This window comes from Canis lupus, chromosome 7, assembly GCF_048164855.1.
Source record: "Canis lupus baileyi chromosome 7, mCanLup2.hap1, whole genome shotgun sequence".
Lineage (NCBI taxonomy): Eukaryota > Metazoa > Chordata > Mammalia > Carnivora > Canidae > Canis > Canis lupus.
The window spans coordinates 22,298,029-22,586,386 of record NC_132844.1 but is presented as its reverse complement, the minus strand read 5'-3'; the positions used below and the strand labels follow the sequence as shown (position 1 = coordinate 22,586,386).

Below are 288,358 nucleotides of genomic sequence, written 5' to 3'. Positions count from 1 at the left end.
TCTCTTCTTATGAGGGCAGTGGTCATATTGGATTAGGGCCTACCCCAAAGACCCTGTTTGACCTTAATTACCTTTTTAAAGGGCCCATTTCCAAATACAGAACATTCTGAGGTACTAGGGGTTTGCATCTCAATATAGACCTTTTTTTTTGGTGATGGTTGTGGGGAACAAATTAGCCCTCTCCAAAGAGGGCAATTTGGGCAAAGAGCCACACATGTCTTCTCAGAGGTAAATGGTACCCTCTAAAAGTCCTTGACCAACTGTAAACATTATTTAAGTCAAACCTACTTTGATTTTTTTCTAAAACTAATAATTGAATAGTAAGGTATTAGGATTGCTTAGAAGAATATTACAGAGTTTTGAAATAACTTTTGTATTCTCAACATGCTCAAAATAGAAATTAGGAATCCTGATTGAATATCTAGTGCTGGTGAGTGTTCAATAATGATAGTATTAGTTAATAACGGTAAAACAATTCTGAACAAAATTTCTAAAAAAAAAAAAAAGCAACTTCTAATAATGTGGAATTCTTTGTGGCCTAAAAGAAAACTCATAATTTTTCCTATCTGTAGGAATAAAAAATTGTGTTGAAATGGCATAAGCTGGGTTTGAGGAACTTGAGAATTTCCTGAACATCTGCCTCCAGAAATATTTAGCCTCAGGTCCCACCACCCCTAAACCATGTATCTGGTGTTTTGGGAAAGGGTTCTGTTTCTAGCTGGCCAATTATGGATGATAAATAAATAGTGAATATAGTCACAGACTGAAGTACAAACATTTGAGAAGCTTTTAAAGGTAAACTTTAAATGAGAAAATGAGATTGAAAATTACATGTCTGTCTGTCTTCTTCTTTTTAAAAATATGTTACCTTTTCTTTTGGCTTCTCTGAGGGCAAAGTTTGGGTCCAAACCTCAAGGTAGGGTTGGACATGGTTACCTCTGACATGGCAATTTGGGCACTTTAATCTACATCTAAGTACTTTCAACTTTCTTTATGCAATGTCCTCTGTTAGCTTGTTTCAGGCCTAGAGACTCAAACAGAAGCTAAAGGGGAAAATATATATTGTTAATTAGACTGTACTTCTGCAGAGTCTAAAAGAGAAAAGGAAACTATTTTCTAAAGGCCGGTGTTTGCATTCTCCCTGAAAATTAGGGAGAGTTTGAGTTAGCAGAGAATGAAGTTCACCAGTGATGAGATACTGTTCTCATTCTATCTTTTATAAGAAAATAAAAAGTAAAAACAATACAAAATGTATACTTAAAATTGGAGGCATGATTTTTTTTTTAATTTATTTTTTTATTGGTGTTCAATTTACTAACATACAGAATAACACCCAGTGCCCGTCACCCATTCACTCCCACCCCCCGCCCTCCTCCCCTTCTACCACCCCTAGTTCGTTTCCCAGAGTTAGCAGTCTTTATGTTCTGTCTCCCTTTCTGATATTTCCCACACATTTCTTCTCCCTTCCCTTATTTTCCCTTTCACTATTATTTATATTCCCCAAATGAATGAGAACATATAATGTTTGTCCTTCTCTGACTGACTTACTTCACTCAGCATAATACCCTCCAGTTCCATCCACGTTGAAGCAAATGGTGGGTATTTGTCATTTCTAATAGCTGAGTAATATTCCATTGTATACATAAACCACATCTTCTTTATCCATTCATCTTTCGTTGGACACCGAAGCTCCTTCCACAGTTTGGCTATCGTGGCCATTGCTGCTAGAAACATCGGGGTGCAGGTGTCCCGGCGTTTCATTGCATTTGTATCTTTGGGGTAAATCCCCAACACTGTTGGTGGGAATGTGAACTGGTGCAGCCACTCTGGAAAACTGTGTGGAGGTTCCTCAAACAGTTAAAAATATACCTGCCCTACGACCCAGCAATTGCACTGTTGGAGGCATGATTTTAATATTTTCAAGAAAATGCAATATTCCAGGCCAAGTTTTATCTCCATACAAATTGCTGACATTGAAAACCATAAATGTGAGGTATTTTTTGGAACCCTTTAAATACAGATATATAATTCTTAATTTCATAATAAAGTATTGGGACTCCCTCTCCAACTATACATTAATTTTATTTTGTTTGTTTCTTATTAAATTGATTTTACAACTAGATACATTTAAAAATGTCTTCCAAGTAGCAGTAATTATAAATTGGTTGGCAACTCATGACAATGCTTGGTATCAAATAAAAATTTGCCTTTAAAATGATATGCATATATCTTCCAAATAATTCATTTCTTATTTTTATGAGCACTGTGGAGAAATACATCTGCAGTGAAGGCATTCACAAATCTAATAGTAATGCTATTATTTCTGATTTCTATATAGAACTTTTTATTTAATGATCACAAAATGCATTAGAAATGTAGCCTCATCTGTTTGTCCAATACTAATCACTCCTGAGTTTCTTGCTTACAAATGTAGAAAGAGAAGCAAGGAGATTGGGCATGATTTTATACAAATGTCTCTGATGTTTGAGAAGACTGCCAAGGAGAGAGGATTCTTTTCTGATCCCTGTGTTGCTATTCTAGCGCCTATTTAGCCTTTTTTCCATGGAGAAAATGAACTATCTCACACAACATGTTTACAGTACAATATGTAAGGCAAAATGGCACAACACAGTTATGTCAATATCATTTATGAAGAACAAATTAAAAAAATATCTCTTTCATAAAATCAATAGCGAGAGAGAGAAAAATCAAGATGAATAGGCAAGGGATAAAAGGTAACCCGGATGACAAATGGGTGGAATCTTTGCACATTCCTGCCTGAGTGAGCAAAGGTAAACAATTACTCTCTGAATTTGTGTTTTCACTGTGTAAGTTGGGTCAACAGAGTCTGATAAGAGGAAGAAAGGATATATTGTTGAGGCATAAAATAAAAATGTTTATCTGAGCATTTATCACTCCTTGATCTAATGTGGAATTCATAGATGGGGCTCCGTGCTCGGCAGGCTCAGCTCTTGGTTTATATGCAGCCTCAGAATCGTTCAGCAAACCATAAAACGTGCTTTCTCACTTTTCTGCTTGGATGATTTTAGAGCTGCTCTCTAGGGACCAATTTCTCTAATGGCGAGATCTAATTCAATTGTGTGCTCACTCAGTTCAGAGGGAAGTCCATGGAAGGAACAGCACCACAGCGCGTTTGGGTGCTGGAGGGATAAAGATCCTATTTTGGAGAGTGAGGAGAGCAAGTGTGTTGTTTCTCACTGAATGCACTGGTCATGCATCTCTCCAAAGCTTTCTTATTAATTTAATTCAGGTGAAAACTCTACTGTGCAAAATTACATACATCTTGACTGATTTTGAAATGGTAGAACAATTTTTCTTTTTCCTGAAATCTACTTTTAATCGCTGTTACTTAGCACTTCAAGGAATGGACTATGTCAGTTCACTGAATTTTTTCAACTTACCGTACCCAGTTACCATACCATTGATTTCATGGCTTATACTCATTCTGAATTTGTCATTAAAGCCCCCCCAATACCACATTAATCTAATGTTGTTGTTTAGAAAGACCTGCATTGTAATCTCTTATGGACCAAGGTTAAGCTAATGCTTCTCATTTTGTATTTTTCTTATTTAGTATTGTGCTTATGAGAGTTTAACAAGTTATAACTACCTCTGGTGATAATGAATTTATAAGAATGCTACATTTGCCTACAAAGAATCAACTCTCAGTAGGATCTATGCTCTGAGTTATTTGTATATAGTGATGATAGATGGGATCCTCATTCAAATCTCCTCCTCTAGCTATTTCCCCAGGACGTGATTCTTTCATGTGTGTTCTGGATAACAGGGAAAGGTAAACAGGCTATCTTGTACATTAGGCCTTATTTATCAAGTAAACCTTCCAACTTTCATACTTAGTAGGCTTCCACTGAAAAGACCAATGCTTTAGGGACTTTTAATTTTCTCCTAGGTATCTGGGTTCTAATGTGAACAACAGAATTACAGAATTTTAGAAATTTAAGGGAGTGAGAGACTCTTTAACATCTGACTTTACAGATGGTGAAAAAGAGGCTTAGAGAAGTTGAGTTGTAAGATTAGTTAATGGCAAAGTCAGGACTTGAATCTGACTCTGTTCCTCTTAATTACTTATAGTATGGGCCTTCTCTATGGCAGGCACTGTGTTAGTTGCTATGGATACAGAAGTGGATGAGACAGATCCAGACCCTGAGGAATGAAAACTTACTGAGTCCATCACCTTTCTACTGGACCTTTGAACTAGATTGACTCAATGTTAGCTTCTTGAAGCACATTCATGATTTAAAGTAATATTCAAAATATATAAATTCTTAGGTAAATTTTTTTAGAGAGTGTGTGTGCATGTGTGTGAGCTGGCAAGTATGGGAGGGGCAGAGGGAGAGGAAGAGGGTGAGAATTTGAGGCAGACTCCACGTCCAGGACAGAACCTGAGGTGGGGTTTGATCTCATGACCCTGAGATCATGACACTGAATCATTACCTGAGCCGATATCAAGAGACCCACACTTAACTGAGTCACCTAGGTACCCCCTTCAGTAACTGTTTTTGATCCTGGCCTGTTCTTCCATTTTTAACATTATGGTTTTCAAAGAAAGTGATCTTAAACTAGCTTCACTAACATATTCCTCTTTCCACCAGTCTAGTTTGTTTCTTCGAAGTTTTTTGACTTTGTGACAGTGGTGTCTTTTTTCCACTATTGTCTGGTGCTGGTATCCAAAAAGAAACCCTGAGAGAGAAACTACTAAAGATGCTGAAAGAGAGGGCCTTACTCTTCTCCAACATTCTACAGACTACTAATCCTAAGAATCATTCTTCTGATGTTTTCCCTGATAGCCAGCTTCTCAAGATTTCTCAGAGGTAATTTATTCTTTCCTCTCTATATCTTCTTTTATTTTCTATCTTGGAAGATACAAGAACAAAAACCTAGGTCCTGTGTCAGCAAGCATAAAGCCTTGTGATGTCTCTTTTCTTATTAGCAAGAAATAGTTTTCCATTTTAAAAATTTTGTCATTTTGTCCTTAATGAAATCTTATGTTTACAGGAAGCTTTATTGTTTACACAGTGCTTCATTTATTTTATTTTTTTTTAAAGATTGTATTTATTTATTTGAGAAAGAGAGCATGTGTATTTGTGTACATTATGCAGGAGGGGCAGAGGAAGAGGAGAGAGAATCTCAAGCAGCCTCTGTGCTGAGCAGGGAGCCCAATGTGGGGCTTGATTCCAGGACCCTCAGATCATGACCTGAGCTGAAACTGAGTTAGATCCTTAATTAATCATGCTGTTCCAGCACCCCAGAATTTCTTTGTCATTTTACATATATATTTTATGGTCTTCCCATTTCTTTGTCATTTTACATTTTATATTTCCTCCATTTTACAGTGTGGAACCAAAGCCTCAAAAGGTGTGGTGATAAATAAGATCACATAAGATCTAGTTGCCTGCTAGAAGGAGGTGAAGTTTGCTGAGAAGTGATCTTGAATTATTCCATGAAGCCACACTACCACCATGATGACATTTAAAACCATTTCTCTTAGTTTTTCATAAATTATATTGAAGTATTCCTGAATATTTTTTTCAGAGCATAGGGCATGCTTTGGAAATAGAATATAGCATAATTTTAAATAGCAATATGAAGTTGTGTCCCTTTAACAATGTATAGGTTTATGCAGGATTTGTTAAATAATTTTTAGAAGTAATGGCATTTGATCTACAAGAAGTCTTCTCTTGGAAAGGCAGTTTGGTTCCCAGCATAGAGGTTAAGAGTGCAGACTCTGGAAGCAGATTGTCTAGTTTCAAATCTTGGCCCTGTCACGTCTAGCTGTATAACATTAGACAAGTTATTCAACATCTCTATGTGTCAGTTTCTTAATCTATAAAGTGGGCATAAAAATTGACCCTAGCTCATAGGCTTGTGAAAATTGAACATCATGTGCACACATAGATACACACACACACACGCACACACATAGGGCACAGGAACAGAGTATAGAAGAAAGGCAGGAGTGTGTGCATTAGAGGTGGTATTGGTAGGCAGAGTGGGGTGGGCAGATCTTGGAAGCCCTAATAAGGTCAGGATGACCTTGATATGTAACACACTGCTTTCCTTGCTGAGCTTGGTTTGAAGGTGCAGAGTTATCCTCTGGGGAAAGGCTTGGAGTGAGCAACCCTGAGCCTCTTCCTTAGTTGAGGTAAATGATCAGAATAAAGACTTTGGAAAAAGACTACATGAAAGCTTCCAGTCACGAGAAGTGGGCCACACAGTGGTCAACTTTTTCTCCAAAATACTCTGGAAAAAGTTACTAGTCAAGAATGAAGACATCACAACCGCGCTATCCCATCAGCAGATGTCAATGGAGGTCATGTGTTTCTGCCTGCTAGAAGGTCTTAGGAAATAACTTAGCTTTACTTTCTGGTTCTGACCTTCAGGGACATAAATTTACTGCTACATGACATGAACTGGGTCTAGGAGTGGGCAAAGCTGCTTAAGAATTTTATCTTTCAAGTCAGGGTTGCTCCGTGAACCAGATTCAGGCTGGTGCTGTTCATAGTGGCAAGTTTCCTTGCCTATCTTCCTTCTTAAATGTAAGATCTTTGTGGGCATGGCTGACCATTTGCACTATTCCTCCCCAGTGACTACCTAGTATCTGTTATTACAGGTGATTGATAAATAATTGGTGGATGAAATGGAAAAACTAAAGAGAAAAGGGAGAGATGAGGTAAGAGTTGACTAAGCCAGAGGCTAAAAAGGAGTTAGGCCTCAGGACTGATGCCTGGTCAATTGAAGTGCCCACCAGATCAGCACTTTTCAAATTACAGGAAGCTATATAGACTTCTGATGATGCTTGGGAGCAACAGAGCAGAAGGAAATGAAAATTGATTCCAATTATGCAGGAGAAACTCATAAAGAAACATTTCAGGAACTGAGAGAGCCAATGAATGTAGTTTTAAAAATGCACACCAGTGTCTCTTATAAACTGACATCAATAAGGAACATTGTAATTTGCTAGATGGAGAAGTTGAGGCAAAGAACAGCAAATGACTCAAGCCCCTACAGTAGTAGAGAGTAGGAGCCAGTCAGTCTTACATGCTGTTCTGTCTTCCTGTTTAAAATTTATAAAATCCAAACAGCTAATGAGACTGCATTTAAAACTAGGGAAGAGACCTAAGATGATTTAGTTCGTGACAGGTGCAACTCCTTAGAGTAAGAAGAGAGATCCAGGGCTTCATGTGGAGCAGGGAAGCAGAACAGATGTAAGAAGCCATCCTCTAAATAACTGTGAGGATTTCAAAATCAGTATAGGAAGCTTCAGGCTGTGGCCTAATCTGTTCTGGTCTCACTTTGAGCTGAAGCCTCAAGTAGTTAGCCCAAGGAGGAAGGTGTCAGAAACAAAGCATGACTTTAATTCAAGCAGAATCAGTCTGTTGACCATGAAAAGCCAGACTCAAGTTGTCCTCCTGGGACAATTTTCTTTCCTGTTCCTTAGTTCAGGTCATTTCAGTTACTTTCTGATAGCCTGTAAATGGTTTCTGAAGAGCCTTGGTAGCTATACAGTCTTGACTTAAAAAGAAATATTCTGCAAGACTGGGGCATTGGCACATGAATTTTAATGATTTCACTCATATTGGGTCAGGCCTGATGGATTGGTTAGTCCTGTGCTGGGTTTCAGGCCCCTGCATTGTCTGAAACTGCTAGCATAACAAACCTTTGCTATCAATGGAGAATTTTTAAAGTCAACTTTCACACTGGCTTTAGAATATCAAAGAGAATGTAAAAACTAGAAAGGCAATATTGGAATTCTAACTCAATCCTAAGAAAAATACTATAGCAAACTGCCATAAACCTCAGGCTCTTCAAGGTTGTAGTAGTGGAATGGGGGAACACAAGAAGGCTATATTTATTTTCAAAAAAGATCAGTGAAGAGAATTTTTTTCTTTTCTTTTTTTTTTCAAGATTAGCATATATTTTGCCATTTTAGTTCTAGCATGGACATATATTGTAAGTATTTTATTTCATGACACTTTGGACTTCTCTCACTTTTTCTCCTTCCCCTTTTATCTATTAATTTTGTCTCTTTCCTGGTAGTTCCTGAGAATCTTTAAAACTATTCTTTTTCTCCATTCCCACTTCTTAGGATCATGCTTAGTATAAGATAGATCCTTAATAAACATGTGTTGAGTGAAAAACTGAATTCCAGTATGTGGAATGACCAAAAGATAGTGACAAAATTAATTACTTAATTCATCTTTCATTTTTGATTAAATGTTTGAGGTTGTATTTTGATTCATATGTAGCACTGTGCTGTGCCACAGTAGGTCAGAGTGATAATTATGGACTCTGGAGCCAGTTTGACTCTTAGCTCTGCTACTTATTGTCTGTGTAATTTTGTGCAAATTATTTAATCTCTCTGTGTCTCAATTTTGTCATTTGTACATGAGGGTATTAGTACAATCTACCTCAAGGAGTTGTTAGGAAAACCAAATTATTTAATCCATGTAAAGCACTTAGAAAAATTTTTGGTATATATTAAGTGCTATGTCAGTTTTGGTCATTGTTTTATTAATCGTGCTCTGGGAGTGATCCTTAGAAAGCAAGTGTACTGAAAGGGTTCTATCTTATAACCAAAAACGCAAATGAGTTTTCCAGTTTCTTTGTTTTAATAAGTATTCAAAGTGACTTGTGGTTTCCTTTTAGTCCTTTTTTTGGGATTTATTTTTAGTAGCTGGGAAAGTTGATACCTCAAATGACCACAGCTTTTGAAGCCCATGGACTTGGCCAAGACCAGCTTTCTAAATAAATGCAATATGAGGATCCTGTGGTCAAAGATGTGTTCTAAAACTACTCTTCTATGAAAAAAAAGTCTTATGTGGAGTGAAGGGATCACACCCTCATTATAAATCTACAATACAAAAACAGTATAGTCTTCCAAATAATCCTAATCTTAAAATTTGATTCTTTGTAGGGAGTGCTTCTGATTTATATGACTTGAGTTAGGCCAGTGGAAAACCTGATGGACTGAATGGTAAATACCTAAACCAATGGAAAAAATGTTACTTTCTGGATTGTTGCATAGAAATGTGAAGTTTTGTAAAAGCAGTATGTTGGCTAACTTCAGGATGCCTGATACAATTTCATGGTGTGTTTAAATCTCTGCAATCTGAGAAGACGCACTTCACTATTTTAGCCCCAGATTGGCTCTTAGTGACATTATCTTTCTGCTGCTTTCCCTTCCTGTTTGATGGACTTTGTGTGTATGGGGGGGGGGGGGGGCTTCTCAAAGCCTTAACCATATGGGATTATATTAAGTGGCACTAGTAACCAAGTTGAACACCAATAAACATGAAGTGGCTCATTATAGGGCAGGAATAAGGAAATGGAAAGTGCTGGTGGTTATATAGGAGATTATGTATCTACTAAGAGAGGTTCTGTTTTTTAAGCTACCTTTCGTGGCATATTAGATATGCTTTCTTGTGTCAAAAATCTTTGCGTCTCTTTCGCATTAAATATTTCAAGATTGTTTAGTTATTTATTCTTCAAATACAATGAGTAAAACTATCCCAAAAGGGGAAAAATGGCAAATTGCTGAAATTACAACTGTTTTTACTTTTCTCTATTGGAAGTAGCTTTAAAATCCATGGGGGGAAAATCCAATTTGAAGGAAAGCAGTATTAGAAAGCATGCAATTATGTATAGTGAATATTTCCTCAATGATGGAAAAAATTCAAAATACATGAAGAGAAGCCTTCGTGACCATTTTCTCAATAAGGTGAGTTGATACTGTACACTGCTATTGGGGACTTCTGTTGCCAAGGAGTCAGAGTGGAAATGGATTTATTTTTGTATTCTGGACTGTAGTAAGGGCACAATATCATTGATGGAGATGGGACCATGTGCCAGAAACTACACAGGAATTAAAAATATGCAATTTGATTTTCCATTCTGATTCTGCTCCTGAGAATAATAATAGTGGTGATAATAGCAACAATTAATATTTAATTCAATAATACAATTGTTACACATATTAAGTGAGGTATTTTCTTAAGTTACCAAGTTCTGACATGTGATGTGAGTCAAGCCACTTAACCAAATTTTATTACTGTTAGTAAAACTGGGATAAACCACTCTTTTGCTCTCTTGAAGATGAAACCACTCTTTTGCTCCCTTAAATATTTTATACTAGATATAGGATATGTTTACATTAATATAGAAGTTGGTGTTGCTAATTTTGTGGGTTCTTATGGGCACCCACTTAGTGTTCTTTTTCATTTCCCATATGTTGATATTTCTTTTCACATGATAATTTCATTCGGACACGTATGAAGCTATTGAATGAGAATATGAAAATGACTCCTGCTTCTTTTTTTTTAGGATTATTTATTTATTTGAGAGAGAGAGAGAGATAACGAGAGAGAGAGAGAGAGAGAGAGAGAGAGAGAATGAGCAGGGAGGAGAGGGAGAAGCAGGCTCCCTGCTGAGCAGGGAGCTGGACTCAGGGCTCTATCCCAGGACCCTGGGATCATGACCTAAGCTAAAGGCAGACACTTCAACTGAGCCACCCAGACACCCCTGACTCTTCTTTACTTAGCACATGGAAAGATGGATAAAGTATTGTGAATTATACTTAAATTCACCCAGGATGAGTGTGTTGAATTCTGGAAATAGGGGACAGAGTTTCTACAGCCTCATATATGAGTACCTAAAGGTATAGCATTCATTTGATCATACCTAGGTCCTACCTCTCTATAAACATAAGTTTTATATGGCTTATGGGAATGAGGCACTTAAGGAAATTAGATGAGGAAAAATAAATCAGGCGTAAACCCTCAAAACATGAGAAAGGGAAGTGAGAGGCAATGAAATATATTTTTTTCTTTCAATTTCTTATGTCTACTGTTAAGGTTTTATGGAATTATATTCCCAGGATTTGGCTGTTGGGTTTATGGGCTACCCTTCTTAATCTTTATATTATACAGCCTGATATTTGTGAACTTTGGGTATTATGCATTTTCGCACATATTTTACCCACAACTAGGTCATTTGCTGCGATAGTTTGGAATTGATAATTCACAATGCCTTTAGCAAATTATGCTCAAAAATGTATATTATTTTTCCTAATTTTACTTTTTAGAAGTTATTCTAAAATGTTAGAACATAGAAAAAACTCTAAATAATAATACAGTGAGTAACCGTGTATCTACCACTCAACTTAAGAAATAAATATTGCCAATAAGGGAAATTCCCCGTATGCTTTCTCATTTTATTTTCTTCCCGTCAGAGGTACCCGTCTTGAATTTGGTAATTATTATTCCATTTACATCTTATTCTTTTACTGAAGACAGTAATATGTAGAATACAATGATAAATATGTAGAAGGAAAATGGTATACCTTTTCATATTTTAATGTTATATGTAGATAGTCTATTTTACTGAAATTTGCCAATTTTTGCTCAGCATTGTTTGTGAAATTCATCCATGTGAATATGTGTGATTCTAGTTTATTCATTTTCATGACTATGCAGTTATCCATTATATGAATATACTACAAAAAATTTATTCATTATTCTCTTTATTGACATTTAGGTTTCTAGTTTTTGGCAGTTGCTATGAGAATAGCTGCACATGCCCTTTTGTGTATATATGCAACAATTTCTCTAGGATGAATAATTGCCAGGTCCTGGGATATGTGCTTCAACTTTACTTAGGTATTGCTGCTTAGATGAATAATTGCCAGGTCCTGGGATATGTGCTTCAACTTTACTAGATATTGCTGAATTATCCTTGGTGAACATTAATTTACATTCCCACTAGCAGTATATCAACATTACTGTTGCTCTATATGCTCTCCAATATTTGTGATTGTTAGACTATTTAATGTTTTCTAATATGATGAGTAAGAGATGATGTTTTACTATGGTTTTAATTTCCTCTCCCCTTATTCTAATGGAGCTAAACACCTAATCATGTTTATTGGCCATTTGGGCTTTATATTTCCTGAATTTCTATTCATGTTTTGTCCATTTGCCAATTGATTAATTATCTTTTTTTCTCTGTCAACTTTCCCTGTGGTAAAATATGAAAAACATAGTATTTTCCATTTTAACCATTTTTACAAGTACAATTCTGTGGCATTAAGTACATTCATAGTGTTGTACAACCATCACCACTATTGAATCTCCAGAACACTTTCATTATCCCAAGCAGAAGCTCTGTACCCATTATGCAATAATTTCTTTCTTCTTCCACCCCTCCCCCAACTCCTGGTAACTTTTTAAAAAGATTTTATTTATTTATTTATTTGACAGAGGGAGAGAGACACAGAAAGAGAAACAGAGAAAGAGAGAGCGCACAAGTAGGGGGAGCAGGAGAGGAAGAAGCTGACTCCCTGCTAAGCAGGAAGCCAGATAGGGGGTTCAATCTCAGGACCCTGGGATCATGACCTGAGCCAAAGGCAGATGCTTAACTAACTGAGCCACCCAGGTGCCCCAGTCCTGGTAATTTTTAATATACCTTATGTCTCTATGAATTTGCCTACTTAAGATATTTCATATAAATGAAATCATGCAATATTTATCCTTTGGCATTTAGCATATTTCGCTTAACATAATGTTTTCAAGTTCATCCATGTTGGAGCATGTTTCAGAAAATCATTTCTTTTTTATGGCTGAATAATATTCTGTTGTTTGCATCTATTTCATTTTATTTATCCTTTCTTTTGTTAATGAACCTTTGGCCATTATGAGCAATGTTATAATGAATATTGATACACAAGCATCTGTTTGAGTTCCTGTTTTCAATTCTTTTGGGTATATATTTAGGAGTGGAATTGCTGGGTTGTATAATTCAGTGTTTAGAATTTGTTTTTGAGGCATTGCTACCCTATTTTCCACAGAAACCAGACCATTTTACATTCCCATTATCAATGTATAAGAGTGTGATTTCTTCACATCATTTCCAATACTTGTTATTTTCCACTTCAGAAAGAAATTATAGCTATCCTAGTAGGTATGAAGTGGCATCTCTTTGTAGTTTTTATTTGCATTTTCCTAATGGCTAATGATTTTGAGCATCTTTTCATTGATTATATGTATATCTCCTTTGGAGAAATACCTATTTAAATCCTTTACCCATTTTTGAAGTTGGGTTATCTTTTGTTGTTGAGTTGGTGGAGTTCTTTATATATTCTGGATATTAAACCATTATTAGAAAAAAATTGCAAATATTTTCTTCTGTAGGTTTCTTTTCACTTTTTGATAATGTTCTTTGATGTAAGAGGTTTTTAATTTTGATGAAATCCAATCTATCTATTTTTCTTTTGTTGCTTGGAGTTTATTATCTTTTTCTTACTGATTTGTAGCTATATATATATATATATATCCTGGGTGTGAATCTTTTATTGATTTTATTCATTACAAATATTTTCCTTAAGTGTGTGGCTTGTCACTTTCTCCTTTTAAATGATGTCTTTTGATGAGAATAATGAGAATAAATTTTGTCACATTTATAAATATTTAATTTATAGGGATCCCTGGGTGGCGCAGCGGTTTGGCGCCTGCCTTTGGCCCAGGGCGCCATCCTGGAGACCCGGGATCGAATCCCACATCGGGCTCCCGGTGCATGGAGCCTGCTTCTCCCTCTGCCTGTGTCTCTGCCTCTTTCTCTCTCTCTCTCTGTGACTATCATAAATAAATAAATTTAAAAAAAAATATTTAATTTATAATTTATGCTTTTAGCCTTTCCTTTAAGAATCCACCTTGTTCAAAGATCAAAGAGATATTATCCTATATATTTTTTTCTAAACATTTTACATTTTCCTTTCAAATTTAAACCTTTAATCCAGTTCTCCTTTTAGTGTGGCTGAAAACATTAGGGGCATCTCTTGATGCCACTGTTGGACTCCAGATATCACCACAAGTGCCTCATAGGCAGCTCTTTGCCTCTGGATCCTGTTTTGTTCAGTTCTTTCAGGTTGTCTTCCTGACTTTCCTTACTCAATTCTGCTTTTCCAGGAGAATCATGCATTAACCTGCTGTGCATTTTTCAATCTAGCCTATGAATATCTTGTATAATTGGATTAAACATTTATCTCATGCCTAGAATAAATATCGACTTGTCCACATTTTGTTTTTTATATAATTTTAGAAGGTGGAAAAGTAGGCATTTGTCTTGGTGCCATCCCAAAGACTTTCTAGAGCTTATTTAGTTACTTTACCTAATTGTAGTGCTGCCTGGAAGGGGAGACCAGGAACTACTCTAGTACTTCCTGAACTTGACATTTTAGAGATAGAATAGCTCTTATTAGTGGCATGACATATACAATTTGTTTTATAAGATGAACATTTCTTTTTTTCGTCTATTCTTGTCAGAAGTCAGATAGAGTATCATATATATACCATATAATTCATAAATTATAAATTTTATTTAATAATGGCTAATCAATACTATTTCAGGATCCTAATGTCTACCTGTATGTGTATTTTATTGAGAGATGAAAGTAACTGATAGCTCTGAAACTTTTAAGCAGGGAGACAAAGGATGGCTGCTCATCTTACCTGGGGCTGGCAGGGAATCATGTGAACAGAGGAATAGGGTAGGTGAGAACATTGCTTTTGCAGTTTGAAATATCTAACTTTTAAAAATAGTCTAAGAAAACTTATCAGTTACAAAGATGATAACTGAAGGAAGCATGGACTACCTGTCATATTCTTTAATAAACTTTAAAATATCTATGATTAAGAAGTCCTGGGTAAAGGCAAAGGGATTCATCTAAGATTTTGGTCTGGGTTTTCATCATGGCTCTTTCTTCTCCATACCAGATGAGTATGTTTTCTGCATATGTTCTCTGGGTCCTTCTCTCCATTTGGGATAGTGATGCCTGCATTGCTGTTATACTAGGATTTTTCAGAGGATAGCCCTAAGAAAATGCATGGAAAAGTAGCTCATGAAACATAGGCACAGGCCACTGGTTATGTTCATCATCCAGCTGGTGAGATGGGAGCAACTGGTTCTGGCTGAGTTAGAAGGTATCTGAAAGCCACAACTAACTGAAGAGTTATTTCTAAATTGTCAAACACTTCTCATTTTTTAAAGGACTTTGCTCATTTAACCATGACAAAAACCCATAGCTGACGTTTTAGATGAAAGGAGAAATGGACAATTTACTCTTTGGATACATGGGAGTGGGGTTGGCATATATGGACCCTGCAGCAATCCTAGGAACGAGGGAGAGGCTGACATCTGGGGGAAGAAGATCCATTCTAGGCTAGACATTATGCCACTTGTGTTTCCCAGCCCTTCTGTGTTCCTGCTCATCTTTTGTGGGAAGTCCTCCCTTGTATCACTTGTTGTGGATTTAAGTTTACAAAAATACAATCATTTTTGGCAAACTGTTCCAGGTGCTTGGAGAACTACAACAGAATAATCCTGCTCTGCAGAATGATTTGATTCAAAATGTAGTCAATTTCTAGCCAGCAGAAAACTCCTGAAATGTTTGTAGCATCTGTGGCTCTGAGCTACTCCAGTCCAGGGCTCCAGATGCTGGCAGGCATTTCTCTCTATTAAATCAGTCTTAAAGGATTGCTATATGCACTTCAATCAAACCTTTCCCACACACGTTTCCATAAAATTGCTGCTCTACAGCAAATCTTTTCAACCGCACTCATGTAAATGTGGCTTTTTCTATGAATAGAAGAGAAAGAATATGTATAAAGTCTGGTTCAACAATAGCACCTTTATATATCCCACCAAGCTTTATGTTGTGTGATGGGACACTGCTGCTTGATCCTTCAGAGGTTGTCAGGGGAAGTTTGGCCAGGCTTTTCTTGCCACACATTTAGTGAGTTCCCATTATGTGATATGGTTGGAGCTCAAGAATAAAAACTTATTTTATGGATTTCCTATCCTAAGTTTCATTTCTTTAAACTTTATGTCTTTCAAACTCTTTTCCTTACACCCAGGTGAAGTAGGCAGAGCAGGTGTTATTACCCACATTTTATGGATAAAGAAATCAAGACTTAGTTATGACTTAGAGATGTTAGAGTTCACTGTACTACATTTAATAAGATTTTTTACTATGTTATTTTATGTTACTTATTTTTGAGTTTTCTAATATAGAATAGCTTCATCTTTGAACAATGTCTGACCAAAATCATAAGAGTCAGACCTGTATCCTTTTGAACTCTCTGAGATTATAGTTAAATGGATATAGATTTCTGGAAATATAAATCAATTATTTTTCATTCCCCTTCATCATGATTCCCTATAAAAAGTAAAGGTAGACACTTTCTAGAACAAATACATCCATAGGATAGATAAGGGGGATATGGCCTTCAGGATATTCACCAAATAGGAAACAGAAGAGAACCCTTATGATACAGGAAAGGGGAAAGAGAGTATCCTACTTCCTTGGGCGTAGCCTGAGGAGGCAGACACCCAAGGCATACTGAGTAGGCATACATTGAAGGTGATGCTGTTGGCAGCAGGATGTGATTTAGCTATGGGTTGGGATGAATATGGCATTTTCAGTTTCCAAAGCCAGTGGGCAGATGCAGATTTCAAAGTTCCCATGGGCTCCATTGGGAAGCATACAGATATAGAATAGGCCAGCAGGAATCAGAGGACCCTTCTCAACCAGAGATGCATAACCTTGATCATGGGCTCTAGCTACTGCTTTAGCAGTGTCCACCACCTCCCATACCCCACTCCACAGTGGGTCACAGCACAGGACCTCAGGGCCCAGGGCTGCCCTAGTGACAGGACCCTGAGGACCTCTATGGATCAAGTCCTACCCCCAGCCCCATCACTGAGGGGGGCTGACTGTCCTCACTGACTGAGAACTTGTAATTTACTCTTTATACCCACAAACCATCTTTACTTCAAAATTGTGGGGTGTCATAAGGAAAACTTGAGAGACTATTTTCCAAATGAGACTTTAAGTAATTCTTTTAATTAAGCTTAGAAGATGGAGAAGTATTGAATTCAATAGTTTAAAATTCCTTCTTCGAACATTTGCATTTCCATCTTCTCCCTTTTCCTAATTCCCAGTGAAATGGAGGTGCTCACAAGAGATTTAGTTCAGTTAGAGGGATACAAAGGAAGTCACATTTTTTTTGGTAGTGTATCTCAGTTTTAGGCTGTGAATTGTCCACCTCACTACAATAGGAGAGTCAAATGTTTCAGTAGAGCTGAAGGGTATGTTAGAGGTCAGTGTATACGAGAACCTTGGAAACAATAGGAAACCATAGGCATTTTTCCTTTCCTATATTTGCTTTCATTCTTGCTTGCCTAAGGATCTTTTATATAATGGACGTCAGCAAAAGTGCCTTCCTCTAGGAGGGCAGTCCCTGTGCCTACTGTGCAGGCCTCCAGGGGTCTCTTGGTTTCTTGATTTAATTACCATAAGACCTTTTGCAGTCGCCCCATGGTGCTTCTAGGCTTTCCCAGAAGCTGTGCTATAAATCTTCCACCCACTGAAACCTTATGTATATCCCTCAGCCAGAATAATTGGGAAGAAAATTATGTGCATGTTATTTCAGTTGGAGAAAGTGCTAATAATTCAGGGATCTGTGCAGTGGGACATAGAAATCCATTACTTTTAGGGTTAGCTCCATATTCTATTGACCTTGGGCAACTCTCTGGGCCACTGTAAAGTGATTTGGGTTATGTGATTTTTTAATGTCACCATTTACCCTTTGCTTGATTTGCTCACTGAACGCAAGTTTATTAAGTGCCTACTATGTGCTATCCTAGGTGTTAGGATGTGATAATGATCCAGATAGGCATGGTCTATGCCTTCATGGTGCTTTTATATGGATGGGAAAATTGAGAAACTTTATCATAAATTATAAGGTGATATTTACTGTGATACAAAAACTGTGACACAAACAGTAATTCCTTTATAATCAAATTAACTTTGCTTGAAAAGTTAATTTTGCTCCAGATATTCTTGGGCATCCTTGACCAGCTCTTTTAACAAGCCTGGTTCAAGCTGGGTGCCCCAAAGAGCAATGAAGAGAGTGCTATGGTCTCAACACAGATCTTGCTGGCATAAAATGGTCCTTTCACGATTGGGGCAAAATATGGAAGTGACTAACACTCTGAGCACCTTTTATATGCTAAGTGCAACACTATGGGCTTACCACACATTATCCCATTTGGAGGAAGTCCATGTCAGTTACTCTTGGCTCGAACTCCCAAATAAACTGTAGATAGATAGCTTTCCATCAAAGCTTTCTGTGTTCTTTACCATGACCTTCTTTTCTAATTTAGTAAAATAGAGCACAAGAGACCACCGAATGTACTAAATTAAAGATAGGGGCAACTAGTTGCGGAAATTTTGGTGAAGAAGGGTGTATATAAGGGAGAAGCAGATAGGGAAAATTAATACTAGTGAGAGTTCACCTCTTCATTTCATAAGAAAAGGGCATTTTATAGCCATCTATATTATTTTGAAGTAATGAAACATTTTCTTAAACGGGAAATCCTATCATCTGTTGTGCTTGAGTAGGCTTAATCTAAAGAGAAGAAATATTTCATGTTTTTATAAGGAACTCTGAAAGAAAAACAATGACTAACCATCTGGTATATGTTTATAATCTGCTTTGGGAGGTTTATTCTACATATTTTCTAGATTATTATATTTACTGCCAAGCATCTCTACAGATACACCGATTTCAGGGTTACGTGTTCAGATGACTGCTGAAAGAGGTCACAATACCCCCCTCCAACCCCAAAACCAGTATTCTGACCATCCTCTATTCAGAATGTTTAACAAGAGACTTTTTCAAACTAGGGCACATACACCTAAATATTCATGGATAACTCCATTGCCCACTAGACTGGGGAGAACATGGGCCCTGAGGCCTTTACCCAGCCCATCCAAAGGCTTTTGCTCTAGGCTCTTGGTCTTGCCAGGAGGAAGAATTCAAGGGCAGATACAAGGCCATGGATGAACAGTATAAGCAGGAAAGCTTATTAAAGTGAAAGTGCCCTCTCCAGATGTGAGAGTGGGTGAGCTCAAGAGAGAGCTGTGCCCACTGGGGTTTGGGTTTCTATCTTTCATTGACAGTTAACAAATAGAATACTCATTACTTGAGGGGATTTCTTGGAAGCAGGGTGGTCTCTTCCAGGAATATGGGTTATACTGCTTTCCCTTCCTTATCTGGTTGGGGGTTTCTTGTCATGGCCTCCTTAGGGAGGAGATTTTAGTACACTAGTGCGGCATAATAAAGGAATGATGTGAACTTTGGCCTACTTTGTCAGCCATCTTGGGCCTATCCTATTTGATCTGGTTTCTTGTGATTTTTCATTCAGAGGCCTCTGACTTCCTCATAGTTGCCCGTGACTTCCTCTTTGCTGGCCTCCAGACATCCTTTTTGAATCTAACTGATTGCCTGCTCTAACAATTCATGTGTGTTAAGGCAAGCCCTTGAACCTGAAATAGGTCATTTTTTGAACATGTACTACTTTCCTTCAATAGAGGGGTCAAAATTTATATATGATGATTTAGATGGGGGGAAAATGAGGAAAATTTTATTTTCTTTCTTTATTTTTTTAAAGATTTTATTTATTTATTCATGAGAGACACAGAGAGAGACACACAGAGACACAGGAAGAGGGAGAAGCAGGCTCCACACAGGGAGCCCGATGTGGGACTCAATCCTGGGACTCCAGGATCACACCCTGAGCTAAAGGCAGACACTCAACCTCTGAGCCACCGAGGCACCCCCAAAATTTTATTTTCTATCACTAATGTTACTTTGCTTTTGAACTCTATACTTGAAAATGGTGGAAAAAAAATATAAAGATATTTTGGCTTCATGTTTCAGCTAAGTCTTCAACTAATTTAAAGTTCAAACTCTTTATTACTATTGTTTCTTCCATATCAAAGGTTCACCCTGCTTTCCAAAAGGGGGTCTGAGTGTACTGTAAGGTGTAGTAGGAGTGGTAAGTGGCCTCAGGGTCCCAGGGGCCCACCTGGCCTACCTAGTGTCTTCTGGGGCTCTCCTGGAAATTTCCCTTGACCTGACTTCCTAGCTACCGATAACTGTCAAGTGTGGCTTGTCCTGTCTAGTTTGTTTGTGTGCCATGTGCTAAATGCTGCTGATTATCGATTTTTCCACTGTCTGCAATCAGGACTAGGTGAAAATTTGTAAGACCCCATGCAAAATGAAAAAGTGAGGTCTTGTTCAAAATTATTAAGAATTTCCAGATGGTTACAGTAAAGCATTAAACCAAGCATGGGGCCCTTCTGAGCACAGGGTTCTTTTAGGCTTCTCTGCTATATCTACTTTCCAGAATAATTCAGAATAACTAGTCTGGCAAAGAGACCACTTTAAATCCTTAGGAGATTAGGGAGGGAGAGAAGCTGAATGGGAGAAAATATATTTATTTATTTATTTAAAATGAGGTGGGTGAGAACATGGATGTATATTAATAAGTTTTGTCTCTGACACATGCTCAATCACTATATTCTTCTTAAACTCGTCAATGGTTGCTGTATTTCTGTGTCTCTAAACCAAGCTCCCTTTAATTTGCTTTCTCTTTTTGCAAAGGTCAACATCCTCTTATTGAGGTGGCTAATTTCTCCACATGGCTAATTTCTGAATGTTGTGACAACTAAACTTATATTTATATAGGCCTTTTATATTAACACTATCAAAACTCCTTCCTCTGCAGCCACGTCCCAACAAATCTAAACTTATAATAGTGGCTTAAAATATTAAACTTAAATATTTACATTATCTTGGTACTGTGTCTTCAGTGGAGTAGAAAGCATTTCTTTAATATTAACTAAATAATATTTGGTGGTTAGTGCATTAAAAATAATTTATTAAATATTCAAAATCCATGTGAATGCTGATGCTGGGGCCCCATCTTGTGTTTTTAAAAAAGGAAGTATACTTATGACTGAAATCCATTGGGATATAATTAGATCCAGATTAAAAATTAGAATAATATTGTTAAATTCTAATTCTAGTGTCTTTTATATTATGCAGACACATACTTAGGAAGTTGAAATAAGAGTAAAAATATTTGCCTGAAAATTAAGGGCAATTTAACATAACATTGACTGCAACTTTTTTTTTTTTAATTCAGAAGGCTAATCAGTCACAAATTACATATTGCTATGCTAACAATGTCTTATGTAATGTCTAACAATCAGATTGACATCTTCATACTAAGGGACAATGATCCTGTGTTAAGATAACATTTTTATTTTGCAGTTTGCTACTTACCTGGACCACCATGGCAGCAGCAATACCTACAATTACAAAGAGGTAAAATAAGGTGGTCATCCACCCCCTTTGATTTGTTAGCAGCTAACTGCAGCTTCTTAGTAACATAATTTAGACTCATGCATTCTGTGCAGAGGTAGCTGATTGTGATATTTCGGGGGAGAGGAGGGAAAAGCATTCTATCCAACAGATGTATTTGGAAAGATGTGCTAGTATATAGTTGGAAGAAGATTATTGCCAGGGGTTAGGCTTGTAGATTATAAAAAATTCTCTCATTAGTAATACTGTTACAATTAGAAATTATTGGTAATTTCCAGATTGCCTTTCCTCACCCTTCATATACTCTATTTTGTTTAGATCCCTAGTGAAATAGTAGCAAATTTCTACTCATTTGTCAAATCCTGCATTTCCTTCATAATGCTTTATAAATCTAAGACTTTTTTAGCTCTCTCTACCACCCATGTTCAGGTTTCTGTTGCTTCAGTCCTCCGCAATTACAGAAACCTCCTTGTCTTCCTGTCTTTACTCTTATCCTTATTTTATTGATCCCATACACAGCTGCTCTATCAATCTTTTGAAAATGACACTGGATTACACTATTCTTACACACAAAAAACTAGAGAGCCTAGAGAATAAAGTCCAACTTTCTTTTCTGGCACATAATCCCTATATAATTGGGCCCCGACTACCTCTTCAACCTATGTTTATACTGATCCTCCCAAACAATCTGTCACTTCATTTCAAATTGGTCAGATGACAACCTACCTGAGTATGCTTCTGCCCTCATGTGTTTTTGCTGTGTTTTCCTCACCTGAAATGCTCTCCTACCATTTCATCACTTATCCAAATTATTCTAAGTCTTCAAAGTCAGCCTAAATTCTCTCTTCTCTGTGGATCTTTTTTCTAGCACTTGCGGTAACAGGCATTTTGGTTCTTTTAATTTACTCAACCAATGATTACTAAGTTCCTTTTACATGTCAGTTTTGTTTACAAGACTCTAGAGATGTAATAGTGAACAAGCCAGATGTGGTCCCTGCACTCATGGAGGTTCCAGGCACAAAACAGAGTAAACCTCTCCATTTCCAGAGCACTATCTATGATCAAATTTGAACACAATATATTTTATATTTTGTGTGTGTGTGTGTGTGTATCATATAGATCTCAAATATATATATATATATATATCTTACATAGTATATATTTATATCTTCTTTCTATACTTGATTAAACCCTTTAGGAAAAGAAGCTATGTCTTATGTTCAATTCCATGAAAGAGGCAGTATGGCATGTTGGGAAATAGTGTAGCTCTGTAGCCAAATGGCAAGCTGTCAGTTTGGTTTTAGCTCTTAAGGGTTTTATAGCCTGGGATGAGTTATTTAATTTCTCACAATATCCTCCTTACAAAGTAGTTTAATAATATACCTACCAAAACAGGATGGTGGCAACGAGTATAAAGTGATTTCACACTTAGAAAGAAAGTTCTTCCAACAGAGCCAGGCATATATTGGGTGCTCAGCAAATACTTGTTTCTGTTTTTATTTTTATGATGCTACACACAGCCTGTGTGGTCTTAGGCAAATCATTTAACTTTACTATAGCTACTTCATCTGTACAATGAAAATGATTATGTATGCCTACTGAAGGTGTGTGTGTATGTGTGTGTGTGTTTGAGGAAATTAGATACAATATTAATGTTCTGGGAAAATCAGACCATGCTAGAGAAATGTAAGGCTCAGTCATTAGCCTGCACTGGTTACCTGGGAAAAAAACAACCACAGTTCTTGACCTCCCAGAGCCTACAGTCAAACAGGGGTAGCAAGAGAGACAAATAAACAATGACAGTACATTGCATTAACACTTGGAGGGGGAAAAAGGAAACACTGTTCAAGTGTACAGCAGGAATACCTCATGTAGCTCTGGAGTGTCAGTGGTCAGAGAAGGCCCACCTAGGAGGGATATAGGCAGATGGAATGATGTGTATAGAAGCAGGGAAAAGCATGAGCTTGGCTTGTTTGAATGTGAAACAAAATTTAGTATACCTGGCACTTTGTGGGCAGGGAAGAAGTAGGAGAGAGTACATAAGGTATACAGGGCTGACTACTACTATAATTTGTGGGGTCTAGTACAATATAAAATGTAGATCTCTTTTCAGACAGCAAGCACATGGCTTTTTCCTTTCTTTTGCATACTCTGTCTTGACTTACTTTTTAATTTGCTTTTTATTGTGCTCCCTCAGGCCCAGGGAAACTTGGAGGGTAAGTGTAGACTCTCCCAATTCTCCTGTGCCCTATCCTCCAATGTGGTGCTAATTGTCCATCTTCAGCTCTCCCTGAGCGCTGGGGCCAGTGGGCAGCAGCAGTTACTAGGTAGGGGGACAAGGAGCGTACAGCTGAGAATCCTATTTGGGTAGATCAAGAAGCAGTAAGTGGTGGGAGGCCTCAGTACATGCTTCATTGTCTCATCATTCATTGATAAAACGTTCATTGATAAAACACAGAGATAAAATTATTAAGAATTTCAAGATGGTGGCATCCTGAGTATGGAAATTACTGTGACTGTATATTATTGGCATGGGATTATTTTCTTATGTTCTAGGGATTAAGTGTAGATATCTATAGATATATAAATATATATGATGCCAAGTCAATAGATCATTTGGGTCACTTTAGAGAGCCAATTTTTAAAAAATATTTAAGAAAATTAAGCAGGAAATACATGAGCATATAAACAGGGAAAAATATGGAAATAGTTTCTGTGTGGCAAGATTATTATGTAATTAATTTTTTTGCTTATCTAAACTTTATAATTATTCTAAAATAAACATTGATTTTATAATAAGAAAGAATAAATTATGGTAATTTTTATAAAAATACTCAGGAGGGTTTTTCTCAAGTACTTCTCAGAAAAAAGAAGGCCCTAAAGGATGTATGTTCATAGCAAAAATGGTTGTATTGAATCATTAGCCTGATATTTCCAGGACAAACCTAACTTGGCAATGATTAAAAAAAAAAAAAACTAAAGTATTTGGATTTATTTGCCAATAATTTATTTTTTCAGGTTTTGTTTCTAGGTTTATAACTGAGATGAGAACATTTATAGACTATTATTTTTTATTAGAAAAATATTTTGAGAAGAGTGACATCAGCAAGATGGCAAAATAGGAATATTTTACCATTATCCCCCAACAAAATTTACCTATTTTAGGAGGTGTATAGTTTGATGAGTTTTGACAAATATATAGTCATGAATCCATTACCAAAATCAAATATGGCTTATTTCTTATTTGCCCCATAAAATTCTCATATGCCCCTTTGTGATCAATCTTCTCCCCTCGCTTCCAGCAACAACTGATCTGATTTCTGTCTCTATAGTTATTGATTAATAACTATTGATTTTAATTTAGTTGCACTGTGGCAAGAGAACACAGACTTTATTATAATGATTCTTTGATATTTGATAAGATTTGCTTTTGGCACAGTATGTGGTTAATTATTATAAAGTATCTTTAGTTTTGAACTATTATATGCAGAGTTCTATATATGTTAGCTAAACTAAACTTATTTATAGTTTTTCCAATCTTCTATCACTTTACTCATTTTCTGTCTGCTTTATCTATCAATGTCTGAAAGAGGTATATTAAAATTTTCTACTATTGTGGTGGATTTGTCAATTTCTTGTTGCAGTTTTGTCAAAATTTTTTTTCTCTCATACATGTTGAGATTAGGTGCTTACAAATTTAGAATTGATAAATCTTTATTGTGAATCAAAACTTTTATTATTATATAATAACTTTCCCTTATCCCTAAAAATGTCTCTTAAAGTATTTTTTTTTCTGGTATTAATCTAACTTTCTTCTGGCTAGTATTTGAGTGACATATTATTTTTTCTAGCATTTTATTTTAAATAGTTCTGAATCCTTATGTTTTATGTGATTTTTGTCCAAAGCCTAAAGCTGTATTTATTTTTAATACAATCTAACAGTTTTTGCCTGTTAACTGAATAGGTTAGGCCATTTACATTTATTATTACGTATATTTTCAATTTGTTTTCTCCTTTGGCTTCATATTTAATTTTTAATCTGCCTCTTTTGAATCCTTTTGAGTTTTTTGCTTGTTTCATTCTCTATCCCCACTGGTTTGGAAGTTATATACACCTTTTTTGAGTGATTACTTAATGTATTTAAGTCTTAGGATTCACTTAGCTACAAATTCAATTTTGGAGACTCTCAGTCATAATTTCTACAAATTTCTTTTCCGTTTTCATTATTCTCTTCTAGAAATCCAACTTAACATATGTTGGAGCCTCTCATTCTGTTCAACATATCTCTTAATTTCTCTTTCATAATTTCTATTTCTTTGTGTTGCATTTGGAGCAATTTCTTTAAGTTTATCTTCTAGATAATGCCTAGTTTTTCACCAGGAGTATAGCTTTTCAAGGATCCAGGCTTTATGAAGTTGCCTTACTATTCAGTTTAAGGACTAGTGCTTAGGTTCTCCCCAGAGGTTGTTGTTAAAAGTAAGTGTAAACCTTAAATTAGGTTATAGATAAGAGCAAATGCCCAAGGAAGCCAAATCTCACATTATGTTACTATACTGGTTTTCAGTTATCTTTTCTCTTTTTTCCCTGGTCTGTAGGCATTTCCTTTATATTTTTATGATCTTAGCTATACGTTTCATTGGCTGTTCATTATATTTTATCCAGTATTTCTAGATTTTTCATTTGAAAAAGAACTTTTAGTATATTTATCTGCCATATTGCTAGAATTGTAAGTCCAGGGTTCATTCTTTACCTGAATTTCCTTTATACTTGGTCAGATTTTAATGTGTATATATCTTAACTTTCCGTATCTTTGTGTTTTTGCAAAACGCAAAGCATTCCATAATTCTGCTGTCTTGTATTCACTGTTCTATAGCCACAAGATCTTTTTGGATCTATATTCTTTCTAGTTTCTTAATTTAAATTTTAATAACACTTTCTACTAACTACCTCAATGTGGAGATCAGGAATTCTTAGAGGCCACATAGCTGGGGGCAGAGTCAGGGGAATGAATGTGCTTATCCTTAATCACTCCAGCTAAGGGGGTAGTTTTTACTAATATTGAGATTGACATGAGAAGTGGGAAAATTATAATGCCCACTTATAATATTCCCTTAAATGGAAATGCATAAATGGCAAATTATTTCTACATAAGTATAAAAGACTTTAAGTATAAAAGGATGATAGTACCATGCAAAATTAAGCTATATGGAACTGACAAGTCCCCATCTGGCTTGGACAATGCCACTGGTAGCTATGGGCAATTTGGGGGGAATAGGTGGGGCCTTAGGAAACTGTGAGGAGACATCCTGCATCTGCTATTGCTGTGTGATCCTCTCATTTCAGGTGAGTTCCTATTAATCCTTTGCTCCTTAAAGTCTTTGTGGTTCTTTGTCACCAAGCCAACCTCAACTCAGATGGTACATTAACTTCCTTCAGTATAGTAGGCATTCTTTCCAACCACTCTGTAATTTACAGTATGGATTTATAATTGTTATAATATGATAAGACTTCGGATAAGAATTTAGGTAAGACTTCTACTAGATGGTAAGCTCTTTAAGGACAACATTCTTTTTTTGTATCTTTCATAAATTGTATCACATCGCTATGGCTGGTACTTAATAATACTTGGGAGTAAATGAATGAACACATACCTTTCTCAGTACATCTTGAGTGGTCTTTCATGGAAACTCATGTCTAGAGACTTTTGAAAGTGAATTTTATATTCATAAATGAAACTATTTAGCCCTAGTGGCCTATCATTTTAAAGTTTTAGTACTTAGTGACCATTTAATGTATGGATTATTGACCTATTCACTCATATCACAGATGCTTTGAGCTGTCCAAGTCTGCCAAAAGAAATCTGCTACAGACTTCAAGATAAATGACTTAATAGTCTTTAATGGTTGCTGTTATGGATGGCTGTGCCCTTAATTGATAGTTTAGCAGATTAACAGCTCACTGGGTAGATTATTTCACTCTGCTATACATTTTAGAGAATGAATGTATCTCTAATGGTTCAAGTCAAATCAAATATTTGCTGAACTTCCACTGTGGGCAAAACACTGTCTAGGTACAAGAATGAGGGTGAGACAACTTTCAAAACACATAACAACAGAAAAATGCATGCAGAAAAACATCAAAATCAAATGTGGGCATCTATAATGGATGCTTTCTATGAAGATTTGCCAATTTCATATCAGTCATTATTCTTAAGAATCTCTGAAACTGTTATTTGTTGAGTGTTTGCATAGGCACATTTAATTGTGCTAAAAGTGTTACTGAATATTATTGTTCAAAAAACTTGAAATTAACAGAGACATTAATAGCATTTGAGTAATTAAGAGATGTGCTAGCAGCAGCACCGGCAGCTGCAGTAATCATGACCATGGTTGAAAACAAAACAAAAAAAACCTTGTCAAATGCCATGCTATGTATGTTTTCTTCCTTGCTAGTAATGTCAAATCTAAGAAAAGATTGGTTGCAAATGAGAAGAGGGAGAACTCCTCTGTCTATTCATGAGATTGTGTGTAATGGTTAAGAATATGGGCATTATTACCAAACACACCTTATTTTGAGTCACTAGTTTTTTGATTACTGACAATATGAAGTTGGGCAAGTCACTGAACCCCTCTGTAGTTTCATCGGCTGAGAAATGAGTGCAATGTCCTACTTTTATGTGTGGTTACTTTACCAGGTAGTTTTGAGTGCTTGGTACACAGCTTGCGTACTCTAAGTGTTCAAAAATAGTAAGAGGGGTGCATGGGTGGCTCAGTTGGTTAAACATCTAACTCTTGGTGTTGGCTCAGGTCACTATCTCAGAGTCATGAGATCAAGCCCTGCCTCCAGCTGTGTGCTCAGTGCAGTCTGCTTGGGATTCTCCCTCTCTCTCTGCCCCTCCCCCAGTCATGTGCATGCTTTCTCTAAAATAAATAATTCTTTTAAAAAATAGTAACAATTATTATTCTAATTATTTTATTTGGCCCACATTAATGTGTCTATCATGACTATAAAAATATAGCAAAGCCTGTAAGGGAGCAAGTGTTTGGAATTCAAGGTGAACTTTGACAATGAAGTAGACATGGGCATAGCTGAGAAGCTGGACTGTGAAAAGATAGGTTGTCTGTGGGACAAGCTGGCGAAAACAGGAGATAGAAAACTGGTTGCAGAAACTCAGTGCTGGTAATTGTGGAAAGAAAGGGAGGATTATTATTGTGTTTTCTCCCAATAAGCCCATGAAGTCTGTTAAATCTAGTTTAAATGAGAGAAATATTACCAGGGAGCACACTGGAGTTTGCTCTTTTTAGTCTGTCTTAGAGAAATAATTACAATTGCATTTTAATACCTGAAAAATATTTCAGGGCAGAAAGGGTGATGCTTGCACTGAGAAGGATAATAGATGTGAAGTTTCTCTGAAAAAAAATGAAGAAATACTATGGAAGTTGGTATTATAATTGTTCTTCCTTGCATCTCTGTGCATGATTTTTTAACGTAATCAGGACTTACTTTTCTTGACTCTTTGACCTTCCTCAACATTGCTGCAATTTACTGGAAGGTCAGAGGTCACAGAAATTCATTTGTTGCAGAAAGTAAAGAAAGACTTTATTTCTTTATTTTAGTTACATAAAATGGAAACGCTTGATAAATACAAATAATTCTAAGAGAAAGAGTTGGCAGAGTGATAAAAGCCAGTTTTCCTCTTGCCCATTAAAGGTGCCTTTTGGATACCACAGAGGAACCCACTCACAAACTGTCAGCTCCAGCACCTCTCACCTACAGCAGGAGCGGCCAGCCCAGGTTGGCTCTAAGATTTCAAGTCCAGAGTCAGCTTACATTTCCCATTAGGCAGGGTAGTCTTGTGATTCATTGCCAGTAGCCTGCCCCCGGAGGGATGGTTAATGAGGTTTGAAGTTTCATTTAAATTTTCTTTTCAAAATCCTTTTCTTTCCATGAAGATGAAAGTCAAGAGTTTCCAGATAAGCTTAGCTGGAATACATTCCACTTCTCTGAAGTTTAAGAACGGTAAAAAAAACTGTGGGTAGAAATGCAGGGACCGTGTCTGATTTAACTGGGTGGGACTGCCCCAGTGTTACCTGCTGAGAGGTTTCTTGGGCAGGTACCAATTTGCCTCAGGCATTTAGAAGGCTTATTTCTTCAGGTGGGCTGGCCCATTATCTCCTCAGGGCACAAGCCTGCTTTCCATTAGAGCTGATGTGAAGGGCGTGCTCACTGAATCATGAGTGTACAGACATGAGTCTGAAAAGCAACACTGGCGCTGTCGAAAGGAGTCAGCAGGGCAGGAGGAGGCTGTCTTGAAATGGTGGCAGACATTCTTGCCAGGAAGTATGCACTTCTTGAAATTTCTATTCCTGTCTTTAGAAGTGGAATTGGGAGACTTTTAAGACAATAGAAAGCCAAATGTAGAGCATGAACATTTTTAGTTGGCTCACAGGGATCAGCAGAGTAAGGAGAGAGATTTTCAAACTGCTAGAAGAGCCGGACACAAAGAAGAAGAACAAAGAAGATATTATGGAACAGCTAGTCTTAGCCAAACTAAAGAGTAAGAAAGACAAAAGGACACACTGTGAGTACAGGTGTGGCTTGCTGCAGCAGAAAGCTTCTGACCTTGATCTGTCCACTCCTCAGCAGCCCTGGAGAACATGGAATTCCAAGTTTGCTGCTAAATAATAATTTGTCACAGCTGGAGGCTCTAATAAAAGCTATTTATATACATGGTGTTCTTTTCAAAAAGTTAGGTTGAAGTTGGGGTGAGTAGGGAGGGTCTGTAGCCAAATTTTAGGTTGTTATGACTTAGGTTTCATTACAGCTTACTTGGTAACCTTTTGTGTCAGCCTTCATTTTGCTGGGTCAATGAGTGGTTCAACCAACATGGATTAAGTTGACTTCCTAGCAGGAAAGCAGTCTTCAGACTATAAGAATAATTATGGTCAGCGTCATCCTGTCATGTCAACCACTAAACTCTAGGGGCATGTTTTTAAAGTGTGAGCCTGCTATCTACATCAGAATCACATGGTGTGTTTCCTAACGCAAATCGGCCTCAATAGCACTTGATGTGCACGCATGCACATACACTCAGGGGACCCCTATAAATCTAATGTTTTTGAACCATTGCTTTTGTAGATATTATCAGTTTTAAAATATAGGTGGGCAATATTTATATAGGCAATTTTTCTTCCATATCTACCTTTATGTCAGTTAAGGTGAAATGCACACATGTGGCAGCAATGATCCTTAATTCAATGGCCTCTGTAGGGATTCAAACTAAAAGGCTTGTGATTTCCCAGAAATCCAAACTACAATAGCAAAATTTTCATACTTAAAAGTAATAATAATAATGTCTTTCCAAATACTGGGCCTATCAAATACATATCAGTAGATAAAAAATCACCTTGAACAATTCTGAAAAAAAGAAGTGCCTTTTTCACCCATATTTCTTTTTATAGTTTCATGAAACCATACTCCTCCATTTAGATTGATTTTTAAAGACTCAAATGGCCTTTCTATCTTTTTAGAACTGTATTGTAGAGGCATGCCATCATAACACATAATCTGTGTAAAGCATGTAGCAGAGTGTTTGTCCTACAATGATGCTCAGAAAATGAGTCTGGTGTTTTGTTCCTTCCTCCCCTTCTCCTTCTTTCTCCTCTAGATGGCTCCAGAAATTCATATCAACTTTGTGGTAACCACCTTTCTGATTCATGATTTCCAGTTTAAGCCACAGGCAGTCTATTCATCCTATTTATAACATTGGAGGTAATTACAGGTACCATTTGGTTCTTAATTAAAAGCATCTTCTTTGCCTGACTTAGTCCTTCATGTAAACTTGGAGGTGTATGCTTCCTACTGAGCTCCTGCTCTCAACATGGCCAATGGAGAAAGAGAAGACGATAAATGTAGGGAATCTATGGAAAGTGTATAGATCCCACTTCCTTTTTGTCTCATATGGGGAAAAAGTAATATCTATGTTTTCTTTTTGAGAAAATGAAAGTTATATCTTCTCATCAGTGTGATTGCAGAGTTTTGAAGATTTTAGCTAGATTAAGGACATCTTCACTTTTCTCTTGTGTTGACATTATAGCTGCTCTTGGATCAGTTACCCAGAATCTTCTAATTGAGCAGGTCCATTACAAGGCTTGAGAGAGAGCATTACATATTACCTTTAACTTTCATTTATGTAATCATATGTAATCACACAAGAGCTCCTCAAGAGGCACAGGGAGGCCATTTTTCTTTGCTGGGACAATCCCTGCTCAGTTTGCTTAAGATCTTACATTTCATTCTCTTCACTGTTATTATACAGATTCTTGTGAAAGTTACCATTTATTTTTAGGGATCATTTGGAAGTGTTTCTGGATGACAATTTTAAGTGCAGAATTTAGGTCACTGGAAGAATGCTATCTATACAGCTATATATCTATATTTATTTTATAAATAATTTTAACACCATTCTTGCTACTCCTTTACAATTGTCTTAATTTTCTAGAGCAGAGTTATGCAGATTACAGATCCTGAAGCACATCCATCTCTTTCACATGCTACTTTTGCTCTTCATGATCTCTAATTTATGTATTGGAAAATCCTATTAAACCAGACTTGACCAGGCAAACAATAGTAATTTGCTTTTTCTGTTGATTGCAAATGTGGCTTCTGAGTTACCTGAGTACTAATAGTTTCTTTTCTTCAGTTTGAGTTGCACTGGGATTTTAAATAAAAAAAAAGTCAATTTCCAGTGCCGTTTGTTTTGAAAAAAAAAAAAAAAAGTGAAACAAAAAAAAACAAGGGAAGTTGGGAATCTCTGAGTTCTTTACACTCTGAGTTTGAATTTACAGTTTGTGAGGAGTAGGAACTTTTACATTCATTTAGAAACGAAGTTAACATCAATGAAGGAATTAAAGAAACACAATGGAAGAGACCCGGAACAGGAGGAGAATTCTGATTTAGATGTCAACTTTGCACTGAGCTAATTTGGGGTTCTAGATTTTTACTAGAAGCCAACTAGTTCATGATTTCCAATTTAAGCCACTAACAAAGGTGTAAAATCATTTACAAAGCTCATGATTTGGGTGTGGGGCTGGAGAGGCTGATGTTCAGAGAATATGGTATGGCTAAATAGCAGGGGTTCTTTGAATTTCATATGCTTTAGGATGGTTACTTCTTTTTTTTTTTTAAAGTAGGCTCCACACCCAGCATGGAGCCTGATGTGGGGCTTGAACTCACAACCCTGAGATCAAAACCTGAGATGAAATCAAAGGTGGGATGCTTAACCAACTGAGCCACCCAAGTGCCTCTATGATAGTTCCTTCTAAAGACCACTGTCCTTGAGGTCAATAATGAGTTGGTGGAAACTTGGGATGTCAATACCTTCTGGAAGGACTAAATCTATTTGTTACTTATGATTTATGCTCGATGGGAGCTGCTTAACAGGTCAACACTTGAGTGATGTCAGCCTCATGGAGCAGTAGTCTTGGGAAGGAGGGAGTGAATTGAGGAAAGACACATCGATCAGAAGAGGAAGGAAGAGGAGAAAGGAGGAGGATGAAGATACTATTTGAATAGAAAGTTTAAAAGTAATAATTATCTACTTGAATGACTTGAGAAATATTAGTAAGTACAGAAATCTATAACAGGTACTTTACACTAATAACTTTGATTATTTATTACTCCTCTTATCAAGATACTTCTGGTGACAGTCATGGGAGAATGTCATGACTCATAATGATCCTGATTTTTCAAAAAAGTATATTCAAAATCTTCTTGGCTTCTGTCCGATCCATTGTTTCTGTTTGTTTCTCTCTTGATTTTTGGTATAACTTCCATTTTTTGTTTGTTAACTAAATTCTGAAAACTCATGAAGTTTTAAATAAAATAAATAAGTAATAAAGTAAACCCTTATTTTTATTTCCCCACTGCCTTGTCTGGTGTCAGGCATACAGTTGGTTAGTTTTTGCAATTTTTGAATCATTTTGTTTTCAAAGATAAAATACAAAGATTTATTAGAGTACCACCTGTTTTACTATACACACAGTTGGAATGTCTTGGTTTTTCTCAGTGAGGACTTTGGGGTACATTGCTCTGTATATATGGTACTCTATACATGTCTTTCTCTCTTTACTGGGGGCTCTCTCTCCCATTACTCTATATCTCTTAAATCTCAGTCTGGACAGTGCTGCTCAGTGAATGCTAATGTCTAGAAGGTTAACTAAAGAATGAAGAAGACACGAAGAGCCCATGGGTTATCTCATTTGGCCCTTCCAGTGCCCTCTCTTTATTGTTGATACTGGGGGATGCTTATACTCAAGGGACCTGCTAGCAGCTGCCTGTGGTTCAGGTGTTCCTCTGTATTTTAAGTGAATTTTAATCCAGATGTTAAGACCATTCTCTAGAGTTCAGTGGTGCTAGGCTTACTGTATCTAACTCAGGAATATTCGCATGATAATAGATAATTTTGCTAGAGATAGAGCTGGGAGTTGAATCCAGAGTATGTTTCTTCTGTTCCTGGCCAAACTGTTTTCCTAAAGTAGGAGAAATGTTGTATTGGGGATAAAGTGTCCTCTTAAGTGTTCTCACCTCTAGTAGGAAAAATTCAATTTCCCTGAAAGATATGTCACCACTTTTACCTTCCTGAGACTTTAATCTCTGTATTACAGTGGAAAAGGTGCTGAGGATCAAAGATGCAATACAAATTACTGGGTCACGTTTTGAACCCTACTTGTGTGGTCATCAGAACGTCTAGGAGCAGGAGGAGGCTGGCAGCAGATGGAGAGCTGTGGGAGTGTCGCAGGAACAGCAGGGAAGGCTGCTGAAATTATCTCAACAGAGAATGGTGATTTTGATACTGTGTTCTGCCACCAAGCACAGGTTATTAGCTGTAAAAAATCAATTTTCTTTGATAGTGTCTCTGTGTCTCTTACCTCTTTGAAATTTAGGCGATGACCAAAGTAACTTCAGACAGTATACTGCATAGCGCATTACGTGTTTGTTGCATTTAGTTGCTCTGGACATTATAAAATCAATAGATTATGATGCTGAAGCCAAATTTCAAAGTGTATACTGTATTTTTCCTATCTCCCTTGTAATTTCAATCAGATAAGGTTTTTTGTTTCTTGTCCAATGCCATTTGGTAAGCATTCAGTTTCTTGCAAAAAGCTAAATGTTCTATGTGGATATGCTTCAATCTAATCACAAAGTATTTATTTAGTTCACAATATGTGCCAGTACATAGAAGGTGCTGTGAAAGAAACAAACTTTGTATTAGACTCAGCGCTCTTTCTCTCTTACAGAATTTATTCCTGTATGTTAAAATTCTCTTGCTCCTTTTTCAGTTTTTGAGCTTATCCTTTTTATGATAAAATTAATATAACTACATTATCAACAAATTGGAAACAAGTGAATAACTATTATCCATAGAGTCATTACCCTAACAAAAAACTACTAGAACTATGTTTTCTTCCAGTCTTTTTTTCTGGGTATGTGGGTTTTCTTCTTGTTGCAGTGTACATGTACACTTATAGCTTCTTTACCTTTCACAATATAATGAACACTGTCCATTTTACTACAAAATCTTCACATTTTAATTGGGGAAGGTTAGGATACTTTGAAGAATAAATGAAAGACACTGTTTAAGTAGTCCCTTGTTTTTATAGCTTCAGCAGCAGCATGGGAAGGTAAAGTGAGCATGGGCTTTGCCCAGAAATTGGGCATGGGGACAGACTCAATTACATTTTTGCTCTGTGATCTCCTTTCTAAGCCTCAGTTTTTCTATCTGTAAAATCTGCCATGTATTTAGTAAATGTGTGATCTGGAAATGGTAGTTATTATCACTTAGGCTCTTTCCAGTTTTTGTCATTATAAATAGTGAAATGTGGATCATTTTTGCATGTATAACACTTCCAGATTTTATATTATTTTCTTTGGCTAGAACTCCAAAGTGGAATTTCTGGACTGATTTATTTAAGGATTTTTGACTTGCTTTTTCACATTGCTTCCCAAAAGAATTTGCTAATTTAAATCATACTATCAATGTTTGAGAAAATCTCATCTCACTTTTTATTTTTCAGGTAAAACTGAAGGTCACCCATGTAAATTCCTGCTAATGCAAGTGGAATTTTTTTTTTTAAGATTTTATTTATTTATTCATGAGAGACACAGAGAGAGAGAGGCAGAGACACAGGCAAAGGGAGAAGTAGGCTCCATGCAGGGAGCCTGATGTGGGACTAAATCCTGGGTCTCCAGGATCATGCCCTGGGCTGAAGGCGGCGCTAAGCCGCTGAGCCACCTGGGCTTCCCACAAGTAAGATTTTTTATTGTAGTCTTCAACTTTCTCAATTGGGATTATTGTAGGTCTGTTCATTTACTAAAATACTTTCTATTTTTGTAAACTTTTATTTTTTTTAAATAGTCTACTTTTCTTATCCAGAACTTGCATAAAGCTTTATGTGCCTTATTGCTATTGAGAATATATACATGTTAGAATAACTATAGATTATATAATTGTAGATAATTATATGATATGATTATATAATATAATCTATATTTTTCATATTTGTTTAATATTCATATCTATTTTGTGTGCTTTTGTATCATCCTTCTTTTATAGTTAGAACCTCTAAACCAATATAAGTAGCAATAGAGATAATAGGCATCCTTGATTTATTTGATTATAAAAGGAATTTTTCTAGGATGATGTTTCCCAAACTGTTCTGAGGGGACTATGCTTTGAGAAAAGAAAAAAAAAAGTTGCAATCCATTAAGATTTGCAATTGGCAGTGTCCTATTAATGTTTTCAAGAAGTCCTAATAACAGAAATATGTCTAAACTTTATTCAACTCAGTATTTCCCACACTTATTTGGACAAGGAATCCTCATCCCCCATCCCTTATACCTTTTTTAGAACTGTGCATATTAACATATTAGAGAGTAGTATTTCTGAGTAACTCCCATTTGGGAGAAATCCTATAATTTACCCCATGAAATATAATGTTGGAATTAATTTGGAAAATATTTTGTTAATAATGTCAAGGAAGTGGCCATTTATTTTTCTGGAAAAATGTCATTAACAGGAATGAGTATTAAGTGTCTTTTAAGTATCTATTAAACAATTTAGTTTTTGTTATTTAGCCTACTAATAGGATCTAATAAAAAGTTCCTCAAGATTGAAACCTCTTTAAAATCCTGGCATAATAACTGCTTGGAATCGGTGGATTTTTTTTTCAGTACTCCTTGGATTCTCTTTGCTAGTGTTTTATAGTAACTAGAGATTTTGCATCTACAGTCTTAAGTGAAATTTGTGTATGATTTTTATTTTTGTGTTAATGTCATTAAATTTTGGTATCAAGGATATATATTCATTCCATTGAATGATGTGAATACTGTCTAATCTTTTCTCAATATAGTAACTGTTTATATTCAATATGGGAATCCTTTGCTTCTTGAATGTTTGAAATAATTCCCTGGTTAATGGCCTGAAACTTTTATGGGGATATTCTTTAATAACCATATCAGTAATTTCCCCAGTATTGCTCTTATCAGGTTTTCTTTTCATTGTTAGGTCAGTTTTGGTAATTTATATTTTTCATCCAGAAAACTGTCTATTTTGTTGGGATTGCCTAATTTATTTGCTTATAATTATTTATAGTATACTTTATAATTTTCAAATATTTTCTGTACTAGTTTTTTATGTATTCTTTTTACTAATTGTGCTGTTTCTGCCTTACTTTTTTAAGAGCTATGCTCAAATTTATTAGCTCTACTATTTTTCTTTTTTATTTTGAATTTACTATTATTATACTTTTCTGTTTTCTGAAGCCACTTGTATTTCTTTGCCTAAATTATTAATTTGATTATTTTTCCCCTTCTTTTCTATTTTTTAAACAATAAGAACACTTGACTATAAAATTGCCTGTGAGTTGATCTATGAATTCTATAAAATTTAGTGCATTTTATTACCATTTTGTTGTATCAAAATAAGATTTTGATATTACTTTCTGGTCTATTGGAGATCTCAGGAAAAATCCCCTAAATGGAAGTGAGATTTGTGACTGCCATTCATTTCCTTTTCTTTCTTTTCTTCACTGCTAGACTTAATAGGGCAAAGATGGCTGGTCATAAGCAGGCTATGCTAAAGTCACTGGGCCTGGGACACCTGGGTGGCTCAGCGGTTAAGCGTCTGCCTTCAGCCCAGGGTGTGATCCTGGAGTCCCAGGATGGAGTTCCATGTCAGGCTCCTGCATGAGCCTGCTTCTCCCTCTGCTTGTGTCTCTGCTTCTCTCTCTCTCTCTCTCTCTGTGTGTGTCTCTCATGAATAAATAAATAAAATCTTAAAAAAAAAAAAAAAAGAAATCACTGTGCCTCATGTAAAAGTTTGACTCCTTACCTGCTCGGAGAGAGAAAAACAGCTACGACCTTCAAAGTGTCTGTTTAAAGCCACTTTAAATTTATTTAACAAATATTGATAAATCAATTACTATGTGTCAAGCATCACTTTAAGCATTTTGTGAGTATTAATCTAATTAATTTTGTAACAGTTTTGTGCTATAGGTACTACTCACCCTTTCACAGATGAGAAAAGTAAGGCGCAGAGAGGTCTGTGAGTCAGGACGTGGACCCACTGGGTCTGGCTCCAGAGGCTGCAGTCTGAACAATTAAGTAAAACTGCTCTTTTCTTTTGAAATTCTGCCCACCTATTCCTTTGATACAAATATCTCCCTAAATAAGTTAGAGAAAAACATCTCACTTTGTACCCTGCTTAAGATTTTTTTAAAATGATTTTATTTATTTATTCATGAGAGAAACACAGAGAGAGAGAGAGAAGCAGAGGGAGAAGCAGGCTCCCTGTAGGGAGCCCAACGTGGGACTTGATCCTGGGTCTCCAGGATCACACCCTGGGCTAAAGGCAGACGCTTATCCACTGAGCCACCCAGGGATTTTCCTGCTTAAGATTTTTAAAAAGGTTATACCTGCATAGACTTCAATACTTGTCCCAGGAAACTAATAAAAAGGGTGAAGGGAATCAGAATATGCCAGCCCAAAATATGGATCTTGGATATTTTAAGCAGAAGGAATTTGAGAAACAATTCCTTGCAAAGCAATAAGGACTCCTTGACCTCCTGCTTCTCCCCTGAAGCAGATCACAAGACCCTCTGGTGAGAGGTGCCCTCTCTATAAGGGGAAGAAAAGAGGTCCTTTATCTCAGGAGACTGAGGGATCCTGGGAGGAATCACAAGCAACAATCCTTGCTAATTTCCCCCAGTTTAATACCCTTAGCTCATACCCTTTGTCCTAGCATGTTTTCCCAAGACTTGCCATTCTTCATCAAGCCTAGTTGAAAAAGGCTCAGACTTAACCCTTTTATCAAGTCTTCATTTCCTTATGATGGCTCCCATGTCACTGAAAACTTATATTAAATACCTTTCTGTGCTTTTCTCATGTTAATCTGTCTTGTCAGTTTAATTTTTAGGTACAGCCAGGGACCCTAGGAGGGTAGAGGGAAAGTTTTCTTTCCTTTATAGAGGTCAGAACACATCTGTCTTATTCTACTCCTTGCTGGAATGACCCGCAAAGCCTGATCACTTCCCTCCCAGTGGTAGTCGCAGGCTAGACAAAACCCTGCATCCACACTAATTGCCACGTCAGTCTTAACAGCTGCAGGATCCCAAATGTTCAGGTCATTGAAGCCCCCACCATTGGCAGGTGGCTGCAAGCAAGATGACCTATACTGAGACTATCATTTGCACTACCTTATGTAGGGAATAAAAGGAGAGGAAACACAGATTGGTCTCTATTCTTGGGATTCTAAAGTTGCTGTCTCAGATGGATCAAAAGAATGAAAGCAAGCAGTGGTTCTTTTTTTGACAAGTGGCCCCAAGTGTGGAGATCTGACAATAGGAAACACTTAACTGCCTCAGGAGGAACACAGGAACCTTGCTTCTGACCACAGATCACTCTGTGCAGGGTGTCCCAGTGAGCAATTACCTCCTGGCAAGCCAACATCTACAATTCAGGGTCTGTCTTCCATATTGTAAATGGGGTTTTGAGGTTTATGTTTAAAGGGCTGCTTGTTTTCTCTGACCATGATATCAAAGTATATAGAGAACATCTCATCAGTCTTTTCATTGTTCTTCAGTTTCAGCTCCTCTGGGGGAAATAATTTATTTCAATAATGTGCTGCTTAGTAAACCACACAGTCCCCTTAGCAAATTTTACTTGTGCCTTAGAGTGTATATTTTACTTAAGAACATGCCACATATAGCCTTCAACTTCTATAATGAACACACAGAAAATTACCTTTACTTACATAGAGTTCCTCCTTGACCCAGTTGTAAGATTTTTCTATTTTCTTCCCTGTGAATGGAGTTTTAATTTAAAAATATCATTGCTTTTGGTTTTAGTGTGTTGTGGTTAGAAATATGTTCTACTTTTATCTGTGTTTCCACGCATGTACCTTTTGTTTTTAGTGTCAATATTTTATTTAATAAACACATAGAGCTTTTTTAATGAATGGGGCATTGATACTAGCATCAACTATACTCAATATCAACTATATATAACATAACAAATGTTAGCTGTGTCAAATTTAGCTACTGAAGTTCTGCATCAATTGCTAACTGTATGGTATGTTAATTGTATGATATGTCTTTGTTAATTCTATTGCTGATTGTATGATATGATCATACAGTGAAGATTTAGAGCATATAGCCTTATCTTTTCCCAAAACAATTACAAGTTTTAGTAGGCCATTTGTTTAATTTCAGGATTTACCTAACAATAGTGTCACCTACTTGCAAATCAGCTCTAACATATGGAAGCTCATATTTTATAGTAGATGCATCATATATTAATTGTAAATCATGTCACAGCTCTTGAGACTTTTTTGTATCATCTTAAATATTTTAAGTCATAGAGAACCATTCATCCATTTCAGCCATTGAACTATTTCACTTGCATTCCTGGTTCTTCATGACACCTAATTTCTGAACTACAACATTCTTTATAATAGACTAGAATGGGCAAATTATTGTCCTATGATTCTTCTGGCCAAGGATGACTAGTAACATAGTTCCAGAGACACTTGAGTGCCATGTCCCTAGAACAGAGGTTCTCAGACTTCAGCAAGCATTAGATTCACCTAGAGGGCTTGTTAAAACAATGATTGGTAGGCTCTACTCCCAGAGTTTCTGGCCTAACAGATCAGCACAGTGCCTGAGAATTTGTATTTCTCACAAATTGCTGGGTGATTTTTTAAAAAAATATTTTATCTATTTATTCATGAGAGACACACAAAGAGAGGCAAAGACATAGGCAGAGGGAGAAGCAAGCTTCCTGCTGGGAGCCTGATGTGGGCCTCAGCCCCAAGGACCATGGGATCGTGACCTGAGCCGAAGACAGATGCTCAACCATTGTGTCACCCTGGGGTCCCTGCTGGGTGATTTTGATGCCGTTGGTCCCAGTCTGTACTTCGAGAACCACTACTCTAGAATTACATAAGACATGTACAGAACCTTTGCTCCAATATCACCTAAAGGGATACTGTCAAACTTGACAAGTCCCACATTTCAATCCACTGGTCTTGATCGTAAGTCTGAAAAATCTATTCTTCTCCAATAATAAGTGCTTCTCAGAGTCCATCTTCCCAGCTTTCAGGCTGGCTTAGTCTTAATCTGGGGGGTTATCATTCTCAGACTTGGAAGCACAATTGTGTACAGCCAGCGCTTTGGCATGCTTTATTCCTGTGGCAGGTATCATTTAAAATACACAGACTCTTGCTCTCTCAAGCACCTGAAAAGAACTTTTCTATACTTTGATCTCTTTTCTTGCTTACAAGAGTGAGATAGACAAGAGGAATGCAGAAATGGTGCAGCAAAGATGGATGCTCCTAGAAGCCAAACAGAACGAGTAAGAGCGTTTAGGGCTGTCCAGGCTTTTGCTGAATTCCTTTGAATCTCTATTGCCTCCAGGTGAGCACATTTTTTTGATGCTCAGATTATATATGTTTTTCCTAGACTAGACAAGGAAGAAGAATTAAGATTCCTTTTAGGGTCTTTTTGCTTCATTCCATACCAATCGTAACATTTCTTGAACTTCATGGAGAATTCGGAAGAGTTCCTCATAGTGATCGATTCTGTGTCATCCATAAATAATGTTACAAAGAGGGACTTTCAGGTTATCTGACTAAGACCATCTTTAAACATGTTTAGGAACAGATATTCCAATCTAGATAGCCTGTTTTAGTGTTCATTCATCTTTATATTGATGACGTTCTTCTCTTGAATTTGTACAAATCCTTAAAATATCAGCCCCCCCTTTTTTTTCTGATTCCATTTTTCTGTCCAGGTAGGAATCAGGTTAGATGTCTCATCATGGTAACAAAATTAAATTATACTTTTAAAGGCAAAACAAATTGGGATTCTTTAATTTTTAAAATGGGTCTAGCCCTTAATCCTGTTCATGCTTTTTTTTAGTCTCTATCATCTCCTTAAGTATTTGTAAGCTTAAAATTTTTTTTTGGTGGTAATAACATGTTTTCTTGCTTGCTATGTGTCAGGCAATGTCCTAAGCATTTCACATGTCATTACATGCTTTACCAAATTAGTAGATATGCATTATGAAAACCTCATGGGTTTCTAAAATAATTAATCATTTTGCATAAAGATTCAGACATTTCTCTCAAGCGAACAGAAATAATTTTTCCTGGTCATTATTTCTTGTTTTCCTATCTTGTAAAGGTTCTCTGGAAATTGATTTTTGATTTGCACCAGTTGTTTTAATATTCTAGTGTTTTCCAATTCTGTCAGTATTAGTAGCTTCGATGAATACTGCAATTTTCTCTGGCATTCAGGGAAGCTCAATATGCTAATTAAAAGATGCTGATCAGGAGATGTTAAAATTTCTTTTAGGATCTCAGTTAAATATAACACAGAGATTTCTGACAGAAAAGAAATGGGTGATAACAAATATAGAAGCAGGTGGCAGAAACTGTTTAAAAGATTGCTAGATGTCACTCTGGAAGAGTAAGCAAAATAAGAACACTCTCTGAACAGAAAACGTTAACCCTTGATAGTGATTAAAATCTTTGTGCCTAACCTAGAAGTTTGTTCATTCTTTTAGCCATTCAAGCAACAATCATGAGCAGTCCTTTACTGTGCATGTGGCCCTATACTGAGGTTAGGCTACAACTACAAAGTCCTGGTCCTTGTCCTTGAGGGAGAAGCTCCCAAAGGGCAGGATGCTATATGCAACGCTCACCTCACCCATACATTCCACTTGTAGGCTCTTAAAATGCTAGAAAAGGACATTTGCACTTGGGATATTGTAATTAAGAACAAAAGAGAAATGTCTTCAGGGGAAAATACTTTTTCTCAAGGGGCTCACGATAGAAGAGGGTGTAGGATTTTGTTGGTGGTGGAGAGGAGTGACTGTTGGTGCAAAACGTGGATTTAAGAAGTTCTGTCTCATGCCTTAGGAGGCTAAGAAAGGGCCCCTCCCCCAATCTGCAGCAGGTCCAGGGATGAGAGCTAAGTGGGTGACCCCATCCTAAGGGAGGGGGCAACATCTGGTCCTGGGGGTTTTGGGGACTTGGGTCAGGTGGTGTCTGTTATCTGAACTGGACAGATAATGCTCATCAGGAGCTGAGACTATCACACTCTTTCCATGTGCAAATAAGGTGCTGCTGCTTTCTCTTAAGAAATGCTGCTTTCTCTTAAGAAAACCTCTTTCTACATCATTTTCTTAATATACTTGGTGGAATTATTCTGAAAGATGGAATTTGACAGGTGAAGCAATAACCTCATCCTCTCTCACATAACACAACTCCAGATCTGCCACAGACAACCCTGGCAATAGGATCATATAAATATCTGGTAAATTACCATGATGCTTTCAGTTATGATACCATTAAACTTTGAGTAGGAATTCCGTAAACAACTTCATTGCTCTGTATAACACAACATAATATAAAATAACACAGCATAACATAATATTCCTGTTAAATACTTGTCAATAAATGATAGCAAGACTAAAAGAAAAAAAAACATTATTTTCTCAGCCATCTCAAAGTATAAGATTTGAGCATTATCAATATCATTTAATCTTAGGCATAGTATGTTTAAGGTCTCCCATTATGTCTCCCTCTCTTTGCAATTCCTCTTCTGACCACACTTGATTGAATGTTATTCATACTATTAGGAGTAACCTCATACTATCTGCCTCTAATGCACTGGGCATTGTGTATATATTATCTCTAATACACAGAAACTACCAGCATAGATACTATTATCTCTCCTTTACACTGAACTCAGATTTGTTGGGAAGACTTGAGGTGGGATTCAAATCCAAATCAGACAGATGCCAGAGCCCAGAGCCGAGACTAGCTCTCCCTAGTAGACAGCATCTTCTGGAGAAGTGCTTTCTGTTCATGTTCACACATCTAATGGGGGTCATTGCAAACTGTCCTTGATAACTGATGAGATTGCAGATATGATTGTAAGAATCAAAAGGAGTAATTTAAACAGCAAGTAAAAAGGAAAACAGTGTTGTTGAAAAACGTTAATATTTTGCCAGTATTATGATTTAAATAAGCATTACTCCTGTGTGGTTGTATTTAGAGTAGTGTAGCAGCAATTCAGTAGTGCCAGGATTCAAATTTGACATTTACTTTGGAACCAGAGTATATATGGTTCAGTAATCATTATTAATTCAGACCATTCAGAACAGGATGACAGGTTTCATGTTTAGCCTAAAGATAGTTGGCCTGCTATCAGTAAAGATTTGCCCCAAGCTGGTGGTCTGAGAGATTTAACCATGCCCCTGCTTGGCAGGCTCCACAGTCTGTGGCGTCCTCTAACTTCCAAATGCGGCTCAGCATTTATTTGGCTGTTAGATCCATCCTCCTATGTTGAATCAGAGGGCTCAGGGAAGTCATTTGGAATGTTTTATTCGAAATCCCCGTTGTTGTTCCTAAGCATAGATATAAACACAAGGAAGCAGGGTCAGAGCTGGCCTCAATGATTGCACTATGGTGGACGGGGTAAATAGGATAATGCCAAGGATGGTTACCCACTGGTCAATTTCCTGGAGACTTGAAATTAGCATCATGGTCCCCCATGTTCCATGTCATCTCCACCTGAGGGTGGCCTGGACCAGGGTCATCTGAGCCCAGAGAAAGCATGCCTACAACTTTAGGAGCCTATCTTTTGTGTGTGTGTGTGTATTTATGTGGGCCAGCTTCTGTGCCCTTGCATCATTAGCTAATACTCCTGAGATAAAAATATCTCAGAAATCAAATCACTGTTCTTCAACTGCACAAATGACTTGGTGGAGATCACCCTGGAAATATGATCATTTTCTTAAAGGAAGAAAAACAGTATGTTAAGAACTGAAAGAACAAATGTTTGTCAATGTTTTGTCTTGTAATATGTGTGCATCACACAAGGTGGCAGAGTAAGCATAAGGCGATCCTCCCGTGTGAGGCTGGACGCTGCATTGTTTGCAAGGAAGGGACAGATTACTGGCCTCCTGCCTTTGCAGCATCAGCCACAGCTGCTGCTACTTCTCTCTGTGTGTGCTCACAGGTTAGTGTTTCGGTAGAGTGTGGCATATTGTTCCATAAAATGCCAGCACTCAAGTCCTTTGCTTTCAATGAGAAACTGTGTTAAATTATTAGACATCATTGGCATCTTGAAAATATGCTCTGACTCCTGGCTCCAGTTTATATGCCTTTTTTTGATGGAAGACACAAGCTTATTCTCCATCAGCATTCTTGTTCAACTCAAGGGTATTGTAAAAGCTCAGCCACAGGACAGTTTTATGACCTCTGATATCAAATTTTACTTTTTTCTTCTCCATATAGGATGTGAATGTGAAGTTAAATATTTATTAAATATTTGTCAGGCTTATTAGCTCTGTTTGTTTTTCTCCATAAGGAGAATTAAAAGTCCCTGGATTTATTTTTAAATTTAATTGAATGGTTAATACTTAATTTTAATCATTATTAATTCAATTTTTAATGTAGTCGTTTTTACGGCTGAATTAAATATTTTACCAGACTCAGGCTTGTGAACAAGACCATTAGCAATGGACTACATAGGAGTGTCACACCATGCATCAGAGATAGTATAGAACAAATTTATTTGTACTATTAACCTATTCGGTACAAAGAAATGGGTCGTCTTTCAAAGTCATGGTGAAAACATTTGATATCCAGAATAAAAAATGGAAGCTATGCATATTCCTCATTTCTCATATAAAATTCACATGTCTTACTTAGCCTCAGATGTTTTAACTGATACAATTTATTTTCCCAAGTTCTTTATAGAAAATATTGGGCTGGACTATGGGATGGTAAAATGCTTATCCTTAATAAAGTGGGTCATGTAATTGACCAAGCTAGACTGCCAGGTAGACAGAAACTGTGGCTGGTGATCTTTGGTCACTTGTCCTCTCCTGTGATCACTTTCCCAAGGGCTTTCAATACTTCTGGAAATCCTGTTGGTGCCCGTCTCTGTGTCTCTCCTTTCCTCAAGCTTAAATTATAATCCTTATTTCTAGGCCTCTTGCATTTGGCTGCATCTTGTCATTTCCTCCTCTGTCTAACATCCACCAGCAAGTGCTAGAGCTAGCTCATACTGTCTTGGAAGAGTCGATTTTTCACATCTTTTCCCAATTCTGAGGTTAGTGACACCAGGTTGATAGCTTGAAATTGGCCATGGTGGGAGAATTTACACCACAGAAATCAGCAAACACTCCAAAAAATCAGGGCTCTTCTTCCTTTCCTTCTGAGCCAGTTTACCTGCACTCCACAGTGTAATACCAGGATTCGAATAAATAACCCCAGATCCAAGTTGATTGTGTCCTTCCCAGCACCATCCCAAATTTGTAATTAATGGCACGTTGTACGAAGTTACTCTTTAATGTATTAACTTTCCTAACTGGAAAATACATATATTTATTCACAGAACTGTTGGTATTCTTGTCCATGTTTAGGAATGACAGATGATTGTTACACAGCTGGTGTGTCATTTGAGCCATTGTACATGCAGCAGCTGGGCAGAGATTTAAATGGAAAGTGTCTCCACCTAAAGACCATGCCAAAAATGAGCTCCAAATAATCTAAACACCACACTGAGTTTAGTGAAATGTCTAGCACTTCTTCAATTTGCTGGCTACTCCTGGAGAGCTTGGCACAGTAGAACAGTATAGAGCATTACAAAGTCACAAATTAGATTTTTTGAGGGACCTTCGGAGCTACTTTATTTTGAGGGCTCTTGTCACCCTGGAAAAGGGGATGCTCTGACTTCCTGAGCTGGATTTGAATGTTGTCACCTGGAAGTCACACAATCTGGCAGAGTCAAATATTCAAAGTGTTTAAAAATCCACAAAAATCCAGGACATTCTCTCATCTGAAATTCAAAGCCCTCAACAATATTTTCCCAACCAACTTCTCAATCTGTTGTTCTCTGTGATTTCCAGTCATCCCATCTTTGCTGACTCTGTATCTTCTGCCTGAAGTTTTCTTTATTCTCTCTTCCTTTATCTAAACTTGATCCTGTTTCTAGATTGATATGGAACCCCAACCCTTCCATAAAGCTCATCCTGGTCTATCCACTTGGAAATAAGTCCATCCCCTACAGAACACTAACACCATTTTCTATACAAATGTTAGGTTATTTATTAATTTTAGCTACATTTCCACCCATGTTTTATCTTTTCTGTTAGATCTGATGGTGGAAGCCACATGTGCCTGTTATTAAGCTATTGAGCTTAGCTCCCCATTCCCCCTCCTCACTCTTCTCTGTGGTGCTGGGGCCGGGGCTTTGCAAACCACATGTCTGCTTTGCCCACTGCTCCCTGTTAGGTTCTACCATCAGTGGCACTGGGAGGAGAGCCTAGAAGGCAGTGACTGAGAAGGGACATGCTCCTTCCTGTTTGTTTGATGTTTCTGAAAGTAATGTCTCAGGGATGGCACATCACCTCAGCAGCAGCAATTGTTTCCAGCCTCCAGCTTCTTTTCAAAATTCCACAACCCACCTCCTGTGGTTCCTCAGAGCAGCAGCAGCAGCTGTGCAGGGACTTGTTCTCAGGCATCTCAGCTCTGGCCCCGGAGGCTTCACTTCTACTTTCCTAAGCAGCCGCTGAGTGGTGCTTCCTCCTCAGATGTTGGAGCCCAGATCCAAGGAGTGCCCCCTCTAGCTTCTAGGTTTTTCTCTGGGTTTCTCCAGCTCAGAGGTGCCCTGCTTTCTCTGATCAGTAACTTTATGTTACCTCAGTCTTCTCTCTGAAAGGTCCTTTCGGTCCTCCCAACACTTGTGTTACCAATACCCTATGATAAATATCCTGTGGAAGTATCCAGAGTGGTTTCTGTGCTCCTGACTGGATCATGATTACTACACAATGACTGATCCATCTGTGTTTCCTCCTTTGCCCAGTGCCCTGACCCGATTTCCTAACAGCATGGTTTGAGCACAGTAATTACTTAATAAATATTAGTTGAATAAATGAATGAATATTTATCGAAGATAAAAAGATCTTGCTCTATTTCATTATTCTGTCTTTTCTCTGGCGTTTTCATGATTACTATGCTCAGATAGGGGCTTCAGTTAGCATTCATGGGCATTTTTTTGGTTGGATCAGGAAACATTTCCTTGGAGTTTATGGGATGGCTTAAAATGCATGACTTGTCACTGTGCTTTACAAACAGCAGAAAACACCATCTGCATTATGCAGTGCCCCTTAGCGTTGGCCACTCTTCCAAGCCAGTCTCTGGGGAAGTTGTCCATACTGAGAAAGATATGACTTCCCTCGTGTGTACTGGTAACCAAAACAGACATGATTTATGAAGTGCACATTGAGAAGGAAAAATCACGAGCCACGCTTTTGCTCTCTCCTAGAAATTGGTAAGCATATTTTTGAGGATATGATTTAAGGGCAGACTGTGGAGTAAACAGCTGCTTTACAAGCATGTGAATAATTGCTGCTTTAACCAGAGTAAACTTCGCAGGAGGCTGAGACATTATCCAGTACAGTAGGAGATAAAAAGAGTGCTGGGGGGAATGTAGAGCTTGACCAACTGGGTCATCAGCAAGGATGTGATTTCTAGCCTGGATTATGAGAAATGCTCAAGTCTGGATATGTGTATGCCCAGAGGAATCTAGTAAAGTATGGACACACCTAGATCTCTTCCTCACCGCTTTTTTAGTGCTTACATCAATGTAAGCAACCGATCTCATTAAAGTGCCTTTGAGAAAACTCCTTGAATACAGGTATGAAATTGGTAGTTACTGCAATGGCAGTGGTATGAATGTTTTCTCTGAATGTTTTACTGATTTTGATCGTTATCAGCATACAAACAAAGCCAGTACTCCAGTGAATAAATGCAGCATCATTGGGCAGTCAAGGAAGGTAAGCCATACCCTATGCCCCTTGTTCTCACCTAGGCTGTGTTCTTTAGGAATCACCTGAAAATAATTCCTTACCAGAAATGTGAGTTTGTTTAATATACACTTTGCTAAATATAAAGAACGTAACGGTAAGTCCTTTGGCATTCAGCAGTACTGGGAAATTTCTCCTGAAGAATTGAAGTCTAATCCTGAGTACCTATATTACAGATTTTGGATTTCGATCATTTTTATAACCAACAGAATATTAGGAAACTTCAAAAATACATCCCTTTGCCCTTTAAAAAGGATAAAATGTATTCTGAATTGGAACAACCAAGTGACTTAGGGGTATGGATAGGAGACACATTATGTCTGCACATTGGGGTAACAATGTATAGTGTAACCACAGGTTCTGAGTTGTACAACTGTTTCAGTCTTGTCTCTTCTGCTAATGAACCTCAGCTTCTTCTGTAAAATAGGGATAATAATATCTCCTTCACAGGTTACAGTGAAGATCAAAAGCTGTTACCTTCCTGAAAGTTCCTGCGACAATGACGGCTTGTGGTAGATCCCCAACCTATGCTGGCTGAATCGGAAGGGACAGGTGTAGAAGTTAGTGCCAGAAGTCACTGTGGGTTCTGCGGTGTTCAGCCCCGGGACACGGCACGGATCTCCGGCTAGACTAAGTGACACCCTGTCTTCACCACCAGGGGGGATGGAGTTTTTTATTTTATTTTATTTTATTTTATTTTATTTTATTTTATTTTATTTTATTTTATTTATTTTAATAATAAATTTATTTTTTATCCGTGTTCAATTTGCCAACATACAGAATAACACCCAGTGCTCATCCCATCAAGTGCCCCCCTCAGTGCCCGTCACCCAGTCACCCCCACCCCCTGCCCTAATACCTGAGTCAGGGCTGGAATGCAGAGCCAGGAAGGTAGATCTAGGTCCATGACCTCAGAGCAAATAGTTTGTGAGTCATGGAATCATTTCCCAGACATCAAAGCCCCTCAATTAAAGTTGCAGCCCGGCTGCTGTTGTCCAACTATGGCAGCATCCTGGTATCTTTCTTCTAGTTCTCTTAGATCCATAACATCAAAACATCATACCTCAAGTCTGAGCCATATTTTGCTGTGACAGAGCCATCTGTACCTGTAAACCCCACACTTCAGTGTACTTTGAATTCTAACTTTTACAGTTGTTTTTTTTTTTCCTTCTGGACTCTACTATTTCTTTTCACTGCTATAAATTTTCTAGTCTATGCCGTAAGTAGTCCATGCCCTGTCTTCAAATTTGCTATTTCTAATAATTTGATAAAATTAGCAATCTGATCCCTAACTCTTGGAATTACATGGAAAATAAGCATAAATCGGTGATGATAAAATCCCAGGTGATTTTCTTAGGAGTCGAATGCCTCGGCTTAGTGCCTAGAGTTTGTGACCTTTGTTGACAACTCTGAGGCCTCTTTATGTCCTTCCTGGTTTGTAGCTGTTTTCTGGAAAGGTGACATTGCTTATTGTAGAGTTCTAGATGAAATATTATTGAATTGTCCTTAATCCTCTTCTGGGAATACAGGGACGATATTACTGATTCACTGGGCACCTGCCATTAAGTGGAGAGAGGCAGCATTCTGCGCTGCCTCATTTTTCAGGACTCCGGGTGTTGATAAGAGGTATTCAGAAGAGCTTGATACAGACACTAACTTATCTAGTCTCCTTGGCAATTGCTTGCGGATGAATAGGCAAGTCAAGTCCTCATAAAGGAAGGTCAGGATGAAGGTTAACAAATATATTTTTGAGGCTGGAGACATGAATAAGCAGAAACTGTCAGAGGTTGAAAGGGAAAAGAAAGGGGGAAAAAAGGAATTCAGGACCATTTTCAGACAAAAGAGGAGAAAGAAAGCAGACAAAGGAACATATGGGGGAGGAAGTAGAGGAAGAATTAATGAATGCTGGCATACTGACCCTCCACTGCAGCGGGAGCAGCAGGTCCAGGAAAGCATCCCCTGACTAAGACTGATCACTGAGCACAGACATAGCATATAAGGTCCAGCTCCAGGAAGGTCCTTGGAGAGAAGCGCAGTGTGATTAAGATGCAGTTCCTGCTTAACCCAGACCTGGGAAAGTGAAGAGAAAGCAAAAGGTGAGTCAACAGGAAACTGTGAGCAATACCTTGGCCAGGAAAGAAAGTTAGAGAGTCAGCAGGTTGAAGAGTGGTCTGAAATAAACCGTGCAGCTTGGCAGGCTGGGGCAGGTGTGAGCAGTGGCAAAGTGATGGAAAATAAGGACCCCTGGTGTCCTCTGGTGAGTCTAGAAAGCCAGGCACGTGGGGACTTGGAACGAAGGACTCCAGACATTATACTGACACAAAAGAGGCATGAAAGAGAGTTACATTCGGGCTGGGGTGACAGGGGTGGGGTGAGGGTGGTTTCTAGGGGAAGAATACTGGTCATGGGTTTGGTAAATCTTATATGCTAACATTCTCCAGTGGCATTGCAGACTGATTTTGCCTCTTTGCCAGGTACTGTCCTAAGACTCGGGGGTCACTACCACCTCTGATCTGAGCCACCATCATCCCTTGCCTAGATTACTTAATAGTTTCTTAATTGGATTTCCTGCTTCTATCCTTCTATCTAAAGTCTATTTCTAATAGAACAAGCCAAAATGATCTGTTTTAAACCATAAATCAAATCTTCTCTTTTGCATAAAACCCTGCGATGACTCCCCATTTCACCCAGAGTAACAGCCAAAGTTCCCACAAGGCTTTACAAAGCTTTATGTGATCTGCCCCCTGCCCAGCCCTATTCCTTCTGTGATTCCACTACCTACAGCTCTTCCTCTTATTTGCTCTGCTCCAGTTAAATGCCTCCCCATCCCCTTGCTATTCCTGGACTATGCCAGGTATGCTACCTCCTGAGGGCTTTTGCTCTGGCTGCTTCTCTGCCTGGAATGTTCTTTCCCCCAGATATCCACATGGATAACTCCCGTCAGCTTCCTGGAATTCTTTATCAAATGTCATCTCCTTGGAAAGGCCTTTATATATTTAAAATTGTAACCGCCACACATCCTTCTTTGCATCCTCTCCCCCTTTCATTTTCTTTTTCTTTCCTTTATTTTATTTATTTATTTCCTTTTATTTTTATATACTTGCTATTTTATTTATTTATATAGCCATTATCATTCTGTAATATACTATTTAATCCAGTTTTTAGGTTTGTTGTTTACTGTTTGTCTCCCCTTACTAGACTGTGAGCTTGACAATGGCAGGGATTAATATGTTGCTCATGGATGTACCCTGAGTGACCAGGCCAGTGCCTTGTCACATAGTAATACTCAATTTCCCTTTGGTAATCTTAATCTCTGTAATTAGTACCAGCATCCAAACAATTTCCTAGCTGGAAATCTAGTAGTTACTCTAGACCTTCACCTCTTGCATCCAGTTGGCATATTAACAATAATTTTAATAAAAGTCATGTTAAATCACTTTCCTAAATATCTTGGATCCACCTCTTTCTATCTAATATTACTATTCCATGAGGATGATAATGAGGATGGGGAAAAGGAAAGAATAGTTATTTTTAAGATTTTGTGTTTTGGTGATCCCTGGGTGGCTCAGTGGTTTAGCACCACCTTCAGCCCAGGGCCTGATCCTAGAGTCCCGGGATCGAGTCCCACATCAGGCTTCCTGCATGGAGCCTGCTTCTCCCTCTGTCTGTGTCTTTGCCTCTCTCTCTCTGTGTGTGTTTCTCATGAATAAATAAATAAAATCTTTAAAAATTATGTTATGTTGTGAGCTTAAGTGGGGTTAGGTGATATATATCATTAAAAGAGGAAGATAAAGAAATTGGAAATCTCTGTTCTTTCTAGTCTAATACTTAACTAGATACTCTCTCTCTGCCCCTCACCCCATACACACAGTTGTTTCATCTCAACCCTCAGGGGGAGGAAATCAAATCTATAAATGTCTGGATGTGGATCTCAGTTTCAGTGCAAATCAATAAGGGTAACCTAAGATACGGATCATACGATGATTAGAATATTCCTTAGATTTTTGTTTGTTTGTTTTGATTAGCGTATAGATGTCCAAAGACATAAAGGTCTTATGGAGCCTCGGGTAAGTCCAGAAGAACTCTTTCCATCCAGCATAGATCTGAAAAGATCTTGCAGGGATGGGAGTGTTAAAATGATGTCTTGGCCCAGAGGTCCTCCCACAGTTAAGGGGCAAGCTCATTAACTAGTAGAGTATTCCCCTGGAGGCAGTAGCGAGCTGAAGCACATCTAACCCACCCTAAACCCTACCAGACATTGACTGCTATTGAAAATCTGGTCCCAGACTAGCAGTCTACTTCCCTTGTCTTTTTCTTATGATCTAGAGTTCTCCAAAGATAGAAATTGGAGAAAGTATTTGTTGAGTTGATTGAAGGCAGCTGTATTTGCAAACTAAAGAAGAGTGATAGGATCATAGTTGTTCAATCCCCAGTCACACCGTTAACCTGTTGAAACTGTTGCTATCTAGAGGCAGTGAAGAATAGTCTTCTCCTGAGCATTTCATGATCAGTGTGTGTAGTAGATTTCTCTGGGGGAATTAAGATTCTCTCTCTCTCTCTCTCTCTCTCTCTCTCTTACTTTCTCTTTGTGAGCATTTCTCTGGGATTGTAACTATGCAACCAGGTGGTCAGAGGGCTCTGTCACTGGGCAGTAGCTGCAGAGCCAGATGGTAGCATCAGCCCTATCTGAGATTTGTCACATGATGATGAGGGGCAGTCTATCTGCAGAAATAGCAAGGTTTGCTTCAGAGCCTTTTCTAGAATTTTCAGGGGCTATTTAACCTACTTTGTACCAACTGTCTATGGCTTTCTGGTCTGAGAAGCAGATTCGATAGCATTCTGAATCCCAGATAAAATTCAAGAATGCAGTTATATGTAGACAAAAACTCTCAATTAAGAGAGGAATAAATGAAAGTTTTTGCTCTTCCAAATGTAGTCTTGATTAACATCTCCTTTGATTATGGTTTAGAACCTGCCGGACTTTCTTTCCCTTCTCTTAGACCTTCTTTCCTTCCTTGCAAAAGATCAATCTCAGATGTCTTCCTTGTGTTCCTTTTAAAAAAATGCCTATCTGTCCCTCCCTCCCTCCAATTTCCAGTTCTTTCATGGGTAGAACTTTCAACAAGCCTGAAGGCTGACTGGAGAACTCTGACATCTCGTTACTCCGTGCTTCAGTGGCTGTTAAATTGATAGTTTCAGAGTGGATATCAAACTATCCACTCTATCAATGTTTTTTAAAAAAGGGAAAAAGATTACAGTCTGTCTAAATCAATGTGACACCTCTCTGACATGTGTGTCTCGATCACGTTCTCTCAACATATCCATTCCTTTTGACTGTCTCCATTTCTCAATGGCTATCTAATTCAAATAGGGCTTGTCATTTCATGAAAATTGCTCCCCATTTTACTTAGGTTTCTCTTAATTTTCTGTCTTTCTGCATTTATCCCAGGGCCAAGGATTCACCATGGGCCTTGCTTCCAATAGACATGGGTTGGAATTTCACAAGGCAGACGGAGTCTTGGTTTTTCTCCTCAGTAGAATTTCTATTTGTGGCACATGCATTTCCTTCTCTGCTGAATTCCCAGCAACAGTTCTCAGTGAGGGCTGCTGCTGCTCTGAGCCTGTTTGGATTTTTCTTTCATTCTCTCTTCACATATTGAACTCATTCTGTCTTGAAAGGTTCTCAGTCTCCACTGGCCGGGGGAAGGTGAAACATATCACAAGTTGGCAGAGTTGCAGTGCGCTGTGCTTTGAACTTGTAAAATTCTTTTTAAAAGTCTAAATCTTTAAAGGAAAGAAAAGAGGCTTCTGGTACATTTAGACAATGTGAGAACAGAAATGACCTGAGTTTAAAGATAAGGGTTAATGCTGTGATGTCAGTTCTTGGGCATAACTTCCCGGGAACCTTTAGCTTTGCCAAAGCTCTCTGATTTTAAATGTCTTTCAAGGTAATCTTTTTGTGTCTGAAAAAAAAAAATAAGAAAACAGAAAGAACAGGATTTATGACTGTTATAGTAATTTATCCTAAAACATAACAAACATGGTATTTTGTTGTACTCCCAGAAGCCTCTCTTCAGAGATAAAATTCAGCATCATGCCCTGCCTACTATTACTACTGCCCTTCCAATCTGACAAACTAGTTAGAGAAATGAAGTGCAATGAAGATGTTCACTCTCTTCCCTCTCAATTAATCAGGGCCCGTTAAGAGGCATGGACTGTTAGCACATGCAGCAATTACTTCACACATATTCCTCATCCAGCTATGATTATAGGATCACATACTGACTGCTTGTGATTTAGCTCAACAACCAGGGAATGTAAATGCTGCCCTGACAAGGATTCGCAGTGTGCCTGGGCAAACTCTCTGGCTTAATATCACCGTCTGAAAAATAAGTTTAAAAATAATATCATAGTAATCATGGACAGCAACAGAACTTTTTAAAAAGCACATTACATATGCACCAAGTTGGTTCTAAACAGATGTATAGAGTTTCTTTTTTCTCCATCACTACTCCTTAGCACCCTATGTGCTCACGGGCCTCATTCCTCCAGCACCCCCAAAACTCCCCCATCCATCTACACTGTCAATGTACTCATCTCAGTTATATAGTAGAGAAAATACCTGATTCCATGGGCTGATACCAGAGTTGGTTTCTAAACCTGGAGTTTATGAACCCCTAAAAGTTATAGGCAAGATTCTGTGTTTGGGGATCTATGTGCCTTATTCTCTAAAAAGGATCTACAGCTTTCATCTGATTCTCAAAACATTCTGGGACTCCCAAATGTTTAAAATCACTGCAAACATATTTTCCATTAGAAGGGCTTGCTAATTTGGTCATGCCTGTTTATGGTGGTATTTCGGGAAATCCAAGGAAGGTAGTTTGAGGCATTGGGTAGGTGGGGGTGGACAGTCTTCTAGTCTTTCTATTAGCTACATGGTTCTGTATACTCATTGTTCTTCAGAATCTTCAGCTTGTTCCATTTTAGGACACTTTACTTTTAGTGATTTTGTTTGGTACAAGCCCTGAGAAATATGTACCTAATTCTTGCACTCTGGGTCTGTTTCTCACACACTAAGTAGTATGCACTGTGGGTCTGGGGACACTGTTGTTAGGTGATAGACTACCAAGTTATTTAGGAGGTGGAAAGTTGGGGAGAGGCAAAAAATTAATTTTTATTCCATTTGCTTGTTAATCTGAGGAAAAGGCATTTTGCCTGAATTACCCAAATGGCTAATAAGTCAGTATTTATCCTTTGAATACATGAAAGAAAACCAAAAGTAGCTAGGTTTATATTTTTTAGGTTTTAAAGTCAGCAAGTCAATGTAAATTGCTGAGAAGCAGCTTTTAAAAAGTTTGCCCTTAGATTGGTGGAAAAGATGGACACAAATTCGGATCCAGAGGTTGGGTCAACTGATGTAGCTATACATAGGCATGGGGGGCTATCATAATGGGGCAATATTCAGAATGCCTTCTTGAATTGCAAGAAGATAGAATACATTTTTTTTTTTAAAGCATACCTTGGTCTCGTACCTAATCACTTGAAGAAGACCCCTCGCTTGGATCTTTGTGAAGCCTTTGGAAGAAATCACTATTGCCTCAGGAAAAGGAAATTGTCAAGTCTGACTTTTAATAGAGAAGGGCTGCTTGCCAATGCACAATTCCTCTTTACTTGTCTCAAATCTGCTAGGGTAGTTTGTTAAGGAGTTTGTCCTCAGGCAAATTAATCTGAAGCAAAATGAATTGGGGGAGGATTGAAGTTCGAGTCAAAGATCTGAAATAATTTTCCCCTGAGTTAATTAGCACACTTATTTTAGGAAAAGTAAACTGTATCAAGAACATTGCTTCTCAATCATCAGCTTATAACTCATGTCTGGTGACATGAATTCTCCTCCAAATAATGACTACTTGTCACAGAGACAGGCTTCCCTTTACCTGGCTTTTGCACAGACTCTTAGTTTATAGACAGGTCTCACAAAAGCTTTTGCTGTGTGATTTATTTTTAAAAAACAAAACAAAACACCAAAAAAAAAAAAAAACTTGTCTCTTCATAACTGACCAAAAAAAAAGGGAATTTGAGAGAGATGGCAAATTCTGTCATATGCTTTATAGACATTCTAGGCAAGCCTGGAACAACAGCCCATTTAAATAACCACTCTATGGATCCATCAAACTGAGCTGAGACATGCCTCAGCAACCTCTATTCATTTCAAACCCAAGCTCTCAGATAAAGAGCAGGGTGAAGAAGGGTCTGTAGTCAGTTCATACCTGGGAACTTCTCTGAAATGAGGATGCTGGAAAGAGTTGAATGGGGCAGGCTGTGACAGAGGAGTTGATTTTATCTCTGCTGTTACACAGAAGCATATGGTTTCCGCCCACAGGAAAAATCTGCTTCTCTTCTGGCTGCCACACTAATGCATGCATGAAGGGGAAAGACTTTGCTATCAAATGCATCTCTAGGGTTGGCATCTGTGATTAAGGCTTTCTGCTTGCCCTACATCCCTCCTTTAAGAAGTTTAAAGAAACTGCCAAAAGTTGTGCCTGCTTTGCTCAGATAGTGAGAAGTTGGGTGCTTGTGCAGTTTATAACATATCTACTGGTTGGGTCAATGTCTTAGCTCCATGCATCCTTTAATTCTGCTTTTCAGCTAATGGAATAATTAGAAGACAGGCTTAGAACTTGTAGCTTAGTAGAGAAGTCTTTTATGGCCAACACTGGTGCCAAACTACCTGTTAGATTGACCATGAATAAGGAGATTCTTGGCCCCAGGTGTTCTTTACTGTGAAATAGTGATGTCAGTACTGGGGGTTAGACATAAATTCTGTCTTCTTTATTTTATAGATGGGAATCAGAGGCTGTGTTACCAGAACACAAACATGAGAGGACATAAGATGGCTCAGTAGTTGTAGTTGGTGGTGGATATTTATAGCAGGCCAGTGGAAGAGAATATAATGGAGTCTTTAAGGTAATGGAAGGAGGACTCATTAGTTAGGGCTAGAGTAGAATTTGCTCTCTTCCTTTCAAAGGCCAGAAAGATTCATTTAGGATCTCTTTTAACTACACAGACACAAGAAAGGATTTGGCATTTGTAGCAGGCACATTTTATACTGACCTTTGAGGGCAAGAGTCATGTGCCCTGACTTCCTAGCATTTGCACAAGTCCCTTCATTAACATAATACAAATAGTTAAAGTTTTAGAAATGCAGTTGATTTAAACTTTGTGTCTTAATGTCAGATATTGGAACAATTGTCCAGAGAGACCGAGAATTCTCTGCTACCATTGACACCAGTACTAGGAAGAGACCTGTCACCTGGATGACATGGGGTGCCTCTGAGCTTTGGATGCAGAAGAGCTTGAGGCACTGCAAACAAAAAGGACAGTAAGCAGCTCTATTTGGGAACTGGAAGCCTGATGGAAAGGGAGGTGAACACTCTCCCCTCCTGTAATTCTTTACTTGACTAGAGAATTCACCAATGCCCTGCTGAGGAAGGCACACAGATGGTCCCAGAATTACATTGTAGTTTGATTTGCAAGATACTCTGGTTTGCTTTTGCACGGGTTAATTGGTAAGCTCTATGTAGTTCATTTCAGAGTTTTCTCAATTAATTTTTTTGGCTGCCTTTGTAAGTTTTCAAGTCCACAATCTGGTTGCTAAGGAGAAGTTTCTGTATCACTTGGACCCCACACTGACATTCAAGTTAAAAATTTGTAGAGTGGACCAGGTAAGTCACACCCCAGCTGAGGGCCAGAGTGAAGCCTGAAATTATGATTGTGCATTATAAACTAAAGTGCAAAATCAACATTTATTTTGTTGCTGGAATTTTTCAGAGTCAGATTCTAAGTATTCCTTTTGTCACTGTCAGCAACAGCCTTCTAACAGTGTTTCCTGTCTCAAATCTTGCCCCACTATGGCCTCTGTGGTCTTGCTAATTCCCTCCCATGGCATAAAAGGCCCTTCTCGATCTGGCTCCTGCTGTCATTTCCAGCCACATTTCCCTCAGGTCTCTAACCCTGGCACTCTCTGGCCCATCAATCCTGAAGTACTTGGAGTTTTCCCAACATGCCCTGCTGTGACTTGTCCCTTTGCAGATGCTTGTCTCTCTGCCTGGAATCCTTCTCCCTTTCCCATTGGCCACCTGGCAAGTGCTGACTTTATCTTAAAGCCACAGCTTAAGCATTTCTCTTTCTGGGACATTTTAAAAAGCACATGTGGTTGCTCAATATGTGAATGAACAAGGAAATGAGCAAATAAATGAATGAGAGTAAACAAATGGTCTTGGTCTTTACTTTGATTCCTCTGAATTCACAAAGATGGTACTACCTGGGTGAGTATTATGATACATTTGTAATTTTTAGCCAAATGCTTTAAGGGTTGGAGGAAACTTGGCACTTTACTAGGCCAACTTTGACAAACTGCTTTTTCTCATTCTGCTTCAGAATGACTTTAAGATTGATTTCTTCATCCTCTCTAATATCACTATCAGCATCTAACATCTAACCTTTACAAAATCAAAAATGATGAAAACTAAATAATTCAACATGGAGAGCTCACCAGAAGACAAATGGACTACGTGCAACACGTTTGGTTGTGTGGATGTAATCTCTCAGTAGTTAGGTATTTGTGTTCATGAATAGACTCCAAAATCTCTGAAGATTAGGTTTTCAAAGGCAAAGTCAAAGGTACTGTTTTTTATTTCCTATGTGAAGACTAGATCACCCGGTCATTTCTCTTTTTCTTTTCCCCTTAAAGATATTTAGTTAGCAAAACTTTACCATTTTAACTATAGAAGTTCTCGTATCACAGAGCCGTGAAGCACCAGGTACACTGAAGAGATATATCAGAGCGAGGGAGAAGGTGAGTCCACTTGTGATGAGGAAAAATGCACTAAGACACAAGGTGTGCGATGCACACCTGGGGCTGGATCTTTGTCCTCTTCCTCTTATCCATTACTTTAGTGCAATGCCCCCAGGATAGATTGCAATGTTTATCTACAAATGTGTCCCACAAGGCAAATTGTGATCTTTATTCCTTACATGGCATTTTGTGCATTAGGAGTTATCTCTGGAAAGTTAAGTCCTCAATTAATGTTCTTCACTAACGCTGCAGACACTCTGGGTGGGAGTCGGGATGGGGGGCAAAGTGTAGTCTAGAATTGAGAATACTTGTTTACAAACTAATTTTAATGTAGCCAAACAAGACATATGGAAAAGGGATGTGAATAACCACGTCTCTGTTCAGGATGTCCCAGAATATGTGCACTATCCCACCCTGTTACGCATTTGAGCTCCACACCCTTCTCTTAGGGCAATGGGATATTATGAGCTGGTGGTATTTTGCTCAGAGTAAGTGAGACAGAGAATGAGTCACAGGGCACACAAAGGCATCACTCCTGCTGTGCAGTGCCAATCCAGTAGCAGGCTGCTCCTGAGGGGCCACTCTTTTGCTCTTAGTGCTGGAAAGACCCTGCACAGCTGCTAGGCTCTGGGCCTTGATGAAGGATTGTGCTCCCTCCACTGAAGAGGGGGCCATCTGTGGATGACTCTTCTGCTCCTACTTGGCTGTTGGACATTCAAAGACTCCTGAAAGCCTTTTACTGAGATGTCTCTTATTCTTGCCTGCATGGCTCCTCAAATCTTGTCCCTTCCCCAGGAAACTCCCAACCTCTTTTTGGCTTTATTTACCTCCTTCTCTCCAACCCAGATGAAACATTCTTTGAGTTTTTGTACCTGGTATAATCTCTTAACTGCGTTTAGGCTCTGGAAACCGATCCATAAGGAGTCCGTTCCTTTTGACCATAGCCGTCCACTATGGCAGATGACACAGAACTGAATAGCTGTTTTAATAGGCAAGTTGGAGTGAGAGAAGGTACATTTATTACTATTCCATAAAATTGTGAATTTAATTCTGATATAAATGTACATCATAATGTGTAAGTATCTGCATACACTATCAGAGTCAACGACAAATAGTTTTTGCTTAAATTTTGTTTTAGGTGATCAGCACCTATGTCTTTAACTCATTGAGAGATAGCTACTTGTTTTCTTTAAATTGGACAAAATAATCTGATTTTCATTCTTTATGTAGTTCACCCATGTTTCAGGTTCACTTTATAAGTAGGCAGTGCCAGGGCAGAGATATGCTTACGATCTCTGACATTATGTTTTGTATGCAAAAAATTTCTCTTAAAATTTCTTTTTTTTTTATAAAGATTTTATTTATTTATTCATGAGAGACACAGAGAAAGAGGCACAGACACAGGCAGAGGGATAAGTAGGCTCCATGCAGAGAGCCTGACGTGGGACTCTATCCCAGGTCTCCAGGACGACACCCTGGGCTAAAGGCGGCACTAAACCGCTGAGCCACCTGGACTGCCCTCTCTTAAAATTTCTGAGGCAATTTTAATTGGTAGACCTAAACAGACCTAGTTGTGAAGAAGCTGGGCACTTGAATCCCAGAGATTTATCTGTCTGAGAAGCTCTGGCATCCTTTAGTCACTGTGAACATGTGTGTTGAGTAAGAAAGAGAGATTTTCTGTGTGATGAGATTTTCTGTATATTTTTTGCAGAGGGAAAATATATGGTTCCTTAGAAGAGAAAAATCCATGAATACATTTAACAAATGTGCATTCCCCACCTGTGAAATAAATCATGCTATTTAGTAAACTACCACCAAATACATCTCAATATGTTAAGATGTGAAAACTAATGACTATTCATAAAAATTGAAAGAAAAATATTTTGAGCAAAAGATCTATAAAGAAAAGATTTCACTTTTATAAATGGGATTTGGAAGATGAGTTATGCTCTTATGCACTTTCTTGCATTTATAAAATAATAGGCTTATGAATCTTCTTTTGCCTGACAGGGTCAAGTAGCATACGGATTTCCTTTCCTCTTTATTTCAACTATTTAGACGCAGCAATTGAGGTTCACTTGAGCTATTCTGGTTGCTCTGATGGAGAGTTATATCTCAAGCCTGGTGGAAACATGAGAAGCACAATACCTTTACCAACAACATTCCAGAATTTGTCCCAAATGAATCTTCAAGATATTCTCACTTAGGAGACTGGAATATACTATACCTTGAGGGTTTTTTTTTTTTTTTTTCCATGAGGCCACATAGTTGATTTTAAACTATACCATTTGCACTCTAGTTACTTTTTAAAAAGTCATCTTTAGTAACATAATAAAACCCATACCACCCAAAGTTACTTGCTAAAATAAATACACAAAATTCCTTTGTTTTAATCTATAAATTGAAAAAGAAGTATTTTTCTCTAGAAAAGATTATCTCAGTGGTTATTTACAAGTAGAATGATAATGCAATATGAGAATTATAATAATTCAGAAGAGTCAAACATCGGCATTTACAGCATATTGAGAAATCCAATCACGTCATTAATTGCTGCATACAATTGCTAAGTAGAGGAAGGTTATTATTATTATCGTTTTTGACAAAGTACCTTTTAATTATTAAGATTCACTTCCTCTTAGCCACATACCTTATACCTGGAAAGCAGATACAGCATTAAAAGCTATTCTGCTGATTCTGCAGGGAATGCATAATGTTGCAATACTGTAGTATTGATTTGTTTTTAAGATTCCATGCATAACGGTGTAGTGATTTTTTTTTAAGATAGAAGAGATGAAAATATTTAGTTCTTCTTCAGCATATAAACAACTTTCCCCCATCTCTGTAGTGGCCTTTGCTCCCTCGTTTAGATCAAATCTACTCCTGTCTTTTTGACATATTTCCTTGAGCTCATCATTTTATTTTTTTCTGGACTAGTTTGAAGATTGCTGCATTCCTTACCAGCTTCAGGCTTTCCCACAACCATTTTTATTTGCATGTGTGAAAAACATGATTAGTCTTCTCAAATTTTTCTGTAAATAAACCAGTGTTATGAGTATAAACACCCATACCTTGGGTTTTGGACTGTATTTTGTCATTCCCCAAATGCTCTCCTTGACCCCAACCCCTTTGTAGGTGTGTTCTGAACCTCTAACTCATTGTACCTGAATTTTGCTTGAGTTCTTATTGAGAATCACGTAGGGAAGTTGTGCATAGTGTACATATCTCACAGCTCTTTCTCTGATTTAATAAGGTACAATCTGGATTTCTGTACTAGGAAGGCTTCGGCCTTGAGATTGTGTTCTTCCAAGTTTGAGCAGGTTTTTCTATTCCTAGCAATTCTAGTATGGCATAGAAAAAAAGTATAATGGCTATGAAATAAGAGTTATATTTTGAGCCAATAGTTGTTTTACAAATCAAAAACTATCTGATAAAAATTTTAACTTGAGAAAGTCTCCACAAATATTTATACTATATGGCTCATTCAGTAAATATGATATTCTTGGTGCAAGCATATTGCTATTAGTCTGACTCACAACTATATAATACATTAAATCTTAGGTAAAGTAAATATTCCAATATACTGGATCTGAGGACTATTTCTTTCTCAGTATCAGAATCCTCCAAGAGTACTTTCTCTCAGAACTTGTAGGTCCTTTTGGAATTCTCTTTTTCTTCTTTCCAGTCCCACTTAAGAGCATAAAATCTATATAATTAATCATCCAATACCATTTCCTTTGGTGTAAAATGACCATGATAAATGATAATGATTGCCAATGGATTTAGCAAGTTAGAAAATGCATCTGCCTACCCTGACTTATTTCATTTGTTTACTTCTTGGGAGAGAGTGACCAGGAATAACCAGTTTTGTAGCAGGCTGATAAATCTGGGCACTTACTTACAAGTAAGTGTCAAGTCATGGGTCCTGGGTACCATACAATTTATGTTAAAATTCATTATACTAAAAAGTAAGAACTGCTAAAAGTAAGGATTGAATTCTTCAATAATACCTACTTAAAGTAAATTAGTTATAGAATTAGTTTTAAAATAGATTATTTGGTGCCTCAGGCTTTAATTAAATGAATTGAAGGCCCTGTTCAACAGCAGCGAGATAAAATGTGAGCAGTATTATGCAAGCTTGTATGAAGGCAGTTATGGCCTCCATCACAGGTGGAGCATCTGGCCTCGCAGATCGCATTCCACGATGGTCACATCACCGTAAGTGAGCAGTACTCTTTAAAAAGATCCATGAATTTTAATAATACTTCTTATGACTACTTTTAAGGAGACATGTTAGAACTTCCAATTAAGCTTTTAAGATGAAGTAGAAAACTAAAGGTTGAAAGTTCGTATCTGCCACAGTCTTCTCACAGTGAGCGTTTTGGGGATACTTTTTAGTTTTATGAATTGCAAATGCAGTTGCCGCTTTTCTCTGTCTCAGTTTGTTTTTTTTTGTTTTTTTTTTTTTTTTTTTTGCTATTCATCTTTCCCAGCACTTTTCACTGTTTTGAAAGGTTGTTTCCGCCTCATTTTCATGTTTTAATGCCTTTTTCTTAATTTAGTATAGATCTGGAAAGTGATTATCTGTGTGAAGATTAATGGGAGACTTATTCTTAGAGACACACAGAGCGTCAGGCCTGGGCTTTGAAACTCCATGCTGTTGCCCCCAGAAACCGCCAAGGAATCAGCCGTCATGAGAATGAACAGGCTTGTGCTAAGATAATGAAGCCACTTGATTTTAAGCTTCTTCGGGGTCAGGATTACTTCATATTCTGAGTAGACATCCATAATATACGTAAACCTTGAGGTGTCATCACCTTGGTGGTACAAAATGAATGAGTTAGTTCTTCTTCCAACATTTTTTTTTCTTGCTGTTTCTTCTCTTAAGGGGGTCATTGATGAGCCAATGATTAACATCGAATTTTTCAAACCCCAATATTTGACTCCTTTCTACTGGCTAACTTACATCTAATTGAAGGTCTTTAAACATCCTTGATTTAAGCTTTCAGTAAGAGGTCCTCATTTTAAAAAAAATATATATTTTATTGATAGAGAGAGAGAGAGAGAGAGAAGCAGGCACCATGCAGGGAGCCTGATATGAGACTCAATCCCAGGAGTCCAGGATCATGCTCTGGGCCAAAGGCAGGTGCCAAACTGCTGAGCCACCCATGGATCCCCAAGAGGTCCTGATTTTTATAGTGGTTTACTCTTGAACCTCTAGGACAGATGCAGAAGTGAGTGGAAACACATGCTGAGTTTGAGATGAGATGATCTGGTTGCTCAACATGGATGAATCTTATGGTCTGATTTCCTAGACTTTTGAGATGATTATAGAGACTCCTCCTGGGCTTGAAGAATTTCAAGTTATTTCCAAGCAGCACCCAAATAGACCCAAGTCTTTTGGTATCTTAGGGTCCAAATGTCCTACTAAATGTCTAAATAAAATAATTGGAGTCCTTGTTCCACATATAGCTGCAGGGGTTATAACACTATTTAAAAAATCTGAAGACTTTTGGGTTAGGCAGGTCAGGGAGGCAGACTGAGAGGGTCAATTATATTCTTGTGGTGGCCACTTCTCATCTCATTCTCCATCTCTAGCCTCAAGTCATGACCCTTCTTCATCTTATAATTTCTGCTACTGAAGCTACTTTTCACGTAGCTGCACTGGAGGGTGACCCCAACTTTTTCTCATCCCTAAAGGAAGCATAATACAAGGCTGGTATTTAAAGAGACTTCTATTAAAGGCTTAACTGAAAATATGGCTTATCTCTAGGAATCAGTTCTACTCAAACTATTGGAAAGGACATGAACTTAGAGACAGACATATTAGCATGTGAATCCTGCCCCTACTTCTTCTTGGAGGTGAGACCCTGGGGAAGTGATATCTTTCAAATCTCTAGTTACTATTTTTAAAAATAAGAACACAGGTAACTCTAAAGTTATTAAGATTAAGTAAGATAATATGGGTATATTCCTTGGTATATAGGAGGCATTTGATAAATGTTTCTTGATACCTTTTGAAAGCTCAGACTTTAGACTCCCTTCTTTAACCTGTGAAGAAGTTAGTCTTTGTTCTTGGGGTGTGCATGCCTTTGTGTGCCGAGGCTTGTGTGTGTTGCATGTAGCTGGGGTAAGGGTGGGAGAAGGCAGGAAACAGCCGATCTTATTTTCAGTGGTTTAATTCAAAACCCTTGAAATCCTTATTAAGTACTTGGTTACATATTATTTTGTGACTATTCTATTTATATACTGTCATCTCTCGTCTGGTGGATTCCCGGCGGGCATCTCTGTGTCAACGTCTCCTAACGTAGCTATAGATGTTTAGCATATCTTTTTCAACTTGTTAGGAAGCTGCTTATTGGGACATTGATAAATATGTAAAGCATTTCACTTTTCCACATAGGTCATGAAGCCCATTTACAGCCCTCTTCTGAGAATAGTAGCTCCAAAGGTTCTTTGCTGCAGAGTTGCTATGGCTCAAACCACATAGTTTTACAGTCTTGGTTCTACCCTGCTAGTGGCAGCTGGTTGCCCGTGGGGTCTGGGCGCTGTTGAAGGCAGCTACATAGAAACTGGCTAGCTTCGATCTCTGCCTCTGGGTGTGTGTGTGTGTGTGTGTGTGTGTGTGTGTGAACTCTGTCTTAAGAGATATTCCATTATGAGATGGTGGAAATCTATGCCTTTCCAAACTTCTCTGAGCCTTAGTCTCCTTATCTCTATAAGCATAATGATACCTATCTCATGGCATGTTGTAAGGATTAGTTAGATGAGTAAGTTTGTGCAGGATAAGACTAATAATACTGAATCCTGGTATAAATTTGATAATATTAATGAGGTAGATGATATTATTGGCCCTGATTCTTTATCCTTCCAGTGTTCACACCCTGCCTTGAGCTCAACCTGGGGAGGATGGAGACTCAGCCACATGGTTCACTCTGGACAATGGCATAGGGCTGAAATTGAGTATATGCCAGTTCTGAGCCTGAGCGTTGAACGTCTTGCCTGTTTCTGCCTTCTTTCTTGACTACCAGCATGGAAAAAACATATGCCAGCTAACCCCTCTTTTCAAGGAGAATGAGAGACACAAGGAGCACAACTGCCCTGCACCCATAATAAGTGAGTCACCCCAGCTTTTGCAACCTGAAGTAGAGCTGCTCAGAGAATCTAGCCCAGATCAGTTGGATTTCAGCCAATGGGCAGATATATGGATGATAGCAAATGATCATCATCTAAAGGCACTGAAGTTTGGGTGGTCTTTTATGCAGCCATAGCTAACCAGTGAAGTTAGCTAGTGTTATTACTATTCTTTTTTTTTTTTTTTTTAGAAAACATGAGGACTGTTAAGCAAACAAAGAGCAGAGTGTCCTTGAGCCAGCCAATTGTTGTGAATGAGATTGAGCTCTCCATCTTCAGGTCCCTTGCAGTAGAAACCCCAGGACTCCTAATGCTGTTGCAGCAGATGAGGCAGTGTGTCCCAGGCTGCTTCCTTCCTCCCAGTGTTCCTGCAGTCAACTCTTAACATTGTGGGTGTCACTTTCTTGTGATTTCAAGTTTCTGGACTAATATGCTCATTAAAAATGGCAAAGGGAAGGTAAAAATAGGTTAATTTGCATCCTGTTTCTTTTTTACAATTTCTTCTAAATTATAATTCTGCTGCAGTGGATGCTTTTGGCCTGAGCATAGAGGTGTTTCAGTCTTGAGAACTTTTCAGCACATAGTTGGGTTTCTTTGTGCTCCTGCTTCTCTCACAACATTGGCCTAATAATACTTGCCATCACCCAACTGCCTCTCAGGGAGTTGGAGGGGATTAATGAGACAGTGTTTGCAAAGCACTCCAAGTCTCTCTCAGGAAAAGACACAGTAGTCATATAAATGTGGATATCTGGAGTTGGCACTCGTTTATCCCTGTGTATCTATTTCAGATAGTTTGGTATCTTTGAGGCAATAATTTGGAAGGCACAACCTCATGCCCTTCTCTTAGTAATGCACAGCGTTTCGCTTGGAACCAAGGTATTTTTTCCACCCTTTTGGCCTTGCTGGGCTTTTTAACGATCACTTCCATGCTGCCTGTCTCTAATCTGCTGAGAGATGCTGTCGGTACAAACTGTACTGTGAGACTGTGAGAAAATTACACCACAGCCCACATGGAAGCCCTGCTTTTGGTTCCAGGATGTCTGTTGGGACCGCTGTTAAGAATATGTGTCTAAAGAAGGAGCTCATTCTAATTCTTGGTGCACAGGTGAGTTAATAAGTGTGTGCATTGAGACCAAGAGCTGATGTATCAAAGATGTGGCTCTCTATCACCTCAGGGGTGTTCTTAATAGTGGTGCCGGTTTTTTTCCCCTTTCATTTTCGTCAAAGTGTATCAAGGGCTGTCACTGCCTCTCAAAGAAAGCACTTATTAATATGTATAAGGTAAGACTGTTCCTTTCTAAGAATTAACTTTACTCATAATCATTACATCTAATCATAATGCATAGGAAGAAAAAAGGTAACACACACACACATGCGTGCGCATACACAAAACCTAAACAATAAAAGAGCACCACAGCTCTTAACTTTCATGAAACAGAAAATGTTGTATATTAATGCAAAAATAAAACACAGTCCCTTGCTTCCTATGTTCCTCTTTGAGATTGTAGCATTTACTAGGAAATTATATAAATATATATATCTATATATCTATATGTATATATATATATTTGTTTGAGTCCAAATGTGCTTTATTTTTATTTATTTTGGGTATATATCAGTAGTGAAATAATGGTATGCAACCAATGTTAGAGATCCATTTCCTTGCTTGACTTGCCTTTTTAAAAAATTGAAGTATAATTGACATATAATATTATGTTCATTTCAGGTATACAATATAATGATTTGCTATTTGTATACATTGTGGAATGGTCACCACAATGTCTAGTTCTCGTCTGTCACTCTAAGCAGTTACAAATTTTTTCCTTGTGATGAGAACTTTCAATATATACTCTGTTAGCAACTTTCAACTATTGCAATACACTATTATTGGCTATAGGCTCTGTGATATATATCTCCGTGACTTATTTATTTTATAACTAGAAGTTTGTAACTTTTGACCTCCTTCACCCATTCTCACACCACAACCTCCCACCCCTCTAGCAACCAACAATCTGTTCTCTGTATCTATAAGTTTTGTTTTGTTTGTTCATTTGTTTTGTTTTTTAGATTCCACATAGAAGGATATCATAAAGCATTTGTCTTTCACTGTCTGGCTTATTTCATTTAGCATAATACCCTCAAGGTCTACCCATGTTGTTGCTAACGGCAAACTTTCATTCCTTTTTATGGCTGAATAGTATTCCATTACACACACACACACACACACACACACACCACATTTTCTTTATCCATTCATCTGTTGATGATAACTTAGGTTGTTTCCGTATCTTGGCTATTGCAAATAATGCTGCAGTGAACACAAGGGTGCACATATCTTTTTCAAATTAGTGTATTCATTTTCTTCAGGCAAATATCCAGAAATGGAATTTCTAGATCATATTCTATTTTTTAATTTTTTCAGGACACTCCATACTGTTTACTATAGTGGCTGCACTAATTTATATTTCATTTCATTACATTTATATTACAACAGCGCACAAGGATTCCTTTTCTCCACATCCTCATCAAGATATGTTATTTCTTATTCTTTTGATAATAGCCATTCTACCAGGTGTGAAGTGATACCTCACTGTGATTTTGATTTGCATTTTCCTGATGATTAGTGGTGAGTATCTTTTCATGTGCCTGTCAGCCATTTGTAGATCTTCTTTGGAAAAATGTCAATTCTTGTCCTCTGCCCAGTTTTTAATCAGATTTTGTGGTTATTGCTATGAGTTGTATGAGTTCTTTTTAAAAATATTTTATTTATTTATTCATGAGAGACAGAGAGAGGCAGAGATATAGGCAGAGGGAGAAGCAGGCTCCATGCAAGAGACCCGATGTGGGACTTGATCCCGGGACTCCAGGATCGCTCCCTGGGCCAAAGGCAGGTGCCAAACCGCTGAGCCACTCAGGCATCCCAGAGTTCTTTATATACTTTGCATATTAACCCCTTATCGGGTCTATGATTTGCAAATACCCTCTTCCATTTAGTAGGTTGCTTTTTCCTTTTGTTGTTGGATTTTCTCACATTGCAAAGCTTTCTTGATTGATATGGTCCCACTTATTTCAGTTTTTGTTGCTCTTGCTTTTGGAGTCAGATCCAAAAAATCATTGCCAAGACTCATGCTAAGGGGCTTACTGCCTATTTTTTTCACCCAGAAGTTTTAAGGTTTCAGGTGTTATATTCAAGTCTTTAATCCATTTTGAGTTAAACTTTGTGTATGATGTAAGATAGTGATCCACTTTCATTCTTTTGCATGTGGCTGGCCAGTTTTCCCCACACCATGTATTAAAAAGACTGTCCTTTCCTCATTGTATATTCTGGCCTCTGTTGTATATTAATAACCATATAAGCCTATATGTATTTCTGGGTGCTCTCTTCTGTTCCATTGACCTATGTGTCTGTTTTTATGCCCACACCATACCACACCATACTGTTTTGATTACTATAGCTTTGTAGCATATTTTGAAATCAGGGATGTGATGCTTTTACCTTTGTTCTTCTTTCTCAAGATTGTTTTCGCTATTTGGGGTCTTTTGTAATTCCATACAAATTCTTTGTTTTAGTGCTGTGAAAAATATCACTGTAATTTTGATACAGGTCACATTGAATCTGTAGATTACTTGGGTAGTATGGACATTTTAAGAGTATTAATTGACTTCCTTTCCCTATGTGTCTTTGTTTGTTTTGTGGAGGGCAAATGCAGACCTCTATTTCTTTTTATTCCTGTTCAAGGCACATGAGGCAGGTGGTGGATTACAGACATTTGCCATCTTTCTAGTCTCGCTTTTTCCTCCTTGGTTGGTGGGCATATTTTTTCTCCTTTCATCTGCTTTTCTGTGTCAGCAGCTATGAGGCCTGTTCTTCCAGAGGAGGTATAATCTAACACTGCCAATTTCATCAGTTTACTAAATGGTCATTCAGGAGAAGACTTGGCAGGCTCCTTGGCTAGTAAGCCTTCACTGACACTGAGTGGATTTCAGAAACAAATCTCTGTTTTGTGGTGCCAAGTAACCATCTGTTTTAGAAGTCTCCTCTGTTTTTTTTTTTTTCCTTTGTGCCCTAACTAGGGAGTCATTATTCTGGTTCTGGGCCTCCCCAGAGATGCATTTCAGGGTGGAGCAGACAGGGATTGCTACTCCTTTCTGGAGCAGCAATAAAAGCATGGGTCATGCTTTTTGGGGATTTTGTCTTGTTCCAGGAGTACCTAGGGTACCTGGGATGCTCCAGAACCCAGGGCAGTCCCTGTCCTGCTCTGTCTTCTGGCTTTTCCAGGAGACATCTCAATGTCTAGAGATGGCCTAAGACCTCGACCTTCCAAGAACTCTCCTACTTGTGGCCCAAAACAGGCTTTTAGAAGTGTCCCAATTGAAGCTAAAGCTCTACTACTTGATCTGGTCTTGTTCCTCTTCAGACACCTAAAGTAGTATATTAAGAATTTCTGAGGGTTAAGGGGTAATGTGACAATGGCTCTATTGTTGTTGGTAAGATGTCTGTTGATGTGGTGAAATGGGCAGCTCTTTAGGTAATACAGCTATTTCAGTTATTAAATTGCCTTCATGATCAAAACCAGGCTTTTGTTTTCATGCATGTGCCCCACTCCCAAAACATATTTTGAGGCTTGGAGTGAAACATGAGAAGCACAGTCATGTAATATCTTCTCAACTTCAAAATAATTATGTCAAGTGATTAGTTGAGATCAAGTTTCTCAGTGCCTGAAGAGCCATAAATTTGTCCATTTGTGGAACTGAGGCCACCAGAGAATATGTCTAGTAGTTTGTAAATTCAACATTCCTATGATGATCAGTAATTCATTTATGACTTCTCCTCTTGTGCACACCACAGTAGAGAAATGATCACTCAATAGGAGAGATATTTAATATTCTCTGCTCTCAAGTGTCAATGGCACAGCATTGTCTGTGGCCTCCTGTTCCAGAACTTCTTCATTTAGTTGAAAGGGAAGCCTACCCACCTACTACTGAGTACACAGTGGGATAGCTCCCCATGCCTGGGCCCTTGTCCCTGAATCAGTTGGAAAGAAATATTTCCTCTGATGGAAAATGCTTTGAAATAAATGGTGAAGGGACCCAAAGAGTAAGATTTTCTTTTCATGCTTTTTGGAAACTTTTTTTTGGTGTTTATTTCAAAGACTTAAGTGTACTTTGGGGGGCCCCTAATCATCATAAGCCCTGGGAATTTACTTCTCTGCAGCTGCTCCCCCTCCCCAAGCAGCCCTGCATGGAGCAAAATAATTGTCTGTTTCTGCAAGCAGCCTCCTGTGCAGATGGAGCCTGATTAGCATGTGCGCTTGCAGCAGTCCACTGCTCTAACCACATTTGGAAATCCAGCCACTGAGAGAAATGTGGGCTTGACATTCATTAACATTCTTTGGCTCCCTGGGAAATACACATAATAGGGTAAAATTGCCATTAAGGAGAGCAACACTTGAGGGAAATATCTACTCAATAAAGACAGAGATTCTTCTCATCAACAGCTGAGGAAAAATCCAGTTGCCATAAAGGGTAAAAGAAACAGTCTCTTAATATGAGTGGAGATGACCGGAGTTCAGCAGGTCTGCAGCTCTAATGAGTCCCATCATCCTGCACTGGATTGCAACTGGCTTCTTGGCATGCACATGTTTCTCAGGCATATTTGGGTCTCGGCAGATCCCAGAAACGGTGTAATGATTTCTATCCCCAGGGTTGTCTGTATTAACCTTAAGAGAAGGCAAACATGGAAGGAGCAACTCTGAACACTGATGTGGAGCACTTAGGTTAAAACTTTTTTTCCCTAGGTTGGAGGAATAATATTCTTGGGTATTCTCCTTACTTGATACTTGGAGTTCTTAGTAGAATATGATGAAGTAACCTGTGCCATGGATAATTTCTATCCTATACCTAGATTCACTTTTACATCCCTAGGGTAATTTGATTTGACTTTTTGGTCTCCATAGTCCCTTGAATTTGAATGATACTCTAATAACACTAGAGGATTGTGTGTTGTATATGTGGAACCTGATAAAAGGAGTAGCTATTAACATTTGGCAAGACTGTCCAAAGAGCAGCACTAAAGAGTGTTTAAACCAATCCAGTTTCCTGGACATTTTAAAATTCTCTTTGAAGAGACTTGAAATTATATCTGAGTTAATTCCTTATTATTGACTTAGATTAAGGTGTAGGTCCATGACACAAAAACTTAAAACCCATTTTTATTTTATCTTCACTTGACCAATGAAATGCTCCATTTGGTAGTTCTCATGGCTACTGTCCTCGATGATTGGCATGGAGGAACAAGCCTCCTTGCTGAGTCTGTGTCTTGCATAAAATTATTGATGTATTAAAGAAGTTATCTAAAGCAGCAGGTTTCTTAATGTCTGGTTGAGCAGTTTTAAATTCCTTCCTGGGATATAACACCAATTTGTGCACATACTATTTTGATTCTTTTATCTCCAAATGGCCTTAATTTGATGTTAGGCATCTGTATTGCATTTCAATTTTATAGGAAGCAGCACCCTGTGCTCCTTATTAATATACCTTGTATTTGCATAGCAGTTTATAATTTGCAATACTTTTTCACACGTATTCTCATACTTAGTCCTCAAAATGTGCCCTGTGTTATAGGTGCTATTACTCTTATGTATTTATTTATTTATTTATTTATTTATTTATTTATTTATTTATTTATTTATTTTTTAAAGATTTTATTTATTTATTCATAGACACAGAGAGAGAGAGAGGCAGAGACACAGGGAGAGGGAGAAGCAGGCTCCATTCAGGGAGCCCGATGTGGGACTTGATCCCGAGTCTCCAGGATCACACCCAAGGCTGCAGGCGGCGCCAAACCGCTGCACCACCAGGACTGCCCATACGCTTATGTATTTAGATGAGGAAACTGAGGCTCAGGGAATCAATTGCTTAACTTTTCATAGCAATTTATTAGCAAAAACAGAATTTGGACTTGAAGCTACAAATCCTTTATGGAATATAGATCTAACTCTTTTCGTTAGAGAAGTTTTTCGTATTATTAATATTAATTTGTTTATGCAAAATCTAAGATATTGTCTTGAATATCTGCAGCTAGGTTTGGCTGCAGTTAGCTAAATTTAACATGTTTGCTGGACATGCGAACATACCGAGGTAGTAAAGAGCTATTTTTTTTTTTTTTTTGGTCACAAACAGGTGATCATAATAAAGAAGTGTTTCTTGGGGCACCTGGGGAACTCAGTTGGTTAAGCATCTGCCTTTCGCTCAGGTCATATCTCAGTTCCTGGAATTGAACCCTCCATCAGGCTCCCTGCTCAGCGCAGAGTCTGCTTATCTGTCTTCCTCTGCCCCTCCCCTGTGTTTTTGCTCTCTCTCTCTCAAATAAATAAATAAATAAATAAATAAATAAATAAATAAATAAATAAATAAAATCTTTAAAAAAATAAGTGTTTCTATAGTGGGCTGTCATGCTGATACTCTTCCTGGACTGGAGGAGCTTGGTACTCTTAAAAGCTTACGCTTAAATCACTCTCTCTTGAGATTTAGTGATGTATAGCATGTATTTCCTTTTCTTCAGGTTCAATGACATGACTTGATTCTGAAGTGAATAGTAGTCATCACTGAAATATTGTAAATGTTATTTTTATTGGATTTTACTTTTTAGGATCAACCTACAGACAAAATATCAAACATTAAATTATAGTTATGAAACAAAATGTGACTGTTATAAACCTTGACAGTATGAAAGTAATGGTCGAGCTGACGGAAGTCAGGAGGTGGGGATGGATGGTGGGAAGATTTGGAGGGAAGAGAAAGATTCTAATTTCTTCAACTAACATAGTGGAAGGTCAAGATATATAACTTAAAATTGATGGGACAAGACATATAGCTATATTATTTAAGGTTTTATGCAGTTAAGTAGTAGAAGGACTAAAAATAATGCAACTAATAAAGCCTATTGGGGGAAGGAAAGAGGAGAAAGTACAATTGATCTGCTTTATTCAGCTTTAGTATTATTGAGTCAAAAGTTAATGTCTATAATTAAGAAATCATGAAAGAGATGTTTAACATATTTATGATCACTGATGACTAAACTGGGACTTCAAAGGGTAGTAGAGCTCAGAGTGGGGAGTGGAGCATAAAACTTTTCTTCATAACATGCTGTACAATTTGATTTTTAAATAATGTACATATAACACTTGAGAAAATTTTAATCAATGAGGTCTTTGCCATTGTGTTTCTGCCATAGATTGGTTGGTATAGCTGTGTGGAAAGTCATAGTGATTGACTAAGATGACAGATGGACAAGGCAGGCCAGACTTTGAATAGACTAATGAGTTATGACTACAGCCCTACACAGATTGTACTGGCTGAGCCAAGAGGCTCAGCAAAGCCCTGGACCATCAGATGCTGGCCTGAGCCATGTGATAACAATGTGACATGTCCACAGCCTGGAACAGTTGCCACTAGATCATTTGCTGTTATGATTTCACCAATAACTGACTATGCTACTTTGGCAAGTTTGAGGTCTTGGTCTTCTCCTCTGTAAAAAGTGGGGAGTTCAAATCTAGACTCCCTCCTAAACTTGACTTTTTACTTTTCCAGAATTCTATTTTATTTTTATTTGTTAGATATGCAAAATTATAAATCTTTTGAAGCTGGCATCAGAACCTTAGCTAGAAGATCTAAAAGTCTATTTTAGAATAACATGTTCTCTCTGCAAAAGACCTTTGTGTTATCAAACAGCTATCAATCATGATTATGTCCTAAATAGTGTTAATCAGACTCAAGAATGTGTTAGTTTATTCCTCATAGAGTTCTTAATTACATGACTGAAATGGTTCAAAAGAGTTCAGGCTTTTAGGAATAGGATTCAAAGTATATTCTCTTCCATCAATTTTTACAATTTAAGCTACTCATTATATATTTTAGGTGTTTTTAGAATACGTTGTCAAATTTTCTTAAAACAAGCTAGAACTTAACCTTTACAGAGAGTGTAGTTTCATTGCTTGATCATGCCTAACGCAACAGCTTTGCTCTATCCTGTATTGGCATTGACCCAATCACATTTTCCTCCAACTTTTTTACTTGTCATATCTCACAATTTCAGTTATAAGACTTTCAGTAACAAATTTAATATGAAAGAAGATGGCAAAAAATCAATTAACATTCTTTCATGTTATTGTTTTGCTTCCAGATAATCAAGTCCTAGATAATTCTTTGAGAGTTTGGATTAAGGTGAGGAAAGCCAAGTGAATGAGGATGCTGTATGTATCAGGACATTTTCCCCCCTCAAATTTATTGGAGGCTTTTGAAGTTTTAATATATTTGTACAGTTGCTTACCACAGTGACTTTGGAGGTGTAAGTTAGCCAGAGTAGCTTTCTAAACAATAAAAGACTGAACTGACCAATTTTCTGTCTGTTACTCTGGTAGCTGAAAACTGCTTGCTCTTTACTAGGTGATGTCGGTTCCATCCCAGCAATTCTGGTTGAATGGGTATTACTATGTAGGCCATTTTACTGTTCTCCTTCTCTTGATGTTTTGTCTTCATTGAAGTTAGTTTCCTTAGGCAGCCAAATATCCATAAAGCTTTAGGCTGAAATGTGAATTAGGACTCAGGTATAGGATGCTACACAGAGAGCCGTATACCACTTGGGGTGGGACTCATGAAGACAGAGGTCAGGGCAGCAGGACACTGGCTGAGGCAGGCTGAAAATGGTTTGGGGGTTGCCGAGAATGAATTAGGGTGAAGGAGAGTGATGGGAACAAGTTCAAATAATTGTGTGACAAGACATTTACACACAATAATCCTCATAGCAGCTAAGGTAGCTACTAAAAGTGGTAAGTCTAGGTCTGGAGAAGTGAAATAACTTGCTCAAGGTCACACGTAAATATTGGAGCCAATATTTGAACTCAGTTATGCCTGAATGCAAAAGTCTTTACCCAACACTACTTTATCATTCTACCTCCCATTAGTGACAACCACCTGGGTGTTGAGGATTGGTGAAATGCTCCTGTGTACTGAGACGGATGTTGCAAATATGAGCTAGTTGTTCTTTCAAAGACACTAGTTCCACTTGTGTTTACCTGGCTGCTTGCACAAGTCGCAGCGGCAAGCCTCCATTTGCAAGCAAGAAACAGTATGTGTTGGAAGGTCTGGATAGGGATGGGAAGTGGGATATGCAGGGATAATTCCATTACCCTTTTACCTCATTACAAAGCTTATCTTAATAGCACAAAAGTACTTGCTCCTCTGAAGACTAAGCGAATTAAGGATGATTTGTTACTATTTTCTTTTTTTTTTTCCTGAATGAAATTAAAGTATCCCATTAAAAGGAAGTTCTTCACTTCAAACTGTTGAATCCTGTATACTTAATTTCAGCTTGTTAAATTTAGGGTCTTGAAACAAAATTCCACACATAAATGTTCTTTGGGCTTATGGCATTTCCATTTGATTGTGAATTGGATTAATGCTCATTTATCTTAAGCTCTTCTCTCTCATTCTTTTTTGTTTTGAAATACTTAAGCAAATGTTGACAGTTATGGTTGGCTTAATAAGCTGCCTCAGTTATGTAAATGATTTCTGTCAGTTATGTTATTGCTAGTTGAAGATAGCCTTAAATTTTCTGGCATATTTTTAGGCCTTACTAGTAAAGTATTCCTGATACCTTTAAACATTTTTTTGCTTCTTCAGGCATCAAGTTGACCTTTTTTCTAGCTCCCTCTAGCCCTGCACTTCCTTTTTGAATCTACTGTTTGCTTGACATGAAAAATGAACTTATACAATTATAGACCCAGTGGCCTTTTCTCAGTCCTCATTCTTCTTTGCTGCTCTTCTGCAATTGACACCGCTGCTTCCCCCTTTCTTGAAATGTCTTTCTCCTTTGGCCTCCATGATACTCTGTTTTTCTGCTTCTTTCTTTCCTTTCTGACTGCTCTTTCTCCTCTTCATCTCCTCCCCAATATTTACCATAGATGTGTACTTTGCAATTATAACACTTGTAGTTAATAGTAATTGTGCAGCACATGGGGGTTTCCAGCTGAGGCTGCTTGAGTCTGAAGATTATCGGAGAGTGGGCTGAGGACATGAATTTCTGGGCATACCTGGAATCCAGTTGGGCACCGGGTTTCTGCATACCAACTGGGAATTTTGTTCATGTATCCTGGAAATCTGAGTTATCCAACTCCATTTCATGCTAGATAGAGGTTAGCAGAATCAAGGTACAGATAAATAGTGGGCAAACCTGGACTCCAAGTAATGAAGTATGAGAAATAGGAATAGAGAGAAAGTCTAGAAAGTTTAGAGAGAAGTCAAGGAGAGGGCATTCAACAGATGTGATAAACAGCAAGGATTCAAACACCAGGAGTTTTAACATGGGCCCAGGAACATCTGTGACAGCTGTCAGATATCAGGAACAGAAATTAGTAACCCAAACTCTCAGTTGAGCTTGGCGGGAATCCAGGGAAATACCAAGACATGGCTGAGCACCAGAAATCAGAGCACAGTTGACTGCTTATTTAAAATCTGCCTCAGGTGTCTGTGAGAGCGTATAAACTATAGATTGAAGAGCTTTGAATGCAGGTGAGATTCATTCTGGGTAAAACAAACTTGGGGTTCCTGGCTGCAGCTAGTTCAGGAAGCTCCTTTATTACCACATGACCTTTGGGAGGATGTCATTCACGTCTAATTCTAAAGTGATGGTTTTTTGCCCCATCTTATCTAAATTCTAGTTAGATAGAAATTGAATATTTCCACCTAGAGATCTTGTTACCTCAAGCTCATGTCTTTCATATATGAACACTGGGTCCTCTTCTTACTTCTTGGTATCTTCATTAATCTCTTAGACTTATCTTGTAGACATATTTGACTCATGTCTTCCTGTTGTTCCTCATCAACATTATTTTCTGGAGGGCCTCTCACATTTATCCCTTCCTCTCTAATTCAGATCCTTATCCCTAATACCCAAATCTCTTTATATCTACTTCTTTTGTGGTCTTGCTACCTCCAGTCTCTTCTTTTCTCTGAAGCACGAGTGCTCTCTTTCCTGAATAGTCCATAAACTTAACTCTCATTATCTCACTCTTCTAATCAAAAGAGGATTCATGCACTTCCCATGTCCCTTCTCTTCAAGTAAAAAATCTGACTATTTTAGGAAAACTTGCTAGCTTTACAAGCCTCTGTGCATTTAAAACAGTCTTCTCAATACCTCATAGGTATACTCAGTCCCTGACTCACCAAATCATCAAACTAATAGAATAATAGTCCCTACGCATGTCTACTACATCTAATCCTCAGAACCTGTGAATATATTTTACATGGCAAGGGAGAATTAAGGTTGCAATTCGAATTTAAGTTGCTAATCAGGTGATATTGAGATGGGGGAGATTATACTGGATTACTTAAGCAGCCTAAAATAATAACCAGTGTGCTTAAAAGTGGAAGAGGGAGGCTATAGAGAGAGAAAGAGATCATAGAAGCAGGGTCAGAGTGATTCAAGAGTGAGAGGGACTCTACCTACCATTGCTGGCTTTGAAAACAGAAGAAGGGGCCCTCAGCCAAAGGATAGAGATAGCCTCTAGAAGCTGGAAAAGGCAGGGAACCAGATCTAACTTAGAGTCTATGGGAAAGAATGCAGCTGTACCAGTAGCTTGATTTTAGCCTGTGTCAGACTTCTGGTCTACCAGATTATAAAATAATAAATTTGTGTTATTTTCAACGACTGAGTTTATGGTAATCTTTTATGGTAATCTAACAGTAATAGGAAATCAACATAGCACCCTCCTCCCCAAAATAGTTACTGAGTTACTCATTGGAAGCCAGGCACCCCACTATCTGCTCATGAGGGGCTTACAGTTGAGAAGTTCACAGTGGGAGATGAGGAGAGAGAGACTTCTGTTTATTGAATTTGTTCTATTTCATTTATTCATTCACTCATTCACTTACTAAACAAATAATTAGTAAGTGCCTATTATGTGCCAGGCACTCTTCCAGGCACTGTGGATGGGACCATTCAGGAACTTAACAAGGACACAGTAGTTGGAAGACAAACAGTAAACTTAAAAAAAATTAAAAATGTAAGTGCTTTGAGGAAAAGTAAAATAGGTTGCAAGAATTAAGATCGAAGAGAGTAGCTCCTTTTTGTATAAGGTAGTCAAAGAAGGCTTCCCCAAATAAGGGATATTTTTAAAATATAGAAGAATAGCTCTGACCATAAATTAAATTAAATTGATAATATACACGATAAATTATATTTGAAAATTAAGTATCTGATATAAGTGTGTACTTTTTGAGTTCTGTGCTTTATGAATTTCTACTCTTTGTAAGCTTTATTATTTTAGATGTAATGGTAATCTATGCCTTGGGCATGTGGAAATGGGTAACTCTAGTTTTTTGTACCTCCTGCCATAACCAGAGACATTTCTGGAGTTTGGTTTAGTGTTTTAACAGTCTTGTTACTTCTGACCAAAAGTGCTCCTTATGGGTTTTTTTCTTCAATACTTTGGCAGTATCTTTAATGGATAATAAGAAAGCCTAAATTTTCAACCCCATTCTTCATGCTGTCACCAGGTTACCTGGAAAACTAAGGAATTATCCTACAAATATGATTCAGTTTCCTGTTTCAACCTCATATTGGAAGAGCAGCAAGAACACAAATTTCGGTACACAGTCATGACTAATAATGATATTAATCTACTGTGAATTCCTTAAAGTTAGTCTTAAGGCCAAAACTTTTATGTTATGATGAAGTATGTTGTATAATGGAGGATCTTGAGTACAGATGCCTTTTCTTAAAGTTGGTTTTTATAGTTAAAAGACCTTTTAGAGAGGGAGAAGGGTTGGCTTCAGAATTATCTATGCTGTATTGACTTTATTGTACCCTGAGGTGCTCTTGAAATGCAAATGTGGGTGTTCATTAAGCAGAAATGGTTTCAAAACTATTATGCTCTGGTATGTTAATGCAGGTGGAAATTTGAAAGCTTCCTGCCTTTATTAATGTTTTCTCTTACATTTTTTGGGAGATAGTTATTGGCTGGAGAGTGTGTATGGGTCAAACTAACTGCTAGAAAATCTCTCAAGGAAATGTATTTATATTAAGAGTAAGGATTTGCTTTGGCTATCTGGGCATGCTGGTATAGAAGTCACAGTCCACTTCTCCCATGATTCCCAACACACCCAAGGTACAGGCATGTATTTTACAATTAACTATGTATTTGAATAGCTGCTAAGATATTGTATAATAGGCTAAACAACCAACAATGTGAAATTCAAAATCTCTTCCCAATGCACAGAGCAAATATTTATAGGACTAGAGGAATTTCAGCTCTGATTCTTCTTGCTTTTCATGTTCATTTCTAGTGCTTCAGGTGGGTACAACAATGTTTTAACTAGGTCTAAGCAAGTTATTTGGCCATTGGTTTGATATTTACTTTTAACTTGCCTCACATGCATACAAGTACATAGATTCAGTCCTTGATATTTGCCAATTTACAACTAGAGCAATGCTGAGGTGAATAGGAAGTACTAAGGGCATTAATAAAATAACAGATAAAAATCATATGATCATTTTAACCGATGAAGAAAAAGCATTTGACAGGATCCAACATCAACTGATGATAAAAAAAATTGTTAACAAAGTGGGTATAGATGGAACATACCTCAATATTATAAAGGCTAAAGCCAACAAGCCAAAAGCTACCACTATACTCAATGGCATTATACTGCTTTAAGATCAGGAATAAGATGAGGATGCCCACTCTTGTCACTTTTATTCAACATAGTATTAGAAGTCCTAGCAAGAGCAATTAGGCAGGAAAAAGAAATAAATAGCATCCAAACTGGAAAAAAAGAATTAAAATTCTCATTTGTGGATGGCATGATTTTACATATAGAAAACCTTAAAGATTGCATCAAAAAACTGTTATTACTAAAAAAATTATTTAAATTGCAGAGGACAGTACCAATATATGAAAATTAGTTGAATTTTTATATGCTAACATCAAACTTTAAGAAAGAGAAATTAAGAAAACAATCCAACTTACAACTGCAACAAAAAGAATAAAATACCTAGGAATAAATTTAACCAAGAGAGGTGAAAGACCTATACACAGAAAACTATAAGGCAGTGATGAAGGGAATTGAAAAAGACAAATAAATGGGAAGATATTTTGTACTCATGGATTAGAAGACTTAATATTGTTAAACTGCCCATACTACCCAAGTAATATACAGTTTCAGTGTGATCCTTATCAGAACTGAAATGGCATATTTTCACAGAGGTAGAACAAGGAAGTCTAGTGGAACCACAAAAGATCCTGATTAGTCATAGCAGTCTTGAGAAAGAAGAACAAAGAGGGAGGCATAACACTCTCTTTCTTAAAACTATATTACAAAGCTATGGTATGTAGTATTGGCATAAGAACAGACACATAGGCCAATGGAACAGAAGAGAGCACCCAGAAATAAATTTATATTTCTATGGTCAATTAATATACAACAAAGGAAACAAGAATATATAATGGGAATGGGACAGTCTTTTCAATAAATGATGTGGGGAAAACTGGCCAGCCACATGCAAAAGAATGTAACTGGATTACTATCTTATACCGTACACAAAGTTTAACTTAAAATGGATTAAAGACTTGAATATAATACCTGAAACTATAAAACTCCTAGAGGAAAACATAAGCAGTAAGCTCCTTGGCATGAGACTTGGCAATGACTCCAAAGGCAAAGGCAACAAAAAATAAATAAATGAGACTATATCAAACTAAAAAGCTTTACTTATAGTTTGTCCCATTTAATAGCCTACCTTTTCCTTTTGCTGTTAGATTTTCTCACTTTACAAACCTTTTAGTTTGATGTAAGGGGTTAATACCCAAAATATATAAAGAACTTACACAATTTTCAATAACAATAAAAAATCTGATTAAAAAATGGGCAAAGGACCTGAATAGACAATTTTCCAAAGAAGATATACAAATGGTCAACAGGCACATGAAAAGGTACTCAATGCCACTAATCACCAGGGGTATGCAAATCAAAACCGCCATAAAATATCACCTTATGTCTGATAGAATGGCTATCAGATAGAAACTATTATCAAAAAAACAAGAAATAATGTGTTGGGGAGAATGCAGGGAAAAGGAAATCCTCATGCACTGTTGGTGGGAATGTAAATTGGTACAGCCACTATAGTATGGAGGATCCTGAAAAAATTAAAAAATAGAATTTGATCTAGCAATTCCATCTCTTGGTATTTATCTGAAGAAAATGAAAACACTAATTTGTAACCCTATGTTCACTGCATTATTTGCAATAGCCTAGATATGGAAACAACCTAAGTGTCCATTGATGGATGAAGGAATAAGGATGTGCTATATATACACACACAATGGAATATTACTCAGCTATAAAAAGGAATGAAATCTTGCCATTAGTGACAATACAGATAGACCTTGAGTGTATTATGCTAAGTGAAATAAGGAAGAGATACATTGTATGATTCCTCTTATATGTAGAATCTAAAAAAATGAATAAACAAAACAAAACAAAACTTAAAGACACAAAAAACAGATTGTTGATTGCCAGAGGGGAGGGGGGGTTAGGAAGTGGGTAAAATGGGTGAAGAGAATCGAAAGGTACAAGCTTCCAGTTATAAAATAAATAAATCATTGAGGTATAATGTACATCATGGTGACCATAGTCAGTAATATTGTATTGCACATTTGAAAAATGCTAAGAAAAAAATCTTAAAAGTTCCCATTACAAGTAAAAAGTAATTTGTAACTTTGTATGGTGACAGAAGGTAACTAGATTGATTGCAGTGATCATTTTACAATGGATACAAATGCCAAATCATCATGTGTACATCTGAAACTAATATAATGTTGCATGACAATTATACTTCAGTAAAAAAAGTATAACATTAGTGGCATACATTAATGGATTGCATACTTAATACTCAGATTTATACCTTTATATAAACAAAATGCTCACTTAGCGGGATATGAATGAGTCATTTGGAAATGGTCATTGATGTCCTGGGGCACATGTTTCATTATCCATCATCACTATTACTACAATGGTCATGTAGATATGGACATGCAGATTACGCTGATTTGGCATGTTCTGCTCTGCATTGGTACATTATAGTGCTGTTGTAAGCATTAATTTGGATGCGCTGCAGAAGCAGATCTGGTTGTTTCTTTGACACTGGGTAAAAAAATGTTTTCACCTGCCTGTTTAACAATTCCATGTTAAGATATCTCATTTCTTTCTTTTTTTTTTACATGTTACTATATAAAGCCATATTCACTTGTACTTATAGAGCAAATGCTGTATAAAAGTACATATGGAAAACATTTCTAGTTGTAGAAATTATAGAACTTGTTAATGATTGTCAGAGAATAATAAGTAGAATGGTATATTTGAAAAGCATGACTTCTATAACTACTGGAAAAATGGATTCATTTGGAAGCATAGTCTTCCATTCTCTACTTTCTCCTTCATTTGTATCTCTATGTTGCATCTGTTTATTCAATCACTGCTTTATAATAAAAACACATGTGATGTAAAATATATTTTTTTATGTGAGGAACTAGGAATAAAAGGAAAAGGAGACTAAGAAAACTAAGATGAAACCAGAAATGAGTGAGTAAGGGATACAGAATACATGCCAAGGATCCTCTTTCTTTGCTAGAGGAGTTGATTTTGAGCATCACAACAACCCAAGGCAAAGGGAGAATGTTTTCACAGTTATTCTTTGATTGTATGCAATATATATGCAATTTGTTTCTTTCCGGTCTTCCCCTAAAAAGCAGGTGACGGACACACAGCATCCAATTAAAACTTCCTGGTCTACTTTCTGATCAGCAGATTCACAGGACAGTGGGCCACACAACTAACCTTAACATAATAGGATCTTCATGATCATGCCCCAGGCTGCCTTTTAGGTTTTCCCCCCATGTTCTGTTCAGGTTCCAGTTGAATGAAATTGTTTGCCTTTCTGCGAGTGTAGTCTGTTGTTCTGCTTTCTCACTCAATTTCTCCTGTGGAGGGTGTTCTCTGACCCCATCCTCCAAGGCAGAGCCTAAATGCCACTTCCTCCATGAAGCATTCCAGAATCCCTACAGCCAGAACTGACTTTCCCAACTTCTCACTCCAATCACACCCTTTTTTCTCTCTTGCTTAGGGTACTTATCCTATTATAATTACTATTAGTAATGCATGTACAGATTTTATTACCCCTGTTTGAGTAATTCGCCATTTAATTCAATATTTTACATATAATTGGTGCTCAACTCATGCTTTGTTAAATGAATGAATGAGTGGTGAATGACTGAATGAATGTTAGCAGGTAGGATTTGAGATTCTCCATAAACTGAAGTGGTTTGGCCTTCTCCCTAACTTGGAGTGAGCTATTCTTTTAAACTTGCATTTGATTTTAAAAACAGAATTAGGAGACTATAAAAATAGCCTGCAATGAGTTATTTGAGCAGTCTCACTGTTTTTTAAGAGTGGTAATGTTCCTTTTATGATGCTTTTCATTTACAGCATGGCCTTACAGCCAGCTCTTTTTTGAAACACAATCCCATTATTACAGCTGCCTTTTGCCTCAAACAACTTCCCACAACATTAGAGGTATAATATTGCAAGAATAGCTACTGACAGAGAGGTTTCTGGTTTGCAGTCAGGGGGATACAGGATGTCAAATTGCTCATCATTTCTGGATCTGAAGGGAAGTAGTTTGAAGATTTTATTTTACCTATGTGGTTCCAGCCAACCATGTCATGGAAAACATATTTCCCTATATAGAACAAGGAAATGGCTCAAGTAATTCTCACAGTTTGCTGAAATCCAAACATGAAATAGGATTGATTTTGTTTTATTTTATTCCTTGGGATGATCCAAACAGAAAGAACGCATATAAGAAGAAATAAAAGGCTCAGATTCATTCTGAAAGTTTGTTGTTGTTGAACTTTTTTAAAAAAGAGTTTTAAGTATGAGCCTTGAAGTTTTCTGCATCTGGATGTTTAGGCTGTGGGGTATAGGGGTAGGTTTATGCACGCTGGAGAGGCTGGAGAGAACAGTGGATAGAAGTAGCAAGGGCATAAAAGACTGGAAGCCAAACCTGAAAAAAGACAAAACCTGTGTTTCCAGTCTTCCTGGCTCCAGCTGTGTGGGCACATCTACCCTCTGGGACTCTTGGCAACATTCCCTTCATTTAAAAGGACTTATTTTCCATTTAGTTCCTTTGGGATCAGATTCTCTTTGTCTTCCAGAATAGGACTACCTTTTATCCAATGATCCAAATTACAATAATTAGATATTGTGAGAAAGTTAAATGAAAAACCCAAGAATTCTTCTTTGCCTCCTGGACAAATGTGTGTGTGTGTGTGTGTGTGTGTGTGTGTGTGTGTGTGTGATGCAACTGTTAAGGTAGTAGCAGGACTGGATAGAAAAAGCAGGGGCTTTGGATTTAGTCATTCATAAATTTATGCTTTTGTTCTGCTGTATACCTTCTGTGTGGAGCTGGTCATATTAATTATCTTCTCATACCCCCTGTTGTCCCTTGCCCCATCCGTCAGACTGGAAAAGTATTGTAAGGATTAAATGAACTAGTAGGAAAGTACAGTTCCTGCCCTATAGTAGGGGCTCACTGAACACTGCTTTTTTATTCTTAGTTTTTTTAAAGATTTTATTTATTTATTCATGAGAGACACGTCGAGAGAGAGAGACAGAGACAGAGAAACAGAGACACAGGCAGAGAGAGAAGCAGGCTCCGTGCGGTGAGCCCAATGTGGGTAGGGAAAGCATGAACACTCACTGATATATTGACATGAATCCAGTCTTTAGATTAATTCACCGACAGGCAGAATGAATGAGTCAAACGTATGAAAATTAGCTTTGATGAAAGGAGAAAATAAGGCTTGTGACTTTGATTGCGATATTTTAAATTCTCTGGGCAGCAGGGTGGGATGTGTGGAAGCTTCTGTTTGAGGATAGAGGTTTTGTGCATATATGGGTGTGTGTTTTAACTTTACTAAGAATTCCAAACGCCTATGTGATGCCACAATGTGCTTATTAACCCTTTCCCATAATTTATCAAATTAGGTCCTGACAACAGTATTTTGAGGCAAGATCAACTTGAATGTTTTAGCTGAGGAAACCAGAGTTGTAGAAAAGCTTAAGAAACTGTCCAGTAAAAAAAAAAACAAAACAAACAAAAAAAAGAAACCGTCCAGTGCCACATGCTAGGAGAGAGGCCTGATTTGCTCCCGGGAGAGCTGGATGCCCAAAACGCTGTACAGTTCAGGCTTCTTTTCTGTAACTTTGCCTCGGCCTGGCCTTGCTGGAGACACTTTTAGATTCAGTGACCCTGCCTGCTAACGGTGCACCCCGCAGAATTTCCAGGGATGAGTAAGACTACAACGCAGGCCTTAGGATGGGACTTGATCCCGAGACTCCAGGATCATGTGCTGAGCCACCCAGGTGTCCCTGAGCAATGTTTTTGATGGTTCATTTTACGTATGAACTTGACTGGGCCAAGGAATGCCCAGATAGCTGGTAAAACATTATTTCTGGGTAAATCTGTGAAGGTGTTTCTGGAAGGGATTAGCATTTGAATCAGCAGACTGAGTAAAGAAGATTCGTCCTTCTCAATGTCAGTGGGTATCATCCAATCCTTTGAGAGCCCAAATAGAACAAAAAGTCAAAGAAAGGGTAAATTTGTACTTGCTTGAGCTAAGACTCCCAACTCTTCCTGTTCCTGAGCCTTCAGGCTGGGCCTCACATCATCAGTCCTCCATGTCTTGGGCCTTTGGACTGGTCCTGGTTTCCAGCTTGCAGACAGCAGATCATGGGACTTCCTGGCGTCAGTAATCACATGAGCCAATTCCTATATTAAATCTCTTCTTAAATATATCTATTTCTATATCCTGTTAGTTCTGTTTCAGCAGAGAACCCTGACTAATATGCTGCTTCTCCTCACTTTCCTCTGTCCTTTTTAACAGAAGCTTGGTGTATCTTGCCCACTTCCTCTTGTTGCATGTACCTATGTAAGAAATGGCATCTCCTTGCTTAGGAACCAGTGGGAATATTTTTACTTCTTAGATCACACTGTAAAAATAGCCAACTTCTCTTCTTTCACATATGGCTCTTTTAAGACATGATTTCTGCACTTTTGAAGGTAAAAAATCACCAGATATCTGAGCTTATTGTTGGAAAAGGATTTTTATGGTAATGCAACCATTATTATATCAATTTTGTATGTACAAAAGATAAACGTAAATGTACAATTCATTATAATTAGCTTTCAACCTGCAGCATGTTTCTTTATTATAATAATATTTCAGACATCCAAGAAGAAAATAGAGAGGTATGAAAAACAAGTGAATAAATGGATGAAAGAGTCTACCCTTTATTCTTTAAAGAAGACACAGCCATGGTCTATGATTGGGGTGGCACTTAGCTTCAGTCATATGATGTTTATTCAGAGATACATCAGGAAGTCTTATAGACTCTGCATATAAAGAGGCTAAAGCTAATAAAGTTCAGCTCATGTGACATGGGCAAGTCACTTCATCTCTGTGGGTCTGTACTTTTTTCTTATCTGAATCTTTTCGGTTTCTGAGTTCGATAGTGAAACCTTAAATGGGAAGAACTACCCTAATAAAATAGATATCAGGTACTCAGATTTATTTACCAAATTTAATTATAACCAGCTTGATATTCCCCTGCCCCCTGCAATCACTACCCAGAGGACACCTTGCAATAACCCTGTGGCCCATCTGCCTGTACTTCTATACACACTGCAGCAGTGACCTGTGAGGCCCATTCCTGGCCCAGGCCCACCTAGCCTTCTAAAGGCGTGTGAATCTAATTATAATTCCTTCTCCTTCAGGCCAGATCCAGGGCATGTCTGATGGCTTGAGAAACTGCAGAAACAAGAGGCTGGATCTTGGAAATACCAAGGACATATTTATCCTGAGTGGGGAAAAATACCTTCCATACTTCATCAGCAAGTCACCCTCCCAGGGGGTGATCTGAGGATTCTTGGCTCTTTCTCCTATTAATATGGCAATAAACAAAACAAAGAAAATTCCTCAGAGGATCATTCAGATGGTTAAGGCTTCTGCTCAGCTACACAAATATGAAGTATTCATTCATACCTTATAGCACTCATTTTAATTAGCTTTTTCATTTGGTTTTTAAAATTTGTGCAGTTTAGAAGTTTGGGTATAAGTCTTTCTGATAGAGTAAGTGTGTGGAAGGACAAATTTTTCCCCTCCTCCAACACGTACTTTTATTTTTATTTTTTTAGAGAGAGATAGGGCGAGAGTGAGCAGTGGAGGGGGAGGGGCAGAGGAAGAGAATTTTAAGCAGGCTCCATGCCCAGGTTGGAGCCCAATACAGGGCTCAATCTCACATTCCTGAGATCATAAACTGGGTGGAAATCAAGAGTCAGACACTTAACTGATTGAGCTACCCAGGTGCTCCTCCAACACATAATTTTAAAGTGTACTAAAATAATTTTGATTTTATAATTAATCTTGGAACATATAGTGCATATAGTGGTATATTTATAGATGATAGACATGGAGGAGAAATGTAAAGTTAGAGCAGTGGGCAATAACGAAAGCTCAAGCAGTTCATACTATAATGGATCTCTGTAAAGTCTGGAGCTGGGGCTCTCGCAGTGTGTTGAAGGAACTCTGGAAGCCAGTTCCACACAGGGATGGTGTTCTGCTCATATCAATGTGGATATGCTGGTGTTCCATTTGGTTGTGCCATCCACTGTGAGAAGTTGGAGCTCTTATACTGGTTTCCAAAGGAAGTGCTAGAGAAAATGAGAGAGAGGAAGTGGTTGAAAACATAATGGATGAGGAACTTCTCAGCTTGAATGAAGGCATGAGTCCTTACTAAAATTAATGGAGCTTATCAAGTCCTGAAGAAGATACATAGAAGCAAATATTCATTTAAATATATCACAAATAAGCAGTAGACCATTAAAGTAAAAACAAAACAAAGAAGAAAAGTGACCAAGGAAAGACTTTTTGTTTAACAGAGGAATGACCATTAAAGTGGTAGCCAACTTCTTTTTTTTTTTTTTTTTTTTTTTTTCAGAGGGAGAAGCAGGCTCCATGCACTGGGAGCCTGATGTGGGATTCGATCCCGGGTCTCCAGGATCGCGCCCTGGGCCAAAGGCAGGCGCTAAACCGCTGCACCACCCAGGGATCCCCGGTAGCCAACTTCTTATCAACAACCATAAATTCCAAAAATTAAGTTATATACCAAAAGTGAATTAGAGAGGCAAGGAAGGAAAAAGTGAGATTCAATAAGCAATGATGAGTAAAGAAATGGGAAACACATTATGATATGAACTGCTTGAGCTTCAGTATTGCCCACTGCTCTAGAAATATGAGAAATGAAAAGGATGGCAGGATGAGTTGAAAACAAGGTAAACCTAAAATAAATGAGATAATAATAATGTGGAAGATGGACCCAGGAGATCAGAAACAAAAGTTCTAAGGTTCTTGAGTTGTTCAAGAGGAGAATGTAAACATTAATTTATTTACTAATGACTTTTCTAATTTGAATAAGCGCATTAAAATTTGAATCCCACCTGAAAATTGTGGAATGTGTAACTTCTGAGGTAGAGATAAAATGGAATAAAGAAAACTTTATCAAAAGGGTATAAGGAGGGACGCCTGGGTGGCTCAGCGGTTTGGCACCTGCCTTCGGCCCAGGGCCTGATCCAGTCCTGTGTTGGGTTCCCTGAATGGAGTCTGCTTCTCCCTCTGCCTCTCTCTCTCTCTCTCTCTCTCTCATGAATCAATCAATCAATCAATCTTAAAAAAAAAGGGGGGGGGTAAAAGGGTATGTGATGCCTAGGTGGTGCAGTCAGTTGAGGATCCAACTCTTGGTTTGGCTCAAGGTCTTGATATCAGGATTGTGAGATGGAGCCCTGTGTTGAGCTGGACATGAGTGTGGAATCTGAGATTCCTTCTGTCACTCTGGCTCCTGCTCACTCTCTATCACTATCTCTATCACTCTATCACTCTATCACTCTCAAATAGATAAATCTTTTTTTTTTAAGATTTTATTTATTCGGGGATCCCTGGGTGGCTCAGCGGTTTAGCACCTGCCTTTGGCCCAGGGCGCGATCCTGGAGTCCCGGGATCGAGTCCCACGTCGGGCTCCCGGCATGGAGCCTGCTTCTCCCTCTGCCTGTGAGACAGCATATTATCTCACTCATAGGATCTCACTCATATGTGGAGTTTAAGAAACAAAACAGAGGATCATAGGGGGAGAGAGGAAAAACTTAAACAAGGTGAAATCAGAGAGAGAAACTGTAAGAGACTCTTAATCATAGAAAATGAATGGTTGCTGCCGGGAGGGGGTCTGAGGGTTGGGGTAACTGGTTATGGACATTAAAGAGGGCACGTGATGTAACAAGTACTGAGTATTATATAAGACTGATGAATCACTGACCTCTACCTTTGAAACCAATAATACATTACACTTTAAGTAATTGAATTTAAATTAAAAAAAAAAAAACTAAAAAAAAAAAAAAAAGAATTCTTTTAGTGTAAGTATAAAGCAAGAATCTAAATTAATACTTAGGTAGACAAACATCACTTTGTTTCATTACTATTTATCGCATAATTCCCACTGAATTATAACGCCACCTTGTTATACACCAAGTTTCTATATAGGCTTTGGTTTCATTAACCTATTGCTTTTTCTCTGTATAGATAAAACTTCATGTCTTGAAATCCGATACGGAAAATCCTTCTGTCCTTTTGTTCTTTATCGGAATTAACTTTGATGTTATCAGACTTTCCTCTTCATATGAATTTTAAAAATCGGTGTACTTAAATCCATTTAGAAATTCTATTTGCAGTGCCTTGAATTTATGGTTTGGTTTGGAGGAAGACTTCATGTCGTAATGACCATCTTCCCATCCATTAATATTGTACATCACTCTACTTATTCAGGTCCTAATTTGTGGTTTTTGATAGCATTTTACCTTTTTTTTTCTGTAAAGAACTCTTGCACACCTTTGGTTAGTGTTAGCTGCAAGTAATTCAAAGTTGTTATTTTTGTTATGGATGGTATTCTTTTTCTTCTGGTGTCTAGTTGATTACTGCTAGTGCAGGGCTGGCTTTATGGGCAAGCAACTAGTACAGTAGCTTGGAAGGTGGCCCTACACAGACTTTAATGATTTATGGTGACCGTCTTGAAATTCTTAATAATTTTATCTTTGAAGTTGTGTTTTAATAAATCAAGCATGGTAGAAAATGGAGCTTACACCCAGGGCTTAGAAAGCACACAATGCATGCTCATGCTTCACCTTTCTTCTTCCTTAGGACAGGTTATTGCCTAGTGGCATCCTTGCCCCTGCTTAACTGTTGCCACCTCCTTCAGCCCCAAGTGGGGCCTGGATGTGGGAAGAATCAGGTCTGCCCTTGTACCTTGAGCACTGAGTCGCCAGGCAGGGGACCTTGGGTACTTCCAAGGATTTGGCAATATCCACATGCTCAAGGGAGTGCAACAGTATAGGCAATAGAAAAACCATCATCATGGGTCAAAAAGGAGACTGCCAAAGAAAGAAGCTTTTTTTCTTGCTTTTTGAACTAGGAACCCCACATTTTCATTTTGCACCTGCCCGGCAAATTATATAATCTGCACTGTGCTGGTGTTTGCGAATGCTATCATTTGTGTACATTGATCATTTCTTAATACTCATTATCTCTTTCCACTCATAATTTTATGTTATAATGGGTATGTGTAATTTCTATACACATTCTAAGATGAAGTTTTGGTACCCATTTAAGAACACCTCCAGGGACAAGTGCCTTTGCAATAATTTAGTTCATCTGAACACATCAAAGCCTGATGAAATTTAGACACATTTTACAAAACCCTATTTCAGAGATGTGTGTAGCTCAGACATAGGGATCAAAGTGACTTGTTTAAAGCTGGCAATAAGGGGCTGTTCTTGTTCCTACTTTTAGTTGAAGCAGGACTCACATGCTATTTTCTGTTTCAAGGCAAAAATGAAATCAGTGCTGAGAAACTTAAACACCCCAGGAGAGCACATTTATCATGTGTTTCTCACAACCCTCATGCTTTTCCCCACCACCACCCTTTTGAGTGTCCAAGGATTAATGAATTAGTGCTGGGAAATTATTTATACATTCTTGTACAAAAGTGCCATAAAGAACAATACATATAGTTATTATTTAGAGTCAGTAAACTAAGGTTTTGGGGAACATAAAGCATATTTAATATATATTTTTCACTTCTTAAGGGAATATTCAGAGAAGAATTAATTTATTGAGCTAAATATCATTGGCTATATTTTCTATACTTGTTTTATATCCCACAGTACCATGTCAAAATATAGCCTGCTTCACCTCAGACCTCTGTGGGAGGAGGTGCATGTGAATATATAGCACAATTCACAGCCAGAAATGGGGAACAGTGTGTGTGGCCTCATTCTTGACCTCATCTTGAAGCCCATTATAGACATTTTTTGAGACTGTTCATTCTAGAAATAAAAAACTGTGAGACTGAATCTTGATTCCAGAGGACAATAATATTCCTTCACTTGTTTTTGTTGTTGTTTTTGTAGATTCAGAACTGCAGAGAGCATTTTTTGTTGATTTTATCATTTTCACATATGAATATACAAATTTGTCTATTAATATTGTTGATCTAGTAACAAGAAGTTGTATTCTGGGGTACTGAAACATCTCTCTACTTTTTCCAAGAAATATAAAGCGACTGATATTTAGCATTCCATAATGAGAACTTTAGTCATTTATATTATACTTAACAACTGGAAGTGTTGCTTTTTCTATTCTAATATAACCATTGCCTTTAAGGAGATTGGCACACTAAACCTTACGTGACTTTTATACTTCAGGATAAATGGTTTACCATATCCTTTTCAAATAACATGTATAGTGGATGACAGAGTAGATGTTTCCTAGGAGAATATTAGATAAGACTGTTCTAAAGGGAGAGAAAGTAACAAGGGGAAAATAGATGAAAGTAACACAAGAAACCAACAAAACAACCCCCCAAACCTAAACAAACAGAGAAATAACACTTGGTCATAGATGTGAAAGGCAGGAACCACCCATTTCACTACATCACCTAAGTCTCCAAAATTAATAGAAATGTCTGTTGCTCCTGGCTTCTTTTTAAAACTTGTTTCAAAATGATTCTAAGGAAAAGATTTAAGGCAGAAGTGGTTGACTCATGGGCATCTACAAAGTGCAGAGAACCACTTAGTAAGTCAACAGCAGAAATGGTAAAGATAGAATTTCTTACAACATCACTATGAATAGCCATCATTGTATGTTTCTCTTATTGTATTGTAGGTATAGATTGCTAGGTATAACTTCTGGAATTCATCAAGCAACTTCAACCTCTGACAGAAACATGGAAATGAAGGTGCCAAGAGGCCACCAGCATGAACATTTTCCTGTCATCTGAAAGACTGATGTCTTACTAATGGTGCTCCAAGTCCATGTTGAGAGATGATTCAGGAATCCAATTTAAAAATTTGCCTCATTTTAAAAGAATATTGTTTGCCCTTAATGCCCATAACATGATTTATTTTAGATTTTTTTTTCCTTTAAACTATGGGCTCATGCTCATTATTGGCTTTAGAGAAATGTGTTAGGCACAGTCTCCCTGGAAATACTGAAAATATATGTGATCCAAATCTATAGTAGTTTGGGGGATTTAAGCTGTGATCAGATTTCTTGGATGATGGTTCTTTTTTTTATTCTCATAATTTCTGTTGACACTAGCTTTTTTGTGTAATAGGAAAATTAAACTGGGTATGGAACAGATAATAGAGAACTAGGTGTATAAATTCTTTCTCACATACTTGTAATGAATATTCTTGTTAAAAATTTCTTTAGAAATGCAACTTCAAACATGTCTTTATTTTTAATAATTTACCTCAGATTTACTGTGTAGAAAGTTGGGCAAAATGACATCCAAGGATCCTTTTAGGTCTAATGTCTGACTTGAAATATTAGACCTGAATATAGAGTACATATTAAGAACTCTGTGATCACACAGAGTTCCCTCAGTTGTTAACCTACAACTTAGCTTAAAAGTTGATAGAAAACTTGTTAGAAAATGTTTCTAATCTGAAAGAAGAAAATGTCTATGTTTCACAGGAAAAAAAGCATTGGTAGGAAAACTCCAGACTTATTTTTTAGCTCTTACCTTGTCTTCTTTTGCGCAGTGTAAGGATGGTAGGTTGAAATTAGAAATACCCTTCTATGAAGCCATAATTCATAACAGGCTTTGAGGTTTTTCAAGATATGGTCATCTTTCCAATGTTTCTGTGTTAGATCTGATAATTCAGGCTGACCAAGTTGTAATTTACATTTAAAAAAATATTTTATTTATTTTTTTCTTGAGAGACACAGAGAGAGGCAGAGACATAGGCAGAGGGAGAAGCAGGCTCCCTGTGGGGAGCCTGATGCGGAACTCAATCTCAGGTCCTCAGCATCACCATCTGATCCAAAGGCAGATAGATGCTCAACCACTGAGCCACCCAGGCACCCCATAACTCATATTCTTAATAACTATCCTAGAATTCCCGGCCTTTAACATTCTTGGGGAAAGGATAATAAGAAAAATAATATAGGCATCCCATTAATCAATATTTTAACCCTTGGCCAATAATTCCATGAACTCTGTCTTCCTTATTGAGTGAAACAATGGCTGTGAACTATGGAATTGAAATAAAGGCCAAAATAAATTTTTGGCTAAATGACTTGGGAAATACATGAGAAGCCACCCTCAAGTCAAATACTACTTTCTAAGCAGAAACATATACCAAACTCAATATATTGATGAGACAAAGAATAATAGAGGCTTAAGGTGGAGAACATTATAAATCAGAGGCATTAAAGAAAAATTATAAGAATCAGAAAGCAAAACAACATCTTTAAATAAAAAATCTGGAGATAATACAAATAAAATATTCCAAAAGCAGAAATAAGAATTAGGAACTGGAATTAAGAAATACCTCAAATATATTTGTCCCAATTTAATCAATAACACTGAATGAACTTATTATTATGCAATGAGTGCATTGTAAGGATGTACCTCTTGTACTCAAGGCAATCTTATTTTCTGGTGGCTCAGAGCAATAGTCTCAGCTTTTCTACAGTGATTTATAATGTAATAAAATGAAGAAGTTAGTGGACTGTTTCACTGACAACCATGAAGTTACAAGAGATTATATTTGACTCTTCTCAATGAAGTTAACAGGAAAGATTAAATGTTTTTTTAAAATGGTGGTATTGTATATGTACAATTTTATTTATTTATTTATTTATTTATTTATTTATTTATTTTTATATGTACAATTTTAATTCATGGTAACCTCTCTCTCTATCTATCTATATATATATATAACCTCTTTCTCTCTCTATATATATATATTTTATATAGATATATATAAAATCTGAATGGTAAATAGGGAAGGTATGGTAAAATCTACAGGAAAATGTAAGTGGATGTTTCAAAAATCAGAAAGTTAATTAATAGCAGATTAATACTAAGAGTCATTTATTTCTGGATCCAGAGTATATTCTTCTATATCAAATTCTAAAAGGAAAAAAATAATCATCTTAGAAAAAATTTTTTTTTTCAGAGTCAGAAAAATTTAAGAGTAGTTAACTAAAATCCAACTATATCTGAATATAAGGAAGATCAAGTAAATGAGTAAGACTAGATATTAAAGTATAAGCAAAAGCATTGTAAGGAAGTTCCAAAAAGAAAAAAAAGTTGGGGGAGAGGAAAAGAGATTAAAATTTTAATAGTATATTGCATTAAATTTAGGACAAAAAACATTAAACAACATGAAGGGAATTTACAAAAGGTGAATTCACAATAAAGATCTATGTGCCAAATAACATAGTATCAACATTAATAAAGCACAAATGACAAGAACAATCAGAAATAATTTGTGAAATTGAAATAATAGTAACACTAACAAAAGATGTATAAAGTACAAACAATAACAGCATGCAATCTAGGGGTTTAAATCCAGTTATGGTACTCTAAAATCCTAGTAATGTTTAGAAGAAAGGTGGAGACCTACATTAACAATAGACTTTGTTATTCCAAATAACTTTCCAAAGTATCAAGGATAACCAATAAAAGAATAGAAATAGTATGTATAAATTCCAAATTAGCACAGAGGAAAAATGTAATAAGAAAAATGTAAAAAGCAAAAGAATCCAAAGGAGAAACAGTAAAAAGTCATGAAAAATAAAAAATACAATATGAATGTATTCACTGTGGTTTTTTTGTATATGGTTTTTATGATATTAAGGTATGTTCCTTCTATCCCTACACTGCAGAGATTTTTTTTCAAGAAAGGTTGCTGTATTTTGTAAAATACTCCTTCTGCACTTATTGACAGAATTATATGATTCTTGTCCTTTCTTTTATTAATGTGATGTATTGTGATTGATTTGCAGATGTTGAACCCCTGTTGCAGTCCAGGAAAAGAAATCCGATTCGGTCATGGTGAATAGTCCTTTTAATATACTGTTGGATCCTATTAGCTAGTATCTTGGTAAGAATTTTTGCATCCATATCCATCAGGGATATTGGTATGGAAAACTCCTTTTTGGTGGGGTTTTTGTCTGGTTTTTGGATCAAAGTAATATTGGCTTCATAGAATAAGTTTGGAAGTTTTCCTTCCATTTCCATTGTTTGAAACAGCTTCAGAAGAATAGGTATCAATTCTTCCTTAAATGTTTGGTAGAATTCCACTAGGAGGCCATCTAGTCCTGGACTCTTGTTTGTAGGGAGATTTTTGATTACTGATTCAATTTCTTTGCTGGTTATGTGGCTGTTCAGGTTTTCTTTTTCTTCCTGTTTCAGTTTTAGTAGTTTGTTTCTAGGAATGCATCCATTTCTTCCAGATTGCCTAATTTGTGGGCATATAACTGGTCATCAATATTCTCATAATTGTTTGTATTTCTGTAGTGTCAGTTGTGATCTCTCCTCTTTCATTCATGATTTCATTTATTTGCATCCTTCTTCTTTTATTTTTGATAAGTCTGGTTAGGGGTTTATCAATCTTATTAATTCTTTCAAAGAGCCAGCTCCTAGTTTCATTGATCTGTTCTACTGTTTTTGTTTTGTTTTGTTTTTATTTCTAAATCATTGATATCTGCTCTGATCTTTATTATTTCGCTTCTCCTATTGGATTTAGGCTTTGTTTGCCATTCTTTTTCCAGCTCCTTTAAGCGTAAGGTTAGATTGTGTATTTGAAACTTTGGTTTAAAATCTAATTTGTCTGATAAAAGGAGGATTGCTATTCCAGCTTTGTTTTAACGTCCATTAGCTTGTTAAATGGTTCTCCACCCCCTTATTTTCAATCTGGAGTATATTTGGGGTCTAAAATGAATCTCTTGTAGACAGCATATCAATGGGCCTTGTTTCTTCATCCAGTCTGATACCCTATGTCTCTTGTTTGCGGCATTTAGTACATGTATATCCAGAGTGATTATTGAAAGATACAAATTTAGTGCCATTGTATTTCCTCTGAAGTTGCTGTTTCTATAGGTTGTTTCTATTTCTGGTCTTTGTCACTTTTGGGCTGTCTCTTCTCTTAAAGGATCCTCTTTAATATTTCTTGCAGGGCTGGTTTAGTGTTTTGTTTTGTTTTTTATTTGTTTTTTGTTCTGCAACTCTTTATCTCTCCTTCTATCCTGAATGTCAGTCTTGTTGGATAGAGTATTCTTAGCAGCATATTTTTCCCATTTAGCACACTGACTGTATCATGCCAGTCTCTGTTCTGGCCTGCCAGGTCTCTATGGACAGGTCTGCTGCCAGCCTTACATTTCTACCCTTGTAGGTTACAAACCTTTTGTCTTGATCTTTTGCCAGGATTTCCTCTTTATCTCTGAAATTTGCAAGCTTCACTATTATATGTCGAGGTATTGACCTATTTTTATTGATTTTGAGGGGAGTTCTCTATGCCTCCTGAACTTGAATGCCTATTTCCTTCCCAAGAGTAGGGAAGGTGTGAGCTATAATTTGTTCATATAAACCTTCTGCCCCCCCATTCATATTTTGGGACCCTTATTATCCAGATATTATTTCGCTTTATGGAATCACTGATTTCTCAGTCTCCCTTCATGATCCAGTGGTTGTTTTTCTCTTTTCTTTTCAACCTCTTATTTTCATCATTTTGTCATCTTTATCACTGACTCTCTCTTCTGCCTCATTTATTATCCCTGCTGTTAGAGCCTACATTTTTGACTGCATCTCAGCAATAGTATTTTTAATTTTGGCCAGATTAGATCTTAGTTCTTTTATTTCTACAGTAAGTGATTCTCTAATGTCTTCTATGCTTTTTTTCAAGCCCATCTAGTACCTTTAAAATCTTTGTTTTAAATTCTAGTTCCATCATATTACTTATGCCCATATTGATTAAATCCTTGGCAGAGAGTACTACCTCCTGTTCTTTCTTTTGCAGTGAATTTCTCCTTCTAGTCATTGTGTCCAGAAAGGAAAGTACAGAAAAAAAAAAAAAGAAAAAAAATAGCAAAAACAGCAATAACAACAATAACAACAAAGACAATAACAAAACTTCAGAAAGTGACTCTAGTGTATGCTGTGTACCCTCTGCTGTTGTGTTTTGGCTCCTCTTTCCCACTGGTCTTTCCTCTACAGAGTTCCTCCTTGCTTTATAGTGGGGAATGTTTGGACTTTTAGGTGTGCTTTGATTTGTTTGTCAAGTTAAGCCTGTAAAGCAAAAAAGAAAAGAAAAAAAAAAAAGAAAAAAAAGCCTGATCCAAGACAAAAGGAAACAGAGCAAAACAGCATGCAGAAAAACCATAAACTATAAGCCTGATTCTAAAAAAATAAGAAACAAAGAAGGGAAAAAAGGTAGGGAAAGAAGAAAAGCAAGAGAAAGAAAAGAAGCCTGATCTGAAAAATGAGAGAAGGCAGCAAATGAACCAACAAATGAGCAAAAGATTACAAGCCTGATTTAAAAAAAAAAAAAGGATAAAGAGAAAAAAAATATCTAAAATAAAGGACAAAAAATAAGAAATAGAAAAATAAATCTTTAGAAATCTAAAAAAATAAAAGGAAAAAAAAAAGATAAAGAAGAAGCAAGCCTGATCCTATTTCTAGCAGAAGATGTTTTGGAGCTTTCTTCAGTCAGTAGACTTGATGGATTTGGGCACCTGTTGGTCTTCTGAGGGAGAGGCCTGCAGGGCTGGTTCACAGATTTGCCCTTGTAAAGATAGATGCCCCTGCCAGGAACAGTGGTGTGGAGTTTAATGTAGGGGACTCCAGCCTCCACTGGAGGTCATTGTCTTTCTCTCTGAAGTCCGACTGTGCAGGTGGGCCAGAAGAGGGCAGGGTGGTGGGGGGAGGCATATTATGGTATCATCCCAGCCCCCTCGTCCCTGGGGAGCGGAACACCCAGCCACTGCTGTTCAGGACCCCTCTTATAAAAATAATCTCCTGTGTCCCGTGCTTTCATCAGTTCCCTGCCCTTAATCTATCTGTGCCTGGGCTGTCGGCACCCCCAGAGCCACAGATCTCCTGTATCTTATCTTTGACCAGTGGCTGAGATTCCAAACTCCAAGTATCAAAAGGCCTGGTAAGGTGTGTGCCCACCCCGGTCCCATGGTGGAGAAGCTAGAGGCCTGCCCAGCACCATCCATCCCCCCCAAAACCATGGTACAGAGCCTGCACAGAGGCTGGTTTATTGTAATGCTCAGCGAAAAAGCTGGAACCGGGTTATTGGCTGTCTGCACTTGACTCAGTTCCCCTGCTCCCTTCTGTCTCAGAAAAGCTGACTCAGGGGCTTGAATCTATTGCGGCAGACAGCGAAAAGTGGAGGCCAGGTTATCCAGGTTATCTGCAATCTGCTCCAGTCTCTGCTTTTTTTGCTTAGTTCTGTTGCAGAAAAGCAGCTGGTCAGCGCACACAGAGGTTTAAGCCCATTGTGGCTCACAGCAAAAAGTTACGAGGTGCTCCGCCCTCTGTGTGCACCTTTGATCCTGCTGTTGAGCATGGCTCAAAGGCTCCCCTGTTGGCCTTTTGTCCTTGGAGAGGCAAAGTACTCTCTCCCCTCTGCCCTCCAGGGAAGGGAGCCATCTCTTCCTGTGGGACCCAACAATCCTCCTTGTCACAGTTTATTGTGCAATCCCTACCCTTTGGGCTCTTCCCCACTTTCTCCCTCTTCCTGACTTTGCTCCACAAAAAAGGGTTCCCTCCCCTTCCCAGCCAGGCAGCTTTCCTCCCCCCAATTCATGGCTCAGAACCCTGCATCTACCATGTTTTCTCATTCTAACTGTGCAGATTGTTTCCTTAATCCTCAGATCCTCTTCCTAGTTGTTCAAAATAGTTGACTCTTGATCTAGCTGTATTGGAAGGACCGGGCAAGTTCAGAGTCTCCCTACTAGTTCACCATCTTAACTGCCCCAACACCTGGAATTTGAAATGTTCTAAAAGGTAAATAATAAGGGGCACTGGGGTGGCTCAGTTGGTTAAGTGTCCCACTTTGATTTCAGCGGAGGGTCAAGCCCTGTGTTGGGCTCCACGCTCCACATGGAGCCTACTTAAGAAAAAAAAAAAAAGATAAATAATATGACAATTTTATTATTTGTGACAAATGATGGTTTTGTTTCCTTCTTTCTAATTTCTATACATTTATTTGTTTTTCTTACAGTTCTGGCTTAGATCTGCAGGACAGAAATGATAAAAGTGAGAATTGTTTTATGATTTTAAAAGAAATATCTAGCAAGTATGGTTTTTGCTATAGGTTTTTGATAGACAATATCAGATTGTTCTTTTTTGGTTCATGTGTTCATTCATTAATCTATATTGAGATCTGTCATGTAAAATTCCTTATAAATTCTTTTAAAATCTATTTTATTTGTTTCTTATTAAACTAAGTTGGCATATAACATTGTGTTAAGTTTAAGGTATACAGTGTCACTTCGATACATTTGTACATTGTAATATGCTTGTCAGTGTCCTGATACTCATCACATTACAACATTATAGCACAATATTATTGTCTATATTGAACATATTGTGCATTAGACCTCTATGACTTATTTACCCTTCTATACAAGTTTGTACCATTAAACACCATCACTCTTGTCACCCTCTTCTCTTGCCTCTCCCCTGGTAACTGCCATTTCAGTCTCTGTTTTTTACAGGTATAAGGTTTTAGATTTCACATTAAGTCGTATCATACAGTATTTATCTTTATCTGGCTTATCTTGCTTAGTATGATGTGCTCCAAGTCCATCCATGTTGTCACAAACAGAAAGACATTCTCTTTTCTCATGGCTGAATAATATTCCAAAGTGTATATGTACCACATCTTTTTAATCCATTCAAGCATTTGGGTTGCTTCCGCATCTTAGCTATTGTGAATAATGCTAAGATGAACATGGGGGTGGGGTATGTATATATCTCATTAAAACCTTGTTTTCATTTTCTTTGGGCATATAACCAGTAGAATTGCTGGATCATATGGTAGATGTATTTTATTTTTTTGAGGATCCTCCATATTATTTCCCATAGTAGTTGGGTCAATTTACATTCCCAGTAATAATGTATTCCTTTTCAGCACATTGTGGCCAGTGCCTGTCATCTCTTCTCTTCTTAATACAAGCCATTCTAACAGGTGTGAGGAGACAGCTCAGTGTGATTTTGATTTGCATTTCCCTGATGATTAGTGATGTTGAGCACTATTTCATCTATCTCTTGAACATTTTAATGTGTTTTTGGAAAAATATCTATTTTCAGTTCTAAATCTGCCCACTTTGTCTTTCTTTCTCTTTCTTTCTTTCTTTCTTTCTTTCTTTCTTTCTTTCTTTCTTTCTTTCTTTCTTTCTTTCTTTCTTTCTTTCTTTCTTTCTTCCTTTTCTTCCTTCCTTCCTTCCTTCCTTCCTTCCTTCCTTCCTTTCTGAATCTGTCCATTTTTCAATTGAATTTGTTGTTGTTGTTGTTTTTAAGTTGACTGAGTTTATTTTTTTATTTTTTATTTTTTGACTGAGTTTTTAAAATCTATTTTGGATATGAATCCCATATTCAATATATGTTTTGTAAAGGATTTTCCTCATCTTTCAGGTTGTCTTTTCATTTTGTTAGTTGTTTCTTTGCTGGGAAGAAGGTTTTGAGTTTAATGTAGTCCCATTGTTGATTTTTATTTTTGTTGTTAATGCTTTTGGCATCAGTTCAAAAAATTATTGACAAGACTAATATCATTGAGCTTCTTTTCCATGTTTTCTTTTAGGAGTTTTATAATATCAAGTCTTATGTTTAAATCTTTCATCTGTTTCATGTTAACTTTTATGAATGGTATGATATAAGGGTCCAATTTTATGATTCTGGATGTGTTTCTCCAATTTTCTCAGCATCATTTTAAGAGATTATCCTTTCCCCATTGGGCATTCTTGGCTCCTTTGTCAAATATTAGTTGACTGTATATGCTGGGATGTAATTCTAGGCTCTCTATTCTGTTCCAGTGGCTGATATGTCTATCCCAATCCATACTGGTTTTATTACAGGTTTGTGATGTAGTTTGAAATCCAGAAGTATGATACCTCTACCTTTGTTCTTTTTCTGTCAGGATTATTTTGACCATTATTTGACCAGGATCTTTTTGGTTCCACACAAACTTTAGGATTATTTCTTCTATTTCTTTGAAGAATGTCTTTGGTAGTTTGATAGAGATTGTGATGAATCTGTATATGGGTAGTAGTATGGTCATTTTAACAATAGTAATTCTTCTGATTCATGAACACGGGATGTTTCTTTTTTTTTTTTTTTTGCATCTCTTTTGATTTTTTCCAGTAAAGTCTTGTAGTTTTCAATGTATAGATCTTTCATTTTGTTGGTTAAATTTATTCCTAATAAATTTATTATTTGATAGTACTGAATGGAATGGTTTTACTTTTTCTTTTTATTTTTTAGATGCCTTATCATTAGTGTAAAGGGATGTAATTGATTTCTGTATATTGATTTTATATTTTGACACTTTATTGAAATAATTGATTAATTTTAATAGTTTTTTGACTGACTTTTTGGCATTCTCTCCATATGATATTTTATCATCAGCAGATAATGACAATTTTACATCTTCCTTTCTGATTTGGATGTCTTTTATTTCTTTGTCTTGCCTAATTTCTCTAACTGGGACTTCCATAACATCTTGAATGGGAGTGATGAGAGTGAGCATCTTTGTCCTATTTCTGATCTTAAGGAAACACTTCCAATTTTCCTCTGTTGAGTAAATTGTTATCCGTGGGTTTGTCATATATGACCTTTATTATGTTGAAGTATGTTCCTTCTATATCCAATGTTGTATTTTATCAAGTGCCTTTTCTGCTTCTATTGAGGTAATCATGTGATTTTTACATTTATTTATTTATTATCGTTGTTGATTTATTGTGATGTATTACACTTATTAATTTGTGTATGTTGAACTATCCTTGTATTCTAGGGGCTATGGGTCATGGTATATAATCATTTTAATGTGTTCTTGAATCCAGTTTACTAATATTTTATTGAGAATTTTTGCATTTATATTCATCAGGGATATTGGTCTATAGTTTTCTTTTCTTGTATCCTTATCTGGTTTTCGTATTAAAATAATGCTAGCTGAGAGGAAGCTAGGAAGTATTTTCTCCTTGATATTTTGAAAGAGCTTCAGGAAAATTAGTGTTGATTCTTTTTCAATGTTTGGTAGGATTCTCTGGTGAAGCTGCTTGATCTTGGAGTTTTCTGTGTCGGAATATTTTTTTATTACTGATTGAAACTCTTACTATTGATCTGTTTGGATTTTCTATTTCTTCCTGATCCAGTGCTGATGGTTACATATTCCTAGAAATGTATCCATTTCTTCTAGGTAATGTGATTTTGTGGCATTTAATTATTCATAATAGTTTCTTATGATTCCATAATATTTCTTTTTATTTTTTTTTAAACAGTGGGTTTTTTTTTTTTTTTTTTTTTTAGATTTTATTTATTCATGAGAGACAAAGAGAGAGAGAGGCAGAGACACAGGCAGAGGGAGAAGCAGGCTCCATGCAGGGAGCCTGATGTGGGACTGGATCCCGGGTCTCCAGGATCAGGCCCTGGGCTGAAGGCAGTGTTAAACCGCTGAGCCATCTGGGCTGCCCGATTCCATAATATTTCTATAATATCAGTGGTAATGTCTCCTATTTCATTTCTAATTATATTTATGTAAGTTTTCTCTTCTTTTTTTCTTAGTTGGCCTACCTAAAGTTTTGTTAATTTTATGTTTTTGAAGAGCCAGCTCTGAGTTTCATTGATCCTTTCTGTTGTTTTTCCTGTCTCTATTTCCTTTATTTCCACTCTGATCTTTATTATTTCCTTCCTTCTGCTAATTTTGGGCTTAATTTGTACTTCTTTTTCTAATTCCTTGAGGCATAAAGTTAGCTTGTTTATTTGAAGTCTTTCTAATTTCTTAACATGAATTTATTGCTGTAAAGCTATCTCTCAGGCCTGCTTTTTTCTTTTTTCTCTTCTCTTCTCTTCTCTTCTCTTCTCTTCTCTTCTCTTCTCTTCTCTTCTCCTCTCCTCTCCTCTCCTCTCCTCTCCTCTCCTCTCCTCTTTTCTTTTCTTTTCTTTTCTTTTCTTTTCTTTTCTTTTCTTTCTTTTCTTTTCTTTTCTTTTCTTTTTTTGGTATATTTTTTTTGTTGGAGTTCAATTTGCCAACATATAGCATAGCACCCAGTGCTCATCCCATCAAGTGCCCCCCTCAGTGCCTGTCACCCAGTCACCCCAACCCCCCTCCCACCTCCCTATCCACCACCCCTTGTTCGTTCCCCAGAGTTAGGTGTCTGTCATATTCTCTCACCCTCACTGATATTTCCCACTCATTTTCTCTCCTTTCCCCTTTATTCCCTTTCACTATTTTTTATATTCCCCAAATGAATGAGACCATATAATATTTGTCTTTCTCTGATTGACTTATTTAACTCAGCATAATACCCTGCAGTTCCATCCCTGTTGAAGTAAGTGGTGGGTATTTGTCATTTAATGGCTGAGTAATATTCTATTGTATACATAGACCACATCTTCTTTATCCATTCATCTTTCGATGGACACCGAGGCTCCTTCCACAGTTTGGCTATTGTGGACATTGCTGCTAGAAACATCGGGGTGCAGGTGTCCCAGTGTTTCACTGCATATAAATCCCCAGCAGTGCAATTCCTGGGTTGTAGGGCAGATCTATTTTTAACTCTTTGAGGAACCTCCACACAGTTTTCCAAAGTGGCTGCACCAGTTCACATTCCCACCAACAGTGCAAGAGGGTTCCCCTTTCTCCACATCCTCTCCAACATTCGTGGTTTCCTGTCTTGTTAATTTTCCCCATTCTCACTGGTGTGAGGTGGTATCTCATTGTGGTTTTGATTTGTATTTCCCTGATGGCCAGGGATGCGGAGCATTTTCTCATGTGCTTGTTGGCCATGTCTATGTCTTCTTTGGTGAAATTTCTGTTCATGTCTTTTGCCCATTTCATGATTGGATTGTTTGTTTCTTTGCTTTTGAGTTTAATAAGTTCTTTATAGATCTTGGATACTAGCCCTTTATCTAATATGTCATTTACAAATATCTTCTCCCATTCTGTAGGTTGTCTTTTAGTTTTGTTGACTGTTTCTTTTGCTGTGCAGAAGCTTTTTATCTTGATGAAGTCCCAATAATTCATTTTTGTTTTTGTTTCCCTGCCTCCATAGGTGTATCTTGCAAGAAGTTGCTGTGGCCAAGTTCAGAAAGGGTGTTGCCTGTGTTCTCCCCTAGAATTTTGATGGATTCTTGTCTCACATTTAGTTCTTTCATCCATTTTGAGTTTATCTTTGTGTATGGTGTAAAAGAATGATCTAATTTCATTCTTCTGCACGTGGCTGTCAAATTTTCCCAGCACCATTTATTGAAGAGACTGTCCTTTTTCCAGTGGATATTCTTTCCTACTTTGTCGAATACTAATTGACCATGGAGTTGAGGGCCCATTTCTGGATTCTCTCTTCTCTTCCATTGATCTGTGTGTCTGTTTTTGTGCCAGTACCACACTGTCTTGGTGATCACAGCTTTGTAGTACAACCTGAAATCTGGCATTGTGATGTCCCTGGCTCTGGTTTTCTTTTTTAATATTCCCCTGGCTATTTGGGGTCTTTTCTGATTCCACACAAATCTTAAGATTTTTTGTTCTAACTCTCTGAAGAAAGTCCATGGTATTTTGATAGGGATTGCATTAAATGTTTAAATTGCCCTGGGTAACATTGACATTTTCACAATATTAATTCTTCCAATCCATGAGCATGGAATATTTTTCCATCTCTTTGTGTCTTCCTCAATTTCTCTCAGAAGTGTTCTGTAGTTTTTACAGTATAGATCCTTTACCTCTTTGGTTAGGTTTATTCCTAGGTATCTTATGCTTTTGGGTGCAATTGTAAATGGCATTGATTCTTTAATTTCTCTTTCTTCAGTCTCATTGTTAGTGTATAGAAATGCCACTGATTTCTGGGCATTGATTTTGTATCCTCCCACAATGCTTGAATTGCTGTATGAGTTCTAGCAATCTTGGGGTACAGTCTTTTGGGTTTTCTATGTACAATATCATGTCATCTGCAAAGAGGGAGAGTTTGACTTCTATGTCAATTTGAAAGCCTTTTTATTTCTTTTTGTTGCCTGATTGCTGAGGCTAGGACTTCTAGTACTATGTTGAATAGCAGTGGTGAGAGTGGACATCCCTGTCTTGTTCCTGATCTTAGGGGAAAGGCTCCCAGCGTTTCTCCATTGAGAATGAGATTTGCTGTGGGCTTTTTGTAGATGGCTTTTAAGATGCTGAGTAATGTCCCGTCTATCCCTACACTCTGAAGAGTTTTGATCAGGAATGGATGCTGTATTTTGTCAAATGCTTTCTCTGCATCTATTGAGAGGATCATATGGTTCTTGTTTTTTCTCTTGTTGATATGATCTATCAAGTTGATTGCTTTATGAATGTTGAACCACCCTTGCATCCTGGGGATAAATCCCACTTGGTCATGGTGAATAATCTTCTTAATGTACTGTTGGATCCTATTGGCTAGTATCTTGTTTAGAATTTTTGCATCTGTGTTCATCAGGGATACTGGTCTATAATTCTTTTTGGTGGGGTCCTTGTCTGGTTTTGGAATTAAGGTGATGCTGGCCTCATAGAACGAGTTTGGAAGTATTCCATTCCTTTCTATCTTTCAGAACAAGTAGAATAAGTATTGTTTAGAAGAACAAGTATTGTTAGTAGAATAAGTATTGTTTCTTCTTTAAACATTTGATAGAATTCCCCTGGCGGGAGGCGGGGGGGTGGGGGCAGCCCCGGTGGCACAGTGGTTTAGTGCTGCCTGCAGCCCGGGGTGTTATCCTGGAGGCCTGGGATCAGTCCCTCATCGGGCTGCCTGCATGGAGCCTGCTTTTCCCTCTGCCTGTGTCTCTGCCTCTCTTTCTCTCTCTCTGAATAAATAAATAAATCTTAAAAAAAAAAAAAAGAATCTCTTATAAGAAAAAAAAAAAAAAGAATTCCCCTGGGAAGCCATCTGGCCCTGTACTTTTGTGTCTTGGGAGGTTTTTGATGACTGCTTCAATTTCCTTCCTAGTTATTGGCCTGTTCAGGTTTTCTATTTCTTCCTGTTCCAGTTTTGGTAGTTTGTGGTTTTCCAGTAATGTGTCCATTTCTTCTAGATTGCCTAATTTATTGGCGTATAGCTGCTGATAATATGTTTTTAAAAATCATTTGTATTTCCTTGGTATTGGTTGTGATCTCTCCTTTTTCATTCATGATTTTATTAATGAGTCTTTTCTCTTTTGTTTTTAATAAGGCTGGCTAATGGTTTATCTATCTTATTAATTCTTTCAAAGAACCAACTCCTGGTTTTGTTGATCTGTTCTACAGATCTGTTCTTCTGGTCTCTGTTTCATTGAGTTCTGCTCGAATCTTTATTAATTTTCTTCTTCTGCTTGGTGTAGGTTTTATTTGCTGTTCTTTCTCCAGTTCCTTTAGGTGTAAGGTTAGCTTGTGTATTTGAGTTTTTTTCCAATTTTTTGAGGGATGCTTGTATTGTGATGTATTTCCCCCTCAGGACTGCTTTTGCTGTATCCCAAAGATTTTGAATGGTTGTATCTTCATTCTCATTAGTTTCCATGAATCTTTTTAATTATCCTCTAATTTCCTGGTTGACCCTTTCATCCTTTAGCAGGATGGTCTTTAACCTCCATGTGTTTGAATTTCTTCTTTTTTTTATAAGTTGTTTTTTTAAAAAATTTATTTATTCATGAAAGACACACACACACACACACACACACACACACACAGAAGAGAGAGAGAAGCAGGCTCCATGCAGGGCGCCCAATGCGGGACTCAATCATGGGACTCCAGGATCACGCCCTGAGCTGAAGGCAGGCACCACTGAGCAACCACTGAGCCACCCAGGGATTCCCCCCAAACTTCTTCTTGTGATTGAGTTCAAGTTTCAAAGCATTATGGTCTGGAAATATGCAGGGAACAATACCAATCTTTTGGTATCAGTTAAGGCCTGATTTGTGACCCAGTATGTGGTCTATTCTGGAGAATGTTCCATGTGCACTTGAGAAGAATGTATATTCAGCTGCGTTTGGATGCAAAGTTCTCTAAATACCTGTGAAATCCATCTGGTCCAGTGTATCATTTAAGGCTCTTGTTTCTTTGGAGATGTTGTGCTTAGAAGATCTGTCATTTGCAGAAAGCACCGTGTTGAAGACTCCCAGTATAAGTGTATTATTATCTAAGTCTGTCTTAACTTTGGTTATTAATTGATTGATATACTTGGCAGCTTCCACATGAGAGGCACAAATATTCATGATTGTTAGGTCCTATGGTTGGATAGGTTCTTTATGATATAGTATTCCTCTTCATCTCTTATTACAGTCTTTGGGATAAACCTAATTTATCTGATATGAGGATTGCTACCCCTGCTTTCTTTTGAGGACCATTTGAATGATAAATGGTTCTCCAACCTTTCATTTTCAGGCTGTAGGTGTCCTTAGGTCTAAAATGAGTCTCTTGTAGACAGCAAATAGATGGGTCTTGCTTTTTCATCCAGTCTGAAACACTGCATCTTTTGATGGGATCATTAAGCCCATTCATGTTCAGAGTTATTATTGAAATATATGAATTTAATGTCATCATAATACCTATTCAGTCCCTGTTTTTGTGGTTTATTTCTTTGGACTTCCTCTTTCTTTTACAGAGTCCCCCTTAATATTTCTTGCAGAGCTGGTTTGGTGGTCACATATTCTTTCAGTTTCTGCCTATCTTGGAAGCTCTTTATTTCTTCTATTCTGATTGAGAGCCTTGCTGGATAAAGTATTCTTGGGTGCATGTTCTTCTCATTTAGGAACCTGAATAGATCCTGCCAGCCCTTTCTGACCTGCCAGGTCTCTGTGGAGAGGTCTGCTGTTAATCTAATATTTCTTCCCATATAAGTTAGGGATCTCTTGTCTCTTGCTGCTTTAAGGATTTTCTCTTTATTTTTGGAATGTGCAAGTTTCACTATTAAATGTCAAGGTGTTAAACGGTTTTTATTGATTTTAGGGGGGAATCTCTCTGTCTCCTGGATCTGAATGCCTGTATTCATCCCCAAATTAGAGAAGTTCTCAGTTATGATTTGCTCAAATATGCTTTCCAGTCCTCTGTCCCTTTCGGTGCCCTCTGGAACCCCAATTAAACGTAGATTTTTCCTTCTGAGGCTATCATTTATTTCCCTTAACCTTTCCTCATGGTCTTTTAATTGTTTTTCTGTTTTTTCCTCAGCTTCCTTCTTTGCCATCAACTTGTCTTCTATGTCACTCACTCTTTCTTCTACTTCATTAACCCTCATCATTAGGATCTCCAATTTGGATTGCATCACATTCAATTGATTTTTAATTTTGGCCTGATTAGATCTAAATTCTGCAGTCATGATGTCTCTTGAATCCTTTATGCTTTTTTCCAGAGCCACCAGTAGCTTTATAATTGTACTTCTGAAATGGTTTTCTGACATTGAATTGTAATCTAAACTCTGTAACTCTGTGGCAGAGTACTGTTTCTTATTCTTTCTTTTGTGGTGAGCTCTTCTTTCTAGTCATTTTGCTCAGTGCAGAGTGGCTAAAAAAGAGCTGTATTGGAAAAAGGAAGGAAAAAAAAAGAAAAAGAAAAAACAAACAACAATAACGACAACAACAACAACAAAAACAAAAAACAAAAACAAAACCCAAAACCAAAAACCAAAAACCAAAAACCAAGGAGGGGCATCCTCTAATTCTATATACTGTAAATCCCTTGACTTCCCCTGGAGCTTTCCAGTGCTGCTCAGTCACGAACTTGTTCTTCCCCTGTCCTTCCAGCTGGTCTTCTGAAGTAGGGGCCTGCTTTGCTGATTCTCAGGTGTGTGCACCTGGGGGAGCTGCCCCTCCCCCTGCCGGGTGCTGGGCTCAGTGGGAGCTGTTTACCCCACGAGGCCTCTGTCCCTTGGAGGGCCCGCTCCATCCCAGGCATACGGTGACACCAGGACGGACAACAACACTGGCCGAGGCCAGCTCTCCAGCTCCCCACAGTAACCACTGCAGTCTCCCAGTCCACACTGGCCTAGATGCTCCCTGGGCAGGGGCGCTGACCTGCACAGCTCCGGGGCGCCCAGCAGCAGGAGCGTCCTCGCTATCCTGGGCCCTCCCGCCTCCACCTGTCCTGGGGGGAGTGCAGGATCCCAGCTGTGTCCCCCGGTGCCTTGGGCTCTGGGGCTTGCGCTGCTGGAATCATGCTCCCGGAGCTGCAGCTCCCGAAGGCAGCAGGGCACAGCCCCCTCCCCCGGAGCCCCTGCCTGACCCACCGGCTTCTCCCCGAGGCCCCGCCGGGTGCACTCCAGCCCTTTACCGCCCTCGGCCCGCGGGGTGTGGGGTGTTCTCCCCTGGGCGCACCTCCTCTGTTAGTGACCCCGGGAGACTGGAGGCTCCACCGCCCCTCCTGGGATGCTGCCTGAGTTCCCTGCTAAGCACGTTTCTGACCGGGTAGAATCCGGTGTAGATTTTTAAAGTTCCCGCTTCTCTGGGGCTGGGCCTTCCTGTCCTGGAGGCTCTCCCCTGGGCCTTAGCCAGCTCCTCATGGGGCCTCTCCCCGACTGGATTTTATTTTTATTTTTATTTTTATTTTTATTTTTATTTATTTTTATTTTATTTTATATTTTATTTTATATTTTATTTTATTTATTATTTTATTTTATTATATTTTATTTTATTTTATTTATTTTATTTTTCTGTCTTACTACCTTGTTAGAAGTGCAAGCTCTTCTCTCTGCAGCATTCTGGCTGTTCTTTCTTTAAATCTCAGGTTGAATTCGTAGGTTTTCAGGATGATTTGAAAGTTATCTAGGTAAGTTGGTGGGGACAGGTGACTTGGGGACCCTACTCCTCTGCCATCTTGCCCCGCCCAGCAGGCCTGCTTTTTCTATGTCCCACAGTATTTGATATGTTGTATTTCCATTTTCATTTATTTAGAGATAATTTTAAATTTCTTTTTTGATTTCTTCTTTGACCCAATGGTTGTTTAGAAGTGTGTTTAGTTTCCACATATTTGTAGATTTTCTCACTTCTTGTTGTCATTGATTTTTAGTTTCATATCATTTTGGTCAAAGAAGATAGTTTATATCATTTAAATCATTTTAAATTTACTAAGATTTGTTTTGTGGCCTATCATATAATCTATCATGGAGAATGTTCCATGCGCACTTGAGATAAATGTGTATTATGCTGTTGTTTGATGGAACATCTTGTATATGTCTATTAAATCCATTTATTCTAAAATGTGGATCAATTTCAAAATTTCCTTGTTGTTTTTCTGTCTAGATAGTCTATTCTTTGCTGATAGTGGAGTATTAAAGTCCCCTATAATCACTACAGTATTGTCTATTTCTCCAATAAGATCTGTTATTATTTGCTTAGCACATTTTGGTGCCTGGGTGTTGAGATCATATATATTTATGATTGTTCTATCTTCTTGATGTACTGATGCCTTTATCATTATATAATGATCTTCTTTGTCATTTTTTATCCTTTTTGGCTTGAGTCTATTTTGTCTGATATAAGTATGGCTACATTTGCCTTCTGTTGTTTTTCATTTGCTTGGAATATATCATCTTCCATTCTTTCACTTTGAGCCTATATGTGTCTTTAGAACTGAGATGACTCTCCTATAATCAGCATATAATTGGATTTTTAAAAAATAATCCAGCCATCTTGCGCCTTTTGATTGGTGAGTTCCATCCATGTACATCTAGGGTGATTATTGAGATGTAAGAATTTACTACTGCCATTTTACCTGTTGCAGTCTAGTTATTTCATTTTTCCATTTTTTTCTTCCTTTCTTGTCTACCTTAGTAAGTTGGTGGTTTTCCATAGTAATTTGCTTAGTCTCCTTTTTTAAATCATTTTTTTTAAGATTTTATTTATTTATTCATAGAAACACAGAGAGAGAGAGAGAGAGAGAGGCAGAGACACAGGCAGAGGGAGAAGCAGGCTCCATGAAGAAAGCCTGACGTGGGACTCGATCCAGGGTCTCCAGGATCATGCCCTGGGCTGCAGGTGGCGCTAAACCACTGCACCACCAGGGCTACCCCTAGTCTCCTTTTTTAATCTTTTTTTTTTTTAATGTTTCACATCTCTGCTCTAGATTTTGTTTTGTGATTACCATTAAGTTTACATAAAACATCTCATAGGGGTGTTGAAGATGATAAGTTCTTTATAGATTTTGGATACTAGCCCTTTATCAGATGTCATCTGCAAATATCTTCTCTCATTCAGTTGTCTTTTGGTTCTTGTCAGCTGTTTCCTTTGCTGTACAAAAGCTTTTTATCTTGAAGAAGTCCCAATAGTTCATTTTTACCTTTGTTCCCCTTGCCTTTTGAGCCGTGTCTAGGAAGAAGTTTCTGTGGCTGAGGTCATAAAGGGTGCTACTTGTGTTCTGCTCTAGGATTTTGATGGATTCCGGTCTCACATTTAGGTCTTTCATCCATTTTGAATTTATTTTTGTGTATGGTATAAGAAGGTGGTCCAGTTTCATTCTTCTGCATGTGGCTGCTCAATTTTCCCAACACTATTTGTTGAAGAGACTGTGTGTGTGTGTGTGTTTTTTTTTTTTTTTTTTTTTTTACCATTGGATGTTCTTTCCTGCTTAGTCAAAGATTCATTGACAATAGAGTTGAGGGTCCATTTCTGGGTTTTGTATTCTGTTCCTTGATCTATGTGTCTGTTTTTGTGTCAGTACCATACTGTCCTGATGGTTACAGCTTTGTAATCGAGGTTGAAGTCTCAAACTGTGATGGCACCAGCTTTGGTTTTCTTTTTCAAACTTCCATTGGCTATTTGGGGTGAGTTTAATATACTATTCTAATAAAGAGCTACAGTATCCTAAATCTAACTTGTTGAGCACCTTAATCAGAGTTTTGTGTACTTTGATCATTTTGTTTCAGTTTGAAGATTTCCTTTCAGTATTTTTTGTAAGGCAGGTCTAGTGGTAACGGAACTCCTTCAGCTTTTGTTTGCCTGGGATATTCTTTATTTCTCTTTTATATCTAAAGGATAACTTTGCCAAATAGAGTATTCTTGGCTGGCATTTTTTATCTTTTAATATTTTTAATGTATCCTTTCACTCTCTCGAGTAGTGTAGAGTTTCTGTTGAGAAATCTACTGATAGCATCATGGGTGTATATTTGTGGATTACTGTCTTTTTTCCCCTGGATGTCTTTAAAATTCTTTATCATTGACTTTTGACAGTTTTAATATAATGTATCTTGGAGAACATCTTTTTGCATTGAGATAATAAAGTGTTCTATTAACTTCATGGGCTTATATCCAATTTCTTCCCTAGGTTTAGAAAGTTCCCAGCTATTCTTTCTTTTTTTTTTTTTTTTTTTGTTAATTTTTTTAAATGTTTTTTTTAAAGACTTTATTTATTTATTCATAGAGGCACAGAAAGAGAGAGAGAGAGAGAGAGAGAGAGAGAGGCAGAGACAAAAGCAGGCACCATGCAAAGAGCCTGACATGGGACTTGATCCAGGGTCTCCAGGATCATGCCCTGGGCTGCAGGCGGCGCTAAACTGCTGCGCCACTGGGGCTGTCCTCCCAGCTATTATTTCTTTGAATAAACTCTGTCCTCTTCTTTTTCTGGAATATCCATTACTCTTATGTTGTCTTTTCTAATGGAGTTTTATAGCTTTCATAGGGTTTCTTCAATTTTAAGAATCTTTGTTCTCTCTACTCTTCCACCTGAGTCATATCTAGATTCCTATCTCCCAGCACTAATTCTTTCTTCCATCTGAGCTGCTTTGCTGCTTTATATTTCCAATGCATTCTAATGCTTTCTTTATCTTACTCGTTAGGTTGTTCAACTCCAGAATTTCTGATGTGTTCTTTTTTTAGGATTTCAATCTCTTGTGAAATATTCCTTCTGTTTATAATTTTATTCCTAAAATTGTTTGCTTTTCTGAGTTTTCTTTTTAGTTCATTATATTTCTTCATAACAGTTCTTTTAAGGTTTTTTAAAATTTTTATTTATTTATGATAGTCACAGAGAGAGAGAGAGAGAGAGAGAGAGAGGCAGAGACATAGGCAGAGGGAGAAGCAGGCTCCATGCACCAGGAGCCCGACGTGGGATTTGATCCCGGGTCTCCAGGATTGTGCCCTGGGCCAAAGGCAGGCGCCAAATCACTGTGCCACCCAGGGATCCCTAAGTTTTTTTTATCAGATTGTAATATTCCATGTCTTTGCATTCAATTGGTGGAAATTGTCATTTTCTTTTTGTGATACCATATTACTGTGATTTTTCATGATATTTGATTAAAAGTACATTTGCTGCCACATTTGAAGAGTGAACACTTTTCTTATTTAGATAAGGTTTTGCTTATTTTGATTCTAATTGAAGAGCCTTCCTTTTGTTTTTCAGATGGTGGTGCTGGTGGTCCAGAAGTTTTTGGCTTCTCTAACTACAGCTGACTGCTGCTAAGGTTAGGAGGATACTTACTAAAAAAAAAAAAAAAAAATAGTTGGGGAGTAAAAAAGATGGTGTCAGAGTGGTAGAAGGTATATATTGAGTAACTAGGGTTTTGGGAACACCCATGGCCTACTAGGGGGATCTTTGAGTGAGGATGTGGGGGTACAGGTTCTAGATGTCCATGAGCAATCCTCTTGCCAGAATCCCTGGAAGACAGCAGGAGACACTGTCCTTCAGTTCTCTCTGCCTATTTTCCTTTCCCTTTCCCGTACTCACTGCAGTCTTTCCTCAGAAAGAGCTACAGGTCCCTCTAACATGCTTGTAGAACATACAGCCAGGCTGACTCACACTCACACCTTCAGCCTTCACTTCCTTTGATACAAAAGTCACGCTGTTCTATTGCTGGATCTGCTCTTGCCTTTTGTGACACCAGCTTTGCCCTCTCTCCTCCGTGGCCCCATCTACCCAGAGGCACAGATGGCTTGATCTCTCAGGTGTCCTGGCATATTGTGTCAAGGTGCTTTAAAAATCTTTTTTTGATTATGGATCTGATTAGTTGTAAATCAAAAAGGAGAGAACAGAGGAGTAACTTACCATGATGCATCTGTGATAATGCTGACCTCGCTCTCCCAGACTGTCCTTTTATTCTTGGTTTACTATGATTTTCTGTTATGAAGTAGTATTGAATTAAATTAATTAATAATTAATTTCACAGTTGAGATGATAATGTGTTTTTAAAATCTTTATATTAATGAATTTTCTAATTTTAAACAATTTTCAGTGACTCTTAATGTCAAATATATTTTCATGTGTTTATTTGTCATCCATATAGCTCTTAGGTGGAATGTTTATGAAAGTCTTATACCCTACTCTTCTAAAAAATTGAGTTTATTTATTTTTACTATCATGTTTTTAAGAGTTTTTCTGTATTCTGGATATAAGTCCTTTATCATACATGCAATTTTCAAATATTTATTCCCAAGCTTGTACCTTGTATTTTTATTCTCTTAGGAGTATCTTCTGCAGAGCAAAAGTTCAATTTATCTTTTTTTTTCTTTCAGGATCATGATTTTGATATTATATATAAGATCTCTTTGCCTAGCTCCAGGTCATGAAGATTTTCTCCTATGTTTTGTATCTAAATCTTTTATAATATTATATTTTCTATTTAGACCTGTGATCCATTTGGAGTCAATTTTTGTATGAAATGTGAGGTTTAGGTTGAAGTTTATTCTTTTGCATATGAATATCCAAATGTTCTAACAGTATTTGTCGAAAAGCTGGCAGTACTCTTTATCACATCACAATATATTTTAATTATCTCTTCCCATGCCTGATTTCCCATTGAAGTGTGTATTTCTTCTCACTGAGTCTGCAAGTCCCTTTGGTAACTGGAAATCTATCTTAGAACCTTGAACTGTCAATGCTCAATAAAAACTGTTTGGATTAACACATAATAAAGCAATGAGCTAAGATTTTCTTGTGCATGGTAAAAATGTTCAGAAATATGTGTAATGGAAATGATGCTTATTTTTTCACTTTCTTCCATTCCTTTCTTAGAGAACATATTTCAACCATAGCCTTGGTAGGGGTAGTATATGTTTCCTGTGTCTTTTTAGACTAGAAGTAGAAACATAAATCAAAGTGGGCCAACTAGTTTTTCCATCCCCTAAATTGGATTGGGACATGGACAGAACAATTCAGACTTCTCTGGGTTCTGGGTTTGAAATATTATATAGACTAAAGGGCTGAAGCTACAATGTTGAGATGGCAGTGATATGTCATGGAAAAGCAGAGTAGAGAATGGAATAGTTACTTGAGAAGCAAAAATGAAGACAGAAATAGAAAGGTAGATGCCTGACTGCAGTTTTCCTCAGTGTGGGCTATGTTTTTTGAGGGTCCTGATTTTTTTTTAAGATTTTATTTATTTATTCATGAGAGACACACATAGAGAGACAGAGAGAGGGGCAGAGACACAGGCAGAGGGAGAAGCAGGCTCCATGCAGGGAGCTTGGTGTGGAACTCAATCCTGGGACCCCAGAATCATGCCCTGGACTGAAGGCAGGCGCCAAACCACTGAGCCACCCAGGGATCCCCCAAGGGTGCTGATTTTTAATGCTAGCTTCATTGGGGGTGTGTCTCATTGTAATTAAACAGTCTAACCAAAGCAAGGTAATAAGAGCAATGAACAAATAATATTTGTCTAATAAAAAATAACCTAAGAAGGTAAGTAGACTCTGGAATTTTTTAAGTCCCAAATGAGTTAGTATATATAAGATTTTATTAAGAATAATTGCACCATTCTTGTAGTCAATAGATACATCCATGTATGCTTAATTTAAATAACATCAGTACCATTGGGAATACAGCAAAAGTATTCTTTTCAAAGTGATCTCTACTCTTCTCAAGACTCATTCATTCAGTAAGTTAGTCCCAAGCACTGGGATGTCGGTTATAAAAAGATGGACCATAGAGTTTGTCCTTCATAAGCTCAGAGTCTAGAAGGAGAAATGGGAATTAACAAATAATGACGTTTTAAAACTCTGATATTAGTAAACAAGAGACAATAGCAAACCATGCCAGTTCAAACATAAGCACTCATAACATTGGAGGACTCCTGACATTTGGTGTAGTCAGGGAAGGCTTCAGAGGGATTTGGGCTTTGAGGACTAAATTAGATGTGGATAGAGAAGAAAACAAAGGTATTGAAGGTAGAAGAGCTTCCTTTACATGTACCAGTATTAATAAAAATGTAAATATTGCTCAGCTATTTTTGAAAGGTTTGGGCATTCATTCAAAGTTTCATACAGCTTTTCCATGCTTATTTGCTTGGAATAGCAAAGGGCAATAAGTGTAGAGAGTGATAAATTTAGTCCAGAAAATGCTCTCAGAGTTCAGCTACAATTTTGGGGAAACATAAGAGCAAAGGAAAGATGTTACTGCCAGAATTTGAGGAAGAAGCTGTTTCATGGTGTGTTGACAGTAATTTAATAAAAAAGGTTAACTTCTGGACTAGCACTCAAATTTCCTTAGTCTCTCCTGATGATCAAGGGCATTCTTTGTTAAGTCTAATGTGTTGGCCCTTAAAGTTGCCTAGTGTGCAAGGAAGCTGTCAATCACACACTTAAAAAAAAGTATACAGCAGAAGGGTTCTAAAGGGAAATCAAATTATGGTCCATTTGGAAATGTCACAACCAAGTGGCACCAGCAAAAATGAAGAGGTTCATTGACTATTCAAATTGGTGTATAAAGAGTTGCGTGGTTTTGCTGCTAATCAAAGATGAAGCTGGCCTTTGAGCTGCCTGTGTGGAGCCTGAGACCACCCAGGCTTTAGCTAATGTTAGTGTTTACATGACATGTTGGAAACAAACTGGGCAATTACAAAGGCCCAGTCTAACTAGATCCTAACAGGCAAAGTGCCCTCTGATCCAAATGTTAATAGCTTTGACCTTCATTGGTTTTTAATCTCATTCTGTCTGGCAGAGTAAATGAACTCTAGGTTATACTGTACAGAAGAGTCCTTTTTGTTTTTCATTCTTTTTTTTCTGATATTGCTGGGGAAATGAAAGTCTGTATTTTTTCAGCTGGGTATATCACTGAGTGTATGCACAGAACGCCTGCTGATTGACTGTGCTTCAACAAAGGCAGATTCAGTTTGCAGCTGATAAGAAGCAAAGTCATCCATGCCGTGTTTACAAAGTAGGCAAGGAGAGTGAAAAATTAGTGATAAAAGAGCTAATCTTATTGTTTTGCTGGGCGAGAGAATGGCACTTTTGTGCTTGCTTTTAAGAGCTGGCATGTTGCCTCTCCTTCCCCCTCCATGCTTTGGCAGCAAAACAATTTTCAGATTCCCCAAAGTGTTATAGATTATAAAGGACACAGTAATGTTGGAAGGGTTTCCTAACACTGAGTAGGGTACAAACTGCACTGGAGATTGGCTGTTTATTCTATGTGCCCATGACCCACACTGCATAAACTTCTATTTTCTCCCTTTGGTATTTCTAAAGCAAAAGATAAATATTTGGGCCGTTGGACAAATTCATTAGTGTTTAATTTTCTAACACATTTAAATGCTTAGCTGTGCTAAGAATAAAGTTTGAAATCCCCTCACAATCAGTTATAGGGTCTGGCAGGGTTAACTGGCCTCTGTGAGTAATAGGACATGTGGCTGAAGGAAAGGATCCCGTAAGAGAGATGTTTTTGTTCTTTTAGTTCATAACTACTTAGTTGTAAGGTCCATTGAGGTGGAAGAAATTATAATGTGTAATAGTTCTTGGTGTGGTTAAGAAAACTGATGTCTCTGCATTTAAATTGTTTTTGGTCATAATTTCATCATTTTCTCAGTTTTTCTAAGGGAGAAGTAACAGATTACTGTTTTGGCCAGAGGCATATGCTAGGTTTTACAGTTCCTCACTATGCTGATTTTTGCATTTAGTGGTGACCTGCAGAGACCTATAATGCTGGTGGCCATGTGTCTATTCCAGGTAATCTGGACCATTCATTCATTTATTCATTCAACATAACGTTTATTAAAGCCAACCATGGGCCAGGTGCTGGTGCTACTGAGGAAGCAAAGCATGAATCACCCCTTCCAGAAGTGTCTAGTCTTGTAGGGAGGACAATGAAGCAGACAAATAACTATAATAGAGTCTACTAAATTTCATAATAGAGGTGCTTATAGAGCACAGAGATACATTCCCTTGAGTAGTGGAGGAAATCTTCCACATAGATGACAATTAATTGTATCTTGAAGAGTGTGTTGGTTTGTCAGGATATGGCAAGCAGTTCGGAATGACCAGAGCTCTGCTTCTCAGCTGTCATACAGAGTTCTGTGGCAGGGGTATGTAAGGCCACAGAATAGATACTTTATTCATCCAGTAAGTGTTTATTATTTACTTATTTGAGAAATATTTATTGAATACCTTATTTGTGCTGTGCACTCTCACAGACATTAGGGATAGAGAAATAAATGATACAGTCTTAAAACTCACCATGGATTGTCAGTTCTGGGGAAATATATCTCAAAACACTATGTATATATTATTGAATAGAATATACAGATTTATGCAATCAAACATGAATATTTCATATACGTTTTGTACTTGCAAGAGTAGCTTTTGGCAATACCCTTAAACCCCAGAAGGATGTGTTGATTTTATTCTAGCATCCGGTATACTGTGTTGAAAAACTTTGAGGAGTGCTAGGAAGGTTTATATGAAGAATTGAAGAGGACATGGGATTGGAGAGGTAGGGAGACACTAAGCATCTATAAGTTTGAATTTTACATCAAAGGAAATGGAGCACCGTAAGAGGGCTTGAAATAGGAAGGGTGTGATCAATTTAGGACTTTAGAAGGATCATTCTGATGAAAGTACCCATAAGTACATCTGAGATCATGCTTTAAAAATATGGTTCCTGTACCTGTTTTTCATTTTCTCTGTATGTATTGAATCATTTGATGGTCCATCAATGTCCAAACAGCTAAAGCTAAGCCCTTGAGATGGACAACCTGCAAACAGTGTATAGGCAAGAGAATTTGCCTTTGTGGAATTTTTCTTAAAGATGAGGTCATCAAAAGCATGAGTTGAGTGTAAAAGTTGGGAATGTATTTATTCGTATTTGGAATTGAATTAACTTTTATTTAAAGGATCTCAAAATAATTCATGTACACTGGACAGGTCATTTTTCAGACAGAGGTTGTTTGGCTGCAGGTAGTTGAAACCCATTCAAACTAGCTCAAGTTGCAAGGGGAGAATATATTGAATGTAGCCAGATATTAGGAGGACTGGAGCTAGCATATGGAATAACAAGTCTGAGACCAAGGGAGTTATTGTCTTTCTGTGTCTTTTTGGTCCATATTGGATACTTAGCTTCCTCCTTTATTATCACTGCAACACATTTTTTCCTTGTTTATGTGATGTTTTTTAATGAGCATGTGTAAAAATGTGCACACTGAATTATGTCCTTTCAGTCTAAGCATTACCAGAGATTAGACAATTTCATATTTTTCAGGAAAGAGAATTGGATTGGCCAATTCGAATATGGTCCCTACTCCTGATAAAATCAGCTGTGACTGGGAGGAGGCCCCATACCTGCTCATTCATCAAAGTATGGAAGCAAGCTCTGGAAAATTCTATCAGAAGAGGGGTTGGGGTGGGGTACAATGACTAGAAGAAGAAATGACTGGAATGTCTACAATTTCCACAAAGAAAGCCTGGCAAACCCTCAATGTTAGGGAGTTTATCTTCCATAAGAGGAAGATCACTCGTTTCTTTTCTAGATTTCCCTTCTCATCTTGAAGTTTCATAAAGAATAGATTCTTATATTAGTTCTAAGTCTTCAGGTTGCAGTGCTATAAGCTGAACTCATTGCTAAAAGACATTGCATTGCATGATTTTTCTGACATGTTTAGACAATATGTTAGCTCCAAGCACAGCTATATTTTGCAACTCTAATAATCTAAACAAGAATCTGTTTCTGTCCCTCTCTAAGCTCTGCCTTCTTTCTTGAATGGAGGTTTTTTATTCAGATGAGGTTTCTATCATGTAGGAAAAAATGAACCACCACAAGCTCCTGACTTACGTTTAAAGTGTTGGTGGGCAGGGGGAGTATTTCTTCTTCTGCTCCAAAAACAATTTAGGCTCCAAAATGAAAATGCAAACGTAAAATAAAAATTAATAGTTTATTCCCATTTTCTAGCTGATTTGAGCTTTGAAAGAAAAAAGTGATTTTTAACCTGAACATTCTAAGAATTCTCTGTATCATATGTAAGCATAAGTAGGATAGCAATGTGGAAAATATGAATATTGGAATTGAAGCTGTAGAATACAAGACACTATGATATCTTATAATAGCCGTAAAGGCATTAGCATAATGCAGCTTTATTTGTTTATTTATGTCTACTTATAAACTATACCAAAACTTTTAAACTGATTTTTAAAAATTTGCTTGTTTTGATGTATCTTTTTCTAAATCCTGAAGTATGAGAATTCTTATTTAGCACCTTTCAGATGTTTTTAAATGTAGTATTTTGTTTCTGCATACCTGGACTGGAATTTGTATTCTCCACTTGTATTTTAGAAAGATTGCCTAATGTTATGAAGTGAATTGAAGGATACTGATGTTATAAGTGAGAGACACTTAGGAGGCTAAGTTAGAATTGGCAGTTGTCTAATTTAGAGGTGATGAAAGTCTGAACCAGACCATAGCTATAGAAGTAGAAAAAGAGTATAGATATGAGAGAGACATATTCATGTGAAAGCAAGACCTTTTTTAAACAAGTTTTGTCCAGTGCTTTAGCTGCATATTGCTGCTTTCCATGGTTTTTATTGTTAGCAAAATAGTAAGATTATGTCACTAAGTGGGCTGACTGTTAATTCTATACAATTGGTTTTAAGAATCAGTTGAATAGGAGAATTCATATTAATATAATTTTGCTGAAGGTAATAAGAGAACTGGAGGTAGTGGGAAAAAGAATTATTTATGCCTGATGGAAAGCAGAGTAGTAGAGCACAATTTAAGTAAAAGAGATCCAGGGCTAGGGGTATGCAAGCAATGTGAAGCTTGTTATGAAAAGAAAGAGGAGTTGTGATGACAATTTGCTCCTCCTGCCTTGTTAGAGTTCTCTCTCATGGTTGTGGCCTTAGGAACATAGACCTTTTTCTTTTCCTTTACTTTCCAGGTTAGTAAGTTGTCGCAGCAGCAACATGCTCATGGGCTGTCAAAATCATTTTATTACAGATGTAAAGCTAATCCAGACACAAACTACATAAGGAATAGGAAAATGCAGTTTTAGGATATAAAGCCTAGTCCTGTTATCACTTTGGAGATTCTTCTCAGTGATCTGTCCATGACTATGTTTTTCTGTTCAAAATTCCTTAGTCTACTGCCTCATTTTATTAACTAAAAAAATCAGGTTATTTTTCTATTTATCTGACATATTCTCTCAGCTAAAAAGCTTGATTCTCTTCTAATTTAAAATTTTCAAAATTTTGAGTCTTCTAGGAAGTAGAATATATTTTATTTATCCAATAAGTGTGTGTTTGATGACTAAGGTCACACTTGGCCAGATTCTCACATTATAGATAAGGTGCTGTACATAATCCATCACAAGAGCACATATTCAGACTCATGATAAGGAATAGGTAGAGAGGGGTGTGTGGATGGAAATCCCTGAACAATGTTTGCATTGCCCTGGTACTTTCCTTTTTCCTCATTTCTTAATTTCTTTCTCTTTATTTTTGTTGTTCTAACAGAGAGAGAAAATGGAATACAAAATGTTGGGAAAGGATCAGTAGATAGAATAGGGAAAAAGCAGAACAGGAACCTATGCTAAATATTCAGTTTCTTGTTTGAGATGCAAATAACTAATAATATTGACCATTTATACCATCTCCTTGTTGATTACTTTAATCTTATTTACTTTTATTAGTTATAGAGGCATGAAGTTGGTTTCCTTTTGCCCCAGAGGGCAGAACTAAGAACTATTATAGAGGGAAAGGATTTTCTAAGGATTTTCTAAGATACAGAGTTGTAGGATGGTGAGTTTCCAGTTTCTTTTGGTGTCTACTCAGGGTTGAGCAAAGAATGTGCTATAAGAAATTCAAACGTTGATTAAGAAGCTGTGTACACTGGAGTTCATTTGTTAAAAGCAAAATTAAACATCTTAGGTAACTTATGCAAGAAGGAAATGCTTGTGAGAGCTAGGGATTGCTAAGAGGGTCTGATAGACCAGGTTTAAAATGACAGAGTCCAGTCAAAATGTTCTAGTTGGTGTAAACAATCCACAATGGAGGCCAGACACCATCAGAAAAATGAATAAATTCTTGCTTTATTTAAATATTTATTAAATATCTATAAGTGCCAGGCACTGGGATGCGATAGAGAATGAACAAAAGCCCTGGTCTTGTGGAGCTTATATTTTAGTGGAGGAAACAGATACTAAACTAATAAATAAAAATACAACACATGGAGTAGTGATAAGTACTAAGATAATAACAAAACATATTCTGAAAGGAAACATAGTAAGGGAAGAGAATAATGAGGAAGGTATTGGAACCTGGATGGAATGAGCTATATGATGCCTTAGGACAAAAGTACATCAGAGAGATGGAAAAGCAACTGCTAAATGTGTAGAAGGATGAAGTGTAGTTAAAACAGAGTGAATGGAGGGGAAGGAGGTTGTAAAATGAAAGAATGTCAATTACTTCTCTGACCTTAGTATCTCCTCTTAAGATGTAAAGTCTCTGGAGAGAGAATCATAGTGAGTGAACTAAAAATTTGTGTACATTTCTTGGCTGAGTAAGGACAAGAACAGGCACAAGCTGGTAGGAGAACTTTCTAGAGATTCCTTCAGCATCTTGAGAGGATCTTGAGGGCAGTTGGATTCACCATCCTTCTCAGGGGGGAGAGGAAGGTTTTCAAAGGGGAAAATTGAGGTATAATTAGGAAGGAGGATTAATGGCAGGAATTGAACTGCCAATGTCCCAGTGGATAATTAGCTTAAGTGATCTTTAAGTTCCTTCTCAACACAAAGATCAATCGAGTGACGGAGGTGAAAGAATAGAGACAAAAAGGGAAAGAAAAAAAGCTGAAAAAGAAACGACGTGCTTTACCATGGGTCAACCTGTCCTCCTGACTTCTCCCACCTTTCACTCTCCATTACCAGATGAGTGATGCCCAGATTGGTCACAAGGCACAGAGGCAAACCTTGTGGAGGAAATTTATTACAAGGGATCAATATGGGAAATAAAGAAGCACTGACAATGGGCTCTTTTCAGCTAAACAACTAGGAGACCCAACAGGTTCTAGAGGAGCAATAGCACCTCAATGAGCCACTCTTGGAATGCGTTTGTCCATTGCTCCTTCATGGCCAAGAGTCAGCTTCTTTCTGACTCTTCTGAAATAAACTGCTTCTATCCCATTCCTGACTTTTCCTTTTGTTTTGGCTTTTTCAGGGCTTTTGCACACTACATTCTCTCCATACATCCATTTACATTTGCTGCACTCCATATCTGATCTCTGGATGTCTTACATTCAAACTCCCTGAGAAGAACTGATAGGATGGTTTGGTTATCACTATTTATTATTGTCTTGCTATTGTGTAAATTTCTCACGCTGGCCAGGCCTTGGACTGCTGCCTTGATTCAGATACCTTGATTTAGGTATCTAGAAAGGAGAGCAATAAACTTAGTGGGCGAGTGTAGCAAGTGCTCAGGATTTCTTAGATTTTTTTCCTATTGCAAAAACAATACTAAATTCAACATACAGAATGCCTGCTGTGTGGCAGACATTTAAAGCAAATTATTTCTAACTCTGAGAACAACTTTACTATGTAAATATTATTATTCCTATTTTTTACTTCCAATATCACACAACTAGCAAATGGATAAGCTAGAATTTAAATCCAAAGTCTATATTTTCTTTGATGACATTAGTATATAAATCTGTTAGTATATAGATCTCTGAGGAAGTGAAAGGCTATGCATTCATCAATCCATTAATTGATCCATACATGATTTTGAATGGATACTATATGCACAGGACTAAAGAAATAAAATGGTTTAATATGAAATAGTACTTTGCTGTTTTGTGATCAGAATATCAGAATGCCAACTATGAAAATCTGGCAAATGCTTCCTTGCTATGTGCAAGATAGAGAATAGCTAAGTAATGAAGGAACAACTGAGAAAGGAATCTTATGGGAAAAAATGTTCAAGTAAAATAGTCCATGTAAATCTTGAAATAATAAAAGAAAAGAATAACAGTGTTATCTGTTTCCTGGAGCTCATGAAAAAACTATTGTCCCAGAACAGTTACTCAGTGGTAGCAAGATCCTCTTCTGCAAAGACAACTGGTTATATACTAACAAATGAAGCTTTCTTTTTAAAACAATACCGTTTGCTTTGTGAAAGAATTGTCAGTGAGAAAAAAAAAAAAAACATTTGAAATGCCAAAAATTATAGTTACTTTGACTTTTTCTGGATTTTTTTTTTGTCAAAAGCAAGAAAAATGGTATCAACAGGACATGATGGGTTATTTATGTATCATAATTAAATCGGTGCAAATTCACTGGCACACAACCCAAATGTGCCACTTTAGCTGATGAGTGAACTTCACTGTGCTCTCCTTGGTCAATGACAAAAGCCAGTATGAGTGGAAATGAGCTGGTGGCCCCTGAATGAGCCTAGTGTTATAATGAGTTTCCAAAATAACTTAAAAATCCTTAGCAGGCTCACTTACTAAAATTCGAAAGGAAATTACTGCATCTATGTGAAGGCTACATGGCCAATTGTGGGTATAGATCGAAGCAGTTGGGAGAAAATGATTGTTTGTAGATCTCTTGGTATTGCCAGATAGCTTACTGTTAAATTCCAACTTAACTTTAAGCACATGAAAGTGTCTGTGCTAGCCTGCCTCATGTCTCTGGACTTGTTTCACCACAACTGAGAGCCACTTTTTCTCTTAGCCCGTGGCTGGGCTGGAAGGTTATGGAATGTGAGTTTAATCACAGATTACTTTTTCTTCTTTTACATTCTTAGGTCAGTTACATTGCTGCTGTCTTTATAGAAATCCTCAGTGCCATAAATATCTCTACCAGTTATCAATTTAAAGGCATAATGAAAAGCGAATCTCCAATGAATTCCCATCTGAAAATTCTGGGTTTTACCTTTTTCTGATGGGCTAAGATAACATTTACTAAAAGCAAAAATAATAATCACAATTGAAAAAAAATATCCCATCAGAGATAGAAGCCCTGGGAGGAAAAGAATTATAGACTTGAGCGAACTTTGTATATTTGTTTTAGCACGTGAATTTAATGTTAAAAAATGGTCTATTGTTTTTGTTTTTCAGACCAGAGGTTTTTCTTATTCTTACTTAGGAATGCTGTCATCTACTTATCTAGTAGGGGCTGCCATTCAGTTAACAAGAGAATACTGTGAACATAAGATGAAGAGGAAAGATTCCATGAATCATAAGGAAAACAATCCATGGCACACTGGTTTGTGCCATCTCAAGGTCATGGTAGATAAAGAAATGAAAGATCTGGTTGGTTTTGTCCAAGAAGTTGCTTGAGGATGATTGAAACCTTGATTAGCCTGAGCTGTGAACAGAGGGAAAGCTTTGTCTTTCTCTCCCTATCTCCAGCTTAGGTAGAAAATACCCACTTTTGTGTTTGAAGATTATGAAGAAAATCTGGACCTGGTAATCTTTTGAATGGTGACATGAAGTTAGGATTAAGATGCTAGAGGCTTCCTTTTTAAGATATACGGGGGAGGTTCAGCAGGAGGGCACATCAGAAATGCAGCTGGTGCCTAATCGCCAAATGTTTGAGGTCTCAGTTGATGCTTTGCTAGAGGAACTAGGATTTTGTGATTAACTTTTAGAAGAAGTGTCAGGGATGCTTTCAACACATAGGTTATGACATTAACTACAGCATAAAGAAATCTTGTATGTCTTCTGGGTCAGGAATTGGAGGGGCTTAGCATTCTCTAAATCCCCACCGATAATGTGCAAGGTAGATTTAAAAATTAAGACAAATACTCTCCTAAAACAAAGTGCCCCCACTCTGTTGCTTCAGAAAAACTTCCTAGAACTGACAGTGTATGCTGTTTTTGAAACCAAATAATTAGGTGCATGAGAATACAAAACAAAACATTTTCTTCTAAGAATGCAATTTGTTCTTTTCCACCTTTTATTTAAGTTAATAGGGCGTTAACTGGGGAAAAACCATGCATTTTACCTTGTCTTCATCTCTCTTAATATTGTCTGTGCAGATAAATTCTAGGGTCATTTTTGATAAAGACACAGGAATGTCCCAGAGATCTTGATTGTTCTAATTGTGTCTCTGTATGTTACGGCTTTATTAAATTTATATTTATTAAGTGGAGCATAAGGTGCTGGATGGTGAGGATGGTGAGTCATGGTTCAACAAAAGATCAAAAGAGAATGTGAAATAGAGAAGTTTAGTACTTTCAGGACAGGGAGGAAGTACATGATATGCCTTGAGGGGCCACATGGAGAGGTCAAGGCAGAGTATAGGCAGAAAGAGGAGAGATGGGAGGGCTTGGAGCATATGCCTTTGGTAAAGTCCATGGGTGGAGTGCTTTGGGGTTTCTGGGCTAAAGCTTGATTGGTTAATTTAGGCCAAAAAGAATAGGGTTTTGGTAAACCCAATGGGGGTCCTAGCTAAGGGGCACATAAGGAAAAGGCCCCAAGAGGCAAGGGAGATTGTTGACCACAAGTGCTATTGGGGAAGTCATATCAGGAATTTTTACTTGTGAGTCTGTGGACTGTTATCTAGGGCTTGCATGAGGGGGCTAGTGTCAGTTTAAGGCCCCCACAGGCCACTTGGCCACACAAAATGAATGCTGAGGCAGCAATATCATGGACTCTTGACACGGTATTATAGGGATTGCTTTGGCCTGAGAACAACCTAACCCAACCTGCAAAGTTCTGAATACAGGAGCCGCTCTACCAAGGCCAACAGCTCTAAGGCAAAAAGATGCAGCATAATTAGCTCTTCTGATATCCTCTTGAACAAAATGTCAGTTCAGAAACCTGAAGTGTTTGCTAATGACAAGGGCCCAACTGTCCCATAAAACTAGAAGAGTGGTGTTTGTTGTCTATTTCAAGAACTGGAAATGAAAATCTTAATGACACAGGAAATGCTCTTCAAAGGCCAAGAAGTCTTAGTGAAAGATAAGAGGATCAATCAGTCTTAAATACGAGTTTACTAAGAGTAAGAGACGGGATGCTGCCAGCATGGATATGTATTTCAAAAGGCATGAATAAAACCCAGAAATAGTGTTAATTTTACTTTGAAGTATATAATGAAACCCCTCAAGTACCTAGACTTCAACACCCCTTTCCCAAAATGACCAAAATTTCCATTTTTGAGCGTTTATCATTTCGCCTTTTTCCGTTCCCTAAGTCTTAACAGAATTTTAAAAGAGCAGCTAATAAATGAAGTATACTTCAGTTTCATGTAATGGATTGGATCAGAAGGGAACTGATAAGATGATATTGGAAAAGCAGGCGGGGGGTCGAAAAGCTGCAAAAGTGCTAAGCTGTATGGGTTCAATTGATTCCTGGCGTGCAGGCTTGCAGTCCCCACGTTATTCCAGCAAATGGAAAGAGAGCAGTCCCTGTTCTATTACAATGAGGCTCCTCCCGAGTGACTGGTTACCAGCAGGGCCAGAGGTGATGAGGGGAGATAAGGCCAATTACGAATTCATACTGAGGAAGCAGGAAACAGAAGCCACAGGAAGAATTCCAAAGGGGAAGATGGGAAATGAGACTCTGGGTCACTGTAGGCATTCAAGGTAGAATACAAATATGAGCTTTAAGCCTGCTCTAGAGAAACTCATTTTAGTGGGAGACAGGATCAAAGGAGGCCAAAGCTTTGCAATGTGGTTTCTAAAGGCAAGGCACAGGGGCAAAATACCTGAGTAGAAACTTATCATTAAACCCTAGCCCCGCGCTTATCATCCTCTCTGTGTTCTTGGCACACTTTGGGATATTAGAAATTTTAGTAGTGTACTTGAAGGAATTGAAAAGCTCAAAACAAAACTAAGCAATTCAGCAATAATTTCAACACAATCACTGCTGTAGTGTAAGGATAATGGCACAGTGTCCATAATAGAACCCCAGAGACTGAGAAGTAGTGGGGCTTGTGGTGAGGAGCCAGAGGGAGGTCAGAGGGGATACTGGCTTCATGACCTGGGGCCCAATATTAATGACTCTAATCATCAGGTTCTGCATCTGTCTCAAAATGGGGAAGAAGGGAAGGACCACCCTCCCCCTCTAGGGGTATTAGAGAGATTAACTGAAACAGCCCATAGAGAGGTCACATCTCCTGGCACTTGTTAATGCACATTATCAGCCTGTCCCCTTGCTCCTCAACCCTTGGCACCATTCGCTGTCCTGATAGCATTCTCTTGCACTCCAGAGGCCAACTTCTCACCTGGTTCCAGTCAACACGAGATCTTTCTTGGGCAAGGGTGTACCATCTCTTACCTTATTCATAGCAAGCTGTAGTTCTGCTCTTACTGAATCACGTGACCAGCTCATCAAAATGTCCTGCCTAATAGTCATTGTAGTAAAAATGTATCTATAGGAGTAGCAAAGACCAATTTCATACATTGAACAAAATTTTGGGGACACAGGTGAGAAGGGTTCACAGTATACTAGGGTGCTTTGAATGAGGCCACTCAAGAACAAGCTTTGTAGGGAAAATAAAGGTTTGCTTCCTCCCTAAAGCAGATCTTTCCTTCTCCCCAAAACAGTGGGTTGATAAATTACTTAACTCTTTTGTCTCCAAGCTGAATATTACCACACACTACAGAAAGTGATTTGCATATATCATCTCGTTTTTCCTTTTTTTCTAAGCAACCCTTTGAGGTAGATAATATTATTTTAAAGAAATCATTCTATGAATAAGAAACTAAGTCTTTGAAAGATTAAATAATGTCAAATTGAGTTATTTATGACTTCAAAGCTTATGCTTTAGGATTTGCATTTCTAAGTTTTCCATGACACTGAAGTTGCTAGTCCTGGGACAACACTTTGAGAAACTCTACAGTAGTGTCTCCTCAAATCCTTGTTGAGTTCTTCCAGAAACTCCATAAAAATGCATATGTATGCTTCTGAAATGAAAATATAACTCTTTGAAGGGAAATCAGAAATAATTCTCCACCAGGAGATCCTAGGCTAAGTTAGATCTGAGGCTAAGTTAGATTCCGGCACAACAAGTCCTATAGTAGATGACTTTGTCACTGGCTGAAGGTATTTTGGGTGAACTTTATATTTTGCACCATGCCAAGGGCACATAACTTTGGTCCTAAATTGCCTAGCTCTGTGATTTATTGTCATTTCTAATAAAATAGTTCTATGCATAGTAAAACAAAGCAAGAAATAAGAGCCTGGAAATGGTTGTGGTTTATCAATGGTAACACCATTGGTATAATGTTTGTTTGTTTCTGAGATTTTGAAAATTGCTTTAGAAAGCCTTAGGGCAGAAAGCTTCACTTAATTAAAATATTTTAAATCAAACCACAGGAACTGAATTCAGTTCATAATGCTGCAGGGTACAGCCAGCAATTGTAAGAAACTCAAATGGGATAGGGTGGATGAATATAATAATAAGGGGTATAGGTTTTTGTTATTATTTCTGCTTGCTGGATTGAAATAATTAGGCAACAAAAAATCTTTAGTTAACTCTTGGAATTCTGAGGATATTCATTAATTGATACATAACTGTTTAGTGTTTCCCAAAGAGTATTCATGGAGCATTGGGATAATGTTCCAGGTTGTTCAACAAAGAAAGCATCCCCCTTGAAGGTAACTTTAGAAAGCACTGCACCACTCTCTCAGAAATTGACATTGCCCATTTGCTTAAGAAAGTCTCCTAGAAAGCCTTCAGTAAGGTAACCTTCTTGACTCTGTTTCAGTTATCATTGGGTCACACAGCTTCTTTCCCTACTCCTTTCCCCTAATTTCTACCCCAAATAACACCATTTCACAAGATATGGAACTAAAAACATTTGAGGAAACGCCAATATTCACATTTTTAAATCAGTACTAATACTGAACCAGTTATATATATATATATATAATATATATACACATACATATATATATACACATACACACACATTATTGCAAAGCCAGGCTCCTCCCACCTTTAACTCTTACTTTTTCATAAGTATTGTCTACTTGCTTTTTGATGAAATAAGGACCTGGATGTATGTAGATACCATTTGATCACTGAAACACACAAGCAGTAAAAGATGCTAGGATTGCTTTCTGAATTTATCACTAGGTGGGATTCAGTAAAACCATAGAAATTTGGCCTAACCAGAGGGAAGATCAGTCAGATTTGTGGAAAATTGGAAAAGAAATTTCATTACATTACCACCAATTGATAACTTTTATTCCTTGAATGCTGCCTAGAAACGGTCCTTGGAGGGAGTCTATTCTAATGACTAGAAAGAGGTGATTTATAATTACAACAGCACTTGTTTATCTGTTAAATGTACCTAAATTGTCTGAAAACTACTTGCTCAATCAGTGAAATGTTTTTCTCTTTTGAAATATTAATTTGCTTAGCAAATTCATTTTTCCTAGGTACAGGAAAGTAATCTTCAACCACTTTTCCCCCAGCTAGAGGAAAGGTAAACTTTAACCTAACCATTTTTCTAATTATCAAACGTTTTGAATTAATGGGGTCCAAATTAATTAAGGTTTTATTATAGTTTCATCCTTAGGAGACAAGGTTTCATTTCCCTCTTTTGAAGTATTTTCCATCTGAATCAAAAGAAGATTAACCTCACCACTCTCATTGCTTGAAGCCAATGGGTTTCAACTTCTTTTTTCCTTCCCCAACATACCTGAAGGTTATGAAACACTCCCTCTGTAAGGAAAAGATGAGGTGTGTGGGGGGCTATAATTAGGAAAATCTCCCTAGGTGATTCTGATAAGCTCCCTACCCCTTCTTGAGAATCCTGGTTTTATGCCTTTGATTAAAACCTTGTAACCCTCAGGCAAACATGGAATTGGGGCAGGAAGGTCAAGAGAGGCCCTGGCAGGACTCCAGGTAAGCTAGTGCTCTGATGGCAGGGGGTTTTGTCATAAGTGGTCAGCTAAAGCATGGATAATCAAAAGTATAGCAGGCACCATAAGCATTACTAGCATTGTTAGCTGCTTCCACCATTTGTACTGAATACTGGGTGTTGATAACCCGGCGGGGGATTGGAGGGAGCCAGAAGGAAGGAGGTTGAAGGTCTTTGGTGCAAGCAAAGATGGAGATTTATAGTTAATCTACTGGACACTGGATCTATGATTGAGGTGGGAAAGAGAACCCCATCTTGTGCTTCCTCACCTTTCCTTCAACCTCAGCCACGGTCTCCTGAAGTCACTGGTAAGGAGATACACTATTTAATATGGGTTCATAGATAATAGGGGTAAGGTGTCTGCAAACTAGGTAAATAAGGTGCTAAAATATGACTTTCAGAGAAGGAAATTAATAGTATAATGGAAGTTATTGATGGAAGAACCATAGCCTTTTTTTGAATTCTTATTATGATCTATTTTTTGATGTTTAGAACAGAGACCTAGTGAAGATAAACAAAAGTTTAAAAATTTCTACTTGTAAACAAAATATTAAATGTGAGTAAGGTAACACATTTCCTCTTGGTATTGATATACTGAATCATGTAGGCTATTAAGCAAAAATCCTTTCAGGAAATACCTTGGCCTTACCTAATACCCTTATTGTTTTACTCTGCTCCAGGACTAGCTGGGTGCTTATTTAATTACATCGGTATTTATTTAAGTTCCTTTTAACTGGTTGTCCACTTTTGATAACATTCCATTTATCACCTAAATATTTTAGCTTGAGGGCAGATCTGTTGATTAGAGGTGTAGACTGATATAAAAGAGGATCCCCCCCCCCCTTTGTTGCTCTAAGAACCAGTAAATAAACCACTTAAGCTCTCTGAATTTCAGTTTCCTTATCTATTGAATAATTGTTTCTTCCTCAGGCACCTGTCTGATTTTATAGGTCAGTGACATTTGACTTAAGTTTTAGGTTTTGGACACTAGATGGTGATGTTGTGCTGCTTTAAGTCTCACCCAGCGAGGCCAAGGTCTAGAGTTAGGCTTCTCGTTTTCTCAGATCTTAATAAGCATGGCTTATAATGAAACCCTATCCATGAAGCAAACATAATTGAGCATGGAAATAACACAAGGAGCAAGAAGAAACCAAAAATAACCTTTGCGTGCTTTTTGACATGCTAGCTTCTAAATACACTGAAACTTATCTTAATTAGCTTTATCATCCTTTGGCGTCCTAAGTCCCTCCTTTTTTCATCTTACTTTTATGTGAGGCAAATTATTGATCTATTGAAGCTTCTTTGGCAAGCCTGGCTCCTGATCCCAACTTCTGTTTCTCTCTCATCTCTTTTATTCTACTCCTCATATTCCTGGAACTACTCTCCTCAGAAGTAGTTGAGAGATTTTTAGGCAGCCTGTTGAAATGTTAGAAATATACATACTAATATAGGTTTTGTTCAGAAGCAAACTCCTTAAGGATTCATTTCCTCATCATAGGTCAAAAAACCTGAGAACAGTTCTTTCAGAAGACCAGTTCTCTCCCATGGACAACTTACTGCTTATTTATAAAAGCAGCTACAGGAGGAGAATGGGTTTGCTAAAATGGCAGCTGCCTCTCCTATTCTTTCTGGTGTAAGTTTTCAAGCTTGAAGCACAGAATGCGGGGTGGAGGGGCAGCTCCTTCTTTTCCTGGCACTGAGTCTGCAGATTTTCTCGGTGGTTTTATGGGGGATGGTGGCAATCACTGAGCCCAAGCTTCTCTCCTGCAGAAGGCCAACTTGTTAATGAAAGGGCATGTCTGGTTAGACTCCTGCCACTCTTGGGCCTGGGTCCTTGGAACACGGAGTAGGCATTTTTTAAAAGAATATGTTCATTTTTAACCATTTTAAGTTATCTATTAAGTATAATTATATCCCACTTAAGAAAATGCATCTTTGCATTTTACCCTACTGTGGTATAGTCCTTTACTGACGTGAGTAATTAGAAATGAAGACTTCTCCATTGTGAAGTCTCTTCACTAGAGATCCTGTGTAATGTCTCAGGAAAATAGCTATACGAGACAGGCTGGGGAAGCCATCTTATGTAGATAGGTACCATTCCCCCTCAGGCATGGTGTCCAGATTTAGGAAACTGGCACTTCTGGTTCTCATGATAGTTTGGGTCATCATATTACATGACCTAATCTTAGACCTCAACCCGAGCAGGTAAATTTCTGCTATCTTCTGAATAGATGACACCATCAACTGTCACTTTTCTTTGACTTATTATACTTGAACACATTGACATGTAATTCATTTGAGGCTTATGAAAAGAAAAATGGTTTTAAATTTGAACTGTTCCACTCCAAACAGATAAGGATGAATGAAAATGAACTTGACTCCTATAATCCTCTAATTTAAGGCTAAGAGAAGAGAGGCCCTTTCACACAGTCTGAAAACATCCACCTCATGGAGAATTTTTATTGCTTCATCTAAGGAACCTGAGTGAAAGATAGGCTCCCTGAGGACCTGAGACTCAGAATTTACAAATTGAATTCTTATGTTTTTTTTTTTCCCCTTTCATTGAGCAATAGAAGAAATAGAACTAAAGAATATAAAGAAACAAAACAAAACAAAACTTTGAGACAAAGGCAAGGATAACTTGGAGTTAATTTTATATGGCCAAAAGAATAGACTCATGGGGTAGCACAAAGACCATTTTTGAATGAATTGAGTCTGTATTTGGGTGATAGCAAGGAGATAAGTATAATGTAGAACTTGGCACAAATGAATAGAAATCCTCACAACTACTCAAACCACATCTCTTTTTGTTTCATTGTATAGTTACAACAGAACAGTTTAAAAGACCAGAGTAAATGTGACCTAAACATTTGTCTATCTTGGGTTTTACAAGTACAATTTGAACTAAACTGTGCCAAATAAGTAAAGAAAGCTATAAAAATAAATACATAAAATGGAGTATAGCATGCTAACCAAATAGAGCCTATATTTAAAATGCATTTCAAATATTATTTAGGGAATTTAAAAAATCATTTTATTGCAGATAATGGCAGATAATGGCAAATTTAGTAGGACGTGGTAAGAAAATTTCATCAGAAGCAATAAACAGGTAGAGTGAAAACTGATTATATTCTGATTTATGTAGTTAATTCAAGTTCTGGGTCATTTGTTCTGGCAATGTAGGTTCCTTGATTCTAAAAAATTCTATTAAGGTTATTTGGTTACCCCCAAAATAGGCTTTATATTAGGATTCCATACAACTTTTCATCATATTCTTTATGCTCTGCTCTCTATATTTCATGTGAAACTTTTTCACTCTTCAGTACTATTGTTTTCCAAGGGGAATTTTTATCAAGAAAATGATGTAAAGGATGGAAGAAAATGCTTAAATCTTAATAGGAGGGTTTGGTTTGTTTATTTGTTTTTGCTTTGTTCTTTTAAACAACAGAAATTTATTTTTCATGGTCCTGGAGCCCAGAAGTCTGAAATCGAGATATCAGAAGTGTGATTTTATTCTAGGACCTCTCCATGGCTTCCAGATGGCATCCTTCTTGCTGTGTCTTCATGTGGTCATCGTGCTGCATAGTCATGCCTGGTATCTCTTTCTCTCTCCGTTTGTGTCCTAATCTCTTTTTCTTATAAGGACACCAGCTATGTTGAGTTAGCCCCCACTCATGTGATCTCATTTTACCTTAATTACCTTTTTAAAGGCTCTAGCTCCCATTGCAGTCACATTTTGAGATACTAAAGGTAGGACTTCAGCATATGAATTTGGAGATGGGGTGACACAGTTCAGCCTGTAACACATAGTAATTCTATGTTTAACTTTTTGAGAAACTGCCAAACTATTTTCCAAAATAGCTGTACCACTTTATATTCCCACCAGCAATGTATAAGGTTCCAATTTCTCCATATCCTCAATAACACTTGTTATTGTCTGTCTTGTATTTTAACCATTCTAGTGGTGTGAGAAGTGGTATCTCCTTGTGGTTTTGGATTGTATTTCCCTAATGAGTAATGATGTTGAACATTTTTCATGTGTTTGTTGGCCATTTGTATATGCACTTTGGAGAAATACCTGTTCATATCTATTGGGTTATTTGTCTTTTTGTTATAAGTGTCTATTATATATTCTAAATACTAAATCCTTATCAGACATATGATTTACAAATTGTTATTCTGGCTTATCTAAGCTGGTTGAGTAAAAAAAAAAACAAAAAACAAACAAACCTTCCCAAAACAAATGTAGAATTTGATATTTATGAGTAAAATAGGAAAAGTCTCTCTCTTAACTCAAGAATACATGGTAATGGGAATCCTGGGTGGCTCAGTGGTTTAGCACTTGCCTTTGGCCCAGGGCATGATCCTGGAGTCCTGGGATTGAGTCCCGCATCAGGCTCCATGCGTGGGGCCTGCTTCTCCCTCTGCCTGTGTCTCTGCCTCTCTCTCTCTCTCTCTCTCTCTCTGTGTATCTCTCATGAAGGAATAAATAAAATCTTTTTAAAAAAAAGAAAGAATACATGGTAAGGAATGAGATTCCTTTTATGTCATTGCAAGAGGGGAACTTTCTTCACACAGTCTCTATGGTGGTGGAAGAGAGGGTCTTATTGCTATTGGGGAGTAGGGAAGCAGGGTTCAGGTGTCATATGAAGTCAGTTACCCCTTGGACAGATATGATTCTGAATCATTGGTGCTCTATGCTAGGGCTCAATAAATAGATCTCTTAGGGGAAGTCCAACATGGAACAATTGAAAAATGAGTGTAATGGAGGTGTGCAGACCCCTATAGAAGAATCGAGGATAGGGACACCTCAGTGGTTCCATCAGTTAAGTGTCAGCCTTTGGCTCAAGTCATGATCCCAGGGCCCTAGGATTGAGTCCCACATCAGGCTCCCTGTTGAGCAGGCCTGCTTCTCCCTCTGCCTCTGCTGCTCCCTCTGCTTATGCTCTCTCTCTTTCTCTCTTGACAAATAAATAAATAAAATTTTAAAAAAAATCTAGAGGCTAAGATTAAGAATAGGAGAGTGTTAGCTAAGTGAGGGAGGCAGATGGCAAAAGATGGGTGTTCTGGTTAAGGAAACAAGGCTTATTGAGATGAAAAGCAAGTGAGAGAGGCAGGTGTGGTAAGCAGAGGCAAACTCATGCTGGAACTTATAGGTTCTGTTCAAAATACTGGTCTCTAGCCTAGGAGTAACAAGAAAACTTAGAAGTATTTTAAAATAGAGGGGTGTCACTGTCAGTTTTGCCTCTATAATAATATTCTGATTACACTGTATCATAGCCAGAAGTTCTCATTTTTTCCCTACTATTTTTAAATTTTTAAGGAAAGTCTCATTATGACTCATATAATAGCACAAATTCATTCAAGTTGGGAACCGACTTTATTACCTAATCTAGAGAAGACCATTAGACTTTTATATGAGGATAGAAGTTCATATTGTAGAAACTAAAATTTTAAAAAGATAGCCAATTTATAAAGAACTGCTTATTGTAAGAACCTTTTTAAAAGCAACCTTTGTAGTGTTTAATATTCATTCTGGAAAGTTTAAATATAGTTTTGATAGGATGATAATATACTCATTTGACCAACTCTACCAATTTCCAACATTGTAATTTTTCTCATATGCTTTGTTTAATCTTGGAAATCCAATAAGCAATTTAAAAATAGAGATATAAAGACTCATTACACTATATGGACCCACTGGAAAGTCAATAAGCAATCGACTTACTGAGCCTTCTGAGATATGATATTTTTAAAAACAGTAATGTGAAGGGAAAAAACTTATTGGAAGTTAGATCAGTTTAATTCTGGTATGTATGGATACTGTGGAGAATAGATAAGCCGTTATCACTGTCATCACTTCAATACCTAAGAATTGCATCATCTGCTAGAAGTATCAAAGTACAGAAACAGTTTTCTCTTTCTCTTTATATATATATACTTACATAAATGTGTGTGTGTATATAACACACATATACATATGTAATACACACACATACATACAAACTCAACTGTGTAAGAAATGTCATATTAGTTTTCTAGAAACTGAGAAAGTGTTACCCTGCGTGCCTACCACACCAAGGTGGTGGGGAATTCAGTTCCTCTCATTACTGGGGCTCCCTTCCTGAGTAGATTGATAAAAAAAAGCCCGGTTCTATATGTAACAACACATTCTAGGAGAGCCCATTAGTTTTCAGTTCATATTGTTTAACCTGATATCCACATGGTTTTCAATACGGTGGGTGGCTCAGCTCATTCTAGGCCAGGCTTGTTCCTGGGAATCTTTGCTGAGCCTGGGAACCCTGAACCAACTTTCCTTGGGATGCCATGAAACTCTTGCCCTCAGGTTCTGAGACCTTCCTGGGGCACCTGGGGGAGAAGGACACAGATTCGCCTATTTTCAGTTTCCTGCCTGATTTTGGAAAATCTTTGAGAAACTTCTCTCTGAGTTGAAGCTTTGAAAGCAAAGGCCAAGGAGGGGTCAAGGGATGTTTTTAGCTAACTTTTGCTCTCAGCCCTACAACACAAGACTCACAAAAACATTCTGTGATCAGGAAAAAGAAGAATATAGTGAAAATGAGATGCAACATCTCAAAGATTACTCTACCATATATATGCTTTTTTTTATCCCAATCTAGTATACTAACTGGATGCTATGAGTACCTGTATGTTGCTATTTTTTTTAAATTAAAATAATAACTAAAACATTAGCAAGAAGAGAACTTAGCATTTGCATGCTTACTATGTGCCAGGCCACTATGAAGATGAAAAATTCACAAGTATTTGCATCTCATTTTCTTTCCATTCTCCCATGAGATGAGCACTATTGTCCCTACTCTAGAGTAAGGAAATTGTAGCTGAAAAAGGTTAAGTAACTTGCCTGAGGTCCTGTAGGTTCTACTTAAAATTGGTCTTCTCCAGAGTCCAGCTTTTAACACCATGCTTAGCTTTTGCCTCTTTCATGGGAATCACTCTTCATTCTTTGGGAGTTGTGAGGCTTTTCACTAAGATACATTGCTGTCTGTCAGCTCCAGAGACACAGGAAGAAGACTTGAGGAGCATGCTGGTTCTTTTCCTTACCACCAAAGCACTTCAGGTGCAAATTTCCAGCACCTTGCTCATCACACGAGTATATGCTAAAGATGGTGAGAATCTGAAATTGAATTTAGAATAAAATATCAGATTTAAAAGATGTGATTATATTACTGATGTTTAATTAAACATGGGTCCTAAAGTGATGCAGTTCCCAATATGAAACCAAGTATATTACTCCGGTTTAATCTTCATGTTTTACTTTTTCCCCCAGTCTAGGGCAGGTTTTAGCTTTGAGCAGATTTATGTGAGGTATTTAAAGTCAGTTTTAAAATGAGATGATTCAGTTGCCAATTTATTTTCTAGAGAAAAATTCTATGCATAATTTTGTTGAATGTTTCTCTTTAGGCTAATAATTGGAAGAATAAGCTGTAGCCTAAATCTACCTACATCCACGAGAGCTCATTTACTATCTTAGTGCTTTGCCATTTCAATTACTTTTCAAAGCTTTCAAATTATGCTGAATTTAATATACATGCATGTGAATGAATGCACATACACATAGGTGGATATATATGTGTGCGTTCTCCTCAGGTGAAACATTTGGCACATTTCAGTATATTCAGGATGTTATAGTGTTTCAATAATATATTATTTAGTGGTTATGTTTATTTGTAACCCACATTATTTTAATTTAATGAGTGCTAAGAACATTTTGATGAAATATATTTGACACCCTGAATGTAATTCTTTGTCCTATTGTGGGAGAAGACATCTATGACAGTCTGGAATCTGTTTGGGATTTTGGCAGGCATTTCTCTCTACAGCCAGCAGTAGAAATCCTGATTACCTACCAGAAGGGGCTTTCATACCTCATTCTGGTGTGAGGAAACCACTAGGAGAACACCTACTGTCCGCAATGGTATTGAGGTGTGGAAGCAAAAGGAATCCCAATCCCTAAGGATGGGGATGAGTCTAACCATTAGAAAGCAATTGCTGAATACCCTTCTTATGTAGAGTTGGCTTGTATTGGCTTAGGCTTTTGAGGAAATTCCTTTTGCCTCATGAAACTGAGTATGCTTTAATAATAGAAGTTATTGGGGATCTCTGGGTGGCGCAGCGGTTTGGCGCCTGCCTTTGGCCCAGGGCGCGATCCTGGAGACCCGAGATCGAATCCCATGTTGGGCTTCCGGTGCATGGAGCCTGCTTCTCTCTCTGCCTGTGTCTCTGCCTCTCTCTCTCTCTCTCTCTGTGTGACTATCATGAATAAATAAATAAAATCTTTAAAAAAAAAACTAATAGAAGTTATTTCATGTAGACTAAATCTCAAGTCTGTACAGAAAAATCAGCCACAGTTTGAGAAGCAGCTTTGAGGGGAGATGAGATTGTTAAAAATCTCCATGGAATGTGGTTGTTAAGTGTCAACCCCTTACAGATGCATGAAAATTATCTCAGGATTGTTTAGGCCAAGGTGGTCAATCTGAGGGAAGACTGCCTTATTCTTGGTCAAATAGCCCCCCCCCTTTTTTTTTAATAAAATAATTTTTATTGGTGTTCAATTTACCAACATACAGAATAACACCCAGTGCTCATCCCGTCAAGTATCCTTTTAATAAGGCATCCATGGTACCCAAAATTGTGTGATATTCATCTAGCCTATTTTGAAAATGATCCCTTTCAGTGCTATTGAATCACAGTCCTTAACCATCCTTGACATTTAAATACATTCACATTGCCCTTAAACAGAATTTGCGTTTTGAAAACTTGAAGTATTTCTGCTGCTTCTGATAACACTTTTCACAACTCTTCTCAGCAAAATGTCCATCCAGTTTGGTGATCCGTAGGAGGAATTTGCTTGGAAATTATGTTCTCCCCTGTTTCTTTTCCTAATAATTTGTAATACAAGTTCCAACATGAAATTAAAATTCTTTTATAATTTCATTATCTAGGAAGTGATTTTGCAGTCTGCTGAGGATCCAATGTTGAAGTACAGCACAGTGTACAAAATAATTCTTGTTTTAATACATCGCTATGGCTCTCAGAGGAACCTCTGCTCAGCTCAGTTTATCATTAGCTTCTATATGACTCAGGTTTCCAGGTCTTTAATTCAAAATGAAAATTAAACAATATTCATTTTGTCAGGGCAGTTTGTAGAGAAATTGGTTTTAAAAACCCTATATTTTTCAATTAGAAAGGCTCTTATTGTAACCATGTCCAGTGTTCTTAATTGTTTAAAATCCAAATGCTAGAAGCCAGAAACCCTTCAGAGGATGGCCTCAGAGCCCCTGAGCCCCCGAGCCCCCATCGCAACACACACCATTACTACTGATGGGCACTAGTTAAAACCTTATGAAACCACTAAGCATATAGCAGGAAACCAAAATCAAATAATATCCACCCCTAGTGAATTTATGAGGGGATCCAACAAGCATTTTTAGTTTGTATATAAATTTAAAAATTAGTGTTTTTAACTAGGAGTAATTGCTGTATTTTGGCTTATTTAGGTTAGGTCATTTTCATATCCAATTATCATAAAGCTGCATGGTGTGATAGAAAGGCATGAACTTTGCAGTTTCAAAAATGTTGGACTGAATTCAATTTGGTGCCATATTGGAGCAAGTTGCTTTAGCTACTTGAAGCCTCAGTTTACTCATTTGTAAATGGGACACAATTATACTACTTTATAGAGTTGGTACAAGTAGGAGATAAAAAGCACAGATGAAAGCACCTAGCATACAACTTGGCATAGAGTCGTCTCCTATTAAATTTTCCTTTCTTATACCTATCAATTATTTAAAAATGGAATTGGTAGAAAAGCATAAAAGTAGAGCCTCCTGAATTTTTCTGCTGAAAGTCAGGCTCAGCTTCATGGATCAGGCTTTAAAAAAAATCTCACCAAGCCCTCAGGATTGATATTTCTATAGCATTAACAAAAAAGAAAAATGAGATTTTTTCCTTCCTCGGGCCTATTATTTTTTTATTCTTTTTTTGTTCACTCACTTACAGTGTATTTAAGTGGAAATCACTTGAAGCCCTTGAACCACCCTCCGAAAGCTTTGCTAAATCCCACATTTTTGGTTTCACTCCAGATACAGTACTGTGTCCCCTACCTTTGAAGTCTTTGAAGTGTCCACATTGTAGGCTGAACCTGTGGTGAAGCCCAAACTGGTGGTTTTGACTGCACAAACCCATTTAAAGCTGGGACAGGTGGAATTGAAGCGGGATATGAGAAGGGGTGGTGTTCGCTTCCCTTTCTTGACCCCCACCTCTCTCCACTCTTAGTCTCTTCAAACACTCCTGCTATAGTCGCAGACATATCAAAGACTGCTCTACTATGGCTGCGGTGACACTGCGGCTGGAAGTGACTGCTTTACCCGACCACAGCTGTTCACTGCCTTACAGAGTGAACTGAAGCGGGAAGTACATCATGAGGTCTTCAGTTGCAGCCAATGACCTCATGTTTCTTTACATGGGGGAGATTTGCATCAGGGGTATAGGATAGAATAAAACATTTAGAATGGAGTATTTATGTTATAAAGTCTTATAAAGTTTTGCTATGATTGTAAATTATAAGTATAAATAGGATTTATGGTTTTATAATCCTACACCGTATCTGTGTATTTTTGAACGTTATAGGACTTTTTTTGCAGTTTTAAAAATAAATGTAAATGGTGTTACACTTTACAGTTTAAAGAAAAACCAGAAGTAATATAGTACCCAAGTTAAGAGCTAGACTGGATTGGAATACTCCTTTATGAACAATGAGCTGTATGGCCTTGGGTAAGTCACTTTACCTTCCTATGCCTCAGTTCCCTCATCCATTAAATGGGACTATAATAGTAGCAGTCTCTTAGGCTTGGGGTGAATATTAAATATAAATGAAAAGAGAATCAAATGTATAAATTAAATGATAATATGTAAGACACTTAGAACAACACAAGGCACTTTGTAAATGCTATGTATTTGCTCTTATCGTTAACACATTTTGAAGTTTATATATTTGACAGATTATTTTACGTGCTATATCATTGCTCAATTCAACTGCTGTAACATATACTATTGTCTACATATGCCATAATATATTTATTTTATCCTCTTGTTGATGGATAATTGCTTCTTCCAACGACAAGTACAAACAATAAGAAGATGAACACTTTTGCACTCATTGCCTGAATATGATCTACAAAAATATCGCAAGATAAATACTCAGAAGAATTCCTGGCTTATAGGGTATGCACACCAACAGATTTACTTGATATTGCCAAATTGCTCTCCAAGCAGTTGGGCCAATTCATGCTCCTAATGTCAGTGTGTGAGAATTTCCATTGCTCTACATCCATGCCAACTCTAGCATCTTTACCAATCTGGTGGGTGTGAAATGGGAGTGAATGGCATCTCATTGTTTACATTTTATTACCAATTGGGCTGAAAGCCTTTTCATATGTTTATTGGCCATTTGTGATTCCTCTTCTGTTCCTATCCTTTGCCCATTTTTCTACTGAGTTTTCTTTTCCTTACTGCTTTGAAAGAGTTCTTTAAGTATGGTTAGGTAATTATTATCTACTGGTTTTAGAGATTGCAAATATCTGTTCCAAGTTTGTCACTCATCTTTTAACATTGGTTATGTTGTCTTTTGTGAAAAAGTTTTGAATTTTATAATTAGTTCAATATATCAGTTGTTTCCTTTATGGATTAGGCTTTTTGGCACCTTGTCTAGGAAATTCTGCTGTAATGCAATTTGGTAAAGGCATATGCCTACGTTTTCTTTGAAAAATATCAAAGTGTTGATTTTTATATATAGATCTTTAGTTCAGCTGGGATTTGTTATTGTTTATGGTGTAGAGTGTGTTTCTCTCTTTTCACATAGAGATAACCAATTATCTCAGCAAATTTTTTTGAGCAGCGTGTTTTACTTTTTTCATAAATGTATAATGCCAATTCTGTCATATGAAAAATGCCATATACAAAAGGGCTTCTTTCTGTTTTATTAATCACCATGAATATATTTGCACCAATACCATATTGCATAATAGCTTTGAAATACATCTTGATATCTGTTCGAAATAGTTTTCCCACTTTGTTTCTTTAAAAAATCTTAGCTATTCCTGACATTTTGCCCTTTTGTGTGTCAAGTTCCATGAAGAATTCTGTAGGCATATTACATTGAACTACATTGACTATATAGATTAATTTGAGAACTGATATCTTTATAGTATTGCCTTTAATCCATTCTGTGTGATAGTGCTCTATTTATTCATGTTGTATTTTATGTGCTTCACTCATATTTCCCTCATATTTTTATAATTTTTTCCATAATGTTCTTAAATATCATTTCTTAGGTTTATTTTGAAGTAGCCAGAAGTTTTGAATGCTATCAGAAATAGAAGGGCTCCTTTTCCACTTAAAATTGTACCTTGTTTATATTGATTATAGGAATGATTTATTCCTTAAAAGTTCTAATAGTTTATTTGTAAGTCCTCTTGAACTTTCCATATACGCAATTATTTTTTGTTTTCTTTCCCAGTTTTTAATGCTTTTTATTACTTGTTCTTGTCTTATTGCATCATCAGTATATTTACTACAATGTTGAATATAAACTGGAATAGAAGGCTCTCTTGTTTTTTGTCTGACCTCAATATTAATTTGGTCACCGATTGCTGTGCACTGTTGACTGATGCCATTTACCAGTTGGGCTGAAATTTCCTTCTATTAGAATAGTACTATATTTTTATAGTAACTCCATCTTAAATCGTGAATTTTGTGAAGAAAATATTGTATCTGTTGAACCAATCATTTAGTTGTTTTCTACTTTAACTTCTCAACATAGCATATTTCACTAATTATTTTTTATATAAACTATCCTTGCATTCTTGAGATAAATATAACAGGGTTATGGATTAAGAGAGGGAGTAAAAAATGTAAATGTCTTAGAGAAGAGGACTTCAGGAATAGGGACTAACAAGTGCAAAGGTCAGCAAGGTGTTTGGTCTATTTGGAAGATGACTGAATAGAGTGGTCTGATGAGAACACTACTTTATCTAGTAAATTTCTGGCAACAGATTATCCAGGTGTTGTGTTGGTCCCAGCCTCTCAATAGAGATACTATTGGCTAGGAATGCCTGAGCACTCAACTGGGCTTGTATTACTTATGATAAGCCCCATAGACATTTCCCCCACCAAAACCAAGTTGTGGCTGGATTGGCCATTGTGGTTCTTATGATTGCGGGACACACCTCTGCAACAACCATTTGGAAATTTTGAAAAACAGGATTTATTACTCACAAACCCTGGAGGTTACACTGCATGCCCAAGTCACAGCGAAGTACAGATATATAGAAGAGAAGGAGCAGGACCTGGAGCTCTGTTTTTATTAGTGTCCAGGAGTAGGATGTCTGTTTCATGAGTTCACTCTGTTAGGGAATTTATTTATTTATTTATTTATTTTTTGTTAGGGAATTTAAAACATAAAAGCAGGAATTAGAGAGTGGGAAGGGAGAAGCAAGGTCATTCAAGTGGGCAATTATCTAGGCTACCCAGGGCTTACTATAAGGAGATCTTCATGGGCAGGGGCCACCTGGTTTCTTATCTAGTAAGTTTGCTAGTTGCTTTGCCATATACCTGGAAGTATGGCTATCCAAGATGGATAATTTTTGAAATACATGCCTTGGCAATCAAAAGCTTAAGGTCAGGCACTTACACTGCACAAACCTAGGAGTTCTGGCTTCTCAAGGCAGTGTACTCTTTGCACACCTCCCTGTATCTTCTACCCTAATTCTAACCACCAGACCACATATATGACCCTCTTTCACATCCTTGGAGGCACAGCTAAAGTCCTAGTCCTCTTTCTAGCTCATAAAGATACATCTTTGTGGGCCAAGCTTCTCCTATAGTAAAGGTGAATAATTTGCTTCTGGGACCTTTGGTCAGCATTCAACCCTGATTTGTAACTATGAATGACCAAACAGGGAGTGTGCCTACGCCACACCCTAATATTGCATAGGTCTGAATTGATGAATGCTATCTTCTAAAAGAGATTATGAAGAACACTGGAAGAAGGTCCAAAGTGTGCTGAATTGACCCTGAATATTGTCAAAAGCTGGAGGAGAAGATACCACTCTTTCAAGTGAGTTGAATAAAAGGAGATACTATATATATATGTTTGATTTAGTTCATGAGTAGAATGTCCTGGCAGTCTAAGGACAGTCAACATACTCCTTGTACAGTGAGGATCTAAGGTTGCTCTTTCAGGCTAAAACTAGAAGGCAAAGAAATGGAAATACTGAGTGGGACACATGTAATACATTTGAAGAAGGCCAGAAAACACTAGAGCTCTGTCTCACCTATGCGTGGGGCCAAAGGCAGAACAGTCTCTATTTGCCTTTTGGGACAGATAAACCCATCCATCAGGCTGCATCTGGTGCACAGACTGAAGCCTTGACACCCACGTGCTGAAGGATTTATTGGCCTTGTTCAGGGACTCATAAACTTCCTTCTTGGCTTCTTTTCTCTGGCTCCTTGTCCATGGGTACTTTGGCTCAGTAATCCTATTGGTTATGCTGGTCAGTGTTTCAATCTTCTCCTTTGTGAAGGAGACAGCATTATACTTCTTGTGCCTTTGAGTATCTCCCAGGCTCAGACAGCTCCTTAGAAGAAATCCTCACACTTGCCAGCCGACAACACAATGATATGATACAATGACAAAACCAAAACCAAGGGATTGTTTTCCCTTTACTTATCTAGTCCTTTCCTTTCCTAGTCCCCTCCATTTTCACATTTTGCAGAAGCACATGGCTTTGGCCTACTAGCTAAATGGCAGTTTTTTTTCTTTTCGTTTAGGCTCTTTCACAGATGAGGTGGCTGGCTGCTTTCTTAATGATTATGATAGTGAGACACAATCACTCTTTCATAGTGGCTCTGTGTCCTTAGGTAGCCAATAGCTCAGGATCTGTCTACCTTTGTCTTTTGGCATCGTCTTAGTTTTGCTCTGCCCTAAGATGACTAAGCATATTTTTACATGGGCAGGTGAGGTAAATTATTCTTGCTTCAAAAGAACTATTTTCTGAGAAAGCATTTATCTTGGGATTTCTTTAAATGTTAAACTCTCCAAATGCATTTCAAGTTAATTCTATTTGTGAAAATTCTATTTAGATACTCTGTCGATGTGTATTGTATGGATTATTACATGTACCTGCTGCAAGTTACAAGGGACAACTAGGCTTAAAACATATTTGGATGAATGATCATTTTGAAACTGTTCAAATTGATGTAGTATTTTAAAATGATAAGCTGTCCTGAGCTGCATTGAAAATGCCTTGAAAGATATGTGGAGAATGTGCTATTAGAGGCAGGAAGATGTCTGGTTTTAAAACAATAACAGTAGGTACATATTTGAACTCTTGTTTTTCCAATAACATCTTTTGTAATTCTCATAGCAACCCTTTGAGGTATGCACTATTTTTACCCTCTAGAGAAGCAGGAAATTATAGTGAATAAAAGCACGAGCATGGGTTTAAATCTGGGATCACTACTTACTACATGTGTGAACTTGGGCAAGTTATTTAACCTCTCTGACCTCTCTGTATCTCTTATTTCTTATCTGTGAAATGGGTGCTGACTGATTGTGATGACTAAATGAATCAAAATATCTGAAGCTGACAGAACAGATTCTGACACACAATAAATACTTGATAAATGTTAGCTCTGATCTATTCTTACAGGGAAGTCAGCATCCTTACAAGATGGGTCAACCAAGATACTGAGGTAGGGGGGGTTAAGTTATTTGCTTAAAGCTATGTAGTAAATATCACCAGAGCTAGATTATAAACTGGAAAACTGACTCCACAGTGGAAGTCTTTCCACTGGTACTCATACAAAGAACCATAATATTTCTTGTCTCAAGAGATGCTGCATATTTTATTGAAATGTACTAATTCTGTAATGTTGCCACCCGTTATTATTTTTTAAATGTACTAGAAATTGCAAAAAATAAATTATGGCTAAAGTTTAACTTTAGGCAGAGTTTTGCTTTAGTTGTAAATGCTGAGTAATTTTAGGTAAGCTTCTTCTTCGTTTTTTTTTTTTTTTTTTTTTTTTTTTTAGAAGGAGGAGTCATTGCTTTTACAAGATCTATTAAACTATGCATTTGGATTTAAGAGCCTATCACAAGGGCTCCAAAGACCAAATATGTAACTTGGAATGCCTCCCCTCTACAAGCATTTCAAAGCCTCTATATTCTTTTCTTTCTCTGCCTGATATCTCTTTTTTCAATGTCTTTTGCCACTGAGATCTGTCCCTGAATTTTTCCTGTCTCAATATTCAATATATACCAGAGCACACCACTCCATTCTACACTATACTATGCTAGATTAGACTATATACTACACCATGTATACGAAGAAGAAAACAAAGAGTGCTTAATTACAAAATTTGTGACTACAAATAGCTGAATAGTGAATATGTTGGACTATAGAATTCAGAATTAAAGTGATACTGGTTGACTAAGGAAAAAAGAAATGTAATAGGAGATAAATATCTTAAGCCAGTTTCATGAAGTGTGTGACTAGGTCTGACTTGATAGTAGTTTGTATAAATTACCTGGTAATTTGGATAATTAGAAATCCAAAACAAATCAAGAGGGGCACTCTTGCTCCAAGAATTCATATATATACTTTGGACCGTATTGTAGGTCAAGAAAATTGGACACCATCTATGTCCAGGCATGCTCAGTACATCCTCAGTTTCATTTTAGAAGGGCCTTTGCTAAACTAAAGATTTCAGGTGCTGATAGTGAGGAGGTCATAAGGGCTGTGTGATTGAAGCAGCTGACAGACAATCATTTTAGGGAAGAACAAATGTAATGTCTGCTTCTTTTGGTGTGTTTTCATAATACCCTAGTCCTCGGGATTGGAAGGAGGCTCCAGACTGTCTCAGCAAGCAGTGAGCTTGTCTCCTAGCAGAGGCAGTTTGCTTTCTGCCGTTGTGTGCTGTCTGTTCGGTGGCTGTGGGCCCAAAGAATCAATCAAAATCAGGAGAAAAATGAGAGAATTGCTGAAGAACTTTGACTTCAAACGGAGCAGAAGAAATTTTGGGATTACTGAGAAATATTTTTGCTGAATCACTAGTTACTCAAGGATGTTCTGAATTTCTTAACACAATAATAGTTTTAATTTAATTATAAGTACATTTCTGTATCACATAATTTTGGATGATTTTCAAATTGTCTTATAATTAAATAAAGTGACTAATTTCCTTCAAAGATGCATAGTCACTTCAGGAACAACTGAGAATATGGTTGTGGATTAGGCATAGTGTAGTTAAGCCAGAAACAATCCTAGAAGCAACTCAGGGTGAATGTGTATGTGTATGTGTGTTTGTGTATTTATATAAGATAGGACTAATGCCTTTTAATGCCACTTTTAAAAAGCAAATCCAAATTGGTACCATCACTTTAATAGCTGCATTAATTTTATGATATAGATGTATTTTTTTAAGATTGATTTATTTTATATGTGTGTGTGTGTGTGTGTTTGTGTGTAGATAGAGTGAGAGAGAGAGCACACATGTGAGTGTGGGGAGGGGTAGGATGAAGAGGGTTGGGTGGGCAGGTAGAGGGAGAAGGAGAGGGAGACTCTCCAGCAGACTCCTTGCTGGAGTATATCATTTAAGGTGTGTTTCTAGATTAACCTGCTCTAAATTTACCTTAACCCATATTCCTACTAGCATTCAATAAGAACATCTCTTCTCTTGTTCAATAAGAATATCATCAATCTTTTCAAATTTAGCAGTTGGGGACACCTGGCTGGCTCAGAGGTTAAGCACCTACTTTTGGCTCAGCATATGATCCTGGAGTCCCGGCATCGAGTCCCACGTCGGGCTCCAGGATCGCGCCCTAGGCCGAAGGCAGGCACCAAACCGCTGCGCCACCCAGGGATCCCCAGGATCTTTTGTTAGATTTATTGATTATTTCCATTTGTTTTTTGTGTATTGCTTGTTTTCCTAGAAGAATCCTGTCATTTTTCAGTTAGCTTAAAAAACACTGTAGCAGAAATCATTGATGCCCTACCAGCATACCCTTAGATTTATTTCCCATTTTTGTAGACACTGGCTTTGAGTATGCTTTAACTCCCAACAACCAAAGCCTTTACATGTATGCCTTTACAGATGGACTGCATCCAGGCTTCCAGAAATAGTTTTACTTGTGTGCTAGGAGGCTTGGGTATGTAGGAGGGAGTAGGAGGTGGTATCCTTAACCAATGGCTGGCTAACAAGTGTGTGGATATAACTAGTGCAGCTTCCTTCATCATTGTGGGGGACAACCCTGAAGTGTGACCTGCACTGTGGCCAGAGTCCCCTGCACAAATGAGATAAGGTTATCTTCTACAGGTATTTGCTGGATGTTTTTACCTTTGCCGGGATTCCTGTCCTCCTGCCTCACTCTTCTGCCATTTTTTTTTTCTCCTGAGAACTCTTCCTAAGAAATTATTTTCACATAGATTTTTGTCTCAGGATCTGATTCTATAAAACACAAATGAAGACAAACACTTTATTCATTAAGGATATTTTCTCTGTGTCATAACAATTAGAATGATCTTCTACAGCTTCCCCTCATTTTTGGGGGGAATATTTTACCATGTAGACATTGCTGTATTGTTTTGTTATACATTGAGGCAAATCTGATTTTTTTCCTTTCATATACCTGACTTCACATATTTCTTACAAATTTATTTCTTAGTCCCCATGTTAAATAAATGTTCATCTTTCTTCAGTTGATTTTCCATTTAAATCCTTAGACTGACTATGCTTGAGGTTTGTTAAGGTTCTTAGATCAGTGGACTTAGAGATTTTATCAAATTCAAGAAATTTTCAGCTATTAGTTCTTCAAATATTTTCTGCCTCCTGTAGCTTCCATTTCACACTTTTGATTGATTGATATTTGTCCCAAATGTCCTTATGCTGTGTTCATTTTTAAAGTTTTTTTTTGTCTTCTTTTTATAACTTCATCTTCAAAGAGTTCCCATTGCTATACTTTCAAGTTCATTGATATTTTCTACTGCAGTATCTGATCTGCCACTAACTCCATCCTGTATATTTTTCATATCAGATACTGCATTTTATATCTTTAGAAATTTTACTTGTGTCCTTTAAAAATATCTTTTATTGTTCTCATCATATTTATGTTTTCCTCTCTCTAACATTTCAAGTGTATTTATAACAGTAGTTTTAACATCTATGTCTGCTAGTTTTATCATCTCTGCGATTTCTGTGTCTGTTTTTATTAATTGATTTCTTTTCTGGTAATGGATCATATTTTTCCTGCTTCTTTGCATGTAGAGTAATATGCAAATAGTATTACTATTCTTTAGATGCCAGACAGTGTGAATTTTGATTGATGACATACATTGTGAATTTTACACTATTGGTTGTTGGATTTTATTAATTCCTCTAAATAGTGATGGTGTTTGTTCTAGTATGCAGATAAGTTACATGGATTCAGTTGGATCATTCTGAGGCTTTTTTTTTAAGTTGTTGTAGGACAGATCCTGAGCAGCCTTTGGTCCTGTGCTAATTTAGATCCATTACTAAGGAAATACTTTCTAAGCATTTACCCAATGCCCCATGTCTTAACACTCTGGTAGGTAACAACAAGAACTATTCCTAACCTTGTGTAAGTTCTACATATTATTATTTTTTTTAATTTTATTTATTTATTCATGAGAGACACAGAGAGAGAGAGAGAGAGAAAAGCAGAGACACAGGCAGAGGGAGAAGCAGGCTCTTTACAGGGAGCCCGATGTGGGACTCAATCCTGGATCCCAGGATCATGCCCTGAGCAGAAGGCAGATGGTCAACTGCTGAGCCACCCAGGTGTCCCTACATATTATTTTAATTACTCTTTTTTTTGATATATCCTTCCCTGGCCTCAGGTAGGTTCTCCCATACATGTACAGAGCAGTGTTTGGCCAAAGCCTCGGAGTAACCCTTCTGCAGATTTGCAGCGCTTTGTTCTGTCCAGCCTTCTCCTCCTTGCTGCTTTGCCCTGCATGTGCTAGTTGCCTTGGCCTTTCCAAACTGTAATCTCTGTCTCTACAATTCAATGTGACAACTGAATTCTGTATCCTTCCTCTCTGCACTGTGGCCTGGACACTTTCTAGGCAGTAAGCTGGGGACATGGCAGGGCTCACCTTATTGGTTTCATTTCTCTTAGGGGTCACAGTCTTACACTCCCTGCAGACTTCTGTGTGAAACCATTGTTTCACACATTTTGTCCTGTTTTCCAGTTGTTTAACAGAGTAAATGTGGTTCCTGTTACTCTGTATTTGTTGGAATCAGAAATCTTTGGTTGATGCTATTTGACATCCCTCTCTTCCTCAGTCCTTCATCATCATCTTGACTGCTGAAAGCACAGGTGAAAGAAAGGTCAGCATTTAGTGAGATGTCAATATGTGTTAACAGAAAAGGTAGTTAGAAGTGTGATGAAAAGATGGTTTTAAACAGGGGCGGGAGAGGAATGTCCCTAAGCATATCTGTTCTTGTAATTATCTCTGTGCCTCTTTACACTTCTATGTCCCATTGCTCACCAGCTGTGCTTATTAAAGATCTCCAGGTAATAGTCATCAACCTTGCGAGAAGTAGGGACTGCCACATCCCTCGAGACTTCTTTAAGAGATATTTGAATCTCAGAAATAGCCACTTGTGTCATTCTCTCAGCATTCAGCTAACGAGAATTTTCTGTTCTACTCCAAACACTTCATTTTCTGCCTCTCTTCACAGGTAAGAGAAGTTACACATTGAAGAACTGGCTAATGATTCAGTTCCACATCACTGAATTACCTCAGAGGAAACTTAAAATGCTGCAAAATCATGATTACTTATCCAAAGAGTATATGGGGTTTTACAAATACATTTTTAGTGCCTGGATGAATCTGTTGATACAATCATTACTTTAATCTCCTTTCTTGTCTCTGTAAAAATCCACTAGCATGTTATATATTACATATATGCTATCCCATATGGAAATTTCAAAGAATAATAGAATAGCTTTTAGGATTGATATACACTGGGGAAAAAAACAAATAAGCCCAGAACAGTTTTTTTCATCTAAGTTTTCAAACCATTTTCTTGTGCAGTAAATATTCAGAGAAATATATAAACCATAAATTAATGGTTTAATAAATAATAGAAAGTGAACATGCATGTTTCTATGGCCAAGGTCAATAAATAGAACACAAACAAGACAAAAATGTCCCCTATGCATTTCTTAATTATTATTAAGAGCTCTTTGTTTTCCCTTAAAGGTAAAGACTATTCACTTTGAATTGTCTGATAATTATTCCTGTGTTTTTCTTTGTATTTTTTTTAAATCACATATGTGTGTATAAATCAAAGTAAGTGAAAGTATGTATGCACGTATAAAAGTAAATGTAGCTTAAGCTGTATTTACTTTTAAGTATATTTGGACTTTATTAAATAATTGAATCTGAATCATACTGTGTCTTCCTCCTTTAGTCAACTTTATATTTATATGATTGACCCTTGTTGTATGTAGCCCTAGCTTATTTATTTTTACTGCTTTCAAGTAGTTTCTAATACTGCATTCCATAATTATTTATCCACTCTATTGCTATCAAAGGTATTTTATTTTTGGAATTCCTGAGAATAATGTTCCTATGAACATTTTTGGACATGAGCCAGAATTTCTCTAGAATAAAATACCTAGAAGTCTGTGAGCATATAGTATTAGTTCATTGTGGTTGTTTTAGCTTGTGTTTCCCAGGCTACAAGCTCTTTTTTATATATTTATTAGCCATTTGGATCTCTCTCTCTCTCTTTTTAATGTATCTTTTAGTCTTTTGCCCATTTCAAAATTGTGTGTGTATTTAAAATAGGAGTCCTGTTGTTTGTGAGTGTTTTCTTCCATTCTGTATTAACTATTCACTCTCTTTGTAATGTCTTCTGATGAACAGAAGTTCTTAGTTTAATGTAGTAAATTTGCCAGTTTTGTCCTTTTTGGTAGTGCATTTGTGACTTGCTTAGGTAATTTTTCCCTACCCTGAAGTCATGCAGATATTCTGCTCTATTATATAAAATCTTAATAGTCTTTTACTTAATGTTTAGAACCTTATTAATCCATCTGAAATTGATTTATATGTATGGCCTGACTTCATGGTCTAATTTAGTTTTCTCCCATAGGGACATCAAATTGTTCCAATGCTATTTATTTAAAAGTCTGTTCTACCCACAGTCCTTACAGCTAATATTCTTCTTATAAAGCAAGTGTCCATATATGTGCTTCTGGGCTTTTTATCATGTTTAATTTACCTATTTTTCTCTATTTGTGCCAATGTTACACTGTGTTTATAATGAATTTTTATAATTAGTTGGATAAGTTTTCCGAAGTTGTTTTTCTTGCTCAGTTGTCTTGACTCTCTGAGCTATTAATTTTAATAGTTATTTCTCCTTTCTGACAAAGAAAACTTTAAAAAATGGCTGAAATTTTAATGATATTGTAATAGTGTTGTATGGTGATGGATGGTCAGAATGCTTCTGGTGAGCACAGCATAATGCAAAGAGAAGTAGAATCACTCTATTTTACACTTGAAACTAACATAACACTGTGTGCTTACTATATTCAAATAATTTTTTTTAAGTGGATGAAATTTTAATTGGGATCACACTGGATCTAAAGATCAATTTGGGGATAATGATCATTTTTATAATACTGATTTTTTGCAACCTCTAAAGATGATTTATTTCCTGATACATTTAGGTCTTCTTTAATATGTCCCAATAAAGTTATATCTGATTTTTTCTTAAAGATTGATTCCTAGTCACTTAAATTTTAAAAATCGAATTGCAAATATTTTAAAATTTTATCAATTTTTTTCTGCATATATATTGAGATGGTCATATTATGATTTTTCACATTTCATTTGTTAGTTTAAATTACTTTAATTGGTTTTCAAATGTTAAATCAAACTTAGATTATTTGAATAAATTAGACTCAGTCACAATGTATCATCTATTTCACCTATGTTATATAGGCTGGGTTTTATTTGCTGCTATTGTATTATTAGGATGTTTGGATCTATGTTCATGAATGAGTTTGGCTTGTAAATTTTTTTCTTGTACTATCCATGAAGGCTTTGTTATCAAGATTATGCTAGTCTCATTAAATGAGTTGGAAAAGTGTTTCATTCCCCACTTTCTATTTTCTGGATGAATTTGGGCAGTATTAGAATTATTGCTGTTTGAATATCTGGTAGAGATTGCCAGAGAAGTAACCATGGCTTAAAGTTGTCTTTGTGGAAAGCTTTTTGAGGACTGATTCAATGTATAACTATTGATATTTTCTGTTTTTTCTTATCTATTTTGCAAAATCGTTTTTCCATGTAATTACCCGTTCTACCTTAATTTTTAATACTATTGAATAAAACTATTTATAATAGTTTTTTTAAAAGAAATTTGCAGGATGTGAAGGGGTGTCTCCTTTTTCATTCCTGATAATGGCTATTCATGCTTTCTTTAATATTTTTAAACAACCAACTTTTAGATTTATCTTACCTATTATATGTCTGTCTTATTTATTAATTTTCATCTTTTCTTATGTCTTTATCTCCATTCTACTTTTGTTGGATTTCTTTTAACTTCTTATATGGATGTTTACTATATTAATTTTGAAATATTTAAAAAAATTAATAAACACATGTAATAAACAATTTTTCTTTTAAGTACTGCTTTAACTTCGCCACAAGTTTGATATGTAATATATTATCATTCAATTTAAAATACGTCCTAAATTATGTTGTGATTTCTTTTTTAGCTTATGAGATAATCAGAAGTTTATTTATTTCAATATATTTTCACATATATAGGTCTTAGTTTTTTGTTCTAGCATAATTCTACTTTGACCAGAGAACGTACTATTTATTATTAAAATCCTTTAAAAACTGATGGGATTTAGCCCTATGACCCAGTTTATGCTCAAGTTTTGTAAGTGTTCCAAGTGTTCCATATGTGCTTAAAAAGGATGTGCATAATGCAGTGGGTAGGTGCAATGTTCTAAACATACCCATTAGATTAAGTTTTTTCTTTTTTTCTATCTTATCATTTATTGAGAGGAATGTTATAATCTCCCACCATGACTGTGGAATTGGCTATTTTTCACTGAAATTCTTTATTTTACTTTATATATTTTGGTAAACATATTATTAGGTACACACAAAGTAGAAATTGTTGTATCTTTAATATAGTTTTTAAAATCCATATACATTGGGCCTTTCTAACAAAGTCTTTTGCCTTGATGTCTATTGTAAAATATTTATGTAGCAATTATATGAAATCCAAATGCATTAACTGTTCTAGTTTCTTTTTTCTTTTTCTTTTTTTTTTTTTTTTTTTGGTTTTCTTTTTGCATGGTATCTATGGTGTATAATTTTTTCCATCTTTCTGTTTTCAAATTTTCTGGATTTTATGTTTTAGATTTGTCTATTATAAAGAGCATATAGGGGATCCCTGGGTGGCTCAGTGGTTTAGTGCCTGCCTTCAGCCCAGGGTGTGATCCTGGAGACCTGGGATTGAGTCCCACATCAGGCTCCCTACATGGAGCCTGCTTCTCCCTCTGCCTGTGTCTCTGCCTCTCTCTCTCTGTGTCTCTCATGAATAAATAAATAAAATCCTTAAAAAAAAAAAAAAGAGCATATGGTTGGATTGCAGTATTTTCCCCCAATCTGCACACCACAGTTTTTTAACTAGAACAGTTAATGCATTTGGATTTCATATAATTGCGTATATAGAGAGTTTAAATCCAACATTTTATTTTGTGTTCTCCATTATCATAATCATTGAATGTTTTGTATGCTTTCTTGACTTCTTTGAACTGATTCTTTATATTTCCATTTCTACCCATAGTATTTCAAAATTTATGCACTGTTTCTTTTTTTTAGTGATTATTCTGGAAATTATGATATCCCTTCTTGACTTCTCAATGTCTAAATTCAACTGTGGATAAAACAAAGCAACTAAGACTACTTTAACTTCATTTACTCCTTCCTAAATTATATATAACTGTTGTATATTTAATTTTCTTTTATCCACAGAAGACATTTATTTACAGTTTTTTTTTTTAAGTGTTTCCTAAATATTACAACTTTTTTTCCTTTTCACTCCTTCTTTCTCAGGACCTACTTCTAAGCTCAATTTCCTAGTACCTGAAGCACACCCATTGGAACTTCCTTTAGTTTTAATATGCTGGTAGTTTACTCTCTCTGTATTTTGCTTGTCTGAAAATGTCTGATTTTGCTTGCATTCTTAAAAGATATTTTCAACTGATGTCGAATTCTGCATGGACAGAAGACATATCAATCCATTCTCTCTTATGGTTTCCACTGTTCCTTCAGAACAAGTGAACAGTTAAATTATCACATTTTAGAAGTTTCTTTTATTCTCTAGATGCTTTTGAGACTTTCTATTTGGCTTCAGCCTTCTGTAGTCTTGCTGTGATATATATAGATATAAATACCACTTTTACTTAGCCTGCTTGGAATTTCCTGGTCTTCTTGGATCTGTGGTGTGATCTCTTTTGTTAGTTTGGAATATTCTGAGTCATCACCTTTTAAAATATTGCCTCTGATATACTTTTTTTTTTTTTTTTTTTGCTTTCAGGGACTTCTGAGAAGGTACTTCTGAGAAGGTGGAGAAGAGGGTTATTCTTCTCTTCTCTTCTTCTCTTCTCAGGGGTAAAAACATCCTGATTAGGGGATAAGTAGCAAAGTCCTATTGACTAGTAGAAAGTTAACATTTATTGAAGTCTGACTATGCTACATTCTCCACAAAAATATTTTGCATGTGTGTACTAGGTATCTAGTCTGCAAAACTAGATATTACCCCCCAAACCTAGCAGTTAAAAACAATGAGTGTGCATTACTTCACACAAGAGGGTTAGGAATCCTAGAGTGGCTTAGCTGGGTAGTTCTGACTCAGGACCTTTTATAAGATTACAGGTAACCTTGGGGGTGCAGTCATCTGATGGCTTGATTGGGGCTGGAGGGTCTGCTTACAAGCTTATGCAGTGGTTGCTGGTTGGTTGCTTAAATTCTTTCCTGGCTGTTGTGATATGAGATTCAGTTCATGTCCAGGCTATATTTATTTCCTATTTAAAGTTCTTCAGATAAAAATAGGGCAGGTACTTAGGATTAGTTGCCCAGAAAATAACACCAAAATGAGAGGACCTTAAAGAAATTAAAATTTATAAAATTGGCAAGGTCACTTTCGTAAGTGAGGATGGAGGGTAAACAGGCAACTCTCCCCTCTCTTCCTAGAAGGAAGTCCTTGGACGTGTAATGGGCCAGAGTCCTAACTCCAACCTTTTGATATGGTAATAAGATCTCTGCAGGGGCCAGATAGTCCCTCATATCTACAACTTAAAGTTGCCAAGTTCAGGCCTTCATCTCTTTTGATACACAAATACCTAGATAGTGCTCCAGGCCACCTGTCATCTTCAGCTGTAAACTAGAGTCTATCCTGGGATGCAACCTTTTGGCTTTGGGGGAGACAATAGAAGTTTTATTATTCTTTGAATCAGTTAGATTAGGTAAATACATGGCTATAGATCTAATCTTTATGCATGTGAAAATGTTTCTAAGAGAAGTAAAAGCAAAAATTCTATATTGTTACAGCTTATCTTATAATAATTAGATAAGCTTTCCCCTAATAATAAAAGATAGTAAAGTATTTTTTTTCTGGAATGGTTAAAAAGAATGAAAGACTGTTGGGCAGATAAATGGAAAACACTATTTTTTTTTTTGGTCAGATCTTTGGTTTCCTTATAATCTAGACTTTGCCCACAGAGTCCTTTGTAGAAGACTGATGGTTAATTACTTATAGAATGATCAAATCTCATTGTATTAGTCAACTATTGCTGGGGTAATAATGTATATCAAACAAACCTTGAATCTTTATGGCTTATAAAACAAACACTATTTTTTTTTCCTCTGGGTTTTGTAGGGTTGGCTGAAATCAGCTGAGCTTGGTTTTAGGTCGCAGGTTGGATTCAGGACTGCTCCACATAACTCCATCTTCTGGGAAGAATTACAGCTTGTGGCATGTCCTCACACGGGATGGTAGAGAAACAAGAGTATGAACAGATAATAAATTTTCTTAAGGTCTTACCACAAAACTGGCATCTATCATTTCACCTACATTCATTGGCCAAAGCAAATCATTTTATCATGCCCAACATCAATGGGTGGGGATGTATTCTTTGTCCATAATGTGAAACAATTCATATGGATTCATGACAAAGAGCATGGATGTATGGTTCTTTTAAGGTGGGGAGCAAAGCATTGGGAAAAATAATATAATCTATGATACTCAAGTTTTGAAGTTTAGGAAAGTTTTCTAACTTTGACTCACCAGTGGCTGTTTGAAACTGAAGTTTGTTATTTAGGAAGCATGTAGCAGAGATGGTGAACTTTCCACCAAAAGCGTATGATCTCCCTCTGAGGGAATGGTGTTTTTGCTTGGAAGCAGATACCCAACAGGGAATACATTTCAGGGATACTTTTGCATCCAGGGACAGCCATGTTTCTAATTTTTACCAATGGAATGTAAGCAAAAGTAAATGTCACTTGACATTTCACTTGAATGTGCCAGGATGTCTTGTCCATCTCATTTCCCTTTCCACTGGCTGGAAGCAGAGGATGCTAAGATCTCAGAGGAAGATGAGACCATGACATCCAAAGAGCCTTGGTTCTTTAATCACCCTATGAAGTAAAGCCACTCGCTATTCACAAACACTAGACTGACATGAACTATGAATATATTGAGCCTACGGCAATTTTGGAATTTATTTATTACAATATCTTTGTAACATCTTTACTATGCTAAGTAATTCAGGAAGAAAAAAAAATTTACAGTCAATGGCAGCTACTGTGAGGTTAACAGGAAAAGAATAACCACCTAGATTTGAAATTAGGTTATAGCTTCTAATTCTGTTCTGCTGGTAAGAAACTGCTTGATACTAAGGACATTTTTAAGAACTATGAATTTTGGGCTAGTTAATCTTTAAGGTGTCTTGCAGCTTTAGGATTTTATGATTTTGAAGAAGACCTTTCTATAGTTTTCGAGGTATATGGAGCAGAAGCAACATTCTTCCTTAAAGTGTCTTATGGGGCTGACAGATATAAAATAGGTACTCTTGTGTGACAGAAAGAATGAAAGAGACTTGGTTTTCACCCTCAAACATGGCCTTCAGTAAGTCATTTCAACTCTATGAGCCTTGGTTCCTATCCATAAAATAGGGGTAGAAGAGTGAGTTGGCAGCATGATTTTGAGGATTAAATGAGCTATTACATATAAATTTCATGGTGCAGAGATTAGCATATAATAATTATGCAGTAAATGTCCAATGTTATTGCTGTTATTCTTGTTTAGATTAGGGTGGAGATACAAGGCTTCCTGAGGGTATGAAGCTACACATGGGACTAGAGAATTTTAATGATTAAGTTCCATGAAAGATTGAAGAAGATGTCTTTGTGGAGATTGAGATTCATGATAATAAAACCCAAATAACATAGATCTATCACTGCAAATCCATTGGTCTTGGAAGTGAAAGGAGAGGGTACTAACACTGTCAACATCCTAATACTCACAGAACTTTAAATGAATTTTCTGGCCTGGCCTGTCCAAGCATACAAGGTAATCCTGAGATACTGAATAGGGATGCCAAATATTGGAGCAATCATTAGGGACTTGTCTGAATTATTTTGTTTTTGACTGCTATCAGAGGAAGCAAGGAAGCCAATGGGACTTTATAGTTTAAAAAAATTAATGGGATAAATATTAGAAAAAGTTTGAGGGTAGTAATTCTGATTTATTATTTTTAATGACCATTGGTTTCTGGCTGGCAGAAGGCCTCCCCTGTCTGCTTCTTCAGGAGAGCCTCCTTGTGTGAAGACTGGGCCACATAGTGTGAGTTGCTTATTGAGGGCAGATGGGAGCCACATGCCCCTTTGTGCCAAGGAGTCTCTTAAACATGAGAAGGACTGAGTTCTGCTTGGAGATCAATTAGGCAAAGTTAAAAATTCTCTTGAGAGAACATATGGGATCCCTGAACCATATCCAAATAGCCAAATCCTTCCCCATGTTTCTCACATTAAGGATATACTCAGTGCCATTTCCCTCATCTTCTTTGTCTCAATTTAATCTTTTCTTTCCCTAATAGTGTCTGTTGTCACCTTAGTTTATAATTTCTGATATAGTTTTTTATTTGTTTGCATGCATAAATTGCTTCCCTACATAGAATACAAAGTCTTTGAGAAAAGGTCTATTTCATATAATTCCAGGAATTTCCAAATGTGACTAGCAAAGAGCTAAATATCAGGAGTTCATTAATAAAGACAAATTTGAAATGAGTTTCCAACCACCTGTGTAGAGGACATACTGCATTTTTCATTTGGTAAAATTGGGTCATTCTTGAGCTTTTAAGGCAATATTGAAGGTCTCTTAAGGATGCAAATTTTGAATTAGCATTTCTATTCTGTCCTAACTCAGCTGCACAAGATTCCCTGAGTTGCCCACCAGGTATAATGAGAACTTTTGTGGAAATGTGGGAGTTGAGAGAAAAAAAAAAAAAAAAAAGGTAACTTGAAAAGTTTTTGACTCTCTGGGTTCAACTCTGAATGACGAATACTGGAGTCAATATTTTCCAAACTGCCAGAGATCAGCATTTTCAAAAGCCTAATTTTTAAAAAACTGTGCCAGTTTAAAAGATGTAATTTGAACATAAGGCGCATTGTGTTAGTGAAATCTGGTAGATAATGTTTTGTGTGTGAAATATTTTTGTAAAAGCAGGAGAAATGGTAGGAAGAGGAAAATGAGCTTTCCAATCAGACATGTTCAAAAGACTCTAATTCTACTGTCTTGGTGATTTATTTTCTCTAATGCATACATCCTTTGAAAAGGATACTTGTTTTAGAAGGAGAAGGAAAATTCATTCTTGTAATGTGAAAGTTCTCCAAAAACCTCTTTCCCTATTGACCTAGAATCCTTATTTCACTTCCCCCTACAGTTCTAAATTATCTTTAACTACTATGACATTAAAAAAGACATACTGTATTAAGAGTCACCTTGATTAAAGAGGAATGATTGGGTCAAATTTTGCCTCTAGGTTCCTGGGCATATTTTTAGGAACTGATTTGCTACCAGATTTGTATCTTCTGTTGACTCCTTGGGTGATACAATTTATTATGTCCCTAAATGGAAGACTGGGGGCACTTCCAACTAGTTAACCAGTCCATAGTCATTTCATTGCAAGATAGTCCTTGATTGAACAATGAGAAAAGTAATTATGATCTACAAAGAAGACAGATAATTACTGATGAGTAACAAGGCACAGTTTCCTTATAGGGTCATGGAGTACATAGATGGCATGCTGGGAGTGTCTTTAGGAGTTGCCTCCTCCGGTTAAAATGCACCCTTAGTTAGGTAACACTTATCAACTCTCTGTCTTTTATGATTCTGTCTGAAGTTTGAAGAAAGAGATACTAACAGTGGATAGGAAATTGGATTTGATGTTGAAAAGAGTCATTTGAAGGAAGTATCAGGGACACTAGGAAACAACTCCATGTTGGTAAAATGAACATGTGGATAGAAAAATAACTTTGTGCTTCCAGAAATCTCTAGCTATCGATCAGTGCAATAGCTGTAAATTTCTCTGCTGATTACAATCAGCAAGGTTTTTCCCAAAGGACAATAATGGTTTCAATAGAAAAGTCTATAAGCAAGTTACTTTGGACATTTAAACATGGCTCTTAGCTATGCAAATAATGAATTTATGTCTTGTAAAAAGTAAGGCATTGTCTTTTCCTTTGCTGCTTTTTTTTTTTTTTTTTCTCTCTGATGCCTAACCCATACCACAAACATTTAGCTTGAAGTTTGGTTATCTAATTCTTTTTGCTATCCATTTTACGAAACAAATTAATTTTATAGTTTCTTTCATTGCACTTCAGTCAAGCTTGTCTTAAAGTAAGGACAGTGTTATTTAAGATTTCCTTCTGTCATGTGCGACTAATTGGTCTAATTCATTATGTAAAAAACTATATGGGCTATGAGACAAATGAGGTAATGTATTTTGAACACTAGTGTAATTGCTAATGAGATCTAATGTGAGTAAACTGCCTGTAACTTAAGTGTTTCAGCATGATGGATATGTTGCACTTTACTAAGGAAAGAGCTGAAATAAGTTATGGCATCAGTTAGCAATGCACTTACAGATGAAAACACAGAGCAAGGGATAATATAATTTAAAATGTTTTGCTTTAACGTAAATTTTTTTGATGTGTGCTGTTTTTCTAATATGTTGGATTTGAATAAAATGCTAACTCATGACCAAATACTACTTTTTTTAAAAATTTAAATTCAATTTGCCAACATATAACATAACACCTAGTACTCCTCTCATCATGTGCCCTCCTGTCACCCAGTTACCCTATCCAAATACTGCTTTAAATGGCTTTTAGACCAGTGTAGCAACACATTCATTTTGAGTATGGTGTTTCCAGGATGATTGCAATTACAACAGAGCTAAGGTCCAGAGAAATTTTTGTTGTTTAGATCAGTCACAGTTGAGAAGACTTACATTCCATTGTGCCGTGACAAATCTGGGATGACAATTTACAAATAGTGCATAGTCTATGTCCTTGAAGGGTTTGGGAGATAGGTGCAGGGGTTTCTGTAGTTATAGTTTTGTCCACAATTTTCTTCTTGATAACACAGATATGTATGAATTAATAACAGATGCTAGGGTGGGGACAGAAATGTTTGTCCCAATACAGGAAATGGAAGATGTTCAACCAAATAGGCAAGGCATAAAGTCCATGAGGACGTAACAATCTCTACGGATGGTCAAGAAAGTAGTCAGCATTCACAACTCATGAGGTATCAGGGGGTCCCGACTGGTAATTTAAGTATAACATTAGGGACCTAATAATATGATAATCAAAGACTAGATGGGTACCCAGTCCCAAACTTTGGAGTGTTTAGTGTTAATAAAATGTTTCTGGGTTTTAACTCAGGAAATTGGCAAGAGTCAGGTGGGATTCGAGCTGTAGGAAAGAACAGGAAAATAGATTTATTAGAGTACAACCTTAGAGTGGAGATGAAAGCTAGGGGATTATCCTATGAAGTATGGGACTTGGCTTGGGTACTCAAACATATAGGTCCTGTTATCAAAATGAGTTCTTGTGCTGGAGTGGAAAAATATCAACTGACATTTGGGAATCCACGTGGAAGCCAAGAGTTAGCCCTTCAGGTTAAGGCTATAGTACAGATAATTCAGAGAGGCAAACCATTAAAATGGGAATTCTATCAGAAAAGACACCTTCCCTGCCTTTTCATTGTTGCCTGAAAAAAAGCTTGGTGTGTAGTGGGGGCTCCTTGTATATTTTTAAAGGAATAAATATAAAGAGTTTTAAATGGTTATAAAATGGTTTAGATAGTGCAACTTAGGTATAGCTAACGTTAGGTAAGACTGAATTAGGATACGAGAAATTCCTACTTTATCTGTTAGGGAAACTAATGGGTACATGGATAAGTTGGAGAAGGAAAGTACAGGATGGAGAAAAGAGAGAGACTGGCTGGCCCAGCCAGTTATAGAGCTTCCTCCTTTTGCATCTCCTTATCTCAATCACTGGGGTCATGGTCATACTCTGATAGTTAATATAGAGAGCCATTTCAATTTTTTAGTATTTTCATATTAAATTACATTAAATTCTTACCTAAGCCCTATATAAGGCCACTCTCAGATCCTAGGAATAATTATATATAACTTGAAAAACTGACCCCTATCCACTTCCCTCACCTGCATTGCTTCTTTCTGGGACCAGTCCTTAGAGTGCTAAGGTGGAGGCAGCAGTTGGCTTCTATGTCATTTTGAATCTCCTCTACTAATCAAATGACTTAAGAGAAGATATATTTTTCAAGGAATATGCCACAGGTTTACAAAATGTGTACAAATATATAATATAAATTGGTTGCTTTATAAATGCTTGATAATAATCACAAAGAGGAAAAAATTGTATTGATCATCCTTAGGCAGTTTGTAAGTCATATGTCTAAGTGCAAGAATTTTCAGGGAAACAAATTCCTTCTTGACAGTTTAGAGCAATGGATTAATGGGAAAAGGGTAATTTTACTTAAGAATGGGAACTAACTGGAGAAAGTTAATAGAAAATGCTAAAATAGAAAATATGATAAAAATTATTATAGTAAAGAAACTTACATGGTGAAAAACTATCGAATATGAAAACAGTAGAACTCGTAATGTGGTATCTAATAACACAATTATTGATATTCCTTGTTATCTGATTTCTCCCTATGTAAAACTTGAAACAAATAGATTTGGCTTATTTAGCATCCTCTCTATCTTAAACCAATATCCAAGTGCCAGTAATCTATACTCAGGAACTAACTATATTCATATAGAAAAGAGTATTTGTATATATGTACAGTTATGACAATTTAAAAAAATTTTTTTAAATGTATTTATTCATGAGAGACACACAGAGAAAGGCAGGGACACAGGCAGAGGGAGAAGCAAGCTCCCCTCACAGAGCCCGATGAGCGACTCGATCGCAGAATTCCAGGATCATGCCCTGAGTCGAAGGCAGATGCTCAACCATTGAGCCACCCAGATGTCCCCCGTTATGACAATTTTAATTGATATCAATGATATTACCCAGAATATTCTCCTCAGTCTGGAGGGCATGACAATTAATAAAAATAATAACCACAGTTAGTTTCTTCTAATAACAATGTGTTGGATGCTTAGAAACACAGCTCTGCTGAGTTCTACTCTTGGGCTAGGGGATTCCTTACAATATAGGAATAGGCCTTTCTTGTACTTCATTGTGGGTAAATGCCCAGCAATGTCTCAGTGATCCACTTTAGTTGCATTTGGTGGTAATTACTAATTAGTGTTCTCATTCTCATCCTCCCTATCTCTTGGATGAACAAGCCATTTGTTAGGAGCTGGGATAGTGCTCTAGGGATAGCCCACTTATATCTCTACCTCTAGTCATGGCTATAATCTCTTTTACAAAATTTCCTTTTCTAAATTGTATCAGAAACAGGTAATGCCCTCCAATATCTATTTGATCCTGACAAAAATTCATCTAGCAAGAAATTATATTTCCCAGCCTCTTGCACCTTGATGTTGATCATATGACTTCATATGACTACTTTTTGGATGTGATGGCATTGAGAGAGATTTGTTTTATTTCTGTGTTATTCTAGTTGCTTTCCATCCCCCACCCCTTCTTCTTGTCTGGGAAGTAGTGATAACTAGACTGTCACCTCATACCCAAAGATGGAAGCCAGGTATTAGGATGGTACAATTCTCCCATTTACTCTGAAATGTTCACCTCTGGGCTGTTACTGAGAGAGAGTCTAATTTAATTCATTGTATTTGGGGATTCTTTGTTACACAACTCGACCTGAATCACAGAAGCACTTTCTTCCAGGAAATTATGTCTTTTCACCAAGCGCCAGAACACAGCAACACTTGCAAGACTTGAAGTTTGAGTCATTTGAATGTTTTTAGTGGTTTTGACTTCTTCTATCCTGAGTGAGCCTGTGGACCAGGGCATCTCTTTCTTTCTCTTGGGAATTCATGATACCAACCGAGCTCCTGTATGAAACCACTTCTGAATAGATTGATTTCTCTGAATTTGATGACAGACTTGCCTGCATGCCTTTAGTCTTCTCTGTGGGGGATTTGCCATGCAGAGCTCATCAGCTGTCTCCCCCTTTAGGACTTGCACTTGTGCTCTGTGTCTGTAATGTTTTCTCTCCAGATCTTTGCACAATACATTTTCTCTTCCATTACCCTGTCATATTTCCTTATAGCATTTTCCATTACCTAGATGATTTCTTTATTTGCTTACATGTTTGTTCTATTTCGATAGTAAACACTTCGAGCACAGAGGATTCACTTATCTTGGTCACTGGTATATATCTCTACTTTCTAGAACTGTATCTCATAGAAAGTAAGTATTCATTCATTATTAGTTGAATGACTGCATCTTTGAAAGGACATTAAGGTTATAAATTACGGTATCCTCAAGTAACTGGAAGTCTCAAGTTAAGTACACAAAATAATAGTCTAGCATAATTGTAGTTTTAGTAAAATTCTACCTGGATCTGAGAAGTTTCAGAAGTTTTCTTTTAGGGATAGTGGCTGATACCTATTAATTTGTAGAACCTAAAGATACCACACAGAATGATTTAGGTATGGGAAGGTTTAGAAATGAAAAAAAAAAAAAAACTAGTAATACCTGGTTAAATAGTGTGTGTATATCTGTTTAATAGTGAAACAAATTATAATTTCAATATCAACTAATTTGCTTATTTGCATAAATAGTCCGAAGTCTACCAGCGAAATCTGAAAAAAAAATTCTTTTTCGTAGTCTGTACACTTACTCAGTTTGAACTAGTTATGATATTTTTCCCTTCAGACTTTTGTCTCTGCATCATTTCATCAGGATTTAAGTCCACTAAGTTCCAGCTTTCGATTTAACGTATGCTTTTTCTACTTCTACTACTCTTACTTCTACCTCTACTTCTGCCTCTCCCTCTACCTTTTCCTCTGCCTCTACTTCTACTTCTATTTCTACTTCTACTTCTTCTTTTTCTACTTGTACTTCTACTACTTCTACTTCTACTTGTCGAGGGGGTTTGATGTGGAAGTCCTGGTGTTTCCATATTTTGTTGATGATAATTTGCCAACTCTAAATTATTAATAGTATTTTTATTAATTATTGGTTCTTTAAGTTTCTTGTCTTGGCTTTCTCTTTTCTTTCTGGTAACCATCACTTGTGGGTTGAATAGTGTCCCCCTAAAATGTGCATTCATCTAGAATCTCAGAAATAGTATCTTTGCAGATATAATTAAAGTAAGGATTGAGATTAGAGTGGACCCTAAGTTCAATGAGAGTGTCCTTGTAAGAGACTGAAAAGGAATGAAGAGAAGATGATGTGGAAAGAGAGCAGAGATTGGAGTGGTGTATTTAGAAGCCAAAGAACAACAGAGATTCCTGACAGCCACCAGAAGCTAGAGGTGAAGCATGGAAAGGATACTCCCTCAGAGCCTTCAAAGGGAAGCAACCCTGCTGACATATTGATTTCAGACTTCTGGCCCCCAGAACTGAAATTGAATATACTTTTATTGTTTTAAGCCACCCAATTTGTAGTAATTTGCTATGACAGTTGTAGGAAACTACTACAGTGTCTTCCTGGCTTACCAGGCAACAATCTGAGTAGCCCCTCTCAGCCCTATCTTCACTAGAGCAGGCCAGTTTTGTTACTCACAGTCCCTTGATTCTAATTTCCCTCTCCTAAGGCTGTCCTGAACACAAGCTACAAGCTAGCTACCTTTGAAAAGAACCATAGTCTTTTAAGGTGTGATAGATATTAGAATCAATTATAGTCCATATTCACACTTCTCCTAATTTCTTCATCCATAATTTTGTGAGAATATATCAGATATACTTAGCCCTTCCTTATGTTGGTAATGGAGGAGAATAACACATGAATTTGAAACTTGATTTTTAACCTGTGACTTTCTTAAAGCATTTTCTAAAATTACTAGGCGAGCTGCATCCATTGTAGCTCCAGGAACCCTGACGTACTACTTAAAAGAATGTGGGCTCCATAACTTGTCATTTTCTCTCTTTAATTTCTGCTGAAGAATTTCACTGTATCCTTTGGGTATCTCCATTTCATTCATTAATGAGTCCTGGGGATATGAAATGAATGATGGGACTAAGCTGATGGGCAAGAGAGAAATATTGTGGATTTTTTTTTCCCTGTGTGATATTACTGTCTTCATCTTAACTCTCTTGCTTCAAGTTCCTGTCATATTAGCCCTATATTTAAAAAAAAAAAAAGGAATAAACAGAAGCTTATTGTTAATTTGTTTTGGTTTCCTACTTAGTATTACTCATTCCCACTTTCACTGTTAGGTTTTAGGCTTTTATTCTAAGTTTGTTGGCAGGTTATAATGAATTGCTTTAAATTATAAGGTTTTTATTTTAGGCTTTTGGGGTGAATTATTAATATGAATGATAGATGAAAAGAAAGTCTATTATTTAGTTTTATTTTTGATAACTCTTTATGAAACATTTCTTAAGCAAATTTTAGGATTCAGTAGACAAGTAATTTGCATTTAATAGTCCATGTTCTAGCTTTTGGAAATATCTGCATAAAGTAATTTTTTGTTGCTTTTTTTGTTGACATAGATTACTGTTTCACTTTCGAGTAGCCCCATAATTCACTTAAATGAAGGGTTTGCATTCTTTTTTACTTGGAGAAGAGAAGCCAACTTTCACATTGGTATGGTGACTATGTGTTGCACATCTCTGTGATACACTTGTTCATTCATGCAACATATATTTATTGGTCATCTTTAAGTGTCAAGCTCCACCCTCAACCACCTCAACTATTTTACTTCTTCTTTTTTTTTTTTTGGTAACTATTTTACTTCTTTATCCCTAATCCATCCATCAGTTCTGTATCCCTTGTTAATACTGGGGGTATTGTTACTCATAAGATTGTTCAAAATAGAAAACTTCAGCTAATCCTCAGTGTTCCTTTTGCCCTGCATTTCCACATCTGGTTGGTCACCAATACCTGTCAATTCCTTCTAGGTATCACCTAGATTTTTCCTTTCTCTTCAACTCTGCTGTGCATGTCTTAGTTTGGGCTCATCATCTCTGATGCTTTTTTTAACAGCTCACATCTCTAATGCTATCACTCCCTTCCTGGCTAACTACTTACTAGTATCTTCCTGTAATTCAGAGAGTATTTACGAGTTCTTAAATCATTAGACTTTTTCATCTTCAATGAGATTTTTTTTTATTTGAGTTTCACTTTGTTAAGAAATGAAAAGGTTTTCTAGATTCAGAAATATCTCTTTATACATTTGCCCTTTACATACTTTTTGGTCTATCCAGACCAAACAGCATCATAGAATTTTACCTGCTCAGTGGCTGTCTGCCTTTGGCCCAGGTTGTGATCCCAAGGCCCTGGGATCGAATCCCACTCAGGCTCTTTGAAGGGAGCCTGCTTTTCCCTCTGCGTGTGTCTCCGCTTCTCTCTCTGTGTCTCTCATGAATGAATAAATATAATATTTAATTAAAAAAAGAATTTTACCTACTTGCAAGCATAGATTGCTTTTTTACTCTTAGTTGGACCTCATAATTCACTTAAATGAATGACTATCCATTCTATTTTACTGAGAAAAAGAAGATAAGCCAACTTGTGACATTGGCTTATTGACTCTACATTTCATATTACACTGCTGGGAAAGTCACCTGGAGAGAAGAGAGGGGCAGGAACTGAGATGTGAATGTTCAAGTTCCTATCTTAGGGTCGCAACTATTAGGATGTGAAAATTCTAGAACAACCCACATAGATTTTGAGGAATCATAGAAAGCTAGAGCTAGTCCATGCCTTCCTGTGTATGCTTGGAAAGACTGCAAGTCTCTTGAAGAATATCTCTGTCCAACATTGGCCTGCTATCAACAGGGATGCTGGAGGAAAGTATCTAGACCAATGTACCCATCCATGGTCAGAGTGTGGTTGCAAGACACCAAAAAGTTCCCATCTGCCTCAGTAGGGGTATGTGAAAGCTTCAAGGACACAGGTAAATTAGGTGCAGTGTGAGTTGGGGTGAAGTAGTGGCATGATACCCCCAAAGACCCCAAAAGCTGCTACACTTCAATGTACATCATACAAGCATCTCGATGAAGGTTGACAAGGTCTCAGAAGAAAGCATGCTCACTGGAGACCTGTCTTCCTGTCTCCTTGAAAAGCTCCAATGTCCTGCTATCAGAGGCAAACCCAGAACTGAGAAAGCAGAGAAGAGACTCTGCTCTAAAGAGTAGAGGAGAATTAGCTCTGATAGGGAGTTTAAACTTTGAATTCGTTCAAATGTGTAGCATTTTTAGGCCAAAAGAAACCAAATTATTCTTAACTGGCACATTTTTATTCTTTTGTCATCGGCTAGAATGAAGATTCATAGGATATGAAAAAGCTGTTTCCTGTTCTTCTCCTAACCACAGTGCTGAGCGAATCAGAATATATTTAGACCCAACTACAATTTACAATAAGCACACCTCCTCAGGCTCTCCTCTCTTACCTATAGTATAAACCATACTCCTTTGTGGACCATAAGCGACTTCTCTAATTCTCATCTCCTAACACTGCCATTCTCAATCCCTGTATTCCAGGTGCTCTGAAATTCTCCCTAGATCGGGAACCCAAAGTTGCTTCACTCCTTTGTGGTATTGTATATGCACTTTTGGACCTAGAGTATCCTTTTCCTGGACTGCACATGGCAAATGCCAACTCATTTTTATCAAGACGTGAAGAACACAGCACTGTCTTCTCCATACTTCTGTTTCTACATTTATATTTTCTGGCAGCTCTGTTTGTACATCCCTGCCTGCTACTACACGACACCAACCCAGTTCTGAATAGGGAGACAAAACACTACCAACAATGTTTGTTGAATGACTTAACTCATAAAATTTTGTAACAAAATTGTCTTGTTTACAGTATATTTCCTCTTAAACACCCCATTGAACTTTCCTTTGTGTTTGTTGAATAATTGCTTCTATCTTTAATCTCTTAGTCAGAAAAACAGTAAAGCTATGGTTAGTGAAATTTTAACTCACACAAAAGCATTTAAATGCATGACAGTAATGGCCATTAATGTTCTCTCTGTAAAACCTTCCTGATTTAAAATAAGTATTTTCAAATTAACCATCATTTAATAAAATTTGTATCACTTTAAACCTTTATGCTTTGACCTTGATTAAAGACAAAGGATTTAAACTTTGTTTTGGGGTGGATGTATGCATGATCTCTCAAAATGTAACTTCTATCCTTAAATGAAATAAACCGGAAATTGTCATAGGAGGAAAAAAAGCAGAGTGAATAGTTTACCAAAATGTGCCTCTTTAATATGTTCCATAGTACAGCCTCCGAGTAAAAAGGAAAAATTGGTCCCAGGAAACTCGGTATTAGGACTTATTTTAAAAATCACCGACTTTAATAAAAAAAAATGCTAGCTTTATATAAGTCAAAACATAACAGTGTTTATGAAATAATATCTTCAGAGACCACTTTCAATCATTGAGCTAATGTCATACATTTTATATATATATATGTGTGTGTGTGTGTGTGTGTATTCTAGGAGTCAAAATGATATAAGGAAACTTAATCTTGTAGTATTCTAAAGGTGTTTATAGCTGGAAAACCTGAATTTTAATCCCATATTTAATATTAGCTAGTTATATGACCTTAAGCAACTTAACTTCCCTAGGTATAGAATGTGACAGAGGATCTCCAAGTTCACTTCGTGAGTTGTAATTTGTTGGTATTTACATCAAAACCTCAAAATAACAGATTAAAGAAGGCAAGTAAAAACAGACCGGAGAAGTATAAAATGGAAAGAATAAAATTAAAAGGGTAAATGGCATAAGATTTCAAAATCTAGGCAAGCAATCTGAGTTTGTTAAAAAAAAAAAATACTGTAACTCATTTTCAATAAAGCTAATGCCATCCCAGTTTCTTTTCTTGAAACTTAATAACATATTTTCAGACCAGGGTAATATTACACATTATATATATATAAATACTCTCTCTCTATGTGTGTGTGTGTGTATATATATACCTAATATATATACCTAATATATATATATATATATATATATACACACACACACACCTAATACCAAGTTTCCTGGGACCATATATAAATATATATAACATCCAGGTGCATATATATATATATATATATATATGCACCTGGATGGTTCAGTTGAATTAGGCACTGACTCTTGGTTTCGGCTCAGGTCATGATCTCAGTGTTGTGAGATCAAGCCTTGCGTCGGGCTCCATGATCAGCGCAAAGTCGGCTTCAGATTTTCTTCTCCCTCTGCCATCTCCCTGTTCTCTCTCTCTCTCTCTCTAAAATAAAATAAATAAATAAAATCTTTAAAATGTGTACATATATTTTTATTTATATACTTCATATATATGCTATATGTATATAGTTTATATGTCTATAGACTATAGGCATATAGTCTATACAAATAGTCTATACTATATGTTTATGTGTATATATATAGAGAGAGAAAGTCTAGCTTACATTCTGGTTATGAATTATGTGTTGAAAATTCCAAGATTACAGTATCAAATCCTTTCTTTTATAATCCTTCTCTCTTACTTTGTTTCTTTTCTTTTCTTTTTTTTTTTTTTTTTTTACTTTACACTCTATGCAGGAGAACTCAAAGTGAGATATGTGCCACCCTGTGGTGGGCAAGATAGTGAGTGCATTCGAGTGAAGGAAGAAGGCATTTGAAGTTTCACTAATACATATTTTTGTGTCATTTTTTTCAGTTTATGTTGAAAGTAAGTTTTATAATATTTATAATAAGAGTCGTCCACATATGACAATTTAAATAAAGAATAGACACAAATCTTGAGTACATGATCAAAAGATTTATACTGATAGTGCTGTGTATAGAATCTAAAAACTCTTCTGGGAGAGATGCCAACTGTTAAAAATTTCTTTCCTTCTGAGATATACCTATCAATATATCTATCTAGACATACATCCAGTTTATATATTAATGTTTTATTGTAAAATTAAAATATAGTCAATAAAGAAAATTTGAAGAATACAAAATATGTAAGGGGACAGGTAAAAGGCATAATCTTTATGTTTCATCATCTATTTACTCATACTTTCTTTCAAATCATATCATAAACAAATCTTTTTTTTTCATAAACAAATCTAATATAATTGTACATGCCCAAGATAAGTCACATAAAGATGAAAAATTTCCAAAACTATCTATGATTATTTCTTCAGAGAATTGAATGAGTTGTCATAACACTTTTTTAGTTTCTATTGGAATTACTTTTAGAAAGTGAAAGTTCCTGCTATTTGACTAGGTTAGCATCCTAACTGATAATACATCTCAGAGATATTAGTTAAGGGATGGTACATAAGCTTGCAACAAAAAGATCTGATTTTCTTATTTAATCCTAGAGAAATAATCAGAACCAGGTTGACCAGTGACTGAAGCAATTAGTTTTATGTACTAAATGTACATAATTCCAACAGCATCAAACTAGAACTCTTGATCATTCTTTCTACGTGCACTATCCAAGCCTGGTTTCCAGATGAGCAGGTCTTTTGGTTATTTTTGATACTGTGATTTTGGTTGTTGTTGACATTAGGCATCTTGCTCTCCAGACATAATAAAGATATTTTGGTGAGAAAGAGTAGTTTCTAAGAGTGACTTTTACTTGTACTTTTCTCTCCTAGAAAAGGGGACTCGGTTCTCATTCTCCTTTATTCATGCATGTATTTAATGTAATAAATATTTAAGTGAGTTAAATGTACAAAGCACTATGCCAGATATAATCTGGATATCCTGGACAACCTTTTCTCTCTGAATTTTACTTTCAAAATGTCTTGACTTGCTATTTTCCATGGACTTTGCTATGTATCTTATTAGCATCCTATGAGCATGAAATTTACCTATCTGAGCTCTCTTGAGAATAAATGTATTTTAAAATCTGACTTGTTATAATATTTTGAAACTTTTTAGTTTGATACATATTCTAGAGGTTATTTATTTCTTCTGAGCTACTTTGGCTTCACTGAGGACAAGGTGATCCTTGAGCTTGAGTGAAACCTCAGCTCGAATGACAAAGCCTAAGACTGTGAGATAAAAAGCAATGGCTTTGGTGGTTAGTGTTTTTTAAATGTAAAAGTTAAAGCTCTCTTTTCAAATCTAGTGCAAAACTTTCAAAATAAAAAAATATAGGTAAATGTGACAACTACTTATTTGATAGCTTTCTGGGTAAACATGATCAATTATTGTTTATACCAGTAATTCTTAAGTTATGCGTTATTATTCTACAAACCAAACTATAAATGTTATATGGCTTAACTAAATGACAGTCATCTTTACTATATTTCTGAAAACATTATTTTCATAAGTATAGTTTTCTGAATTTGTATTTATTTCCTTTCTTACCTCCTCTATAAAATGAGGATAATACTAAGATCTATCTCCTAGACTTATTGAGAGGATTAAATGAGTTACTACATGGAAAGTGCTGAGTGTAGGGCCGGAATGTGTTCTCAAAATATGTACATCTTTCCTTAAATTTTTCTTTAGTATTTTATTCATTTATTCATGAGAGACACACAGAGAGAGACAGAGACATAGAGGGAGAAGCAGGCTCCCCACAGGGAGCCTGATGCGGGACTTGAGCTTGATGCAGCACTTGATCCCAGGACCCCAGGATCAGGACCTGAGCCAAAGGCAGATGCTCAACCACTGAGCCACCCAGGCATCCCCTTTCCTTAAACTTTTGACAACTATTTTTACTTAACCTGGTTGTCTTAGGAAACAACACAATTTACAAGCTCATATCAAATGAATACGATGAGAATCATGAAATAGTCATGCATTTTAGCTCAACATTTTATTTCTATTGACAATAGTGCCTATAATATTTATTCTAGATTACTCACATGTTATAAATTTGGCAATAAAAGTGCCTTAATTGCACATAGTTAGATTAAATGGATGGATGATTTTCTGCCATGAACAAGTACTCTAAAACCTGAACACATTCCAGAAACATTGTTTATATTTCTCCTTGAATTTCCTTTTATTTGAGAAATCTTTATTTTTGAGTCCACACATCCCAGGATCACTACAAAAATCTAGATTAAGTTTTTCTAGCACCTCGTCCTAAACTTTAAATTTGTGTACCTTCTCTTTTCTAACTAACTCCTTTGCAGAATGTAAAGAGCTATCTCTGCCTCAGTTTCCCTGTCTGTCTATCCATTGAAAGAGGGAGAAAAGAGAGCCCTTATTTACAAAGTGGAACAATCCTTTCCTAGGGGTGAGACCAGTGTTTTTTCCTTGTCCTTAATTAGAAAAGTTATTTTCAACTCTCCTGTTCATTTCATTTGGAGAATGTTTTACTTCAAATTGCTCATATGACCTGTTGTTTCTTCATTTACCAGCCTCGACACCCTGGATTTGGCCCTTACAACCTCCTAAACTATATGCTGTTGAAGGCAACAAATCTCTCTCCACAAGACTAATATTTGAGATATTTAAAATGAATTAAATAAAATAATTCTACTGGTTTTAAAACTAAAACGTTCAGAGATTTTTCTTAGTTTATTTTTGTTTTTGTTTAATTCCACCACTGATAATTATATTGGGATTATCTACTTCTACAAGGCCCATCCCTCTCTATATAGGCCCTCCTGTTTTCTGAATACCCACATTCAGAAATTTTTGATTATTATTAACTACTCAGATTCTCTAGCCTCCAAGCTTAGATTTCAATGAATATTACAGGATTTTTTTTTTTTTTTTTTAAGAAATGACAAAGAATAACTAAGAGTCTAAATAGTTTAAAATTAGGCCCTGGGCATATTGGTCAGTTTATTTTCATGGTTATGAGATCCTCGTCTTATTCAATGTAGTGAAAATTCAATACCTGAGGCAGTTGGCCCAAGTTTGATTTTTAGGCATTTTGATTTATAAATTGAATTCTATGTAACCTTTACAGGATTCCCAACTCCATTATCATGTTATTACTTTTGTAATGTGTTTTGAGCACTGCCAATGTGTTCAGAATTGAAAAGCATATTAAAGTGAGCCTATTCCCACAATGGTCTAAACATTTTAGCTGAACTTTTTATTTTTCCACCTCTGCACATTTTGAAAATGCTGCTGTATATTATTTTTCCCCAAATAGATAGAAGTTCCTTTCAAAGCAAGTGTTGAGAGTTCTCTGCTAGTGTTGCTAGAGTTGGATGACATTCTTTGGGGGTCCTTAATGGTAGCCTAAGGTGACAGTCATTGTCTCGTCATTACTCACCTCTTTTAGAATGTTTGGGCCCTGTTTTAAGAAATGATCTTTGAAATGTCCTTATTTTCCTCCAGTATCTCTGTATGGAAAATGGCCATTTTAAATTTCAGATTTCTACATTTTCTTGTTGATCTAAGTCCATATTCTACTAATGAATATGTCCAACTGAATACATTACAAATTTCTTAAGAGGCCAGAAACTCGAATAAAGTCTTTGTCTTTCAAGTGTTCCTCTCTTTTAACTTTTCTAATCATTGTAGATGATGCTCCAGTTGTTCATTTCCCAGGGAAGCATCCAAGAGTCACTTTAAGGTGATTATCTTTTTATCTTCAGGCTCACTGAATCATTGAATCCTTGCTCTACTTCCAGGCCCACAAGACTATTATGCCTGAAATTTTGACTACATAATAATAGATTCAGGATATCCAGAGTTTAGTTATAATTTGCATGTCATTCACTTAACTAAGAGGCACAGAATTTTATACTGACTTTTAGTTTTCATTTTGTCATATTAAGCTTGTCAAATTTGGGCAAACTATTACTTAGATTTCACCCAGAACCATTTAGGCTGATTTGAAAAACTGGTGTATTGAAACCGATTATGGCACATATTCATTCCTTACTTTGCACGTACATGGCTCAGCCCCACATCCAGGTGCCAGTAAATTTGGAAGCGATTTATTAGTTTATTAAATTGCATAAGTGAAGATAAGATAAAAACAGGGTATTTATAATTACTATTTGGTAACTTAAAAACTTGGTTGGTAGTGACATTTAGCTTACTCATTCGAAGATCAAACAGGAAGAATCACTCTATCATTGTTTTTACATTGACAGTAATCAGCCACTGACCTTTGTAAAGTGGTTAGTTGAAATAAGCAGAAAGCACTTTCTAATTCTGAAATGGTTGTTTAGGATTAATGTTAGTGTAATGCCTGTGATTAATGAAGATGATCTTGACAGTTATGGCTCACTATTTGTTCACATTCCAATATAAAATAAAACCTAAAAGCTTAATGCTATCTTTACCATTAACCTTAACCATTTCTTCATCCTCCTGGTATATATTTATTTTTTATTTTTTAAAAGATTTTGTTCATTTATTCATGAAAGACACACACACAGATAGGCTGAGACAGGCAGAGGGAGAAGCAGACTCCATGCAGGGAGCCCGACGTAGGACTCCATTCTGGGTCTCTAGGATCAGGCCCTGGGCCGAAGGCAGGCGCTAAACCTCTGAGCCACCCGGGCTGCCTGGTATATTTTTAAATGAAGAAAGCTTTATGGTAGCTGCTGATATTTAAAGGAGATGTAGAAGCATGGCTAAATAGTTGAATAAATAATGATTGGCTGAAAAATAAATCTTAGTATGTAACATTGCTAAAAACTGATAAATTTGGGGGGAAGAAAAATTAGCTTAGCATTCAAAAATATTTATTTAGTGATTGGAAACATTAATTTGTGATCAGTTTGTTTCTGAACATTTTATTTAATGACAGAAACAAAATATTAATAATGCTAAAATGTTGCCAAATAATTTAAAAAGGCATAAATGACAAAAATTGGTCTAAAAATCAAAAGTATGCACAGTTAACAAAAATTTTAAAAATCCAAAATGGCTATAAAACCATTCCAAGATTTTGCTGAAATTATACTTATATAATTTCAGCCTAATTATACTTATAGTGTGCTTTGATAGATAGGCATGTACAGATTTGCCCTTCATCATTTCCATGATGGACCAACATTATCATCTCCTTTACTCCTCCTGAAACATACCCAAAGATCATACCTCTTTGAACACTGCACCTAGGCTTCAAGGCATAAAATGTGTCTGGAATTTCTAAGAATTCTGCAATACTAGACTTCGGAGTTTGGGGGAAATAAGCAAGGATGACAGCCCTCTGTTAGGGCTGCTGTAACAAAGTACTGTAAACTGGGTGGTTTAAACAACATAAATGTATTTTCTCACAGTTCTGGAAGCTAGAAGTCTAAGATAAGTTGTCAACAAGGTTGGTTCCTTCTGAAGGCTGTGAGGAAAACATCTGTTCAACGCCTCTTCAATCTTAGCTTCCCTGGTTTGCTGGCAAACATCTCTTGGCTTGTGGAAGCATTACCCTGGCAACTTACTGGGTAGCACAGCTCACAGCTGTGGGCATGATATGCTGCCTTTTGGGTCTCTGTCAATATTGCTTCTGAAATTGCATATGTCTCCATGACACTCTACCATCCTTACAAGGATTGATTCTGAATGCCCTTTTCTACATTTCATTCTTCTTTGAATGATAGTCTTATGCATGTGCAGCTCCTTCCTAGGAAATAGGTCACATACCTGAATCTAACGGAAAAGGATGCTGAGAAAAATTTCTGACTTCTAACTTGGGGAGACAGGACTCAGATAGTGAGAGTCCTTCAAATATAGGAAGGATATATTAAATGAGCTGAGGTTATCAGAAACCTTGTAAAAATGTTCATTTCATATTCAATCATATGCAACTACCATTCATTCCTCACTTTTTTCCCTTAATAATCGTCATCTTTGTTGACTCCCAATTCCTTGTTCCAATAAATTACTCAGTAACAGACAATATCTTTCTCTGAAATATATGTGAGTTATAAGGTAGTTACCATACAGATTCCATTTTATGAGATACTACTAAGTTTCTGTTAGAGAAGATCACCGAATAAGTGTCCTATCTTTCTGCTTTTAGAAGTTTTATCTTTGGGGATCCCAGGGTGGCTCAGCAGTTTAGCGCTTGCCTTTGGCCCAGGGCGTGATCCTGGAGTCCCGGGATCAAGTCCCATGTTGGGCTCCCAGCATGGAGCCTGCTTCTCCCTCCTCCTGTGTCTCTGCGCCTGCCTCTCTCTCTCTCTCTGTGTCTATCATAAATAAATAAATCTTTTTTTAAAAAAGAAGTTTTATCTTTAATCTTCTTTAGAGTTTTAACCTTCGCCTTTATTTACTTATTTAATCCATCAGATGTTTCATTATATATGGAGTGAGAAAGGATGCCAGATTATTTTTCTCCATATTGAGTCAGGTATTTTTTTACCTCCATCTACTAAATCACCACCCCCTAATTTGTGATGCTACCATTTACTTTCCATACTTAGATGGATCTATTTCCACACTTTCTAGTGTGTTCAATTTCTTCTCTGTGTAAACCTGCCTTTGTTTTACAATATTATTATTTTAAAAACTATTCCTAGAATTCTGTAGAATTTTTTTTGTTTGTTTAAAGATTTAATTTACTTATTCATGAGAGACACCGAGACAGGCAGAGGGAGAAGCAGGCTCCATTCCATGCAGGGAGCCTGACATGGGACTTGATATCAGGTCTCCAGGATCACATCCTGGGCTGAAGGCAGCGCTAAACTGCTAAGCCACCCGGGCTCCCCAAATTCTGTAGCATTTCTTGATCTCTTATTAGATGAACTCTTCATTTTTTCTCTCTCTCTTTTTTTTTTTTTTTAGAACTGACTCAGCTCTTCATGAGTCTTTATTTTTCCATATACATTTTAATAATATGTTAGTTTTCTTAGAAATTCCCTATACAGTTTAATTAGTATTGTGTTTATAGGTTAATTCAGGTGGAATTTTCATTCCATTCATGAATATATGAATATATTTCTTTTTTTCTTTGGGTCTTTTACGTTTTAAAAGTTTCATTCTAAAGGTCATGGAATTTTTTTTTTTTTTTTTTTTTGGTCATGGACATTTTCATCAGGATAATTCCTCTATATTTAATGGTTTTGTTTAATTGTGAATAATGTCTAATTTTTCAATTTGGTTATGTTGATATAAAGGAATGATGGTGAATTTTACTGAATTTTATCTGGTAACTATTGCTTTTATAGAACTCTTCTCAGTAGATGATCAGATTACCTGAAAATGATAATTTTGTCTCCCTAGCCACATTTGGGAATTGAAAAAAATTGATATTAAAAATATTTGTCTTGTTTTAATGTAAAAGGAGAAATTTAAATTTCTCTATTTTATATGATATTTGCTATAAATTTTGGCAGGTGGTTTTTTTTTCAAGTTAAATAAGTTCCTTTCTATTCGTAGTATATCATAAATATATTTTGATATAGTTTGATACTTATTCTTAATTTATTGACATAATCATGTGAATATTTTTCATCTTTTAGTTCGTTCATATGAGAAATTATATTTTTATGTTTGCTGATAGCAAACCATCCTTGAATTCTTAGAATAAGCCATACCCGAGCATGATGTATAATTTTAATGCATATTTTTGACTAAGCTAATATTCAATTCAGAGTTTTTGTTCTATCACGTAAGATAAATAAGACTACTATTTCCTTTTATTATATTGCCTACACAATTTTGAAATTAAGCTAATATTAACCTTTTCAAAGTTTTTTATCTGTCTTCTGCCTGGATCAACTGGTATAACACAGATTATCGACAGTATGGAAGAATGGTTTTGTAATGCCATCTGACTTTGAAGATTTTGAAGATCTTTGATTAGCATTTTAATTCCTTTGGAGGGAGGTATTATCCTTATTGAAATAATAAGAAAAATTGCTATATTATCCACTCATACTTACCTCTTGCATCTCTTGTGCTACTTGCATTTATTTCATTTTTTTTAAAGATTTGTATTTACTTATCCATTCATGAGAGACACAGAGAGAAAGGCAGAGATATAGGCAGAGGGAGAAGCAGGCTCCCCGCAGGGAGCCTGATGAGGGACTTGATCCCATGATCCTGGGATCATGATCTGAGCTGAAGGCAGACATTCAACCACTGAAACACCCAGGTATCCTGCATTTTTTGACCAAGTATTTCTATTAAAAAAGTTTTCAAAAACATTTTAAGGGCAAATTTTCTGAGGCCTTATATGGCTGAAGATAGCTTTAATTTTCAATTTTAAATAAAAGCTTGGCAAAACATTAAATTCTAGGTTCAAAGTGCTATTCCTTAATTATTAAAATATTGTTTTTTATACTCAGTATTCCTGTTAGAAGCAAAAGTTTTTCTCATTTTTTCTTTTAAGCTCTTCTGTTCTTTCAGGAAGCTTTTTGTATTTTTTCCCTATCTTTGAAATTATTAAATTTTACTCTATTGTAGTCAGAATATTTCTTAGCTTTTTCTATTTATTTTGGTTTGCTACCCTCAGTGATTTCATTTGAGATCTTTTATTTTCCTTTGATTGTGGAGAATTGACAATTGTTATTTCTTCAAATATTTCCTTTCCTCCACATAATTCTTTTCTTTGCTGTTATATGGATGTTGATACTTTCTCCTCTTTTATACTTTTTAATTTTTTAAAATTTCTTTTTTATTTTTACTTCCTTTTGATGGCTTCTGTGAGTGTTCTTTGACCTCTCTTATTGCTAACTCTTCATTCTTTGAGTGTAACTTTCCTTCTCTTCAACCTATTTAGTAAGTTCTGTCTATCAGTTGTTACAGTTTTCATTTCTAGTGTTTCCTATTGGCTTTTCTTTATAATTGCTTTTCATTCTTCATGTAATTACTATTATCCCTTATCTTTTTGAAAACATCTCTTATTAATTTGACATTCCTTTCTATTTTAGATTATTAATTCAGTTTCATCTAATACAGTTTGTCAATTAAGTATGTGTGTGTGTGTGTGTGTGTGTGTGTGTGTGTATGTGTGTGTGTGTTTGATAATGATTGGGCTTTCTCCATGGCTTTTTTTTTTTTCAAAAGTTCATTGTCTCTAGAGATGAGCAGTAACTTTGGCTGACTATATGTATTTTCCTTTGCGGGTGGGGATGAGGAATGCTAAAGACCAAACCTTTGCATGCTCTTCTACTTGTGAATTTAGAAATAGGGGGTAGGTGGGACCTGGCTTGGACAGAGTGCCTCTGCCTTTAAAGTAGGTCTAGATAACCTTCCATTTTGCCACATCCCAGTAGACTTCTCTGGGCCTCAGGGAATTTCCTTGAACATTCCTATGGACACTGTTATTTACTTGCATGACCTATAAGTCATGATATGAAGGGAGTGAGGGCTGAATGTCTTCCTGTGAATGTTGGATGTTATCTACCTCCTACCTTAGCCAGATAGAGTTCCAACCTGATATTGCCATACCATCTAGCCTGGGTGAGGCAGTTGACACTGCTGCTGGTCTACTTTGCATGGGACATGGTGGGCACTGATCCACCCAAGTAATTTGAAAAGAAAAAATATTCAGTTAAAAAATTGCCCCTCCCAACCATTCCCCAAAGCCCTCAAATGCTCTTGTACTTCAAAGTCTTCTATTTTCTTAGAGGCTTCCTGCCATTTAAAAATATTATATTCTCAGAACTACCAATATTCCCCTTGATTTTGTGCATCTTTAGTTTGGGTACAAAGGAGAGTGCCCACTCCCTGTGTTTGCTATCTGGTCAAAGACCTTGATTTCATTTTCTTCATTTAATTTTGGAAGGATGGTGATGATGGTCACTGGTTGTTGACTCTTCTATTTCTTTGGACCTGCTAGTCTATCCCTCATTTTTTCTTTTGGCAACATTGTTACTATTTATAACTATTTTCCTTATTACATATTTGTATTCCTGTGTTGTATTCCCCAAACTCGCCAAAGAAAATCCTTTCTCAGATTTTAGATTGATTTTGTATTTCATGACAATGATTTCAGGGTTCACAGACTGAATCATAATTTCAGCTGTTTCGAATTCATAAATCAGTATTACTAAGGTGTATCTGAAGAACTAAAATACTTTTATTGCAAATCTGAGTGATAATACGGGCCTCAGGATTGCCCTGGAATATGGATGAGAACCGACCATTTAGGAACAAATATTCTGGCTGATAACAGACAGCCAGCCAAACGCAGCCCCTGATAAAGATAAATAACCTGTACTCAGGGAAATTTTTTGCATCATTAAACATGGTGAGCATATTAGCTAGCAGGGGGTGGAGCCGAGTCCCCAAAGAGATAAATCTAAATTATGTGCGCTGCAGTGATCATAACAGTAATGCACCATCTTGGCTAACTAGCTGACATCAATGGGGAAGGGAATTTCAGATTTAAATGAACCAAACTAAAAAGCATTTCAGTGCACATACAGATTAATTGGAGCATATTCATGAACTTTTCAGCCCTATTATGCCTCTTTTTTTTTTTTTTTTTTTGACTGGTGCCAAATACAAAGAGCTTAGAATTTTCCTGTCAAACCTTGCATCTTTGTTTCTTCTTTTCACTTTCTTATGCAGCTTGATTAATTACTCTCCAATTTGCTCTGCATTAATCTCCCTCCTACACAGTTGTATCAGTACTTGCCAAAGTCTCTTTGTGCGTGTATGTGCAACTAAGATGGATAGTATAAGTTCAGTGACATTTTCCTTACATTAATCAATAAAATAGTCATTTGTTAATACTGTACTTTTGAAACACAAAATATCCCAAATTCAAAGTTAAGAATCACTGCTAATTCCTTCAGAGGACACACCCTGTTGGTAATATAACCAATTTGAAAAATTTAAGAAAGCTTTCTTATAATCAAATTTGATTTTGTTATTCGCTGTTATTTGTGTTAGATAGTCTTTTGATGCTAAGGTACCTGCCCATACTAAAAAAATCACAATATCTGATTTTCTTTCATTCAGTTCCCTTTGTACCTCTGGGAAGTTATAGTACTATTACTAGAAAATGAAGAGGAAAAACACTATTGGTTTATGGGGATGAAGTAGCCAATATTTAATTATTTTTATCTGAAGTATGGTAAAATATATCTTTAAGTGAGCTCCAGCTAGACTGTAAGATATACATGATGACATCTGTCTTAATTCATAGTCATTGTCCTAATGCACAGCACAGTTGTGCAATAGGTGCTCAGTAAATATTTGTTGACAAAATGAATGAGTACTTTTCAAAAAGGATTATTTTCTATGATAAGAAACAAGTTATGTAAACTTGGGATAGTGAGGGGAGTAGCAGTCAAAGTTGACTTACTATTTTAACCAGAGAGAAAACTTCTTGAAATAGGTACCACCAAACCATTTCTTTTTGATTGATATTGACTTCTCACATGTTTGTGACTATTCCATTCATTTTCATTATTAAGTTTATTTGTTAAAGAAAAATTAACAAGAGTCAATCATGGAAAGATATCTAGATAATCTGGGTTTGAATTACATTTCAACTGCTTATTGTAAAATAATCTCAATCAATCCTTCAACTTCTTTCTTTCAGCTTCTTCAAGAGTGACAGGACATTTGACAACTGGGGCTGTTGCAATGGTCATATGAATGAAGCATCAGGTGCGCTGGTACCTCACACAATATGCAGAAGGTAAGCACTGCACACCAGTTTCCTTTCCTCCTGCTTCCCTGCTCTTCTGGGTGCAAAATGATATTTTCTAAATAATGATAATTTTATTTAGAATATTCAGAAATTCCATAGATAATGAATATGCCTTTAATTGTTCTTAATTTTAAAAGATGACTATAAAGAGGCTAAAGCATAAATCAGGAGCCTGTCATATTGAAAATAAATAAGATTTAAAATCTAACTTTTCTATATAATCTTTTTCTTCTAAAAATGACAACTTAACCTAATCTTATTTCTCCTTCATTACTGAGTAAACTGCTTCTTTCAGTTCTCCTGGAATCTGTTACAAATCAATTGCTGATTCCAGTTTCTTGGCCTCTGGGAGGTTCTTTTTTTTTTTTTTTTTTTTTTGCCTTTCTGATCCCTAGTAATTTTTGTATCTCCAACAGCAGAGAGTGCATTTACTTTTCTGGTCTGTATTGGAAGGTAGAGTTATGCTCTTCAGCCCCCTTGTTTGCATCTACAAAATGAAGAATATTAACAACATCTATGCCTTTTGTTCTTGACTTTCTTTTAATAAAGAAAATCCTATTTACTGTTTCTCTGCCCTTGATTCTCTTTTTCTGAGTCAAACATGCAATTTCCTTGGTGAAGGAAATTCACCAAGTTGTCTGCCTTCATTTTAAGACCTCTTTCTCCTCTTTCAGACCTGAATTTCTTCTACCAGATTTGCCTCTAGGGTAATCAGATTGAATATTTTTTTTCAATATTTTTATCTATCTAGATTGTTCAATAGAAGGATAAAGAGGCTTTATCTTTACAAGATATGCAAATGGAAGGGTTTAGCTTGAGGAAAGAGGAACAAAAAGTTAGCAAAAGAAATTATTGTGACTCAAGTTACTTTGCTTTATCCAGATGTACTCTGAATAAAAGATCTAGTTTGGCTTTTTATTTATCCAAAAAAGATTGGAAAGAAGTTAGATTTATTAGAATCTTTTTTTTTTCCCTTTAACTTTGGTATCAAGAGACAGCCCACGTGTAATAAGACTTTAGGATTCAGCACAGGAAATAATAACAAGGCAAACTTCATGGGGGATGGGAGTAATATTTAGATCAGTCCAACTTAGGCTATCTTAGGGCAACCTACTTAATATCTAGCACAAAAGTCATATGAGAGAGATACTATCTTTCTTAGTTCAGAGCCAAGTTCTTAGATTTGCTCATTGCATCTAATTATTACTACTTTGAAACATCCTTATTCCCTAGAGCTATTCTTATCTTAGTCCCACCTATATGAAAGACTTGCCTTCAATGTCCATTGATGGCAGGCGTTGGTTCTTCTCTACTTCCTTGCCTACCCCCTAGTGTCCCTGAACATAAAGACCTTCACAGAGCTCAGTTTGGGATTTATTTTAATTCTCTTGATTGAAGAATGAGAACTAGACAGGTGATTCATAAAGAGATTTGCCCGTTCTCTGTAGCAAAGCTATAAGTAAAAATTTCTTCTCTACAGAATGTCATTTATAAATTAGGAATTAATGTGATGTACTGGTGAGTTACATTTAGTCTTTTTATGCATATTGGTTAATATCCTAGTTTTAAGTGATAACTTGCGAAACTTATTTCTTGTCATTTTGCTAAGAAAACCTCTGATAGAACCACAAAGTGCGTTACATTCTATGAGGTAACTTCTTGCATATTAGGAATCATTGACTATGTCTGCTATCATTGGTTTGATTATTTGTTGACAATTTTTTTAATCATAATATTGTTTTGTTTATACCATCCTTAATTGGTCCCTTGTTATCATTAAACTCCTTCCCCCTTTTTTCCAGTAGAAGCTACAAAGAACTTTTTTTATTGACATATAGTTGACACACAATGTTACATAGTTTCTGGTGTAAAACATACTGATTTGATAACTCTATACCTTATGCTATGCTCACCACTATTGTAGCTGCCATTTGTCACCATACTGTAATACGATTCACTATATTCACTATGCTGTATTTTTTATCTCCATGACTTATTCATTCTATAGCTGAAAGCCTATATCTCCCAGTCCCCTTCACCCATTTTATCCATCCCCCATTTTCTTCCCTCTGGCAATCATTAGTTTGTTCTCTGATATAGGCCTATATTACATTGTGTTTGTTTGTTCATTTGCATTTTAAATTCCACATATAAGTAAATCGTGATATTTATCTTTCTCTGTCTGACTTACTTATTGAGTATAATACTGTCCTCTAGGTCTGTCCATATTGTCACAAATGGCAAGATCTCATTCTTTTTATGACTAGTATTTCATTGTGTGTGTGTGTGTATCCATTGACATATATATATATCCATTGGTATAAAAATAAATATATATATTTATATGGATGCTTGGGTTGCTTTTATACCTTTGCTATTGTAAATAATGTAATGCTGTAATAAACGTAAACATAGAGGTGTTTATGTCTTTTTGAGTTAGTGCTCGTGAAGAATCTTTTTAAAATCAAATTACTTTAAGAAAAGAAAGTACACTACAATAGCAAACTTAGATATTTACATAGTTTATTGCAGAACTCTGGGGCAAAGTATGTATAGTTAAGTTTGGGTTTAAATCTTGCCACATAAAGAGATTAAATAATATGATAATGATAGTTGGTTTGCTTGAATTAGGTACCAAACATTATCCATATATTGCATTTGATTTTGGTTTTCTCTTAAATTTTTTTCAGTTTATGATCTTTAAGCTATAAGGCAGTTCCATATGCCATCCTCTTTTTAAAAAGTTATTTATTAAGGTAATCCGTTAAATATGATTAGTATAATATCTGGAACAGACTTAAGCATTCAACATGGTAGCTATTATTATTATTGTTATTGTTATTATGACATCTCAGAATATCTATCCTTTCAACAATCTCTGCTTGAAATTTGTTATTTAATTAATAACTATTTTTAGTTATTTTTATATATATTTTATATATTTTATAACTATTATTAGTAATTTTAGTTATTTTTATTATTTTAATTAATTAATCCTCATGGGTCTGAGGATTGGTGTCTTTTGTTCATTATGGAAAAATTTCAGCCATTATTTCTTCAAATATTACTTAGCTTTCATTCTTTCTATTGCTTCCCTCTAAAATTTTGATGGATGTGTATTAGACATTCTCATTTTATCTTTTATTAGTGTGAAGCTGTATTTCATGTTTTCCAACTCAATCTCTCTGTGCTGCATTGAGTATATAATTTTATCTGCTCTAGCTTCCAGTGTACTATAATTGTTCATTTCCGTGTCATCTCCTATTATCTCATATAAGTTTCTAATTTCAATAAAATTTCTAATTTTTAGAAGTTTAATTTAGTTCTTCAATAAATCTTTCCAGTGATTTTTTTTGGCAATTATTATATAATTATGTTTTCAATTCTCTCTTAGTTTTTAAAATATATTGATATACTATGGTTTATATTTGATTATTGTTATATTTATATATCTTTTGTACTTGGCTTTATGGACTTGTGTAATTATGTATTTGTTATTTTCTTCATTTTTAAAAGATTTTATTTATTTATTCATAAATATATAGAGACACAGAAAAAGAGAAAGGCAGAGACATAGGCAGAGGGAGAAGTAGGCTTGATGCAGGGAGCCAACACAGGACTTGATCCTGGGACTCTGGGATCACACCATGAGCTGAAGGCAGACAGACACATAACCATTGAGCCGCCCAGATGTCCCTGTTTGTTTATTTTCTGAGAACTTCTGTTTAATGGAACTTTATCTGTGGAAAAATGAAAACTTCATTTTTGGTTACTTTTTGAAGGTGTTTTTACTTGTTAGTTGTTACTACCAAAATATGTCTGCTTTTAATTACAATATTAACTTGAATTTCATTTCTTTGGGACCTTATAAACAGAATTAATACAGATAAGAATGGATAACTTTCCTTAATGCCTCTCTGCTGATTAGTTTATATTTATTCCTCCTTTCTATGGTTTCCAGGTTTATTTTCTTACTTTTCTCTTCCATGGCACCCTCAGTACTTGTCAGATCAGTAGATCTAGATCAGTAGTTTCAGCCAGGGGTGACTTTTCCCCCACAGGGGACATTCGGCAAAGTCTGGAAACGTTTTTTGGTTATTAGAACTGGGGGAAAGGTATCAGTGGCCTCTAGTGTGTGAGGCCAGGAATGCTTCTAAATGTCCTACAGGGTACGGGACACTTCCAACGCAGAGTTATCTGGCTCTTAATGTCACTAGTTGCTAATCAGATGCTAAGAAACCATGTTCTAGGTCAAACAGGATTGGTAGGTGCCACAGGGCATCCAATGTCTTTAACTTACTTCCCTGAACCCTTCTGCCTTGTTCTAGCCTTGGGGATTTCCTTACTTCTGCAAAGTTCATCTATGTACTTAAAATGACTTCAAAACCATTTTAATAACTTTATAAATATTTAGTATTTATATTATCTTATATATATTTTTTTGTTTGACCTGGTTGTCTTCTTTTTCAAAGACTGCAAAATGTTTTGCTGTTTGCCTGGATGATAGTTTGACTAGTCTTTAGTTATGGATTTTAAGGTAGTTTTTAATCACTTGCTATTACAAACAATGCTCCAATACATATTTGTATATATTAGAATATATCTATAAAATATACACTGAAGAAAATAAATGCTAGATATGTGCATTTTAAATTTTGATAAATGTTGCCATATTCTCCACTTAGGATTTTTCAGTTTACCCTCCCTCCAGCATTTTATCAGAGCAACTTTTTTCTTACATAGGTTTAAATTCAAACTGATAGATTAAAAAATGATCTCATGATACACAGATATAGAAAAAAATGAACCTTCATTTAACCATCAGTCAAATTCTACAATTATCGGGATTTTGTCACATTTATTTCAGTGCTGTTTTTTTTTTTCTTTTTTATTTCTGAAGCATTTAAAAAAAAGATCCAGGTATCATTTTTATTTCATCCTTATACTTCAATAAGCATCTCTAAAACATGTGGACATTTTATTATATAACCACAATGCCATAATTATAATGCAAGAAATTTCTCCAAATGCAAGAAAAGATTCTTCTTTTATAACTGGTTTGTTTGAATCAAGATCTATACAAGGTCCACTTGTGACCTTTGGTTTTTATGCCTGCTAACCTTCCTTCAAATTAGAACAATATCCTTTTCTTTTGACCCACTGACATTGGTGGATAGAAACCACATTGATTATCCTTTGCAGAGTCCTACATTTTAGATGTGCATTTGTTTCCTTGTGGTGTAATTTAACTTGCTCATCTAGCCACTGTGAGAAAAATGAATATTGGACATTTGATTAGATTTGAACTCAACATGTTGGGCATACTGTATATGTATTACCGTTTCATTTTGCATCCAAACAGTAGGCATTCAATACCTGCTTTTGTCACTTTCTGTGATATTGGACTAATGACCATTAGATTCAGGTGGTCACAACCTGATCCCTTCATTTTAAAGTTCTCCATTTTCATTTTACCAAGTGGCTTCATTAATTTGATCATTGCTTGAATTGCTCTTTTTATGAGGGATTGCAGAAAGGTGGTTAAAAAAAAATTCTACCTCTTTTTTCACAACTTTTAGTTGGAATTCTTCATTAAAGAATAACTTTTCCCCACCAATTAGGGCTAATTAATTTCCCTCAAGTATACTTCATAGAAGAAAGGCAGAATGAATTATTTCCTTTTTAACTGCCTATTTTCAGAGTAAAAATTTGGGGCTCTAGTTATTTCTAGTGGTGTTCTATTAGTTTTGTTTAAATTTGCAGGTTCTCTTTCTCCTTTTCTTTCACTGAAGGGGCTATCAATAAGAACTCTTGAATTTATATATTTCAAGTGATTTAATTATTTGATTTAACTATGCTCTTTCAAGCTCAAGTTGTTGCATATTAGTTAAAAGTAGTCCTTTCATATTGTCTCCTATGCCCCTCTGATATGGCCCATTTAATACTTGATAGTTACATTGCTTTCTGGCATAACCAGATATCCCAAGTACATCTTATATATTTTTTACTTCAGATTTGGAATCAGCTATCATTCATTGCAATTTTTATTTTATTGTTTTTGTTGTTGTTGTTGTTGTTGTTGTTGTTGTTGAGGACAGCAAATTTTCATAGATTTAGGAGTGGTTTGTATTTTCTTTTTTTCTAAAATGAATATTTATGTTTTCCCTAAAGGGTTGTTGGTCTTTCTCTCTTTTTTTTCTTTTTTTAAAAAGATTTTATTTATTTATTTATGAGAGACACACAGAGAGAGGCAGAGACATAGGCAGAGGGAGAAGCAGGTGCCCTATGGGGAGCCGGATGTGGGACTCCATCCCAGGACCCTGGGATCATGCCCTGAGCCAAAGGCAGATGCCCAACCACTGAGCCACCCAGGCATCCCTGTTGATCTTTTTCAAATAGATTTATAGGAATTAATTTTTTAGTAGAAAATTAGCCTTTGTCTATGATAAGAATGAATTAAAGTATTAGCTATATTTGCTATTTGTCATTTAGATATTCATGATGTTCTTATACCTTCTTTTTTTTTTTAAGATTTTATTTATTTATTCATGATAGACATAGAGAGAGAGAGGCAGAGACATAGGCAGAGGGAGAAGCTGGCTCCCTGTGGGGAGCCTGATGCAGGACTTGATCCCAGGACCCTGGGATCAGCACCTGAGCCAAAGGCAGATGCTCAACCACTGAGCCACCCAGGTGTCACTGTTCAAGAATATTTTAAAAGATTCTCCATATGGAGCATGTACAACTTTCACCTTTTTTGGGGGGATGTTAGTTCTCGTATGGACTCAGCTACTCAAACAAACTAACAAAACAACTAGCACTCATAATAAGATAGGTTTATTTTAATGTAACATTTCAGAGATAAGTTATTTGATGCTCAGCTGATCAGAGACCCAGATTTCTCCTTTCGTTCTTGCTCCACTATCCTAAAAGGTGTTACTTTTGTTCTAGTGGCAAATGTCACTTTCCTGGCATTAATCCACCTTCCAGATAATTGGGAGGGGAAACAAAATGCTAGTATATTTAAGGAGAATTATTAGGAAGTTGCCCATACTATTTTGTTCGCTTTTATTTGCCCCTCCCCCTTCAATAGGCATATAGCTTACTTAGCTACAAAAAAAAAAAGGGTTGAAGATGGAGTGCCCAAGTGGGCAGCATACATACAACTAAAATTCAGGAAGTTCTATTATTCAAAGTAGAAGAGGAGAATGAATAAGGAGGAGTGCAATTAGTAACCTCTTTGTAAATTTTATCTTTTTAACTGTTATTAAAACAGATTCTTTTCTTCTATTATATTTTGTAAATGATTGTTTTAAATACCAAGATAATATTCTGACAATTACTATTTCTTTTGCCATCCCCTCACTGAATTATTGTATATTTTACAGAGTTGATTTTCTTGAATTACTCAAATTAAAAATATCTTTAAGTATAATAATTAAATAATTTTAAATAATTATTAATATAAACAATTATAATTTTTAGAATTATAATTTGATATATCGTTTTATAATTCTTATTCTTATATATTTATATTATCTAATTGCTTTGGCTAGTAACTCCAGACCAGTATTAAATAATAGTGGAAATGAAAGGTGTTGCTGTATTTCTGGCTTTAATGTTTAAATACTGACTTAAATATATCCCTACAGAACATGATATTTGCTTTTAGGTCACATCTGATATACACATTATCATAATAAGATATTTATTATAATATCAGGAAAAATATAGTTACTACTATTTTATTAAGGCTTTGCTCTTATCAAGATTAAATGTTGAATTTTACATTGACTCTGAGGCTTTCATAAAGATAATAATGTAAGTTTTCATTTTATATCTGTTATTATGGAAAATAAATTTAACACTAAACTTCCTTGTATTTCTATAAAGGGAACCTTCTTGCACTGTTGGTGGGAATGTAAATTGGTGCAGCCATTCTGGAGAATAGTATCAAAGTTCCCCCAAAAGTTAAAAACAGAATTATCCTATAATCCAGCAATTGCACTATTAGGTATCTACTCAAATGATATAAAAATACAGTTTCGAAGGGGTACATACACCTGAATGTTCATAGCAGCATTATCAACACTAGCCAAATTATGAAGAGAGCCCAAATGTCCATCAACTGATGAATGAATAAAGAAGAGGTAGTATATACACACACAATGGAATATTATTCAGCCATCACTGAATTCTACTTCTGAAGCAGGTACTGCACTGTACGTTAACAAACTAGAATTTAAATAAAAATTAAAAAATAAATAAAATACACCATATCTTGTCATGGGAATTATTTTTTATCTCCTGTTGTTTAATTTGTTCAGATTTTTTTTTGTTCAGATTTTTTTTAAAAAGATTTTATTTACTTATTCATGGTATACACAGAGAGACAGAGAGAGAGAGAGAGAGAGGCGGAGACACAGGCAGAGGGAGAAGCAGGCTCCATGCAGGGAGCCCTATGCGGGACTCGATCCCGAGACTCCAAAGGCAGGTGCCAAACCGTGAGCCACCCAGGGAGCCTCCCAATTTGTTCAGATTTTATTTAGCATTTTTGCATCCACACTCAGAAGTGAGATTGATTTGAAATATTCTTTAATCATTTTCTTCTAAAATGATTTTAGAAGTTTCCATTGTTTTTTCATGCCCTGGATAATTTTAAATCACATTATAATTATCTGTTTCTCTGATCTTTTTTGTGAATCTATCTGAACGCAGTACATTGAGAATGTTTTGAGCTTCACTGATGTTTTCTATTTCTAGCAGATACTTTCTGTTTTGTACTATTTTCCTAATTTGTATCTTCCAGTAAATGATCTAGTTTACCCTGGGTCTTAAGTTTATTTATAACAACTAAGCAACTAGATATTGTAAGATTCTTTTCATTTCTTTTCTCTGAGGTTATTTTTGTATAATTTTCCCCCATTTTTTGTTTGTGTTTCCTCACTTTTTTTTTAAGTAGATATGTAGTGATGTATCTATTTTGTGTGTGTGTGTGTTTGCAGTCAGTTCTGGAATTTATTAGTTTTATCATTTTTTTTGAGTCACTTTGTTTTGGGTATTTTTCTCAAATGTATCATGTAATTGAGATTTGCTTTCTAGTCTGATCTGAGAATGTATTTTAATAACTAACTATATCTCATTTGGATTTTTAATGAAGTATATATGTCCTGCCTTAGGTTTGTTGCTTTCTCAATAATGACAGATTTCTGTTCTTTTCTTTCTTTTTCTATGTTTACCTTCATAACTTCAAATAAACTTAAGCTCTATTATTTGATTTATCAGCTAAAATATCTTGACTTCCCCTGGTTCTGAACTTGCTACTTCTACCTTCCTCTTCTCGTTTCTGCTCTGTCAGCATATATTAAATTTTAATTCTCTTCTTGAACCATAATCTTCATGTTTGTTTGATCTAGTCTTACTCTTAAATGGCTCAATGTTCACTGCCAGACATTTTGACATAGTTTTTCCATTCATCACTTGGCTGAAATTTGTTTTCTATTTAATTCTGTTTTCAAAAGCACATTTGTAAATGCTTGTGTCTTTACATTTCACTTGAAAAAACTATTTGCCTAGAAATATGATTATCACCCAAACATTTTTTGAGTATTTTGCAGAAATTTTTTTCTGAGTATTTGCAGGAATTAGTCACTGTCAGTAGTAATATGGAGGAAGAAATCTGTTATCTGGGTGGCTAAGTGGTTGAGCATCTGCCTTTGGCTTAAGGCATGATTCTGGGGTCATGGAATTGAGTCCGGCATTGGGCTCCCCTTAGAGAGCCTACTTCTCCCTCTGCCTATGTCTCTGGCTTTTTCTCTATCTCTTGTGAATAAATAGATAAAATATTTAAATAAAATAAATCTGTTACAAGTCAGATTTTTTGTTTTTGTGGGTTTTTTTAATCTATGTATTTATCTGTTTATTGGTTTTTTACATGATTTTTTCCTGACAAAGAATTTTCTCATCTTTGAAATCCAATAACTTTATTAAGATGTGCCTTTCAGTTGATCTATATCAGTTTTTATTTTCTTGAGGTATAATATGCCCTTATATTTTATAGGTTCTGATCCTTTGTATTTCTGAAAAGTTTCTTGAACTATATCTTTAAATAGTTATTCTGCTATGCTATTTTGGTTTTCTTATTCACCAACATCATTTACTTGTGTCTTAATGCTCTTTGCCCATCTTCTATATCTACAATTTTTGTTCCAGATTCCCTTGGTCTCTTTGTTTTCATTTTACTTTGTCTGCTATCTCAGTCATGCCCTCTTATTTTCCTTACAGTGTTTCCACCAATTCTGTGTTTCCCTTGTGTTTCCTACTGTCAGATATCCATTGTTATAATTGTTCACACTATATTTGTTCATTGCTCCCACCTCCCAATAGGTGTATTAACATTTTTTCTCTAATTACTTATTTTCTTCTTTGTGCTCTTTTATAAAGCAAACTGTTTCATTAAACTTTGAAAATTCAGGGTGATATAGTTTTCATTCGCTGGTTGCTGTGTTGTGTGTGTGTGTGTGTGTGTGCACGTGTGTGTTTGTGGGCATTTTCCATTTGCTATTCATAGCCCTAGTGCTCTCCTAATTTTTTTTTTAAGGATTTTATTTATTTATTCATGAGAATACACAGAGAGGAGAGAGGGAGAGAGGCAGGCAGAGGGAGAAGCAGGCTCCACACAGGGAGCCCGACGGGACTCGATCCCGGGTCTCCAGGATCAGGCCATGGGCTGAAGGCAGTGCTAAACTGCTGAGCCACCCCTAATTTTTGAGCTGCTCCTAATTTTTTCTTTGTGGCATTGTTGCGTAGGCCCTTTGTTGGTTCCTTTTTAATTACTTATGTTTTACTTTGACCATCTCTTATAGGAAGTTCATGTTGGGAAGGGGCTGGGGTTAGCAGGAATTCTGCCTATGAATCTGTGCATGTGTGTGAAGGAGAGAAACAGTGCACAATAGGGAGGGAAAAAGAAAGAGAAAGAGAGATAAAGGGAAGAGATTTGATATTCACTCTAGGTCTATTCCCATTGCTGAATCTTTCCTTTTCTACCACTATTACCCCCAGATATATCCCCACAGGCTAAGCTAACTTACTCTACTCTTCACTTTCTCAAGACCTCGTGCCAAATGGGATCAAGTAAAGCACTGCCTCTAGTCCCCCAGATCTGGTCCATTGTTGCAAATAAATTATTGTTTTTCGTTTGTTTGCTTTATTTTAAACTTTAGGGTATGCCACTCTCTTAGATGTGTACTTGGTTAGCTTTTTTCTGGTATCTGTAGCCACAAACATACTTTCTCTTGATTTTCCCACACTTTTCTTTGATCATCATCGCTTTTGTAAGAGCCTCCCATTTTGTGACATGGAATTACAAGCAACTGAGTTTTATTGGAGACTGTTTCTATTCTCCTCTCTTCTTCCCCTTGCTGTTTTAAGATGAGTTCCTAGAGAAGAATGGAAGAAAACTAACTTGATACCCTTATTTTTAAATTATAATCCTACTTAAATATTTTGCTTATTTTCTCATTAGCATTTGCCAGATATATGGATATTTTCTTTGTTTTTTCCCTTAAGTGGGCATGAGAGAAATCCTTGATATTGTTGTTCTCTTAGCTTTTTCTTCTTTCTGATACATAATTATAGTTCTCTTGGCTGCCTGTCATGGTGACAAGTTAAAAATTCCATAGGTTTTGATTTTACTGTGGAAGCACTTATATAGCACATATTTAGTTTCAATAAACGTTAGCCTCATCTAAATCTCATTACAGTTTCTTGTTCTTGTTCCTAAAGAAGAAAAAACTGAAATATAAATTAAAATTTAAAATTACTTTCTAATTACAAGCTATGTATTTTGAGATTTTGCACTGAAGTTTACTGATAGAAACATGATGGATTATTTCTTTGTATCTAAAGTATTATGCATTGACTGAGAGAGAATGTGAACTACTAAAACGTACCTGAAGTGAAAAATACATCTAGAATTCCATACAGTAAATCATAAAAAATATTAATTTTGGAGTCTTTCATTTACTAAAAAAATATATATTGAGTTCCTACTAATGCTTGCTAAGTGTTGAAATAAAATCATGTGGCCCTGTTATTTTCCCAAAGACCAAATACAGTTTAAATTGTATACTTTTTTTTTGACTCACGCTTCAGTGTGAAGCAATGGAAAATAAAACATGCTGTGGTAATGAAACTGCATTATATTGAATATACAAGATACATATGATCATAATCTTATAGTCATATTCCATAATAATGTTATAATTGAGCTAACTTTTGAAAAACCATCTTTTCTGTTTTACTAGTTGCTACTTTTATGTTTTTTTCCACATGTCTTTCTCTTTATGAATTTGCTCTTGAATAACTTTTTTTCTCTTTTTACCTGGGTTTTCCCTCAAGTGACATCTTGGATGTTAAATTCCCAGGAGGCAAGAACCATAGCTATGTTGTACTTTGCCTGATGCTGTGTTTAATATTTTGTGATGGCGATAATCTGTTGCCTTCTGCCCCTTCTCTTCCATTTTTTTCCCTCCTCTTTTTAGAACTGCACATAGTCTTTGCTAGATTTCTGTGCTGCTCACTTTTTCTGTCCTGTCTAGGTCTGCTGGTGGCAATGGAATTTTTCTAAAGCAATGGTTCTATTTTCAGGGGGAAAAAAGGTTAGCAATTCAGTTGATGCATTTTCAAACAGCATCTCTTTGGCTGCCTGGAGTAATCTGGAGAACTATGGAAGTTCCAGCATCATTCAAATCTCTTAATTTGGAAAGTTACCATGATCATGTTATTCTGAGGGCAAATCAACTGCTTTCCTCCTGGTATCCTTTGTGAAGGCAGGAGCCTTGGAGCTATCTGAGGCAGAGAGCTACCTCATTTATAATTTAAGTCCTAGAAAATACCATTCACATCCATGGTATCATACAAATAAAAAAATAAAGAATGCCACTAGACAGCACAAATAATCAACTGTTATCAACCGTGAAACTCTGAAGGGGTGAGGAGGAGGACGGGAAGTAAAATCTAATAAAAAATTATGTGTAAACTGTTCCATGAAAGTCATTTTTTATTACAAAAGCAATAACACCCTTCCATCAACTTTGTACAACAATTTTAATAACCTTTAGTGAATGTTAGTAAATCATATTGACCCTTAAGGTCTCTGGATGGCTAGAAATAAACACGCACAGATTAACCATGTTGCTGTTCTTCAACTCTGTTATGCAAACAGTTTTATACAAGGTCAGACTGGGGCACCATTGATATTGTTTGCCAACCAATTTATTCCTAAGACCCTTGACCCCATTTTAATGTGTGCATTCGGAAGAATACTCCATGTGGTGTTGCTAGTTGCAGCCACCAAAAATTGGGAAGTTGGCCTTTTTTTCCAACAACAGGGTGCTGGAAATTCTGTTAGAAACTCATTTAATGCAGCTTAAAGTTCATGTATCATTTAAAAAATTCTGATTCAACCAGAATGCTTTTATTCGTCATGTAAATGTAATATGTCAGATCTGGTAAGAAACAGTATGGAAGAGCTAAAAGTGGACCTAGTAAATTAAGTTTTTCTTTCTTTTCTTTCCTTCTTCTTCTTCTTCTTCTTTTTTTTTTTGTTTTTGTTTTTAGTTTATAGTGACATCAACTAACTTCCCAATTGCTTTCTGCTCTGGTTTTTTAACAATGTGCCTTTGTCAGATTTCAAATACTGTTGACGGCTTTTTCTAAGTATTACTTAATTTGAAAGTTTAATCTTTTCATTTTAAAACACAACATTTTAAATGGAAATGGGACATTTTAGAACTAGCTGGATTTAACGAAAATAAGCAAATTCATATGGTAGTTCATTTGAATTATGGATACCTTATTCAGAAAGCAGGAAATGACCTGAAAGGTGAATACAAAGAAGGGAGAATGAATCATAGGAAAAAAATTTAATCTAATGTGCTTTAAAACCAATTATATTTTTAATACTGTCTATCCTCAGTGGGCCCTCAAGAGGCATACACATATTGCTAGAGCTGTCATTAGGATTTCAAGAATGACTTTAAATCTTTCTGTAGCAAATATTTCCAATCATTTGTAAATTTAATTATCAAGTTAGCAAGCACCCAGATTTGATTAACATGTTTGCAAACATGATTGCAAAACAGAAATGGCATCTATGCTTCTCTCAGATATCCCTTTAATCTCTTCACAGTACAAAGCTTGTCTGGGCTCAAATTAAGAATCTGAATTGGAAGCCACAGATGCAATATCTGTATATTACAGTACTAGAAAAGGCGAGGTTTGTTCTCAATTCCCCTTGCTGTTATTTTCTACCTTTGTAAATTATTGAAGGCAACGCATTCTCTCAACTTATATTTTATGTAAGTCTCAAATGGTATCATAAATAGTGTATGCACAGACATATATTCCTGTATTAGCCAAAAAAATGATGCTGCTACTGAAGTTCAGTTTAATGAATTTCTAAAGCTCCCTCTTAATTCTATTTCATGGTAGCTTTGCATTTTTATGGAATTTGAAAGCACAAGTTGTAATTGCTAATATCTGAAATTAATATAAGTAAACTAGAAAGCTCAGCGGTGCTCTTTGCTTTATGATTCATTCATATAAAGACAGTACTGTCTACATTTTATGTGTTTTCCTAGTATACCCTTACTGGCACATTTTTTTAATTAATTTGAGATACTGGGTTTCCAGTACATTAATTTATTATTTTACAGTAGCTATTAATAATATAATCCTTAGTTCATTTTATTTCTTATATGGTTTTCTAAAGATGTATATACCCCAGAGTATTGTGTCACATATCTTAACCAATTTCATTGTGTTCAATAATTTTTTAGTCCCATACAGGGCACGCTAGATTTATTTTTCTTTCCAGGTGGCTCCCTGGAGACTCCATCAAGACCTAACCTGCTACCTAAGGTGGTTGATGGGCCTCCATAGACTATCTTAAAGATGGGAGATACGGGATGCAGATACTTATCGGTGGTATGCTCTCTATTAAGAGAGCAGCTTAGGTCAGAAAGAAGTTCCAAGGGAACTATTATCAGAGTTGTTTTCTTCTGTCACTGGTCCCTAAGCATTTTGAAAGGAACTTATAGAAGAGAGTGATACTTTAATTTTCCCCCCAAAGCCTTGAGATCATGATGTTAAGAATAGGGAGAAATGGCTGATAAGAGTGAATCTCCAATGTATGTGTCTGTAGGGGAGGGATTTTGAGAAGCTCGCTGACAATCCTTTGATCTATTACCTAGGGTAAGACATGATGCAGTGTCTTGCTGAGGAAATAAAAACTCATCTTTCCAAGAGACCTGAATAAAGTTATCTAGGCCTCCTCTCTTACCCCTAAAATAAAGAAAATAGTCTGCTTCTTCACTGAATAATCTCACTCTTCAACTTTAGTGAATTAATTTTCATTTGACAAATATTTATTAGCAGATAAAATTTAGAAAGATACAGCAAAACAAAACAAAACAAAGTTGTTTTTTATGGAACATAGCCCTTAGGAAATCATAGTGAAAGAACCTTTAAAATTTTGTAGAGAATTTCTACACAAGAAGTTCCCACTGGGTTTCACCTTCCCTAAGAGATCATTTCAGTATGTTATTGAAGGATGATCTTCCCTACTTCCACCCCCCCGAAAAGCTGATTCGGAGGAAAGACAAAAGCCAAGGTTAGAATTTCCAGCAGGAATTTATTTAGAGAGAGTCATAAAGGTGATTTTACTTTGACATTTGTGTTTTACCAAGTAAAATCTTTGCCCCTCTTTAAAAAAAAAAAAATTGTCTGTGGATATCACCTCCTTGATCATCTTCCTTGGTTTTATTTATCATACAACTAGGAAGTAAGTCTTTTCCTATCTTGTTTCATTACCACAGCCCAACTTGAGTTTAGCAGCCTGGATGCTTGCTTTTCTTTAAGGGTCATTGGGTATCATTCTCTGGAACTCTGGTTTTCTGGGACTTATCACTGTAAGGGTTCCCAAAGTACAGATATCTTCTGTAAGCATCCAGAGTACAAGTTACATGAGAGGGTTTCACTCCTGAAAATCCCTTCAAAAGTTGTTATAGACCAGAGGCAGCTAGCCCAAGGTAGAAGATAAGCTCAAGAGGTTATCAGTCCCCTCATCTGTAAAATGGAGACAATAACTCAACCTACCTCAGAGTATACGCTTGTACAGAATGGAGCATGGGATACTGAGGCAATTGCAGTTCTCACATGGGGGAGGTAACTATCCAGATCCTTAGGTTACATATCCTTATCCTCAGCCTGTCACTTACAGACTGATGCCTAAAACAGAGCACATCAACCAGATAGATGAGAGGTACTGCTGCTAATATGATCCATTACTCTAACATGCTGCAAAATAATTTATATGTATAAATTCACTGTAACTCACAGGTAGGATATCATCATTAGTAGTTTCTACTTCTCATACTTACTCTGGTGTGTTGATATTCTAACATCATCAGTATGGAGGAGGCTTCAGGCCACTCATATTGACTCTTAGTCTACCTTCTGGATCATCAGGAGTTATACAAGAATTATGCTCATTTGCATAAGTCCTACAGGAAGGCAAATGAAATCAAAGTATTTTGGGCTCTCCTCTTATCACCCTTTGCCCATACTAGAAATTTAAGGAGTATTTCTTGGAATTCTTTGAGTCTATAATGTGTGAACCCTATTGTTTTCTGAGGATAGCTTGCCCCCTTTATGCTTTTTCATTGATGTTTCTACTGCAACAAATTCCATCCAGTTCATTTTATCTCTACTCTGCTAGCCTAGATTACTCTGTGCAGGAAACAGAAATATTTATTCTTAACTTTTATCAACACTGTGACCAACATCAATATTGAGACTTCTGGTAAAATAATATGCTTCAGAAACCACATTCTGCTTCCAAAATAAGTTATATTAATCCATCAATTGCACAAAGAAATCAAAGACTGTGAGGACCAAATGATGGCCCTGAGAGAAGCAATGATGCCCTATCTCTATGTATAAGTACATCTCTCGCCTTTTCAGATTTATTACCCAGATGAATGGTGTATAAGTCAGAATATTATAATTTATCCTATAGTAATAAATGATCCCAAATCTCAGTGACTTGACATCAGCAAAGGTTTATTTCCTGTTCAACTGCATGTCCATTGTAGGTTGTCTACAGCTCTCTGGAATTCTGCTGGTCTTATGGCAGAGATTGAAAGATGAACATGCCCACAATCTTAAAATTTCTACCTAAAAATGATACATATAATTTCTGATCATGTTTTATTTGCCAGAATTTGTCACAAGGCCAAGTCTGACATTAAATAGGTGAGAGAGCATAAGCCTTCTGCAAAAAGAGGCAGCTAATATTTTGCAAATTAGCGTAATCAACTTATCATTAGCCTGATTTTTTGCTTTAGGATTTTCTTTTAGAAGCTGATTGAATGGGCACCCAATTTTCATGTACTCTGCCGCAAAAGACAAGTTTTAATGCATTGCAATTCTTTTTTTGGAAAAAAAATACCCTCTATTAATCTGTTTGAGTGGCCATAACAAAATACCATAAACTGAATGGTTTAAACAACAGAAATTTATTTTCCCACACTTCTGGAGCCTGATAGTCTGATATTTGGATGTTGGCAGGGTTGATTTCTGGTGAGAGCTCTGCCCTTGGGTTGCCTATGGCTGCCTTTTTACAACTTACATAGCTTCTTTGTGTGACCCTGGAGGGAGAGAGCAAGAGAGCAAGCTCTCTGGTGTCTCTTCTTATAAGGGCACTATCCCATCATGAGGGCCCTACTCTTAAGAACTTCTCTAACCTAATTCCCTCACAAAGTCCTCATCTCAAAATGGCATCACTTTGGGGGTTAGGGCTTTAGCATGTGAATTTAGGGGAAACACAAAGTCCATAACATACCACTCCCACCTCCTACAATCAACTTGGCCTCAGAGGCAGCAACACTCAATGTTCTATTTCTTATTTGGACAGGCATGAATCATTAGGATATTCTGGTTCACTGCTCAGGCTCCCAATGTTTCCATTGCTAACCATATGGAGAGCTATCCCTTCCCAGGCTGCGTTGGCTGTTTCTTCTTTGAGATGAACAGAAGTTTGCTCTTTCCCCAAAGCCAAGCCTCTCACACCAACATACTTCAATGATAGACCTGAAAGAAAATATTTTCTTATTTGCCCCAGAAAATTTCCTGTTTCTTGACCCTCCTTCATGTGCCCTACAATGATCACTTATTGCTTTCCCTGGTTCTTTCTTTTGTCTCCATATCACAGAGCCCCTATAAATTCCACCAGGTAGGAATTAGCTTGATTATTTTTGAGGATAGCTGCCATATTTCTCTACTGTTTCCTACTGACTCTGTTATCTTCATTCATTCTTTTCCTTTTATGTTCATACGAGAAAGTCATTTACAGTTATTTATGTTCTCCAATTCTCCTGCTGGTCTTCTATTATTCTTTTCCTGTTACACATTTCGATTATTTCAGCCCTCTGCTTGAATCTCATCAGAGCCAATCCCAATGCTCTTGGGATAAAATCCAAACTCCTCATCATAGCCCACAAGGCTCTGCAGGATCTGGCTCCTGCCTTCCTCTCTGACCGTATCTTACCATTCTCACCCAGTGCACTCCACTTGAGCTACATGGGCCTTCTCTCTGTGCCTTGGATAAGCCAAACTATTTATGCTTCTGGCCTTTTGTCAGTCTTCTCTTAACTCTCTACATGGCTGACTGATTCTATCCTCTTCTTAGTGAAAACCTCACCGGCCCTCCTAATGAAGAAAGGCCTTTTTCATTACAGATTCACACAGCTCCTTGATCACATTCTTTTTCCTTTTTTTTTTTTTTAAGATTTATTTATTTATTTGAGAGAGAGAGAGAGAGCAAGCATGAGCGGGAGAGGCAGAGGGAGAAGGAGAGAGAATCCCAGGAAGACTCCAAGCTGAGCGCAGAACCCAAAGCAGGGCTTGATCTCATGACACTGAGATCACCACCTGAGCCAAAATCAAGAGTCAGGCACTTAACTGACTGCACCACTCATTTGCCCCTTGATCACATTCTTTATAATAATAACAAGTGCTTATATTTGTTTATAAATTTGTTTGTTTCTCCCATTAGAATGTTAGGGCAGTTTTGTCTTCAGTATTGTTGTATCCCAGCAGTTCCTATAATGCCAGAAACTATGGTGCATCTTATGAGTGAATGATTAAATCACTACAACATCGTTATATTATACAAAGTCAAAATTTATTTTCTTATAAGCTTTATCTGGAAGACCTAGTTTGACCCTCTTATAGAACACATCTATTCTGCCTTCCACCTGACAATTTACCAAATATTGTACGATTTTTTTGGTCTCTGTGTACCTTTTTTTCCATAGGCTTAACATCTTTAGTTGCCTCAAATATTGTTCAGGTAAAATGTGCTTGTGACCTTTCAGTGCTCTGTTCATTTCCTCTTGGATTTATGTTAATCCTTTAAAATTTGTCTTTGTTGACATTTGATCCATCACCACAGCCAGACTACCCATTTTGCCATTCACTGGAGGATGAAAGAACAATGTAGATGTTGAGAAATGGCTTTAGTAAGTAGGACCCATTGTCCCCAGACACACTGATGGAGTCCTTCCTGGAAATGATTATCTATATATATTTTTTAAAATTATAGACTTATTTACTATGTTAAGGGGCCAAGAAAGAAAAATAAGAGATACTATAAGAAGAGGAATGCCCTTGTCACTCCTCTAGGGCCACCTCTGATCATCCTCTTTAGGCCTCCTTTCATTGGAGGGGATAATTTTTGTTCTGCTTGTTCAGCAGTAAGACATCATTTAGCTTGAAGTTATTAGTAGATATAGTCTTTGTGCTTTAAAAAGCACAAATCCAGACTTTACCTTCTCTCTTGAACTGTTTTTTTTTGTTTTTGTTTTTTTTTCCTATCCAGGTAGACTCCTCCTTTGTATCTTCCTCTACATCTTTTCTTTCTTCTGTCTAGTTGCATTCGGGTGTATTTGTTGAGTCAGATACATTCTTGGGACCTAGTGAATTCTTACTTTATGTTGGATGGAGGAGCAGATGGTCCCATGTGGATCCCAATTCTCCTTATTCTTCTTTTGGCCTCTGCATTTGAGTAGGGGACACTTCTATGGCCATCAGTAAGGTCTTCAAACAAAAATAGCCCATTAGCACAATATGCTAAAATATTTTTTCTTATTAATCTTGATTATTTTATCTAACACAGTAACTAATATTCTGATTTTATATGATTTTTAAATTTTATAAGCAGATTATCAATGTCCTTAACAAAACTTGTTCAATTGAGTATGGAGCCTCTTGTTATTAGACTCACCAGTGTGCCAAAATTCTTAACACATATCTCTGTGTCAAATATTTTGCTAATTCAGATTTGCCATATGAAGAGCATTTCTCATGTCTATTTATCTTGAGTCTACACTAAAGTCTCTGTGTTGAATGAACCATTCACTGTGAACCTATTTATTTCAGTATAGATTCACCTTCTTACAAATCCATAATATATAGATTGCATCAAATACATTACGCAACAATCTCTTAGCTATTTGGAATCAATTTGTGAGACTTTGAGTATATCCTCAAAGCCCTTTCTGATAATGAGATCTATATCATCTTCTCTTGATTGTTAGGTTAGGAAACTGGAGCAAATATGAGGTTAAGGCCCAAAGTTTGTTCATTATTTGATAGATAGTTTATTTGATTCTTCCTATTTTTTTGTCTTATATTTTATTACTGATGAAATGATGTTGTCAATGTCCCAAATCTGTTTTGGACAGAGAAAAGGATAAGTAATACATATGTGTGCGTGTGTATGTCCACAGAAATAACAATTAGCTTCTATGCTGATAATTCTGGGCACTTTTAATATCCAACCAAATATTAGAACACCCTCTCAAATTGCTTTATCACTGCATTCTTTTAGGACAAATGGCAGTTTTATGAATAAATTTAGAAGAAAACAGATATAGGTGAATACTTTGAACTATGGTGCTAATATATTGAATATCTAATCATAAGTCTCCCTATTCTTTAGCTTTATGACAGATTGTTAGTAAATCACATTTCCTGCTGTTATTCTATCGTATAGTCTCGTTCTTAAAGAGGTGATGTTTTTGCATATGAAGGAAAAGATTGAGTGGGAGTACCTCAGATTTTATTGTCAGTTTATTAAGACATAAGGAATGAAATCATTTATGTTATCTTCTTTCTTAACTCTATGCCAAACAATCAATAAACATTTATGGGCACCTATTATGTGATGGCATGGTTTTAGGCCTGAAGATACATAGATGAGTAAGATAGAATTGTAGAGAGATGAAATTTAGTTTTGATTGCCCCTTATTGAAAGAAATGGATGAATCTTATGTCAGCTGATATTTCCCTGATGTTTAAGAATGGTCGAGGCCCCAAGGACTATAGCCTCCAGAAGTTAAATAACTGCATGTTTTCAGAAAATTCTCCAGTGAGTTTGTTTTCATGGTTACCACTACTCTCTATTTCCACGTATGTTTTTATGTTTACTTTTATCCTGGATGTGAAATTCAGCCACTTCCATAATTTCCATGTTTTCATTAACCATCTTCCTCATGCCAAACACACACACGCGCACACACACACATACAGATAGAAGATATTCCTAAACATTTATTTGTGGGGAAACAGGTGAGAGTTTCAATGTAGCAATATCAACAACCTCAAAGTGAACGCTAATCAGGGCACCTGAGTGTTTCAGTAGCTAAGTATCCAATTCTTGACTGTGGCTTAGGTTATGATTTCAGGGTCCTGGGATCAAGCCTCGTGTCTGACTCCATGCTCAGTGAGAAGTCTGCTTAAGATTCTTTCCCTCTGTCCCCCACCCTGCTCACACACACACTCTCTCTCTAAAATAAATAAATAAATCTATATTTTAAAAAAGTGAACACTAAGCACCTCTTCCTATTGATCACCTCAAAACTTAGTGGCTGACAAGATTTATTATTATTTCTCAGTTCTGTGTGTTGACTGGGGTCAGCTAGGAGGGTCTTGCATGGTCTACTTGCATGTGGTTGCAAGTAGAGTCAGCTGAGGTGCAGTTCTCTAAAGTTCCATGTGGACTGGACATCCAAGGTGGGTCACTCACATGGCAGACAGTTAATGCTGGGCTGTTGGCTGGGATTTTAACCCAGGCTGTCAACTGGACCATCTATAAGTGGCTGTCATGTTGCTTGAGCTTTTCACAGCATTGATGATGAGGTTCTAAGAGGGAGTCTTCCATGAGAGAAAATTTCAATAGAACCAGGTGGAAGCCAACAACCTTTCCTGAAATCTAAGGCTACAACTGTTGTGTCATTTTTGTCATGGTCTATCTATCAGAGAACTGCAGGCCAATCCAAATTTGAATGTGGGGAACTCCCCACTCCCCTATAGTCTCCAGCCATTCCTGCCATTCCCTCTTTCTTTTCTCCTCTCTTTGGAGGTAAACAAAATTGCTTCTGTTCTCAAGCAATAAGTTGTGTTTCCTCACATTGCTTTGGCCCCTGATGATATCTATATGCACAGAATTCACGTTCTACTCCAGAGCTTTATCAAGATCATTTCTCTATGCGTTTTCAATCTTAAGAAAAATTGAATGCACTAAGGAAAGGCATGTGGAGACACAGCAAGAAGGCACCCTTCTGCAAGCCAGGAAGAGGGAGATCACACCAGAAACTGATGAGGCTGGTACCCTGATCTTACATTTTTGCTTCTAAAACTGTGAGACAATAAATTTCTGTTATTTAAACCACCCAGTCTATGGTATTTTGTTATGATAGGCACCCAAGCTAACATAAGCACTGATCTTCCCTCCTCCCATTGACTCAAATTAATTTCTTCAAATTTCATATAAATCATAGTCAATCTCATTTGTAAAACCATACTTTACTATCTCTGATAGAAAGACCAATCATTTTATTAAACATTGTTTAGGAATATATGCTACCTGTTTCCCTCAATAGTCTAAATTGCCGGGCTGGGTTTCTCAAAAAAATCTTCTATATAAAAAATGGTTATATTGATCACGAATGTTCCCTGAGCCATTTTATTGATAAAATTATCAGACTAGCTTAAGGATGTTTCAGTGCTCATTAAATCGTTATCCATTGATAAGACAGATAAAAGTCATCTATGTGGCCAGATTATAGAACTTGATATATTATATTGTATAATACATATATATTTCTCTATATACATTTTATTATATATTAATTATATATATGGTATATGTGTATTTCTAAATATGTCCCCAAATACTACTGCTAAAATCAAAACAGGCAGATATGGTTCAGAAGACATGATTCCAAATTATATCAAGCAGGTAGCATCTTACTGCCATGCTTTATTTTTTTCTTAAGATTAGTTACTCCTTTGATACATAGAGAGAGCACAAGCAGGAGGGGTGGCAGGCAGAGGGAGAGGGAGAAGCAGGTTCCCCACTGAGCAGAGAAACTGATGTGGGGCTCAATCCCAGGACCCAGGGATCATGACCTGAGCCAAAGGCAGATGCTTAACTGACAAGCCACCCAGGCACCCCTACTGCTGTACTTTTAAGACTTTCTTTCTTTTTTTTTTTTTTTTTTTTTGAGATAAAGGGTAAACAATTCAGAGAACTGGGTCTACTTACTATATGCTCTTGGATAATGATTTTGAAATTTAAAAATGATTGTAAACTCACATAATGTTTTTGTACCAAGTTAGAGCTATGTTTTCAAAATTTCCACCATACTTTGATAGCATAAGAACAAAAAGAAACTGAATATATAAAGGATATTGGGTAGGTAAAGCTGCATAATTATCTTAAGGAAATTCCCTAAGATTAGTATTCTCTGAGGGCATATTTTACTTTTTAAAGTTAGGCCTTTTTTTAAAAGATTTTATTTATTTATTCATGAGAGACACAGAGAGGTAGAGACATAGATAGACACAGAAGCAGGTTCCCCACAGGGAGACTGATGTAGGATTTGATCTCAGGACCTGGGGATCACGACCTGAGCCAAAGGCAGAAGCTCAACCACTGAGCCACCCAGTGTCCCTTAGTTAACAGATTAGCTTATTTAGTTACTCAGGGGTATATTTTGGATGGCCCAGTGGTATGCCGTGCTGAAAACAGAAGTAAGAGCAAAGACTCACTGATGTTCTTCTATGCCTTTGAAGGGAGGGGATAGGTGGATTAAATGAATCTAAAATATCTTCAGGGTCAGATTATATTGTTCTATACTGTATAGTGTCAAATTTTGAGGTCGCAATGAATTACTAGTATAGGAAACTATATATATGTATTCTCTGCCTAAAAGCACATGTCCTCTGGCCTAAAGTAGATGGTGGTCACCATTTGTTTATAATTAAGGAGAAAAGTAGATATGACACTGTGCATGTTATAATCTTGTTTCAGTGAAAATATATAATACATGTAATGAAATAAATATATAGTAAATAATAATCTTGAAGGAGAGGTATAATTTCATTTTACATGTAGCTGACTCTGTGTGTGTGTGTGTGTGTGTGTGTGTGTGTGTGTATTGAGTTGATGTGGAAGTGTGTTCCACAAGAAGTCCTCTTGGAGTGGCAGGATTTCAGGTGATTTGTGTGTACATTATTTTATTTCCAAAGTTTGAACAATATGATAAAATTATTTTTAAGAAGTGTAATGCACCTATGTGTTTAAATGTGTCTCTTAAACTTCTCCAATAGAATGTTAATTTGCCTTTATTCTTATTTAAATCAACAAAGATCATCTTTCTCTGCATTGTTAGACTATCTAAAGCAGAGTGTCTGGACTCGATTTTATCAGACGTTTACAAAAATGCCTTTGCTGAGTTGTGATAAAATGGAATGCCTTCTGTTGACGTGAGACCTGTCCTCTTGCCCATTATATTTATGCCCTTGGTAAAAAAAAAAAAAAAAAAAAAAAGAAAAGAAAAAGTAATGTTTTGATATTATCCATTGTAAGACTCCATGTACTTTATACGAGGAGTGTTGCCATAAATTCCTACATGAGAACAGTTGCAAGAACAGTTTTGACTCTGCAGATGAAAGTTTTATCTTTTTTGTTGTTAGAGAAATAAAAACAATGTAATATATGGGTGCCCACTTTACCTACTGAAAAAATTAATGCTTAATCTATTGCCTAAAAATTGTAATATCCTCAAATATAATTACTGGAGGAATTAATTAGCTCTGCTACTTTTGGGTGGACTCTCTTCATTTGAAATGTAAATGAGTTAGGTTGCAGTGTGCTTGAATATATCAGTTATTTTACATATTTTTCAGATGTGTATGGGGTAAAAATAACATAAAATTCCTAATTACTGGGGGATACCTGGGTGGCGCAGCGGTTTAGCGCCTGCCTTTGGCCCAGGGCGCGATCCTGGAGACCCGGGATCGAATCCCACATCAGGCTCCCGGTGCATGGAGCCTGCTACTCCCTCTGCCTCTCTCTCTCTCTCTCTCTCTCTCTCTGTGTGACTATCATAAAAAAAAAAAATTCCTAATTACTGAAAAGAACATGTAGAAACACTACTCATATACTTCATTCTCTCCTTTATTTATTTATGTTACAGCACATAATTATATGGGAAGGATCAATGAGTGAACAGAAAAGGGTCTTTCCCCTCATAGAGCTTACATTCTAGAGAAGGAGTTCTGATAGTAAGCACGATGAACAAATAAATTATCCATATTTTAGAATATGAAATGTGTTCTAAAAAGATTAATGTAAGAAGGATTAGAAGTCATTGAAAATGTTTTAAACCACAGTACCAATAGATAAAGTACTCTTCAAGAATCTCAAATAATATTGAATCAAGTTCTCGTGTGATTAAATGAATGTTTTCATTGGGCTTTTCCTTAAAATGACAATTTGTTATTTAGGAACATGTTTTTATTGAGCAACTTCATGTCAGGCAGTGTACCACTTTCTGGAGGTAGGATGGCTCTAAGACAGATATGATCTCTGTTCTCATGGAGTTTAAATGTACAGTGAAAGAGGCAGACATAGCTGTAGGGGACTATGTGAAAGAAGCTTTGATAAGGAAGTGCAGATGCTCTGGGGGTACCGAGGCAGGACCCTTGATGTTGTTTGCAGAACAGGAAAAGCTTCCTTCAAGGAAGCAATTGCAAAACGAGAGGCAGTTTATGTGTTGGCCAGGCAATAATGGAGATACAGTTTCTGGGAGATGGAAGAAACTTCATATCACACCAAAGCCATGGGGGTGAGAGAAAGCAGGACAAACATTCAGAGAACTAAAAGGTGTTCTGTGTGGCTGGAGCAAGGAGTTGGGTGGGGGGGAAGCGTGGTGACTTCCTAGGGGAGAGCCAGGAAGGCATCAGGTTGGCAAGGGGCTTAAATCCACAGTAAAGAATTTGAGCAAATGCTAACAGCAAAAGAAATGACATGACTGAAGGATTTAAAGTGTAAAGCCTTTTTGAACACGCAGAACTTTATTGACACACGCAGGAAACAATTACATCTTTCTCACCATTACACTCTCCACTTGAGCTGTGTGGACTATTTCTTCCTCTGTCTTTGGATGAAATCTCGGACAGTTTTTGTAGACTTTCCAGTCACTCTTAAATACTTAAAAAGTAGGTTTTTAATACTATCCAGCATCTGTCTCAAGCCCGTTTTTTCCTCCCACTACCTTCCTGGCCAAACTTCTTGTCTGAAATGATTACACTCTTCCCTAATTCCTAACCTCCTTTTTACACTTAAACCTGATGAAATCTGGCATCTGCACCCATTTTCCCACTAAAACTTCCTTCTCCACAGTCATCAGTAACATCTCTGTTTAAGCCTTGAGGGCAAGTCCTTAGTATTTATTTGCCTAATCAGTAATATTTGACATTTTTACTGACCCTCCTTCTTGAAATAATCTCTTCACTTGGTGAAGAGATTCACCATGCTTCTTTTTTTTCCTGCCTCCATTTTTGGCCATTCCTTGTTAGTTTCCTTTGAAAATAACTTTTCCCTTTTTTGGAACATCTGCCACATTACTAGTGTTAGTTACTCAGGATTCTTTTCTAGGCCCGTTTTCTTCTCATTCCTCACATTCTCTCTGCCAGTTGCATCCACTCTCATGGGTTCACTTACTATCTATATGCCAATCACCCCCATATCTGTATCTCAAGCACGTGTTGTCTGCTCAGTTTCAGAATGTTTGAAATAAGTATGGTAGAGAATTGGAGAGAGTGCTAACCAGAGAAATATAGTGTAATATCTGAACCATAGGGAGATTAGTGACTATTATTCAATGTTGCCAACAACCTGCACAGTTTGGCAGACACTGGATTTTCTGGATTTTGCCAAGTGGGTATAGGCATTAGGAAAGGCATTAGGAAAAGGAAATTGATGATATGGTCTACAGCCTTTTGGGGTGGCAAAGTAACCTGGATAGGAAAATGAAACCTTTAGGGGATTATTAAAGGCAGAGAGAAGATTGACCTGCTGTTTGGAGATCCTGGAGAACAGTTTATTTGTATGATGCTTAAGAATTCTGGAAAGTTGCAAAGTTGTGGTAAGAGAGTAGGATGTCTAAAATTATCATTCCAGAAGTGGAGGAGTCAGTGTCTATAACATGGGCATAAAGTGGATGGCTGCATGCAAGTGAAAAAGAATGTCCTTGGTGGTTGAGATGACAAGGAAGCAAAAAGCCAAGTTACTGAATGAGCTATCATGTGCTTATTGGATCTTGCTTGTAAGATAATGCTGGAGTTGGAGAAAGAGAGAGAGTAAAACTCAGAGTTGGGAACAGAGACTCGAATGGATGAAGAGTGACCTAGAGGTCCAGAGATGACATGATGAATTTTTTGCATTACTGATACATAAAAACAAATGTATTGTGTTACGCGATATACAACCAAGTTTTCAATTTACACATGTTCCATCTTTTTGCTCTATTTTATAATAGTTAGAGGCTAAAAGCAGAGGACTGTGATATTTTCTGACCATCTTAAAATAGCTGTCACATAATTAAGCATTGCAATTTCAAGGGTCCTTGCACAATACACAAGAGAGTGTAAATAGCTTACTCTGGAACCTATTTAGAATGGGCATTTAAAAATATTGACAGCACAGTATCACTCACCTGTGTTTACTTTCCCAGACTTCTGAAGTGACTAGCAAATGATTTCTGTTTCATACTTGAACCCCTGGGGTTAAAAAGCGACAATGTGGAGGAAGAGAAAAAGTTTTAGGGTATGTTGTAAGAAGCCACTGAGATTTGATTTTTCTTTTTTTTGAGAAATTTATTAACAATGCTGCCTCAAAAATTATATGTGTAACTTATGAGATTTTAGGGTGAAGAGAGTGAGGTAAGAACCTCCATTTAGAAGACCGCTGAAGGAAACATCCAAGGTCGGCGTGTTTTTCCTATTGATTACATATGCCTGGGCATTCTGGCAAGGAGCCAAGCTCATTTTAAATTCCAGCCACTTGTATCTTAGGCTTGTGAAGGAGGGAGCAGTGTGCCTGGGGAAGCAGGGCAGTATTTCCAGCAGGTGGTAATAGCAGGCATCACATTATAGTTTTAGGAGACTCTGATACAGAGGCAACCACATTCACCTCTTCAAGTACTGTGCTTTCAATAGACTGCAGTGAGGTGTTATGACGTCTCATTCTCCAGTAAAGGTTTTATGTGAACTGAAATGTCTTCCTGTGTATCCATTCACCTAACACTGCCAAGAGAGAGAAAAGGATTGAAACATAAATCTCACCTTATTACCAAACCTAAATTGTTCCTTCTGATTTTGTCTCAATGCCTTGCTCTTGCCTTGTTCCCTTGGCATAATGAATTTCTTAACCTAGAGTCTCGATAAAATCCTCCATAATTTATTTTTATCTTAGAAGTTGTCATAAAAATTCACTGACAAGGCACAGCCCAAGGTGGTGTAGAATAAGCTACCTTGATCTGTTTGTGTAGATAGAGATACACTATTGCTCTCAGATGGAAACAGTGACTTTTCTCTTTGTTCCCATAAAAGAACATCTATCAGTTCCAGTGAAGGTCCAGAGTAGGAAAATATGTGAACGTCCTTTCACACACAGGAGTCGGCTGGATGAAAAACTACTTATCTCTGTTAGCATGGTTGTTTATTACATTTTGTACAAGCCTGATTAACATTTAAACACCTAAGGAAATCTTGTAGAAATGTGATCTTCATGTATATATTTGCTAAGACGGTGTAGCTAGGATACTATTTTTAGAATAATAAGCTTAGTGGTTAAAGTGTCATGCACTGAAGATTAAGTACTGGAAGGAAATTAATCGGGAGACAAGCATGGGGTTATGAGGAAGAAATCTCAGGCTCTCATTAGTGGAGTCAATCAAGAATTTTCAAGGCACAGATTTTATCCCTGGCATAATCTTGGGGTCCCTATCTTAAGCTTCAGGGAATTCTTCTACATTTGTTATATTTATATCCTTTCTTAATTAAAGGTCTCAAGACTTGAAGGATACAAAATTAGAAAGCATCTTTGAGGTTCTTAGCACCCATGGGATGTTTCTGTATTTCAACTGAGTCTTGTGTGCTTTCATTTCCCTACACCTCAACTCCAAGTGTCAAGAGACAAGTGAGTACTATTGTTGAGTTGGATAAGTACCTTGAAAGACAAATAAATAAATAAAGATAAAGAAAAGAAAAGAAAAAAGAACAAACAACAATCAAGCTAACATTTATTTCCCTTTATCTCGGGGGGGGGGGGGGGGGTGTCAAGACAAAAACTTCAGAGAACTAAAGCAGAGAGAGCTGATGGAGTTGGGTGGAGATAAGAGATTTCCATTTCTTTTCTTAGGAGTCTAAAGCAGTACTTCTCCCTGCCTCCCTCACTTTACAAATGAAGTACCTGGCAAGTTCTTGGGAGTTTCATTGGGGTTTCAAAGCCAATTACACTTTTTTTTGGCCCTGAGAAAGGAATGGGTAATTGGGAGGAAATCGCTGAATTGTCTTCAAATATGTGGCTCTTTATGAACAAGTTCTTCTTTTCCAAAGTCATTGATGGAGCTCAGAGTGTGAAAACTAGGAAATGATGAAAAGAAATAGACCTATGTGGCTTCCTGGCAGGGAGTGGGACAGGAGGAGAGGAGTGGCAGGGAAGCAGGTGCGGCCTGGCTGGCTGGCGGGGCCATTAGAGGCTGTCCAGGGAGATGGAGGAAGCCTGCTGCTTCCTTCCTTTGGTCCCAGGGGACTTGGTGACAGTTCTCCTCCAGCTAAGCCACCCAAGGCAGCTGATAAACCATGCCCATGCCCTCTGTTGTCAAGGAGGAAAACAGTGAGCTGCAAGGGAGCTGGTCAGGGGAGAGCGTCCTTAGGAAACGACATCTCTCCCCAATGTGTTATCACAGTCTTGGACCACTTTTCTGACCTCCGTAATCACCCGTTTATCTTATGACCACATGAGTCTCCTAACCGGTCTCCCTATATCTGTTCCCTTCCCATTTAAATCCATTCTTCATCCTACCCCCAGAGACTCAGGCAAACCATTCTATTCTTCAGCTTAAAATCCTACAATAGCTTCCTTTGCCTACAAAATGAAGGAATCTTCTCAGCAAAGCAGAGAAACCCCTAACTTATCTCCCTCCTGCTGGCTCCCCAACTGCATTTCTTATTGCTACTTCATCCTTGCTTCTTGCTTTCTGACACAGAACAGTCTGAAATTAGGGTGAGGGTTAGGGTTAGGGGTTAAGGGTTAGGGTTAGGGTTAGGGTTAGGGTTAGTCCCCAGAGGACTCCCCTTCTTTCTCCTGGAGAACTTTTATATTTCCTTCAAACCACCTCTCAAGGACTGGTCACTTGCACCAGGAAGGCTTTTCTCATCCCTTCACCTCTTTTCCCAAATGGAGTCCTCCACCTGTGCTTGCACGGGGGCTTGCCTCTTACAACCAGGTTATTCCTGAAGAATGAGCTTCTCCTCTGTACAGGGAGCACCTGGGGGAAGGCAAGAACTTTCTCTTTTTAAATTTTTTTTATTTTATTTTATCTGAGCACTGTTTTGCTCAGCACAAAGCAGAAAACCTGGGAAATAGTAAATGAAAATGGATTCATAAAGACAAACTTTTGGTTTATGGCTGTAGCTGTTATTTTCCAAGCCTAGCATTATTTGCAATTCTTCCTTTTAGGCAGACACTCTTGATTCCCTCACTGAAAATTAATAGCTACTATTCCTAATGCCTTCAGGCCAAGTTTGCTCTGTACTATAATTTCTCAACATTTCATAGCCAATTTCCCATTATTTGAAAATTCACAGTAATGTGTCTTTAAGTTTTCTTCTGTCTATGGTAAAGCAGCTATAAAATAATGTCAGAAAAGTTATTTGAAACGTAGAATAAGCAAAAGAAAATATAGGGTGTTCTTTCTGAACAGAGGTGAGCATGACCTTTTATTTTGGGGGCTATTTTAAAAGCATATTTCAGCAATAGTTAACTTGTAGATTTTTGTCTGGAAGAGATGTAAATGTCTTTGTTGTGATGAAAAAGATAACCCCACAAATTTTGAGTTTTGACCATGTCAGACATTAGCCAGTTTTGTATCTAACTTGGAAATTTGTTAAATAGCCTCTATATACCTAGCTTCTTAAATGATGTGGCACCCAAGAAATTCAGAAAATGTCTCCCACCCCTGGCCCCTAGATAAGTAACAACTGCAGCCTCTAGCCCTAGTCAGTTCCAAGAAAAACTGCAGAGCACTCCCTTAATGGAAAGTTCCATATCGGAATGAGGAACTAAGAGCTTGAGAAATTCCCCCACCCCTTCTGGAGGTCCTCTAGACCAGCCCATAAAAACCCAGCTGGAACCCACCTCGGGTTCCAAGTCCCTGCTCTGCTGTGTCAGGTATACTTGGACCCAAGCTCGAGCTTGCTAATAAACCCTTGTGTGCTTGCATCGGTGTTGGCTCCTTGATGGTTTCTTGGATTCGCAATCTTGGGCACAACAATGATCTTTGGACTGGTTTTAACATCTTACTGTTGACTTCATGAATTAATGAATTATATTAAACCTTTGACATATGTTTGTTTCCTATTTGCTGGAGGGTCATGATTTTACCCTTTTGAAAACTATTCTTTAACATACGTAGTAGAAAAGCACTTGTCTTTCTGGGAATAAAAAAATTTCATCCTGAGTCTCCTGTAACTGGCTGTTTTATGTCAGCCACACTGAAGAGTCTTAGTTTCTTTTTCTGCAAAATAGGGATGCTTGCTGCTAAGGATTGGTAAAGGATTAAATATCAGGTGAAATAAATTTGTAAGCTATAAAGTGAAATACAAATCATACATTATTACTTGCTATAGAGTTACTATTTATGTATCTTGACATTGAGTTTTTGTGTACTTTTGGCGCAGTGTGACTATATTTCAGTGACAATCCCAGGGAACCAAACAAAATTAGAAGAGTCAAAATTAGAAGAATAATTGAACACATTAATTTTCAATCACTGCTTAATTTTCTCATTTTTACCTTTTATAGACACAGGGGAAGCAATGTCTATTTTCATCATCATGGAAGTATAGGAGTTATTTAAATAAACTAATTAGAGTGAATAAACTTTTCCTGGTTGTTTGCTTTAGGTATAAATGTCTATGACACTGGGCTTGATGTTTATTTACTGGAAGATATCCTGAAAGCTTCATTTCTTATTAGGAATCAATTTGGTCTTTAGGACAACAGCTTTCAATTCCACAATGAGCCCTAGCAGCAGCCCTGGGAAGTGGAGAAGTGAGCAATTTTTTTTAAGATTTTATTTTTATTTATTTATGGAAGACACACACATAGAGAGAGAGAGGCAGAGACACAGGCAGAGGGAGAAGCAGGCTACACGCAGCGAGCCCGATGTGGGACTTGATCCTCCGTCTCCAGGATCACATCTTGAGCTGAAGGAGGCTCTAAACTGCTGAGCCAACCAGGCTGCCCCAATTTTTTGTTTTTAATGATTATGGTAAGATTTGGTCTGAAGTAAAGGTTTTGAGGCTCTATCTAAGACATTTGAAGAACAATGACCTTCAAGGATTTATGTTCAGGTGGAGAGAGACAGGACGTGAACTAATTTGTGACTATATAGGAGATGAGGCAGGATATTTAATGTAATTTTGTGAATAAACATTTTGCTTCTGTCTTTAAAAAAATCTAAAATGAAGAATGTAAAATGGATGGAGATAAATAACAACAAATAATGTGATAATTTTTGTTTTTTAAAATATATTACTAAGAATCTCAATTAAATGAAAATGTCTAATTTGTACAGTTAATCCTTTTATTTTTTCCAGTTTATTTTCTCTCATATTTAACATTTACCTTGCACAGTTGATAAATGGCTTAGATGAGTATCTTTCTTTCATTCTTTTTTACTTAGTACGTAATAAGTGATCAATAAGTGTAATCATTCATGTTGTTCTGACACCCCCCATGAATGTGAAAAACCAGAGTCACTGACACAAACTTATCCTCTAAGAATCTAGTAAGGGGGAGAGATTTATATTTTAGTCTATCAGCAAATCAAATTTGAGATGACTTGTCTATCATAAATAAAGACTTTATAGTTGTTATGTCAGTTGTTAGAAGTTTAACTTCTTAGTATTTCCCTTCAAATATAAAATATATGTAAAATAAATTTATAATATAAATATAAAATAGTAAATTTTATAGTAAATAAATAAAATATATGTAAAATAAATTTATAGTAAATAAATAATAAATTTTATTGAGCATTGTTGATATGTCAGGAATTGTGCTAGCTGTCAAGGCTATGAAGCCTAGTGTGTGCTTTGTAGGGTCTTATAGGAAGGGAGAAAGACATAAGCTTAAACCCCCATACTTTACTGTTGTAAGTACTGTATATAACAGAACTGGACACTGCCTCCTGGAAGCACGGAGGAACAAGTCATCCCACTTAAGGGTGATGTGGAGAGCAATTTAAGCAACACAGTGAGAATGACATAGGTTTTAAACTCTGCTTTTACTTATTTTTTGCAGAAGTGTTTGTTGTATCCATTCCTATGTACAGAGCACTATGCCTTTCTATTTCACTAATTGTTTATTGATATGTCTTAAGACATATATTCACATGTCAGTGGAGAGGAGGATTTGGCAAAAATATTAGCCTTTGAAGTCATGCAGGATGGGATTTTGAACAATTACTTGGTAATATTACATTTGGGGAAAATGTAATCCTTAAAGACTAGAAAACGTGAGGACACATGGATAAGCAAAAAATCCCCCAGAGCCCTTTAAATGAGTTTTAAGGTGTGCTAATTGCCCTTTTATTTTTATTTTTTAAAGCACTTGTTACTCCTGTTATTACTGTCTCAGGTCCTGAAAAATGGAGGCTCTTCAGGGGAGAAAAAAGCAGATAGATTTGATTTTTTTCCCCCTCTGTTTTGGCACTCTGAAGTCATAATATCAGATCATCTATTGGAATCCACTTAGTGAATATTTAGGGCTCTGATCTTCCTACAGTAATCCTAAACACACGAATGTTCTATATAGCAAGGATTTGATGTGGATTTTGAAGCTGGCAAGGGTGACAGAAATTTCAGCTTATCCGTGACAACAACAGAAGCTTCCTTCTTTTCCAGCTGGGATCTGCCACAACTGAAACTACCTGCTGTCCGTATTTGACTTTCTAGAAGCTATATATTAAGACCTGCGGCCAGATGATTCCAAACCAATAAGCTAATACCCCAGTCTTGTTTCTTGAGGTTTTCTGGTTGATTTATCTCAAAGATGTGACTGGAAACCTCCCACCTAAGACAGTTTTTTACTTTGGCTGCTAAGTGTTTTTAGTCTCACAGGAGAGCCTGAGATATAACCGATGAGCTTCTATTTCACTTGGTTAAAAAAAAATAATTAAGGAAGTCATACCATTGAAACATTGCTTTCTTCATTTTAATTTTACAAGCAAATCTCAAGTTTCTATAGAGTATTTACTCTCCGCATGTGAATAGGAAATACAAGTAATTTAGAAACCCCTTTAAACCCAAATTAGGATATTCTCAGCAGTTAAAAGGAAATCTTCCTGTGAGTGATTCAAGTCCTCAGGATGACTGGCAGGATAAGCAGGGAAATTTTCCATCAACATCAGAGATTATATTTTCTCTACCCAACGATGTGCTTTAAAATTTGTCAGTTGATTTTCAAAGTCACACAATATTCTGATTTTAAAATGTTGTGGGACATTAGTAGATACTCCTGCTGATGTATAAATAGAGATACTATGAACGTGAGAAGGAGATCACCTAGTGGAACATTTAGAAGCCAGCTTCTTTCATTACTTTAGAGATTCATATCACAGGACAAGAGTGTCCAGAGCTTCTGTGAAAAAAGACAAATGCATCCCACATTTTGGACACCCATCCATTGAAGTGACACACCCACAAAATTCATTCATATGGCTGCTTCCATTTTTACCTTCTCTAAGAAATAGAATTCACAGCAAGGATTTGGCGATATGTGTCTTGAGGGACAAGGTCAAAAACACCAAATTTTATTTCTAGTTGTGAACTGGTAAACCAGTATTTCCAATCAATTAACACTGGAATGATTTGATTCACACATGCAAGCTGAGTGAAAAATTGAGTGAGGTGAAAGTCTCCATGGAGTTAGATTTTTGCTATCTCCTACAAAGTCTAAAGGGACAGAAAAGTCATAACTCTGCTTTTAAGATAGGAAAAAAATGCTGATAACAAGAGAAGGCTGAAAATAAATGAGAAACAGCTAATGTAATAAAAGAGGAAAGGTACTAAGACACTCCCCTAACAAAGGAATTGGAAAATATTCCTAAGGAGATAAATGAAGAAAGCAAATAGGAAAAGATTTTTGTCTCTCCTCACAAGTGGTCTCTTTTGTTTCTGAAACAGATTGCTTAAAGAGAGACTGGGAATGAAGCTTCCACCTTACCGTTGGGTTTAGCAAACCTTTTATTTTATTTTTTTTTCTTAAAGATTTTATTTATTTATTCATGATAGACAGAGAGAGAGAGAGAGAGAGAGAGGCAGAGACACAGGCAGAGGGAGAAGCAGGCTCCATGCCGGGAACCCAATGGGGGACTTGATCCCAGGACCCCAGGATCGTGCCCTGGGCCAAAGGCAGGCACCAAACTGCTGAGCCATCCAGGGATCCCCCTTAGCAAACCTTTTAAAATCTCAAGAACATTTTTTAGAATATGTAGGGCCCAGAAAAGTGGTAAAAGGAGAAAAGCTGATTTTAATAAAAGATGTTGAAAGAAGAAAAAAAATATTTTTGGTGTAACTTCTAGAAAATAGAGTATAAATTAGAGAAGATTTCCAGGCCATAATTTCTGTGGTGCCCAGTCTGAAGCTTGAGTAAGCTCATCCTTGGGAAAGGGGGGGTGAGAAGGCACAGAGGGGATCCAACAGTGATGGACACACAGAGCACCAATGTGCATGAATTTGGGCAGACAGGATTTCCAGTCTCCTCACTGCCAGTCACCAGCTGTGGGGCCTCTGCTGGTTTGTTTAAACTCTTAGACCATATTGCCGATGCCTTTTAGAGGGAGAAATAACACTTCTCATTTGAAAAGTTTGTTGAAGATTAATTAATATGATGTTGAAAATGCCCTTAGCATAATGCCTAGGAAGCTCTCAACAAGTGGAAGATATTACTGTTAGCACTGTGTTTACTACGATTCTGACTGCAGAAAAGAAGGCACCTGTCCAAATGAAATCAAATCCTTGTCATTGCTTTAGTTGCATATTTGAAGTAAACTGTTTGTAAATATCTGATCAATGAAATATCACTAGAATCAGTTTAGATTTGGTATCTGTGGTGGCTGTGGATACATGAGAGAATTTGTGACAGATTGAAATTTTGCCTCACTTAACTAAACTTTTTGCAAATCCTTTGCTTTGGCTTGCTCACTGCATTGGGCTACTCACTAAAATAATTACGTACCCAACAAAAGAGCCTTTCAGTTCTTTCTGGCAGAGTATATCTTTTTCCTAGCTGTCCTTAGCTTTCTACACTGGGGAAGTTGCCTTGTTTAGCCACTTTATTGAAAAGACAGGGCTGTGGAGCCAACAGACTCAAACTCTGCTTGAGTCAGGTTCTTCCACTCTTAGATGGATTATCTTTAGCAAGTCATATTGCCTTTGGGATATCAACTTCCCAAATGTAAAATGGGAACACTAACACCAGTCTGCCCAGGTTGCCAGGGCGTGTTATATGTCGCCAGACGTGCCAGGATAAAATGTTATAATGTTTGTAAAGTGTGTAGAGGAGTAAGTGCTCGGCAAGTGCCAGCTTCCTCTCTGCTCTTCTTGATCCAGAAACAAAACCGCAACGAAAGCTTTACAAACTCAGACCAAGCAAATTCCCAGGGAATGATAACATTTCAGATGCTGTCCACACAAGTGGCTTAAGAGAGAGGTCATTGCTGCTTTCCCTCAAAAATTCATAATACTTGCTGGGCTTATGTGTAAGTATCTTCTCTGATAATAAGTCCCTGGTTCTCAGCATGAAAGGTGCTTAAAACTCAGTGAAGAATAATAGCAAATTGGGCCAGAAAGTCTCTGTTTTATTATGATTGAATTGGAGTAAGAACCAGATTATTTTATTAAATGCTACTTTCAGAAGGATAGGAAAATATAAATCCTAAAAGCAATTTATAGTTTTCACGGCACTTTTTTCTTGGCTCTTTTTAGTACACTTCATGGTGACAGTGAAAACACTGTTACTTGATTTTCAGTTGACAGGTTGGATATTTTTAAGTGTATCCACTGCTTTGAAGGAATGCTTGACCTAATTCAAAATTCTTTTTTTTTTTTTCCAGTAAATTCAACCTTTTGTGATTATCTTTAGTCATGAATCCTCCTTGAGACAATTCCTTAAAGATAAAATGTATCTTTACAGGCTTCATTTACTATACTCAGTTATCTATTTTTTTCTTTTTAGAATTATATCAATTAAAGCAAACAAAAATGTAATGATTTTGGAAAGTTAGGTCAGCTTTTTTTGTTCATGTTTTATTCTGTGTTTGTATTTTTAAGGAACCAGGTCACATTGTATTATATATGTATTATGTGACCTCCATAGCTCTGTTATTTTCAGATCTTCCGCTTAGATTATTGTACTAGACCACCAAACTATGACAAGCCAGAAAACATAATCAAATAAATGCTTTATTTTATGTTTATTTTTGTTTTTACATATATATATACGTAAAAACACATATATATATATATGTACACATATATACATATGTAAAAACAAAAATATGCCTATGATTGACAGAGGCCAGTATTTAACATTCTTTTTTAAGGGCTTTGTTCATTATTTGGGCTCCTTTTGATGACTTTAATGTTAATACCTTTGCACATAACAATCTACCAAAGTGAGATTTGGCCTAAAAATTTGTAGACCTCAGATTTCTAGTGCCTTCTTTTACATACTATGGGCATCAAACAACCCTATCCAAGGAGAACATTCAGAAGCACAGATTCTTTCAAAAGTTATCTTGGAGACAACTGGGTAATTGGCCAAATTTTCTATGGCAATACAGAATTTAATTGAAAACAGAAGAAAAGTGACCATTATTGATAATTTATGTGTTCAGATACTATAATCTGTGTTTTCACAAGCTTTAACTTAATTAAATTCTTTGCAAGTTTAGAAAATATCCAATTTTACATCTTAAAGGTCAGCAAGATCAGATCAATCTCTCAAGGCCACAAATTTAACAAGTGGGGAACCTGTGATATCAATTCAGATTTGTGTGATGTTATAGCTCATGGTTCTTTTTTTTTACATTCATTTCATGAAAGGTGGAAGATGAAGACACTGCTTTTAAACTGTTTTTATGCTTTTGCAATGTATAAAAGAGTTTTGGTGAACTTGTACTACCGCTAACATTTTACATGCTTTTCTACGTATGTATGCATTTACTCATTCTTTAAACAAATATTTATTGAGTGCTTACTATATTTCAAGAACTGTTTCACAATCTGGATTTAGGTAAACAACACAGACAAAAATTCCTGATCTCATGGCACTTATGTTTTACTGTGAGTGTATATGCCAATGTTATATCAAAGATTTAGTTTCTACTCCCATATGCCTACTTTCCCTCTTAGGACTTTCAACTTTTGGGTGATACATAGCTTCCTAGAATAAAAACTGCAAGCCCAGCATGCCTTGCAGTTGAATATGGCTCAGAGAGGAAGTGGAAGTCTAGTCTACTCTGACTGCTTCCAAGAAATTTCTGTCAAAAGTAACTGTTGAGTCCCACTGCCACCATTCTTCCTTCCTCCTTCCTGCTGCTTGGAACTTGGGTATATTGGCTAGGACTCCATCCTGGAAAATGAGGAAAAGGCCACACTATAAGGATAACAGAGCAGAAATCTGGAAGTATCTTGACACCCCCCCTCCCGCCCAATGATGGAGAAGTTTCCAAGACAGATTAGGATTGCTTACATCTGTATTGCTTAGAAAAAGAGAAATTAATTTCTATCTTATTTGGATCCCTGTTACTAGCAGCTGAACTTAATCCATATTAAAGCATTTATGTTTAAATGTGCAGTTGATTTAGTTGTTTTTTTTCTTGGCCATTATGTATTTATGTCTTCCCCCTTTGTCAGCACTACCCTACTTCCACCCCAATCTCTATACCCATGCAGAGTTTTCTTAAGGAAACATCATTTGAGCTTCTAGATCCAACTGTGCCTGAATTTACTCTCTAGATTTTTCAATTACAAGAGAATGCTTTCCCCTTTTCACTTAAACTTGTTCCAGTTTGCTAGGTAAATAGTTTTGACTGAACAGTATGCATATATGTATTTATTAATGCATGCATTTATCACTTACTTTGTTATAATCATGTTATGTTTATAAATGTGTTATAAACATAGATCAGAGCTTGATTAATGTGTAAACATGCTTTTTAGAAATTTCCCCTAGTACTCCCATTTTTACAGTTGAAATATCAGAACCACAAAAAGGCTAAATAATTTGCCTCAAGTCTCAGTAAAAACTCATGATTCCTTAAGATCTGGTCAATTGAAAGATGCATCTATTTCTTTGAAGTTGTCTTACCTACTGCACATCTAAAATTCCAATGCTATAATACAAGTTATATTTTCACTTTTATTAGTTGTACTAGTATAGTTATTCTTGAGAGAAAAAAGAGTTCTGTATATGTGAAGATAAAAAGAATTATGAATAACACCCCTCCCCCATTCTTTAAAGTTTTATTGAACAGTAGAAAAGTGTAAGGATGAAATATGTCATGGAGTTCAGTTTCTTCCCAGTGCAGAACTGATTTCTTGAAAATCCTTCCTAATATGTTCTTCGGTCTGAGTTTAAAAGTCCCAAATGCTGAGGATTTTATCAATTCTCTTTGAAGATTGTATCTCACATAGTAGATTGGAGCATACCAAACAGTTCTAAAACCCAAGGTAAGCTTGTTTATTGCTGTCACTGGTGAGATTTGGCTGCTCAAACACAGTCCCCTCCTTTTTTCAGTAATGTCCTCAGTGATTCTGGGGTCTTGCTCTTGTCTTTGAACATTCTGTAGGCTGCATATTTGTATAGTCTAAGTCCTTTTTTCCGTAGTAAACCCATTCTACTTGTACTGAATTCTGAACCCTTTCCAAATAATTGTGAAATATAACATAGTGAAAATTATTTCACATTTTAGGGGTAAAAACATTTAGGTTTCTTTGTATAAGTATGAATTTGACATAGAAGATCTAATTCAACTAATTATCATTGCCATTTACCTAACATATATAGGTTTAAATGTGTAGTTTTAAAATGTTGCATTCAAATCAGTAAATTGAAATGTTTTCTCTTCCCAGTGTTCCAGTTGAATAAAACTATTTTTCTATTCTCCTTGTGAAGGCCTAAAATTAATTTTCTGGTCAATAGTCATTTATTAAAGGTTTTGAATAGCTCCCCATTCCACTAAAATTTAACTCAGACTCCTTACTATGAACTCTGAGGTCCAAATTGACATAGACTTGCTGACCTTTCCAACCTTCCCTCCTTCTCTCAGCGACTAGCCAGCTACCTCTAAGCTTAAATACATGACCATTTTCTTCTTCTAGTCTTACCAACTACCTCTTTCTCCAAGTCCGTTTCATTCTTTTTTATTCACCCTCCTCATTTCCTACTTACCTCTATCTGTCATTGCTAATATCACTTTCTATTTCTGTTAGTCGATTGTAAGTCACTTGTTATAGGAGCAGTAATTGCATACTGACTTCCATGTACCATTTTTTGTTTTGTTTTTCTTTGCTTTTGTTTCTTTACACCACTGTATTTCTTCTCTATCATACACTGCTGACCTCACAATATGTGTTCTAATATTCAATAAATGAGTAAACATATAAAAAGTGTATAAGCTTGGAGTAGGAGAAAATAATTATTTTGAAAAAGATCCAGGTCATATATAATTTAATTCTATTATGACAGTTGATTATTCTAACAGTTGATTATGGATTCGAAGAATCATAAAATGTTATTGTTAAAAAGAAATGAAGCTGCCTAGTTTAATACCTTACTTTCTAGATGAGGAAGCTGAGATTCAGAAGAAGAAATAACTTGTCAAAGGTCATATAACTAATGACTAGCAGGGATCCCTAGGTGGCGCAGCGGTTTGGCGCCTGCCTTCGGCCTAGGGCGCGGTCCTGGAGACCCGGGATCGAATCCCACATCGGGCTCCCAGTGCATGGAGCCTGCTTCTCCCTCTGCCTGTGTCTCTGCCTCTCTCTCTCTCTCTGTGACTATCATAAATAAATAAAAATTAAAAAAAAAAAAAACTAATGACTAGCAGATTTAAGTTTAAATCTTGGATTTCCTGGGTGTTTTTGAAAATGAGTATGTCTTACTATACTTGTTTTTGAATCCTTAATATTTGTCATTGTGTTCCCCTTGCACTAAAAGAATTATTATAGAATTAACAAGAATCATTGATACCCTCCCCACCCCAGCTTTTCTTTATTATGCTTTGTACTCAAAGGAGAATGTGACAATATACAGATCATTTTTATTAAATACCATTTGCTTACAATACTTTTTTTTTTTCTCACAATAGGGATCTGGTTGGATTTCTAAAATTGTTTTAGGTGCTGAAAGAGCTCTGGGTTGTTATATGCTACCCCTAGACCTCTCTCCATGCCTTATACTCCTACCTCCCTTAGCCTTGCTGTAGCTCCATTAATCAAACTGAAGAAGGAAATGAACCAAAAAAAGGGCCAGGGAAGCTTTGTGCATCTCTGAATGAAATGAAGCATTTCAGGTATAGCAAGTAAAAGAAGTGGCAGTGCTGTAGGCTGTATACTGTCTGGGAACTGCTTGTAAGGGATATGTAACATTTTGTGTTGTAGACAACTTATGACACCATTTAGAGTTTAAAACCACTTTCAACCAGGGAGAGTAACTTGTAAAATAAATAAAGTGATTGGATTTATTCTGTAAGGAGGGCTAAGGGAAAATTGGAGGGAGAATTGGGATTGTACGCCTAAGGACACAGAACCCTATCCTTTTTGATCCCTTTTGTTGATTTAAAAGTTGTATATAAGATGTATAAATATTAAAATGTCTAGAGATGTTTAATGGCTTTTAAGGTAACTTTTAATAAGGTACATTCTAGTTTTATTTGATCACCAGTTAGGGAAGCCACTCTTGCTGAACCATTAGGACACAGACTAATAAAATAAAATACAAAGCTTCTTGGTAGATGTAGCAATATTGTAAAGCTTGATGAGAGTGAAAAGAGTCTAAATTAAGCAATAACAATTGGGAAGCAGGATATTTCCTGGGGATTAATGACAGCTTGGGTGCAGCTGATGGACCATGGCTAGTCTGTGGGCCATTAACCTCAGTTGATCATTAATTCCCAAGAAATACCTGATGGTGAGGTCATTACTATAATTATCACCTTAAAGAGGGAGAAGGATGGGAGATTCCAGAGTGGTGAATTTAAAAGAATGATGATGATTATTTCATATAAAGCACAGTGCCTTACAGGCCAAAGGACTGTAAGATTCTTTGAGTCATTTCTTGGTTGTCAGTTTTGTTTGTAAATGGAAAGAAACAGAAATTGCTCCTCTTTTTAGAGAGGATTGCACAGAAGAGGAGGACAAAGATGCTTGTTAGAAATACACGGTAAAGGATGTGACTTTTTCTCAAACTAGCTTTTGAAAAATGACTGGTGAAGCATTGAGAGCATTTCTGGTAATGCAAGATTTCCAGCAATGCTGGAGTTAGGTAGTGTTTAGGGTGTGATACTTATATTGCCTCATTTGAATTGGATTTATTTGACTCTAAAAATGGTGAAGATGTTGAAGGGGACTAGCTGAGAAATGAAAGACCTGGCTTCACAGTGTGATTTGGGGTACTTACATTTTCTAGATTTTAGTTTCTTCATCCATAAAAATGAAGGGGTAGGTCTAGGGATCTCCAAAGACCAATCTAGCTTTCAGAAGTCTCTGATATGTTTTTAAGGAGCCAAAGGTCTTCCTGGAATAAGGCCTATAGAACTTTGAAATAATGAAGTAAACCACTGGGAAAGGAACCCATGAACTCCTAGAGGAATAAGCAGCTTTATGTGGGTGGGAGTGAAGCTGCCTAATTTAAATTATTGATGGTATTTATTTGTTTTTGAGATTGACTCATTCCAGGTTTCAGGCTTCTAACAAAGAAAAATTATTTAAATGGAAATTTCCTACTGTTTTAATTGAAAATTGAATTTGAAAAAAATCCTACAGGCAGCTGGTTCCCTGCTCTCCTGTTGTGCGATCCAGTAGTGCCAGAGGGCAGCTTTACTGGTGGTAATATTTCAAAGCCAAAGACTTCCATACATAATGGAATTAGAATTGGGAGATTAAAGCTTAGACACAGGGGGTGGAATAAACCTACATAGGTTGCCATTGACTCACTGCCTTGCCCTTAAAATTCTGCTCATTTCCATTCTCTCATCCACAAGAACCTTCTGACATGTTCATTAATCCAAAAATCTGTTCTTTTAACATTTATTAAACACTTTCTGTTTGTGTCTGTTTGTGCTATGTGTCGAGGAGCTAAAGGTATATAAGAATAGCTCCTGACCTCTTAGGGATGACAATTTGATAAGGATTAATGTGATTAAAAGAAAGAAAGAAATATATTAGGTCTTTTTTTAAATACACAAAAGACCCCACCAAAAAGGAGAATTATAGACCAATATTCCTGATGAACACAGATGCAAAAATTCTCAACAAGATACTAGCCAATAGGATCCAACAATACATTAAGAAGATTATTCACCATGACAAAGTGGAATTTATCCCCAGGATGCAAGGTTGGTTCAACACTCGTAAAATAATCAATGTGATAGATCATATCAACAACAGAAAAAACAAGAACCATATAATCCTCTCAATAGATGCAGAGAAAGCATTTGACAAGATACAGCATCCATCCCTGATCAAAACTCTTCATAGTGTAGGGATAGACGGGACATTACTCAGCATCTTAAAAGCCATCTACAAAAAGCCCACAGCAAATCTCATTCTCAATGGAGAAACACTGGGAGCCTTTCCCCTAAGATCAAGAACACAACAGCGATGTCCACACTCACCACTGCTATTCAACATAGTACTAGAAGTCCTAGCCTCAGCAATCAGGCAACAAAAAGAAATAAAAAGGCATTCAAATTGACAAAGAAGTCAAACTCTCCCTCTTTGCAGATGACATGATATTGTACATAGAAAACCCAAAAGACTCCACCCCAAGATTGCTAGAACTCATACAGCAATTCAGCAGTGTGGCCAGATACAAAATCAAAGCCCAGAAATCAGTGGTATTTCTATACACTAACAATGAGTCTGAAGAAAGAGAAATTAAGGAGTCAATCCCATTTACAATTGCACCCAAAAGCATAAGATACCTAGGAATAAACCTAACCAAAGAGGTAAAAGATCTATACCCTAAAAACCACAGAACACTTCTGAAAGAAATTGAGGAAGACAAAAATACTCCATGCTCATGGATTGGAAGAATTAGTATTGTGAAGATGTGTATGCTACCCAAGGCAATTTGCACATTCAATGCAATCCCTATCAAAATACCATGGGCTTTCTTCAGAGAGTTGGAACAAAAAATCTTAAGATTTGTGTGGAATCAGAAAAGACCCCAAATAACCAGGGGAATATTGAAAAAGAAAACCAAAGCCGGGGGGCATCATAATACTAGATTTCAAGTTGTACTACAAAGCTGTGATCATCAAGACAGTGTGGTACTGGCACAAAAACAGACACATAGAGAACCTGGAAATGGGCACTCAACTCTGTGGTCAACTCATATTTGACAAAGCAGGAAAGAATATCCACTGGAAAAAGGACAGTCTCTTCAATAAATGGTGCTGGGAAAATTAGACAGCCACGTGCAGAAGAATGAAACTAGACCATTCTCTTACACCAGACACAAAGATAAACTCCAAATGGATGAAAGAACTAAATGTGAGACAAGAATCCATCAAAATCCTAGAGGAGAACACAGGCAACACCCTTTTTGAACTTGGTCACAGCAACTTCTTGCAAGATACACCTATGGAGGCAGGGAAACAAAAGCAGAAATGAACTATTGGGGCTTAATCAAGATAAGAAGCTTCTACACAGGGGATCCCTGGGTGGCTCAGCAGTTTAGCTCCTGCCTTTGGCCCAGGGTGTGATCCTGGAGTCCCGGGATCAAGTCCCACATCGTGCTCCCCGCATGGAGCCTGCTTCTCCCTCTGCCTGTGTCTCTGCCTCTCTCTCTCTCTTTATCATGAATAAATAAATAAAATCTTAAAAAAAAAAAGAAGAAGCTTCTGCACAGCAAAAGAAACAGTCAACAAAACTAAAAGACAACCTACAGAATGGGAGAAGATATTTGCAAATGACATAGTAGATAAAGGACTAGTATCCAAGATCTATAAAGAACTTATTAAACTCAACATCCAAGAAAGAAACAATCCAGTGATGAAATGGGCAGAAGACATGAACAGAAATTTCTCCGAAGAAGACATAGACATGGCCAGCAAGCACATGAGAAAATGCTCTGCATCATTTGCCATCAAGGAAATACAAATCAAAACTACAATGAGATACCATCTTACTCCAGTGAGAATGGTGAAAATTAACAAGACAGGAAGCAACAAATGTTGGAAAGGATGTGGAGAAAGAGGAACCCTGTTGCACTGTTAGTGGGAATGTGAACTGGTGCAGCCACTCTGGAAAACTGTGTGGAGGTTCCTCAAAGAATGAAAAATAGGACTACTCTATGACCCAGCAATTGCAGTGCTGGGGATTTACCCCAAAGATACAGATGCAGTGAAACGCCGGGACACCTGCACCCCGATGTTTATAGCCAAACTGTGGAAGGAACCTCAGTGTCCATCGACAGATGAATGGATAAAGAAGAGTGGTATACAATGGAATATTACTCAGCCATTAGAAATGACGAATACCCACCATTTGCTTTGATGTGGATGGAACTGGAGGGTATTATGCTGAGTGAAATAAGTCAATGGGAGAAGGACAATCATTGTATGGTTTCACTCATATGAGAAATATAAGAAATAGTGAAAGGGATTATAGGGGAAAGGAGAGAAAATCAGTGGGAAAAATTAGAGAGGGTGACAAAACATGAGAGACTCCTAACTCTGGGAAGTGAACAAGGGGTAGTGGAAGAGGAGGTGGGTGGGGGGATGGAGTGACTGGGTGATGGGCACTGAGGGGATGAGCACTTGATGGGATGAGCACTGGGTGTTATATGTTGGCAAATCAAACTTCAATAAAACATATATTTTTTTATTAGATAGATAGATAGATAGATAGATAGATAGATAGATAAATACACAAAAGAAGATGTGGTCTGTTCTTCCTAGAGATATCATGGAGCTCAGGCAAGATATCACAGAAAAACTTCTATTTGAATCTTAAAGAATAAATAGAGATTATTCAGTGACTCCAATGGACATGATTTTTTCCACAAAAACACAAAAGATGTAGACATATGCAGAATTGACAAGTAATTCAAGATGACTGGAACAGAAGGAAGATGACTAGATATGAATCTAAAAGGGCAAGGAGTTTCAGATTATGAAAGGCGTTTTGTATATTATAATCATAGGCTTAGACTTTATCCTTTAAGGTAAGGGTAGAATGGTTATATATTATACATGTGATTTATATGTGATACGTACGTAGCAAAAGGAAGTATTATTGCTAATTATACCAGAACTAGTATAACACATAGTAAGCTAGCCATAAGGAATAAAAGAATTTTAATCAGGAACATGTTGAAATTAGACTTGCATTTGAAAAAGATCACCCTGGAAGCTGAGTAGAGAATGGATGGAAGTTGTACTTATAGAAAGCACTAGAACAAGAGGCTGGTCTAACCTGAGTAGCAGTGCACATAGGAGAAAGAAGAGAAGATGTGAACAATATTTAACAAATGGAAAATGAAAGATGAAACAATAGCTTGAATATGTAAGGGTGTTTGGATAACTAGATAGTGCTACTAGACAACATGGAAAAGAGAGGAGAAGGAATGGAAACAGGAATGAAATTATAGACAGAATTTTTGTGCTCCCTTAAAGTCATATGTTGAAACAAAATCCCTAATGTGATGGTCAGGCCTTTGGAAGTGATTATGTCATGAGGATGGAGCCCTTATGAATGAGTTTAGTGCCTTTACAAGAGACTCCCTCTCTACGTTTGTTCTCCTCAGAGAAATGTCTCTCCTCATTTGTCATGTGAGGACACAACAAGCAGGTGACTATAAATCAGGAAGTGAACCCTCACTGGAAACTGAATCTGTCAGAGCTTTGATCTTGGGATTCCCAGCTTCCAGAACTAGGAGAAGTAAGTGTTTGTTGTTTCAACTGCCCAACCATAGTATTTTTGTTATAGCAGCCTGAATGAACTAAAACAAGTAGGGAGGGAGCAAAGACAAAAGTAATAAATTTGGTTCTGGCCATGTTGTTTCTCAGATTCAAGCGACTGAGAGATATGTACATGGAGATATTTAGTAGGTGGTTGGACATACGGGCCTGAGTTTAAGGGAGATATCTAAGCTAAGTTAGAAATAAAGTATGTGAAACAATGTGGTTGAAATTTGGGAGATTTTACAGAATGAGAAAGGGAGTGGAGTACAGAATCCTTAAGGATGCCTATGTTTGGAGGGTGGCCAGGAGAAGAATCCTCCCCCTTTCTACCATCGCCAAAACTGAAAAAGAGTGTCCAGGGAGGAAATAGTAACAGAGAAGCAGCAGAGAGCTTAGAGGAATAAGGGTACAAATGGCAGGAGAGCAAGAATGTGAACTATACAAAGTGTGAAAAGTGTTCACTGCTTTTGGGAGTTGGGGTTACTTGTGACATTAATATGTAGTAGGTATAAAATAGCAGTGGGTCAAGAAATTGCTTAGTCCACCCTGTTGGTTAATAACAAGGTTATAACTCAAACCGAATGTTTCTAATTCCAAATCCAATGCTTTTCCTGTTGTTCCAGTTTTTTTTTTTCTCCTTAGTTTATCCTTGCTGCTTGTGTCACACACAGGATATTCTGTGTGCCATGGATAAATTCTCATGACCCAGTGAAACCACTGAGTCATAGAATAAACTCTTACCTCTCTTGCTCTTGGATGCTTTGGCTCTGTTTACTGTACCAGATATTGAAGTTTCTTTTTCTTTGTATTTATACCTGCTAGATTAAACCTTCCGGCAGGACTCAGTGCCTAGATGAACCAAGCTGGGGCTTGCCTTTATTTTGAACACCAAGCATATCTCCTAGGAGGATAAACTGTCTCCACCTGTCTCACTTTGTGAATTCATTCAATATTTTTGAGTACTTATTGTATGGTTGATACTGTTCTAAGTGCTAAGTAATACAAAGCAGGCATGGTTCTTGAATTCAAGGAATATATAATCTCATTTCCCATTTGAGAATTGTTTTCTGCTCTTTTGTTGCTATAGTCCCGGAATGTCTAGGCCAAACCAACTCCTGAATACAGCATTTACCTTATAATTAGGAATTAGAATTTGGAAAAATCTAATAAAATAGCATTATCTAAAATAATTATGAATTTTCCGTTATCAATGTAAAAAGAACAGTATTAGAGCTGGAATAAGTGTGCTACGGTAAATAATGTCTAATTTATTATCTTGAGTCTAAAATTTACTTACGTTCCCTGAAGATAAGTGATGTGGCCAGTGCTAGTGTGTATTTTTAAACTCATAGTTAGAGCAGAGTTCCCCTAATGAAAGCCATTCCCCCAAACAATGCATATGTCTTGGGGTTTCCAGGTATAATGTAGAATATATTGCCTTAATGTTGATTAGGAAGTTTGAAAAATAAGCTTGGTGAGTAGCTAAGATACTTAATGGGAAACCACAGGATTTTGTTCTATCTCTGATGACCTCTCCATAAATCCCCAGACTTTTCTATATCTCTTTCCTCATCAATAAAGTGATAGTGTTGAACTTTATAACCCTTAAAATCTCTTCTGGCTTTAAGATGCTGTGATTCAATTGCAGGCTAATGTCCACAGCAAAGAATAGGAATCAATAAATGTATTTATTCTCCTACTGATTATATACTGTTAACCTTCATTGAAGATAATTGTTCTTGCATGCTCCACAACACAGGTCTATCAGATCCTAAGTAAACACTTTTTTTTTTCAATGAATGGATGGATTTGTCAGAACTGAGGAAGCCACTTCAAATACACTTTAAGAAGCAACCACGTCCTGTTCCTTCTTGACCATTGGCTGTACTCACTGGCTAACCTCCAAATCTTGGTCAAACTAACCATGTGTTTTCTCTGAATAAACAAAATCGTATCTCTTTGTTTATTAACTTTATAGTAATTTGTGTTTTGTAGACTTGCTTGAGCCTTCAGTATGACCTGCCAATGTCTTGCCTCTAGGTGTTTCTACAGCAACTATTCTAAATTTCTAGGCCCCTTCTAAAGCTTTTAATACAACTTAGCTAATTATCTTGACCTTCTTTTTCACCAAGAAGATAGGAACTGTCATTATATGGACATGTGTCTTTACAAATTCTTCCCTAACACACTTCCAAGATTTCTATTAGTCTTCTTTCTCTTCTCAATGGAAGACAAGTGTTTTCTTTGTCCTGAAGTGTCCTGACCCACTTTTACTATAAATTCCATACTAATCTGTCAACTTAGAACTTTGTTTCATTTGTTGCTTCCTTCTTTTGTCAAGGAATCCAGTTTGTCTCTCTATAGGCTCCTTCTCAGCCTTAAGTGTACTGGAGTATCCCAGAAGACACTGCCTGAGGCTCCATTCCCCCTTAGTGTCCTTGACTTCCTGTTCTGGAATCTCATTCCTTTCATCCCTTATCAAAGTGCTCTGATAGTATATATTAGATGTACTATAGCATCCATTCTTTCAGTATTTTGAAAACTATGTCCTTTCTTGAATTTCTTTTTTCTTTTGGTATCCTGGAGAAGGTCAGAAATGGATTTCTCCTGTCTAAACTTGGGATTCATTTCTGATCTAGATTTTACCCTAACTGTTGAACTTACTTTTTGAAAGCCCTTTTCTCTCTTTTAAATAGCTTCATGGAAGTAAAATTGATATACAATAAACTACACATGCTTTATGTATACGGTTTGTTAAGTTGGCCATTTATAGACTTGTGAAATTAGATAATGAACATATCAATCCCCAGAAATTTCCTTACCCTCTTCCACCTTTTTCCCTGGCCCATCTTCATTCTTAGGCAATCAATAATCTGCTTTGTGTCACTATAGTTACTTTGCATTTTCCGGAATTCTATATAAATCCATGCATATGCAGTATGTATTCTTTTTTTGGTCTTGCTTCTTTTACTCAGCTTAATTATTTTGAGATTGGTTCATATTGTTGTGTGTGTTAATAGTTCATTACCTTTTATGTTTGAGTAGTATTCCATTTTATGGAAAAATCACAATTTTAAAAAATACATTTACCTGTTAATAGACATTTGGATTGTTTGCAATTTTTGGAAATTACAAGTAAAGCAACTGTAAACAGTTGCATACAAGCCTTTATGGGGACATTTGTTTTTATTCCTTTTGGTAGGTACTTAGAAGTGAAATGGCTGAGTTGTGTGATAAGTGTATGTATAACTCTTTAAAGAAACTACCAAGTCATTTTCCATAGTGGCTGTCCAATTTTGTATTCCCACTGGCAGTGTATGAGAAGTTCCAGTTGCTTTACATTCTTTTTAACACTTTTTATGTGCTTGTCATCCATATATCTTCTTTGGTGAGGTATTTTTTAAAATATTTTGCAGATTTTTTTAATGGGCTATTTTTGTTGTTATTGAATTTTGAGGGCTTGTGTATTCTGGATATAAGTCTTTTGTCAGATTTAAGATTTGTAAATATTATTTCCAGTCTGCTGTGGCTTGTAGTTTCATTCCCTTATCATTATTTTGAAAAGCAAAAGTTTTTTATTTAAATAAAGTACAATTTATCACTTTTCTTTTCTAATGGAAGGTTTTTGTTTTTTGTATTTTATCTAAAAAAATCTAACTCAAGGTCACAAAATTTTCTTCTATGCATTCTTTAAGAAGTTGTGTTGTAAATTTGTGTGTGTGTGTGTGTACGTGTGTTTTAAATTTTAAACTAAGGTCTGTAATATAGAGTATGGATCAAAGTTCACCTTTTATATATGGATATCTGATTGTTCTGGCATCATTTGTTGAATAGTTCGTCCTTCTCCCCTGAATTGTCTTTGCCCCTTTAATGAAAATCAATTGACGGTGTATGTGTAGATCTATTTCTGTACTCTCTATTTCTGTTCCATTGACCTATTTGTCTATCTCAATGCCAGTACTGTGCTATCTTGATTGCTCTAGCTTTGTAATGTCTTAAAGTCAGGTAGTGCAGTCCTCCAGCTATGTTCTTCTTTTCCACATTGGTTTGGCTATTCTAGTTCCTTCACATTTCTATACGAACTTTAGATCCTTTTGTCTGTTATGGATATGGTGTATTGCTTCATTTAATTAAGTCTTTAATTTATCTCAGCAACATTTTAGTTTTCAGTGTACACATGCTGCATATCCTTTGTCAGGTCTGTCTGTCAGCGTTTCAATTTTTTTTCTATTATAAATGGTGTTGTCTTTTTAATATCTCCCATTTGTTGTTAGCAGTATATAGAAAGACATTGATTTTTGTATGTTGGTCTCATAGTCTGCAACCTGTTAAAGTCACTTTTTAGTTCTGTCGCTTTTTTTTTGTAGATTCCATAAGATTTTCCTGGTAAATGTCATGTCATCTGTGAATAAAGGCAGTTTTATTCTTTCTTTCCAATGTGGAAAGCTTATATTTTCTTTTTCTTGCCTAGTGATTTGATCTTCCTTACAATGTTGAATAGAAATGGTGATGAAAGACATTATTGTCTTATTCCTGATCTTAAAGGGAAAGCATTCACAATTAAGAATCCAATTAGCTGTAGGTTTTTCACAGATACTTTTTATTGGGCTGAGGAAATTTATTTTCTCAATTTCATAAGAGATTTCATTTTATTTAAGATCAGGAATAGCTGTTGGATTTTGGATATTGTCAGAGCCTTTTTGCAATCTATAGAGATGATTATATTTTTTCTCCTTTTTAGTTTGTCAACACGGTGAATGACATTTATCAATTTTCAAATGGAAAACTAAATTTGCATTACTGGGATAAGCCCACATGACCATTTTATATTGTTTTCTTTATATGTTCTTGGATTGATTTGCTTAAATTTTATAAAGAATTTTTTCATCTATGTATAGAAATATGCAGTTTTCTTTCTCTTGTAATATCTTTGTCTGGTTTTGGTTTCAGATTAATGTCAGATAGAGTGAGTTGGAATAGTTCTTCCTCTTCAGTTTTTTTAAGAGTCTGTATAATTGGTATTTTTTTCTTAAGTGTTTGGCATAATTCACCAGTGATGCCATGTGTACCTGGAGTTTTCTCTGAGGGAATATTTTTAATGACAATTCCAATTTCTCTAATAGATGTTGGGCTATTTACCTTATCTATTTATTCTTGAGTGAACTTTGGTAGTTGTATTTTTCAAGGAATACATTCATTTTATCTAATAGGTCAAATTTATCATCATAAGGTTGTTTATAACATTCTTTTACTATATTTTCAATAAGTGTAGAATCAGTATTGATTGTACTTTTCTCATTTTTGATATTGGTAAATTTTGTCCTCTTCTTTGATAAAAAGAATTATTATTATTATTATTCCTAGAAGTTTATAAATTTTATTGATCTAAAAAAAGCAAGCTTTTGTTTTATTCATTTTTTTCTGTTAGTTTTCTGTTTTCCATTTCATTGATTTCTGGTCTTTTATTATTTCTTTTATTCTCTTTACTTAGAATGTAATTTCCCTTATTTGTTTTCTGATTTCTGAATATAGAAACTTAAAGTAGAATTAAGTTCTACAAATTCCCTTCTAAGCACTATTTTAGCACAAAATTTGATACTATAAATATAAAACTCCTCTAAAAAATAAAGTCTTAATTTTCAAAAAGATCCTTAATTTATTTTTGCTTTTGAAAAATAGTTTGTAAATAGAAAATTTTAGGTTCACTTTTTGAAAATACTTGAGATGTTTCTCTATTGTCTTCTTGCTTTCATTGCTTTCAACAAATCTGCTGTCATTCATATATTTGTGCTTCTGCATATAATGTTTTTCTCTAGCAGCTTTAATATTTCCTTATTGATTTTAAGTAGTTGGCTTACATGTATCAAGTAGAGTTTTCTTTATATATATTTTGTGCTTAGATTTTGTTAAGCTTCTTTGATATGTGTGTTCATAGTTTTCATGAAATTTGGAAAATTTTCAGCTAACATATTTTTAAAAAATATTTTTTCTGTCACTTTTCTTCAGGAACTCCAATTGCTAATGTACTTGGTCATTTATAATTGTCTTATATTTCCCTGAGTTTCTGTCCTTTTTTTTTTTTTTTTTGTTAGTCTTTTTTCTCTGTGTGTTTGACTGTAGTTTTGATTACTATGTCTTCAAGTTTACTATCTTTTCTACTGAGAAAATGTCATCTCTTGTATTTCCAGCCTGTGTATTCTACAAAGCAGACATTGTAATTTTCACTTCTAGAAATTCAAATTAGGTCTTTTTTATATCTCCCATTTAAATGTTCAATCATTCCTCTAGCCTCTTGAATACACAGAATTCAGTTATAATAACTTTTTAAATGTCATCTATGTCATATCTGGGTTAGTTTTGATTGGTTGACATTTTTTCTTCTCAATATAGGTTGTATTTTCCTTCTCTGCATAGTTGCTAATTTTTTTATGGATGCCAGGCATTGTGATTGCTGGGTGATGCATTTCTAAAAAATGTTCTTGAGCTTTATACTTGAATGTGGTTGAAGTACTTAGTGATGGTTTAATCCTTTGAGTTGTCCTTTAAGCTTTGTTATGTAGGACTAGAGCAGTATTTATTTGTTCCCACTCTTTACTTAGCTCATGAGATTTTCCATTTTGGTTATTGGGGGTAGGCATTAGTCCTGACTCTGTGTGGTCCCTAGGTACTGTCACCTTTAATCCTTTTGGATAGTTCTTTCCCTGGCCTCAGGTAGTTTCCTCCCATGAATGCACTGCTTGCTACTTAACTGAATACTCAGGAGGGACCATCTGCAGATCTTTGGAGTTCTCTTTCTGTGAATCTCTCTCCTTCAGTATTCTGCCCCATAAACACCAGGTATCTTGACTTCCCTGAACTAACTCTGTCTTCTCAATTCAGGATGTTCATTGGGCTCAGCCAGGATTTCCTCATGTCCTAGAAATTTTCTTCAGAAAGTAAGTTGGGGCAGTGATAGGGCTCCCCTCATTTCATGTTTCTTGGAGATCTCTTCCCTTCACTTCCAGTGAATTGACAACCATAGTTTTACATATTTTGTGTGGTATTTAGTTCTTTCAAACAGAAGGATACATTTGGTCCCTGTTACTACATTTTGTTGAAAAATCTTGTTTTTCTCCCTAATTTTTTTTTTTGAGGCCAACAATTTATTTTTTGTAGAGCAGTTATGTAACTAAATTATAGTTATAGATATTTAAATTTGCCTTCTCAGACAACCTGGGTGGCTCAGGGGTTTAGCGCCACCTTTGGCCCAGGGCGTGATTCTGGAGACCTGGGATCCAATCCCATGTCCGGCTCCCTGCATGGAGCCTGCTTCTCCCTCTGCCTGTGTCTCTGCCTTTCTCCCTCTCTGTGTGTCTATCATGAATAAATAAATAAAATCTTAAAAAAAATAAAATAAATTTGCCTTCTCTCTTCAATCATTAACTTCGTAAGGACACAACATCCTTATTGTTTGCTAATATAGTGCCTAATGCATAATAGGGGTTCTATAAATGCTTGTTGAATGAATAAAACTGAAATAGAGGTAAGTGCATGTTTCTGTGGTGGTCTGTAACATATTCTACATGCTTCTGTGATGGCCTGTTACATATTGTATATACATACATATACATACAATGTATGTATTTTATATAATATATGCAAGTGTGTATGTATGAATATATATCAGTGTGCAAGTGTATATCTTGCATTGCACTTATAGTTCTATAATTCTTTTTTTTAATACAGCAAGAGATACTTAGTAAAAGCTTTTTTGCAGCAAAGAAAGGTTGATTAGGTTTTACTTCAGCAAAATGAACAACAAGATTGATGCTTAAAATGTAAAGGTGTCCAGCCTTTACTCACTCTGAATATTAATAAGTATGCAAGTATGATTGCTGAATATTTAAAAAGAAATACCATTTCCAAGGCCCAAAAGGAAAAATTTATATTAAATGTTAAAGTTAAATATCTCACCTATGTCTCTGTATTATTTCTTTGTAAGAATAAAATCTTTTGCAATTACTTTGCAAAGTAAGTATGTAGAAACACATACCTGTATCTGTTACCATCACAGTTGGAAAGAAGTCTTTAGAATAGTTATGTCTGCTCCTCCTGGCTTCATTCAGAGTTCCAAGGGAGTAAGGCCTGAGAGAGAGCAGAGCCTTCTCTAGTGAGCATGAAATTTGGTAACCTTAGCCCTGACCTTAAATCTGCTAAAGTGGTGAGACAGAGGCATTTCTCTGGGACACCTGAGAGGATACAAACCATTAAAGTTAACAGTGAATGAACTCGTTCCATTACTTTTAATAACATTATATCTGTTTGTCTGCTTGATGTAATGATAACTTAGTGAAGGAGAATTAATTCCACATATTATCTACATAAAGGATAATGAGGGAAATCAGTTTCCTCCAAGGAAGTTTCATTAAATTTGGGTATAAGCCAATCTACTTTAGATTGGTCCCTGGCTTTTGGATGACTTTCAAGCCTTGAGGCTCTGAGAGAACATACAAAGCCATTTTTGAATCTCAGGGAAGCAGACGCAGAAGGTTTCAGAAGACCCTTGTCACTGAAATTCCCTTCCCTTCTGGAAAAGCAAACTGCTAGTTTGTTGACCATCAGGTGCAAAATATAATTTTTTCCTACATACCAACATTGTGTCTGCTGAGATAGTTTTAATTCATACGATTTGTGCCTAAATTATTTGATCTGTGGATATGATGGCTCCTTGAGGCATTTCAAATAATGAAAAGAACAAACAAGCCAATAAATAGTGAATTAATAAATATTCAGTGTCAATAAGGAGAAATATTTTGCATCTTTTTTTAATGCAGGAAGGTTAAAGCAATGTCTTCCAAGTTGGTTATCAGCTTTGAAAGTCTGTCCTCATTGAACTCACATTAAGTATTAACATTACATGTAATGCTAATGTTTCTTGCAGGGAAATATAGAATATTTACGATATAATAGAATATATAGAATATTATTAATTTTGTATTAACAAAGTTAACTAAGCAAACAAATAGATGTCTCCAATGCACCAAAGCAAATTCACTAAAATGTTCTTGCTTTAAATTGAAAACAAAATTTCATCAAGAGTAAATGCAACTGAATGTATTTTTCAAAAAAATGTTAGCAATCCTTAAAATGTTTCTTGGGCACATACAGCATTCTTATGTACTAAAACATTACTCAGATTAGATGAGGAAGAGCTCGTCTAAAATATCAAGCATGTTGAATTATAGGATTTATTTTAATAGAAATTCAGTTAATTACTTCTCTTTTTTTTTTTTTTTTCCCTAGAGAGTAACCGGGGGGTGAATTTGGGGGGTGGGGGTGGGGGCAGAATAAGAGGGAGAGAGAGAATCTTGAGCAGGCTCCATGCCCACCACAGAGCCCAAGGAGGCTCAATTTCACAACCCTGAGATCATGACCTGAGCTGAAATCCAGTCAGTGCTTAAATGACTGAGCCACCCAGTGGCCCCCAGATAATAACTTTTAAACTACAGTGTAGCACAGGCTACAGTGTTAGTGCCTACTGGTTAGTGCAAATACTTATAGACTAAAATAATAAAATCAAAGAGTTGAGGTTACCATTCATTCAGAGTTGAAAGGATCCTGCTATTAGTTTGGATACTTTATTAAATGATGCTAAAGTAACTGAATAGACATTTAAGTGCTTTTTGCCTTAAAAACGAAACAAAATCTTATTCCTAATATTTCTGGGAGTTCTGCAAAATTGTTTATTCTCAAGTATTTTTGTTTCTTTTATGTTTGGTTACAAAATTATTCAACCAGTTAAGAAGAGCATCATAATAAAAAATAACCTTCAGCTTTTACCTTGTCTGCATTTCTTCAAATTCCAGTTTGGTGGAACTCACATGAATGAAGTGTTACTATATTTACAATTCCAGAATAAATAACACAGCAATGGAATGTAAGTTCCTTTGGGGACTTGAATTATTCACAAAATGAGTAATTGAGCTAATCCCATACATAGATTTTCAATTTACAATTATTATGTGCTTAATCGTTATGGTTATTTGGGATCATGAAGAATTTATTAATAGGGCTTTATGAAAATCAAGCAAATGTGGAGATGACATAATACAACTAGAAAAGGGTTGTGGTCCAGTAAATCATGAATAAAATAATTATTAATTAATGGTAAAAGGTTTGCATCGTCTCTCACATTGGGTTTGTATGGCGGGAAGCATTCGAACAGGAGGCAAAACAGAGAAGATATTAATTATTTTTTATGTGCACTGTAATTTTTGTTAAGGACCATATTAAAAAGATGCCATCATATTAGAAAATTTTATTAGGACCAAATGGTTAGTTTCAGTATTTTTAGGCCAGAGTAACTACTATAGATTATCTAAAGGAAGAAAAAAACATTTCCATGTGCTGTTCAATGTGTACTATTGTGCTTTTTTTTGCTTTAAAAAATCTTCATAATCCTCCTCCTCCTCTATAACTGTTAAGTGGGGAGGGGGTCTTTTATTGCTATGAAATTTACTCTGCACTGACTTCTGTATCAACCATGGGATTACAAATCTAGGAACAATTAGAAGGAAGCAGAAATTTATGTTTATCACCATGCATTCATGACGTGTATGCCATCAATAATGAACCATCATGTACATCTCCTGGGCAAGGCCCTGGAGTGTGGTTTTGAAGGACAAGGGTGATGATGGCAAGAATGAAAGTTACAGAATACCTGCTATTCATTCATTCATTCATTCATTCATTCATTCAATAAACATTTTAATGAGGAGATACAGAAACCATGAATGTGTTAAGTATATCCTATGTCAGATGAGATAAAGTCTTTTGGGAAACAAGGAAAGGGTGATGCAGAATGTGGAGGGGTGTTTTTCATATGGGAGAATTAGCAGAGACCTCCCTGGTTATGAGGTAAATAAAATGGCTATTGTTGATAAAGTGAAAAAGAAAATCATGAAGAAATTTGAGAGAAGACATTTTCAGGCAGAGAGAAGAGGGAGCACAAAGTGCCAAGGGAAGAATATTCTGGGCTTGCCAAAATGGCAGGAGGGCCAGTGCAATTGGAGAGAGGTGAATAAGGGGACATGAGGTTAGAGAAACTGGGTGAAGGGGTTATGGGGTCAGATTATAGGGCCTCATGGGTCACTGATAGGATTTTAGGCTGTTTGAACAGAGCTTTGACAAGGTCAGATTTAGCTTTTAATAGGATCATCTTGCTTCCTGTGTAGAGAAATGATTCTATGGAGGCCAGGGAGAAGCAGAGAAACCAGTCAGAGGCTTTACAACAACCTAAGATAGAATTGATGATAGGATGAGAAAGATCAAGCTCAGGAGAAGCAGGATTCTGAAGTAAAAGCCAACAGAACTTGCTGATAAATTGGACATGGGTGTGGGAGAAAGAGAAATGTCAAGTCAAGGATGACTCCAAGGTCTTTTGGCCCAGGCAGCTGGAAAAATAAAGTTGCTGTATACTGACATAAGGATAGTAAAGATGATGAGAAGTTTGACTTTTATGCATGCTAAATTTGAGATACTTTCTAGCCATCTAAAAGAAGATGTCAAGGCAGATGGAAGAAATGAGCCTGGATTCAAGGCAGTAGATCCAGCTGGAGATGTAAATTAGGAGGGCTTATCAGCATATCAGTGTCTACTTGAAGAGAGGTGATATGATGATAAGATCACCTGGACAGTGAGTGAAGGTAGAGGGGAGCTGTGAGGTCTGAACCCTGCTGCCCTAACATGTAACATAGAGGAAAGAGGAAAAAATCAGCCAAGGATCTGGAGAAGGAGTGGCCAGTCAGGTAGAAAGGACAGTCTTAAATGTGTGGTGACCCTGAAGCCAAGTGGATGAAGCATCTCAAGAAAGGAAAAGTGAAAGTTGAGCCCTTAGAAGGAGAAAGTGAGATGGTATTTACCAGGAATGGGGGCATGTGGGAAGTGGGGAAATATTGGTTAAAGGATATAAAGTTTCAGCTCTGTAGGATAAATAAGTCTGGATATCTACTGTACAGTATGGTGAGTATTATTGATACTGAAATTGTGTACTAGAAATACGCCTAGAGAGTATATCTTTTTTTTTTTTTTTTTTGTATTTTGGAGTTTGATTTGCCAACATATAGTATAACACCCAGTGCTCATCTCATCAAGTGCCCCCTTCAGTGCCCGTCACCCAGTCACCCCATCCCCCCCCACCTCCCCTTCTACTACCCCTTGTTTGTTTCCCAGAGTTAGGAGTCAGGAGAGTAACTCTTAATTGCTCTCATCAAAAAAGGTAGCTATGTGAAATGATAGGCACATTGAATAGCTTGATTTTGGTAATCATTTCACAAAGTATATGCACATCAAAACATCACATTGTATACCTTCAATATATACAATTTTTATTTACCAATTATACCTCAGTGAAGCTGGGAGAAAAAAAAAGAAATGACAAGTGATCAACTATATCAAGTGTTCTTGATAATTCTAAAAGCTGAGAATTAGAATGAGAATTAACTATTTAGCATTGAGGACCACAGAAGAGTTTGGAGAGAGCTATCTTTCAGAGTGCTGGGGTAAAAAAGACTGAGCAAATGGCCTCAAGATGAGGAGGCAAAGCATTAGAGGCAGGAGTATAGATAATTCTTTTGAGTATTTTTCTTGTAAATGAGAGCAGAAAAATGGAGCTGGATGTGGAATCCAATGAGGGTTTATTGATATTATTCACTGGAATCAAAGCTACAACATGGAAAATTTTTGGCAAATTTATGTAATTGATAGGGAGGGAAGAAACTGATGATTAAGGAAGAGGGTGGTGATTGCAGTGATGTGCTTGTGTAGGTGAGAGGTGATTGGGATCTGGGGATCATGTGGAGAGCATAGACTTATCACCAGAGTAACAAGATGGTAGCCAGATGCTAGGTGTTCAGATGCAACTAGAGCAGTAGACGTAGTGGTTTTGTGGGCAGAAGTTGTTTTATGCTACTCCTACTTTCTCAGTGAACAGGGAAGCAAGTTCATCTGCTAAGATTAAGAAGAGAAAAAGATGTTGGATATTGGGGAACAGATGGGAAGGTGTAACATAGTCATCTCATAGAAAGAGAGTAAACTCTATGGAATGAGTGGCTAATTGTTTAAACTTATTATCTCAGTTGTATCTACACAGTGTCTCTGAAAGACAAATATTTTTATCATTGTCTAAAGATAAGAAAACATGACAAACTGACCTAAGTCTATGTGTATATGCTGAATACTTAGGTTCTTTTGGTGGATAATGGCACAGGATTAGTATGTAAACCAGTGAAAGATCTGTCATGGATAAAGATATCAAAAAGAGAAGGACCTGCAGGGGCTACTTCTAGAGCGTGGCCCTTTGGGTTAGAATGGAAATGGACCACACTTGCACCATACATTTTTGACAGCAAGTTAGCTGCCCCTGCTTTGAATTAGAACTTAAACTATTTGGCATTCTGATAACCTGAGGTCTTTAATGAAAATTATAGACATTTTGATATTAAGCAGTGTCAGAGAAGTGCAAGGAAGTTTCCATGGCTGTGAAGGGGAGATACTAGGATTTGAATCTAGAATATGGTTGACTTCAGAGTCCATGAAGAGGATACATTGTTCCACCCATAGGATATAGCTCCTGCACTTGAAAGGTTACACTCAAAATAGGCAGGTAACTCTCTCTGTGTTTTTCATGAATAAATAAATAAAATATTTAAAAAAAAGACCAACCAAAATAGGCAGGCAAGCCCCATGGCTGACATGACTAATAATCACACAAGGCATGATATCATGATCATGTATGGCCAATATTCCTGCCATCTAAATTTGAGGGAAAGAATATTCACTTCTGACTGGTGTGCAGACAAGGCTTAAGGAGGAGGAGGGACTTACATTGGATTCTGAGTGATGAATATGACTTGAGAGAGAGAGACGTTGCATTTTAAGATTAGAGAATAAAACTCTTCACAGCCATAATACTCTGGAAAATGACACTGCATGAATTCTTGAATTCTTTATTTACTATTCACCTCTGTACATTTTCCTGCAAAATTTGAATTTCCTCTGGTGGGATTAGGGAGATACCGTTAACATATCTCCTTCTTAATTAAGTATAGCATTGACCTCCCTCTATGAAGGAAACACAGTATCTCTTTCACTTGTTACCCCTGAGATGTTGGGCAGAGCTCTGGGAATTGAGTTTCTACATCTATAACACAGGGATATTAATACATTTACCACAGAGATACTCTGAGCATTAACTAAAATAGTAGGTGACTGTGCTTTTGTAAAGTGTAAACACTATAAAGATATATCTTAGATGTTATTCAATTTCATCAAGTGCGATAATGCTAGAGGGAAAGGAAAAAAACACAATAAACAACATTTTTTTTTTTAAATCTTTGGTTGTGGTCCTATGACAGCTTGGCTGAATGATCTTTTGCATGTTAATATAATAGCTTTGAAAAGGTTTGAGCCCTATCATTCATGTTAGACGTTTCTATCCATTTACGGAAGCACTGTGCTTGTATCCAGCTTGGCCGCCAGCTGGCCTGATAGAATGCATAATAGTGATAGGACCCTTGAGCTGTTCTTGATTGACCCAAGGACTTCAACAATCAAATCAAATAAAAAATAATAAAATAAAGTAAAATAAAATAAAATTCTGTTATTTTTCATTTCCTACAAAACGTGACCTGGTAAGTTTTGGGCTTTCTTGCTATTGTAAGGGAACAGTCAAGTTGAATAGTCCCTTTACCAACGATAGAACAATTCAGTAGTTTCTATTCCAGAAGCCTGCTACTTAGAGATTAAAGATTCCTTCTTCAGCAAAGGGTTCTATCTTTTGTGTGAGTGGGCTTTCCAGAAACAACTCCCTGCATGGGGCTGACCAATTTGATCTCTAGCGTTGTGCACGTGACACTCCGCTTGGTTTTTAGGGGAGGCTGATAGGCAGCATGCTATTTATACTGGTTATTGATCTTTTAAAATTGTCTAAAGAAGTTCCTTTGACAGCTCAAAAACTCCACATTCAGTCAGTTAAGCGGCCTTCAAAGTCATAATTAATCTCCAAAGAGGACACACATGCTAATGGATCTTGCATTCTCTATAACTTATAAATGCATCCAAATTCAGAATCTAAATAATATTTTATTCTTTTTTTGGTTTCTCTTTGCTTTAAATATATCACACTAGCCTTTTGTATGTAAAAACTCATTCTTTTAGTCGGGATATTCTCTAAGAGGCTGGAGAAGCCTTTTAAGAGTGGATTGAATCATGGTAGATTAAAGTTTGAGTATTAGAGGTATATTTGAAAGGCTGGCAGACTTTGGAGTATGTGGAGTTCTGCTCTCCCCACACCACCCTCACTAAACAGCTGTAAGTGAATTTAAGGATTTTCAGCCTAGTATTCTTTGACCGGTTTCTCTAAAAGTGCCTTCTCTTCCTTTTTTTCATGACCTCACTGTGTATTTACTGGCTCGCAAATAATTTGTGACCCAGTCGAACCATTTCAAATCTAGGTCTTAGACTGCTAGCCAATGTCAAACTAGCATGGAAAGGATGCTAGAGGGAAGAGAGGTAAAAGAAACTGGTTACTGGGTGGCCCCATCCCTTTCTCTCCTGTTGCTCACTGACTTCAGTGAGTGCTTGCAACTTGCTCTAAGATGCAATAGAGGAGTGCTTCTCAAGTTTAGTACTTATAGGAACATCCGGGGATCTGGTTACCATTCAGCTTCTGCTCCAGTAAATCTGGGTAGGACCCGAGAGTCTGCATTTCTTTTTTTTTCTTTTTTTTTTTAATTTTTATTTATTTATGATAGTCACACACACACAGAGAGAGAGAGAGAGAGGCAGAGACACAGGCAGACGGAGAAGCAGGCTCCATGTACCGGGAGCCCGACGTGGGACTCGATCCCGGGTCTCCAGGATCGCGCCCTGGGTGAAAGGCAGGCGCCAAACCGCTGAGCCACCCAGGGATCCCCGAGTCTGCATTTCTAACAGATTCCCTGCTGATGCTGATGCTGATGCTGGGGTCGGAAGCTCTTAAACATTCCAGTTAGGCTCAGGCTCCAGGAACAGTACAGGGCCTAATATGATGTATAACAAAGAAACACTGTTTTTTAACAGCGTTTCCCTGACCTGTCCCCTGGGATCTAGCATAAAATGATTTCATTATATTTATCAAATACTCTCTGCAAAACATATTGCTACAAAAATCAGTTAAGCCTTTGTGACCAAATAAAATGACGAAAGTGCTATAATTGTCTAAAGAGTGATATACGAGAAATTCACCAGAGCTATCTGGGTGCACAGGATCTTATAGCCTCTTTCATCCATCAAAGGTTTTCCTCCACAGATGTCAGCCAGGAGGTTATCTGTATCGTAAACACTATGCAAAGCTTTTTGGATCCTTTCTCTGGGACAGGTTGCCTCCATTGACTATGTTATCAATCAGGGCATAAACCACAGCCGTAATGTTATCTGAGACTCAGAAGTTCACCCTAGCACACTAACTGCTGGGGAATTAGGAGTCGTGGGATTGCTCTAACATAGAGAGTATTGTGCTGTGAAGATTATGAAATCTTATTAGAAAAGGCTCTGCCCCAGATCTGTAGCAGTTAACATCAGAGTTTTTCTTTCAGATACCTTAGGGAAGAAGAAAAATGTTGGAATGTGTTTGTATTTACTCATATGTACTCCCAGGATGCAGAGCGGCAGCCGGAGCTGCTGTAGTCCTCACTTACTAGTACGAATTTCCCCTTTAGGGGGTTATTTAAAAATATTTGTACATATTTCAAATCCCTCAATCTGGTTTGTAGCAAATGGTTGCTTAAGCAGCTTCTTAATTATTTCATTTGAGTTTTTGCAGAAAGACTGTTGCAGATATTTGGCACAAAGCTTAGTTTTTTGCGGCCTTTTACTACCTCCTGAATAGATTTCAGGAAAAAGAAAAAAAAAATCAAGGAGTGTTAAATTATTACTCTCTTTGCGTAGCATGCACAAATAGAATTGATTGTGGACCTCAGGACAGGAAAGAAATACTTGCACAGCTGCATGGTAATAATTTTTATGTGTGTTAAAATTATGTTCTTGGTATTTTGTCATAATATTCCAGGGTGAAGCTTTGGAAGAATGACATGGTTATAATAATAGTAAGTAGAGTCACTTTGTAGATATCAGGTAATAAATTATCTCATGAACTGGGGGATAAAATGTAAGCAAAATCATTTAAAATCTCTGGTAGTTAAATTGAAACAAATAAAAACAAATGTTATGTTGCAGAAATATCAGGTGGAATCATTCATTGAAGGGGACAAATGAATCAGGTGCCAAACCTGGACTTAAGTAAATTGTCATTAGCAAATCTCTACCCAGTCTTTGTTCCTGCCTTTATATTTGAACTACCACAAGCAGCTAGAGAGATGTGCATCGAGTGTGGAGGCAAGCAGGCTAGTAGAATTTATGGACCGAGGATGTTTGAGACCCTAGGTTATCCTGGATTGTCATGTGGTCAATTTACCCCTTGCAGCCATGGGGAAGATCAGATGGTGTCATTCCCTAACTGGTCCTATGGCCACCAATTTGAAACAGCTGGGCCTGGTACTGAGCAACAACCTCAATTCTGTTTCCCTGCTTTTCCACTGATCTAATTATGCAGGCTATTGCATTTCATTCTAAATATTTATGCATATCTATATGCTTTTAAGAGTAGGAAAGACCAGTAATATGTGGTGGGAACGACATTCAGCATTGCCGAGCTGCCCTCCTATACTGGATTGTGCAGGGAACAGCCAATTATGAAATATAATGATCTGAGCTGCACTCACACGGTCTGTCTTCTTTCACTTCACGTTGTGTATTTTGGGTAGATGTGGCTGGTCATGAAGACACTTGAATATTAGGACTTAGGAAGAAATCCAAAGTTTGAGTGATTGCAGTGTCAGAATTTGGATCCTTCTGATTGTAATTATGTTGAGTGGTGCTCTCAACAGATTGATAGTGCTTTCTGGTAAATAAAGTTGTCAGGGCAAAATAAGTTGAGATTATGCACACGTGTGTGTGTGTGTGTGTGTATGTACGTTTTCAAATATAGGTATACGTGTGTGTGTGTATGCACACACAGATATATATCTGTATCTATATCATACCACAGGAACATTTTGGAAAGTATCCTATTCAGAATGATGATCTATATTCCCATTTTTGAGTTTGAAGAGAAAAGGAAGATTAGGGAAGGCAAAGATAATAGATGCAAAAATAATTTCTGCAAAAATAAATCTGTTATCTCCATAGTATCAAGATCATATTGTAGTCACTGCTTTGAAAATAAAAGTAATAGTTATATGCCAAAACGGTTTATTTTTTCAAAAAAGATTTATTTATTCATAAGAGAGAGAGAGAGAGGCAGAGCCATAGGCAGAGGGAGAAGTGGGCTCTTTGCAGGAGCCTGATGTGAGACTCGATGCCGATCCCGGGATCACAATCTGCACCAAAGGCGGCAAGCAACACAACCACTGAGCCACCCAGGCGTCCCCAAAACAGTTACAAAGATCCCCATAGACATCAGCTTCATACAGAGCATTGAATTCATACTGACATTTCAAAGGACTGAAATAAGCTCCACAACTCTAAACCATGGACAGAGAACTCCGTGAGGCCCGGCAAGACATACAAGCTTATCCCAAGCACGTCATGTCTTCAGGTAGCCTACCATCTGGCTGAAAGTTCAAACACAAAACAAAACAAAACACAAACCAAAAACAAATAGCAGAGCTTAGAGCTTACATGGTGCAGATAGTTCATTTTTACAAAGAAGGATTCTGAAAAAAGACAGGCTGTGCGAATTTCTCCAAATCACACAATTGTTACGTGGCAGAGCTGAGATGACGGTCCAGGCAGTCCGACTCCAGAATTTGTGTTCTTGATCCTATGAAGTATCATCTCTCTGTAGAAGGTGTGGCCTGAGGGAGGTTTCTTTCACATTTGTTTTAGGGCTCCGATGTTCCTTTCTTCTTTCATTTCAGAATTTGGCTGTCTTTATTTGCAATTGTTTCTGCTGGCATGGAGGGGAGAGGCAGGCACAAATCAGTCCATTATCTAATTAATTACTTACTTTTCCTTATGAAAAGCACTAGGAGGCAAGGGGGGCTATGAAAGTATATGGTGGCAGGAAGTGGGGTTCAATCAATGTCAGGGGTTGGAGAAGGAGTCCTTGAGGAGGTGACATTTGAGCTGGGCACTGATGAGTGAGTAACCCTTCATTGGGTGAAAGACTGCTGTGGACAGTTGTAGAGGAGTAAGTGAATTTCAGGCAGAGGGAACGGCTGTGCAAAGACCCTGGGGCAGGAAGTAACACGGTGCCTGGGAGGGTCTGAAAGAGGATGTAACACAAGGATTGGGAAGCCAGTAATATGTATAGGGTCCTATAGGGCCCTGAAGACCATGTTAAAGAATTTGATGTTTATTCCAAAGGACAACGAACTTTGAAATTCATTGAAAGATATTTTGTCTGTGTCCACATAATACATACTACGGTAGGAGAGAAAAAGATTAAGGTTTAAGTATCTAATTTTCTTTTGGAATTTAGACTAGAGCTTTTCCCCCCGATGATCTAAGGCAGTCAGCAACCTTTCAAAGCAAGGTATGAAGCTGGCAATTGCTATTATCCTGATGTACAGAGGAAGGACCAAATCTTGTACAGGGCAAGATTGTAGTTACCTGGGATGTCAGAGGTCAACTTCTGTACCTCCGGTATGGGGCTCTCTGCTGCCTATGGCCTGGGAACTGCAGTTTGCCTCTCCTTCTCCCATCTCACATTTGAAGTCCTCTATAACAAAGTTTCCTTTCAGGCTGTCTTTAATCTTTTATTTTCACTGGGTGTAGAGAATCATTCAATCAGTGCCTAAATAAAAGAAGTCCCCAACTCATATACTTTGATTTTGAAAGTTTATACATCAGAAGGCAGCGTGACCCTTGCGGTTATCCCTTTAATCACTAATAGGTGTACTTTCTCCGGGTGCCTGAATCCGTGTTCTAGGCATTGCCATTTCTCCTAGGAGTGGGTTATAAATGGCAGTTCTGGAAATGGCTGGCTGACTCTTGATTTCGGCTCATATCATGATCTTAGGGTCATGGGACTGAGCCCCATGTCAGGCTCCATAGTAAGCAGGAAGTCTGCTTGAGATTCTCTCTGTCAAATAAATACATCTTTAAATATGTTTTTTTTTTAATTTTTTATTTATTTATGATAGTCACAGAGAGAGAGAGAAAGAGGCAGAGACACAGGCAGAGGGAGAAGCAGGCTCCATGCACTGGGAGCCTGATGTGGGATTCGATCCCGGGTCTCCAGGATCACGGCCTGGGCCAAAGGCAGGCGCCAAACCGCTGCGCCACCCAGGGATCCCCTAAATACATCTTTAATTAATAAATAAATGGCCATTTGGTTCCTGGGCAAGCCCGCAATTACATTAACAACCTGTCTTCTGAGTCCAGGGGAAACACACTGTGTAGCTCAGAAGGGAGGAAAGGAAAAATGAAATTTTCTTCCTTCTCTCCTTCCCAGGTTTGACCTTGAAAGAGGCACATCTTTGTCAAATTAGTGTGATAAAGAAAATCCTGTCTAGGTGGGGAGGAGAGCTGCAAGTGCAAGGATAAGCATGAACTCTGTGATTGAAAAGGGTGTCCGGAGTAGGAGCTAGGTGCTGTGGTGGGGTGGCAGGGCTGTGAGGACACTGCCTCCTCGGGCTGCGGTCAGGATGGCACTGCAGCTGCTCTCCGAGTCTGGGCAGGGGCCCCTTGTGGAACAGGGGGACTGGGCGACAGCTCCTTGGTTTCCTGACTTTCCAAAACTGAAGAGAAAACCAACACTTGCCAGTGACTGGTGTCTCTACCCCTGTCTCTCCCTGCCCCCCATCTGGCGCCTGTTTCTGCAAAATAGTACAAAAGTAGCAGTCTTTCCCATTACCAAGGAAAGAGCAGCTAATGCCATGAGGATGCAACAGCAAACAAGAAAAATCACCAGCGAAGCTCCCACAGTGGCCCTGGCTCAGCTCAGCATGAAAGCAAGGGCAGAGGTGATAGTTGGGAGTGTGCTGGGAAACCATGGGAAAATCCAGGGCGGAGCTGCCGTAGGGCCCCTTGCAGTGGTGGAGGGGGTAAGAGGGGCGGGAGAAGAGGCAGAGGAACCCCACTAACGATCCGCAGTCCTCAGAGCCAGACAAGCCAGCAGCTGAGCAGGTAAGAACAATCCCAGAGGTAAAAATTTAGGCTCCTCGGGAGCAGAGACCAAGTCTTAGGTCTCCTTGAACTCCCAGAGCCTCTGTCCGCCTGGCCACCAAATGTATCCTTGATTGCTGAAGGGAAGTATCAGACCTCAGAGAGATGGGAAGGGACCTCTAGAACTAGGGAGGGGCCTGAGGGCACTACACCCAGACATGTGTGCCAAGGAGGAGACGGAAAATGATGGTTCTTTTTTTGTCTATAAAGGCCTAACAGAGACCTCATTTCCCTGGACTGGTGAAGCTGGCCAATAAGAAGGAACTGTCTCCAATTATACTAGAAAATTACAATGGATATTTAGCTCTCCTCAGAGACATGTTATTTTGGATATCTTAAATACTGGTTACTGAAGTTGCCACACTGACCCAAACAGCCTGCTTTGGGTTCATTAGTTTAGGACGTGAATTAAGAGAGAAGGGTTGTGAGAAGCACAGCACTTGCTCCAGGTTAAGGTTTCCTGTTGTGTGTTCCACCGATTGCCAGTGCTACTAGGTACTCTGGCAAAAAAAAGAATGAAATGATCTGTGGCCAAATACCTGAGCAAACAGAGTGGAGCAGACCCTTCCTTTGGAGCTTCTTCACCTCAATGGCCAGTTCTGGATTCAGTCGACTGGCCTTGTGTTCTTAAATCCAGGGCCTCTCCTAAGCTTGAAGAAACATAGAACCCCATTACCATACAGCAAATAGTTTCTTTACTTTGGAAAGCGCTGCTGCTGTGGGTGGCTTGGAAAAGCGGATTGGAATTTTATCTATTGGGGGCAGATCATGGGATAACAGGAAGTTGCAGTTTTACCTGCAGAATCTGAACAACTTCTGGAGCATACGCCAGAAGCAATGGCTCCCTTTCCTGGTAAGCTCTGGATCTGTAGTCAGATTAAACCTGGTAAAATCTGCCACTTTAATTTTCCTGTCACAAAACGCACTAAGGCAAATTGCTTCACTGTCCTGCGTTGCATGTCTTTATCTGCATCTTATACTTTTCTTAGCAGAGTGTGCAGAGGATGAAAGGTGTCTTCTTCAATGAAGCCTAACTGGGGTTTGTTGTAGCTCGGCAGAATTAGCATTTTCTATTTACACGCATAATCCTTCTTTACTATCCTTACAGTGAGACCCACAGAAAAAGTCGGATGGCATTCTCCGCATTTACAGAGAGTTTGGGGGGATAACAGGATTCCTAGCTGGGCGTGTCCTTTCTTGTGTTCCTCCAAACTGGGCTGTTGCACAGGCAGCTCACAGAGCAGGGTCATGACCCAAGAGGAATACAGCTGAGCTCGCTTCTTGAACCAACTCTCCGCTCCTAGCTGGGTTGGCTAGCTTTGTAGTGATTTGTCGGGAGTAGCTTCTATTTTCATTACGGTGCTCTTTGCACGACTGAAAGGCCTTTCTAAATAAATGGAGACATTTACCCACTAGGTGGAGCTACATCCTTTGTTCTCTGATGGATGCTGTTCCCTAAATTGAACTGTAAAAGTACTTGGTTTGTGTGGGAGCTCAGCAAAGAGGGTGTACATCCTTCTTTTCTCTCACCTTGTTGTGGGAGCTACGGTCTTTTCATTGAACAATGTATGGGGAATGGGCATGTTTTCATACTGGGAATGAGAGCTCTTGAGGCATTGGGGTGTCTTGTGAACTACAGGGAGATGGCGAAGAGGAATCAGGCTGCCTCACTTTGATTTAGTTCCATGACCTGTTCGATGCATGGACAATGGGAAGTTATTTAACTTCTCAGTTATTTTAGTTCTCCCCAGTTTCTTTATCTGTTAAGCAGCTGCTCTATTAGGTTGTCTTGTGGAGTAAATGAACCTGTGTGAAGTACTTAGCCATTCCCTGGGGACAAAGCAAGTGCTCAGAAGTGTTAGTTGTGCTTTGTATTTCTATTTTTCCCTTCTTATTTGTATTTCTATAGTTCTGTTATTTGTATTTCTATTTTTCTATTATTTGCATTTCTATTTCAGCCGGTGCCCAATAAAAGCTCATATATTCATATAACAAATGGGGAATTTAATAAGATTTGTATCTCTGACTGGAGCATCCTTCCCCCCCAACCCACTTTGCATTCCAGTACTCCTCTAACCTTCTTAATTCCCAGCAGGATTTCTCCTTTTCCCTAAAATAGTGCTCCTCAACCTGTTGTGCCAGCAAATCTCTTGAGGGGCTTGGAAAACTCAGACTGCTGGGCCGCACCCCAAGAGTTTCTGATTCAGCAGGTTTGGGGTTGGGCCTGAGGATGTGCATTTCTAAAAGAATACCAAGGTGATGCTGATGCTGCTGGTCCAAAGCCTACATCCCACTACCCTAGAGAGGATTGTTTCCATCTCCAGCTTTACTGGCCCATCCCATGACAGGTTTTCTTCAGGCAGGGTATGCTGTGACTATAAGGCAGGACTGGATGGTCTTCTTGAAAGCTGTGCCTGCCCAGACTGGCCTGCCTTTCTCTGCTCCTTATGACATCTAAAATGCACAAGTGTTTTGAGTTTTTTTATTTTGTTTTGTTGGTTTGTTTTAGATTTTATTTATTTGAAAGAGAGTGAAAGTGAGAGAGAGCATGAGCAGTGGGAGGGGCACAGGGAGAGGGAGAAGCAGGCTCCCAGCTAAGCAGGGAGCCTGACGCGGGGTTCAATCCCAGGACCCTGGGATCATGACCTGAGCTGAAGGCAGACCCTTAATGACTGAGCCACCCAGGCACCCTGAAAATCACGTGTTTTCTTGAAAAAAATGGACAAATCTCATTATGAGGTCTGCACGACCTCTTTGTCATTTCTTATCAGCATTTGTCCCCCCTACAAGTTTGATCTGACTCCCACTGGACAAACTCAGGTCTTTCCAATTGATTGTTCTTTGGGGCCAACAATTGGATAAAAAAATAGCAAGTGATTCTTCAATATGAAACAATGCGCTTCAGCACCAGGCATGGCACACGGTAAATGTTCAAATATTGTCTATTTGCTGAATGAATAAACACTGTAGGGAAAGCGCTTATGGTTTATTAAAAGGAGAGTTTACTAGTCAGAAAACTTTCCATTTGCCAGTTGTATGACCATTAGAAAGTCACTTTATAACAAGCACAACTTCAAATATTAGGTAATATGATTTATAGCTGTATATTGATTAGTATGACATTCTTTTAGGTTGAACCACGTGATATTGCCTCTATTTGACCTTTTTTTTTTTTTTTGGTTTACAAAAATGGCAGTATTATATGGCTCAACCTAATAAAACTTCTGTATTTTAAGTTAGTTGCTTAATGGAACTATTTTTACAATATGCTTTTAATTCCGAGGAACTGCCTTCCTGCTCATTTTCTCGCCGCACATACAAATGTTGAGGGGATGTTTTAAAAATAAGCATAATGTTGGCACTGTAAAAATTCAATTTTATTCCCAGGCCAAGATGATCCTTCATCACTGTTTTCTCATTGGAAGAATGATTCTCCTTCATTTGGAAGCAACTGGCAGATGTTCCCTGCTGAGCTGGCTCTTGGGTTTCATGGAATGCTGTGGTGTTGAAATTCCATTGTGTAGAATGTCTTTCCTCACTCTTTCCACCCCCTGCCCCAGAAATTGCCTCTACTTCCCCACTCCCATTCAAAAGGTACATTAGCCTTTGTTTTAATCTTCTGCAATACTATCCATGTCTTTTTCCCATCTCTGTCTCTCATTACAACAGACTTGAGCACAGGCAAGTGAGATTAGCTTTGCAAACTGTACTACATAACAGTAAAGTTATTTTTTCAGTTATGCAAGGACCAATGTAAATTTTTTTTTTTAAGATTTCATTTATTTTTTGAAGGGTGGGAGAGGAAGAGAGAAACCAAAGCAGACTCTGTGCTGAGTGTGAGCCTGCCATGGGGCTCCATCTCAGGACCCAGAGATCACGACCTCAGCTAAAATAAAGAGTCAGCTGCCGAACCCACTGAGCCACCCAGGTGCCCTGTGAAGGTTTTAAGCCCATCTACACAGAATTTTAGAACTTCTGATGCTCAAAAGTCAATAAAATATTTTGGGAAGAAGAACTGCCTTACTATTATTATTGCCTACCATCATTAAACACCAACTAGACAGTAGAAAGTCATGATCACTTTTCCTTCATTGTTTATTAAATTATTTTTACACCTAATAGGTTTTGTTATGAAGAAAGTTAAAAAAAAAAATGAAGATTCTAGTTGGCAAGGAGAGTGGGAGGAGCTTTCTAAGGAGAGACTGGTCTCAAAAGATGAACAGCAAAAGGTGCAGAGTAGATAAATTTTAAGTGTTTCATAATTTTGCCTCATTTGGTCATGCAAAAGGATAACAATTGCCGAAGGATGAATTTGGCTGTATAATATAACTTGATATTTTAAACCAAGATATTGATTTTGTACATCTCCACACAAGAGTACACATGCCATTTTCCAGTTTGAATCTTTCCACTGTTCAGTTGCTGGTGTGACTTTTGGCAAATTACTTAGCTTCTCGGTACCTCAGTTTCTCATTTGTAAAAATGAACAAAATAATAGTAATTACTGTGAGGAAAATATAAGTTAATGTATCTCAAGTGCTTAGAGCACTGACTGGCAAATTGTAAGAATTGTGCAAATATTAGGGATTTTTAGTGTCAAAGAAGATCCAGAAAATGCTAAGTCATAAAACTATGTGTATAATTAAGAGCTACATTCTCCGCTAGGAGCTACTGAAGCCTTGGCCCTTTTAAAAGTATCTGTGGTTGGGCAGGCCCCGGGTGGCTCAGCGGTTTAGCGCTGCCTTCAGCCCAGAGTGTGATCCTGGAGACCTGGGATCGAGTCCCACATTGGGTTCCCTGCATGGAGCCTGCTTCTCCCTCTACCTGTGTCTCTGCATCTCTCTCTCTGTATCTCTCATGAATAAATAAGTAAATAAAATCTTTAAAAGGAAAAGAAAAAGTATCTGTACTTTTTCATAAACATTTAGTTTTAAATGGTTTTGAGATTATTATGTCTTTTAGAAATCACTCAGTACTCTAATCCTGTGGGTTTATTATCAGTAAGTCATTTTTTCCCCCTTGATATTTAGACTAAAACTTTTCTTTTCCTAATTCCAATCTATTTTTCCTCATTAGCATACTTTTCCTATGCTGGTGACTTTCTTTTTTTCTTTCTTTCTTCGTGTTTACCTCTTCCTGGTATTTACGGAAATATGAGAGAGAATAAGTGACCTTAGGCAAACCCTGGGACAGTACTCCCAAGGGGTCTCAGAGGCATCAGAGTTCTCTAGCTCCACAGTCTGCAAGCAGCGTCTGTGCCTCTTGCAATTTCTCCTGACTAAAAGCAGACAAAAAGCAAAATCCACCCATTCGTGCGTTAGGAAGAATGGGGTTCTAGCCTTTCTTTTGAATCTCCTCAAGGGCTTTAAATTATGAGGTAAACCTAGGAAGCATTTCTATTGTTGTGTTCAGAATTGGGGCGAGGAGTAATTGCAGCCACGATTCACTGGGATTTCCATAGTGAGATCAGGGGATCTCAGAGATCCTACTTTCATTTATATTATTGAAGCGTGCTGGAACTGTATTTCATGCTTTGACAAATCATGATTATTTCATTTAGTGATTGTATCACTCATATTTAAAACAAAACAGAACACTTAAAAGGTTTATTTATACTTGCCTTGCATTTTATACCGTTATTCAATTCTGGAGTCTTTTAAACTGTGAAAGGATGTCCAGACCTCAGCATTGAGCTTTATGGGGCAAATTATTTTTATGTCTACAGAGTTTTTTAATGCATCATATTGCTTTATTTATTTCAAGATGTCATGTTCAGAGTCTAGTTAGGTTTAGTTTTAGCATCTGTTAAGGGGGTGTTTTGAGGCACCTGGGTAGCTCAGTGGTTGAGTGTCTGCCTTTGGCTCAGGTTATGATCCCAGGGTCCTGGGATCAAGTTCTGCATCAGGCTCCCTGCAGGGAGCCTGCTTGTCCTTCTGCCTGTGTCTCTGCCTCTCTCTCTGTGTCACTCATGATTCAATAAGTAAAATCTTAAGAAGTTATGTTTCAATGACTTTTCTTAAAAACAAAACTTCTTTTTTATCTTTGATGCCATCAATGGAGAGAAAAAGCACCATTTTTATGCTATTACAAATTTGACCATTTCAATATTAAGGATTTGAAGAAATCCAGTATCTGAGAGATTATGCAAGAGTTGTACAACTGGATTCAAACACCACATGTTGATTTATTCATGCAAAAAAGTCAGAGTAAGCAAAGGAATGAATTTTTTAAAAGAAAATTTTATTTATTTATTTATTTATTTATTTATTTATTTATTTATTTATGAAAGACACACAGAGAGAGGCAGAGACATAGGCAGAGGGGGCAGCAGGATCCTAGCGGGAAACCTAATGTGAGACTTGATCCCAGGACCCCAGGATCACACCCCGAGCCAAAGGCAGAAAGCACCCAGGTGCCCCAGAAATGGATTTCTTTGATGGTTTACAGCATTCGTTCTAGGTTCCCAATAAAGTTTTATTCTTAATATCCATCTGAAGTGGTGTCTAGGATATGACACCAAAATTCAAAAGTATAGGTTCTCATTTTCTGCTCCCTATTTCCTCATTTTTCTGCTCTGTGTTTAAGACCAATTGTGGGTGTAGGTGTAAGTGAATGAAAATTAGTGCAGAGAGGACACAAAATGAATATCACTTTGGTCCAGCTGACACCTCTAAGTCAAAGGTTACCAGACTCTCTGCTCTTGTCCTGAAGCTTTGTGATCCACTAGACTCTACAGAGAAGACTAGAATGATATGGAGTGATGAGAATAGTGGTTGGTAGTGATAGAGGCAGGATAATGGACATAGGGGCTGAGGATACCAAAGCCTGCTGGGATTGCTGATGAGGTGATATTTTTTGGCATTTTCCTCCTCTGTCAGAGCAGGGGGTCCAGCAGTCACCAGATGTTCTTCCTCAGCTCTATATATCCACTGTTGGCATGAGTATTTGGAAAGTAGGTGGGTAGGTCACCTTTCTATTGTTTTGTCCTCCACTGAAATCCTCCTGGTTAGGGCCTAAATTCAAAGATGGTTCAATAAGGTGCCAACCGAATTGACATATCCTGGCTGGTGAGATGTTGAGAGTTTTCTAGTAAATCTGAAAGCAAGGAAAGAGGTGTTCAGTCTTACTTAACCACACCCAGGATCTCCTGGCCTAAAAAAATGGGATTAGGCCATCAGGCAAAGATATGCAGATGGTTCAAGAGGTTATTGTGGCCTTGGCCTAGTGATACGGTTTGTTCATTGAATTGCTTTTTATAAAACATTAAACAACTTTTAATCAAGATTAATGGGAAAAACAAAAAGAGAGAGAGAGAGAGCCACATCATTATTCGTGTACAAAAAGGAACTGAAATTCGGAGAGGTTCATAATGTTGCTCAATGACACAAACAGTATAATGGACAAGATCAAATTTAGAAATCCTTCTTGCCTTGTTTTCTATTCTATTCTTTTAGGCTGCATATATTCCTTTTAGTATATGGCAAAAAGAATAAGCTATTGTCAGAATTTACTATAAGATTGAAATAGACTTGATTGTCTAAAATATTTTTTTCCTAGAAGATATGCAACATTAGGACAAATGCTGAATTTTTCTGAATTCTAATTGTGAAGCACTAATGTTGTGCATTAGTGCTTGGCCTCAGGAAATTCTTACTTTGGCACCAAATTAACCTAATTTACACTTACTGACTAAACATTTTCTTAGCATGGTACAATGGTCACATTTCTACCATAATATTATACTTTTCCTACTATTTCATAAAATTACACTTTTCCCACTATTTTACAAAATCATGTGTGGAGTAAAATATTTTCGGCTTTGAACCATGATTCTTCATGGCCTCCTGGAGGATTGTGATGCAGAGGCCCTAAAGATACTAATGTTAACTGTCAGATGGTATTATAAGCTGTCCCTTGGATGGCATAACCTGCTGTGTAGAATGTCATTACTATGAGGCACATCCTAAAACATGACAATACAGTAACAATTTTTCCTGAGCATTCTTCTATGTCTATTATTTCTAATTCTTCAACCCAGCTAGATGCCCTATGCAATATTGTTTAAACAAAATATCTCAGAAAAAATTAAGAACCTTATGTATGCTATGGGGAGAAGTCTTTTATAAATTAGTTTGGGAAGATAACCCAAAGTCTATATTTAATTGAATTCTCATTTAGGTTCAGTATTTTACCCAATAATCTTATTTACTGTCAGAATAAAGCACAACCAGAATGCTTCTACTTGAATTTGAGCATCCAGGGTTCATCTATATTCTTTAGTTGGTGACCCAGATGGACTAATAGATGATGACATTCATTCTGAGTTGGTACATGGCCCTTCCCCTGGAAAGCCCAAATCTTGATCATGATTCAGGGAAGAGTAGTCTTGATCATGAGTCAGGAAAGTGTTTTAGGATGACGATTTACCTGGCTGAGCATTAGTCATTCCACGCTGGACTTGGAACACAGGATATTTCATTAGCTGCGGGAAGTATAGCATGTTTTCTGACAAATATCCCCTAGAAATCAGATTCCAAAGTTCCCTTTATCCTTGGGTGGTTTAAGGCTCCACACATTCTCTGCCTTGCTTTGTTAGAGCCTGGACCCCTGCCATTCCTATGATAAAGGCAGTGGGGAATGTCTCACCTATCTTGGTAATTTGAGCTTTTGTCCCATATTCCAGGCAAGATTTCAAACTTTTAATTACCCACTTAGTAAAACCCAGATGTCCCATTTCAAAGGCCTATTCCCATTAGGGAATTTTCATTTCCAAGCAATAGTTGGATGAAATCCTAGAGTTTTACTGCATCCCATTTCCAGTACTTTAGCTTCACTTTTCTTTTTCCCTGAGTAAATAGGACCCTAAACTTTTAATTCTGAAAACCTATTTTAGATAGAATTGGGAGTATACCACAATCCACTACACTGAAGCTTTCCATCTAAGTCCTAACTGGTTCTTTTCAAAATATCTCTTAGCATGCATTTGGTTCATAAACCTTCTTGGGATGCTAAGAGGATAAGTGACTTTCAATTTGAAAACACATTACAAAGTGTTCCATCTCTTAAAGTTTAAGGAATACCCTGGTCAAGGTCTTACAACATTTACCTGCCAGTGATTTTGATAAACGGATTCATCACTGAATTGGAAAAGGGCCAGAGTGAGATGGCTCTTAGACCAATTTACTGTGGCCATGTGTATTGGCAGAAGAGTATGGGTCTTGTGTGACCTTGTTTACACAGGATATTTCCACAGCTGTGCTAGATGAAAGTCTCAACTTCAATTGCTTATCTCCATCGACCAATTGACCAGTCTAATCACCTGTTGATGGTGTTCCACATGAAATAGCCATTTTCCCATTTCAAGAGAAGATACTTGGGAATCTAAAGTGGTTGTATTGATGTGTAGGTAAAATAACAATGAAAGGATTTAACTTTGATAATCACATTAAGACTTAAATGAAAGCACAGATGATTGAAACTGCTACTTCAAGGTAGCCTTTATATGACCTAAGGATGAGGTACTGTGCTTGATAAGGGCAATTTTAGGTTAGGATGTAAATTGTGACCCTTTCTGATTAAGAAGTGATATTTTATTTACATTTTACACTCTTCATAGTGCCTCTACAGTCATACAGAAACACAATAACTTTATTTGCATCAACTGGAAAATGCACAAATATGAAGTTCTCCCAATGGCTAGCAGAACCACAGGTTTCTAAAGTCTGGAGTCATAATTCATGTTGAATTGAATATGAGTGGTCCTGGGAAGCACAAATGTGTAGGAGGCTGGAGTGACAATGCAGAGACTTCTACAGCTTCAGAATATTTCCTCCTTATAACTCAACATTTCTGGCTTCTTTACCTGTTCCTCTCCTCAGCAACAGCCACTTGGGACTTTCTTGCTGGTCCCTGAACACACCAACATGCTCTGACCTCAAGGAGTAAACACGTGCTGTTTCCCTGGCTGTCCTATTTAACATTACAACTCTTTCCCTTTCCATTTAGTTTTCATTATTTCATTATATTTATTTCACTGTTCTCACCATTTCACATTTTACCCATGCAGTTCATCTTGTATATTGTCTGGTGTTGCTCCCAACTCTCCCAAAATCTGACTATGGTGATTTTTCCTTTTTTTTCCCCCAATGCTGTAACATCAGCACCTAGATTAGTGTCTGGCACATAGTAAGTGCTTCATGAATATTTCATGAATAAATAAATGAAATAAATTGTTTGAAATATGTTATTAAAAGTAGCTTAGAGTTACTAGCACAATAAGGGTGTCTTGACCTTTGTAAACACTATGTCTTAAAGAACCAGAAAATTTGGTCATTTTGCCCATTTCAATAGGGGGACATATAATATGTTCCATGTATGACTAGGTAGGTCTCTGATTTGAAATGGAAGACTCTATCTTTGTAGATAGAACCTAAAAGACCCTTACAGAGACAAGTTCTTCTGCTACTTCTCAAAGGACACGAATTTTGATATGGAGGCTTGAAACAAAAGTAACCTCAGTTGGTATGGCAGCCTAAGAGTCAACAACCTAATGTCATGGCTTTTATGAAAAATAAGATTTAACGTTAGAGGAACAATATCAATTTCTCATTTATGTCCCAGATCTAGTCATCTTGATTCCTCTGATCCCAGGCTTTGCCTGTCTTCCTGCTACTGCACATGGATTTATACCAACTCAATTTACGGTATTCATTTGTTCTCTCCTAGAATATTGCTTTTGTGAAAACAATGTCAATCTTTCCATTCAGTCCATTTGATAATTTAGCATCATTTGGTTAGATTTTAAGGGAATTCATCATTTGTAAAAACAAATGTAGCTATTCAGAAACATGTTTGCATTCATGGCATTTTATTTGCAGTATGTTTTCTGTTAAGTATACTTCAAATAATTGATAACATATGTGGGAAGTTATACATAACATTATATGAATCTTCTGTGTGTCTCAGTTGTGAGTAGCCAAATGTTCCTTCTAAAGGAACGACTCTTTTATTGATAATTAGTCATCAGGGACATATATGTGCTCTGAAATTGGTAATGCATATGTATATAGAAAAATGCAAATAATGTTAACAGTCACTTTTGTTAGGATATACCAGTTTCTGAGTTTGATACTGGGCACTATTTCCTTTATCTTGCTATAGAAATTGAACACTACTTGTATGATTAGGTGTTACCATGATGGATGCTAATAAGGAACATGGCATTTGATTCTCACTAGCAGATTCCCCCAACACATAGGCAGAGGAGATGGACCATCTTTAGGTTGCATGTGCTCTGGTCTTAATGCATACGAGTTTGTAGCATTTCTTTAATTGTTCAATTTGTTTTATATTACCAGGTGGTTTTGACTAATGAACCAAAACAAGTGAATTTGTGTATAGAAGACAGAAAGAATTATAACTCAGATGGTTGCTTTTAGGTCAGTACAAGTTATAATAGAAATACATAATCTTGTTACTGATGCAACATTAATTCCTTCCATATTGAGGGGGATGAAGTACCTAATTAAAATTCCAACATTTCCTTCCCCCATTTTAATCTTCCTGCAGACTAGCAAAAATCTACAGAACCATGAATGAAATATTTTAGCTTTCCAGACACTGTGGATATTTATCAAAAACAGCTTCGATGCTACTGAGTAGTGAGAGGTGCAAGGAGCAGTCCTCAACTCTACTCATTTTTCTGCAGCCTTTTGAGAATTGGAAAGCTACTAGTTCTGCCCTGCCCTGCTCTGCCCTGCAATTTGGGAACGTAAAATATGTGTTTCCCATTTCTATGGCTTTAAAAATACTTTTACTTGGGTCTCCTGGGTAGCTCAGTGAGTTAAATGGTCACTCTTGATTTCAGTTCAGGGCATGATCTCAGAGTCCTGGGATCAAGTCCCATATCAGGCTCCATGCTCACTGGGAAGTCTGCTTGAAGATTCTCTCTCTTTCTATTCCTCTGCCCTTCGTCTAGCTCTCCCCTTCCCTCTCTCTTTAAAATAAAAATAAATCCAAAAAAAAGGCCTTTTAACTCAAACAGTTTTTCTTTGCTTTACTTATTTAATAAACATGAATATAGTACTTACTATGTGACCAGAACATTCTGAGTGTTTTACAAATATTTACTCTTTTCTTTTCCTTCTTTCTCTTATGTGTCCTTTTGTCTCTTTTTATCTCTCTGTTCAGTTGCATTTATGTATTACCAAATTCTGAACAATAATCTTTCTCTCATCATTAGGTAAATTCAAACAGCACATAGATTTCTCTTGGGTGCATATAAACTTCAAGCAATGAAAAGGTATCTCTGTGTAAGGATGGTATGAAGTTTTGTGGGGTATCTGGATGGCAAGATACACACTATTATATGTACATACTTTATATTTTGGTAAGATTGTGTTTTTTTTCTTTTTCCAACTGCATTTCTCTATGCACTTTTACATGCAAGTTGAAAAGACTTCATAGTCAAATAAAGTTGGTTAAACAGTGCTCCTAGTAAGCTTACCTCCTGGAAAACCATAATATATGTTTGCTTATTGAAAGATCCTACAATCAAAAAAACCTGTTTATAGTAAGGTGGTACCTCAAAAAATTAAACAGAATTATCATAAGATCCAACAATTTCACTTCTGGGTAAATACAAAAAAAAAAAAAAAGAAAGAAAGAAAGTAAAGACTCATGCAAATATTTACACACCAATTTTTATAGCAGTCTTATTTATAATAGCCAAAAGGTGGAAGCGACCTAGTGTCCATCAATAGATGGACGGATAAGTAAAATGTGGCAAATACATACAGGGGAATATTATTCAGCCTTAAAAAGGAAGGAAATCCTGATCCATGCCATAAAATGAATCAAACCTAAAGACCTTAAATAAGCCAGTCACAAAAGAACAAATACCATACAATTCTGTTTATGTGAGGTACTTAGAATTGTCAGATTCATAGAGACAGAAAAAAAAAAATGGTGGCTGCCAAAGGCTAGGAGGAGGGAGAATTGGGAATTATTATTTAATGGGTACAGAGTTGCAGTTTGGAAAGATGAAAAAGTGATGGAAATGGTTGGTAAAGATCAGTGACAGCAATATGAATGTACTTAGTGCCACTGAACTGGAACTTAAAGTGATTAAGATGGTAAATTTTATGTTACATTTATTTTACCACAATAAGAAAAAGAAAGAAATCTGTTTTTAGCCTAGCATTTCCTAGTTTATTTGATCTTGAAACACTTTCATCAAGAAACAGTTATGAATATTTGGAGGGATAACTGGAACCCAGTTATGAAAAACCTGATCTATACACTCAGCATTGAATTCAGGAAATGTGAGCTGCAGTAAATTCACTTCCATGTCTAAAACTCTTCTGTGTCTCCCTTGTTCACATGACAGCTAAAACTCCTTGCTTGTGTACAAGCCTTCTCAATATTTGAACCACACCTGTATAATTACATCCTCAACTTGAATGGTGGCCCTAATTAAGAGAAGTGACTGTTAAATCTATAAAAATTGATAATGATGAAATAAGGAAGGGAAATAGGTAAGGATAATGCAGAAACTTTAAAGGGGATTGCTGGTGGGTGGGGACTGCCACCAAACCAAAGGGATCATAAGGGGGCAAGAGTTTAAGGAAGCAGGGGTTAGGGACACCTGGGTGGCTCACTCAGTTAAGCGCCTGCCTTTGGTTCAGGTCATGATCTCAGCGTCTTGGGATAGAGACTCTATTTGGGGTCCCTGTTCAGCGGGGAATCTGCTTCTCAGTCTCCCTCTGCCTTTCCCCTCTGCTTGTGCTCCCTCTTTCTCTCTCGCTCACTCTCTTTCATAAATAAATACATAATAAATCTTTTAAAAAAAAGAAAGTAGGGGATAATAAAATTGGTTTCAATAAAATGATGATTTCTCACCTTTTTAGTGATGCTAGAACGACAGGAGAAGGGTCAGGTCACAGAGGACAAGGAACTTTGGGGTCAAGAGAAAAACTGAAGGAGTTCCTTTTGAAGGGGTCTTCTTGCATTCGGATGCGAGTTATCAAAGTCTCCTTTTCTCAGGTGAATTTACAACTAATGAAATGAAGGATCTGGAGGTAGCAGAGAAAATAATACATTGATAAGGATGCCTGGACTGTGTCCTCTTATTCGGATTCATTTTCTATATTTTGGGAACTGTTTTGTGTGTGTGTGTGTGTGTGTGTGTGTGTATGTGTGTTTTAATATCACTTGGAGAAATTCAGTTTAAAGAACACATTTTAAAGGCTTTAATTACATCCATTATAAAAGCAGTCAAAGAAATTAGGATGGTGATTTACAAAGAATTCCTCTGATTTTCTGTTTTCTCATAATGAAAACTATGTTCAGTAATTAGTCTTTATATGTTAGGAGTAAAGAATGCAGCAGTTTATAGCTGGACAAGAGAACAAAAGGTATTTCTAACCTCTGGAATAAAGTAGTCAAAAGGTCTTAGTCTTGTACCAAATAATGAAAATTGGTTTTCATTGAGATATTCAATTTGAGATGTAATACTTGCTATATGAAGACATTATCAAGTTGTCAGCAAAGGAAAAAATCATACTCATGCTGAGCCTATTACTACAAGTGATGTGGAATATAACAATAATGTATTTTGAAGAGTGTAAATTAGGGTAGATGACAGGCCTATGTCCCTTAGGTTCAGTGCTAAGCACAATGCTGAGTACACAGTAGGTGCTCAAAAAATATTTGTTGAACAAATGGATCAATGATCGAATTGGTTTCTGAAGGTTAAGAACAGTTATCATCAAAGAGCTGAGCTGTACTGAAATGTGTATCTTGATTCCACTTTAATATTTTCACTGACATCTAAGAGTTAGGGGAGGGATCACGGGGTGTAAAGAGTGTTAGCACTCAGGAGAAAAAGGGATGGTTTATTGTACTTTCAACAAAGGTCAGTCCTGGGGAGTATTAATTGTGAGTGAGACTAAAGAACATTTGGGCTGAATGTCAGGGGAAATTTTTGAAGAGTAAAGTGTGTTAAACTACATAACAGAGCCAGAGGTAGAGACCCAAGGGAACAGATAGAAGTTTCAATGGCTGGACAATTTACAAAGGGTCTGGACCCAGTCTTGACGAAGTGGTAAGGGAATCTTGCACCTTGACGGTATGTACTAGCAGAGCTTTCAGTCTTTTATCTTGTTCTCTGTCATGTACAGTTGCACTGGAGTTTCCTAAGACACAAAGAAAAATATTCATGAGTGTGGTTTGGTAGAGGGGCTTTTGCAACTTGGAGAATATCACAGTGATACAACACTAAATGGAGTTTGGTATTTGGAAAATGCTGCTGTGATTAGGTAAGATTCTGGGAGAGCAAGCAAGAAGCAAACGATTCATTCTGCAGTGTTTTGAAATGGTGTATTTATCAACTATTCATATGATTAAATATAAATGTCTACAACAAAGGAGTAGAGTCCAACTCTAATTAGAAAAAGTGAATTAATGCATTCCTTTTAGGTCTATGATTCTTGGTAAATTAGATTTGAGGACAGTGATGCCACATAGCTTAAATGTAGTCAAAATCTCTGATGTCCCCTGGAGCTAAAAATCCTCTAAAATCAGCCTACATAATGAAGCCTTCGTTATAGTTCAAATTTACTTATATTATATAGAAAGAGTGCTTTATGCTGCATTTTTTGTATGTTAATTTTAAAAGTTGAGCTATTCTCATCCAGGAAGTGAAATTACAGGTCATTCATGGAACCCAATAAGAAACTTGGTTATACAATGAAAATAGTTTTAACCAAAAAAAATTTCAATTCAACCCTAATACAAATTTGCTGCCTTCAATTTCCTAGCATTACTATCTAAATTGACTTATCATTTTAAGAGGATCCACTCTAAAAGAAACTGTATCTGTCTTCCCAACTTAGTATTTTAACAATTTAACAATAAAACATAAAGCACATGATGGATTTCATAGAATAATAGTATTTGTGAAAATAAATTTGGATGTCATCAGTTATCTATAGATAAACAGACATATAGATAAGAAAGAGAAGGGGAGCTAAAAAAGAGAAAGCAGAAGAACTGAGATCCTCTAATGTCAAAAAATAGTCATTTTGAATACAATAGGACCTTTCTGCTGGTGATTCATGATTTAACTGTTGGTTTTTCCAGTGGTTGACAAATATTTCACATGAAGAATCTTTTTAAAGAGTAACTTTGCAGTAATATAATACAAATAATGTTTAAATGGAATCATATGAAAAAAAAAAGAGATGGATTTTCAGCAATTATAGGCTATGTTGTAAATGGTGTGACTTGAAGTATAGGGTACATGGAATGCTCAAAATTAATTCTATAGAATTGTACATTTCAGGGATGGGTCATGAGTGAAGAGCCAGAGAGAGAGGGCCTCAGAAGGAGAAATTCTAGTGATATAAGGAGAATCAGGATGGTTCAACCTTTTGCAGTGCCAACTGCCTACTGGACATGTCCCTGTGGATGTCTCAGTGGCAACCCCAAATCAAGCATATCTCCTCTCTCAACTGTGCTCCTTCTCTTCTAGTCCCTATTGTAGTTGATAATAACCCCAACTACTGGGTGCCCAGCTAAAAGCTTAAAAGCTAAGGCAGATGTGCTCTGAGAGGCCTGTTCCAGACCTCTAGGAGGAACCTGCCACGCATCTCCGTGAGATGCCACAGAGAGGACACTGATTTCTAGCATGGCCCCGGTGCACAATCACTTCAGTTTGTACATGATGGTGTGAACACAACTGCTTTGAGCAGAGATGCAAATGGTGTTTACAAAGTATCTACAGGATAAAAATAGCTGTCTTCTTATTGACCAAGTATATCTTATGTTGGGCAATTTAAGAATTGTGATTATGGAAAGGCAATGGTAAATTATATAGATTTTTACTGATTTTTGCCCCCCTTTTCCTTCTTCGCTATATCACATTCCATTAGTACTAAAATTTTATGAGTGGAAGAATGGCAGTATCTCTGCCAGGTACCTATTTTTTGACTGGCTTTGACTTTGGATACCAAGCAACCTTCTTGAGAATGCAAGTGACAGGTCTCTGTTGAGATTCCCCCCGCAGGCCTGTCTGTGGCAAAGCGCTGGCTCCTGTGATTTAATCATGCCCATTCTTAATTGCATCAACAGTTCTACCAATGATTTCTTATATCATTACACTAGAGATGATCAGTTATTTCCAACACTGCTTAGACTTGCCCATTTTAAAGGGTGGGCTCACCTGTTTTTTTTTCTGAGTCATGACTTCAGATTTTAGATATTTTAAGTGCTCAAGAGATTGCCAAATTCCCCTTTGAGATTGTTTTGTATAGGATAAGATGGGGATACTTAGGTGTAAATAAATCTAAAAAGTTTGGTTCCATTAGGAAAATAAATTGAAATTGCCTAACTCCCATAATACTCCCATAATATGTGATAGTAATAATAATCAGAACACTATATGTAGATTTTCTTGTTGCACAAATGCAAAAAAGAAATAGGTCTCATGGTACGGTTCCCTTTTTAGCTTTCTCCACAGAATAAATCAAGATGAGGCTCGAGGGTATATCAAATATCCAGTGACACCAATGATCTTTTGTGAACAAAGAGGAAAACGTGCCTGTGATTTACATTCTTACATAAATATATGGGCTGTAAGAATAAACAGAGGTTGTAAGGATGGCTCTCAGAAGCCTCATCTTACCCAAAGTTGTGAAATGATAATGGCATCCTTCCCAACTTGCTGGGCAACCTATTTTTTTTTTTAACAGCAGAACCAACAAGCAAGTCCTGAGGTAAGCCACCGGTTCCCAACCCTACCCCCTACTGAAATTAATTTCATTCTGAGAACAAAAGCAAGAAGATAGAAAGGATGAAATTGCAACAAAAATGTGAAATGCAGAGTGACTTTCCATTGTCTACTTGTCAGACTGGATAATATGTTTAGGGAGTTTATGTATAACCTGATTCTGGTCCAGAACATATGGATTTTCTACAGCTACAAAACAAGTTTCAGGAGCAGGCTCGCTGCCCTATTGCAATAGGTGCCAGTGCAAGCTGGGAGCAGCCATTCGATCTTTCTTAAAGCCAACACAAATCATTAGAGGAAAATCAAACTGAAAAATCCCTTTTCGAGACATCTGACAGTCACCGAGGCTCTCCTCCTGCTTTCATGTGGGAAGCCCTGGATTTCATTCCAGTGCTATGTGGTATCCCATCTTACAGAGCTCACAGGAAGATGGTTTGGTTTCATGAAGGACAATGACAGGACGGCCCACTGGCTGCAAGTCCAGGCCTATCTTCACTGAAGGCCTCTACCCCACTGCCCATCTGCAGTTAGCATTCGGCGGTTCCATGGGATTTCTGTCCCCAGATCTTCTAGGTGTAATTGTAGTTTCGCATTTACAATGGAACAGAGCACTCTTTTTGGAGCTACTTCATATACTTGGCAGCTGACTAAGGTGATCATATGTCCTGTTTTTCTTTCTTTCTGTCTTTCTTTTAAAACCGGGACAGGTCTTTGTTTTTGCTGAAGTTTGCCGTTTCTCCTTGTTACTGATGTGCAGCCTCCTTTGTGCTGACGGCCAAGAAAATTCTGGACTGCTGCCCTGTTTGCCTCCAGAGACTGATGCAAAGTCTTCAAAGTAAATTCAGTGGGCCTTTTTTTTTCCCCCCAAAATAGAGTTTACCAGAAACAAGACATCTTCATGCTTGTGAGGACCTTGCTGTCTACTGCAAAACTTTCAAAGACTGACAGCCTGGACTTGGCCTCTCTGAGGTTTACAAATGCACTTGAAAACACTTGAAAAAAAAAATGGTTTCAGCAAGGACAACAATGAAGTTAAGCCTCAATTTTATTTTATTGTATTTTTTTAGGTTTTCATTTGGCATCAATAGAAAGTGTTTAAAAATATTTTTGGTTGGATGTTCTTTGGGCAGATCCTGAAGAGGCCTTTCTGTCAGTTCTCAGTGAAAGTATGATCGTGAAACAATTTGTTTAACCCAAGTTTTCCTAAACCTATGTGTTTTGCTGCTGTCTTGGAAAAGAGTATCAAATTCTGTGTGATAGGCTTTAGTTAAATGAAGCATTTACAGCCTTTTCTCTTACGCGTGCTGCAAAGAAGGGTGTGTTGTTTCCTGAAGCCTGTGCACCTACAGCTCTTTTATTTACCTAAGACCTGATCTACCTAATTACCGAGATAGAAACAAACATAACATCCATTCCTCTCCTCCAGACCATTTGAATACATTATCCACTTATTTGGTATTTGGCTCAGGTTTAAATGAGTCATTTAATAACCCCGGTTCACAGCAAGTTAAGTTGCAACCAGCTGGCAGCCACAACTCACGGGGTTGTTAACCATTCCAACCAGGATTGGACCCCATGCTCCACAACTTCCTGAAGGGCATTGTGCAGCTTTGCTCCAGCTCTCATGGCAGGAGTTTCCAGCAAATCTGGGCCTCAGGTAATGAAATGGCCGTGAGAACTATAAGAGTTTCAGAAAATAGATGTCAGTGTCTGTTCTAATGACTGGAAGGGCTATTGATAGAGCTGTTTGAGACTGATTGTTATCATAGACTGAGGAGCCCCGTTCAACACATGATGCCCTCAGAGGCTCAGCCAAAAAAGCGCAACTGCCTGAATCCACAGAAAGGTCATTTTGTTTGAAAGGTCAGTGGCACTCAGGAATGGAGAATGGAAGACAGAGTGGTTGTGAAAGATGACAGAATGCTTCCAAATCCGTCCTGCACTCTCTATTTTTTTTTCAAAGATTTATTTATTTATTTATCATAGAGAGAGAGAGAGGCAGAGACACAGGAGGAGGGAGAAGCAGGCTCCATGCCAACGGCCTGATGTGGGACTCGATCCCGGGACTCCAGGATCACGCCCTGGGTCAAAGGCAGGCGCTAAACCGCTGAGCCACCCAGGGATCCCCATGCACTCTATATTTTTAAGAATGAATTTTATTTAATGACGTTGCCTCTCAACTCATTTCTTAAATGGAATTTACCACTTTCTAACTTACATACTTGATTATTTACTATGCTATTGTTTATGGTCCACCTACCACTTTGCCCTCTGCCTGGAATTGCCAACCCCAATCTCTACCCTCACTAGTCTGCCTGGCACATAGGAGGCACTAAAAAACATAGTTAAATGAATATATGTAGTGCATGTTCATTTTTGAAAACTGAAACATGTAGAAATATGTAAAAACAATATAAAGGAATGTATAAGATAATAAAAATCATCCATTTATCCTTACCCACCAGACAACATCATGAACATTCTTGGAAGACCCATATGCTTGCCTGTAGATCTATGCATAAATGCGTATACATCGGGATCCCTGCGTGGCGCAGCGGTTTGGCGCCTGCCTTTGGCTCAGGGCACGATCCTGGAGACCCGGAATCGAATCCCACGTCAGGCTCCCGGTGCATGGAGCCTGCTTCTCCTTCTGCCTATGTCTCTGCCTCTCTCTCTCTCTCTGTGTGACTATCGTAAATAAATTAAAAAAAAAATGCGTACACATCGAAGTTAGTATTTATCAAGCCCCCCCTCCCACTGCCACCACCATTTATTTCTGAGAATCCCCAAAGAGATACACAGCCATCCCAGTGTTTCAGTCTGATTCCTAATCAATCAGTCTTCATCAGTGGTTCTTCGCTGGGTTGGTTCTGATCACACCCACCCTCACTCACCTAGGGACACTTGACAATGTCTTGAGACATCTTCGGCTGTCACTGCTGGGGTGGAGGGTGGACATGCTACTGGCATCTAATGTGCAGAAGCCACTGATATTGTTAAATTTTTGACAGTGCAGAAGACAATCCCTGCTGCTCCCCTACCCCAGCCCCAAATGTCAATGGTGCTGGGGTCAGAAACCCTAATCTATAGTTTTCCTTTCTTGATCTGTCTTCTTTCAGTCATGCTTTTCTGGTTATAAAGTGTCCTACATTTCTGGAGCTACTCGATATAGAAATAGCAGGTCTTGTCAAGGGTGCCATTTCCATTCCTGTCAGCATTTCCAGATGGCCAGTGCTAAGCAGGCACCTGTGCAAAGAAAGACAATGCAAAGTGTCTCCTCACCACCTCTGTGCTCTATGTATGGTCACCATGATCCATAGGCAGCTGTGTTTGTGCCAGAGTCTCAAAGTGATTAACTTCTGACCATCATTTATTGCTCAGCTGTTCATGAAATTGGTCATAAAAAACAGTTTTGGTTCTCATTTCTCTAAATGTAAGAGTTCAAATTGAGTTCAAGGGGCCAGCTGAGAAACCGTTATCTTCATCAACATTTTTCTTTGCCTGGCCCTGTTCAAACCTGAAACTCCTGACCCTTCCCAGCTCCAATGTGTAACCGTGGGTGTCAGGAGACACTGGGAGAGAAGGACAGAAGAAGATGGATAGTTGTCTGCAAAGCAGCATTTGGCCTTGGGCTCTCAAAAATGCCCTTTATGTTTGTTTTACTTTTACTCTCATTTCCCATTAAATTTTTCAAACAGTTTTTTTTTTCCAGAAATATAGGAAAGCTATTATTTTTTAATTAACTCACATCCTCTTTCATATTTTCAGTAGCCTTATACAATTTGATTTACTTAAGTTCCTCATGTTCTTAATTAAATATATTCCTGGGAATTCTGTGCTTTGGGTTGCTATTGTGAATTATTTTTTAAAATAATACATATGAACATTTTGCTGACTATAATATAGATCTCTATACAAATGTAAATAGCTATATATCTTGTTTCCAATGATTTTTAAACTCATTGTATTAATGAATGGTTTTTCAATTAATTCTCTTAGATTTTCTAGGTACTCTATATCATCCAAAAATAGTGACAATTTGTTTTCTCATTTTCAGGACTGTACTAGTCTAGTCATAAGTAACCTTTATGCAAAAATAAAATAATAAGGGCCTTATCTAAAAAAACAAAAAAAAATAAGGGCCTTATCTAGGTGATATCTCTACATAGGTCGCTGGTTTAGTGTATGGATAAAGCCCTTATGAAAAGTAGTGCTTCTTTTTCAAGGCATATGCAACCCCACGCCAGAGGATATAGTGCACTGAGCAGAACAATGGCTATATTTCAGCCACTCTTCACCTTTGTCTTGGAGCACTAATAGGAATCAACCTATTCACATGTAGGAGGGGTTCTCGCCCAGACTCTTTCATTTGAATTTTGCTTTTTCCCCCATTCCATGTTTTATTGCTTTGATTGGAACTTGAGGGACAAAATTTAATAGTAATGGTGCTAGCATTTTGGTAGTTCTTTCTTTAATATTATTAAGACTGTATCTAGTATTTTGATACTAATTATGCTGACTTGAGATAGATAGATATTCACTGATTTGAGGTAGATATGGGTTAGTATTTATCTGCATACATAAATCAATGTTTTTAAAATCTTCCAATAGTGACCACTTAGAAAATGGAAAATAGATTCCATTAATGACAGCAAAAAAAATATATTAACTAGAAATAAACTTAATAAGAAACATGAATGATATTTATGAAGAGGACACAAAACTTTAGTGCAAGCCATTAAAAAAAAAGTTAAATTAGTGATAAGACATATTAATTCCTAGTTGAAAGAACTCAAAGTTGCAAAGATAATCAATTCCTCGTAACTTAATATATAAATTCAATGCATTACAAATAAAAATCCCAGGTCTTTTACATAAACTGATAAGCTCATCCTGTAGCTCATTTGTCAGAGTAAGTGCTTCATTGTACTTTATAGTTGAGACACTTCAAAGGGGATGCTCGCCCTGTGAAGATCCAGTGCATATAATACTATAATAATTTTGAAAGTGTACACTGGTGCAAGAAAAGCAAATATATTAGTGTTACTGAAAAAAGCCTAGAAATATATGTGTGTGTTTATAAAAATTCATATGTATACATATATATGTTGGCTTTCCAAATCAATGAATAAACCATATTAAAATAATTCACTATAAATTTATCATGAAATAGGCATTTCTATGTCATATCATACACATATAATACAAAATGGATTTAAGACTTAAAGATAAACTAAAATATAAAAGAATTAGAATAAACATGAGTGCCTTATATATATATATATAATGTAGGATAGGCTAAAGTTTTTTTAAGAAGACTTGAGGTCTAGAAACAATGTAGAAAAAAGCAGAGCTTTATAAAAAAAAAGTTAAAATTGCTACTTGGTAAATGACTTAAAACAAAGATATGTGGCAAGTTACAGATAGGAATTTTAAAAATGAACATACATAGTGTACCAAAGGGTTAACATTCTATGTATATGTATATGAAACATATATGTATATGTATATGTATATGTATATGTATATGTATATGTATATGTATATGTATATGAAACTCTCCCACAAATTATATTTAAAGCACAATGATAAGAAGTTTTATGACTTTTTAGGAATGATTCCTTAATCATTAATAATCATAACATATTAGGAACTGGGGTACAGAGAGGTTAAGTGACATGTTCAAGTTCACACACAGCTCAAAAGTAGTGGAGACTGGATGCCAAACCAGGCAGTCTCTGTACAGCTGTACTCTGAAATACTGTAATTTCCTGCTCCTAAGACTGGGGCTAACCAGGAATGGTAAATTTCGAGGACAAAGGAATTTATCATATACTGCCCATGGGAATTTAAATTTACACAAACTTTTCGTAAGGAGATTTGGTAATAGAAACATTTAATATCTAACATACGTTTACCTTTCAAATCACTAATTCTCCTTATTCTATTAGCACGCAAGGACATTTTTAGGCTGTGGCATTATTTATAATGTATTTCGTGTGTGATCTGATAATTTTCTGTCTCTCTGGAACTATTTAAAGTTTTATATACAAAAAGGAATCATATTATAGACATAATTATGTATATTTACATACTAGCCCATTTATTTTTTCATTAAAGAGTTCTGGAAGGATACACACCAACCTGTTGCTAGAGCTCATGTCTTGGGAGGTGACAAATGGGAGATGCAGGTGTGGTCAGGGATGGTAACTTTGACTTATTAATATGTAGATTTCTCCATTGGTAAATTTTTGTAGTGAGACCGTGATATTTAGGAAATAACTAAAAGTTCTTCTAGTCATAAATTTTAATTTTAAGGAGTCTTTTTTAAAAGAAAAATAGAGGAATGAATTTTGCATATTATCTATTGTTTTTTTCCTTATTATTAGGATGATGACTTTTCTTATTTGGTTGATTGATTTGAATGTAATGTTAATAGATTTTCCTAATATTAAATAATCCTTACACTCATAAGATAAAGTCTTTTTTTTTTTTTCCTTTAGAGCTTGATGTTTTATCAACATTTGTTTAAATTTTATGGCTAGTATTTATTTAGAATTTTTAGATCTATCCATACACAAAGTGGGTCTATAATTATCTTTTTTTGTAATATTCCTGTTAGGTTGTTAGAGCATTATGCTGGCTTTATAAAATGACCTTGGTAGCTTTCCATTTTTTTCATATACTATGCCAAATTTTGTATGGTGATGAAATTAGATGTTAGTTTAAACTTTGAGGGAACTTACCAGTAAAATTAATATTTATAATTAGTCTCTCTTAAGACAAAATTGTTTTCTTACTTCCAATTTCTAGTTCTGCACATAAGGAGCTTAGATGTCCTCACTCTGTCCTAAGAAGAAGTCAAAAGCTGAACAGACTAAAAAAATAAAAAATAAAAAACTCATGCCCCTGGGTGACTCAATGGTTGAGCATCTACCTTTGGCTCAGGTCATGGTTCTGGGATCCAGTCTCACATAAGGCTCCCCGGTCTCCCTCTGCCTATGTTTCTGCCTCTCCTTCTGTATCTCTCATGATTAAATAAATAAAATCTTAAAAAAAAAAATCAATAGGGATCCCTAGGTGGCTCAGCAGTTGAGTGCCTGCCTTCGGCCCAGGGTATTATTCTGGAATCCCGGGATCGAGTCCCACATTGGGATCCCTGCATGGAACCTGCTTCTCTCTCTGCCTATGTCTCTGCCTCTCTGTGTGTGTGTCTCTCGTGAATAAATAAATAAAATCGTTTTTTTAAAAAATCAACAACTCTTTGGCTTCATACAAAGAGAGGGACACAAGGAACTACTGCCGCCACGCCTAGAGATACGGATAGGGGAATAAAGGGAGTTATGGCCTACTAGAGCAAAGACACATGAGCAGAAACTGTTGAGGAACCAGTGCCAAGGAAGAAAAACCTGACAAATTTCTGAAAGCTCAGTGCAGAAAATTCTGAGTTAAAAACTCCAGGGGGACCCCCTCATAGGGAGGCCCCCACAATATCGTGAGCTTTACCTCCAGGAGCTCAGATACTCAGAGTAAATATTGGAGAAATCCCCTGAGGTTTCTGGCAGGGGGAGGGAAAAAGAACCACTTGAAATATGCCAGAGTACTTAACTCTGTTCTTAAACAAGGCCTGCCTTCATTGTAAACTAGTTAACCAGAGCTTAACCCACTGGGATATTGTCGGAGCCTAACTTACTTAGGGAAGGGCAATATCCAATTCTAGTCCACTCTAACTGTCCATGTTGGAGAAGGGAAATTCCTGTCCCACTTGAGGAAGAAGAAGGAATCAAGAAACACTTGTGAAGAGCATAGTCTAGAACCATAGGCCCTGGGACACCTGGGTGGCTCAGCGGTTTAGTGCCTGCCTTTGGCAGAGGACCTGATCCTGGGGTCCCGGGACTGAGTCCCATATTGGGCTCCCTGCGTGGAGCCTGCTTCTCCCTCTGCCTGTGTCTCTGCCTCTCTCTCTCTCTCTTTCTCTCTCTCTCGCTGTTCTCTCATGATTTTATTTATTTATTTATTTATTTATTTATTTATTTATTCATGAGAGACACAGCGAGAGAGAGAGGCAGAGACACAGGCAGAGGGAGAAGCAAGTTCCACGCAGGGAGCCTGACGTGGGACTCAATTGGGGTCTCCAGGATCACACCCTGGGCTGAAGGCGGCGCTTAAACCACTGAGCCAGCGGGGCTGCCCGAATATACAAATAAAATCTTAAAAAAAAAAAAAATAGAACCATAGGCCCAATAAAAGACTGAGACCTAGTCATAGGGCAATAGAATGCTTCCCCCATCCCATAATCCACCACATTACTAGAGAACTATTTACAGCAGTTTCTTGTCCAGCTAACAAGAAGAAAAAGAAAATTACAAGGCATACACAAGGCAAAAAACACAATTGGAAGAGACAGTGCAGGCTTCAGAACCAGACAAACCTGAGATGTTGGAATACCAGACCAGAAATTTAAAACAGCTATGATGAATATGCTAAGGGCTCTAATGGACAAAGACATCATGAAGAACAGATGGGCAATGTAAGCAGAGAGAAGGAAATCCCAAGGAAGAACCCAAAAAAAAAAAAAACAGGTACTACAAGTCAAAAACACTGTTACAGAAATGAAGAATACTTTCGATGGGTTTATTAGTAGACTGGACACAGCTGAGGAAAGAATCTCTGAGCCAGAAGAACATATATCAGTAAAATCTTCAAAAACAGAAAAACAGAACAAAGACTGAAAAAATATCCAAGGACTGTGTGACAACTATAAAAAGTGTAATATATATGTAGTGGAAATACAAGAAGAAGAAAAAAGGAGAGAAAAGACCAGAAGACATATTTGAAACAATAATGACTGAGAATTTTCTCAAATTAATGTCAAACACCAAACTGCGGATCCAGGAAGCAAAGGCAAAGCCAAGCAGGATATATGCCCCCCAAAATTACACCTAGGAATATTATTTTCAAATACAGAGAAAAAAGCCTACTAGGAGCCAGAGGAAAAACCACTTTACCTATAGAGGAAGAAAGATAAGAATTACATCTAACTTGTCTCTGAAATCAAGCAAGCAAAAAGAGAGTGGAGTGAAATACTTAAAGTGTTGAGAGAAAACCCCCCACCAACCCAGGATTCTGTACCCTGTGAAATGGTGCTGCAAAAGTGAAGGAGCAGTAGATTTTATCAGACACATACACAAAACATTTTGTGGGAACTTGGGACACCTGGGTGGCTCAGTGGTTGAGTGTCTGCCTTTGGCTCAGAGTGTGATCCGGGAATGGGATCAAGTCCCGCAACAGGCTCCCTGTGAGAAGCCTGCTTCTCCCTCTGTCGATGTCTCTGTCTCAGTCTTTGTGTCTCTGATGAATAAATAAAATCTTTAAAAAAATTGTGGGAGCTTGTCACCAACAGACATGACCTGCAAAACATGTTAAATTCTTTAGAAAGAAGGAAAAGAATATAGGTCAGAAACTCAACTCTACATAGAGAAAGGAAGACCATTAGAATAGGAATAAGTGAAAATAAAATAGAAACTTATATTTTTCTTCACTTTAATTTATGTAACAGATAACAATTTATTCAAAGTAATAAATAGCAATAATGTTTTCAGATATATATGCTTAACTGTATTTAAGTATATATATATATATATACACACACACACAAACAATATATATATGCTCATATATACTTGTATATAAGTGAAATAATTGACATCAAGGATACAAGGGATAGGAGGAAGGGATTAGAATTATTTTTTTATGAAGTACTCAAACTACATATCAAGTGGTATGTTGTTATGTGAAATGAACTTTCACTAGTTGTAAATGTATATTGGAAACTCAAAGGCAATCACTAAAAATGTAAAAAAAAAAAAAGTGTAACTGATATGCCAGGAAAAGAGAGAAAATGGAAATTTGATAGCCTAAATAAAATGAACCAGTTCCTCAAAAGACACAATCTGACAAAACTCACACAAGAAGAAATAGACAATCTGAATAGGCCTGTATCTATTTTAAAAATTGGGTCAATAATTAATAACCTTCTCAAACAGAAAACAACCAACCCAAATGGGTTCATTGGTGAATTCTACCAGATATTTTATTTTTAAGAAATTACGTCAGTGGCCTACAACTACTCTCAGATGGCAGAAGTAGAGGGAATATTTCCTAACTCGTTCTATGAGGCCAACAATAGCCAAATACCAAAACGAGACAAAAATATTACGAGAGAACTACAGGCCATACAAACCAGTATCTGTCATGAACATAGATGTAAAAAATCCTGAGCAAAATATTAGCAAATCAAATTCCAAAAAGCATAGAAAGAATTATGCATCACAACAAAATAGGATTTATCCCAGGTATGAGTGGCTGCTGAAACATTTAAAAATCAATGTAATCCATCAGGTCAACAGATTTAAAAAGAAGAATCAAATGCTCATATAAATAAACACAGAAAAAGCTTTTGACAAAATCCAGCATCCCTTCATGATAAACACCAGGAATAAAAACTCAGTAAAGTAGGTACAGAGGGGAACTTTCTCAACTTGATAAAAATAAGCTAACATCTTTATCTACAAAAAAATCTAGAGCTAACATCATAGCTAGTGATGAGAAACTTCAAATTTTCCTACTAAGATCAGGTACAAAACAAGGATTCTCAATATTTCTTTTCAATACTGTACTTGAAATCCTTTCCAGCACAACAAGTCAAGAAAAGGAAGTAAAAGGTATATAGATTGAGAACGAAGACATAAAACTGCCTTTGTTCACAGATGACACGATCGTTAATGTGGAAAATCCAAAGGAATGCCCCCAAACTCCTAGAACTAATAAACAATTATAGAAAACTTGAAGGATACAAGGTTAATACATAAGTCAATTGTTTTTCTATAACCAAAAAGGAACAAGTGGAAATCGAACTTAAAAACACAATACCATTTACATTAGCACCTCAAAATTGAAATACTTAGGTACAAATCTAATAAAGTATGTTCACGATCTATATAAGGAAAACTATAAAACTCTGATAAATGAAATTAAAGAACTAAGTAAAAAAAATTCCATGGTCATAGATAGGAAGATGTAATATTTTCAAGATGTCAGTTCTTCCCAAGTTGATCTATAGATTCAATGCAATCCCAATCAAGATCCCTAGCAAATTATTTTATGGACAACCACAAACTAATTCTAAAGTTTATATGGAAAGGCAGAAGACCCAGAATAACTAACACTGTATTGAGTGGAAGTACAATAATTGGAGGACTGATACTGCCTAACTTCAAGACTTACTATAAAGCTACTAATCAAGATAATGTCATATTGTTGAAATAATAGATAAATAGATCAATTGAACAGAATAGAGAGACCAAATGTAGATTCCAGCAAATGTAGTCAACTGATTTTTGACAAAGGAGAAAGGGCAATAAAATGGACAGAAGATAGTCTTTTAAACAAAAAGTGCTGAAATAACTGGACATTCACATGGAAAAAAAAAAGGAATCTAGATATAGATTTCTACCCTTCATAGATCATAGATCTAAATTTAGAAGGCAAAACTATAGAAGTCCTAGAAGATAACAGGAAACCCTAGGTGATCTTGGGTATGGTGATGCCCTTTTATCTACAATACCAAAGACATGATCCATGAAAGAAATATTGATAGGCTGTGCTTAATTAAAATTAAAAAGTTCTTCCCAGTGAAATACAATATCAAGAAAATTAGAAGACAAGCCACAGACTGGGAGAAAATATTTGCAAAAGTTATATCTAATAAAGGATTATTATCCAAAATTCATAAAGAATTCTTAAAGCTCAATTTTAAGAAAACAAACAACATAGTTAAAAAAAATATGCATCAAAGATCTTTAATAGATGCCTGACTAAAGAATATATACAGATGGCAAATGAGCTTATGCAAAGATACTTCATATTATTTCCTCTCAGAGAAATGCAAATTAAAACAACGAGATAACATTTCACACCTTTTAGAATGGCTTCAAATCCAGAACATTGACAATATCAAATCCTGACAAGGATGTGGAGCAACAGGTATTTTCATACATTGCTGGTGGGAACGCAAAGTAGTGCAGCCATTTTGGAAGACAGTTTGGAAGGTTCTTAAAAAACCTAAAGACATTTTTACCATACAATCTAGTTAATCACTGTCCTTGATGTTATCCCCGCTGAGCTGAAATCGTATGTCCACACAAAACCTTACATAGGGATATATGGATGTAGCAGATTTATTCATAATTGCCAAAAACTTGGAAACAACCAAGATGTACTTCAGTAGGTAAATGCATAAATTGTGGTATAGCCAGATGGTAAAATCTTATTCAATTCTAAAAGAAATGAGCTATCAAGCCATGAAAATGTCACGTGGAGGAACATTAAATTTATATTATGAAGTAAAGGAAGCCAGTCTGAAAAGCTAGGATTTCAACTATATGACAAAACTATGGCGACAATAAAAAGATTAGTGCTTTCCAAAGGTTGTAAAGTAGAGAAATGAATAAGCAGAACACAGAGGATTTTTAGGTCAGTGAAAATACTCTGTATGATATTCTAATAATGAATTCTACTTTTGTTTCAAGCCCATAGAATGTACAATAGCAAGACTGAGCCCTAAGCTAAGCTTTGGAGTTGGGTGGTTATGATGTGTCAGTGTAGGTTCATCCTTGGTAACAGTGGTGAGAGATCGTGACAATGAAGGAGGCTATGTGTGTGTGTGTGTGTGTGTGTGTGTGTGTGCGCGGGGCGGAGGGGGCATCAGGGTTTATGGGGAGTCTTTGTACCTTCCTCTCAGTTTTGTAAACCTAAAACTGCTCTAAAAGCTAAAGTCTTGATTTCTTTTGTCTCTTCAGAGTTTCTCCTTTTTCCTGAATTATTGGTTACATCTATTTCTAGACATTTAAGTGTAATCCAATTTTTAAACTTTTGGACATAGTAGTCTCTCATGATTTATAATTCTCTCTATATACTGTATCCCCTTAGTAATTTAATTGTTATTTCTATTCTTTTATTAACTAGATTTTTCTAGAAATTTGACTATTTTCTTTTTTTTTTTTCTCAAGAACCAGCTGTTTTTTTTTTTAAGGATTCAAATTAGAATATTCGCTTTGATTTACATTTTTTGAATATTTACTTTTTGGTATGACTTATCTGTTTTCTTAAAGAAACTTTTTAAGGAAATATGCCTGTTTTATTTTTCCTCCTTAGATTTGCTGTACAGACTGTGTTAATAATCTCATTTTGCTTATGCAAAACTGGTCATCCACAAAGTTAAAATTATGCCATTAGCTACTGTCCCCATTTCATTTAGAGTGGCAATTCTAATGAATATGTAAATATGGTGATTACTTTTAGAACAAAATATATACATGTTTACAAATAAATAGCTCCCTTTTTTCTTGTTGTTCTTACAGAATCATGGAGGCATTAAATGGAACTGATTTATGAAGTTGGTTTATGAAATAAAATAGACAGTTTACTTAGAGGAAAAAGGCATATCAATATCTTAATAGAAATGGCTAGACTGGAAGAAGGGATTCTTATCCCCAACTAACACCTATACAGTGAGGAAGGCAAAGGACATGCATTCCCACAGGGTAAACAGGCACTTTCTGAGCTAGAAATTGCATATTTCCTCATTTCTGAGGCAACTCTCCACCTCGTTTCTCACATGAGGGCTGCTGAACCATTTCTGAGTATTCAGTTCTATTAAATAGCTGAAGTTCTCCATAGCGGTAATTCAGAACAACCATCCCAGCATTTTTAATACATTCATTTATGCAGTTGGATGGAAAGATTTAAAGTGTAATTTGAAAAGTGCTGCCCTATTGGAAACAGCCTGAATTCTGGATAAGAGAAATGACATGTGATGCTACAAGAAAACACTGAATGGGCCCAGGGCTGTGGGGAGGTTCTCAGCTTGGGAGCCAATGAGAGCTCGACCTCATCTTGACTCCACGACTCTAGGACTGTGACTGTGTGTGCAGTGTGGTTAACTTGAATTTCACCATTTAAAACTGATAACAAGAACGATACTACTTACCTTTTAGAGTCTTTGGGAAGATTGAATGTAAACTATGTGTAAAACATTTTTAGAACTCTGTATAAAATGCTTTTAAGACACTGTTGAATAAGTGATAAATCTATTTTTAGTATGATGATGTGACTATTATTTCCAAAAAGAGATCAGGTATCTTTTGTGATTTTCAACTGAAGGCATCTCTGACACTCCTCAGTCACATCCTCAGCACGTTTCTATCATTCAGCACTGTAATTACTTTTACGACACAGGCAATTCTGTTCCACAAACATTTACCAAGTGTCTGTTCTGCTCAAGACTAGAGATGAGGTGGTGGAGATAAAAGAATGAGAGAAATGAAGCTCCTTTCTTAACAAATGTAGAGTCTCATCCGTAGGTCCACAACCTGATGATTTGATCCAAACAATTCTGATTAGCAAACACCGTATGTCCAACCCTGTCCTCTGAGTTCAATTTGCCTGAGGCATTATTCCTCTGAGTACCATGGAATTTTACTGCTCTCATCCATTTAACTTGTCTTACTTTTATGTGACATCAGTTGTGAGAACAGGAAGAACCGAGGAAGAACTTTTGGCCCTTCAATGGTCCAAAGTGGAAACAGTGACATTTTATTAAAAATGAAGGAGTTCAGCAAAGTGTTTAAAAATAGAGTGATATGGGAGCTGAGCAGGTCATGGAAATA

General features: G+C 36.9%; 2 long non-coding RNA genes across 4 annotated transcripts; both read left to right on the top strand.

Annotated features, from left to right (window-relative positions):
- The first annotated feature begins 21,162 nt into the window (after window positions 1-21,162).
- On the top strand, window positions 21,163-49,367 carry LOC140636637 (uncharacterized). The gene is made up of 4 exons (XR_012033863.1): window positions 21,163-21,269; window positions 30,934-32,888; window positions 33,932-34,142; window positions 49,155-49,367. It is a non-coding gene; the product is annotated as an uncharacterized lncRNA (long non-coding RNA).
- Window positions 49,368-113,752: 64,385 nt separating this feature from the next.
- On the top strand, window positions 113,753-259,784 carry LOC140636249 (uncharacterized). 3 transcript variants are annotated; one of them, XR_012033550.1, is made up of 6 exons: window positions 113,755-113,788; window positions 115,730-115,790; window positions 144,109-144,201; window positions 186,585-186,683; window positions 216,176-216,309; window positions 259,229-259,784. It is a non-coding gene; the product is annotated as an uncharacterized lncRNA (long non-coding RNA). The 3 variants fall into 3 exon arrangements; XR_012033548.1 differs by lacking the exon at window positions 113,755-113,788 and adding an exon at window positions 113,962-114,155; XR_012033549.1 differs by lacking the exon at window positions 144,109-144,201 and having other exon boundaries at window positions 113,753-113,788.
- Window positions 259,785-288,358: the final 28,574 nt, after the last annotated feature.